Here is a 243,793-nt window from a genome sequence, read left to right as displayed (position 1 = left end):
CAACCTTTTGAAAGAAAATATTTTCACTGTTGTATTCTGAAGTGTAACCCTGTAACTGATTCTTCCCCATGAACTTATTGACTTATGGTTTTTTCGCAATGAGGAGAGAGACAGTAGTGAGACAAGCAGTGAGTGACAAGGCATGCCCCAGCCTCAACCCCTCTGTCATGTCTGTCCCACAGAGCAGCCAGGGCACTCGGGATCTGTCATATAAAGACAGCCTTCTCACAGACAAGGGCCCGGGCCCTCAGCAGAGACAGAAACATCAACAACCAAAGAGCACGGACGGGAAGAGGAGACCAACTGTCTTCAGCTGTCATTTCTACTTCAGGAGGCCAACGGAAGGTTCAGACGAGACTTCATCGTCTGTAGACGACCTATTTACATCATTAAAAGTATTAGAAGTTAGCAGCAAACGAGCCAACTACACCCAAAACCACAGGGACCGCATTTGGACGTAAAACAGCTGTACATCATCTTAACTATTGTTAACGAGAAGGCAGAATCTGTCACAGTGAGCAAACAAATTCCCCTTTCTGTTTTGAAATCAGCAATCTGTGGTACACTGGAGTTAAGCCTGTCTGCTGTGGTTTTGCACACATTTAGTGTCTGAGCTCTCTTTTTTATGTACTTGGCATAGGGAGGAATGCCAGCACAAGAGACGCGTCTCCTTCACCTTGCACATGGACACTGGCCAGAATGATATTCATGAGTTCCAGCATTGCGCTGCTGTAATCCCTCTCTCAGTCTTTTCATGCGGATTGACAGCTCCCCTGCACTAAACTCTTCTCCCTGGTGCCCATAAATAATCAGTTCATTTGTGAGGAGACAGAGGTGCACAACAACAGGCTGATGTAACCTCTTTGTTTCCTGGAGGCCCAAGTAAGCAAGAACACACACACACAATGTACACACCACCACCAGGGCCACCGTCATCACCACCAGGACCCTCTCTGCTAACTGCATGAAGCTAAGAAATGATCTCTGATTGACGACGTGTCGCCTTCACAAGGGTGGCAGAGAGTTGAAGGGCAGGTCATCTGTCAGTGCTGACAGGAAACACAAGGTGGAGATTAATGGAGAGGATCAGGCGTTTCTCTAGACCTGCAGATGATGATCCCGAACTGGAATAAATCAAACCTCTCTGGTAAACAAGAACACAAAGCAATTCATCTAACAGGCCACCAAGGGAACATGCACGACGCTCATCTTGCTCATATTACTGACTTTCAGAAGTTATACAGTTTGCAGATTTATAAGTTCAAGATGTGATGCATTCATAACCACGGAGGGCAATCCATTACTGTGACTGTATGCTGTCAACTGGAATATTTAAATTAACTTAACTATTTAATTGTTAATTATTACTATTATTTTCATGAAGAGTCAAAATGCTGTTATCTCATTGAAGCAAAGAAGCATAAAGAAGCAACCACATCTATGTGGAAAGGCAGACATGGGGGTTAAATTATAAACTATATGCTTTCATGCATATGTGATAGCATAAGACAAAGATGGCTAACATTACTTTGGGCTATCAACTTCAACATGTAAAATGGTAAGATAACTTCTGAGCTGTGGTTTGTTAATCCTTTTTGCTTTGTTTTGATATTACATTCATTATAACATCCAAACCTATCGCAAAAGAGAGTCTGTCATTACAGTTCTACCATTACAATTAGGAAATAAATACTCGCTATGTCATACCTATTTACTGACAAATAAATTAATGTAATTGATTGAGTACTACAATGTTTAAATACACTGCCTGGCCAAAAAAAAAAAAAAAAAGCCACCTGGATTTAACTAAGCAAATAGGTACGAGCCTCCTATCTTTCAGCTGGCAACAAGTTATTTATCCCCAACTGATGCAATGAGTAGCTTCTCATTTCTTAAACAACCATGTTGAAAGACACATCCCGTTGTCGTGGAAAAGATGTTATTCTGTTTGAGAAGGGTCAAATCATTGGCATGCATCAAGCAGAGAAAACATTTGACTGATCATGATCGGCGATCACTTAAATTTTTGGTGAAATCAAATCGAAGAAAAACAACAGTAGAACTCAGGACTATGTTTAATAGTGAAAGTAAGAGCATTTCCACACGTGCAATGCGAAGGGAACTCAAGGGATTGGGACTGAACAGCTGTGAAGCCTTAAGAAAACCACTAATCAGTGAGGCTAACCGGGAAAAAAAAAGGCTTCAATTTGCTAGGGAGCATTAAGATTGGACTCTGGAGCAATGGAAGAAGGTCATGTGGTCTGATGAGTCCAGATTTACCCTGTTCCAGAGTGATGGGGGCATCAGGGTAAGAAGAGAGGCAGATGAAGTGATGCACCCATCATGCCTAGTGTCTACTGTACAAGCCTGTGGGGGCAGTGCTATGATCTGGGGTTGCTGCAGTTGCTCAGGTCTAGGTTCAGCAACATTATGTGCCCAAAGAATGAGGTCAGCTGACTACCTGAATATACTGAATGACCAGGTTATTTCATCAATGGATTTTTTCTTCCCTGATGGCACGAGCATATTCCAAGATGACAATGCCAGGATTCATGGGGCCCAAATTGTGAAAGAGTGGTTCAGGGAGCATGAGACATCATTTTCACACATGGATTGGCCACCACAGAGTCCAGACCTTAACCCCATTGAGAATCTTTGGGATGTGCTGGAGAAGGCTTTGTGCAGTGGTCAGACTCTCCCATCATCAATACAAGATCTGGGTGAAAAATGAATGCAACACTGGATGGAAAGAAATCTGGTGACATTGCAGAGGCTTACAGAAACCACAGCGAATGGCATGTGCTGTAATCAAAGCTAAAGGCTCTCCAACGTGTGTGTGACCTTTTATTTTGGCCAGGCAGTGTATTTACACTATTATGAATTGGGTGATGGAAAAATGCTGTATTAAGGTTGTGCTAATGTAATGTTGATGTACATATATCTGGATGTGAATGCAGAATGATGGACAAACCCTCTGTGACATCACCCGTAAGACTCAAAAATGGTTTGAATGGAGTTGAGAAAGGCGGCTGACACCTAGGAACCTGAGAGCGCACGACCTCTCCCAGTTGTCATGAATGTAAGTATTGGCTATAGGAGCCAGAAGCATTACTTCTACCAGACTTAAAAACTTCACAACAGAAATGCTCATTTAGAAATGCACAACATGTCTAAACATGTGACTTGCATTTGAAACCAGACTCAAGTGGTTATTTGAGGAACTGCACATTTGCTTTGTCTGTTAGCTTAGCACACTCCACTATTGCTCATCAAGAGTGTTTGTTTTGCTGCCCTCAATTGTTACCAGGTGCATTAAACCAAATTGGCTACTAGATCCAGTAACTACATATGCCGTAAAATCAACTCACACGAAATCTGCGAGATCTTGATGTTTTAATTTGCCACTTTAAGGTCAAGATTGTGAGTTAATGTCAGCGCTAAGCTTTTCTAAATTGCATCCTGCAATTAAGGGCATTAGTCAGATTGAATGATCCTTCTTTCTCTTATGCAGCAAAAGGTCTTAAAAACAAACTGTTGCTATATTGGGAGGCAGTATATTATGTTGAGCAGAATTGAACCAGGGTGTTGCTGAAACTTTAACATGCCAATTACAGCTGGCTGGAATTCCAGTATTCCCAAATCAGTTTGCATTCCCCAATCAGTCATCAGATAGTAATTTCTCTGAGGAGACAAAACAGGACATAGCAGTCCCTTCTTCTTTCATCTCAGCGATTAGAAACCATTTAATTATATACCGTCTCATTCCCCAGTCATAACAGCCAAGAACAGACACCTTCCCTCGTGTGCCCTCAGAGTAAAATATAGACACAGGCTGATTGAGTTCATAAATCACAGCTATCGGATGAACACCAATAATTTAACTGTTGCCATACTGGAGGACAGCTGATGAACTCTGTTCTACCAAACTCTTCCTGTGCCATCTGTCAGAAGTGATGATACCCTCCGCCTAATGGCACCTCTGCTCCTCACTCTGCACCATTAGCAGGTTATAAAGCAAGGCCTCATCCGTCCTTTCTATTCTTGAATACAGCTCTTCATCGTCACCTCAACCACAGCACACAGATGAGTTTTTATTACTCCCCGTTTCCTGGAGTGAATGCCATTTTTACGAAAAACAATTACAATTGTCTCAATCCTGAAGATGTGTGGAAATCTGATGGAAACTATTCACAATTAGACAGATGTTATATTCTTAAAGGCCATGACACACACTGTTGAGTATATTGTATTTTGGTTTTAATTTACAAATCCCAGTAGCATAAACTTGTGTATCTGGCAGCGTAAAAGTTAACACGACTCTGCCGTCCATTAGCAAATAAACAGCTCTCAACCTTGCTGTAACACAGTACGCGCTGAAGGCTAACTGCATTGACCTGAGCTGTAAGAGCTGGCTTTTAAAAAGGGCCGAGCGAGTTGCGCCGTGTGGCCGATAGTACCCTGTTGCGTGGAGACTGCAATCCAGGTGATGCATCAGCCAATGGCAGGAAGCCAGAGTCAGACACAGGCATCAAGGTTGGCGCGGCTGATGGATGGAAGTGTAGCACCAGCACTTGCCAAGCCATTCACACGGCCATAAATTACATGTTTACTGCCGGCTGTGGCTCTCTGCGCTCGCTAGCATTTCGTCTGATGTCAGCAGCGCATTATCATATCTAATCAGACCCCAGCAACCCATGTTAAATGGGTGTGAGATTGAAGTGGCCATCTTTCCATCTCTGTAAACATAATTTACATCACAAACATGAAAAACTTGATATTTATAGACTGGTTTATGGAGTAGAGTTCAAATTCTGAAAGCTCCTCTAGTTTGTTTATTATTAACATTTTATTTAATGTAATTCTTTTTATGATGACATACGTGTTCAGCAACCCTTCATCAGAAGTTATATGGCAGCAAATGTAACTCCTGTTAAAGCATTTACAGTAGAAGATCAGTTCATCACATGGAAGGCATGCACAGTGGAAGTGCATGATGTTGACTGAAGCAGATAGCTCTGGATTTTAACAAGCATGGCGTCCAACCAGGAATATTTACAGTTGTGACCATCCTTGAAGTTAAATGAACATCTTGAATGAGACAATAAAAGTTTCCACACACATCCAGCATACACACATACATACATACACAGAGACAGTCGCGCACAGACACACATACATTTTCATAAATCTATTTTTTCTGCTGGAGAGACACTGAGTTACACTGTATTGCAAAGTTGTGTCATGAAAAGCATTTACAGTTAAAAAAATATAAAACCCGATATATATATTTTTCCACAGACGATTATGTAGTAAATTTAAGGGGAATCGAGGCTGTGATACAGCGATAAAAACTGGCCATGTAATTTTAAAGTACCCTCATGTAACAACTGCCCCTAAGGACTATATTCAAAAAATGGATCAAAAGAAAATAAATCAATTACGGTAATAAAAATAAGAATACAGTGTAAATATATATTCATATTTATAATTTTCTAACTGTATTTACAAGAAGATGGTGAATGATGCAGCAGACCATGGCCCTGTATGTCTCTTGGGTTTGGTCTGAAAAGCAGTCTGCTCTTCTTCAGTACTGACGAAACGACCATGGAGGAAGGAACAAAATGAAACCTACAAAAAAAAAAAAAAAAAAGGGGACATAGTCCTAGTCAGTCCTTCCCATTCTTCTGACCTGACTGCGGGGGGTGGACTGCTTTTTTCGAACATAGTGACAAATAGCCACTCCTGTTAATATGAAGTGCCCCATAAACATCGTCACCACCAAGAACCTGGAAATGGCTGTAATCTTCAGTCCATAGGATCCAACAAGTTCTACAAAGTGTCTCAAAGCTCCTTTCTCACCGAGCACCAGTGTTTTTTTTAGCTTCATCTCTGGGAATGTAGGGGGAGAAGTCCAACCCCATGAGGCAGGGAGCAGAAGAAATGTCAATGTTTGTCTGAATGAAGATGAGGTATCAGCGTTTCTTAATGGCTGCCCCATTGGAGTGGGGAGGGAACTTTGGCAGGCAGGGCTCTTCTGCTGCAGCATCATGGGAGAAAACTGAGTCCTCGCCAGAGGAGCAAGTGGAGCTGCGGGTGTCCGGGTAGCTGGGGGAATATTGGTCCAGAGGCACAGAGAGCTCTAAATATTCCTGTAGGCACAAAGCAAGAGGGAAAATCAGCATTTCACTCAAATCAGACAAATGCGTTGCTCCTCTGCCCTAAAGAGATGACTGACCTGGTTGGATGTCATGGCCAGACAGCGATCTAGGTCCTCTACCAGCTGTTTGAAAGTGGGTCTCTGAGAAGGCACTGCATGCCAGCAGTCCCTCATCATCATGTACCTGAAGAGATAGGATTCACAGTGGTCAGTTTTATCCTTCCCTCTTGTTTCTCAGCATTCATTTCTCAAACATCTGTTATCATAGATTGTTGTGAGGACTGTTTAAAACCACACCTCCAGCTGTACAGGTGACGGTATAAAACAAAAACAAGGGTGAACAGTATGTTCCAGCTGCAGCTGACGCAACCTTTGATCCTCTCATTTCATTGGTCATCACACAACCTGTGTCAAGGAGCACTACTTGCTACGTTGCTAACTACCAGATTTTATTGGGATACACAACAATGGCCAATATTAATGCCAAGCATGAGACAGGTGACTGAGCTTTCAAAATTATTTTGTAAAGAGTCATGAATTATCAGGTTTTGCACATTATTTCACAAAAAGAAAAAATATTAAAAGAAATTACAACATATTTGGCAGTATTATGCTGTTTAATATTATCCCCATTAATCTCACTTCATCAAATATAGTAACGTTGGAAAAGAGCTATTAAGTGTTCAAGAACATGTAGAGCGTTATTGACTTTGTGCAAGTAGTTTCTTACAGCTCATGAGTGCATGTTGAGGGCTTGTCCATGCGGTGACCTTCTTTCAGCAGCTTGAACAGCTCTTCAACTGGGACGCCGGGGTATGGAGAGCCTCCCAGGGTGAAGATCTCCCAAAGCAGCACTCCGAATGACCAGCTGCAGACAGAAACAGACAGGAACGTTAAGATTTTCGGCACAACTAACATTCCAATCTAGACTAAAAAGCAATGGCACGTGATACTCACACATCACTTTGGTGTGTGTATATCCGGTCAAACAGAGCCTCTGGAGCCATCCACTTGACCGGTAAACGGCCCTGTGGGAAAGGTAGTCATGTTAGAGTGCTATCTAAGACAAGACTCAGATTTGTGTCCAACTTTAAAACAAATGATGAGAATACTCACATTGGTGGTCTTCTTATAGTAATCAATGTGGTGGATGTCTCTTGCCAAGCCAAAGTCTGCTATTTTCATCACATTGTCCTCCGTTACCAAAACATTACGAGCGGCGAGATCTCTGTGGATGCACTACACAGATAAAAACAGACGTTACTAGAATTGAACCAGTACAACCATATCTATTAGAATATTTATTAATTTGTCACATAAAAGCTGGTTGCAGTTACCTTTTTGGAGGCCAAATATTCCATGCCTCGGGCCACTTGGTAAGCACAGGACACCAGGTCTTTGATGGACATGTTCTCTACAGGAACCTGGTCTGGGTTGTAACAATATTCCATGCCCGGCGGGCGCCGAGCTCGCAAGTACTCCCGCAAGTTGCCCTTGGATGCATATTCAACAATCACATATAGAGGACCTAGAAACAATTGAAAGGAACACAAGAATAATTTAAATGTCAATGTGTCAATTTCCCTGCGGAAACCTTCCAAAGGGATCAGTCAAGTTGTCTATCTATCTGTTGTCTATCTAAATGTGATATAGCCATGTAACCTGCAATTCTAAACTGAGGCATGGAAATTATGCTACAGAAACAAAGTGATGACAGCACTGAGGACATAATGGCACCAAAATAATCTACATTATGTGAGCGCATGTATGCACCTAGAGTACAGCATTAAATGCTGGGAAAACTCTTGTCTGTTGGTGTCACAAAGGTAAAGGACGCCATCAAAATCAACTGGGTTCTCACTATTCGTGAGTGAGAATGTGTAGGATTGATTATTTTAGGATGCATGTAAATAACAATTTGCACTTATTGGCATGAATACTTTTTACTTTTTGTGTAACTTATTTTCATTTATCTTTTGATTTCACAGTCAAAAGAGGTGGGAAATAATCCAAGTGCTTTGTGTTGCTGTGTGACAACAATAGAGCGCTGTGCACTCTAGGATTATTAGGGATATTGTTTATTTTTCTTGTCAGGTGTGACTGGAGGGAAATGACAGCAGCTGCAGTCAATTCAAACTGCAAACTCGGAAGCCAGTGTCAGAATCGTTTATGCACGCTTTTCTACACATCTCACAAAGTAAGGTTCACAGCAACACTGTTGTCTTAGGGACAATAGTGAGTGAGTGTGTGTGTATGTTGGTTTTAGCAGAGTGGGGCCCCTGTCTGTCTGGTCTTACCATCCTGTGTACAGGCTCCCAGCAGATTAATGATGTTCTTGTGCTTCCCAATGATCTTCATCATCTCCATCTCTGAAATCAGATCCGACAGGTCTTTCTCTGTGGCATCAGCTGGAAGGGATACAAATCATGTTAAGGTAATTAGTCCATGTTCGTTCTGCTGGTGAAAAGGCCAAGACGGCCTCACAATAATCACCTTGCTAAGTATATACACCAACACTGCAGCTCTTAAAGAGCTGGCTGGAATTTGTGGATTGATCCCTGGGGAAAAGCACTTAAAGTACAAGACAATAAATGCTACTTTCCCTGCATCTTCACTCCTCTGTGCAGTTTAATGAACACTGTTTTATATGCGATGTCAAGGGTCCTCATAAATTTTTACTCTGCTCTCCCATTTGTACAATGGCTGGGGTCCAGTGGCAGATGTCTCTTAAAATCTGTTCATCATAATATCATAGAGTTTGAATTTTTCTCATCCCTGAAGCCTGGATTTGAAGTCTTTCTGAAATCTATTAGTATCCATTTACTGTATACCAATTCTTAACTTACATTTCAACATTTTAACAGCAACCTTGGTCACACGGTTTGGCTTCTCTTTGTCTAGACCCAGCGCTTCTCCCATCACCACCTGACCGAAGCAGCCTTCGCCCAGCGGCTTCCCAAGAACAAGCCTGTTAGGGTGAAAAGACACATCAGATGGTTAATTATTGTGTGTGATAAACTTTAAATATTAGACTCACTAAATGTTACATTTTATACATAATTGTTTTCATTTTATACAATACCCACTACTACAGAAAGAGTCCTGTACTACCACATTGGTCCAGTGCTGTTCAAGAGCACCTAACCATAAGCTTTACTTTAAAGGTGACAGAGAATGAAAAAACGTTTTTACCTTGTCTTAGTTGAATAACGGTAGTCTGCCCGCATTCACGAACATACGAAAAGTGCTAGACATTCTGAACATCTCCATTTCATAGAAATTCCTCCTTTAGAAATGTCAGCCAGAAAATGGCCCAATCTGAACAACGGATACATATTACGTAAAATGCATCTCACTGCCCCCCCACTCTCATTCAATTCCCTCCCCTTCAAAATAATTTGCATACATCCGCCCTCTCGCCTCCAACGGGAAGTACATTGCAGCAGTGCTTGCGGAGTTCAAGGCGAAATGGCGAGTCGCGTTCCGAGGTGTGCTCTTCCAGGCTGTGCAAGCGGTGTGCAAACTTTCCATTACATTCCCACCGAAAGAAATGCACGAGATGCGTGGCTGCTGTTCATTTATAATCGGATTCCAACTACATTCAACCACAGACTGCTACTTCGTTTGTGAACGGCAGTCTATGGCGAAAGATAAATTATTTTCTGGTCCCGATCGACTTGTGCCTTGGATTATACATATGTTGTTTTTCAGAATAAAAAATGATTTTACATGTCAAGAATGTCACAGTTTGTCGCAAGATAGTTCAGTAAAACGCTATGGAAAATACGTAATTAAACGAACTACAAGTCCCGCATGCTGGCGCGTACAGAACCGACCACAACTCCCTTCGGTAAGTAGAGGGGCGGGACTTCGGCTCTCTATAGCGAAGTTTACATTCTTTTGAGTGGCAGCAAATGCAGCCAATCAGCGTCAAGTGCTTGCATTTCATAATGAGGTTGCCAGTTAAGCCCGAAGGGGCGCCAAATAGGTGCAAAACCACGCGTTTAAAATCCCCCACCCTAATATAGCTTTCTGAGAGAGGTTTTTAGGAAGCTTCTAAGGCATTACAGACCCAACCAAAATTTTGTTGTCTGCATGTCACATCACAGATCAAGGATAAATACCCCGTTCAATCATTCTATGTCACCTTTAAGAGCTGGCTCTTCTTCCAACACACTGACTATTTCATCGAGTACCATCAAGCCTCTAAGCTGTTATTGGCTTGTCTGAAATTTTTAGGTCAAGACACACCTGTCTCTGGGAAGCTCCCAGCGGGGATCTTGGGGCAGTTCATACTCAGACACTCCTGACAACATTGGAGAGCCACTGGAAGAGAGGCGGGAGGGACGGACCAGCATCACTCCAGAATGGATGGAGGAGCTTGAGTCCACAGACACCTGATGTAAGAAAGACTGACATTACTTTTCTCATAGTGGACCAGACAATGATAAATAGAGATAATTAAGCCAAAAGTGCCCCAAAGGAAAAGAAACCTAGAGTACAGTTGCTGCAGTTCCTATAGTGAACCATATAAAATCCTCTGGTGTGGTTTAGGCATGGTGCACCATAAAAGCACTTTTTGAATTTGCATACTTACCTATTGCACAAGACTTCAAAGTTGACCTGAAAGTTCTATGGATTTAGTGTCATGGTAACATCAACATGAACTACTATGAATGTGCAGATGAGTAAAATTATTCACATAATTGACTTCATTTGAATTTATGAAAGAATAAAGTTAAAGAAGAAAAGAAATGTAAAAGAGTATAAATATTCCAAACCCCCTATCTACTTTCTGTTACCTGTCTGCGCAGAGGGATGCTTTTGGCCAGCTTGTGGACGGCCAGCTGACTGTTGAAGTCACTCTTCTTTGAGGAGGTGCGAATCTTGACGATAATTACGATGACAATCATGACGGCGATGAAAAAGAAGCCCACGCAGTAGATGACAACCTCCAAGTAGGTGTGGCTGGCTGGAGGGTAGTGTGTGACAGCTAGATTGGGATGGGGAGCAGGGTGACAGGGGTCAGGGAGGGGTAGGGTCAGCTGTCATGAATTAACTGACAGTACAAGTACACCAAAACACATTCATTCACTCCTTCCAAGTCCTCAGCAACACAAATGGCCCACCCACACACAGACACACGCTGTCTAAAAGCCAGAGCCTTTGACACCAATGCATATGGTACACAAATTCACTTCAAATACTTTAGAAGTGTGAGAAGTGATTATGGTCTCTTGAATTTCTGTTAAACGCAAAACTTTAGAACCATGTGTAGTAGGGACATGTCAAATAGGGTTTAGTTGATTGTAGCAGTGTATGTAAAGGATCTGACTTTTACACAGAATAACCATATATTTCAATGTTTCAGCAGACATTATTTTTACTTTTGCTATGAAATAGTCTAATGCACGTTTTACTTCTAGCTTAATATAGTAGATAAATAGTAATATCTAATATAGTAGATTGATATAATATAGTAGATTACTATAGTAGACTGATTGACTTTATCAATACAAAATTCAAGTTGTGTGTTGGTGCTGGTAATACAATATTTTTTCTTTTTAAGAAAAAAAAACAAACATTTGTGTACTAATTTGCAAAAAAAGGTCAAACACATTCCAAGGAATGCTCCAATTCAGATCTTGTTTTTATCCTCCCACTCAGAGAAAGCACCACCGTTTATTCATACCAGTAGTAGGGGTGTAATGGATTCCAGATTTAGTTAATAAAATGGTTTGATCATTCTTTGGTTTGGGATGCAGCTTTGTCCGTAGATGCCAGATCTCAGCGAAATTATTATTTTTTTTCATACCCTAATTAATCTATACATTCAAATCACATTAAGCTCATAATGGTGGAGTTGATTGTAATAAATTATTTTTTTCTCAAAAATGTTAATCGAATGTATGATATTAAAAAAGGCCTCCTAAATCCAATAATCTGCACTCATCCCAGTTTCCCAGTCGTTTTTTGAATCTTCCTAAATTAGATGTACGTTTCAGAAAGTGTGCATTTAAACTTTGGATCATTACCACTGATAATTATGTTTTGTCACCTTCTGAGAATATCGTACATAAATAATTTGCGCTGGAAGCACTCCATGTTGAACAATGCATCCCAAACCAAGGGTGCCATACCGACTGAAGAATCATTACATCCCTAACCAACACCAGCAACACAAGTGAGCTACACTTGTGTGAAGAGGCTGACTGACAAGCATCTTGATAATTGGACAAATACCCATTCCAATCCTCAGGAATGAGACACATCCACTACAGAGAGCCAATTATCAAAGCCAGCCGCTGTGCTCACAGCAGGAAATGACATCAGCAATACATGTCATTTGCGGCACTTGTCAAAGAAAATCAGCTTCACACCAAATCAAATGCAAACACCAATTAGAGAGCAGAATGGAGGAGACAGATCAAAGTGAAATCTGATCAGAGCTGCCAAACAACCCTTCTATAACTGGGAGGTTCTACCTGGCTGAGCCCATTAAATACACTTCTGTGTATATACTTGGTTTTCAAAACACTACTGGCCCTGGACTGTCTCGGGCTGTTTGGCATTTGTCGATTTCATTTAGGAAACAGCAGAGCATGGCTCTTACTCTCTCATCTAGAGAGTTAAGATGAGCAGTAGCCATGCTGAGCAGAGAGGGGTTTGAGTTTTAGTACTTGTGCCCTGGCTTCCACTCACATTTTTACCAGAACTAGAGTCAGACAAGACCCTTATCTAGCAAATGTAAAGGCGGAAAGCCAGGCTTGGGTTGGAAAGGGAAGCAATGGAAATATAGGAGAGAGACAGAACCACTGATACCTTCAAAAACGGTCAACCATGCAGAGTGATGAGAGAACCCGATAGAATTGCCCGCCAAGCAGGTATACTCCCCAGCGTCATCAAAAGACACATTTCTCAGTTGAAGGACTTCCATTTCCTTGTCCGTGGTGTTAAGGCCAGCGGTCTAGAAAATAACAAAGGAAGCAGACCCAACAAGAGGCCCAAGAGGGAAAGGGGACCATGAGTAAAGGATTCTGAAAGAGAAAGAGGATGGAGGAGCGTTTTCCTCCTCATTACAACACCATCTGCCCAAAAAGTAACACCGAGAGCCCTTGCAGAGGACTCTGTCAGGAAGAGTCCTCCAGTATCTGTTAGTGGAAAAGATTGTTAGGTTATGTCTGCACTGCTGAACCCCATATTGGGTCACACCGTCACCACATCAAATACCTTGGTCTCATCTCTACATGCAAGAGATGGGCATGGAAATCTCCTCAGCAGAACAGGGCACACTCAAACTCACACTCACACCAACTATGCGAAGATCAGACAAACAACAGGAGGTCTGTGAAACAAAGGTAAGCAGAGGATGACAGCTGGAAATAAAGGGGAAAGAGTTTGTGAGTCGTGCACACAGGACTTTGAAGGGCAAGGGAGTGAGAGTAATAGAAGATGGCAAGAGAAGCCCTTATTAGGAGGGCACAGAACAGGCATGGGGTAGGAATGAGAATGGGCCCAACATAAACCTGAGACTAAACACTTTCAACTGTTCTGCTGGGAATTTTCCATAGCGTCATTTACAGTCAATAGCACTGAGGAGAGAAGGGAGGGAGTAATGGAGGGAGGGAGGAGAGAAACAGCTGAGCTTGTCTCTAGTTATACAGCCCTATTTTTTCCCAGGTGGTCCTAGAAGCACGTCCACTGTGTCGCCCCTGAACTTCTGCGTGGTGGTTACCTGTGGGCTCATATCTGGTGACAGTCAGCCAAGCCGACTGATTAGCCTCTCCTATATAATTGGACACTTTACAAATATACTCTCCGCTCTCCTCCTCAGTCACATTGTAGAGGGTCAGCACCTGAGCATCCGAGCTATTGACCCCAGAATGCTGGAAATAAAAACAAGTCATATGCAGCAGAGGAAAAAAAAACAAAACAGGTTTGGCATGGGTTATTTCAGAGTTAAAACAACAACAATCACACACATTTTCCAGAGACAATACCAAATATTTTAAAAAAAAACTACAAAGTTATGGAGAGTAAACTAATACAAATGACTCACTAAAATCTATTTCCCATTAGGATTACAAAAGCATTTAAACTATTGCATCAACGTGTAGAGTTGGACTTGTTGTCACAGGAGTGATTAGACAGCTCATACCTTGAGGACACGGACATATGGTAACCCATCAGGACCAACACGGCTCCCATTGACCTCGATATGCTTCAGCCACTGAATATGAGGCTGAGGGTCGCTGAACACCTTGCATTCAAACTCCACGTCACTGCCTACCACTGCGGTGCGATTAGCTGGCAGGCCAGCCTGCAGGATTGGCCTGTGAGGAGAACGCTCTGCAACACAACCGAACGACACACAAATGTTAGTTTTGACATTCAGCGAGCAGTGAAGCAAATGTGCAATAATTCAAAAGTGTTCACGGTTGACTGATGTTCAAACAATAGCCAAATAAAACTTCTGGCACATTGAGGCTTTGTAGCTGGAAATGACCCGGGTTGATGGTAAACAAGGTCACATGTTTGTTAGAGCCAATACTATTTCAGGCAACAATTTCTAAGTAACCACCTATAATGGAGAATTTAAAAGTGTATTTCTGAAGCTATATGATGCTTGTGGAAAGCCCTTGTGCCTTAAACTGCCCCCCACAGTTTCTGCATATCAATCTGAAAAAGAGCTGGCAGAATAGTTGGGCAAGATAGTTACGTGTCTCACCTGGTTCTGTTTCTCTGAAATCAAATGTTCTTGAGTTTCAGTTTGGAAGACTAATAACTCTACAAAGTAAACTTACAAGCCAAGTATCCGTGGGGACTTAGAAAGCATTTGTGACAGTACCTCCACCCCGAGAAGGAAGTGGAACTCTGATTTATAAGACCAGTGGCGTAAGAGCGAGTCAGAGGGCAGGCCCTAGAGGAGTAATCACTTCTATCCTGTACATAGATCCATCACTCATGCCACGAGTAAACAGGCTCAATTTATGAAAAGCGTGACAAACAGACCCAGTAGACTGTGTCCCATTACTTTTGCGATTCAGATCACATTTGATTGCTTAATATATACAGATTTGAGACATTCTGTGAAACTGATTCACCATGGTACTAGTGCCTCATCACTATTCAACAGGTGATTAAACAACCAGAACAATTCTTGTTACCAGTAAGATGATGACAGTGAACTCTTACCGACTACATCCAGCTGGTAGGTGTGATTAATGCTGCCATACTGGTTTTCCACCACACAAGTATAGTTTCCCTTGTCAGAGGGTACTACGGATTCCATGATGATGGTCCACATATGGTCACGGACCTAAAAGGAAGGCAAGAAAAATTAAGAGTTGCGCACATTTATATCATTCGATGGGCAAACGCTGCCTAAAATATGACTATTTACAGTGAAAGACACATAAAACACTATCTGTGTGCATAGCCTACCCCACGGCTATGGATTTCCTTACCGACTCACCCCCAAAAAATCTGAAATGATGGATTAAGAATTATAGTTTTGAAATGGAGGTATATTAACTTCAAAACTAAAATTGTCAATCACCTATAAGCAAGAAAAATGTTTAAAACACTACTTGAAAGAAGTTGTGATTTTTTCCCTCCATTGTCTTGCATTAAAGAAACATTTATAAATCAACTTTATTATACTATACTCTTTCTGTGAGAGTACACAATGTCTTAACAGCAGATCTTTGTCTACCTTACAAAGACCACATGAAAGTGGGTATATGTTTTTCTATACATACATCTGCCCCAACCCGTCTTATTAGCACCAACTGAGGTCTGCCTCTTTTTTCCGAGACATGTTATAATTTTTCTTCCATAAATCTGCCAAGACCGGCAGTGTGTGATTAGCCAACAAACCTCTAAGGCAATGGCAACATCAAACATGCATATACAGCCATACAGTTCCCCTCATTTAGCTAAAAACGTGATGAGGGATTCCAGCTGCCTGCTGCCAGATGTGTTGTGCTTGGTTTCATATACATGTGGTCTACATTATTCTCTGCCTCCTGCACGTCTCCATGTAGACGATACGAACAATAGAAGCCCGGTCATAAAAGCATGAGTGTGGGAGGGATGAGAGACGTCCCTGGCCGCTGATGCGGACCTTTGCACCTTAACTGAAAAAACAGCAGCCAGATGGTTAAGTGTGCGTCCTGGCTGGGTGGTGGGGGGGAGTTTAGGAGGGACGAGGGCAGCAGGCAGCTGAGAGGAAACTCCTAAATGTGTCCCAGCTGGGGAGGGAGATTGGCTGGAGAAGCAGCACCAGACAAGGCTGGACAACTCCACACCTTGATAGGAAGAGCAGATGTAGGGACGATCTGTTTCTTGGGGCTGTTTCTTAGTCTCTGAACATGAACATACATCCCACACCTGTGGGGCAACTGCCACTGAATGGAGCCATTTACAGGAAATTCATTATTAAGGTTCACACAGCACTATATCTAGATAATGATCTTATCATATATAGCTTGATAAGGTTGTGGATTAATACAATAACAATGGCTTTTCAAACATCCTAGTGCCCAGTAGGAAATAAACTTAACAGTTTAATTATGATAATCTCTAAGGAGTGTTGATGCCAGTTACAGTAAAGTGGGATATAACAGATCCGGTTTACACCCATCACCTGCCACACCTCTGTTAAGTAAATCTGGAGACTATAGTTAACTGCCTTATCAACCATTATAACCTCAACGCTCTGTCAGCAGTTTCCGCCACATTTGAATATAGCCTGTCTGGAAAGGGGAAGACACTGACAAAAAGAGTAATCACGCCACACATCATAGATACAGCAGGTATCAAGGTAAATTTACTGCTGCTTGGATGGTATTACAGAAAGGATGACGCACCGATACCTAGAATGAGGACAGCCAATGATATCCTTCATCCAAATGGATAGCTAGGATAGCCCACCTGGAGGTATTACTGTGGCACAACGTTCCTTTTTGTGGCATAAGGTTTCATCTTGTATTGTTACTCGGGTCAAATGTGACACTTGGTTCTTGTTTTTTACTTGCAGAAAGTGTTTCTTACTCCAAGGGAGGGGGTGCGGATCTAACACGGAGATGAGATCACTCACATATCTCTACTCATGGTGAGTAAGTTTGTAGTGATTCAGTAATAAATTCTAAAGGTTGTGTAGCATCAATACAAGAAGATGGCAGGAACAAATCTAGAAACTGTTTTAGTATAAACCTTGAAGCCGCCAATGCGATGATCTCTCTTGAACTCCTTTCCATTCTTGAACCATTTCAGAGTTGGCATTGGGTTGCCACTGGCCTGGCATCGAAACTTCACAGTTTTACTGGCCGGGACAGCGTGAAGCTTCTTCTCCATTTTTTCTGGATGAGCCCATTGTGGGGCCTTAGCTAAAAGAATTACAAAGAAAAAGAAGTTGAGGGTGGTATAGTTTTACAAAATACACAATTTTTTGTATCTATATTAAGCTCATAATTGTAGCTATTCTTCATCTTTCACAGAAAACATTACATAATCATGTTCACCCCCAAAATAAAAGACTTGTAAATTACAGTCACATGGTTCGGCAGTGGTAGATGAATAAGGACCTTTAGTTTCTTTAAATAAAACCACTTCTTTTTTAGTGTCTCTGGGTTCAAAATTGCCTCAGTTATGAAAAAGCCATGTTGTGTAAATTTCATTTAAAAATAAATCTGCAGGAGTAACAGTACACATGAGATTGACACGTTCTAGCCATGCTTGGTGGCAGCTGGATTTTTTGTGAGCAGAGAGGACAGTAGTAGTTGAGAGACTTAACTGCTCGATAGACAAATTGCAAGACATCTAAGCTTAACCACGAGTAGTCACCTCAGGGGCAATCCTTGTGTAAAAGTTGGCATTGAGGTAGTAAAACCAGTCTGATTCAGAGTGAAATCATTCACCCACATGTGACCCACACACACACAGCATGCCCATAATTGAATTATAAAGCTCTCAATTCACTGACCATTGAAATACTCACAACCCTGTGACTTGGGTGAGTCAGAAATGAATATACAATGACGTAGCATTAGTAATGTGAAGGGACCTGTACACTTACTCAGCAGTTTTTGACTGCCTGAGAGTTTAGCTTCCTCTGATGAAGACTCTTCATCTTCATCGTCATCCTCAGATGAGGCCAAGGTATCAACTATTGACGAGAAAATAATTATGAGAACATAATTCCATTATTCCAAGTATTTTGTCAGCGATAACATATTTTAAAGGATAAGGCACACTTTAAGCCAAGTCACAACATTTCAGTGTCTTTTCTTCTCAATGTACGTTAACAGTGTTTGAGAATATATGTATACACTAAAGACAATGTTCAGTATGTACACTGAATGGATATGCACACTGCATTACACAATCACTGTGCTCGTTACAAATCATGTCTAAAGGGTTTTTAAATTATTAGATGTTAATAATTGGAACAGTTTAATAAATGCAATGTTTTGTTGGTGTTGTGCATTGTATTCACTGTGAATCCAAGGAGTTCTTTATAAACAAACACACATCATTTGGATAGCATTAGCTGCTATATTATTGTGAATATAACCTGACATTGTATATTTCTATTGCTGAACTCTACAAGCTCAAAAAACACTCAGCTAAACTATAGGGGAAAGTTGAGAAAGACTCATGTTTGTTACCTGAATAAAATAATAAAATGGGACTACAATGGCTTTATCTATCATATTTACCTGTGACGTTGAAGTAGTCACTGTGGTTTCCGAAGGTGGTGCATGCGTACAGCCCAGAATCAGTTAGCTCCACTGCTTCAATCTCCAGCTGGCCGTTGCGAATCCGCGTGTGTTCTCCATCCACTACAGGCACATGGTCTTTGGTCCAGTTGACAATGTGGATGGACTCCTTGGTAGGGCAAGTCAGAACCAGAGGGTACCCAAGATAGAGAGTAAACAGCTCTGCTTGCATTTCCACCGAGACTACAAAGGAAGCAGAACACAGTTCCACTTGAAAGCTCACCATTTGTGAATTTGTGTACTGACAAAATGGAAACTTTGATGGAAACTATATATACACACTGCAAGACATTCACAAAAGTTTAACCACAAGGTTTATGCCCAATAAAAAAACTCCATCTCAGACTAAGACAAAGTGATGGGGTATCATTTTAGGAGTGGTCTCATACACACCGGCTTTATCCAAACAGCAAACACAACACAAAAGGTACTTCAGTCGTAAAGCAGGATCTAAAAGTAATCAGAAAAGTCCTTCCTTGTTCCTCCTGTAACACCGTCTGCCTAACCTCTCCCCCAAATTAAATCGCATCCCAAATTACTCAAGGCTCCATTGCCAGGCAGGCAGGCAGGCAGGCAAGGAGCTACTTGGGGAAGGAAGGTGAAATTCAATTAGAGGAGTGAAGAGAGGGGAGGTGTCACAAAGAGAGACACCTGAGCCCCCCTATTCTAAATGACTGCATAGTACGCAAGAGGGAGGGAGTAACCCAATTATGCTGACATGTTGTCCATCACAGTGGTGTTGTTTGTCTATTTACAAAGGGTAAAGATCACTTGCCAACTTGCTTGACGTTTCTGCTTCAGGATCACACATTCTAGTCAATAGGTGTACATGGTACACAGTCCAGATAAAATTAAACAGCACGCTGATTTTGTGGATATAAGAGCTCCAATTAATTATTTTTAGTATTAATTAACAATTTCTGCTCATTTTATCTGTCTTGTTAATTTTTGTCTCAAGAAATCAGTGAATCACAACTGTTCCAAAGCCCTAGATGATTAACAACATTTCACTGTTGTTAAGATGTTTGGAAATGATACTCAAATGATTCATCAATTATAAAATTTAACGTAGAAAAAACATTATGTAGGTTGATTTATCAACTGAATTGCTAGTTGGCATACTAGTGTTGTTTTATCCAGGTAGCATCTCCAAAGTCCCTGCTGGCGGCAGCGATATGATGTAAAATCTTGTTACTTGTCCTCCTTTCCCATTTCGTACATGGCCCATTCAGCTTACAAATAAAAATTTATTTAGATAATCAAATACCATGGCGGTGAACAATCCTAAAAGCACACCGTGTTCTCACAAACGCACTTCTTCCTGATCGCTACAGGAAGCACATCTATATAGAAAACCCTCAGGACAACATCAGCAAACCTGACTAATCCCTCCCACCATCACAACAAAGGACTCTGAACAATAAAGGGGAAGAGGGAGCAGAGAGAGCAAGCCAGTGAGCATGTGCACAGGAGCGAGCAAGAGAGGGCCTGCAGTGGCAGGTTCTAGTGTGCCAGTTGCTATGGTGACCCCACTTGGGCCTAGTAAAGGTATTTCCTGGATCACATATGTCTGACAGGCCCTTAATCCCAGCAGGAAAGGGGGCCAGGGGGTAGGATCAACTTTCTACTCAAAAACAAAACCAAAGGGGGGATGCAGAGGAGCCATTTAGCCCAGATTTACATTAAACGGTCCAAATTTAAAGATGTGGGTTTCAATCGTATGCATTTACATCAGCTTTCCAGGCCACCTCTGTCTATACCGACACGCCTGAACATGAAACAGACATTTCACTTTTTATTTGTCTGGCTTTAAATTGGCAGTCAAAATAGCTGCATCATAGCCAACATCTGTTAAGAAATCGGACAGAGAGACCAGCTGACCAAATCATTATTTCATGGTTGGAAGCTAGTCTGATGAAACCAACACAAATCAACTACGATCAACAACAACTGTGCAGTATCATCAACCATGCTGACATTATCTGATGCCCCACAAAGGCTGTCTGTCACAGGGACTGTCTGTGACAGTCTCTGAATTGCATAAATGGTGTAAGTCTGTTTTTGTTGTCAAACAAAAGAGAGAATAGTTATTTACTTCCAGCTCATGTTAATTAGCAGTTATTCCTAAACAAGTGTGGAAGCTAGTCAAAATTCCCCATCCACAAAACTTTATTGTGGATATTTAGGTCTGGAGTCGCTCCGTTTGTAATTCTTTATGCACAGCAAGAATCTACCGGGCCAGCAAAATTGTCTGGACAGGCTTTATGTGGTGATTGACAGAAGAATAACAGCAACATACAGCATACATGCCATCTGAGTGCTGCTGAGTTGACTTTGTTTACAACAAAATGGGTGCCAACGGAGAAAGGAGAGAGTCTCCTATCCCAAAACAAAATGGCTTTAAAGGACTTACAGTTAACAGCGATTAAGGCATTTGTCCAGAAGTGTATGTCTCATAATCAGTTAGGCTGATTGGTTGGAAGATTATCCAATTGCATGCAGAGGTACTTTTTCCCTGCTTTGGTCGAAAGATGGCCGATAATAATGTTACGGCTATTATATTCTTGATTATGACAGAATTTGAACAAATTCAGTAGGTTAGCACTACTGGGAACAGTGTTGCTGTGGAAACACCGAGGAAAAATAGGTGTTTTAACTGGCTTAAGGGGCACATACAGCAAAAGACTAAAACTATCCCACCCAGACTTAGCATTAAATACAAGGCCTCTGTTATGTGTGGGGGCTGTCCAGTATGTTTCTGTCCCTGCCCTCTAAATGGAGATGCCACTGATAAGACTGTGTAACATCCCAGCTGTTAATCTTACTGCAGACATCATAAAACACCCACAAAAGCTGTAAAGTTTGCTTGTTGCTCTATTCCTGACACAGCCACAGGACCATTTGTGCTTCTGTGATGACCTTAAAACTGGAATAACATAACACAATGTGGTCACATCAACAACTTTCTGGCTAACTCAGTGTATAAATGTCATGCTAACAGCTACACACTTGATTTTTTTCACTGTAAAATTCTTTTTTTGAGGGTATGTGCCAAGTTTTCACACTTCCTTTGAGGATGTTTCGTCTCAGTTAATCTTGCTTCTACTGTGATTGGATTAAAAAGGATTAATGAACAGAGTTTCAGAAAGCAACCCACCTGGAAAGGTCTCACATGGGTTCGTTCAACCATCTGTGAACACTGACTGACATAATTTAAAATCAGACTAATTAAACAAACCTTGAAAGGAATTTTGGTGAAGAAGATCTCAGTGAGAGTTTTTACAAGTCCATAAAGCCAAGACCAACTAAAAGGAAGAGTTGGCGCCAGTCTATGGAACTTTCTCTTGCTACAACATAGGAAGTAATATGCCGCGTGAATGACTTCTGGGATTTCCTGCTCTCACTGGAGTGATGGTTGAATGCAGGAAAGTCCGGCTAGCTGAGGCTCTGCAGTGGCACACAGAGAGAAATGACTATGGCAAAATTCCCTTTGCTGATTTGACCACACCACAGTGAAGGGGTGGGTGCTGTGCAGAAAGGACTGATAAGAGACAAAAGGCAGCACTGGCAGGAAGCAAAAGAATAGGACAATGCCCATTAGCAAGCCCCCAAAAATTCACAGAGCAAGTGTCCCTCCTTAAAGCACTCCAGTGGAGGACCTTTTCATTCTTAAATGAGCCACTGACAATCAGCATGGATTAACACTTGGGAGCTACATGGGTTACTGTGCACTGCAAAGTTGCTGTAGTGTCATTCAAATGAGTTCAGCGACATTTAGCTTTACATTATGTCTTTAATGGACAAACACAGTAAAATTAAGACCTCTTAAAATAATAAACCTATGCTGTTTTGATTACCGTTTTCTCCTACTATACATTTGGAATGGTTAGTCGCCAAACAGACAGGTAATCCATTTTAGTCGACTGACAAAAGAACATATGTAAATGAAAACAACTATATTGTGAATTTGGCTGCATTAAAAGGACTAGAAAGAAAAGAAACCAGGAGGATGATGAACAGAGGTGAAAGCTAGTCATTTTTCACACCATTAAAATGTCAGCGCAGCCCATTATGCATGACAACCATGAAATATGGACTTTGTCAGGTCTGTTTTACCAAATGTTGACTGCAATCTGCAATTTTGTTATTTTCCAAATGAAGTACTACAGAAGAAATAAATAAAATAAACTGAGATTTAACCTTTTTGGTAGTGAACAGGCGTTACACTGTGGGTAGATGACTTTACAAAAGACATAAATGCAAAATATGTTCACACAAACAGCACTTTACTCTAGAGTCAGCATTGCTACGCTCCTCTGGGCCTCAATTTCTGTCTAAAAAGAGTCTCACTCAAGAGTGCGGCAGCTCGCAATTTTAAGAGCCCTCCAGTGAAAGGTCAATGTCTCTTCAACTGTGACTGACATTAGAGTATCAAGTCAGAAAGAAGAAATTCTCAGAGAAGAACACTAATAACTTCCTCATATTTCACTATCACAAATCATTTTAAGACAATGGTCTCTCCAAGTGATCACTCTGCAGAAAAGTTAAAGGCTATCCATCTGGCCCCTAAAGCCATTCAATGAACTAAATTTGTTCAGGGAATATTCTTTTCTTATGTGAGCAACACAAAACAAAAAAAAACTCAAGACAAACAATGAAGCGCGCATAAAAACAAGAACATTTCCATCTAACTATTTTGTTTCTCGACCCAAAACAAAAGGAATGCAACCAAATGCCTCTGCTGTGATTGTTCGTCGACAGCTGAAGCCATCCGTCACCCAGCAGGGAAGCGGGGGGAAAGTGAAGCATTCCCAAGCAAAAGTCAGCGGGGGAGCAGCAGAAAAAGCACAGAGTCGCATAGATAGTACCTGGCCATTTGGTGATCAAGAAGTGGGTGAGGTGTAAAATGCATCAGACTTCCCCCACCCTGGTAGAATTTTATGGCTCACCTCAGAAGATAAACATTATCCTTGGAAAGCCTATCCTTGAGGATAAGGAAGGGTTTAAAGTAGCATCTTCTTTTCTTTTTCAAAAAGAGGCTAATTTATAGTTCCCTGGCAGTTAACTCCTCTCTCAGTGACAACAAATACCTTTTCATTAAAAGGAGGAGAGAAGCAGGGACTGCTAGGTAGTGGAGTTGCCCTTGGGCTACAGATGGGAGTCATTTACTCCTCCCTGTCCCACTGCTGGCTTAAACACAGCCGCACCAAGTTTATTTAGGGCTCAAAGCCCCAGAGAGACCCTCTTGCTTAATTACTTCAATTATAATGCTGAGCTTTATCATATTCTTTTGCTGCTCTCCACTTCCGACTGCAGAGTGTAAACATCCAAACCCATCTACCCACAAGTCCAGGCAGCTATTACACTGTTGGACAGTATCCAAGAAACACATTTTTAAGGATTTGATTTCAGTGCCTCTTCCCCCTTTTCAGAACTGAACTTGTGTAAGAGCCAGAGTGGGCTAAATTTTTTACATTAAGTCCCATGGCAATAGTGTTCAGTTCAAAACCAAAATAAAATCATTAGACAAGAAATTTAGATAGGTGATTTAAAAACACAGAGGAGATTGTTTAATTAGACAAAAAAAATCTAAAGGTGATACAGACAGCCAGAACCCCAGTTGTTCAACACAGTAAAGTGGGCTCAAACCAATGGGGGTGGTGAGGGACTATTGACGCTACAAAGGACAGACTTCACCAAAGTCTGGAGTGTGTTAGGATTACATTCCCTGTACAAAGAACAAAGCTTTGCTTATCAATGGGCTGTTTCTCAAAGCAGGAGTCAAGATAAGTCAGACTTAATAAGTTATAAGTTCAAACAGTTACATGATATTTAATAATACTGCAACAGGAACTAGAAAAAAAGACTGTACACATGAAGTCCGAGTAGCTTTATCAAGCCATCTTACCTTCATCTGTGATCGCAGGCCGGCACTGGGTCCTTAAAACTTGGGCAAATAAAGCCAGAAACAGAAGTATACTTGGCCTCATCAGCATCCTGCTGAGGGAGCTACAACTGTTGGCTTTTCTGCGACTTGAACTCCATTCAGATCTTTGGGGCATCAGCAGCGGGTCATTCACAGTGCACAGCTAAAAACAAACAAGAAATAATAAAAACAAATGAATGCATGTTCATGTCAACAAGCTTCACCCTTTCATAGGTCTGTTATGAGTAGAAACAAAATAAGCTACAATCAATTCAGGGTACATTCAAGTTCCTCAGAAAGAAACATCTACTTTGTCTGTGGAGAGGAAACAAAACAGAAAAAATAAACTCTCTGTAATCATGTGAATTTTTACCAGTGACAATCTATATTGTTGTTGTGCAGGAAATTCCTTAAACACCCCCCAAAAGAAGAGAATATTCTGTATCTACAAGGTTCAAGGCAGGTACTTTAGCGTTTAGGCCTGCTTGTACTAACCACTGATAAGAAACTGTAGCGCACCAGGCTCACTCTGATAACTTAAACAAACAAACAGTGGATACGTCTTGCTCAGTTCTAAGGAATGAAATGTTTTGTTTTCAATACTTCAAAGTAAGTATTGAAGTCTGAACTCATAAAGACCATCATCATACTCAGAAAAAGCCACGCATTATATACAGTACCCACACAAATGGGCAGCCAGCGACCCTCACATTCACATCTGCTTGAATCATCACCTCTGTAGCATCTGGCTATGAAGATTAACACTTGCCCATAACCCCCTTTGCCTCCTTGAAGAATTTGTTAAAGACAAAAAAGTCCAGCCTGTTACATGACACCCTTGTAGAGAGAGACTGCCCGGCCATCATTTCCACGCTGAGAGATCTATCACCTAACAGTTGGTTTTGGTTGCCAAACCCAAAACGATCCCCTGTGCATCCATTTGCTCCCATGAGTTGTCAAGTACTGTTAAGTCAAACCTGAGAAGCGTCATTAATTAAGAACTTCAAAAACTAACAATTTACTTTAAAATAATAAAAAATTTAACATAAAAGTCAATTATGTAAAACAATAAGGCCACATCTGGGTCAAAGAACCCCCAGCTTGGTGTACGTTTTCACATTTAGCCCTGTACAGATGCAGCTGTGGTTTCCTTTAAGATGTAATCGCTTGTATGAGTGTTCCTCGCTGAAACGGTCATTGTGTTCTCCTCAAAAACCAATTCAATTTCACTTTCCAAGAATGGTCCAGTGTTCCAGCAGCTGAGCTGGGTCAGGGGGGTCCAAGGGGATAAAGAAGCTTGGTCATCTCTGCTCTGTAAGCTGTGAGTCAGTGTTTGGGAGTGCTCCAAGAAAGGGCTTCTGCTGCCAGACAGAAGGCCCCGCAAAGAGCCGCCGACACAAATTCCCCGGGCCCTCATCACTCCGACAATCGTTAACTTTTGAGAGAGGAGGAAGTAACCTCTTCAGAGTATTTGTCATACTAAGGGGCTAAACATGCAGTGAGTCTTACTATCCACATCCAGGGCATTTTGAGCTTGGGAGTAGTTCTGAATTGAGACTGACACACACAAGCTGATAGTACTCGCTAATTTATCAAAAGTTTTAGTTTATTACTCACTAGAAAAATAAAAAGCAGTTTTTTTCCCCCAGAATATAAACCAAACTAAACGTGAATTATATTTCTATTATGTATACTAAATTAGATATATTACGTGGTATGTTATCAGTAATATGACATAAACCTCACAATGTAGCGTAATTTTGTCATTTCAATCTAAATTTAAGTCAGAGTTGGACATTTAATTGACAAAAACACTTTCAAGCAAAGTGGTTTTTAAACCATCTAATCATAGTAGACAAATGTTGCTCATAGTAATGCCACTAGGGAATCAAATGTCCCTGCAATGATGCCATTGAGCAGTTAAAACTTTTCCATTGGTTGAAGATGATAAAAATGCTTTTTGTGCATATCCAAAGTCATTTGACTTGTGTGGCAACTAAAAGGCAAGGTACACACAGTCAAGCAGTGGAAAAATCAACCTGAAATACGAAAAACTAATAATGATCTCCTGCTTGTACACAGCGAGTGCTCACAAAATAAATATTTTAGATAGAAAACTAAAGTTGGATATTTTGCTGCATTCCAAATTCAAATGTTTAGCAAAATCCCATCTGTTTCCTGTGTTCTTAAGAAATGAAAGCATTACCCTGAAAACCTGCCAAATTAAAAGGGGTCCAACTAAACAGATTAGAACACACAAGACACATTTAGCTTCTCTCATTATACAAAGACAAAGGTTACAGGCCTGACCCATAACATGGCCTGCACCATAATTACTGTTCCCTGCCATCCATGCATAAAATTCCTCAGCTCCCCAATTTCTGTAGCCCCCCCCTTCCAGTCCAGTCTGCACTTCCAGCCAGCAACAGGCCAGTCTACACACGGATGCAGTTCAGTGGACATTAGAGCATCTGACCATTTCCCCGAGGCTACTGTTTTCACAAAAACAAGACACTTCTGTTGTTTTTGCTCCTTTGCAGCCACACAATCTGATTCAGTGGTTCACCACCAGCGTGCCACGATGGTAGATCAAGTGTCATGAGCTTACACTCCAAAGTAAAGACAATTAATGTCAAGCCATCTGACACTGTGCCATTTGGTTTGACACCTAAACCCAAAGTGCTTTTCAGTAGATGAGTTTACCTTCTTGCCTCATACAATGACAACACAAAAATCCTGGAGATGCCAGCAAGAAGCCCAAGACTAAAAACAAGGAGAGACACGCACAAAGTCTAATTAAATCCTAAAATTTGCACTCTCACAAATCCCACACTACATTTCTCGATGGATTTGGTTACAGTAAAATACAAACGCACAAGTTAAGAGACAATAATTCTGTGAGGAGAGCAGCCTGGTAAATTAAAGGGCAGAACTACTCCTAACTTCCCATTATGTGGTTCAGGAAAAAAATCTTTTTTTTTTTTTTTCCTTCTCCTGGTGAACTCCCCGTGGACATACTGCTTTTCTAAACCATCCATCTTCTCCCTGTCCCTTTATAACATAACATTTAGAGCTTTACATAACATCAGGCTGGCCCCTCCAGAGCCAGTCTTCATGACAGATGAAGTAATGATGGCCGTCCACTGAGAATTTTTAAAGATGCAGCACAGGAACATTTCAGGAAAAGTAGTATGTCCCACGATGAGAAAGAAAGACATGAACTTTACAGAAAATATTCGAGAGGTTTCGCGTGAGACTGTGACATAAATGGGACAGAGCTGCAGACACAGAGATACAACACAGCTGATAAACAAATCACAAGACAATACAGAAGACCAGAAATCTGTTACGGATCCATGAAGCTAAATTAATCTGATTAAAAGGCATCATGTGAGGTTTAAATCGTTTGATTTCTAGGTTTTTATCCTTGAAGTGGGAACTACTTACTCAATAATTATTATCTAATCTAAGTAAAGGCGCCTGCTGTGTAAAGCAACGCAGATTTAAGGCAGGACTCCAGGTAACATATTGGGTCTTTTGCCTTAACATTACTGTTTGTGGGCATTTTATTTTCAAGCACGGAGGAGGGGTGAGGTGGTTACCACGCACGAAACCTACTCCAATGTCTCCAAAAGAGTTTACTAAACCCCGAGGTCCTTCTCTAAGATCAAATCACGACAATGGCAAACATCAGGTAACATCTTAAACATGTAAACAAACAGTAAAACGAGGCCAAGTCAGAGAGTGGAGGGATAAAAACGAGGAGCTCACCTTACTGGCGGGGAGCTGCGAAACAGCCAGAGTTGGTCCGATAAGGAAGACTCCTAAGACGAGACTGCACGCAGGACAACTTCCCAAGAAAGGAAAAAAAAAAACGTATATCCAGACTTCAAATGTGTCCGAAGCTCTTTTACTCCGTGCTACCTACGGTTAGCTAACAAGTTTGCGCATATTTTCTTTTCTTTTCTTTTTAACCAAACTTGTGCGACAGTCCGAAAACCGCAACGAATCAACGGAGAAGTGAAAAAAAACACGAAGTAGTATTAAATTTGTTAACTGTTTAATTTTTATTCGGGTTTGCGACGAGCTTCTTTTATCTTACCTAGCTAAAACAGGTCGGAAAGTATGGGAGTGCAGCCTGTGCGGTAGTTTTTGTTAGTCCCTTTATCCCAAAAACGTTCCGCCGGCGATGAAATTTCGTCCGCTCACTTCCAAAGAAAAATAGGTGTAAAAGTTGTTCAACTAACTCTAACAAAATATCAGAAAACGAAATGTCGGTCAGTGTTGTATTTTCTTCAAAGAAAGCGGCACTTAAATCAGTCCTAGAAAGTATTTAGACCAGTCCTGGCGGAGAAACAACGAGAGTCCGAGCAGCTCCAAACCTCCCCCCTTAAATCTGAGACTATGCGCATCCTCCGGACCGTTGTCAAGGCAGCGTGAGCACTAACACGACTTCCGGTATGTCGTTACAAAATAAAAGCCATGTTGGGAAAATAAACAGCGATCGGGATTGAGCTGGGTAACTTTACAGGACTGAAGTAAATAAAATGTGCTTGCTATTGTTGTTACCCAGGTTTGTGGTAGCTTTGCTTTGTTTGTAATGACCTTAAATGTATTGCTTTTACTTGACTTCAAATTGGAATATGATTTTTGTTTTTGTTTTTTATTATTATTATTGTTCAACTGTGTGTTTGCACCAGCGTTGGTGGGAAAAAACACGGGCTTAATTATTGATCCGGAAATATTACGCAATACTGTGTTTGTGATGCCGTGATCTCTGGAATAACTCTTACATGAATATTTGCATATTTTTCCCTTTTAAACTGCTACGAAATGGTAGATCTTATTTTGAATATGAAACAGCCGGAAATCCGGCACTATGCGCGATATTACTTTTTAACTTGACGCATGACTGCAATGTGGTAGACGCAAACCTGGCTCCCCCTGCCATCCATAGCACCTCTCCAGCAGAGCCTCTACAACTCCCCACACCGCGCTCTTTGTATTGTGGCACTGGAGGCCTACTCAACTCACAGGCAAGACAAACACAGTCCTGCTCACAACAAAAACACTAGTAGAAACAAGAAGGAGCACTATCAAATGAAGTTACTGATCTATGGAGTTATCCAACACACCATGAGGACCATAGGAGACATACTTTAGGTTTATGTATGAAGGATAATTCCCATTTGACACTAAATAACAATAATATAAACGTCTTCTGAAGTTGAGATATTATAGGAAACCTTATGTACACTTTAAACAAAACAGTATATTGTGACCCTGTGTAAGCTGTGCAAGTCAGCACAAGCAGATGGTGCAGATGTGAAAACACAGTCTGATGTCTGCTGACTGACTCCATGGACAATAAAACTAGTTAGTTGGAGGGAAAATCACTTTCTTTGCAGGATTCCAGAAAACACACTTGAATACTAATCCGCTGACGGAAAGCAAGCACTTTCATCAACTTCCTGTTCAAGGCAAACTATAAAATAGCTTTATTGTGTTGGCGTACATATCATATGCTTTGGCAGAGTTTCAAAGAGCATCAGAATTTCAAATGTGTCTGCCAACTCAGCATAAACACCAAGTTTGCTCTGCCTGATCAAACACATAGTTCATATGCGAAGAGCTCATATGGTCTTTGATTCCCTGTCACAGTTGACAAATGACTGACGACTGAAGCTGCAGAGACACATGAAGCACAGCTTAGTAGTTAGATTAAAGAATGACAAAGGCGCTGATTTGTGTTTCAACATGTGTTAGCCCATCAGGGGGTTGAACGTGGGGTTAAGGACAAGAGAACATGATTAATATAAATCGCTTTACTTTATTTGCGATCCAAATTCTGTTTTTTTAGGGTCACTGCTAGAGAGTCATGTTAATAAAAAAACAAAAACTCATACAAAAGCTATTTTGCACTGGATTTTGAGATGATGTATTAGTGTACTACCTGTCCTCTACAGACAAAGACATCATCTTGTTAGCTCCAAACACAGGATGATCTTAAGGTGATGTTATGATATGTAGGACTACACTGCATCACCTACAATTTAAATGTAAAATTATGAAGAAAAAGTGTGAAAAAGAGATCACAACAACAACAACTTTGCAAATAACCAAAGAAATCTTGCATCACACCAGAAAATGCATGAACATACATTCATAGTACCGTGGGAAGTTACAGTATTTACTCAAAATTGCTGAAGCACTCAGTGAAATGAGAATACTTAAACTTACATCATATTTAGATATTGTTTTTTAATTTTATAATACATGATAATGGGGCTTACGCTGCCCCTTGTGTTAGGATTAGTTTAAAATGTTCAGTTTCAGTGACTTTTCTTCTTCATCTCCACTGATGTTATACATCAAAGTGTCTTTATAGGAGTTGGGGAGTACTAATCCATATGTGCAACAGTTGTGTAAAGCCTTCTGCGGCTCCAGAGGGAGCTGTGTTGAGTCTGATGAACTACCTCAAGGGCCACACTTGAGGCAATTCATCAGGTTTGAAATAAAACAAAATAAAAAACTAGGCATGGGAAAGAAAGGAGTGAGCTTACCTCGAGCACGGCCTGCTCCTCATCTCTGCTTGAAGCTAACGGCTCAGGGATACATTAGCAGTTACTAACATACAGGCTTGTTGTCTGAATCTCCAGTTGGTGGTTGTGTTGCATTGTGAGTATTGCAGGCACCAGGATTAGACAAGAAAGAGGAATATGTTAAATATGTATGACAATTATATCTGTCATACATGATTCAGGAGCAACCTCACTGGAGTGCAATGCTAAATTGGTCTCTTTTAAAGGAATAGGTCTACATTTTGTGAGAACATATTTATACTTTTCTTGTTGAATTAGGTGAGAACACTAATAGCACTTTCACATTTAGATGAAACTGTTAGCTTAGTATGGATACAGAGGTTTTGTGATTTTACATCTGGTTACTTGCTAAACTATTTTTGTGCAAGTCTTGCTGTCAGTGCGCAGCTGCAAAGAAACTTGTGGAGATTCCAGGATTTGGATGCAGTTAGCCAAGAAATAGTCAAGCTGATAACACCTGATAGATGTAGATTTAATACTTTAGTCTCTCTAACGTTTTTTTTTAGAAGCGACTGCAGCTATTTAACATACGGACACGAGAATGGGATCCATCTTCTTGTGAAACTCAAACATTCCCGTAAAATGTCAACTATTCCCTTAAGTTGTAACTTTGACTTTGAGCCAGGACATGCTCCCTTCATGGTACACCCTTGCTTTTAACATTTCTAAACCGCCGGTTTGTCCAATGCACTTTGGGCTCAAATTAAGTTTGAGCTTCAAAGAGTGCTGCTAACTACGTAGCAGATGGTGAAACTGACAACCGCATACATACCAGAGAAAAACCAAGCGTGTTTATTAGCGTATCTAATAGTGAGAGTAAGACGTGCGACTGCTGCCATCAGCCACATCTTACGGTTCCAGCATCAAAACACGACCAAGGAGATCTTTGATGCAACAGCAGTTTGGGACCAGGGATTTTTACAGTCATCTCTTTCCGTGTCACTGATAAAGAATTCCCTTGAGATGTGAACAAAGCTGTTAAATAAATAAAAAAAGACCTCTATAGAGGACATGAAAGCGTTGGCAGAATTCACCACATATGGTGACTGTTTATCCATTTAGTTGCTTATTATTTTACACTGATGGAGATGAGTTGTGGATTAGAAAATCTTGACACCATTCTCAACAGAGACAGCTTAGGGTGGCAAAATTTGTGCAAAACAGATGAGAAAACATAAAGGAGATAATTACAGACCAATAAAAGATTGTCCTGAGTTGTTTATAGCAGCACAAGGGAGACGTACTGTCTATATTTCTACAACACACAAGAGAATGAAAGCAGCAAACTTATATTATGTGTGCCTAATTTGAAAAAAAAAAAAAGAAAAAGCTTCAGTAATCATTAACCCGTCTCTGGGATGTGTACATTCCATGGTAGCACAAGAAATATATAGGGAGCGTTTACTGACAAGACTAAACAGAGAGGCTATAAAACGAAGGCATAAAGTTTATGATTTTTTTATTAATAATTACACAGTGCAGTTTTTTTTCACCTGTGTGGAAATCCTTCAATGTTCACGGCTTGTTTACAAAGAAAGGAGATAGTGTAAATCAGTCATTACTTGGGACAGGACCGGGACTATGTAGATTTTAGAGTCAGTTGAACCTTTGCTTAGAGGCAGCTGACAAAAGCTCAAGCCACGGTCTGTTTCAAGATGAGGTGGGGCATTTCTGATCGCTCCTTGTTTCCTTTCAGCATAAGGAAATGTGCCGGACACTGTTAAAGCCAGGAATACCATATGCAAAAGCAAACTGAAGGCAGGCTAAGCCACACATGAGCATGAGAACAAACACGGAGTCATGCAAGCCTCAGAGTGAACAATATCATTGCTTTGCATGATGATTTCCCTAGCAGCTTCTTCATCGCCCCAAAGTGGTGTTTTATTGTTCTCGCTTTTTGTGTTTGCATTCCATTGTTACCGGGCAAGTACAAATATCCTCCTTTATGCACAAAAACCTCAGCCGGGCCTTCCACTACGTCGCTTGTGTCCAGCCCTCATCCGTCCATCAGCAGTGCCCCTGTTCTACACAGGGCCCCCCAAGCTCTGCTCACCACCCCCAGCCAGCTCTTTGACATAATGCTGTTGTGGCTTTCCGGGCCTTTATGCTGGCTGTTGTCTGAGGCAGATTGAAGACCCTTTGTGTGTGTCAGCCCCTGTCCTGCGTGGCCCGGGAGGAACCTGCTGGGCTGAGAGCAGAGAGACAGGAATGCGCATATGAATGGGCTAGTGTGTGCCGGGCACCTGCTGACAGAGGAACGGCGTGCCTGTATGAGTCTTAGTTCATCAGCGTAACCATCTTGTTCAATTACACGTGCAGCTCGGTGTTGCGTTCCCCTACTCATTCACACTGAATGGAAGTATTGTCACCACCATTGTGACTATTTTGCTGCTTGATATTCTAGAGGAGTTCTTAATGAATGAGGTGCCAGCTCCATTGCTGTAGTTGTGACTGATTATCACCACTAAACGCAGCCTTTTACTTCTGCTCTTCCACGTTCTCCCTCACTTCTGAATGGGTCTGGGACTTCATCTGAGCTGATTTAAATAAAAAAGAGGGTTTGCAGGATGTTGTCTTGGAGTGATGTCAGAATTACATACGTGGGTATAGACTATGCGGGAATAAATCTGATCGACTCTGCTCCTCTATTTTTTCTTCATCCTTAATTATTTCTTCACTAGTGGTGGAGATTTTTTGAGGATTCGGATCCCTTTCTCAGTAAAAGCAGCAATACCACGAAAATTACTTCTAAATTACTAAAGAAGTGCTATATGGAAAAAAGCTACCAGAAAACCGTATCTAAAAATAAAGGTATTCATATTGTAGAAAATTGCCGTATAAGAGTGTCATACTGTTACATAACATTTCAACAGTCTGACACATTCAAGTGTTAAGTAGCATTTAAATACTTTAATTAACTGAATTTCAGTGATTTTCAGCTACTTCACCTACTACTTCAACACCCAACCAAGATGGCGCCACAGATGGCTGCCTCGGTACTGCACTCTCTCCAACAGTAAATGATCTACCTCTACAGAATACTACACTCATACTTGCACTACAAATTAATGGCAATAATCTGCTCAGCCTGCTCTAGATTTATTGAAAATGCACACAGACACTCCTTGCAAATGTACAATATATACCTTCCTTCATTTTTCTCTGTAAATACTGCCAAATGTACTGTATGCGTATTTACTTATTTATCCTGCTCATGTTGACACACAAACTTTACCCTGTACATAAAAGTCCTGTCCACATCACCTGTACAGGTCCTTCCTTGTAACACCTATTCCCTCAAGTACACGGAGAGCAACATGTAGCTGGAGTCATATTCCTTGTATGCATTTACATAAGTGGTGAAGGTTTTTGTAATTTCTTTTTTACTATTTATGAGGCCATCATATATTTTGTGTGTAAAAACTGATGAGGAACTAATACCTTTTGCTGTCAGATGAATGTAGTTAAGCAAAATGTATTTTTGTGACAGTGCAGAAGTATGCAACTAGATAAAATGGAGATACTAGTCCTCATGCCCCGTCAGGGACAATAGTGTCCTTTTTGAGTGTTATTTATTTGCAAACTTTGTAGTGGTTATGCTTTTTGCTCTGATATTTGGCAAAGGTGTGTATTTTTTAACCAATTTTGATATTTCAAACATAAATCCCACATTACTCTATTTTAACACTGTGTAATCTAAGTTATTACCATTAAAGGACAAAACACACAAAAACTGACGATATTCCAAATATTAGTTAGAGTGTTTCAAAATCCTGAAATCCATTAAATATTTGGTATTTGTGATCAGGCCTGAAGTTGATTAAAAGATTTATATAAAAATAATAAGAAAATGATATTAAAAGAACACATTTGTCCCTTAATGGTGACTATCTATTTTCACACTTCAAAAAGAACAAAAATCCATCAAAATCAGTGTTGTTGCTAATCACTGACATATCCAAGACTGTAAAAAACACTTTGCATTCAGAATATTGAATATATTTGTGTGTGTGTTTTTAAGAAAAATGTGTGATCCTGTCACAAACACTGGCATATAAAGGGTTAAAATTTAGAAATAAATTAAATATTTGGTATTTGTGATTAGGACTCAAGTTGATTTAAAGATTTATATAGAAAAAGTAGAAAAAAATAATATTAACATTTTATGGCATTTGTCCCTTAATGGTAAACACGTAACTATTTTAAAACAGGGTAAGATAAGTCAACATAGTTTGTCCTTAAGTAATGAACAACACAGCGTTAAGGTGCTTGTTTACGACATGCTACATTTGGACTTTATGTCATTTTCTGCTGCCAAAAAAAGCAAACACAGATTAAAGTCTATATTCGTAAACTGTGTGCAATATAATGTAAAATGTCTTGAAAACAGATGAAGCACAGTTAAATTCAGCGACATAAAGGTACGTTTGAAAGGCAGCAGTGGTGCGGTTAATGCACCACAAACCCACATCAGCATATTAAAACATCAAATACGGCAACGGTTTTATTAAAGCAATACTGGTTTATGCTATCTTAAAAGGTTCTCCATCCTCGTGGAAGATCAATATCACTGGCTGCATAATGAGTTCAATCCAAGGAAATATATTGTCTTAAACATGTGAACTTAATGAACGGCCTGTAGGTGAAAAAGATTCATTTGAAAACCATCACCATAAACAACGCAGGTAAAATTAAAATTCCATCTGGCTGACGACAAAACAACACACTTGAACAGCTCAAGTGTACCAAACAATTCAATAGATTTGCAGAGCTCTATGCACATTTGTCAGATGATACATTACAATATGATTTCTAAAAACAGCCTGTTACAATCGTGGACTTAGATGTATGATCCCAAACGCTTCATTAATTGTCCTCTGACTTATATGGAACCGATTACGAGTTGTTTCTCTGGTCATGCTTTTGAGAAGATTACATCTCCATAATCAATAAAAAGAAACTTAACCATCCATTCTGGAGACCGAAGAGAAAAAAAAAAAAAATAATAATAACATCTGGGAAAATAAACCTCCCCCCTCGAATATACCCACAGTAACATAAAACTCACAGCATGTTCATTGAACGTAATTATATGTAGGAACTTTCTCACAATTATGGTTGATTTTAGGGATATTTTGACATTAACTAGATATGAGATGCATTTTAGTCCTTTTAGACTTGGCTACCGTATCCAATATAAAATGACTGGGAGAGCTATAATGTGGTAGTAAAGTAAAACAACCTTTCAAGCTTAAAAACAGCACATGGTCTTATTTGTGCTTGCCTGAATCACCTGATAAGCCTGACACTTCCCACATTTGCAGTGCTTATTGCCAGAAGGAGCTGAGCTGCGGACTCTGGACTCATGGATCTCATCACCCGCTGACCTGGAAAGTGGCAGCATAAGATCTGCAACATCACATCAACTAGCAGACAACACGCTCTTTTGAAGTGGGAGTGGGCCTAAATTGGATTATGCAGCATCTCTGAGAAGCAGCTCCCGTATATTTGATTACACACGCCCCTAGCCCAACACCCACACTTCTACCTCTCCCGATGCAGAATAGACGATGAGGAGCGGCCCTCAATGCCAGAGTCTGGTACGCTACTTCTTAATGCGTGCCCATCTGCCAGCCATTTACCTGATTACTTCAAGATAGCTCAGACAGGTCCGGCTCTGGCAGGGCAGCTGGGAGGCCGGAGAACGGCATTAGTTTTATGCAGGTGGACACAGAAAAGACAAGGACCATGTGATCCTTTTATATATGAAATCATTCATAGAGCCAGATAAATTATATATTTTGTGATACAGTGGTTTACAGCTATTTGTAGCGCGGTAATCAGTAATTATACAGCTTAAACATAATTCTCAAACTGTAGTAATAGAGGAGAGAGCAGAGGACAAGCTGTTCTCATTATTTGCTCTCAGACTAAAGTGCTGTTTAAAATAAAGTCCCAAGCACTGATTTCTAATCCTCCACACAAGCATGGCGTACAGACCACCTTCTATTTCTGAGGAAAATAACATCCAGTCCTGGTTTAACTTGGGCTCATTATGGTGGAAGTGGGTTCCAGGGCCAGGAAGTTTCATAGCTTTCCAAATAAATCTCGCTAAACAGAGCTGTAGTCCAAATTCCTCAGCTTGCGGAGTGCGTGAAAAACTCTGAAATGCCAGACATGGAATCACATGCTATGCTTCTAGTTATTGCTGCTTTGACATTTGTACCAACAAAACCGAGTTGAGTAGCACAGTTGTTTCAAAGAGACTAAAAAAAAAAGTGTGGAAAAAGTTTCTTTTTTATGTCTGACAAAGCTGCTCATTTTCACCCAGCACAGGCCAGTCTCTGATTGCTTCCACACACAAGGGCAAAGCAGTCCTCCAATTCAAACCAGCTCATGAAAAATTATCAAAAAAGTATGAGGCCCTTCAACATCCCCTCAGTTTTACCGAGTGACACAGAGGGTTTTCATTACCTCACTCACTGCTAGCAAATCAAAGACATCAACTTTGATTACGTTACATAGAACCTGGCAAGGGATCAATCAGCGGGTGCTACAGTGGGACTAACAGTCTCTGTGCATAGAATGAGGGGTGTTTCTGTTTTTGTGCCATTTAAAAGACAGTGACAAAAAAGGCTGGGTTAACCCCGGCTATCCCTGACATGTGGCAATCAAAATGGGTGATCCCATTTACGGCTCTTCAGTTGCGTTGAAGGAGGAACTTGTCACTGAGCATAAACAGCTCCCTTGGCTTAGTTCTCCGAGCTAGAATACCCGCATCCCACCCCGTCTACCCCCTCCAACACCCCATCTCCTTGTGCTGTGTGGCGTCAGCTGCAATGAGCTCCAGATGTGTCCTGGCACCCCTCCAGTCACGGCATGGATGTGGTTTGAAGGTAGTTTGGAAACACCACCCACCAGCGGACCCAATGAAAGTTCCTCAGACTGGAGCAAGAGATTTCTGCAGAGGATTTGCATTTGTCCGGACTGCGGGGAGAAGTGCAGTAATGCACATCTGTGGACGGCCGAGAAGAAGAGGTATCTGACTCTTGTATGTGCATGTGTTACTTATTCAACATGTTTTGAGTAAGTAAGTATGTGACACAATAGTTGAAAGTATTTCCATCTGTTTCAGTTGATAAGGAAATATCAATAAACTTAATGCCGCTCAAGGCATCCATCCTTTCTTTCTTTAATATTTAAACACGGGTTAAACAGGCACTCTGTAATTGTTCCCTTACTTTGATAAGTCACTTCAGTGACAGTGACAAGACAAAAGCTAACAGTGACTTCTTTTTCTTTAAAAAAAAAAAAAACTATTCAGAGACAAGGATTGCCTTTGAAAAGACCTAAGAAAAAAAGTCTGATGCTGAAGCTAAGAGTTTCCAGGTTGCTGGATGTGTTTGGTTTCAATTACTTCACCAAAAATACAAAGACTATCAACCATCAGCATCTGCTTTTGGTGTAGCAGAGTGTAAGTGCTCTACAACAGAAGCAGTAGGTCCCATATATTTTCTAAAATACTTAAAAGGCAGACAAGTGGTACAGATGAGTCCACTGGCAAAATGTGTGGTCCTAAAGAGAAGGCCAACTAAAAAAAAAAAAAACATGTCTCAGGACATCTGTGTGTAAAAATAAACCGTCATCAGAAAAAAGAAAAAAAAGAAGAATCTCTTTAAGTGTGTTGCTGATTGATCACTGGTTGCATTGCAATGAGTTGTCTGGACACTGGTGTGCCTCCATGATGTGTAACCGTTACACTGATGCTTTTCTCTTGAACAGTCACGCTGTTTAGCTTTCCAGCAGTGTGCAGGGAGGACTGAATGAGGTCACTCAGTTAGCTGCCATTTATTTCACATGGTGTCCTGAAAAGCAATGCATTTTTATTTTAAGGCAATAGCGCCCCCTACTGCCCGATATTTAAAATACCAGCAAGGGTAGCCTCACATACATTTGGTAGATAAAATAAGATAATCCTTCATTTATGGCACAGTGGAGAGATTTGCCAATCAAACACAGGCAAGATGTCGGCCTCCAGTTTTAATACAAACTGTTATATAACACATGTTCAAAATAAAATAAACAATCATTAATGCTGCAGGGATTACAGGTGTTTGCAGTGCAATCCACAAACTCAGTGTGTGATTAATAATCGTGTGGTTCAGACCAGTTATCCCAGACCACTTACAAGGATACACTTAGAGTTTTCTGACTCACAATGTTGTTCTTCGCGTGGATTTTTTATTTTTTTTTTCATCATTATCATCTTTCAAGTTATTCAGTTTATACCATTTCTGCTCTTTTAATGTCTGGCTATCCAAACTCTACACACAATGACTTTGAGTGCAGTACGTTCAGCACTCATTCAACCCTTTTAAACTGGGACACTGTCCCTGTCTGTCTGTTTCAGATGATGCACACCACCACATCTGTCTGTTTCCTGAGCATGTCTCAGTTTCAAACTTAATACCTCAGTTGTACATTTCTCTAGCTGATGTACTGTTTTTTTCTTAATGGTTGTTGTCAGTCATGAGAAGAATATGGAAACTGTGTCCATCACTGACTAGTTTAACAGATTTGAGATTTAGTGGATGACTAAATGGTAAGAGTAGGAGTATCAGAGTTACTTGTTCCTTTTAAGTCAGAAAACTCTAATCTTAAAGGTATTAAGAAAATGCATTGTCATGTTCATTATGTTTCATTCTGTGTCTCTTTCTGTTCTGTGTCTGCTCTGAGTAAAAACACAAGTCAAATGTAGAGAATGTGGGAAAAGATGAGTGTGATCCTGACTCAAGCAGACTTCACCTAATATCCATTGTGTAATCACAGCATGCCCCAGATGCAGTTTTATGTGTCATCAATGAAGTGGCTTTAAGAGCTCTTGCAGGTTTGCTTTCTGTGCCAGCTGGTTGGGTAGCTGGAGTCTCTTGTTCACCTGGTTGCAGAGTGCAGGGCAGTGCTCGACAAGCAGCTGACACACCTCTTCATGGCCTCGTTCTGCAGCCTGCTCATGCATTTAGCAGAACAGCAAACACAGACATATTTTAAATGATATCAAACTGTGTCCGTACAATGATTTTATTGTCATTACTGGCTGTTCTGTACCTTATGTAAAGGGGATGAACCATCGTCATCACAGAGCATTGGATCAGCTCTGTGGTGCAGAAGGAGTCTAACCACATCCAGATGGCCGCAGTAAGATGATCGATGGAGTGGTGTGGCACCGCCTGGTGTCTGGGGAGAGGCACATGCACCGTTCTCTAGAAGAAACTTGCATACAGCAAGATGACCACTGCGACTTCCATAGTGCTGAGAAACAAAACACATAAAATACAGAATGACTTATTTAGTTCACGCTGTTGCACAAACAGCTTGTCGCAGTAAACTCACCAGAGCTGTATATCCAGCGGCGTCTCTCATGTTAGGGTCTGTTCCCTTCTGAAGTAAAGACTTCACCCTGTCCAAGTCTCCATCCATAGCAGCAGACCAGATACCTGCACAGAGGAATGACACACGATTCACAGTGATGTACTTTACTGGCAACTTTAGCTATTTAAGTAAAGGTGAAATATGCAACTAAGTTAATATTTCAAAGCTTTTAATTAAAGAAAATGTTAACATTCAGCAGGTTGTCCAGATGTATTGGGAGCATGGTCTAACCTCGTTCAAAATCCATTTCATTTAGCGTCTGGTAAACACTGGGAGAGGAGACTGGGTGGGAGCAACACGAGCAATGGTGTCTGTCAGACATTGTGTTAACTGGCACAAATGGAGAGAAATAAATACTTCAAGACCGATTCAAACCTGATGGTGAAGGCTAATTTTTGAGTTACATAACTGCACTGACATGTTTGACAGCTCCGTGTTTCTTCTTCTTCTATGTTTAATGGTCGAGAATATGTGGTACATTACCACCACTACCAACGGGACTAACTTCTAAACAAAGAAGCCCCAAAAAATAAAGTTAAGAAGCCAATTAAACGTTTTACTCTATTAAAAGAATATGCAAGTCAGGTTAAAGTTAAAACAACGCGAATGACCACTGTTTTTGTAAAATACTACGATAAACTTGAGGATGGCTAAGTGTTGGCTCGAGACAGCGGACGTACGAACGTGCTTACGTTTCAGCTTTCTGACCAATTGCAGAGCTGCAGAGGAAAGGTCCCCTTCAGGTGCTCTCCGGTTCGGTGGTGTTTCCCTTTAAACGGCAGCACAAACTTTTTGATATGTAAAACTTAAAAAGCGCCATATCGCAAAAATATAACTCATAACGCTACTATTTATATATATTATCAAAAATTCACAAACACTCTATGATTAATATGTTACTAATAGCTGATATCACTCTCATTCTCCTCTCCGTTACATTACCATGCATACAGTGTATGTATATAATTATTCTGTAGTAAATAATAAAATGTATAAATGATTTTAAGTTAAACTGAAGTATTGATAAGCTAAGGCATGGGTAGGAGTCCAGTATAAGCCTCAAATAACAGAATATAGCAATAAATTGCCATTTTTCCTGATCGCTTTGAAGGCCTCTTTTGTCTCGTGTTGTTGTGTGATGCAGCTAGCTAGCCAGCGTTATATGTTTCCGTAAGCCATCAGTTAGCTAGCTAAACCATTTCTTTATTGAAATTATAACAACGTAATTATAACCAAAGCACATAAAGAATGAGAAGAGTCACCTTATTTGTTAACGGGACATCTAAAAATGGCAAGGTGAGTAATAACTCAAGCTGTTTAGTGTGGGAGCTACTTGGGCCGCAGAATGACTGTATTTTTCCACTGAACATATGTGTGTCATGATGGATTACTAACGCTGGCGGTGCCCTCAAACTAGTTCATATTATCATTTCGTTTTAAGTTAAGCATTCATGACATTCTTCCCCTCATTATTTGGTAAACTGGTACCCCAAACCCCCCGTTACGCTGTTTTTTTTTTCTTTTCAGGTTGTAGCAGTATACGGGACCTTGTCAGACTTACTATCTGTAGCAAGCAATAAGTTAGGAATTAAAGCCTCCTGTCTATACAATGGAAAGGGTGGTCTTATAGATGACATTGCCCTTATCAGGTAAGCTCATATGTAGACAGTGTTGCTCAATTATACTGGACCTGTGGCCTCGATGTGTCTTTGATTTGTTTATCTGTGGTTCCCATAGAGATGACGACGTGCTCTATGTGTCAGAAGGAGATCCGTTTATTGGTGAGTCCTGTCAGGCATGCTGCAGGAGTCTAGTCCACTGTCAGTCCACACGTTTTGTTCATTTCTAACTCTGTTTACGATCACAGACCCCCAACATGAAGCCAAGGTTACATCTGATCCCCACGGAGCACACACTGACTGGCTGACCCTTAACATTGGTGGGCGTCTCTTCACCACCACCAGGTATCCATGGTCTAAATTCTGCTTTCGCTATTAGAATACACAGCGAATGCCAATAGATTAAATGTGTCGTGTCTATGTTCAGGAGTACCTTGGTCAGCAAAGAGCCAGAGAGTATGCTTGCTCACATGTTTCGAGAGAAAGGTAGGAGAGCAAGCCCATCAGTGAGCATTTAGTATTATCTGAGCCTGTTTTTAGAATAGGCTTCATCACCCTCTGTGTTTGCTCCAGATGTGTGGGGGAACAAGCAGGATGAGCATGGGGCTTACCTAATTGACCGCAGCCCTGAATACTTTGAGCCTATTCTCAACTACTTGAGACACGGTCAGCTCATCATCAATGAAGGAATAAATATACGAGGTGAGCATTTTTGACAAATCCTAAATTAGGTCTACCAAAAAAGTATCCTTGCATAAAATTCCCACAACAATTGACTGATTAACATAAGCAAGGATTTGTATTATTGTCCTGTTCCAGGTGTTCTTGAGGAGGCTCGCTTCTTTGGAATTGAGCAGCTTGCTGAACAGCTGGAAGTACTAATCAAGGTAATACGAAATGTGGAAGATGGATTGTTTATATTGAATAATGTGACCACTCCTTTGAATGCATCATGTTTGCTTTCAAAACAGAACTCCCAGCCACCTGAGGACCACTCTCCCATTTCCCGTAAGGAGTTTGTTCGTTTTCTGTTGGCAACACCCACCAAATCAGAGCTCCGCTGTCAGGTATGTCCCAAATGCATAAAGTCACCCCCAGCAATTCACCATATCATGTTAATATTTGACACTATCCCTCTCACTGTTTTTAGGGACTTAATTTCAGTGGCGCCGATCTGTCTCGACTTGATCTGCGTTATATCAATTTCAAGATGGCTAATCTGAGCCGATGCAATCTGACGCATGCCAACCTGTGCTGCTCCAATCTGGAGCGGGCTGATCTTTCTGGAGCCAACCTGGATGTAAGCGCTAAAACTATTTTCTTGTTGGCCATAAATGTTTTATATGCATGCACTGTTTCGGCAGACTCATGGTAAGTGCAGAATGTCCTCACAATAACCTCACCACTTCACCGTGGCAACTTCCTCTATCTATGCTTTGTGGCATTTTTTTAAATGTTAGCCTTCCTGCTAGTGAGCAATGGAATTGGCTGACGCTGTCACACCTGCAGCCCCCTCAGTTATGTGGAGGAAGGACCATTCTGTTGTTTGCTAATGGCACATACCCACTTTCAAATTCACGTCATTAAAAAAACAAGAAGCAGATTTTTTTTTTTCAGCAGACTGGTGATATTACATAATTTTTGTAGCTCAGTGTGAACATAAGCCAATATGATGAATAAGTTTTGTCTTTGTGTCTTGTTTTGAAGGGTGCCAACTTACAAGGCGTGAAGATGCTGTGTTCCAATGCTGAGGGGGCTTCTCTCAAAGGATGCAATTTTGAAGATCCATCTGGATTGAAGGCCAATCTGGAAGGTAATCTATCGCAGCTCTTAATCAAAGGAGACAGCGTCCCACCATTTGTTGCCTCAGATTAACTAGATGTTTTTGTAATCAGGTGCCAACCTGAAAGGAGTTGACATGGAAGGAAGCCAAATGACCGGTATCAACCTGCGTGTGGCCACTCTCAAAAATGCAAAGCTGAAGAACTGCAACCTGCGGGGAGCCACTTTGGCAGGGACCGATCTCGAGGTTAGTCAAGGTTATCAGAGAGGATTATCTTTAAAAAAGCTGATTAAAGCTGACTCAAATGTCAGGCTTGTTTATGACGTCTTTCCAGGGCCATAAAGGAAGAAACACTGGAAATTTGAGTAAAACCCACAGTATGGGCCATTTTCAGCATACAATGTGTTCCTGGTCGTTTCGCTAAAGTGGCTTGATTTCTGAAAAATAAGCAACAGAGTTCCAAATATTATGCTAAACCAAGGTTGATCTTTTCTATAAATAAACCAGTGAGTTCAGTCTTTTTTTAATCTTTATTAGAATGTATTTTTTGTTCTTTAATAAACACATTCCTAACTGGAGATTTCAGTTTGAGATTGTTGGACTGAAAGATTAGTGGACTTTTTGATGGACTTTGCCTTTAATCAAAGTAGAAGACTAGATTTTGAAACTGAAACCTGTATAATAAATTTAAATATCAAATTCAATTGAATCTTGTCACCAGTAATGAAACAAAGCCACAGTACTGGAGCTTGAACGATTAGTTGATATACTGTCTAGCAATAATCAAATATGATAATACATCAACATACATTTTGGGAAAGTACAATAGATGTTTGCCACCATATTCAGAAGTTTCACTGACAAAAATAATCAGATATACACCATAACATTATGACCGCCTGCCTAATAGTGTGTAGGTCTCCCTTTTTTCTGCCAAACAGCCCTAGAATGCACTGTGTTCTTCTGACACATTTCTATCAGAACCAGCATTAACTTTTTTTTAGCATTTAAGCTACAATAGCTTCACTCCCCATATGCATTAAAGAGCCTTGGCCTCCCATCATCCTGTTGCCATTTCACCACTTTTCCTTCCTTGGACCACCGTTGATAGATACTGACCACTGCAGACCAGTAACACCCCACAAGAGCTCTAGCCATCACAACTTGTCTAAGTTGCTGAAATGCTTTCACATGCCCAATTTTTCCTGTTTCTAGCTCATCAGCTTTGAAGACAAAATGTTGAACTTGCAGCCTCAAATATATCCCACCCACTGACAGCTGTTATGATAATGACAAAATCAGTGTTTTGCTTGACCTGGTCATATTGTTATGGCTGATTGTTGCCCATCCATTATTATTCATCTGTTATCTATTACCACTTATCCTTAGAGGGTCACGTGGGGGGCTGTAGCCTAGCTTGTGACATGTAGCTGCTACAAGAGATGCTGCCAAACGAAATTTCGTTGTATTCTTGTACAATGACAATAAAGCTGCTTCTATCCCTGGGGTCATCAGTCTGTCACAGGGCTAATACATTCGTGCCAAAGCACAAATAAAACGTGAATATTTTCCAACCTGTGTCTGTATAACATAAATATAGTTTCTTAGTTGCATTACAGGTTTTTCTCCTGAATCATGTCATCCGTCCTCTTCATGTCCCTCTGCTGTCCTTATACAGAACTGTGACCTGTCCGGCTGTGATCTACAGGAAGCCAACCTGAGAGGGTCCAATGTGAAAGGAGCCATTTTTGAAGAGATGCTGACCCCTCTGCACATGTCGCAGAGCGTGAGATAACTCACCACTCACATCCAAGCCCAGTGTGGGGCCATAACTGGCTTCTTTAATGCTCTTTCCCTCCATCCTCTCATACAGTGCGGTGTAGTCCTCCTTTTTGAATCCCTCTTTACCTGTCTGCCACACAGGTATTTGTATGCACATCCCTGGCATTCCACCAATATTACGTTAGCTTTAAATATCTTGCACTAGAGTTTATCCAGGGTTGTCCGTGTATGTTTGTATGGTAGGATGTTTTTAAATGTTCAGCTGCGTATATCACCAAAACAAAGTAATGTTCTTAGTGTGTGTAGATGTGTCTGGATGCAATCCAGTGACTATATTCATGTAATGTTTTGCATAATTTATATTTACTTCATATTACTTGACATGTTAAGAGTCAAAATCAGATTTCGTGTGAGCAGTGAGTTCAGAGCACAGAGCTTCACTGAATGCTGCTGTAGCAGAAGTAGAAGGGGATGCTTACCAATAACTGTGTCGTTATATATTCCTCTTGAACTTAATTTTGCTGGATTAAATATGTTATAAAGGAAATAATGCAAGCCAAAGCCATACAACAGCACAGTCTGAAAGGCTTAAAGTGCTGTTGGTGTAAATCTATGCCACAGGCTAGTTCTAAACACAGCTTGGGTATGCAATACGTGATTAGAGCTGTGAGGTTTCTCCTTTCCTACTTTGAAATATTGTTTTCTTAAAAAAAAAGCTTTCCCTTGTTTTGCGCTCTGCAAATCTACCTCTTTGATTAATCTGGTGTGTGAGTGATCCACTATTGCATGCATTTCATTGCGGCACGGTTTATTGTAACGTCTGTGTGTGCCGCTCATTAGTCTTCATATTCCCGTTACGAGAAGAGGAGAGCTTTAACAGAAAAACCATTTCCCACGTGTTCATGTTGTTGAAGTGCGTTTGCCTGGAAACTGTCTCAATGTATCTACAGTATGTATATCACTTAATCATGCTTATTTCAACTTATTTGCACAAGTATATGTAACACGGTATACCCTTTCACCAAAAACATGTTTGGTGCTTGTAATCTTATATAAATCCAATCCAGTGCTTCCGAATCTTCACCAAAAAAAAAAAAAGTCATTCTTAGAGTAGGCAGGTGTCGTCAGCTGTTTCACTTCGGTTCTTATTAGACAGTGTCTGTTTGCATGTGTGAAGAGCTACACTTGTCTTTGACTTGGTTGAAGTCTCTCTGGCCGTAGCTCAAAGCTGCTCCGATGCAATACTATTCACTCAGTTAAATAGTAGGTACCCAGCCTGTGAGAATGAACGATGAAGGCAATCATGTTGTATTTCGTATTGAGTGTGGAAATCAGTGGAAGAGCTATGGTTATTTATTTTAATACACGCCACTGAATGCAATCTGGGGCAGGGGTTGATTTGTTTATGAGACAGGTAGCGGTGTAGTTATCCTTGTCTACAATTATTGCACTCGACCATGGAAATATGTTTCCATAAATGACTGTTATAAATAAACTGAAGAAGATGAAGAAAAAAAAAGTCTTAGTTGTGTGTGTTTTTAATGCTCTATTGTGCCTCATTTACGCCGATCAGCCACAACATTAAAACAGTCTTATAAACAGTCTAATATTTTGGAGGTCTCCAAACCAGTTCTTACACATTGGGGAATGGACATGGGCCTTCTGAGGGTGTCCTGTGGTGTCTGGTAGTCGAAACGTTTGGGTCCAATGGGTCGAGGGGAGAGGCCTCTGTGGATCAGGCTTGTTCTAGTGCGTCTTACGTACACTTGATCAGTTTGGGATCCAGGTAGTTGGGAAGCCGGGTCAACGCCTTATTTTTTTTGTGTTTCTTGAGCAGTCCTTTAGTAGTTCTTATGGCGTGGCGAGCCGCATTGTCCTGCTGAGGATGACTGCTGCTGCCGGGGAGTGCCGCTGATATGGGGCGGAGGCGCAGTAACAGCCGCATGAATACCAAACATTTCCCAGCAGATCATTGCACTGTAACGAGATGATGATCTTATTCATTTCACCTATCAGTGGTTTTAATGTTGTGGCTGATTGTTGTACGAATGAATGTTGAATATACACCACCGAAGCAGCAAGAAAACGCCTGTAACTAGCTGAAAATGACCGAGTGACTTTTGTGGAACAGCACAAATCACACACCAAGTGTAATCTTTTAAACAGCTCTGCGGGTTACCAGTGTGGCCAAGTGTTGCTTAATCCCACTTTGTGACCCCCCGCCGTGAAGTGTTGGAGGATAAAACACAGCGTAGGCTTATATAAACCTTGGAAAAAAGCGTGCAAGCAAGATTTCACCAACAAGGACTGCAGACGAGATTCAGAGAACCTCCCTGCATAAAAGGTAAAAACTTAGCAGTGTGTGTCTGGGAAGTATGACAGTGTTTGGAAAGGAAGTAAATAAAGAATAAATCTTTAACATGACTAATGTGTTCAATATGAAACAATATTTTTTTCCCCCCTTCAGAATGGCTGCAAAAACCTTGGCACTGTGGTTGCTGCTGGTGGGCGCAGTGTTCCCACATGGCTGCTGTCAGCACTGGTCATATGGACTGAGCCCAGGAGGGAAGAGGGAACTGGACAGCTTCTCAGACACACTCGAAAATGTAAGCATTTATCTCGCAGCTCCTCTCACTTTTTCTAAGCACTGGCTGCACCTCTTTGTTTTTTGTGTATCGGCATTGTGATGTGTTTTTTTTTTCCTTTTCTTTTCTTTTCTTGAGCAGCTAGACGGGTTTCCACACATGGATGCACCCTGCCGTGTCATGGGTTGTGCAGAGGACACGCCTTTCGCCAAAATCTACAGAATGAAAGGGCTCATCGTACGTTTTGCTCACTTATAATCTTGTGTTTAGTTTTAGTCATTTAAATCTCTTTAATATCTATGGTCTATGGGCTCAGTCCGACTTGCACATCTGGGCAGTTTTACTCCACTTGTCTCTGCAAAATTGCTCGAGCTCTGTCGGGCTGCGTGGGTGTGTGTGTGCATGAACAGCACTTTCCAAGTTGCAGTTCCAAGTTCAAGCTGACCACGCCTTGTAACACTTTGATTTTGAAAAGAATGTTGTCTAAAAGGCCACATTATATTGGGCGTGAATCTGTTTATAAAAGCAATAAAAGGGGAAACAAAGACTGGCAGAGGTTTTATCTCATGGTTCTGATTTTCTTGTTTTTCTTGTAGGGGAGTATGGCCGACAGAGAAAATGGACACCGAACATACAAAAAATAAACAAGGATTACTTGGTTGCGCAATGAATTAACATGTTGGCATACCGCAGTCACTGTAATTCTTGCATGACACACTACGCTATTACTTTACTAAAACATGTTATGTCAAATGTTGGAATATTGTGTGCATCATCGTACTTTTGTTTGTTCAAATAAAATATTTGTCTCAGAATTTCCCTGATGGCATGTTCTACTGCAGATTGGTCACTCAGCAAAGGCATACAGGTATCACTTCTGTGTTTGATGTATGAGACAAAACCTGATTGGTTTTTGGTTTAGTCTGCCTCATGTTCAGGTCTCTGCTCACAGTCTGGTGGCTTATACATGATGACTTTTGCAGACATGACAATATTTGCTGTGTGAGTGCAGAGCCAAATGATAAACTACAGAGGAGAAAACCTGTTCGTATCATAATTCATGTCATATTACAGTATATGCGGTATATATGGATTTAATTCCGGATGATTTATGGTCTTGTCAATAGCACTACCAGTATGCAGGGAAATCAGAGCATATAAACACATTTTAAAGTGCTGCCTTGGTGTTTTAGCTGAGAGTAATGTAGCTATTAGTTTTCTCAAATCTTGAGATTGTGGTGCACTTTAGAGAGTAAGAAATCACAAGTGATATATTTATGTGTTTTTAAATCCCACACTGAACTAGAAAACAATGAAAAAACAAGCTTAAACGAGGGCAACTGCACTTGCAGAGTTTCTTGAAACTCTACAGGCGATAAACTAGTCCTGCTATAAAACTCATCTCCCACAAGAACATGATTAATGGCAAATGACTGAAAGAAGAAGAGTGAGATTTAAGAGTCTCACCAACAATGACACGTTTCATGTCACACCTGCATTTCTCTTGCATATTTATGTTGCGTTCAGGATACACGGTGACACATTTTTATGAAAATCAATGCGTTATTATCTATTGTGGTGGAAGCAGTACAAATATATAGTAGAAAAATGAAAATACTTGTGTGAAAGGTCCAGATTTAAAATGGCATAGAAGTAATGAACAAATATTATGAAAGTTATTGATGCTTAATGTACAATTAATCACCTTGTACTAGTATTTACAGTTTAATGAGTAACAAAACGTACATATTTGGGTAGTTTTCCATTCAGCTTGTAAAAATCTTAGTTTGTAAAGTTAAAAATACCATAAAGATAAATGTATTAAACATACTATGTGTCCCTCTGAGTTGTAGGTAAAAAGAAAACAAGTAAATGTAGTTTAGGTTAAATTCCACTGCTGGTTATCTGCCTAAACACAAAGGAAACAGTAATTCACATAAAACCACCAACAAACTCAACCTTGATAATAGTAATGATCTAATTGTTTGAAGTATTTACCTGAAGTAATGCAGTTATGTTTTAAAAAATGTAATAAATGGAACTAACAGTGTTTCAGTGCAGTGTTTTGCACATTTATTGTACCTCACTATAGTTGAAGATACATTTCTGTACTTTCCATAGTTTACATTTTGCTTGCACTGCTTTTGAATGACCAGTAATAGTATTGTAGCATTGCACTGTTGTAATTTTTAGTCATTAAAAATACTGATATGAAGGCCTGGTAAACCACACAGGTGATGCAGACATTGGAACATTTGAACATTTAGTGTTGCTAACAGAATCCGTGGTGGTGGTGTAAAGGAGCGCGTGAATACTGTTTTTGACGGACAACAATCAGAAAAGCTAATATCAGTGCAATCTACTGTCTGCACGTGGTTTTTGTTCCAGGGAAATCATAGAACATAATTCTTAAAGGACTGTCACTCCGTCCATTTACCACATCAGTTCAGAAACGTGTTTGGGTCGGATTAACCGGACGGATTACAAGAAGAACCTTCACAATAAGAGCTTGCCAGTTCTGAAACATCCTTTCATTCAATACATGTTAGAGTGATTTCTGTTGTTCTTTTACATACACCAATCAGGCATAACAATATGACCACCTTCCTAATATTGTGTAGGTCTCCCTTGTTCCTCCAAAACAGTTGTGACTCATCAGAGAATGGACATGGGCCTTCTGAGGGTGTCCTGTGGTGTCTGGCAACAGAATGTTGTTAGTGGGGGCCTTTGGGTCCTATGGGTTGAGGGAGGGACCTCTGTGGATCAGGCTTGTGCCAGCGCGTTATCATCCCACAGATCTCACAAGAGAGAACAGTCAGAGCCGTTAGCCGCTGATCCATCACAATTAGAACAGAACATGTGAAGTGACTTTTAGTACAAGGACTTCATGTTCCTCATCTCCAACTCTGTTAAAAAATTAAGAGGAATAGGAGGACATGATGTCCCCAAATAAATGCTAAGCTGGAGAGACTGGAAGGACTGACAGGAAAAAAAAAATCTCTCCTCTCCATCTCTTCTTTTCTGTTATCATTCATCTCATATTTAATGCCCTTACTCTTTCCATTATTCATCTTTCCTTCCCTCACCCTTACTTTCCTTGATTTCTTTTCCTGGACATATGATCATACATTGTCCTTTCTTCTCCTTTAATTTTCCCCCTTTTCCTCTCCACTCTTTTCAATACTCTGTGCATTAACTATCCGCTCTTCTGGACATTGTTCTCTTGAATTGTTCTCCATCATGTTCCTCCGTTTTCCTTCTCCTTTCGCACTTTTTCTTTATTTTCCGTTTTCATTCCTAACCTTCATATTCTTTTCTATATTTCTCCACCTGTCTATCCTCATATTTCTTACTTTTTATTTATCATTTCAGTCTCACATATCTTTGGTCTGTTTCTGTCTTTCTTCTTTGCTTTTTGGTATTCTTTTCCTGGTTTTCTTGCTTGTCATCTTCTGGTTTTTCTGAACCCTTCCAATCCTTTATATTTGTTTTATACTTCTGCTCAACTTCTTCCTTATATTTTAGTCTTACCATCCACACCTTTTCATTTATCTTCTGTCTTTCACCTCTTTATTTTCTTAATCCCATCTTCCTTTCTTTAATAAGTCTTTACACTGCCCAGGTCTTTTACAACCTTTTGTCTTTTTTATTTTCTTCCATCAAGTCTCCACCCCTTCTGTTCCTAATTCACGTCAGATGATCACTGTTTTCCTTCCATCCTCTTCCTTACTGTCCCTCTATCATCCTCCCTTTATCACTCCAGTTTTACAGTCCTTCATGGTTGAGAAATGCTGAGCTCTCTGTTATTCTTTATAATTTTTCCTTTAACTATCCACACATCTTTTGTGCATTTTCTCACTCCCTCTTTCAATATTTTTTTCTCCTTATTCTTTGTCTACATTTTTTTTAAACGGATGAGCAAGGCAGAGCCCTTTATCTATTCTCCATCTTTCTCCTCTGTCTCTCCATCATTCCTGACCTTTATTACCTATTATTTATGTCCCCTTCCTTCTTATCTATTGTGGACAGTACAGAGGAAGTTTATCTTCTTTCCTTTCTTCTGCTTAATTTAATTTGGTAGGATTCTCATGTAAATCTTATCACATTTGTTAGCCCCCCCCCCCCCATCTCTTTATGGCTCCCCGTTTTCTATCCTTCAAGTGGAGTTGTAGCTCTCCCATACCTATTTTTCTTTTTGCCACCTGTTTTCTCTTTCTCTTCCACGCATTGTGTGTTCTCAAGTCATCTTCCTGCCTTTCCCATCCTTTTTTTATGTCAACATATACACCAATCAGGCATAACATTATGACCACTGACGGTAGAAGTGAATACCATTGACCATCTTGCGACAATACGATGTTCTGCGGGGAAACTTGTGGACCTGGCATTTGTGTGGATGTTACTTGGACATGTAGCACCCACCTAGACCAGACCAGGCACCACCACCCCATAACAATGACACTCCTTGATGGCAGCAGCCATCCCCAGCAGGATGCAGCCTGACACAGACACACACACATAAAATGGTTTAGGAACAACTAAAAAAACATGAAAAACGGCACAAGGTGTTGACCTGGCCTCCAAATTCACTAGATCCCAAACTGATCAAGTATCTGTGGGATGATCCACAGAGGTCCCTCCCCTCAACCCATAGGACCCAAAGGCCCCCACTAACAACAGACACCACAGGACACCCTCAGAAGGCCCATGTTCATTCTCTGATGAGTCACAACTGTTTAGTCAGAACATTACTTTACTTTATAATGTTTTTGACTGTCATGTTTTATATTGTAGCTGACCGTGAGGTGGTGTGTTGAGACAGCAGAGGGCACTAGAAAACCACAACAAAGTCATCGCCCTTGAAGTTTGTACCCTTTCATTGTAGTATTTTAGTCAGGTTCATAAAATGATCATAAACTTTGTGTACGATCTCTCCGACCACTGCTGAGGTTTTATTTATCCTCGAGGCTGTATCAGATCCCATCAGTGGCAAAACATATTAAAAATCACTGTACTTTACTGTGTTTGTTCACCATGAGGACATGTGCCTGTTATACTGTAATAGCTAATTGTTTGCTTGGCTTATTCCATGTACAGTCCCCAATCTCCTCTGGATTATAAAAGTGCTTATTTATGGTTGGATAAATAACATGACAATTATTTGACCAGGCAGCCCCGGTGTGTTTGCCAGTGGTGTATGGAATTTAAACAAACTGAATAAGAAATCGAAGTTTATTCATCATGGTCATTTGACAGTGATACAACGGCCTGTAATATCCTGTTGTCAAGCATACAGGGGGTACCACGCTCTTATCTTCAATGGAAAGTGTGTTTTTCGAAGTTGCTCAATCTTGTCTGTCACCCTGGTGTTACTAGGCAAACACGTGTGGCAGAAAATCGTTTCTGTGGGTTTCATGCCACTGACGATATCTATTGAACATGCACGGGTCAAGTATTTTTCCTTACTGAAAGTGATTTGATAAGGGATAAATATATGAAAAGCAATCGCACAGAGGGACATAAAATATTTACACAAGACCAACAGCATCATGAACAGTAACTCCCAGAGTCAATCCACCCCTCCATTGTTATCTCAAACTTGTTCATAGCAACAGACGTTTGTTTTTTTTTTGTTTTTTTTTACAAGTGCGACGTCAAAGCAGCGACTATTAAAAACTACTAAATTAATGTGCCATTTGAGGATTTCAATCAGCTCTAATGAAGAAAATACCTGCTGGAGACACTACTTGGTATGGACTCCCACAGATGCGAGGTCCACCGGGTTAGAACCGATAATTAGTCTCAGTGAGACCAGTCTGACACAGACTGATGTAATTAAACTGAACATCAGCCATAATCTCATTGCCGAGAGTCAGTGTGTGTTTAAAGCTGCCTGCTGAGTTTGTCAGGGTAAATCAACAGCGCACTTTTGTGTCAGTTGACATTTTAATTTGTGAGATGAACATAGTAAAGTACCTGAAAGTTGTCATCTTAGTTTCAGAGTAAAGACAGGATGATTGCTCTCTGCAAATGTAACATCTAATCTTTAGTGGAATCTTTGGATGAAACTCCAGCTGCTGGCTCGCGTTTTCTGTTACATGCAATAAAATAGTAAACTATCAATTAGCTTAGCTTAGCTTAAAGTCTGGAAACAAGCTAATATTGTTCTGTTCAAAAGCAAAATAGCTATGTGATCCACAAAAGACTCTTTCTATCTTTGTGTTAAACCGAGCTAAGCAGCTCCTGGCTCCACAACACATTTGCTGTGCAGACTTGTTGTTTCGTTCTTTTAAATATACTTTTCCTATTGCAGTCTAGTAGTGTAGCCCATGCACAGTAAAATGACCCTGGCACACCTGTTTTACACTGCTATTCTGAAGGTAATAATTATACCAGTGCTTTCCCAGCTTTGACTTATCAAAATGCTGTGAAAAAAATATTGCTTTACAGTGACCGTTTACAGTTCTGCAAGGTTCACAAGCCAGTGCAAGTCAAAATGCATCTTGGGAGTATCTCCAGCAATAAATGTTATGTCTTACTGTCTTATTTCGCCCTGCTTTTCAAACGAGAGAACCACCTGATTGAGATGATTCCTCTGAAACTGCATCAGCGTAGTGTAGCTCCTCTGTCAGTGTTTAATAAAGTGGCTGTAATAGCTTGGTGCTCTATGTCACCTTGAAGGGGACCCATTGAAAGCCCAGAGGAAGCTGTAACCAGGCAACTAAAGCAGGCTGTGGTCCTCTGGTCTTTTCTTCTATCAAAGAAAATGGAGGTCAGACACAGAGGCCAGGTCCTAAATTATCTGGTCAAGATTATAGAGATGAAAGAATTTCTTGTACAGCTATTGTTACCTGTCTTCCTGGCACATGCAACCATAAAACCAGCCCTGGGGAGAAACTGGCCCAACATCAGTGGGTCGCTATTCCAAGCTGTCAAGTGTGTTGTGTTCAGCAAGACACAGCAATTTCCATGTTTGTGTTAGTGATGCTACAGAAGACGTGCTTCGAGCCCAGAATTATCATGCAGTAGGTCACTGATCTTTCTAGATTTTTTTCAAACCTAGAGACACATAGAAGAAATGTTTTCCCAGAATTATATTTCAAGGGTGTTATGTGCGTAACCTGGCCTAGCTCACGAACCAGGCTGTCAAGAATGCATGTCCTTATGATATCCAAACTAATAAATCAGACAAAAACAAGGAATTGTTATCTGAAATAAACCCTATCTAATGAACGAAGAACTGCCTGATACGAGGCGGAACCATTAGGGCAATTCAATAGATAGATAAGAGGACAAGGAAATATTGACTGAGCTGATCTGTGTGTTTGACCTGTGAATGAGCAACTGCCTGTTTCACTGCCTGTTTCACTGCGCCCTACAGATGTTAACATGTTATACCATGATTAGGATTCTCAAGGCAGCATCCTGACTGCCTCTGACCTTTTCATCTGCCAAAATAAAAAGATTAGTCCTACTCACACGGGATCAAAGGTCCACACAGGCACTGACTTTGACATCTGTGCAGTTGAAAATCACTTTTCGGTACATCTAAAACAGATTTCACAGATCCTTGTATTCCTATTTTACTAGATGTCCTATTACTATCTACATTGGAGCATAGAAAAGAGGCTGAATAATACCCTGTAAGGCAGGCAAAATATGACTGGAGAAAATTTAAATGCTCAAAACAACAGCTTGAGCAAATCTCTGTCCGACTAGTTCGTGTTGTTCCTGTGATTTGGAGAGACTGCTTCTATTAGAATCGCTCTAAATTAAAATGCACAGAGCCAAGATGTTAATCTTTCTGGAACTGCTCCACTCACAAGGAGAGTCTGGCCCGGTGGACTCATTAAGTGTTTGTCTCCAGCTGAGCTTCATTTCATAGTGCAATAATGTGCCCAAAGCCTGGATACAATGGGTAACCATGTAAAACGGCGTAATTCAACTCATTGTCAAGTGGTGCTGGAGTACGCCAGCACATCCGGCCTCTTGGTTCCTTTGTTCCAAACAAAAGAACCACTTCTACTTCCCTTGCAGATGTTCTAAAAAGAAAGACGAGCGACAGGAATTGATTGTAAGAGAAGAGAGAGGATTGGCAGTCTGTAAAGGTCAGCTCAGGCCAGGAAGCACGCAGTCAATTATGACTACAAGTACCTATGAGAGATCTGCTGAGGTCTAAAGTGCCTTTGGAGAACAGCTTGTCAGGTGAATAGTTTCACTTCAGTTTTGCTCTCTGAAAGGTGTGAACACATCTCACACTTGACTTCCTGACACATTATCAAAACTGCAAGGTACCTGACAGCAAGAACCTTACCTTTTCCTTCCCTCTTTCATCTTCTCTGAGGAGGCAGAAAATATAGCAGTTAATTTGCGTTCCCTCCGCATGAATATTTAGCACCATCCCCATTGATCTCTTCTACATTTTCTTCCCTCCCGCGTGTTTAACATCCATGGCACCAAACACAACACTGATTTATTCAACACTACAAGCACATCTATTTTTTTTTTTTTTTTTTTGCGAACTCAGACTTCCCCCTTAAATAATGCACACAGAAGCCGCGCACTGAATTTAACCTCAGAAAGAAACAAAGTGTTTGAAATATTTAATATTATATTATATTTACAAGCGGAGGGTTTATTTTCCCTTATGCACACTTTATCATACAACGTCATGTCAAACAAGTGCTGATTGGCTCTTGAATAATCACATCAATGCCATAATCTTAGAGGAATCAGGATCTCAAACAGCACTGTGTTCCCTAAGTAGTAATGGTGTAGTCTGGTCTCAGTGTACCATTTTAATTTTAATGAGAGGCTTAGGACCAATCCAATATCCGTTAACAACGATATGGATGATCTGATCTGACCTGGCAGGTGACAGCAACATAAAAAATCAATTTTGTGTTCAACACACACTCAGTAAGCAAGGCAGACATGGAAAAAAAATGCTAAAAAAAAACTAAAAACTAAACAAACGGCAGTACAAGAACCGAAGATCAAACAGTGTGACTAATTCAAATCAAATATCATAATACAGGCACTACCATTACAGATAAAGTAAATGCTTCGATGCAGGTAAATAGCACAAAGACTAACAGGAGATATTTGCTATGCTACAAAGTGCTCTTTATTGCCGACCACACCAAAAGCTATAACTGTGTCATGTGTTATGTACAGCAGAAGAGACCTGCCACTTTTATTTTGTGTTATTGCAGTTGATATATGGTGGCCGTATGGAACATCGCATGAGAAGCACTGCCCCGAATGCACACTCAAATATACTGGAGCACGGACTTTGGCTTTCAGCGTGAAATGTACAGCTATTTCCAAGGTTCTCCGTAAAAGTTCATTACACCAACAGTGATTTTAGGTAATAAGAAATGCATTAAGACGATGCCAGTAAGTCGTCTGAATGAACGCCTACAGCCACATTTAATGCACTAATGTTATCTCCTTCGGTCGTGTAATAAGCTACTCTGTTGATAATCGTTAACACATCACAGTCCCTTAATATCTTCATCAATACTATTAACATAAAACAGCCACAGAAGACTGAACGTTTGCTGTGCCTCAACCCCTTTGACCTTCCAGTACTTTCTCACTTTTAGCAAGTGAAAGTGTTAAAAGTAAAACTTAGAGAGCTTAGAGAGAAAACAGGATACACGTATATCAGATTGAAGGTTGCCTGATAAAGAACTGTACACACTATGGATGCAAATGTGTGTAAAATATCCTCAGCTATTCTACAATACTTAAACTTACCCAACCTTTGCACTATCATCTGTTATCTACTCCCTCTTCCATGTGAACTCATATTGAATTGAGGGCACTGCGCCATGTTGGTGTCTTCGGCCTGGTGCCTCTGGACTGCTATTGTGAGGTTTATAAATTTGCAAATGTCAACCTTGCAACAAAAGCTCCAAAGGATGAAACAAAGAGGGCTGAGGGGTCCTCGCTGGTTTCTATGTCCTTCACTGAAGAGGCTTGCTTTTAAGTATTGTTGCTGATAGATCCATTGCTCAAGATTGACCCTTTTGTAACCTCTGTGCTGACAGTGGAGAGTGGGACGCTCTCATACCTCTCTGCCACCCCCCAGCAGCGACAGCGCAACAGGGTGGACTTGAGCTGTTTCTGGAAATTGCTGTTGAGGAAGCCATAGATGATGGGGTTGACGCAGGTGGACACCATGGCTGTGAGGTGACAGAATGAGAATATGATGTCGTGGCCACAGGACGGGATAGCCTCGTGGTTCCAGTCAAACACCGTGTTGAAGATGTTGAGAGGGAGCCAGGAGAGGGCAAATGCCACCACTATGGAGATCAACATGGTGTTGATCCTCGTAGAGCCCTTGTTCTTCTTTTGAGTGTTGTTCCTGCCACGCTCCACCATGTCCTTCCTCCTCCTGAGGCGCAGATAGATGTGCAAGTAACAGATCAGGATGAGGATGAGAGGAAGGAAGTACTGGAAGATGAGGAGGGAGGTGGTGTAGGCCCGCCTTTCTTGAACCGATGGCCAGAGCTCCATACAAACAAGGTGCTCACTGATCGGGTAGGGGACGCTCATGTTTTGGAAAGGGAAGGTAAGCACGGTGTACGAGAGGAAAGGCACTGAGATCAGGCAGGCCACAATCCAGGTGACAGCCACTGCCAAGTAGGACTGGCCCACCACAGGTTTCCATCCAGTAGGATGGACAATGAGCTGGTAGCGCTCCATGGCGATGAGGACGAGGGAGAAGGTGGAGACAGTAACTGATATACACTGGATGAAGGGCGTAAGCTTACAGAGGGTGTCTCCTAGGATCCAGTGGTCCATTAGTGTGTAGATAATGGTGGCCGGCATGCATATGATGCCTATGAGAATGTCAGAGCAAGACAGGTTGACGATGAAGATGTTGGTAACGTTGTGCATCTCCTTGTGCCTGGTGATGACGAACACCAGGCAAGAGTTCCCAATGAGACCCACTGCCATGACTGTGCTGTAAGCAACGATCAGGAACGTGGTACCACCCACCGACAGGGAGCAGTCCTCGGTCACATCCCACGGTATCTCTCTCCACAAGGCTTGGTTGTGATAGGTGTTGTGCTGCAGCTCCATGGCGGTTTTCCCGGGCTCACTTCAAAGGTAGAGGACTAATTGAACTAATTTGTTTTGTCACACTTTTGCAAATTACTTCAGGAATAATATTTGCAATTTCTAACGTTTCCCCTCATCCTTAATCCCTGGCAGTCTCTACATCAGTCTTCATTTGCAGCCTAAAAAGAAAAAAAAAAGAAAAAGAAATGAGTAACGTGAATAACCTGAGTGCGTTTTTAAGAAACATTAAGATATTATGGGTTGGGTTATCACTCAAATTCAAAAGTAGCTCCTGCAAAACCCGCAGCATGAAAAGCAATTGACCCCCTCTTGCTGAAAAAGCTCATTTCATCATTAGACTCTTTCATATGAGGACATGTAGCAGGAGCTGATTTTCTCTTGCTGCAGGATAGGATTTTAAATTTGCGGTGCTTCTGAATGTAATTCCACAAGTGTCTGTTTGCATCTGTGATGTGTTTAGTATTCCAATTTCACCTTTGTACATTCTTGCAGTGGGTCCAATATTACAAAAACGGAACTTCATGTAGGGAATAATTAATGTCATCAGTGAGAGAAATGTAGATTTTCTCTCTCCTCGAGTACAGGCGATAAGAATAAACGACACACGGGTGGAAATCATCAAGAGAACAGCACAGATCCAGATTTAGTCGCATCGCTGTAATGGCATTCTGATTTAAATTTTCATCACAATAACGGTAATAACGACGGCTCTTTCAGAGACAATCACTCCCTCTGACTGTTTTCTTCCCTTTTGACAGTGGGAATTTATTCTGTCTCTGCCTATAAAGGAACTGACACCTTTCATCGACACCGAACATTCACAGTCGCTTTCCCAGTTCCTAAAGCGCATGTGGTCCTTACAATCTGTAACAAAATAATGGACTGGAAAGCATAACAGAAATACAATGTCATTACACCAAGAGCATCTGAAGCAGCGAAAACATTACCAACTGAGATGTTTTGCCCACGGCTCAATTCCCCAGAAATTAGTTTTGCAACACAGCTATGCTGAGAGAATTACATCCTCAGGATTTAAAGGATTTATCATTTTTAATTGGGGAATCCTTAACCATGATAAATATTATGATAACAGGTAGGACATTAATTGCTTGTGGCCGTCTCTATTGTGAGCTATAATTTCCTGTTGGAATGTGTTATTTGTTTGTGTTGATAATAAGAAAGGGCAGAATATTAAAAACAAAGGTAAATAGCTAATACCACCTAAATTCCTTTGTCGTGTACAATCTTGTCTGTTTAGGGATAAATGATCCCTTGCTGGATTCCAGCCTGACTAATTCTGGCAGAATTTCCCACATATTATATATATATATATATAGAGGCTATATCCATCTTGCAGGCTTGATGCAGAACGTTTATGGCAGAATTTGGACACTTAAAGTGATGCACTGTTAGAGGAGTTGAAGCAATGCAACGAGTCATTATAAAACGCTATCATGAGATTTCATCATTAACGCGTGACTTATACTGATTATTTGCGAGTTATGAGAAAAAGAAAGCACGCAGACAAAAGATAAAAATAGGCTGCATTAAAGAAATTATAGCTCATGAGAAATCTGTAAACTGAAGATATTTTCCCCCAACATTAGCTTTGTTCATCAGCAAGCCACTTTGCCAAGACACAAAGCAGATGCATGCAAACATGATTACATACACCGTGCATGCGGATGAAGCACATGCGGAGATGAAAAGTGTCACAGCGGGTGCCGTGCGTGTGTGTCCTACCCTCGGTCCCTGCTGGATCCACTGTCTTGTCTGCAGCTGTGCGTCTCCGGACAGGTAGAAGGGAGACTCCGCTCGGCTGCGCTCACCGCTCTCCTGTCCTGGGGAGACCCATCACTCATTTACACCTGCTGAATCCATTACAAAGCGATACCTACACCTACAGCATCCCACATACAAACAGCCTAACCAATTGGAAATAATAAGCCAAGTATGCGCACCACCGATTTACCCTGACACGGCTGGGGATTCATATCCCCAAGGCGTGCAACATCATAAACTCTATAAGAAGCTATAGAGAAACATTAGTCTGAAAGCGTCATTAGAGCTCTGCCGGAGCATGTCATAAAAATAAATAGCTGACCATGTAGTTGAAATTGAAATTACTTACTTTCAGTAAACACACCAGTACACATTGACAAAAGAGTTACAGTCGAGCAAGAAAATACCACATTCTAATTAGCGGTCAAATTAGCTGCTGCTTCTCACCGAATGTGATTTCTTCTGGGACTTCTGGTTCTGCTCCGCATCAGGTGAGACGCGCAGTTTTTGGTCGAGGGGAAGGTGGGAGGCGTCCTGCCAGGATCACTGATAGGGGCTGGTATCTCTTAAAGCGACCTTATGCCTCCGACTCAGACGGAGATGTGATTGGGAACATCTTACATAATAACTTCTCCGTGGCACGCACGCACGGAGGACGCGTCCACGCGGGTGCAGGCGCGCGCCCACACAGTTGGGGGACAATGGGGGGAAATTGAGTTAGGCTATGGGAAATTTGTACACATGGTCTGCTTCACCCACCTGAAGCCCCGCCACGTATTAGTGAGCAACATTAGGTGATTCATTTAGTCTCTTGTAGAGGGACATGCTGAGCCTTCACATAATGAGGAGACTTTCATATATCACGAATGAGAAATCGTTGTAATATCGCGGTAATATAATAGTCAGATATTGTTGTAGTGTGCTGTTTAAAACTCCAGCGGGGCTTGCTGTAGAATGTCTACTGTATATGCAGTATATTCAGGGACCGTGTTAAATGAGGACTACTGCATTATGTGGATGAGGTTAACCTTGAATAAACACATGCTGGTCAGAGAATTCAAACACAGGCTTCAGTGATTGACATTCATTGCTCCAAATCTGAACACTGTGACGTAACAAAATAGAATAAGTAAATCAATTTTATTTATTAGTGAATATACACTGATACGGACGTTTATCCGTATTCTGGCAAGACCATAAACCGACTTCCCTTTTCAGTTCTAAAGATCATTAACCTGTGAGATGCCTAAGTTCACACATCAAAACAACCATTGGAGCCATGTCTTCTGCATCGGCAGCATGTACCTTTTTTAATTGTCCCTGCCTAAGGCTAATGCAACATGATCATATTCAAAAGCCCAGTTCGGAGCCCTCTGCATCTAACACCTAGAACTATTTTAAACTCGTTTTTTTTGCACCTCCCTTGCTTGTGCAACAGATTGTTAACTGTTTCTTCACACAGTCCCCACACACTCCTGTTTCAAGTGGAGGTTGCTTGAGAGAACAGTAATAGCTGTTTGTCTGAGAGGCAGAACGCTGAAATGACTTGCCACCGACAACAACAGCTCTGTGGGTGTTTACTTGACACGGAGACGCGGTGTCAAGTCGCACGCTAATTTTCATAGAAAAGAGGGGACGCTGGAAAAGGCTCGCTGAACACCGTGATCTGGATTTGTCCCTAATGAGGAACAACTGTATGTGTATGTGTGTGCTGGATGTTGTGCCTCTGGGCTCGGGCAATCAGCACCACTGTCAGTCACATTCTCATTTTTCTTTGAACGTTGTTTTGACATAAGAGAAGAAAACATTTCCTAGAGCAAATCTTGCACGTAGAGACAGCAGAGCTCTATTGTGACGTTAAATTGTTTTTTGACAGTGTGTCCACCACTTCAACATGATTGATAAGTGACAGATTCATTGAGAGCGAGGACGTCTGGCAAACGAAGACTTCCCCTCACGGATTGTCCCTAAAACTAACATTACTGTCACAGAGCACTAATCAGACAGAAAGCAGAAGAGTTGGGTTCTACATTACACGATGAGCTAGAACATGAACAGATAACATTTCCAAAACATTATTATTGCTGTCACATAATATATTCAAACGCTCTTTGATCACTTATTTTATTTGGTGCACGATATCAGCTGTTTAGTCTCCCATCCTGTGTCCATTTACACAATAGAGAATGAAACTGGATTCAAATATGGCCATATTAGGATTCAGAGAGAGAGACTTGTGTCACAGGGGGCATTTGTACAAGGGCTTCTTGTGGGAAAATTGTTTGTAATTTTATGTGTGAGTGGAAATGTAAATCAATAAACTACTCTGCCCCATTTACAATGAACTGTTCCCCTGCTGTAGCGCTGCCTATTCATGCTAGGGAGCTACTGATCCCCTGTATTAGTAAATGTGTAGCTGTGATTTATTTGTGTTGACTAAAACCCAATAACTTCACACATTCACTCAGTTCAAGGAAAGAAAGAAAGAAAGAAAGAAACTCTTAATGTGAGAAATGGAAAAAAATCTTTTGCATATCATTTAAATTGGCTGAGAAAAACAGACCCATCTTCAGCGCAGAAACAAATATGCTCTTCATTAAAATAACTTGGAATATTTCAGGGGCTGGTGTGCTTGTTGATGTTGTTTTTTGTGCAAACTGAATTTAAGTTTTATTTCTATGAACCATAAAACTAGTGCCTGGTATTGTTGTGAGTATAGCACAGATGAAATGGCATTAGCACTTCTCGTTTTAGTAGAATTGATTACACTGTGTACATATTAAAGGGTTCACTGAGAAGCTGTCTTTGGTCTGCATCACACAGACAGATTACATTATTACAAAAGATCTGATCGTTGCATTCATTGGAAATTAATGTTTTGCTCAAATGGTCTTTTTCCTGGCATGCCTCCAATGCAGGCTGCATTTGTGCGATTGTAGAAACATGCGACTGACACTGACAGTTGAGTTACCTGCACTGTCCTGTGATGAAATTTGGAGATTTTCTTGACATTTAGCTTGGGTTTTTTTTGCCTCAAACTATTTGATTTAGGGCTATATAATGAGTCGAAGTCAGTGCTGGACAACCGTCGATATCATTTGTAAATTATTTTCCTTACAACGGAGTGATGAATGATTTAATGAATTTGGAGATCTGCTCGAATCCTTCGCCAGGCTCAAAGGCATCTGTAACTTCTTTTTTATTCTGAAGGCTTCATAGAGCTCTTGGTATGACGACATCACACACTACAACAGCAAAGAGAGCAGCAGACTCTGAATGTCAGAGGTTCATATAAGAAATGTTCTACCTGTCACTCCCTAAAGAAGTCCATTGCACGGGCACTTAATGCAATTTTAGTTTTATAGCTATTAAGGCATGATAAACGTAGGACTGTACCTACTTTTTCCATTTGGTTACTGTTGTTTTTATTGAAATGATTATTACAAAATGTAATTTCCATGTGTCATTTGAGTACTGTATGTCACCTTTATGTTTTTGATATGTTTTACACGACTGTATGTGAGCAATGGTGAAACAACACAGAAAAACAAAAATACAGCAACAACTAATTATAACTTTTCTTTTATTTAACCTGTGAATTTTCATCCATGATCAAACATTACACATACTGATGATGTAGAGGATGTGGCAGCTCTGGACAACCATATAGTCACACATATAGTTTCTTTTTCACACTTGTCTCCTTTCCATGTTTTCTAACTCTCTTGTCGTTAGCCACTCCTACATAGCACATTTCCCACCAGTAATCACCTGAACCTTACCCACCAGCCTACACACGTGTTTCCACTCATCTCGACTCCTTCTGCTTATAACGGCCCATAACTCATGCCTCTGCCAGATTGTCTTTGTGTAACTGGCAGAACACTTTAGATATCCTAACCTGCCTTCATCAAGTCTGTTTTTTTGATCATCACCTGTTTGTATTTGGACTTTGCTCCTTCTGTCTTTTTTGCATAGCCTTTTAAGTCTTCAAACCCCTTGTAAGCGATAAGGGAATCTGCCTGTTTTTGGCCTCGTGCTCGTGAGTCTCTGTCTGAATGGTGACACAATCTCCAGTATCTGACATAATCTGCAGTATTATAGACCACTGCATGAACCAAGTTGAAGTGATCCTTGACACCATCACTGCAACACAGTTCTATAAATCCCCTGAAGCTTTAAATAACCCCAGCCAAGAACAAATGCCACACTGCCGCAGGTAGCCTGGATGACAAACAACTCCCATCAGCTGCACAGATCTCCTCTGACACCGAGCTCAACCTAATGCTCTTCTCTTAAAATGTGACCTTTGGGTGCAGTACATACTGGTGAGCACAATATACTATAAAATGTAAGCATTTGTCATCGCAGCAAAGCGACTGCAAAGTTCAATGTTTGGACCGTCTCAGTAAACAATATTTTTGTATTAAAAAACGATCACATTGATATTTGTGTGTCTGCAAGGTGTCACTCTGCGGCCCACTTCGGCTGTATGTAGAGCTTTAAAGAGCCTTGTTTTTGTTTGCGTCAGGAAAGAAGAAAATCAAGACAAAGTTTGCAACTTGATTATCAACTTAATGAAAAATTATTCCTTATTGGTTCATGGTCTTAATATTAATCAGGTTAGAAACACAACTCAAATCAAATGCAAAGTTTATGCCTTTCCTCCTGCTGCTGTGAGGCTATACAAACAAGCCTGCTCCCAGTAGACCACAAATGCACAACGACTGTATTTTTTTAATGTTTTCCTCATAGACAAAAGAATCTTCAAAATCAACTGCATAATAATTATAGCTTTGTAACTTACTTGTGGGGGTTTGTAAGATTAACCCAGTAAAACTAAAACTACCAGCAGCTGCTATGCTAGCAATGATTTTGCCATAGTTCTAAACTGGAAAAATACAAATAATGTGCAAATAATAATGTTATTGCTGTTCCTTCCACGTCCATTCTTTGGGCCAGTCTCATCTGAGCTAAAATAAATAAATGTGCGCTTTATTGGCCATGTTTATTTGTGTGCACATACAAGGAATTTGTTCACTGCATTGCGCAGTGGGCAGCCATGCAAGATGTCCTGGAAGAAGCTTGTTCCCTCAGCCATGTATATAGATGTGACACAAACCAGAAGCCTAATGGTTATAAACGGTTTCTCTGACCACCAGCCCAAAGGTCCGTATGCACTGGTTTATGAGACTGCAGATATGAGATTAGCATTGAGCTTCTAATCCAATCTTGCACCTTTCGCTAAATATCACAATATCATTCCTTTAAACTCAGCAATGACACCAGATTTCGCTTTGTTTTCAAGTCACAACCAAAATGAAAAGTCTGTCAAGTATGAAATTTATTTCAGTTTCGCTACATGCTACTTTAAGAATTACATTTGGAATGATGGAACAAATCAATTTTAAGTAGAGAAATGATGAATAGAGTAAGAGGGAAGAGAGAGCGAGAAATAGACTCGGAGCCTGAGATTGGGGTTTATTAAAACCCAATTGCATTAGCAGACAGAAAGGTAGAATCAATCCAGTGTGCATTAGTCTGTCTGAACCTCCTCCTTTAATTCATATAAATGTTCTGCATGTCCTTTTTGCTTTTTCAAACCACAAAAACGTTGTGCTCAGCTCCAGTCGCATCTGTGTGCAAGGCAGACTATTCTTTTTGCTGCCTTGCTTTTGCATCAGTGTTCCTCTGTGTCAGCATATGATTCAGAATTTACACTAACGTTGTCACTGCGAATACGATGGTGGATGTCACACCCCGAAATAGCCCCAATCCCAATAGCAAGAGGTGAAAAATGAATTCAGAGGCAGCATAACAAGATAGGGGCAAGACAGCAAGTTGCTATTGATCCCTAGAAGCCTTGTTCAATATCAGCCCAGATCCACTGACACATGGCAGATATGACCACCCACCCACACAGGTTCTTGGCAACAGTTTAGCTTTATCCCAGTTAATATTTGATCCATCATTAGTCCCTTTCTACTTGGGCTCTTTGCAAATGTTGGAGAAGAAGGTGGTTACCATGGGTTACTGTATATGGCAATGCATCTGAAGCACACAGTGTCGGGAAAGGCACACTGATCACAGCTTTGATAAACATAATGCAAATCAAGACATAAAACTATCGTCTCTTACATTCCATTTGCAGTGTAGGCAAGTGTAGGTGACACGGACGAAACCTCTCCTTGGAGAGCAGCTGTCCAAGCACAGTCCAGCTGAGCTATCTGGTGCTGTCATGTTGCTGCTTGCTGTCTTGTATAATATTTTCCACTGGGAAATGTCCAGTTTCCTACCACGTGTGGGCTGTGTGTGAAAAAGTCTTGATCCACCCTCTGTTTGTCTCAGCAAGAAGCTACTGCCCAGTGTTTTGTGATCTTTATATGGAAAAAATAAAGTGTTATTCACATGGAAAGATGTTATTCCATGTTTTCCTCTTTATTTCAACACTAACGGATAATGTCTCAACACTCAAGAACAGCACATACTGTGTGGAGGCTTAAATATTTCAGCAACATTGGTTTTCTCTAACTCCACAGCGTGGAGGGAAAGTCTTGCAGCCTTTTCTAAAGAAGACAGATCTCAGTGAAAGAAAAAAAAGAAAGAGGCACTGACAAGGGAGTTGGCAATATGTCCAAACAATAAATGTCAATACATTCCCATGGCTTTTTAGGTTTCCTCGCTGAACACAGACTAAAATTAGAAGTCACACTATAATGTCCAAATGCAATTATTCACACAAGATAATTAATGAGAACAACAACTGCTGGCAGATCTGTTCAGATCTCATGACAGTGTAAGTGACTCCACACTGTTCATGAAGAGATATGTATTGCCTACAGCAGCGGCTGCCTTAGGACAGTTGACAGGCTTCATCAAACAGCAAGACTGAAAGTTGTTGGCTTTCAGAATTTTGGTATGGAGGAAAATTGATTACTCACTTCACAATCACCAAGCAACCCCAGGAAAATTGCACCTGTCAAGGCCACACCTCAGTCACTTTACAACCATCCTTTCAAGTTATGAATCACAGAGCAGAGAGTGCGTATAACACAGTAGATACAGTTAATTTCACACTGCTCTCATTCCTTTACAGGCTATCCAATTTTATATTCTGACATTTGCTCTTAACACTCTGTCAACAAAATTTCGCTTCACCTGACTCTGCAGTAATGTTTACATATAGAAAGGTTATTTATTAAGATTTATTCTCTCATATCTGGGGCATAGAAGGGATTCACATCAAGTGAGCATGCGGGGATGTTTTTCAGTCATTCTTTGCCTGTCACATGTCCTGTGCCACACTAAGGATGGCAGGTAGTTGGCATGGAAACCATCTTAGATGGGGTGCAGGCTGAATGAATGGCACCACTGGAGCTGTGCTGTCCCAAACTAATCAGCTGTATTGTCCTTTGGTCTGCCAGTTTCTCCCCTTATCAGATGCAGCATAAGGGAGCCATGCTGTGCATAATAGCTGGTACATTCAGTGTCCAACAGCCTGCTGTACTGCAGTATTCCTTTGTCAAAGCCCATTGTGCCCACACATGCCTATCCTTACTACACACCACTTTGGGTGGCCCTTAATAGCATCGTATATTTTTCAATAATTATATTGAATGAAGGTTAAGTGTCTTAACAGTTTGCAAGATTTGTGTGATGGGGATGCTTATAAAAGCTCAAGGTCATGGACTATTTTATGACTTGGTTACTGCTGCAGCCAGCTCCACTTTTTCAAGTCCGTTTGCTGTACATAGATTGACAGCTAATTCTGTAAATGCTGCACACTTTGTTTTCATTTGTCTGTCATTCCTTCCTCTGGCCAATGATGCGCCTTCTGCACAGCCTTTTCTTGATGAAAGGAGACGCTCTGCCGCTAATGTACTGGAATGCTGTACTCTCAGTAATGGCCAAAACAGACTCTCTGTGACCTCCAGTAAGGTCCAACAAGAAACAGGCTTTCAGACGGCCCCACAACAAGAGCACAAACCCAGATAAACCGTATTAATTATTATCTACCAGTGATTATGCAACCCTAATCAGCAATGCATGAAATGTATTAAGTGAATGTGTGTGTCTATGTGTGATATGCGGTGCTATGTGTGAGCCGCAGATGGTTTGACGCCTAATGTTAGAAATTTTATTAACCAGTTAAAATGATTGTGTTTAAACAGTCAGAAGATGGTGAAAATGTCCCCTCACAATTTCCAGGACCCCCAGGGGATGTAATCAAATCCCTTGTGTTGTTCTCAGAAATACCAACCAAGACAATTAGATGGAGTCACAGTACGCTATGTCTGATGTGTGAATATTTGCCGTACAGAGAGATGCAACACTTTTGCTTTGCTGTTTATAAATTTCTGCACCCAAGACAAAAAGCAAAACCTTTCAGTTTTCTCAGCGCACTCCGCTGCAATGTATATTGGACTGGAAAATAGATAAGTGATGGATTACTCCAAGAGTGGTGTTGCAAGTGGAAAATCTCTACTCTGGCTGGCAGGAAATTATATATGCAAATGAAACCCTCCGCAGAAGATGAATGAGACTGTGTAAAATGTAAAAACCTAAGCAACACTGAAGCCTCAAAAAAATTATATAAACACACACACACACATACATGTACAAAGCATCAGAACTTGCTGACTTAAGAAATTTATCTAACAGCTCGTGCAATCATGCAACTGTGGAAAATCCATCTGGAAAACATTTGATCAGATGGAGACCGCATACTGGAGAGTCAAAAATGACAACAAACAGTGGGCATGAATAAAATGAATAGGACAAAACGGTGTGGCACATAGAGCTTCTTATTGTTTGATTTTATTATCTTGTCATGTAGCCTTAGCCAAATTAATGATCTGCAATCAAACAGGAACCAAATAAAATGTATATAAATAACATAATAGCATAACATAATGCACCTTAAAATGCATTAGACGTATAAAGATAAAAAAAATAAAAAATACGAGATGCCTCAAACCATTTACTAGAGTAAATGTGTATACTTGGGACTGCTTTGGGCCTCCATTGCTGGTGCATTTATTTTACAAGCAATCCCTTTAAACTGGCTATACAGATATTAGAATAGGGAACAGCATCCTCTTGTGTTTGACAAAGTCACTGTCCCTAAACGTCAGTTTTATTTTTATTATATGACTTTGATATTTTATTGATATAAACCACCAGAAACTAAACATAGATCAAATAGAATTGAATCACCAACACTACACACTACTGCTATCATTGTTATTATTAATAATATTGTCTTTTTGATAATATTGATACTATCTTATTACTTCCGTGCAACGGGAGGGACGCCCCTGATTTGTTGAATTCTAAAAAAGGGGCGGGACAACGTGGCAGCGGAAGACCAATCACGCTTGAGCTCACCTCCTGACACCAAAAAGTAAACAGACTTGTTTTGATCTGTCAAAAAATCACACGGCTCTGCTAAAGAATTCACCAAGGACCCGAGTGTGCTTTTGTGACCAAACATTTTAATCTAAAACGGGTTGGTTTTCACGAACGCGAGTGCATTTCTGTGCAGCTGTCTTGTTTCAGTTTTTGAGTGTCGAGCGTGCTGTTTTTGTAGTGCGTTATACACCAGCTAGCATGCTAACCAGCTGATGCTAGCTAATGTTAAACTAACTTAACATTGGCTGACAGCTTAGCAGCGGGCAGGCAGCTAGCAGGTCAACTGTAGGCCGTGTGTTTTAAACTATGCTATTAATCTCTAATACTCCTGTAGCGTTAACCGTGTGTGCAACGTGCTAGTCTGTGTCAGTGACATATAAACCAAGCGTAACCACTCTTCTTTAGCTGCTAGCTGCACAGTTTGCTCTTTCTTTCCGTTGTGATTTCATTTTTCTCCATGTAATTTCAATTTTAAAAGCACGCGAAGAGACGTCCGAACGATGTCAGTGCTAGACAGATAGAAGTGATGAAGCCTGAGCAGAAGTGTGTTGCCGTGGCTGAGGACTGGACGCTGAGTCCAATGGGAGGACTCGCCGGCTCCTCAGGCCGCCCGGGCCGACAGACCTTCAAAAGTTCAGCCCACTTTCGCAGCCTGCTGGACGGCCTGTTGGCTCTCAGACAGGGCGGCATCCTGTTTGATGTTGTGCTGGTGGTGGAGGGTCGACCCATCCAAGCCCACCGTATTCTTCTGGCAGCCTCTTGTGATTATTTCAGGTAAGATTCAGTGAAGCAGATCTCTGTGCTCAACTTTCGCTTTCACTTTTCTTTAGAATCTTACCAGATCATATACTTTTGACAAATGTTCAAAATAAATTTCAAGACTTAAACACCAATAGAGACAGTCTGGCACTGACATACAGGAGGTATTCATCTACGTAACATTAACCGTGATCAAATGTGCAGAAACCTCCAGGCCAAACTACGTTTCTTCACTTTCTCTATTGCAAGTAAGATGTGTTATCCCTTCCCTGTCCCCATTTATATGCACACGATCACTATGTAATCGGTTGTTGCAGAGGTCTCCGGCTTTGTGTCACAAGACAAAGCCAAGACTCGGACCACATGAACATCTTAAACGTAGCTTCTCAACGTTGTCATATGATCAGTTGTGCTTTGCACATTTAGGCTTCTGTCATTAGCTTAGCTGTAGTGGGAGGGTTTAGGGTTAGGCTTTAAACCTGTGTTATCTGCGCCACAGTCACATGATTTCTTAGAACTCAATCCTGTGTACTCAGAAGCCGCAGGTTAAAAGGCACCTGTGGTGTGGTTTCAACCCGGTGAAGAGTAATCATATCATAACTACTATGAACAGCAGTGGAAACACTTCAGACACAATGCATCAACATAAATAAAATTACCTTAACAATGTCAGTGAAGGTTCCCAGTTATCCAGGTCATGACATGCCTAAAAACAAACCTAAAACAAAAGGGCACTGCTTGAGATGTCTACAATACATATTTGGATGTGTTGTGTAACACAGTACAATTCAAGCAAGTCCAGTTTCCTTTGTTTTAAATAGATCCACACGATAATTTCTCATGCTGGTGAACACTGGCATGTTTTTATCCGTTGTGCTCCATAAAATTGGGAGGGTTCTCTGACACACCTGCGCTGGGTGTCTCAGCTGCAGGTCAGCTGGACTTCTTCCCATTTTGACTCTTGCATCGGGTTAACTTTGTTTATTTGTCTACTGTCATAACAGTTAGACTTAACCTTCACCTTTAGGACGCAACATTAAGTATTACGTGTCGCAGAAACCTTCACTGGAATATATGTAACATACAGGCATCACTTAGTAGTCTGCAGTGCGAGGGTGGGGAAAGATTTTGTCTGCCGTGACTGTATTGTCAGTAACTCTACTATTCAGAATCAGAGTGACTTTACTGTCCTTCTATGCAGTACAACTAGTTTAAAGTCATCTCCTATGTGGTTTGTGCAAGAGAAAACAAAGACAGTATAAAAAAAACAAAGCAGCAGGGATATTTGTGGCTAACCCTGCTATTGGACTGTAATGCTAAACACTGCTAAAGACGTAGCTCTTTACAACATTAGTTGTTCGTTGTAGAAAATGACTTCAAACCTGGAGTTGTGTGTTTTGCACTTGGGTAAACCTAACATAATAATAATATGTCACACTTCTCCTCTAGAGGGATGTTTGCTGGAGGCCTCAGGGAGACACAGCAAAAGGAGATTCCAATCCATGGAGTATCCTACATGGCCATGAAAAAACTTCTTGACTACATCTACACTTCAGAGATTGAGTTAGACCTGGAGTGTGTTCAGGAAGTCCTGATAGCTGCCACGCTGGTACAGGTAGGCATTATTTTCTCTTTTGCAAAATACAGTTGTTCATTACTTTCTTCTCTGCTAACTTGTGTTCTTTGGTGTTTTACAGCTTGAGAAAGTCATTGACTTTTGCTGCGATTTCCTTTTCTCCTGGCTGGACGAGAGCAACATATTGGAGGTGCATCATCTGGCCGATCTCTACGGGCTGCAGCAACTCAACGACAAGATCCACTCCTACATCCTCAAGAACATTCAGACTTTGTCACGAACAGATGTGTACCGACAGTTACCACAAGATGAGGTTTTCAGAGCGCTGACCAGTGACGAGCTTCATGTGAACAGTGAGAATGAAGTGTATGAGGCGGCACTTCACTATCACTACAGTCCTGAGCAGGTGGAAACTGACCAGGTGTACTTGCAGGTCAGTCTGAAGGTGTGTCTGCATTTTGTTCTAAAGCACTATCATGGATAGTGTACCTACTTATTTTTACTTTATTACTCAGGCTTTGTCATTAATAGATATTAACTGTTTTGTCGCCTTTCTGACCCAAAGGACAATCTCAAGATGCTCGACGCTGTGCGTTTTTGTCTGATTGAGAAACAAGTTCTACAGAGACTGCATGGCAGACTGCACCAGTGTCCACTGAAGGATTCAGTTTCGGCTGCCCTACGCTACCATGAGCAGGAGGTCTGGCAGCCCGTCCTGCAGAGTCCTCTCACCCAGCCGCGGTCCACCTACCACTGTGTCCTGGGCTTCGGGGGGATGTTCGCTTCCACCACGCTCTCAGACGGCAATGACCTGTTTCAGGTGTTCCACCCGAGCTGGCGGGAGTGGAGGGCTCTCACTGCAGCTCACGCGCCACGCATGTCCAACCAGGGAATTGCTGTGCTCAACAGCTTTGTTTATCTCATTGGAGGAGACAAAAATACCAGTGGATTTCGCGCTGAGACCCGCTGCTGGAGGTGAGAGCACGTCAGAAAATGTATCAATCACTTCATATTGTGATTCATTCACGCCAGTTATATCACTATGGAACTAATATTTCTCAGCTAATAGTTTTATCTGTTAAATATCCGGAAACAGATGGAATATTTGATCGATTGCTTGCTTAAAGATGAAAAAGCCACCTTGCATTAGTGGTTAGTAACTGTTCTGGGTTTTCAATTGTATCACATAATCTTCTACAGCAGATGGTGTTTGCCCAGTTGTCATGGAAACATTTCCAAGTTCCCATTTTGGAGCACTTTATAAATGATCCTCCATACTGTTTAGATAGCTGAGGTAATTGGCTTTGGAAACAAAAACTGGGATCCGAGGTCACAAGGTCCATGTATTCTTGAGGTTTTAATCAGACCATGATATTTTACCGACAGGTCTGTCATGAGCAGAAAATCTAATAGATAGGTGCTCAAAAACTCTGAGTGACCTTACATGCACAGTGTTATGATCCTACAATCAACCCCTGCTTAAATGGGGTATGTGATTGTATGTTACCTTTGCTGGTACTTTTCCAGATGAATGAGTGAAGACTGAAGCTTGGCAAGTGAAGTGAGTTCAGGTGCTTAGCTGGGTGCAGGAGTTGTGTCTGATCATATTACATGACCTTCGTCGGCCAATGTGAAATCTAAGATGTCACACAAGTTCATTAACTGATCTGTTTTGTTCTAAATCTCATACGAGTTGGTTTCCAGTTTGTTTTAAGACTTCCGCTCTTCCCAGATACGACCCTCGTCACAACAGCTGGTGCTCCATCCAGTCTCTGCAGCAGCAGCATGCTGACCACTGTGTTTGTGTGGTGGGCGGCCATATTTATACCATCGGAGGGCGCGACTACAGCAACGAGTTGGACACAGTGGAGCGCTATGATCCACGCACCAACTCGTGGGAATTTATGACATCTTTAAAGAGAGAGGTATGAGATTGGATTATTTTTTTAAAGTGCATGTGATACCTCTGCTGTCCACATGATGGTGCTATTTACCCATCATTGTTTTGTAAGCGGTGTGCTCCTGTTGTACACCTTTTCTTGAATTCCCTTTAAGTAAAGTCTAAACTTCCCCCAGGTGTATGCCCATGCTGGAGCAGTGGTGGATGGGAAAATTTATATAACGTGTGGGCGCAGAGGGATGGCGTACCTCAGAGAGACTTGCTGCTTCGACCCTGCAGCCAACCACTGGACAGGATGTGCAGAGGGACCAGTGGAGCGAGCGTGGCACGGCATGGCTGCTGTTAATGGACGCCTGTATGCTATTGGAGGAAGCAATGATGAGCGTGGATATCGACGTGATGTTCTGAAGGTACAATGCCACATTGCACCTTACGGTTTTTCTCTTTTTAGTCTTTTTGTTAACATTTCTTTTTGGCCTTCATATGTTGCGGTATTTGTCCCCTACTTGTTGATCTCACTTCACACTTTCCTGTAATTCTTTTTTATATAACGATAATAATTTATATCCATTCAACTATAGAGTCAAACCTAGTTTTACATTTTGTTGAAGGCCATTGTGATGCTAAGAAGTCAGAAGGTTTGACGACCTACTGAATTAATTACGCTCTGTACTGGAGCAGCACCTTTGACAGAGGTTATTACTATTTGGACAGCACTTGTAGGAAGTAGCAAGTAATTCATTTCCCTTTTTTCAGGTGGCATGCTTTGACCCAGCTGTCAACTCTTGGTCTCTAATGACCCCCCTCCCCGCTGGGCACGGAGAACCCGGCGTGGCCGTGCTGGACAGTCGGATTTACATTCTGGGAGGACGCTCGCATGACAAAGGCGACAGGATGAAATACGTCCACGTGTACAACACCGACACAGACGAGTGGGAAAACGCGACCGAGTTTAAGGAGCGCGTCTCCGGGCTGGCAGCCTGTGTGGCGCTCATGCCACCCGCCGTGCTCGCCCAGGCCAGAAGCTGGGAGCAGCGCACCAAGGCTTCGTGGGAAGAACTGGACGTGGACAACTCAGAGGACTCTAGCGAGGACTGAATCAGCTGTGCTGACCGAACCAAATCCATCATGCACTTTTCTTTTCCAGCACGTTGAATTTTAAGTGGAATTTGTCCTTTTTTGCATGTTGACCACTTTGAGTGCCTCTGAACCAAAGTGTCAATAAGGACCACTGCACACTTTTTGCTGATCTGAACCCCTGCCTCTTCACGTGCTAATACTACTGATCCCCGATTGTCCCTTTACTGCTCCCGTGTGCTTTATTGTAGAGGGAACCTTTCTATCTTCAACTGAAATATACACTGAAGAGTACCGGCTATGCAATAACATGATAGTTTGGAGTAGGTTTATTCGCACAAGACTTTTAGTTTCAGTCTAGACTTTCTCTAACCTAGCACCTGTTGATCATTTTCAGCTACCATCACATTTATGCTACTCAATAATGAATCAGTTGTTTCAGTTTGAGCGGTGTGCCTTGTTTTGTGGTTACATCAGAACATCTGTATTGTATGTTTAGCTGGAGATGAGCATTAGGTATTGTGCCTCTGGTATCATAGATAGATCTAAAAATGTTGATTTATGTTTGTATCTGAATGATGAGGCACTGGTGCTACAGGCGGTAGACCCCAGCTCACGGTGTGTTCCCATGTCAGCCTCTTGAGTCGTGATATGCTTGTAATGGTTTGGTTTTTTTTTCTGTCATTGATCTTACATATTGTGTTACTCAGTTTGTATCGGGCTTTGCTCTGTGCTTCTCTTTGTTGGCTCGGGTCAACATTTATCTGAGAAAAAAAACAGGTTAACGTCCACCACTGCCGGTACAAATCAAATACATTTTTTTTTCATATGTTTGTAAAGAAGGCATTTAATGGAAGCCCTTGTCACACAACATATGCAACTTTGTTTTGAACTTTAATAAAAGAGTAATATATAATTGTTCACGTGTGCCTGTCAGTAGGGGTTGGGGTTTTTTTTACAGTTAAAAACGTGGTGGGTATTTAGTTGGGTGATATTTAGGCAAAAAAAAAAATAATTATACAACATGGATTTTATCATTATATTTTGAATAATCTATTAATTAAAAAGATGATTATTCTGTGTCTGTAATTCCCAAATAATTTCCTGTGCAATTCTTGGAAATAGCGAGGAATAGAGAGTTTAGGTTACGTAGATGTGTTTTTCTGAAAGAAAAGGGACTATAAATATAATTGAACATAAACAAAGGAATAAAGGAAATGTTTCTATTGGAATCGAAAGTCTGGGTTTGACACAAGATGGGCCTCACTGTGTAGGTTTTTGGCTGCTACCCTTTTGTTAATCTTCATAATTGTAATTGTAAAATCTCATTTGCTTGTCTCCGTTGTTGTAACTCCTGACAGTGATGATTCCTGGCTTTTATTCCACCCAGTCTCTACTAGTTCCTCTCCATTTGGCCCTGGACTCCATCAGCTTTATGAAGGCTGACTGCTGCTTTCCTCTCCGTGGCTGTTTCATCTACATCTGTTACCCCCCGCCAGCTCTAAGTAAGTGAGTGCCCCCCCCCCCCCCCCCCCCTCCTCCCCTTTCACACTATTGTGCCAGCCCCCAGCAAGTTGTCTGGTAGGATCTGCTGACACCAGCACCGGGCATCCAGGATCAACAATCTGTCACAGCCTTTTTATTCCAAAGCTGTAGTACCGCCTGGGGGATACTTAAGACATATGTCATGCACTTAACCACACCAGTGGCCTTTCCAAACATCTGAGTGCAGGTCGATCCGGTGCTCTCTGCTAGACCGTTATCAAAGCAATTAAAGGGACGACATTAGCCATTGATGTGGAGCTATGCAGATTGGAGCTGAGCATGTGTGAGTCGAGGGAATTCTGCTAAGTGCCCGCTTTTATTCTTGCTTCTTATTCTTGCTCCTGCTGTGCATGAGTGGAGGAGGTCAATGGAAGTCGATAGGAGACAAAGAAAGTGACCTGTGGACGGGGAGTCTGAAACGTCGCTTTTCATTCGGTCACAAACAATATTCCTCCTGGACTATTGAGCCGACTGGTCAGTGCTCTCAGTGACCCAAGATATATTTTTTAAATTGCAACACCTTTATGTGGAGGCCTTTATCAACATGTAATATACAGTGAGTGCAACACGTTTATCCAGTCTGTTGCTCATTTAATAGTTTGTGTTTCATCCCAACCCTTGTGCTTTGTTTTACCCTCACAGCCCTTAGTAAACAGCATACCTGCTGAATGCTTGCTGTTTATCATTTTCTTGTCTCTTTAGACAGCCCTTCACAAACTTTGCCTGACATTAATTCATCCACATTTGAACTCCCTTTAAAGTAATAACGTTAACAAAGGTTTCACATTTTTACTTTCTTCATATATAGGTCTTCCTCTGACTTTCACGCAGCTTCTACAGCCAGCAGTTTCTGTAGTTCTCTGTATACAAATTCAATGTGTACAGGCATAATAAACAGGCATTATGATAATATGCTGTAAACAAAATACAGAAGAACATGTTACATATGCGACAATGAAAGTTTCCATAGCACAGTCAGCTTCCCTTTTTTTCCCCAGTGGCTCACGCAGGTCAGTGATAATATCTTGTCTTTGTGTGCCATCTGTGGTATTAAAGTTAAAACAGCATAATATTTTGATGTGCTTTAAGTACATCTGTACCTACGTATATACATCTGTATAAGTACTACTAACTGTGTAAAGAGCATGGAGACAAGCCTCTTCTACAAATTATTATGAATGATCCCAAACCACACAACACATGGAAACCAGTTTAATGTCTTAGCCCAGGTTTTATTTCCCCAGGTCCAAGCAGTGTGAGCTATTTTTATTGAGTTTAATCAAAGAGCTGGCTGATAATCTTATAAATATATCTGAATGTGAAGTTCATTAAAGTGACCTGCTCACACAGCAGTCCAGCAGATTTCTGTAAAGTTCAGTCTTTTCTTTTCCTCATTAAAACGAGTAAATCAGCTGTGAGCGACATGCGGCTGGAGAAGTCAGAGGTTGGTTCAGCAAGGCTCCGAGATAATGAATTGGACTGAATAAAATCCACACTACGGTCCTGAAGGATGGCCTCCTCCACCTTCCTTCTCCCCCCCTCCCCCTGGATTTTACAACAGTCATTAGCAGCTCATATCCACTCAGTGCGGAGGTGATGGGCCCAGCCTGTGTTTTTCAGTTGTGAAAAGGAGCCAACAGCCCCCATTTTCATGCTTTTTAAGGCTCATTGACATGGAGAACGAGGGTCGTGCCATGCTTTATGTGCCGGTGGGTAAACCTCAGCAGGTGAGCCCGAGCCACAGCAATACAATGTCTTTAATGCATGCTGGGCTCGTCGAATGCTGCAGCGTAGTCCTCATTAGATCAACAAAGAGGAAATGCAAACAAACACCACCATAGGGCGTGTTGCTTATCAGGGCCGACAAGGTACAAATCATGCAGATGTGCGCCCGCTGACAAGAGACACTTTTACAAAATACTCATGTAGGAAAGTTTGTGCGTACGGAACAGCAACTGGATGAAAACCAGGGTCACAGACAGACTGTTTGAGACTGTGATGATGGTGAAAGTAGAATTTGCAAGGTCACTACACAATGAAAAGACCCAGAGAGGGATCAGAGATTGTGCAACCTTTGTACTGAGAACTGCCTGCATCTTTTTTGAATGTTAGAAAAATGAGTAACAGGGAAAAAACTGCAAAAAAACATGGAAACCATCCATCTACATATATATTATATTGGTGTATTTCACTCCTGCCTGGTCTGTTATGACTGAAGTCTGTGTTCTTTAGCCACTAAATCGAAATGCTAATCTGATAAAAGAAAAAAGGTAATTACACCAACAAAGCATCAAATCATTTTAGATTTTTATTTAGAGCTCACATCACAGTTTAAAGGCAGAAATAAATTGCACACTTAACATTTAATTGTCTCTTCCTTTTTTTTTTTTTTTTTTACAAAAATAATATTTACACAAGAAGATGAGATGAAATTCCAAATAAATAAACAATAAGAACAATCAGCATGACATAGCACACTTTCAATTAAATTTCAATCAGCGCATCTGGAGTCTGAATCCCGCCAGTCTAAACAGAAGGCAGCGACAGGCAGCTCTTTACGCTTCTTAGCTCCTTTCAGTTTCTCATACTCGTCCGCAGGCCTCCGGCCCTCGGCCTAGTTTGGGCATGCATTCTCATAGCTGTGAGCGCTGTGTCAGCATTCTGGCAAGATGGCGCAGCGGCAGCAGCAGTAGCATCGGCGAAGTCACCCTCAGCCTGTTAACACTGAAGATCCCTTCACCAGCAGGAATAGGAGAACAGTGGGTACTGGCTCCACTCAGCCACGTTGCCATGGTGATAGCCGTGGTGCACAGCTTGTGTGGTGTAGTCAGCAGTCAGGTGGTGAGGAGGAGGATACTGGGCAGGCCCGGGGCCGCTCCACTGGCCCAGGGGCTGCTCTGCGCTGTAAGGGCTGTAGATGTGATGGCCGATCACCCCCGGCTTGCCAGCTTGGGCCATGGTCATGTTCAGTACCCCGGTGTAGTCCTGGGGGCCGGGCAGGTGCTGGGGCCCGCAATGAGAGGGGCCACTGTCAAGTGTACGGGGCTTTGAAGAGTCGTGATCGGGGACGGTGGCGACGTCAGGAACCCTGGACTCAAAGCTGCTGCGTCCACTGTTGCTGCTGCCGATGCTGGAAGAGGGCGATGGAGACTTTCCATACTCATGGACCCTGGAGAGTAAAAGGAGGCAGTCAGTGACTGGCTTATCAAAACCCAACATTATTATTATTCACTGCATAAACTTCATCTGTATTCACCTGTACGGCTGGTAGGAAGCTGGAGCTGGAACAAGCTGCTCTGCGTTGTACATGTCTCTTGTGTCTGCCCCAGCAGGAGAGTCAGTCCTCACACTGTGATCCCTCTCAGCACCCCAAGGAGAGTAACGCTCCTCTTTTACGGTGTCCTCGTCCTTTCTTTTGGGCAGGTCTCCGTCCTCTCCGTCATATCCGTCATATGATGACTGGCAGAAATCTGCAAACATGCAAATCGTTAGATACAAGAAAGGAAAGAAAGAAAAACAGCAGCAGGGGGAAGAGTCTCAACACAGTACCTGGTGGACTGTCCTCTTCAGAGTCCCTGTTCAAAATGTCAGACATCTTGGCTCTCTTGTCATGGTATGCCGGGTTCTTGATTGCACGCCTGTGGAAGAACATCAGGTTCATTAAAACAAAACTGTATTTTGTATCTTTCCAGTAAAGCAGCAAAACTGGAGTTCTTGCATCGAATCCAACAACTGTGAAACTCACTTTCTTTTATTTGTGCCCTCATCTCGGAAACCCTTTGCAAATGGATTGTGATCAATCTTCAGTTTTGTAATCTGCAGGAGAAAGGACACGAGTTAGTTAAAAAAACAAAACAACTCTGTAATATCTGGTGTGCTCGTCATTTGTATTGGTTTGAGGTGATAGAAACTGACCTTGGTGTTCTGGTAGGCAGTGACTGCAGTGAAGGAAGTCTCAGGGAAGGTGAAGGTCTGGAAAACACTCCAGCGGACACTGAACAGGTCGTCTGCCTGGACGATGTGGAAGCGCGGGTGGTAACGATGCATGGAGTGCAAAATGATCTGCAGATAGGTAGATAGATGATGAACTGCTGCTGCTGCTGCTGCAAGCTGAAAATAATCTGAAAAGTTTTCGAACAAGCACCTCGTTGGAGTGCTCATACTTACATGGCCGTGCTGGTCAAGCGTGTTGTTGGTGAGTTTGAGCTTGAGAAAGGAGACAGACTGCTTCATCCAGTGGCTCCCCGGCGCTGGAGAGTCTGGGTGGAGGTAGGTCCTGCAGGGAGGCTGAGGCTCCGCTTTTCCTGCCACCTCCCATTTCTCTTTATTCCACTGTAGGAAGGAGACTGATAGTTAGTCAATCTGTCTCAGGAAAAAAAAAGGGTGATTTACAGAAGAGTCTTCATCTTGTCCCCTTCCCACGATAGAGTGGAGTGAGATGGCTGGCCACCACCACCCACAGAGATGGGGGGTAGTACAGTGGGCTCCCGGCAGGGGATAGAAAAACAGGAAGAGATAGCACCCTTTGATGTACAATGTCAGGAGAGAGGGGGGGTGATAAACAGGGGGTGTCCTGTTTGGGGATACTGGTAACTACTGAGGGATACCTACAGCCAAAGCCATGACTGTGAGTCAAGGCTAATTTGTTTTTTTGAAAGAATTTTTTTTTTTTTTCAGTGAATAATGTCTCATGTCATTTTATATGTGAAGGAAAAAAACTCTGGCCCCGTACCTTATATCTGAACCCATCCTCAGGGACCATGTCAACCAGTAAGATGTACTTGGCACATGGGAAAAGCCCGGACATATTCACTTTGCAGTGTGGAAACATCCTCCTGGAAAACACAGAAAGGAACATGTGAATGCAGAAGGCAGCAGGAGGCAGGCCTGGTGTACTTGGTGTAAACAAAATGCATTACAACAATTTCTTGTGTTGTCTTACCTTCCCGGTTTAGTGATGATCATTTCTGTTCCTATTTCATGGAAGGTCTTCCAGAGTTCAGGGTCCTCCAGAGTCATCCTGATGTTGCCCTGGAGATAGGCATCAGGGCCGGCAGCCATGGAGGAGGGAGGGGGGCCGCTGAAGTTGGACTTCAAGTCTGGCAGAAAACAAGATGCATTATTGGCACACTTTACCTAATTAGAAATATAATTCATGGTGAGGACAGGAGAATAGATGAAGATGAAACACAACAAAAAAGAAAAAACAGGAACATTGAAACTAAGTTGTTGTTAAAACTATTTTACAGCAGCTCAAAGTCAGTTTGTACTCACCTCTGATAGACTGCATCCTTTAGGTTCAGTAGTATCACACTTAAAATGTTAAATTGTTTTTGCATGAAAGGCCGATATGCAATCCAAGTTTCGGCAATATCCAAAGTGTGCCTTCAGCTCTGCTCTGAATCCTCGATCTTCTGCCTCATGTATGAAGGAAGGGACAATCCAGCGGCTCAGGAGGAAAAGAAAAGTCAGAGAGTCTTGTTGCAGCAGATATTTCAGAGATGCTTGAGTGCTGCAGGACGGAGTGACCATGACTTTTAAGGGGAGCCCTGGAGAGGGTGGGGCCACGAGGGCCATTCCCAGGCTTTGAAGTGACACAATGATGAGCCGGAGTCCCGCTGTGATTGGAGGGTGCTGGAAATCAAAGAGACTTAACAGAGCCTTGATACCGTCCCCACAGGAAGGGGGACGGAGGAAATGCATCTTTATTAACTGCTAAAAGACTTTAAAAACAAATATGGACCGACTTCCCTGCGGCAGATCTGATCTCACGGCGGCACCAGAATCTGTGTAAATATCATTCACACGCGCCCAACCACACGCGAGAACACCATTTAGTGTGTTTGTGCAACGTGGTAAATACCCAGGGTAACTCATTTGACACATGTGATAGAAATGCAGTGGAAAGTACGTTAGAATGGGATCATCTGCTGTGGTCTGTGTGTGTACATGAGCAGCCCTACAGCATATATAGCTCTAGTAGACATATATGTTGTATCAGAGTAGAAATATTCATATATCTAGCAGAAGATGTACAAATCAAATCTAATATATTGATCTACAAGAGTGCAAAATAATTGCAATTGTGTATCTTCATATGATCACCTTCAAAAAAATGTCCCCTTTCTCTGCCTTCTCCATCAAAGAAATTACGCAGTGGGTGGGAAAGTCTGTGTAAACCCATAATGGTGTGATGATAACAGGCACTCTTTCTGCAGGTAACTTGTACCTGGGGGCGCATCCACCGAAGCCAGCGAGGACTTCAGGGAAGTTGGTGGTGGTGCTGGTGGAGGGGGTTGTGTATTGGGGTGTCTAGACAGGCCCACGCTCTGATAGATAATCTCATTAGGCCGGTTTCCCTTGAAGGGAGCTGGTTTCTTCATGTGGAGAAAGCCCTGTGTATGGGCAGGCAATTAACATCCAGTTAGCACCACAAGCCCAAGTCAGCCCTGAATGGGACAAGGAGGGGTCAGAGAATAAAGACCTGCCGCAACAACAACCTGGTCGTCCTCCCAACATCCACATCCAGGAGAAATCCACGGGTGTCACTATTCATAGGCCGTGCCGCGTTTCTACAGGCGAAACAAATGCTAAACACTGCGGGCATTAGCATGGCGGGGGGAGGGGGGAGGGATTAAAAAATAAAATCTAACCACAGGCCCCCTTCTTCCTGAAAAATTAGAATTGAGGTGATTTTCACAACTCATTCAACCTCTTTTCTAGCATAGACACACCACTTCCACTTTTCCGATTGTATTCCTGTGGCCGAGTGCCGCATACAATGCCTTCTGTGGGGCTCAGCTCTTTTACACCCATGCAAAAAGAAATCTTTTGTTTTTGCGTAACTGTATGGATAAAAGGTTGACGTGCACGATAAGGACAAGTTTTGTGTGGAGCCCAGAATTTTTTATTTGTTTTCTACAGGCATCATGTAGACTTTGTAAAATCAGCAGCTAGGTGTAAAGAGGAGCAGAGAGTCTTCCCTGTGAAAATATTGACGAGCTCGTTGGAGGCTCTTGTGCGGGGTCGATGCGGGACAAAAAGCTTGTAATGATGCACTTAAAAGTCGCGATCTCTGCCCGGTGCAGAACTCTCCCAGCACCCCCCCGCTGTGTGGAACTTGTTGGCACAACATTGGCCTTGAGGAAGTGCGTTTTGCTTTTTATCCTCCTTATGTGGAAACCAAGTGTCGTCGAGGAGTTATTAATCACAGGTTCAGCGTCGCTCTCCTCACTTAGCGCTAAGTCAGCTCCCCTGGACCTGCGTGTGGATCCCCTTGAGCCGCTGCGGGGCGCGGAGGTCGTGAAGCTTTCTGGGCTTTCTTTGCGAGCAAAATGTCACAGGAAATTAAGAGATAAATTCCCCGCAGATCACCTCAGCTCAAGCAGTGTCATTGTCTGAGCAGAGGTGTACATTTCAGCAGCGGCGGTGTCAATCCCATTACGCAGCGGGTCTGGAGGTGACAGGTGTGACTGGTGAAGGCCTCGGTGCATGGCCGGGGACAGGGAGGGCTGAGAATTGTCGAGGTTGTGTGCAGAAGACCGCAAGGGGGTTTTATTTAAGGCCCAAATATTCAGTAGGAACGTGGCTATTCACTAGTGAATGCTCCCAGTTGAACGCCTCACATTACAAAATGACAGAGCGGAGAATTCTTAAGTTATGTTAAACAGCCTCCTGTTCACACTGAATCCCCATATCTCATGTCTGATTCCGCTAGTGGCTCTCCTCCCTTCGTCTACTCCCAAATCACCTTCGGCAGTGATGTTCCACCTCCCAGGTGTCAGTCTTTGGCCATTTGCTTTAACTGCACAGATCCCCTTGTGCTCAACAGTTAACAGCTGCCAATATACAGCCAGGGCCCGGGGATCAGACGGCTCTCCAGCAGCCCAATAAAGAGCCCCCGGAGTGGACTGACGAGAAATCTCACACCTTTCGCTCACATTAGCCATGCAGCATGCCCTTTTGATGCTTAATTGGCCACTTTGAGGGGTTTGTAGAGATAGCAGCCTCATGGCTGGGAGCAACATGATGTTGCAAGAGGCTGAACAACATCACATGGCTGGAAAAATGCCTTTACCTGACAACAAGTTGATTTTTATTTTACATTACACGCTTTGAGATGCTGTGTTGTGATACGATGTTATTAATTTTACCACACTAATAATGTTGAAGTAACAACACCAAAGCACACAGTATATTATATCAAAAGGAAAGTCTGATTTTATGCTAGGGTAGGGTAAACATCAATTTATTAATTTCCTGTTCTGGTTGTGAAGCCTGTCAAAAACAAAAGTCAATACTGGGAAGAAATTTGAATAATTCCATTTCAAAATCCTCTTTGCCATGCCTGTCCCAAATCAGTCTGGCCTCATCTGCACGAGCTAAGGGCCGAGCGAGCTCACATTTGGTCGACCACATAAGAAAACAAACCTGAGATCTAGCTTGCCTGGCAAAGGGGGCAAATGACAACTTCACAGCACTTCATAAGAAACTCCTGGAAGTTGCTAATGAAGACTAATGACTTCCCTCGTGTCGGAGACTTCACACCAGAGTGTACAAGCCCTTTGACCGCAAAGTGAGCGTGGTCAGCAGGGTGGTCTTAGGAAACTCAACTCCACTGCTCCTAAGGAAACACTGGAAGAAGAGAGTTTTCCATCTTTTAGATTTCAGTGTTAGGTTTGGAGGCTGGAGACAGAAGGGCGTGTCTCAGAATTTAGGATTTTGTTCTTAGTAAATTAAGCTGATTAGACTGTCCTGCAAGAACTTTTTTTCCAGATATCGTTTTATTATAGTTTTTTTTAAAAAAAATTTTAATATTATTTAATCATGACAGCAAACTGTTTTTAAACAGTCAATAGGAAATTAAGATCCAACATAGTGGATATTCACACGCAGTTTTAAACTGATGATGAGAACTGCAGCGTGTTTTAGTGAGCAACCTCCTTCTGAGTCTTGTCTTTGTAGAATAAACAGGAAAACTGAATACTTCCTTATACATCTCTCTTTTATATTGAAGGACAATTATCTTTGCTCAACCGTGTTGTTTTAATGTTTGTAACCGTTTCCATGCTGCTGTCTTGGAAAGATTTTTACAATTAATTGTTACCCGTCTAAACAAAGGAAAATATAATGCACACAATGTAATGTATAAAACACATATACTACAGGAGTCCCAATAAAGTGAAGGGAAATGCCTGTTAAATTTACATTTATTTATTTAGCCATGTGCATTCTGCCCACATGCTTTTACATGATTTGCATCAGCACCCAGTTTGATTAGGACTCAGTCATAGTTGCTTAACATACATTAAGTATTATAATCACATTTAAAAATCAGCTTACTTATGCTCTGTATTATGACTGTTTATATCATACACCTATCAGCCACAACATTAAAACCAGCCAGGCAATATTGTGTAAGTCTCCCTTGTGCCTCCAAAACAGTTCTGACTCGTTGGGGAATAGACTCTGTGGTGTCTGGCACTAGGACATTAGTAGTGGGGGCCTTTGGATCCTGTGGATCAGGCATGTTCCAGTGCATTCCACAGATACTTGATCATTTTGGGATATGGGGACTAAAGGCTTCCCAGCATTAGCATGCATTTTAACATGTTGGCCAATGTTATTCACTTCACCAGTAGTTTTAGTGTTTTGGCTGATTGATGTACGTTCACAGACAAAACTGAAACATCATGTGTTGTCATACAACCGTGTATGTTGATACATGTGTGTTGCAGGATACTTCTGCTTTTGCCAGTTTGTAGCTACAGTTAATAGTTGAGAATGTAAATTTGAGGCGTGTCTGTGTATTGTGAGTCCACAGGTCTGATAATGAACCGTAGTTACAGCAGCCACATGGTGATGTTATGAAACCAGCCCCCAGGAGGCCTCTCTCTCTTATCTAATGCAAGGACTCCAAGTAGGACACACAACAAATGTGTTTCTCAAATATATTTTTGGTTTGACATCTATAATGCGTTCAGTCCAGACATAGAGAACAGATACACTCCAGCAGCCTGCGCCAGTAGGGGCCAGGCCGAGCTACAACTTTTAACCCGGTCACCTCTTTAGCTGTGGTACATTCCCAGAAGCTCAGCAGAACAATAGAAAACTATTTTACACAAAAAAAATATTAAGGGTGACTGTTTACAAGTATTCATTTGTGTCCTTTTGAAAAATTATTCTTAAACAGCTTTCAGAAATAATAAGCAGTAAATATCTTTCTTTTTGTAGAAAACAATCTGTAAAAAACATTCTGTTGTCTTCCACTGAGTTCAGCTAGAATTTTGACAAATTTACCAAAATGGTTTCATTGGAAAGGCATCAGTTTTACAAAGTCTTCCTCAGCATGTGTTTCAACTCCACTGAAATCAGAAAAGGTCACGTAACCGCCTGTCGGCCCAGAGTCGATCCTTTAGTTGACAGGAATTGAAATCACTCCATCCTCATTGTTTGCACTCTCACGCATGCACACATTTCTCCAGCTTAATACTCGTTAAAGCCAAACGTACTGGAAAGATATTTGGATCGTGATATGTACAAAAGCTAGTTCCTTACAACTGAAAACTGTTTTCAGATCAGTGCTGGTGACAGAACGTCTCCCTGGTAAGAACTGTTCCTTTTAGCTACAAGTGCACACAAAGGAAATATATATTTATATATAAGACAACATCTTACAAGAAATACAGTGAGTACAAAAATAGCACAAAGTTAAGTGCAAACTGAAAAACATCCCAAATGTTAAGTGTAAACATTTTCAATCTGCTACAGGTTATGAGACGAACCTCGAGTGCAGCCGATTGTCCTTATTTCACCTTTGAGTTCATTGAAATATATCATGTACCAATGCAAAGTGTCTTGGAGGTGGAGATCTCAGGTCAGAGTAAACTCTCAATGTGGAGGACAGCAGATGCTTGCTGCGCAGCGTCGACCAAGACGAGAGGCACCTCAGAATGACGAGTTCTTAAGACGAGCGTTTAGCTGCAGCTTGGAGATACAGTTAGCACACAACATATAAAAGATGCATAAACACGGGACTGGCTGGCTTTAAAGGCTGAGAGTCTTTTGTTGCCGCATCCAGTGTACAGCTGGGTGCAGGAGAGCTCAATAAGCTGATGAGTGATATGCATAAATGGCACATTACAGACATGCTGTGAGACGAAAGCCATCATCGTCCGTCATACACACCATCGCTGCCGACAACCGGAGCGACACTGTGACATGGCAGCCGATGAGAATACTGCATTGTTTTCGGTTTGAGAGTGCTTTTTTTGTAATGCACGAGGGAGCAATAGCATCAACAGACAGCTGCAGCGGCGAGAACCATTCCTTTTTCTTTTTTTTCCATAAAGGGGACACAGGGTTTGGCAGAGTCAGGCCAGGATGTGACAAGAGTTCAGTTTGAGCGTGCACACGAGGCCTTCAGAGGCTCAGATGTCCATGTAATCGTCCTCCTCGTCAGACTCACTCTCCAGAGACGACTCCTGGCTGGATGTCTCCTGCACCTCCAGCGCCGGCTGGCTCAGGGTGTCCTTTTTGACTGTGGCTGCAGACTGGGACGACAGGATGACGTTCTGTATGAGAGCAGACAGCAGGGGTCACTGTTGAGTGTTGGACTAGACAGGCTACTGGTACAGAGAGCTGCATGACTACTTGGTGTAAATATTCAGAGGCAGAGTGCATACCTTAAGCCTTTGTTTGGTTTCCTCTGAGATGCTGCCTTTGGGGGAGAGAAGCGTGGGTGTGGGAGGTGTTACTGTGATTTCTGGTGGGAACTTGGTGACGGTGGAAGGGATAAAAAGCTTTGGCATGTTGGGTGGGACGCGGGAGCGGATTCGGTTGGGGTCTGGAAGCTTGGACTGGTCACCGCTGGCATACTGCTGCTGGTCTGAAAGACGAAAACAACAGGACATTTTCAAGCCATACCAAAACTTCAGTCATTTCAATTTGAATTCTCGTCCTTCCGTTGCAACATTTTTCTGTCACACCTTCAGAGGTTCTGACCTGGGCAAGGCTGTGTGGTGCTACATGTGGCAGTTTCCTCCTGGAACCAGCTGGCTGTCGATTCCTGCCCCTGCGATACAGTGGCCAGCTTCATCTGCTGACAGAGGTTGGACTCCTGCTGCCTGTACAGAAGTCCTTCTGAAGGCTCCTCCCGCTCCTCTGTGGGCAAAAATAAATTAAAACTCCTTGTTAGTTATTATTTCAGAACCCTACTCCATCCCACTTCATAATGATCGGGACACAATTCTTTACAAACAACAGCGCAAACCATTTAACACAATTCTTTGGCCAACAATAGACAACAACTGACCTCCTTAGAGAAACGATTTCTACATCAAGACGACGACGCCACACAGAGACATGTGTTACTGACGGGCTTTTGAATGCAAATGTTATTGGCCGTTTCTAGGCCAGAGAGTAAACTGGCCGTACCTTAATGTAAAAACATTTCTACAAAAATATATTTTTAAATATTGGTGACTACTGCCAGACAGTAACTCCTCAGTTTGCAGACAATTTGCCGTTTGAGTTTCAAGAAGCAAGTAATTGTAAGGAGTGCACGAGAACTAACAGCAAAAATTCTCCCTGCAGTTCAGACAGACACAGATATGAAAACAAAAATGATATAATACTCTTTCAGACTTCTCTCAAAATGTTGCCTAGGAAACCATTACATAATACACATTGGTGCAGCGTTGCTTTATACTAACCCATGTGTGTTAATGTATGTGTATGCACGAACTCTTACTGAATGCATCTGCATGGACTCTGAAGGTCACCCAACTTTAGAAAACTAACAGATCCACATATATTTATCACATACAGCTGATGGTTATAAACACTTTTGGTCAACTTGATTCTTTGGTGTGATCAGTGTACAACAGTTGACATGCAATGGGTCATTTCTCCTTTTGTTGTCATAAAGCTGCAGGATCTGACTGTTTTATGATCTTCAATAAGTGCAGCTGAATCCCTGTCTCGATGTAATGGGTGAGAAAATGGAGCTGTGGTCAGTTTGGTGTGAAGCAACATTGTCGGTTTCAAATTGGGAACAAAACAAGATGAATATTACCAAGATGTTTACTTGGCTTTAGGGCAGTTTTCACTCACAAATACAGTGGGGGAAATAATTATTTGACCCAATGCTGATTTTGTAAGTTTGTCCACTAACAACAAAAATAATGGTCTATAATTTTAATGGTGATTTCAACTGAGAGAGAAGGAATATCAACAAAAAAAGAAAAATCCAGAAAAAGACATAACATAAAGGTTAACATAATGGATTTGCATTTGATCGAGTGAAATAAGTATTTGATCCCCTACCACCCTGCAAGAATTCTGGCTCCCACAGACTGGATATGTGCCTCTGAGGCTCACAAGTTAGTCACTTTTAGAAAGTACTCCTAATCTCAGCTTCTTATGTGTATAAAAGACACCTGTCCATAGAATCAATATCTTCCATTCCAACCTCTCCACCACCATGTGCAAGACCAGCAAGAAGCTTGATGTGGAGGAGACAACTATTGCTGCAGTTTGGAGGAAGAGAAATGCTGACTATGACCCCAAGAGCACCATCCCCATCAGGTGGAAACATTATGCTTTAGGGCTGTGTCTCTACTAAGGGTACAGGACGACGTTACCACCTTGAGAGGCCGATGAACGCCCTAAAATCTTGGATGACAACCTCTTTCCCTCAGCCAGAAACCTGTGGATGGGTCTTCCAGCGTTGACAATGACCCAAAACATACGGCCAAGACAACAAAAGAGTGTCTCAAAAAGAACCACTTCAAGGTCATGGAGTGGCCCAGCCAGTCTCCAGAACTTAATCTTTTAGGAAATCTGCTGGGGGAGATGAAACCTCAAGTTGCCAAGCGACAACCTCAAAACCTTAATGATTTAGAGAGGCTCTGTAAAGATGAGTAGACCAAAATCCCTCCTGAGATGTGTGCAAACCTGGTGACTAACTACAAGACACATCTTACCTCTGTATTTACCAACAAGAGTTTCCCCTCCAAGTACTAAGTCATGTTTTATTTGAGGGTCAAACACTTTTCTTACTTGCTCAAATGCAAATCCATTTCTGGATTTTTTTGTTGATGTTCTCTCTCAGTTAAAATAAACCTACCATAAAAACGATGTCTTTGTAAGTGGGCAAACTTACAAAATCAGGTTGGGGTCAAATACATACCTAACCCTAACCCACACTGTATTTTGATAACATGTCAGAATGAAACTGAACGAAGCAACAAATCACAAAATAAAAGGTTAGTTAATACAGTATCATAAAAAATTATATTTGCATATGAATTCTCTTTGCAGAAAATATCAGCATTTAAACTGAAAAGGTGAAACTTGTGGGTTACAGTCACAATCTGGAGGACACTGATTTCTAAAGCTCTTGTTGAGGGACTGACAAAACCCAAAAGGCAAAATAAAACCAGGCCAGGCTCCGCTGTTATGTAACAGATTTGTGGAAGGCCACAGGCGCCCCCTGCTGGTCACACTGACTGATGCACAATTGTTGTTTAAAAACTGAGAAGCGCAGAGATGCACCGGAGCAAAAACAGCATTTCATTTCTAAATCTACTGCAGCAACAGGGTTGACAGTAACAGCTGTTAACACGTGTTTGACTAACGCTTCTAAACAGCCATGCAGTGGTGAGATATGGGGTTAAAGAGGCCACAATACCTGTGTATGGTAGGTAGGCCATGGCTGCAGCAGAGTGGCTGGTTGCTCTCCTTTGCTGTGGCTGATCGTGGAAGCCTGAGGTCTGAGGTCTGGACAGCTTGCTCAGTGGCTCGTACAGCCCTTTGGCCTGGCCGTCCTGGGTGGACAGCGGGTGGCAGGTGGAGTGGCTGAGCAGGACAGGCGTTGGCAGGGAGGTGGGGAAGAAGATGTCTCGGTGATCCTTGGTGTACTTAGGTGTGGTCGGGGTGTCGCCTGCAGACTGATGGAGACAGAAGAAGAGCAGTTGTCACGAGGAGGTGAAGCTGACCTCGAGTGTCCATCAGCAACGCTAACCATCCCCTGCTCCGGAAGATTTCTCAGAACAGCGCATCCTCTCCCCTTGAGACTACTCTCAGTGCAGAAGAATGAGCCACAGTCGACAGCACTTCACTTTTCAAACAACACACATCAGCAATACCAGTCTCTCTCACATAAGAAGTAATAATATCCTTTACAGGGCCGCGGAGTCGTCCCTCAGGGGTTCAGAGGCTTACAGTACTTGCATGCAGGACAGTGTGTTGGGTGCTGCTGAGGAGCTCAGCTCTACGCTACACTACATCCCTCTGAGCCACTTCCCTGGGTGTCCTTTTGAGGACCACTTACAAACACAAGAGCTGCACAAACAACCTGTGACAACAGCCGCCCTGCTCCCACAGTCGCTGTCATGGCAACGCAGAGGAGCACAGCTAAAAGAAATGAATACACCTTCTCTAGTTTTTCAATTTAAAATGGATGAAAAGTTGGAGGAAAATTAGCCTTTTCTAAAGCACATAAGCCCAGACCGGTTCATACATAAGACCATCCATCTAATTTATGCGAACTGTAGTTCAATTTACCAAGCTGAAGAAACAATATATTTTATATTCACGCATTACGTATGCGGTGAAAAGTGAATATGACTTCATATTCGTTGTGCTGTGTTTCTATGTCAGAGGTCAATTTGACAATTATAGGTATTATGGTGTTATTAAGATTTGAAAGTCTAGAAGGCGATGTTTAGGGTCACAGTACGTACTGTCATGAAGACGCACTACTTTTTGTCAGCACAAGATAATTTCACAGCAACAGAGAGTAAAATTTTTCTCATGATGTCCGCAGGGAGTTGAAGTCAAATTTTGCTCTGAATCACAGTTGAGTGTGATGAAGCTCCCTATGGGATTCACACAGCAGAGCACGGCAAATCAAACAAACAGAGTAGCCTTCCAAAACCCAGGACAGAAACAGATCCTTCAGCACAGCACAGAGCCGCACACGGCAGCTTCAAGCACACACCAGCTCCAAAGCCAGCCCTGATGATTCATATCTCATGAATTAAACATTACCAACAAAGACACCAACAAGTCAGCTGGACTGTACGCATTAGAAAAGCACTGTACCTGAGAAAATTGCAGCACACAGCCAGCGCGTACAGTAGGTTCCTCGAGTGCTGTGTGGTAAGACTGTCAGTCAAATACAGGTCCACCCATGTGTACTGAATGACGGTTCTTTGCAATTATCGAGATTGAGCTTTAAATCAGATTAGAGCAGCTGGAGATGTCTTGCACAGGTTCGGTCATCTTTCCAACACAATTGGAAGACCAACAAAACATTTTAATTAAATGCCCAAAAGAGAGCAGATCATACTTCTCAATAATTGTCAATAAGTCTGCTGAAACAGGGTGAATTAATAAAGTCCTCCACTGAGGATTTCTCATCTCTATATACAAAATGCAAACCACTGCATGAGTCCAGTAGTCTGAGACGATTAGAGATTGAGCTTTTATGTAGATGCACATAACTTATTCCCATCGCAAATATACAACAGCACTAACCACCACATGCAGGCTAACTATCGTAAGTTAGAGCTTAGACCATGTATACTTCACAATCATAGGCATACAGCTTACTCGACAATCACAGGACCTGGATGTGTCTTGTCAAGCTTTTATCAACAAGGTAAATGTCAGAATGAACAAATGATCATAATGAAATTAAAATAAGTACTCGCTTTTAAATGTGGCAAACAGTTTCACTGAGAACTTCACATTTGAGAAATACTGCTTGTAGCTCTGAGCCACCCTTATATCTGCGTCATAACTAAACCAATTAATGAAAAAGACCAAAACGAACAAAGGCAATAATAAAACAATCATGCCAAAAAATAAGATGGTGCCATCGCCAAACTGGCAAAACAGATTTATTTTGCCCACAACTACCTCTCATGAGCATGAGGTTCATGGAAACATCACCGTGACAACAGGATGTGGGCAGAGAGACCCTTTATGACTGTGTGGGCAGGAGGAGGGATGGGAGGAAGAGGGAGACACCGACACAGAATGAGGCAGAGCAACTAATGATATGATGAGGAATATGAGTAAAGACATAATTGTTTAATGTATTTATATTCTTCTTTCTGTCACTTTGCCTTAAAAACACAAACACACTGTCCTGTGCAAATGGCTAAGATAAATACCATGTTAAGGTGAAAGAAAATTGACAAGTTTGGCAACTACTGAGTGAGGCTGAAGGGACAACAGGGAGTATTCAGACCACGCTTTGGGCTATATTTAGCCTTGGCAGGCTGGAACAGGATAGACTTGAAGTCTGGGAATGACCAAATTAGTCATCAGTTTAGCTCATTTTACTATAGCTGCTGCAGGTTTATCCCCATAAAACGCAAAAAGTATATCCTTAAACTTTTGTAACCTACTTGGATTGGCAGATGGGCGGAGTACAGAACAGGACAACCCAACATAGATGATTTCAGCTGGCCAGGTAAAACATAAATATGCCATACAGCAAAAAAGATTATATGTAATCCCGAGTATGTCAGTTTAGTGGCAAAAACGGTTGATTGTAAACAGAAATTACAGGCTTGGTCAAATTTTTACTTGTTAAAATAAAATACGTAATGATATGTCCACAGCTGGATGTTTTTATTTTCTTTAAAGGCTATGTAAATGGCACCCATTAATTCACTAACATCCTGTCCACTTCCCACTGTAATAAACAGTATTTTACTGTGTTATGTCAATTGCATTATATCAGAGAAAAGTATTTGGCCTCAGCTTTGACAAAGATGGAATCTGTAAATAACAGTGTGAGCTCCGGCGCACAGGAGGAGGAACTGCAGAGGCAGCGGAAAGATGACAGATGAACATGCTAAGCTACACAGCTTTACCTGTCTTTGGGCAGAAGTGGCCAACTGTATCTGGCAGAATTTCACAGCTTGGTCCAGAGCTACATCCTCGTCAACCTGGAGAACAAGCAGAACAAAAACATTAGTTCAGCGTAGCATGCTGGGCATACAGATGCTTATATACACTTTCCAGTGCCAATTTTCCATCTTTCCAGGCGGTTTAATCACTTCATGAAACAACAGAGCAATGAATGGACTACATGCAGTCGTTTTGCACAGACTCCAATAGTGCACAATTGTCACTTTAAATTCTGCTGCATATTGCTCCACTGTATATTGTTGCATTTTCTATTTTTATATTGCTTACTTGCCTATTTTTTTTTAATACTTAGTTAGCTAATTTTATTCTATTTTTATACTTTTACTGTTTCTGCTTTGGCTTGCACCGGGACCAGGGTAACTAATTTCGTTCCACCTCATGTACCAACATGTGTGTAATGACAACAAAACTCCTTGAATCATGTTTCTGAGGTGACCTGAGTACACACTACTGTGTCAATTACTCACTGTGCACTGATGCCAAACAAACAACAAGTTAATCTGATTCTGTGACAGAGTCGGTAGCATTTTCTTCTGAGCTTTTCTCTCTGATCATTAGCACAAGTAAAGAAAGGCCCACATTAACGCCCAGTTGAGGTAGTGGATGTGTGGGAGTTGGCAAGCTTAGCTAAAGCACAACACTGCACAGTTAACAGCTGTGTGAACAAGATTACCACTATGTTCCCTCCAGCAGCCTGTTAGCAGCGGTTCAGGGACCCCCCAAAGGGAGGGATTTTACAGCATCCTTATTCGAGTCTTCAAATTGTGCCAATTGTTAAACAGACTAAGTCAAGCTTTGGTGCACCACTGAGGACAGCCCTCTGCTTTCAAGTCAAGCCCTCTGCAAACCTTTCTTGTCAAACCACACACACACACACACGCCAGTGAACACATCTCAGAACCAAAGGCAAATTTCAACAAAACATTTCTTTCACATATCTCTACAATAAAAACATTGATACTATGGATTTTTATCTCAAAAGAGAAATAATCTGATCAGGTTGAAGTTGGTGGAGCTCTAGGGAGGGTCTGGAGGACCAACATGACATACAAGAGATGAAGGAACAGCAACACCAACACCCAAGAGATGTAATTTGAAAACATACTGAAACAATGCCCTAGGCTGTGAAATGTGGAAGAACTGCTCACATGGTTATGTGAAGCTGAGCCTCTTTATGGGCAAAACTGAGCAGCCTTTATGTTTTATTCGTCAAGTTGAAATACTTTGATTTCTATCTGTACAGAATAACCGATCAAGTGGGTCTTTGTTTTGCCATTGTGAAGTGTAAGAAAGAAAAATTGCTGTAGACTGTAATATAGAGAAGTAAGGACAACATACAAAAAGAATAAAAACTATGCAAAATACAACTACGTGCAGCTGTGCAATGCAGCAGACCATAAAACCACAAAGCATCTGCAGTTTGTGCAAGTAGGTACATAATCAGAAGATGCTTTTGGAGGATGCCCAGGCATATTAATTGCCTAACTTGTTTGCAGATAGCAAACATGTTATGACATGTTCTGGCTACTTTCTCTTAAGGGTGGTTTTAAGACAACATTCTCCTTGCTGTCTCTTAAAGGGCACAGAAAAAAATCTTAGCTGCAAGCCAACCGGAAAAAAACAGAAACCAAAAGCTGCTGAAGCAATCCAACTTCTTATCTCACTGTTCTCATACATCAACCCTATCACTGCTTCTACTGTGAACTGTGGGATCTATAAATGTTAATTCAGTTTTTTTTAGCAGTCACTAATGGTTAACAGGCTGGGGGTCTTAAGTGCTTTCATAATAATCTAACAATAAATCCAGACTTTTGTAACTGGGATGGCACAATGTCAATAGACATTTTCCAGTCTATGTTTTGGACAACAAAACAGCCACAACACCACTGACAGGAGAAGTAAATAACATTGACCATCTTGTGACAATACAATGTTCTGCTGGGAAACTTTTGGACCTGACATTAGTTTGGATGTTACTTAGACATGTACCACCCACTTAGACCAGACCAGGCACCCCCAACCCATAGCAATGACGCTCCTTGATGGCAGCAGCCAACCCCAGGACCCAAAGGCCCCCCACTAACAACATTGACAGACACCACATGACACCCTCAGAAGGCCCACGTCCATTCTCTGAGTCAGAACTGTTTTGGAGGCATAAGGGAGACCTACATGTTATTAGGAAGGTGGTCATAATGTTATGCCTGATCGGTTTACGCTCTGACTCCTTAGGTTATACTCTTCAAAATACCCAATAGGTCTATATTTAGAGGCAGCCACCTGCAAAAATATCAAAGTCACAAAGGTTGAATTTGGGTTACAGAGAGTAAAAACAACTCAACCGCACGTTGAGCTGAATTTTTGCTTGAAAACGAAAAAGGGAAAGTCCCTATTCTGCAGTGGGTGGGATGTTACTAATTCAGTTAGTAGAGGGGTTTCCCAAGTCCAAATCATTTTATATCACACATATCATGCACGCATGACTTTGCAAAATAACCAAAAATTAGAGCAGTGCATATACTTGCAACAAAAATGTCATCTGTGCGCACACAGCAGAGGGATCAGGTGTGGGACATTTGGAAGAGGTTTACCTGTTTTATGAGCATGTAAGTCTCTGACATGATCTTTTCAATGCGTCCCAGGTCGTACGTCATGACTTTCTGGCCTTGCTGCCATACCCTGTAGGCATCAAGCAGTAGGGTTTTTCCGGACTCTACATCTTCGAGAAGTTTCCTTTTCCTGTTTGGCTTCCGCAGTAACCCCTGATCAGTCCCGCTCGCTGCCACAGTGACCTTGGGTGTAGAGATTTGAAGCTGCTGCTGTCTGGAACTGATACTTAGTTCCTCTAAAGACAGCTCTGGTGTCCGGCTGATGTCAGTTTTCTGCTGAGAATAGATGGCACTCACACTTAAAGTCTCAGCCTCTGTTTGGCTGCCCTGAGAATCACTGATATTAGAGGGCTTTCTCCAGTGGCCAGTGTCCAGATCCATGGGTTCCTCTGGCCCTGCTTTGTGCCCCTCATTCCGAGCAGTACCTTCCTGAACCTTACTCCCTTTATCTGTTGATGGCATTGGTGGAGTGAGTTGTGCCTGGGAGCCCTCTCTGGGCCCTGTGTCAGTGGCACAGGCTCCCTCTGTGAGTCCAGGCTTTTTAGGCACTGCATGTTTGCTGTCCTCTGAACTGGGCCTGTTGGATGTGTCTGTTGTGGTCATCTCCCCCATGGAGGGCGCAGGCGCTTTGTGAAGCTGCTCAGACACCTGAAAGAGAACAGAACCTGTCAAAACATGAAGTGGGTGCATGCCAGACGTCTAAAGACGGAGAGGCTTTCAGCTGTTAGCGTGTGTATACAGTGAGTTGTGCCTCCTTACCCCTGTGAGACTGTTCAGATTGTCCTCCAAGACTTTTACTGTTAGGAAAAATGCTCTCTTGGCCAAAACCTGGCGATCAACATCCCGCAAATACTTCCTTCATGAAAGAGGAGGAGAGGTGTCATGGAACAAATACATAATGCATCAAAGAAACAGCAGTATTAAACAAAGTCAGTACTTACTTTCCCTGGTCAGGGGTTCTCTGCAGCATGAAAGAGACTTTCAGCAGAGTATCGTGATCCTTAAGCTGAGACAGCACCTCCAGCAAGAGGACAATGGATCGGTTCATATGAGATGCAAAACTTCCTGGGCGATCAATCTCATCTACTGGAATACGCCAGATGCCCTGGAGGGAACAAGGAGAAAAAAAAAAAACCCATTAAACTGTTTTTGTTATTGTTCTTCAATATTAGCATAGTTACTATTATTAGCATAAGGGTAGTAGTAGCAGTAGCAATAATAGAAGACGTGGTGCAGTTATAGAACATGATTCAAAACAGCAGGCAAAACGATCACTTGAAATAGATGCCTAGAAATAAGTGGTCAACATCCCAACAGGTTCATTTGTGAAATTCTGAAAGCGTGCGTTATTATGAGTGCTTTCTGCTGCTACTGTAGGTATTTAAAAGGCCGAGTGTATGACACACGGATACAATTATCAGGGAGACATGGAAAAACTGAAAAGAAAGTAGAGGAGGAAGCAAGATAAATTAATGTGAGTGAAACACGTGGCATTCAAAGAAGAAAGCCTTAATGAGGGGATGGAAAGCTGCAGGACAGATCTTGCAGACTAGCTGGTCATGTAGGTGGTAGAAAGGAGGGATGGGGGGGAGGGATGGGGGGGGGGCGCTTTCTCTCTGGGTACACATGATAGGCAGCCTCATTAGTCTTCAGTTCTGTCCAAGCCACGTAACAGACCAGCAGACTAGCTGCCAACAAACACTCCCCTCCTTTGCTGAGAGTGTGATGAGGTGTTTTTTGATGGAGGAGTCCACCTTTTCAGTGAGCACATGTCCTCTCAGCAGGTAAATTGAGGCAAGGTTCTGCACTCTGAAGCTACTGATGCGAGTGCAGATGGCGGCCGAGGCAGCATACAGGCTACAGGCATACAGCACATGGCACGGAGTACAGCCAGGAGGGACCCAGAAAAATGTGTGTGAGACAAAACAAAGATGACCGAATCAGGAGGGAGTAACATAAATGAGATGGCTCTATCAGATGCTGGAGGCACAGGGAGCGTGGTGCTCCCTCTAACAGACAGCTCCCAATTGTCAGATGACATTTTCAAAGCCACTGGAGAGGAACAAGGCAGGGAAGAGAGGCAAAACAAACCACAAACTAAAGCACATTCCAGAGGATGAGCTTCCAGGTTTCTAACTGAGAAAGCATCAGATCTGATCAACTAAAACATACATTCCATTTTTAAGAGAAGAAGAATCATAAGTCTCTATGTATGAGTTCACATCAGTTGCTGTACAGATAGCTCTATTTCCAATAAAAATAAATCATCTGAGGAAGTACAAAGCTCCAATGCCTGTGTGAAAATAATAAGATTTATGACTATTATGCAGGGCTTGGGAAGGGTTTAACCTTTTCAATGCACAGATTAGAAAAAGCCTCCGACAGTGCCAGGATAAGTACAATAAGGGTGTGGGTTCTGATTACTTAGAAAAACATCTCTAATGGAGGAGAGTTGTTCTTCATCAGAAAACCATCCAACCACAGCAAATCTCTTTAGGGAAAGCAGAGCCATGGCTTTGCACAGATTATACTGTAGCACAACGGCTAAAGCAGATTTGTACGACTTTAACTGCAATAATTTTAAGCATATTTTTTTTTTTCTTTTTATGACAGAAAATATAACCACTGCTTGATATCTGGAGCTTTGGCACAGATGTACAGGAATGAGCAAGGGGTGAATATGCTGAGAATCCTTCGGTACAAAAAGAATCTGGTCCTCTTTAGACTATTTTCATGTTCAAATGGGAGTCCCCGGGTTAGTTGTAGAGGATATGGAAAAAACTAGTCAGTGCACAAGCTTCATAGTAAGTCACCAATCCAGATATTACAATCAACAAGATACAGAGGTGTTGCCTCCTTAAAAAAGACCAACAACGGGGGCTGACTTTGGTGAAAGTCAAGCTAAAACGCTGACAGACTGCTCAACAACATTTGGAGGAAAATCCTTAGTCTGCCGTCTTATTTACTTCATCTACTCATGCCTTAACATGCCATCGTGACATGGAGGCACAGGCCCAAAATATTCACGGAAAGAAAGTTATACGATCTGGACGTTAATGTGTCTTGTAACAACCTACTGCATTTTACCAGTGACTGTAGTTTCACAATATTTCCAGAGAACTACAACTTTAGACGGCAACATTTAGAGAGTAAAAAAATCAAAGATGGCTGGTTAACTGCTAATGCTACCAGCATTTGGAAGGTGGTTATGTAATTATACATCTTCCTCTACATTAGTGTTTCTAATATGCAGAAATCCAAGCTTAAGAATTAAAGAGTCCCTACCCAAGTACTATAAGGTATTTTCTTTTGCAGTTCAGTATTCTTCAACAGGAGTAGCACTGATCAAAACAGGCTCACTCTAAGTGCAGCCTTTACAGACACAAATTCACGTTTGATTTTGTAGAAGTCAGAAGAAAAGAGAGAGAGCAACTCACCATCACCAAAGAAAGCTACTCCACGGCGCCTGTGCTAGTATTCTTTTGGACAGTTTCCTGCTGGCGGTAGCAGCACCAGCAGCCCTGGCAGCGCCTCCACCCTGAAAGAGGCTCACGCTCAAAGAGCAAGAGGTGGGCTGCATTTGGGTGTCAGGGCAGCGAGAGCTGCAGGAGAGGAGAAGCGGGAAGCACAGCTGCACATGGCAGAACAGGAATAGAAGAAGAGAATGGCAGCTGCCGTGGCAAGAGGAGAAACAGCGCTGGAGTCAGGGCCTATAGGCTCACTATGCCACTGACAGACAAGCTGACTCGTTCCTCTCCTGATTTCAAACCCTGCCATCTCAAAACAAAAACACCCACGCACTCTAGCTCCGCTCTCCCCTGACCCCAGCCTGCTGGAGTTCTCCCCCCTCCTCTCTTCCTTTCGCTCTCACTATACACAGCGTACAACCAATCCTCGTAGGCCGTTGCCAGCCAATGAGAGACTGGTGGAGAAACTCCCGCCCATTAGTGCACACCCATACAACACACACAAACAGAGGAGTGAAAACGACAGAGTAATGAGGAAACAGAACGAGTGCAACAGAGAGAGGAGATGAGTAGAGAGAGAAAGAGCCAGGGGGAGGGGTAGAGCGTGATCACCCTGAAGACAGAGCAACAGGAAAAGAACAAGAGACCATAAACTGTCTAAAAAATGGGTTCACTGCCTTCTCATCAGCGTAGAAGGATGCATTCAGAGGAGGACAGAGGAACAACAATAAAGACCCACAAAACTTAAGGGAAGAGACTTGAGGTCTGGAGAGTAAAGCCACCATTAGCCACAAAAAACACAGGATGAAGAATGGTGCTGCCTGAGAAGACTGTGTTACACACATTTCCACAATCAGCCGCTGACAACAGCCCTCACCTTCTTCTTTGCCTCGCTTTCAACTCTGTCGTGTCTCCCCAGCTGGCCACCAAAAGCATACTAAGCAAACACACCTTGTTTTTCCTGCTTCCTGTTGTGTGAGTGAGAGAGAAAAAAAAACTGAAAGCTCAACCAACTACAGAGCAAAAGAAGGGAATGGAAAACTCAAAGGCAGCCAGAGTTAACCCTCCAACATGCAATTCCAAATATCAACTCCAAACTAAATGTATTCATTTGACCAATGCTCCTCCTCTAAGAAAAAAAAAAAACAACAACAAGGTTCTCCTGAAGGCTCCACCTACAGCACACTGCACAGCTGAACACACAAATGTTTGAGTCATGCATCAAACCCAAGCAAGTGATGCAAGTGTAACTGCTCTCCAGAATAATTCACAAAACTAATCTAATAAGACACTGAGGCCTATCTGTAAGCAATGTTTCCAGTTAAATCAAACATGCTCTTTCTGAAAGAAGAGGATCAGTTCAAAACACATCATCTGAAAAGTTACAAGACCAGAACGGATTTACATTAATCAGAAATGCAGCAAAGAGGACAACCATTTTCTCTGGTGCTTCGTAGAGAGTAAGTGTGAGTGGGTGGAAGAATATGTAAGCAAGATGTGAGTGTGTGTGTGTTTGTAGGGCAGGGTGAAGGAAGGAGGAGGTAACACCGTGACTGAGTGAACGCACAGGGATTACAATACTCCTGAGCAACTAGATGACCTGGTACAATGGCAGCATGAGATTCATATTTGGTATTTTGCTACAAGAGAATAACTGTATAGCAATAAATAATAATTCCATCTAATTCTATCTTTTCAGCACACTGGTTCAGACTGGGTCAGGCCCAGTTGTCCTGCCGTCAATTTTTCCTGCTCCCAACACATCAAAATGTTGACTTACTGCTTAATACATACCACCCACTGACAGTTGACATAGCAATCAAATCAGTGTCATTCACTTGACCAGTGATTATAACCTGTTGGTCATAATGCTATGGCTGATCAGTGTCTTCTGTGTGTAGTTTCAGAGGAAGCATGTATGTAGCTACACCGATCAGCAACAACATTAAAACCACTGACAGGAGAAGTAAATAACACTGACCATCTTGTGACAATACAATGTTCTGCTGGGAAACGTTTGGACCTGGCATTCGTGTGGATGTTATTTAGACATGTACCACCCACCTAGACCAGACCAGATATAAATAGGAGAGAGTCAAAGCCTTTGTAACATGAAAACTTGATTACAAAAAAAGAGAGAAATACTTTTGCATCAGTGTCACAGTGTGAAGTATCACAATATAGATGTCAGCCTATCAATAATATATCACTGTTCTGAACCTTGGCATGATGCAATATTAATTATTAGCTCAACATCTGCGACTTTGGAAATAACAATCTAGACATAATGCACTTTATCATTAGAAGCTACATATCTAATATCAGTTTATTCACATAAATACACTGCCTGGCCCCAAAAAAAGTCACCACCAAATAAAAAAGTCACACACCCCAGAACATAGCACTGTCCTCACAGGATTGTACGGTTGGTACGAGGCATGATGGGTGCATCGCTTCATCTGCCTCTCTTCTTACCCTGATGCGCCCATCACTCTGGAACAGGGTAAATCTGGACTCATCAGACCACTATTAACTGAGCCCTGAGTTCTACTGTTGTTTTTCTTCAATATGATTTCACCAAACATTGAAGTGATCGCCGATCACAGACTAACATCTTTTCCACGACCACAGGATGTGTCTTTCAACATGGTTGTTTAAGAAATGAGAAGCTACTCATTGCATCAGTTGGGGTTAAATAACCTGTTGCCAGCTTTTTTTGGCCAGGCAGTGTATGAGCTGATCCTGCTATAAACAGTTGTGTTTATGCAACATAACCTCATCTGGATTATTTCTTTACAGCAGTATGTAGGTTACTTTATGCAGGCCGCAGTTAATGTAACTGAGCCAAAGCGAGAAGTAAAAGTAGGGCATCATGACCTAAATTAGGGAACTTAGTATTCACTAACAGGCTCAATGAAGTGTGTAAACAGCTGAGAGTCTCTGACATCAAGGTGCCATGTGTAATGCCACATGTTAGGGGTGATCACTCAAGAGCACTGAAGTGACTGCAAACTGAAACAGAGCGTGGTCTGCTTTGTCACTGAAGAGGTGACATAAACACATGCAATATAGTTATGAAACAGTGACAATGAGTGATGTTGGTGTTGGCTGTCAGCCAAGTCTGCTTTGTCTAAAGGTACATATTAAAGAAGCTGGTGTGATAGGTCCTGCTGTACCTTGGTGAACTGTACAGACCAGCAAGCAATCTATGTTTGAAAAAAAATGTTGAAGAAGGCTCTCATAAAACAAGGCTAAACCGCGAATTCCAGAAAGTTTAATAATGTAATTACTATCATGAACTCATATACTCAAGGAAAACAGACAAGCTTGATTCATATTTAGAAAGGTTTACATTGTCCTATGGCAGAGACAGAGGGAAAGTGAACAGTAAAGCTCCAACAGTTGGTATGCCAGGGTGGCAGGTTTGCCTCCAGAAGGGGCTCTGCAAGAACCCAGTGGGAGCCAGAGCGCAGCGGAGCTCTCCTCTAGCTCAGACCTGGCCCACATCGATTCTACAGTCTGTTAACCGAATCCTCCTGGAGTCAGCATTTGACTTACCAGCTCACCCAATCAACTACGCACATAACAATGTGCGCTGCTAAAACATGCCTGACAACTGAAGGACTTCATGTACCTGCACAATAACAAAAATGAGACCATTCAAATCGCACAAGGAGCAATGCCAATGTCTGCGGACGCTGAAAAGACAGAATACCTGCTTCAAGTAAAAGGAGGTAAATAAAATGACACGAAGAAGAGAAGACAGATTCAACTGGAACCTATTCTGAGAGAAAGATAATTCAACAATCTCCCACCGTGTGATTCCAATTTTAGAAGCGTTTGTATACGGTGATTCATATATAGGGCTAATCCAACTGATTGATGTGACTAATGTGTGCAAGTGTAAATCTAACTGTAGTACGCCAATCACTTGCAAACAACACACAGATCATTAATCACAATTGTCAGGACACTTTAGTGCCACACAGGTTCATCCTCTGGGAGTCTGCATTAACTGTTACCATGCCATTGCGTATTATGGTCAGGCTAAACTTCATAATGGAAAGATGACACAAATGTATTCAGGCAAATCATTGGATGTAAAACATTTGCGTGTATGTGTTAAAATGAATTCCAATTTTTTATTTTTTTAAACAACCAAATTGATCAGTTAACATTTATGTTAAGAACATCCTCGCCTTGTCCAGGCGACCAGTCATGTCACAACACTGCACTTCCAAGTTAATATTTAAATCTTCCCTGAAGGGGAAACAGACACACCCAGTGTATTCACAGCCAAACAGGTGTTACAATCTCTATGTACTCTTTTACTGACAACTGACATGCAATTAAAGTGAAGAAATTGTACAAAATTTGTAACATTAAGGTTTTTTTGTTTATATGCAAATGCCTTAAAATGTGTTGTTAAAAGTCACGCATTAAATTTAAGAGGTTTAAGAGGTACAGTTTGGAATTTACTCGAAATTAAGTGAATTTGAGAAATAACACAAACAGAAGTTAAGTGTTTTCTGGTTTTTACTTCCGCCTGTATAAATTTAACAATTTTCCGTGTTACTATAATGTATAAACAAGTATTAGGCAGTATGTGGTGACATAATGACGTGAAGGGAAGAAAAAAAACAAGAGTGCATGCCAAGCGCTGACTTACATTGAACAGGTTTGTCTTGTTTCTTTCACAGAAAAGTCCTTGTGCTGGCATGTGCTTCAGCTGTTGCCATGGGACACTGCTTCCTAGCAACACATCTCTGGCCCATTGTAGATTCTGCTTTAGGAAATAAATAAATAAATTAATAAATGAGAAAGAAACCCCACATACATTTGTATGTACAATACAATATATATATATGAACAAACTGTGTGTTTGTTCATATATATATATTGTATTGTGTAAACACACAACTAAATTCTTAATGAAGACAAGAAGAAAATTGCTCATTCCCAATCAGGAAAATGCAGACCTCTTTTCACAGCATGATTACTCAGAAATCAGTGCATCTCGCAGCGCCTTGTTTGAAAAGATAGCAAGCTAATGTCACTTCATGTTATCTTTCACAATCCAACTGGCCTATAGCATGAAATCACACGCTCCCTGTCCTTCCATCTTCAGAGTGAGGGTAAAAAAGCAAGTCAACGTGAGTGGAACCGTTTTCCAGAGAACAAAAGGGGTACTGAGGCTTTTAACACGCGATGTGTCGGGTTGAGAGGGCGGCTAAGCAACCTGTGTCAGCATCATCACATCTAGCGACTCTGTCATCAAGTCACTGCCAGGGTATATTTCCATCCAAGATGCTGAAATCTCCAGAGGAAAAAAATAAATAAAAATAGAGAAACTCACCATTTATTCAATTTGAGTCTTGGACCATCTGTATAAGTCTCAATCAAATGTTATTCTACATTTAATTCAAGGAAATTATCTTAATAGCGCTTGAGGCCGCCAATAATAGAATTAAGCAGACGCTACTGCTGGGAGCCAAAAAAACACAGTACTGCAAATACACCACTGAGGTCAAATGAGTATAATACAAAACATAATAGACCTTTCCATGCCCAATTTTCCTTATTTTGTATGGACAAAAGTTGTATTAAAAATTAAACAAAAACAGAGTGCTGACAGAAGGTTGCCATCACAGTAAAGCTCAACACAAGCTCCCGCTGCCAAACTGGCTGAGAGAGCACTGCGCCACCGCCCACACACACCTCTGCCCACAGAGCCTCATAGCCAATACAGGCTGTTTCAGCAACTTGTGTATTACTGCAGAGCTCACAGGCCCACGAGGAAAACTAAGAGAAAATTACAAAATGGCTATCACGGTTTTGATACACTTGATACCCTGAAATAATCAATCCAAAAAGATCTGTGTGCCTTTTGAGAAAATTGTAGGAATTCTTAGTGAGACTCATTCTGTAAATGTCACCATTAATGGCAGGGTATACTGATTATAGGTGTACAGCTTTGGTTTAATGGATGACTTGGCCTTTGAAATGCAATGAAAATGTGCTAGTGCTGTCACTTAACAGGGGAGGACTGACCTGATGAGTCTTGCTGTTGCTATAGAAGAAGGCCAGGCGGTAAAGACTCTTGTAGTGCTGAGGGAAGCGGCCAAGGCAGAGAAAGAGAGCACGGACGCACATTTCCACCAGCATTCGTCTCTGATCCGCATGTTCTGCAGGTAGGGCTTTGGGCACTTCTATCACCTCAGCGGGGGGCTCTGGCTTTCTCTTACCCTCACTGGCCAGGGATTGAGAAGTGGTCGGCTGAGAGGAAGTTGACTTTGGAGGGGTGGCTGGGACTGGGAGAGGGTGGGGGCAGGGATCTACAGAGACCCTGGGGGCTGAGCCTTCAGGTACAACTACCACCACAGCTTCTACAACTTCCTGGATAATTTTTTCCTCGGTCTGGAGTCCAGTGTGCTCTCCGCGTGAGGCTAAAAAAAAAGATTCAAATGGGAAGAAAAAAAAACATTATTAGGCTTTAAATTCAGAGATTGACATATTGGGTCTAAAGTCATCCATCATTTAAACCCAGAATACCTGTGTCCTCAGATACAGCCTGCCCATCCTTTACAGGCGTACTTTCTGATGAGGATGAACTGGCTTTCCCAGAGGCAGGTTTGTGGTTGCTGTCTTGTGAGCTGGTGGGATCTGTGAAGGCATCCTGGGTGGAGTTTGAGTCAGAAAGCAACACCACCTCACTGTCCTGACTGCGCTCTGCCAAAAACGAAAAAAAAAAAATAGCATAGGTTATGTTGCCAGCCGAAGGGCCGCAGACAGAGACAGATAACTTCAACATTTGGGATAACAAGGATAAATGCACATTAAATTACTTTAATTTCCTGACCAAATGGTGGGGTTTACATTTTTCTTCTTGCCAATAAAGTGAAAAATTATTCTACTATGTAAATTTGAATCACTTATTCAAAACATATTTTATTACAGCATGCTGTGTAGAGCTTTTTTAAGGTGGTAGTTGGTGACTTGTTTTAATTTGCCAAACATTCCCTGTCGAACATGGGGGAAACTGTACATATACAAATATGAAACAAAAATAAGCCACAAATACTTATCAGTGCATCACTAATTACACATTGTTATAAAGGAGAGATGGTTTGATTTGTAAGTGGTCCAAAAACAAAATGCCAGCATTCCTCCTAATTGCCATGTTCTGCAGCCTCAGCGAAAAAAAAAAAAATCCTTGGCAGGAAACCATAAATAAGAATCAAGAGGGCAACAAGCTTGTGCTATTTCAGAGAATAATGCACACAAGGGGCTTTTCAAAAAGATTCACAGTCATGAGTCAACAGCACTATGGTACTGTAAGATTAGTCTAAACTGGCAGTTATGCATTCGGTGCATCATACAAGACTGCACTTAATTTTAGATTCAAAATATAGTCTCTAAAAAAAGTTTGGTGGGTTTGAAGAGCAGTACCATTCAGGGAAGCCAGCCATATTGGAGACCTGGGCAGGCAGTAATCATGGTCAAACTCTGGTGAGGCTGTTGGAGATACGGGGAGCTGGTTTTAAAATATGATCAAACAAAAATCGCACCTCCAAATTTCTAGAAAATATTACCTGCAATAGCCTTAAAATCAATCATTTATGTTTCTTGACAAGTACATGTAATGCCACTCCCCTGAAAATGTAGAACCTGATTCAGACACACATTTCTTTAGAGTGCAAGTGCTTTAATATTATGTTAGGGGTCTTACGCAGCATTTCTGAAGATCAATATTTCCCTCCTGAGTCTGGCCACAATATGTGATACGAATAAAACCAAGAATAGCTTTTTCAGCAATGTTGCAAAGAGTCAGAGTTTTGTGAACATCTCTGAGGGGAAAATAACCCTGGCTAGTTATTTTTCCCCCAATAACTGCCCCTATGTTTTCCTCTTAGAGCAGCAACAGAAAACCCTTGTGAAAGTCCAGAGAATTCAGTTTTGAATGGACCCGATGAACAGGAGAGGAGCATTTTCCCTCGTAATAGTTTGATAAATGCATGTCTGAATCTGGCCCTACAGCCTTTTCACCTTGATGCACTTTAAGCAGGACTCAAGTCAGACAGATTGGACACTTACAAGCAACAATGTGCATGGTGGGTTATTTTCTGACTTTAGCCCAAGCTGTGAGCCAATAATAGGGCAGTCACATTCTATCTGACTTGGCATTTTCACACTAATTGGCCATAATTAGAAATTATATCCAATTAGCAGAAAACAGAAAACATGTTTCAAGCAAGATTTTGGAATATCTCCCAGGAGTTTGACTTTGACTGTAAGAAATTAAATTACCCTAAAACCAAACTCAAATAAAACGTGACCATATAATCCACCAGACAGTTTAAGTGAACTGTGATAAAGGACTGACTTTGTCCAGTTGTGAATTCATTCACCCCATTAGAACTACATGCATATAAATGACAAAGCAGGTGGTAAAAGCAAGCAGGCAAAGAGGTAGCAGGCAGGTAGGTAGGTAGGAAGGAATCTGGAAAGGGTGACAAAACTGGCAACATGGGCAATATGGGCAATATGGGCAATATGGCTGCGTTATTTGCACATTCAAGCTAAACATGATACATGGGGTGGGTGGACAGATGTCAAGAATTTTGTCATATGGAAAGACCGGCCAAGACGGTTTTCTCGGCAACAGCATTTGGGCTTCGGTTCCACAATTTACTGCACAGATATGGAAACTATAATAAAGCCTGCTGTAAGTATGTGACAACTATGCCATGTTAATTCTGATGTCTGGTTGAGATTAAAAACAAAAAATACTTCCCTTCTTACATACTTGATGTCTTAAATTCAAAGACAGTTATGACTGCAGTACTGCAAGAGCTAATGTGCATGATGGAAATAGTCCAGTACCCAATGTACATTACTAAAAGCAGTACTGCACATCTAGCATTTTAATGTACATTAGTCTGAAGTCTGAACACACATTTTCTATATTTATGTGCAGCTTCATGAAAGAAAACACTGGTTATATTGGTTGTTCAACACTAAAAAAAAATATTTTTATCAGAGCTGTCACGTAGGGCATCCAAACTTTTGGAACACATGAAAATAATTGCAAATAAAACCTCCACATAGTCAAAATTTCACAACAACAAACCTGATGTGATCTCAGCAGATCAAAAACTGATATCCTATAGATGAATACTGAACTGATAAAGACTCCCTTCCATTAACTTTCATAGTGTTAATTGAATGAATTACAAAGGACTTTGTATTAGGTCATTATAAAAAGGGGGGAGAGCTGGTTGATAATTAACTGGGGGTAACCAACGATCAATTAATATTGCCAACATTTTGGACAAACATCTGGAAGCTTACACAATGCAAACCACTCTGTTTAACCAACTGAGCTAAATTTACACACTGTGAAATTAGAGTGAAGATAATTGAGCATTTGCATGTTTTTTTGTGGGTAAATGTGTGGGACCAATTGACAGCAGCTGACTGGTGCTGAAGCCCACTCATGTCAGCAACAGAGCCAATGTGTCCATAATGTTTTAGAAGCGAGGAAAACAACAATAGTTGCATATCAGGAAGGGCAAGATGACTGGTAAGAAAAGAAAATTAGACCAGCAATAAAGCAGCCACAAAGAGATGGATGTTATACAAGCACACACACGCACACCTCACACACATACACACATTAATGCAACCTGCAAACATTGAAATCTACGTTTCAGCACTGCTGCTTCGTTAAACATAGCAAATTAGTCAAATAATCAGTAGCCATATTGCCCATTTCACCACATCCCAATCACCCAGTGCATGGGGATCATTGTAACTGAAACCAAAGCCATTAAGCATGGTGATTAGCAATCTGAGCACTCCCCAGTGGGCTTGCTGTCCCAGTGCAGAAAGGGCGAAGAGCCCAACCCCAGAGACAGTGTCTAGGACTGGGACTGTACCATCAGCCTGCTGCTCCTCATGCCGTTGCTGCTGCCACTGCTGCCTTCGGAGTGTTTTGCGTTTGGCGTAATCATGGTCAAATGGCGTGGCCACATAAGGAGGGGATGTCAGACCTGGGGTGGCAGCTGACGGAACGGAGGGGGTGAGAACATTCCCTATGCAAACTGAGGAGCTATTAAAGTCTTCATCCGTCACAGAGGGGGGTTTTTCCCTAGAATGAATCAGAAACAGGTATGTTAAGCTCTGAAATCAGTTCTGTTGTTTCCACAGTGCTTGCAGGGTCAAATTTATATCACTTACTTTTCATGGGACCTTGGCATGCTTGGCATACTCTTCTCTTCCCCCCTCGCAAATGGACCTGTAGCTGCCTCAACCAGCAAATTAAACAACTGTTCATGTTCCAGATCAGGTTTATTAGCTTCTAGTAGTTTTAGGATGGTGGCACTCAGGCGAAAATGCAACTAAAAAAAAAAGAAAAAAAATTTGTGTTATTTTATAGGACACTGCATTGACGTAACAAAACTAGAAACTATTTGACCCATCAGTCACAAATAGCTTACCTCCAAGGCTTCCATGGCCAGGTCGGGAGGATTATGGTAATGGATTTTCCGGGGGTACCTGGCAGCTTCTTCATGCAGATAGTGTGCTGCCTATGAATAGAGAAGAGTGGAGAGTCAACAACCCAATGTAAGTTAAATTTTAAACTAGCAAAAGTTGAGTGAGATAAGGAGCACGTGTGCTGACATCAGGGTTCACTGCATCCACAGTGTCCTCCATGACACAGCTGCTACTGTGTTTAATACAGGTTCATCTGCCTCCACTATTATAATCAGAACAACAAAGCTATGACTAACTCCATACATTGTTCCACGAAGGGAGGAAAAAAAAAAAAACATCTTGTGGGAGTGGAAGGGCAGTAATCTTTGTTTCTGTAGGCGGATTATGAAACAACTCCAGGGAGATCAGGAAAAAAATGTCTACAATCAAACGATTATTCCAATTGCTTTCAACTAAGATTTTTATTTCCATGTTTTTTATCATAATTACAGCTATATTTAAAATGAGACTTTATCTGGAATTTTAAATATTACTTAATTATATTGAAGTACTAAGAAATGCGTGATTTTTTTTTTTGTCAGAATAACAATCAGATAGCTAAAGTTATAGTTTCATATTAAACTGTCTGATGCAAACTTTAACACAAAAGGTCATTAAGGTCATATTACAGAGCATATTTTTATGTTAAGGATATGTTGTAAATCACCTTTTAAAGTTTATATTTCCATATTTACTCACGTTACTTGCGTTTTCAACCACAGACCATGATATCATTTAGTAGTGACACATATTATATGACACCAGAGCAAACACATCCTTATTTAAAAAGGAAATTAATGACTTAATGACACTCTGACCTAAAGTCTCCACAATGGTTTACCTTTTTGTAAAGATGCAGATATTCCACTGGAGGCTGTTTGCGTTTCTCTGCTATCTTCCCCAGCATGTAGTGAATAAGCCACTCTTCTTCATCACTATCACCTTCACAACGGGAAGCCCCCTTGAAACACTGAAATGCTGTCCCTAACATGGAGTCTCTCCTTTCTTCCATCTGAAACAATACCAACACACACACACACAGCAGAAATTGTCACGAGTGATTTAGCTTAAGGTGAAAGATCACTTCATTTAGCAGAAGAAATTCTAATGTGGGATAATCAAAAGTGACAGAGTGTGACTGTTAAGTTAACACGTCTGACATAAATGTGGACACAACATAAACGGACAGTTGATATGGATGATTAACATGTGTCTCACCTGTTTAACCACCTCTGGGGGAAGCTCATTACGCCACTGTTTGAGCTGCCGTGAAGCAAACGAATGGAGTGCATAGGATATGTTACCATACTCAATCCACAGAGACAGGTTGGAACTGTCAATCTCCAGGGCCCTCTTAAAGCAGTTGAGTACAGCCTGGGAGTGCTTCCAAATGGGTACGTCACTTTTCAGCTCGTTTGAGTTTAGCTTGTCCTGGATACGGCTGGCCCTAGCTAAAGCCATACCAGCCCAGGAGTCAAACCTGAGGGAAAACACCATTTCTGTATCAATGCCACTGAGTATAGTCAAATTTTCACTGGTCCTGACTCAAAGGATTTTGATATTTTCAAATACTACAAGGACATTTATTTTCCAACATTTTCAGCTAAATGGATCCAACATGTGCAATCAGCAGTGTGAAGAAATTTGCTACCTGTTAGGACACACGCATATGTCATGCATATAGAACTTGATGGCTTTGGACTGTTCCTTGTTCTTGAAATGATAATCAGCCAACAGGTAGTAGATCTCATTGATGATTGGAGGTGCAGGAGCACTGCCGTCAGGAAGGCTTGGGGCCTTAAAGAGATAAAAGTTCAACATTTCTTTAGCAAATATGATTCTCAGTGTCAAACCAGCAAATGAAGATAAGAGTGACATAACGACTGAAGACAGCATTTAGTATGTCTGACTCAGTTGTGTTATTCACATTTGCAAGGCCCTTCCGACTGACCTTTTCTGTCGTGTCCTCGATGTAGGCTGCCACCTCATCCATGGTGAGGGTGGGAATGTCACTAGTGGGGGCGATGCTAACAAACCTCCTCAGCAGATTGGCCAGTTCTGCAGATACTGTGCTTGTCTTATAGCTGTCAAACTCAGGCAGAGTCTTCGGTTTGAAATACTGGAACATGAAGAGGGCATCACCCCAGAGAAGTTCAACCTGCAATACACAGATTAATTCCACTGATAACATTAATGTCACAGTCCATTATATTAGAGAGTAACACACAGTGGCACAGCAAATTACTGGTAACAATGTTTCACACGGAGTCTTCTCTTGAACTGCAGTGTTCCATAATTATGGACAGAATCCAGTCATTTAAATGCATAAACTGTGGGCATAACACCCACCTGGTGGCTGGACACATGTATTACAAAAATACAAGAGACCAGGGGCAGTGTGCACAAGACTCCTGCTGGTTTAGTCCTTAAGAAACCCTGCCTGGCCAAAAAAACCAAATAAAAAGGTCACACACTCTAATGTTTTGTTGGACCGTCTCTAGCTTTGATTACAGCATGCATTTGCTGTGGCATTGTTTCCATAAGCTTCTGCAATGTCACAAGATTTATATCCATCCAGTGTTGCATTCATTTTTCACCAAGATCTTGTATTGATGATGGGAGAGTCTGGCCACTGTGCAAAGCCTTCTCTAGCACATCCCAAAGATTCTCAGTGGGGTTAAGGTCTGGACTCTGTGTTGGCCAATCCATGTGTGAAAATGATGTCTCATGCTCCCTGAACCACTCTTTCACAATTTGAGCCTGATGAATCCTGGCATTGTCATCTTGGAATATGCCCGTGAACATCAGGGAAGAAAAAAATCCATTGATGGAATAACCTGGTCATTCAGCATATTCAGGTAGTCAGCTGACCTAATTTTTTGGGCACATAATGTTGCTGAACCTAGACCTGACCAACTGCAGCAACCCCAGATCATAGCACTGCCCCACACTGCTTGTACATTAGGCACTAGGCATGGTGGGTGCATTACTTGGTGATGGAACGTGGTTCTCTTAAGGCTACACAGCGGTTCTGTCCTAATCCCTTAAGGTCCCTTCGCATTGTACTTGTGGAAATACTCTTACTTTCACTATTAAACACAGCCCTGAGTTCTAGTGTTGTTTTTCTTCGATTTGATTTTATCAAACGTTAAGAGCTAACGATCAATCAGGATTTTTTTCCGGCCTCATTTCTTCCTCAAAGACGATGGTTCCCCACTATGCTTCCAGTTTCTAATAATGAGTTGGGCAGTTCTTAACCTAATTTTAATAGTTTCTGCAATCTCCTTAGATGTTTTCTCTGCTTGATGCGGGCCAATGATTTGACCCTTCTCAAACAGACCAACATCTTTCCCACGACCACGGGATGTGTCTTTCGACATGGTTGTTTAAGAAATGAGAAGCTACTCATTGCATCAGTTGGGGTTAAATAACTTGTTGCCAGCTGAAAGATAATCACCCATGCAGTAATTATCCAATAGGAGGCTCGTAACTAGTGCTTAGTTAAATCCATGTGGCGACTTTTTTTGTTTTGTTTGGTTTTTCCACGTCTCTGCTGTTCATTTACCTTTGTTAGATATTATTAGAAATATTCACCAATACCCCTTTGGGTCAAGCTGCTCCTAAACTGAAGAAATGGTAGATCCATTAGTAGAACAGTTTTAGTATGGTGGGAGTTCCTCAGAGGAGAGAAGTATACTAAATAGTAAGAAAGAGTGACAGTGTGAAGCACTGCAAACCAGAATTTTGCAGGTAAGTTGTTTGTGCTTCATCTAAATATATTCACAATTCTCACTCAGTGAAAAAAGCTATTATTTCATTAATGCCATTTCACTACCTCAATTTTTTTTTAATGACAATAGACATGTCCACCTCAACAACGACGTTAATGGATGTAGACTTTTTTCTGACCATGACGATCACTGAGGGTGTATGTTTGCGTCATCGGCAATCTGCTTATGCATGTTTGCCAGAACAGGTGAGGAATCATACCAATTATTCAAAACCTACAGCCACCTCTTCGCTATTTCACCGCCTCTTCATCATCATTTGACTCAGTCACACTTGGCGTTAATGGTTTTACATTTACAGTTAAATAAATTTGCACAGATTAACTTTTGTAATATGTAACTAAACCTATTGCCAGTCACTTGTAAGTAATGCTACAAATACTGAATTTACTAAGTGAACAGCACATGCAAGACTTTCATGACGTTTTTGAACATGTGAGTGAGTAACCTGTGGAGATGAGTGGTCCTCAAGGTAGCGGGCTTTGCTCTTCTTACTAGGATATGCATACAGACAGAAAAAGCACTGTTCCAAGGCCATCTCCAACTCCTCCTTATAGGGATGAGCATCGTTGTTCGTAGAGGCTGCAAACTCCTTTTCCAGAACCCGAACCTATACCAAACAAGAATGTACATTGTTTTTAAATTAAAGACAGATATGCAACTGTACACTAACTTACTATCTTGGTGAGGATACAGATATATTCAGAGCAAACAAACTCACATAGAACTTAAGGAGTGCACCGTCTGAGTTGCAGCACAAGGAACGACGGCCAAGATACTCGTGGGCTGTGTTCAGAAGCATGAGGGAGGAGGGCAACATGGGAGTGTCTGAGTCATCTGAGAAATGAGACATGACAGGGTCAGTCAGCGTAAGAACTGGCATTGCATAAGAACCGAGGGAAAAGTACAGGCAAGAAAATAAGAAGTCAACAAACCTTCATCATCCCCTATAGATATATGCTGTCGAAGCATGCAGTCAAAAGCAGCCTCCTCGTGTTTGATAATGCGATACAGAATAATCCATGGCAGTACAGAGAAGAAATATGGTTCCTTCGGATCATCAGATATGGTCATACTAAGATCAATTAACTGAAAAAACAACAACACAGAAACCACGTTAAAATAAAAAATTAACAAAGCCTAACCTGTTTATTACTATAGTTAGTTTAAGTAGTCTTTGTTATTAAACCCAGTGCTGTCTGCAGCTCCATTCTAACCTGAATTAGGTTGTTTGCCAGTCGAGCCATACTAGAAAAGTAAGGGACTTTGCTTAGAAGCTCGGTCTCTTTGGTGAAGCAGGTCTCAATGCCATCTAGCAGCTTTCCAATGGTGATGACCCACTCCTCCTTGCTAGGGGGGGAGCTGTTTGGAGCAGAGTTGAGTTGCTGCAGGGCTTCATTCAAAGCCAGCTCGCTGTACCCCAAACACTGCTGGTAGTCCTGCAGCTTCAATAGTGAATTCTAGGGGAGAGAGTTGAAACTCCAACAGTAAGTATGAACCATCACAGCGATTTAGAAAATACACTGATATTATTGCGGTGGTATGGCTAACCTGCAGCAGCATCAGCTGTGCAGGACGTTCAGGTGCTGAGCTCACAAACTCCAGAGATTTGCTCCTGTTTCCATAATTGAGAGTGGGTTGCAGCAAGCGCACCACAGACTCAAAGTCTGCTGATTCAAAGAGACGCTGGATCTCCTCCAAAGACTGACAACGCTCCAGAGACTTCAGCCTTTTGTCAATCTGACCATGGACACAGAAGTAACCCAAAATAATCAGAACAGCTATAGTAGAAAATATTTCGAGAGACTAATTTTCTATTACCCAAATATTGGACCAGAAACAACAGTATGTTAGAAATGAGGGATATATTGATAAAAGAAAACATTTTATTGGCCAACACACTGACCTCTTCCACAGAAATTGCTGCATCTACACGTAGGTTAGGTAGATTGATTGTGTAGTATTTCCCATCAGGGGTCTTTGGTTTACTTTGCAACAGGCCTACACAGACATCATAACTCTCAAGGGCCAATTCCATATCTCCCTGTCAAAAGACAAGAAATGCAGACTTACAGGTCACATATGGTTGAGCTGAATGAAAAGAACCAATATAATCAAATATTAACTTTACCTGTAAGGCCAAGAATCGTGCCTTCAGCCAGTAGACTCGTACCATGACATCTAGCCAGTCATCCTCAAACAGGTCTCTTTGGGATGAACCAAGGGCTAGGAGTAACATATCACCCTGGAAGTGCTGCCCAGGGAATTCTGAGTCAGTATCACTGCTGGGACCACTGGCACTTCTTCTTGGGGTAACCAGACAAGAACCTGAAACATGATTACAAGCCAAACATTAACCTGAGTGCTGTATTAGGTTTGCAACCAAATCAAGTACGAGGATGACACAACAGTGGTGGGCCACATCCTGGCCAACAATGACCCGTTATACAGAGAGGATGTAAAGCAAATAGTGAACTGGTGTTGTGATTTCTGACACACTGTGCACCGGATGAGGAGATCACATTTTCCCCCTTCCATCCTCACCACTTTCTACAGAAGCGCCATAGAGAGCATACTGACCAACTGCATCTCTGTCCGTTTTGGCAGCTGCAATCACTCAGACAAAAAGTCAATGCGGAGAGTGGTGAGAACAGCAGAAAAGATCATTGGCACCCCCTTCCTTCCATCTAGGTCATTACAAAAAAAAAAAAAAAAAAAAAAGGCCTTTCCTGATGGACTGTCCTCCCTGCTAGCTTGTAGGAAGAGGTTTCGTAACATCTGGACCAGAACAATCCAGTTCTGTATCAGAATTTTTAAAATGCAATCAATCAACATATTTAGGTTTGTTTGTTGAAAGTGCTTGAGATGTGGCAATGACAGTTTGACTCAAGGTATGTAGTACTCCTCTGAGCGAAATAATATAGCATTATACTATAATGCATAAATTAGCCTAGTTTGGCCAAAACTCAACCAGATCTAATCAGTTGAGCACACACAGACTTACCCGTTTTCCCTTTGTTGTGTAATGATTGCTCCAATTGCAACTCCATACACGCCAAGCTCATTGCCAACATTTCCTGTAGATGTAGTAGATATGATACACTTATTAAAGGTCATTGTAGGCAAACGAGTGAAAAATACACTTATGTCTCTAGTGACAGCTTAAGAAAATATCAAATTGTACAATGCTTCAGACTTTTCCAAAATTAGATTCAGCCCTTTTAAAACTGCAAGTTTGACAAAGATATGCCATTTCATATCACAACAAAACACAACCCACTGAAACGGTCAAATAATTTTTCTTTGTAGCAAGCGTGCCTAGAAGGTTAACCCCTCAGTCTAATTCAAGTTCAAGAAATCCTGACATTTACCTGAATGTGTTGGTTGCTGCAGTCACGAAGCAGAGGGTTAGGAAGACCGCTGCTGTGCTTCCTCCAGGTCTGATAGACCTCCAGCACCACAGCAGTCAGCCCTCGGGGCCAATTCTCCATAAACTTCTGACCCACTGCTTTCAGATAACGCATCATCAGGTCCAGTATACCACCATTGGTCATACTGTCAAGCAGAAACTTGTGGACATCCTGTTGTTCTACAGAAGGGAATGTACAGTGTGTTAATATGACCAAAATGGCGATGCAGCACAGCGGTCTTTGTACATGTTGAGGATGCACTACATACCAGATTCCATGTATTCAACGGAGTCAACAGGAGTCAAACAATTCCCGTGTAGAGGCTGTATGTCGTCCTTCCCATCACACTGCGGCTCAAGATTACTCAGACTCTCATCATCATTATCAGGATCAAATTTCTTTAGCCTAAGACAAACCAGCGAAATGACCAGAACTGTTTTAAATGACCAGAACAATAACAAGCTATATATTTATGAACTGCACTTAAGTTTAGTATGAACTACCTGGAAGGTAGGTATTTGAAAAGCAGTTCCTGAAAGTCAATCTTCTCTTCCTTCTTGCACTTTGTGTTTCGAACACGTGCTGAACGTCGCTTGGCTGTCTCCCCACTATCTTCTACGACACGCTTCCTTTTTGGAGCCTTCTTAACCTTATCTGTCAGTGAAACGTCCATTGCTGTAGCTGTGAACATACAGGAAATGATAATTACATAACAGTGATAATGATGCATTTGTAGCTGATAAAAAAAAAAGAAAGAAAAATAATCAAGTAGGCAGGAAAAGAAAAATATAATGATCATAAACAACTAACCAACGGGGGGAGCAGAAGTGGTGACCTCCACAGTGGTCTGGGTGGGGGTAATTTGAGTACTGAACTGGGGCAGCACTGCTGGTTCAGTGAAGGTCACTGGTGGTAGGGACGAACTGGGACTGCTGCTCAGCACAGTGGTCTGGCCCATACTGACAGGGCTGGCTGGTTGGGGGAGGTTCTGGAGGAAGTTTGGGTCACGGTATTCTGACAAATCGATTCTGCGCCCAAGACTCGGCCGTGGTGGCTGACATGTGGTCTGATGTCGGTACATTTCAAGAAAGCTTTCGCCCAAATGCTTCCATCTGAGACAAATCATAGAGGAAACAGTGTAGAGGAATAGAGGTTTGCAAAAAAAACTATTATATTTCAAATATTGACTGTTATTTTCATTTGACATATTTTAAGTGAAAAGACACTTAAACTCAGACAGGAAAATAAAAAAAACCATTGCAGAACTCACGAGAGACAGCGGATGGGCTGAATTAGAACAAGGTCAGGTTTTGGTTCACAGTGAGAGAGAGCCTGCCTGCGCCTCCGTATCTCCAGTGCCTCCTCCACAATAGATTTGCGTTCTTCTTCCTCCACTTCCACATAGTGAACAGACATATCACTGCAAATAAGCACAGCACAGAGCTTTGTCAGTGATTGGAAGTACAGAGCTGCAGCTAGAGCACATTCTGAACCGATGAAGCGACAAAAAGTGAGCTGGCCTCACCATTTCATGAACATCTGCATTGTATCCCTCTTCAGACATGGCTGCTCTGCAAAGATTTTTTCCTTCAACACCAGGCCTTTAGTGTAACAATGATCCTTCTCTAGGGCTTTAGCAATGAAGTACAAACAGCCTGGGAAATATAAGTACATGGTTACTCTTTTTCCACATTTAAACTGTCATAATGGTAATCAGAAAAGGATGTGTTACATACAAGTGTAGTCACTGAGTGTGTAGAGAATAGTTATGAGGTTGTCCAGGCATGGCCAGTGGTCTGGGTTACAGTGCAGTCCCTCCTCAAATGCATGACGAGCTAAAGGAATGCGCACCAGTCGCATCGCCACCTGACCAATTTTGTACCACATGTTCACATCAGTGGAATCCAACATCACAGCCTAAGAAAGATCAGAACAAAAAGCACGTTAAAAAGGTGGATTTAATTACACAAAGCTGTGAAATTCTGCAAGATGATAAAACTATTAAAGCTGGCCATGGTCTTGATTTACCTCCAAATAAAATTCCATCGCTGTCTCAAGGTCATCCCGCAATGCAGACATAGTAGCCAAGTTTTTAAAAGTTGAATATTTCAACATCAGTCCGGGATGCTTGAGACCCACTCTCTGATCATCTGAGGGCATGGCCTTTAGAATGAGATTAAGCGGATACATTAGATTTGGCATAAACACAAGCAATATAAAAGATACACAGGTATCTGGGCAAGCTTTGTGCTAGCATATCGTAAATCTCATTCAAGCGGTGACCCTCGATGTCTACATATAGTCAGATATTTTAGGTAAATATCATTACGCCTGCATTGGCCTGATGCAAGCACACCATCACACTATGTCTACAAAAGACAGTTACAAAGGTTTTTTTTTTTGACAACACTGACAGGACTATATACTGCATGGTATTTTTTTACCTCTTTGAGCAGTGGAGTTTTAAGAAGCTCATGATAGGCTTTAGCTGACTCCTCAAACTTGTCATGCTTTTGCAGATCCAGAGCTTTGTGGTATAAAGCAAATGCCTCAGCTTCCTAGAGGGATGAATAAAAGAAAAAGCAGACTTCCTTTAGATCCACTGGGGGAAAAAAGAATATTGCCCGCAAAGCACAAGATATAGTTCATACTTGGGCCTCTTTTGTCCGACTCTTGCTGCTTCTCAATGGGTCTTGAGACTCATCTGCAGCTGTTGCAGCAGCATTTAGAGCTGCAATGCGAATCTGTAAAGAACAACAAAGAGATAGTATGTAGCAATATATCTTAGGAAGGGGAGCTTGTAATTGCATATCAGTCGGCACAATCACAAAATGTTCATATGTAACACCTTTCGAGGGAACAGGTTACACAATATTAGCAGACATACCATTTTAACATATGGAAAAGAGAGCTTCTGCCGTCACGCTTTGCAGATTTTGACTGGGCCTGCAAATTGGAAAACAAAGCAGAGAGAAAACGAGAAATGCATTAAGACAATTCAGCAAGAAAATGTAACGCTTCTTTAAAAGCAATAAAAATGCCATTTTGTATGTCGGTCGACTGTCTCGTCTTCAAGTGTACCTCTATTTTTCATTGTGTGTCTGAGTGTATGTGAAAGCTTCTCGGGCTTACAAAAACAAACCACCAAAAAGAAAGAAGAGCAAGGCAACCTGCTGCAGTCAATCGTTACTACTTGATGCAACTGCTAATCGCGAGGGGCTTTGGACCAACTAGCTAACCTGACCGAAATCACTCAAAACTTAGCCTGGTTAGCTTAGCTCTGCGGTGGGACAGAGCCCAGTATGTCCTGAGTTGTTTCCTGTTAACAACACAACCAGAAGTCTAGACAGTAGATGCAACATGTAATATCAAAATAGACTGGTGAATTCAAATAGCTGACAGCTCACATTATTTCCTCAGTAAGACGAAATAAGAAAAGCACATCACATTAGCTAGCATTAGCTTGTGTTTCACCGGGCGACCGTCACATGCAAAGGTAGGCGACTTACCGTTCATTCCCGGTTTAATTGCACTAGTGAGGTTGCACACACTAAAGCGAGACAGCTAACTCCCAAAGGACTGCGGCCACGAAGCTAAAATCCATTTTGAAACTTCATTTATTCATCATCCTTTGTTGTTGTTAAACATGGAAGTGAACGTTTGCGTCACATCATGACAATTCCTACCCGCCAATTAGTAAAATCTCCACTGATTGGTCAGTACACCGGGGGTGTAATCAGGCGGCCAATCATATTTCGGGATATTGGGTGGAAACCCATGCTATCAACACAGACAACAGACTGAAATATCATTTACTACGAAGGTAAATGCTGCAATGTTAATGTAGTGAATAAAATAACAAAAAAAAAAAATAAGAGAAAAGACGTACAGAGAAGGTTGTCAGCTGAACGTTAGTTTTTGTGTATTTGAAAAACAGTGTTTCAAAGTGATTACACATTGGAAAGTGAATATTAGCCAGTATGTGGATATTTCAAATTGCGGAAAATCTCCTCGGCCCATAATGTGACAGTCCAAGTACAAAGGTGATCACTTTTGGATATCCGTATAATAAAAAGATCACTTAATGTTCCTGTAAACAGCTACATTAAAAGGAAACAATCCTGCAACCTACAGATTACACTATTTCTACAGAAGTCTAAAACCGTACACTTTCTCAGACATTGTGTTTATTAAATATTCATTTTGTGTAAGCTAAATCTAGCCAGGTAGGGTACACATACATATGTACTTACTTTTATTCATTAGTGTGCTACTGTCTTAAGCATCATCAGCATTTTGTAATGTGATCTGTATGGTAAACAGACAACCACTAGAGGGCAAACTTTTATCTGTAATCATGTGAAGTGCATTCTCTGAGCTTAAACTGCTATATTTTTTACCACAGGATGTTCAGTTTTTTTGATCTGTGTCAGTTTACTGTGACTCGTGACTGTGATACTAAGATCATAACATTTTGAATAATATTATTTCTAACACAGCTTTCAAATGGTGCAAGATCATACAAGGCAGTGTCATCATTTGCATCATTTGCACTAGGTGGTGGTTTTCTTGTAGTAAGGCACTTTGTGTGTGTGTGCAGTTTATGCGAGATTATGTCTTTGTTAGTATTTATCGTGGCAAACTGTAGCAATTTATGCAGTTTTTGGGAGTAACAGTATACTGTTTTTGTCCTCAGTGACCCTGTCTGTTGCAGTCCCTTGTTGCTCTATCATCGCTTATCCCCGCCTCCTTCAGCCCCCACTCTCATCCTTACCCCACCCATTCTCTGTCTTGGCTGCGACTGGCTGGCTGGCAGGCACCATTGTCAATTCTTTCTGTCAGCATGCCTGCAAAAAATAGCTTACGTCACAGTCATTACTGGCTCTATAAAAGTCAGAGTAATGCAGATTCACTGTGCAGTACGCCCAGCTACATTCTCACTCATAGAGCAGCCCGTCTCTCCAGTCATGGCTTCCTCCGGCTTTGACCCTTACTTTCCTTCTACTTACAAGAGGAGAGTAGTTGTGCGCAGTGCGGGTTATGGAGCTGGAGGAGGAATAGGGTCCAGGTCTGCCTACTCCACTCACTCTGCCCCAGTGGCTTCCTATGCATCTTCACGCAGAAGTTATCCAACATACACCCGAGCTACTTCCAGCTACTCCACCTTACTTTCTGCTCCAGTGTCTGCAGCTGCCACTGAGCTACGCCTTGACCAAGCAGCCCAAGTCAGTTCTGAGTTCAAAACAATAAGGACCCAGGAGAAAGCTGAGCTGCAAGACCTGAATGACCGCTTCGCAAGCTTCATTGAGAGGGTTCATGAACTGGAGCAGCAGAACAAGTTGCTGGAGACGGAGCTCCTGCTGCTCAGGCAGAGGCAGGCGGAGCCATCCAACATTCGGGCCCTATATGAGCATGAGATCCGCCAACTCCGTGCTGCTGTCGAAGAGGCCCGCCATGAGAAGCAAGCAGCCCAGGACCACAAAGATGAGTTGGAGAACGTGTTGGGGAACCTGCAAAAGCGCTATGAGGATGAAGTGCTTGGCAGAGAGGAAGCAGAGGGCAGGCTCATGGATGCCAGGAAGGGAGCAGATGAAGCTGCACTGGGCCAGTCTGAACTCGAGAAAAGAGTTGCAACACTGCTGGATGAGCTGGCCTTCCTGAAGCGCCTCTGCGAGAGTGAGATTGCAGAGCTGCAGGCCCAAATCCAGTACAGCGCAGAGGTGTCAGTGGAGATGGAGGTAGCCAAACCGGACCTGTCCGCTGCTCTTCGTGACATTCGAGTGCAGTATGAGAAGCTGGCCCAGCGCAACCTACAATCAGCCGAAGAGTGGTTCTGCAACAAGATGAATGTGATGACGGTAGGCGCTGCGCGCAACACAGAAAGCGCACGCAATGTCAAAGATGAAGCTGGAGAATATCGGCGGCTGCTCAGCGCTAGAACACTGGAGATTGAAGCCTGCCGTGAGATGAACCAAGCACTGGAAAACCAACTGCAGGAAGTGGAGGAGAAACAGAGTGCTGAGATATCTGCACTGCAGGTATTGTACAAACACTGAAATAAAGGATGTTGCTATTACCTCTATCTCCCATTCAGTGAACAAAAGTTTGCTTTTCTATTTTTTATTTGTTTGAGATTCAGATGTGTTTGACTGCCAATATGGCCAGTTATTAAGCAATTTTTTAGGCTATTGTTAGTTCAAAGTTTAGTTGAGATCCGATTTGCATCCAGCACATAATGTACCAAAATTTCTCTTTATACAGGATACAATAAGTCAATTGGAGGATGAGTTGAGGGCAAACAAGAATGACATGGCTCGCTACTTGAAAGACTATCAGGACCTGCTGAATGTGAAAATGGCATTAGATATCGAAATAGCTGCATACAGGTAAGTCTCATATACAATCTTTCCACTGTTTAGTATGTTGTGTTCTAATTATGTGATTTAAATGAATCCCAGCAACAACTGTAAACTAGCATCTCATTTACTGAGTATCTATGCCTTATTTTGTCAGGAAGCTGCTCGAAGGGGAAGAGAATCGACTAAACGTGGCAGGACCGGCGTCTCTCACGCTTTACCCCCAAGCCATGTATGCTGCTCCATCCTATGGCAGAACATACGCTATGCAGTCTCAGCTGAGATATGCAGCCCCGTACCTGCTGAGCTCCCGCTTGTATACATCACTCTCCACAGAGGAGACAATATCCGCAAGCCAAGCACAGCAGGCGGAGGCCAGCCCCGCTCAAGAGGAGGAGGAGGAGGAAGAGCAGGTGGACGAGGAAGAGAAAGGGGAAGAACAGGAGGCGCCGGGAGATGAGAAGGAGGAAGAGGCAGAGGAAGAGCAGGGAGAAGAGGAAGAGGAGGCAGTAGAAGAGGAGGAGGAAAAACAAGAAGAGGAAGAAGCAGAAGGTCAGTGTGGTAATTTTGTTTAATTTATTTGTGCACGTCCACTAGAAATGTAATCCTAACTTTTATCCCTCTTTGCAATAAAGAGGGTGAGGCAGAGGATGGAGAAAAAGAAGATGGCGAGGAAGAAGGAGAGGAGACCCAACCTCAAGGAGAGGAAGATACTGAGCAGAAAGAAGAAGAGGGTGGTGAAGAGGGTGATGAAGAGGGTGAGAAGCAGGAGAAAGAAGCTGAAAAAGAAGAAGAGGTGGAGACTGAGGTGAAAAATGGAAAAACAACAGATACAAAAGTTTAAATTCCAGTGCTTTAAAAATAGCTGCAAGCCTTTAGCTAAAGAATGTACAAGAATGTCTCTGGTGCTCTACATACAAAAATGTTGCATTCAAAACCAAATGAAAATCTCTTGAAATGAGAAGTGTGGGTGAACTTAAGCTCTGTATGATCACTGCTGAGTGACTCATAGCATGTACGCACATGTGCACTCTGTAACAGCAAAGAAATGAAGCAATGTAAAAACTAATGATGAAGGAAGGATGTGTCAGATGTAGAAAATCTGCTTTGTTTGCTGGGGCTTTACTGTCGCCAAAATATGCCTGTACAACTGTTTATTTGTGCAATACTCCTTTTGAAATGCCTTAGTTCAAGTCCACACGAGTGCTTTAAGCCTATGATGTGCTGCATCGAACTCCAATAAAGCCTTGCCAACCCACAGACTGCTCCAGGTTTTTCATTTATACAATATATATATATCATTTAGCACAGACACATAGGCAGCAAATTAAATTCAGTGTCCAATCTCAAAAACAAGGACAGAGATTTTTACTTGACCAGGCCTCCCTTTTCTTTGAAAATTTTTTACTTTCTCATAAGAATGTAATGGAAAAAGTACATAAGTGGCGGCCGAAGGGCCCTTGGTTTTGTTCACATTGATAAATCCATCCACAACTGACTGGAAGGGTTGCAGCAAACTAGCAAAGTCAGCATGTCTGAGGTCTTTTTCAGCAAATGATGTTAAACCATTTCCAGTGCATGGTAAAAACAACTTGTTTAACAAAAAAAATTATTTTATGAGGATGCAACCTTACATTTTCTGCATGAAAAAGCCAATAAATCAGTGGACTTCTACTGACTTAGCAAAACCAACGTGTCAAAGAGTTAAGTTACAGCAGCATTTTTGTCTTTATTTTAAAAGTCAGCAGGTCGTATCCATCCTGATGCGTCTCTGTGTGATCAGTGAGCTGACACTGGTGTTTTTCCTGCTGCCTCACCCTCATCCACATCACTGTCCATAAATCAGGGCACACTGAAGCCTTTATGACTCAGCTAGCCTGCTGCACCAAAGACTCTGGCCAAGTGTCAGCTCAGAACGGCAAGAGGGAGGAAAAACTGAGTGCCATTTCATTATTTCATTAGCGAGAGAGACGGGGGAGATTGAAGGGGAATCGAGGAGAGAGGAGAAGCAAAGAAATATCTCACCGCACTAAACCTTGACAGAGGACAGACTGTTTTTTCTATCCACCAAAGAGGTGGAGGAACCAGGGGCTTCCTTTAGGCATCTGCAGATATGCAATTCCCATCACTTAAGTGCACTGCAAACACACACACACATCTCCTCTCCTTTTGTATTCTCACCGATTTTAGACAAACACAAACAAGTGCATATACAGGGAGGAGCTTCTGTTTGATTTATTTGAAGCACAACCTAATGTTTTAATACATATATGCATTTTTAATACATATTGTACATGGTCCACTCAATCTTGCATGTGCAGAGGCAATGTCCCAAACTGTGTGCAGTCTCTTTCTCTTCTCTCTCTCTCTTTCCATCCTCTTTGTCCTCAGTTTACCCAACCTTGAGCAAGACCACATTATGCTTCTCCTTCCTTTTGCTTTTCTGTTGCTACCGTAAGACATTTCCACTCGACAGTCCAAAGGGGCACTCAGTGTAATAGAAATTACCAAGAATTTGGCTTTGCTAAATGCACGTGTTTCACCACTCACAGAGAGAGCAATACTGTAAATGTTTTCTTATTGAATTGAAAGTGCACCAAAATATATAGGTCTGCCGCTGGATGGATTTTACTACACAAATCACCCTGCAGAACAGTTGTTCAAAAAGCCCTTCACAACAGATAACGTAAACTACAAACCGGATATATAGATAAACTCCCACAAAACTTCCTGGCTGCTAGGGAGGCTTTCAAGGTACTGTGTGTGTGTGTGTTGATGCATCGCAGGACACAGTGTGACACAGATCCCTTGCAAATGTTGAATATCAAAGCATGGCTGTATTATTTTTTATCACATTTCATCCCTCAGATATTGAGTTTGTGCCCCTGTTTCATCTGTCACATTTGGGCTGTGAACAGACTAGTATATAAATTTTATGATTCTTTCCTCCTTCCGGGCATACAATGTGTCTGAGGGAGGCAGGTCTGTCACTGAGGCCCACTGAGACCTCCCAGACTTATAGTCCTTTCACAAAAAACAAAGAGCTGCAAGGGCAGCCGGAGACTGTGAAAACAACAGTTTCCTTAAAAACATCAGAGAAAAGGTGTTAATAAAGGACAGTAAGTATAGAAGATTGCCATGATGGCTTTCAGTGTTAAGATTTCCATGTTTAACTTTTACATTTTGGCTTATTATCACTTGACAGGAAACTTCAAAAGTCAGCAAAACAGCTGTTAATAGTCACACTGTGCTTCATGATGCCACCATTATATTTTCACATTGAATATAACAATGACCTTGTAACATCATTGTAAAATATAGAGAAAAAGACTTACCCATTAACATTTATCTGTTCTAAGTATTTGACAGCCCATTTTGTGGATATTGTGGCTTAACCCCAGATACACAAAACATCGTCTACATGAGGAAAAGAATATCAGCTTTCAATCTAAACGAATGCATATTAGTTATCAGACGTCAAATCTACAAAGTAGAGAACCAGAGAAACAGAGTTGATGCTTTCCATGTCTTTAGAATGACATATTTTCACCTTGAGAAAAGTGCTCATCATCCTGATTATGGTTTTTAAACTGTAGGTGAGTGTGTGCTGTCCTCTCAGGCTCCGGCCCAGACAGTCATTGTGGTCACACTGCACAGTCACGCTTTGTCTCTGTAAAGACAAGGAAATCTAGATAAGAGTTGTGGCTCCCTCTGCTGATCCGAGAGAACCACATAATTAAAAGGCTGTATCCAAAGAGCCTTCACATTGGCCTGGGAGAAAGCAGGCAGAGGCCATTTCATTTAAGAATGCTGCACTCTAGTTTTAAAAATAGATATTTGCTTCTTCTGGTGAACCTGCAATACAGCTTATAGCTTCAGTTTTCAGGTGGCCTGGTGCACCCATTACAGTGGTATAAAGGATGCTTTACTGAGTCAAATGGAGACAAATGGGGGAGCCTCGGGGTACATTCTGTCTCTTGCTTCACATGCTGCAAATGAGATATTAGACATGTGGATATAAATGTGTTTAAGCTTACTCACCTGCAGAATCAAATTCTGAGATCACATATTAAGGTAATAGATTTCATTCATCATTCATGTGTCTGTCTGTATTTCTTCAGATTGCTCCACGATTAAAATCCTTCCGTGCAATGTATTTATCTCGGTTGCATCATTACACAGTAACCTTGGTGGCAGGAATGCAGGATCTGACATCACGCAGCAAGCAAATAAAAAAAACAAAAAACGAAAGCTTTTTGGTAAATGACTTAAGGTGCTGTAAAAGTAGAAAAGTTTGGATATAATTTCTTGTTACAAAAGTCCACTACAAAATCAACGTCTGCCCCAGGATGTTAAGTCCTTGTGCCCAGACAGCGCTTTGACCTCTCCTTAAAGCGCTGTTGGACTGAGCAATTACCTGATTCTGCAGCCAGACAGCCAGGTGGATGCTTAAGCCCAATTTGCCTCTGGCGTCATGCAGTTCTGGCTGTGGACCTATAAATCCATTAGGCTTCTTTTCTGCATGAGTCTCAGGACTGAATTCCTCAGCGGGTACCATACGAGTGGTTGGATCCCTTTGTTTCCGAAGCATTATAGTTCCTCACATCAAATCACAGTTCACTAAGTTCAGGATTGTCGGGCACTGAGTGGAGTCTAGCCAGGGGAAGCTTGATTTATATGCTACATTTCATACATATGGATGCTCATTGTGCTTCATCTTTGAGCGTACCATAAAAATAAAACACACAGGCACATGCACTCAAGCATGTACACACAAAATCACTAATCAAAACTGTAAAATGTGGGAAGGTGGATTATACAGGGAGCATTTTCATCATCATTTCACCTGTCGGTTACGCTAGATGTTGATTCAAAGTTAACAAACAGTATAAGGACAAAGACTCTACCTCATTCACAATTACTACAGCCAAATTCTGCACGGAGTGAAGATTTGGTCCCCCCCCCCCCCAAGGACCGAGTTTTCACTTCATGCAGAAAGTGAGAATAAACAGTCTTTAAATTCCAGCTGTTCCGACTCTGTATCCACATGTGCACCTGCTTTAAATTTACCTCACACATCTGCACATGCTTGGATTACAGATTTTGTTTTACTCACTCGCTCAAATATTGCCCTAGTCAGTGAGTTTTACTTGAAGGATGTCAGAGGTATAACAGAACCTGATCTAAATTACAAGATGAGGACACTGGCGCTTTCTGGTGAAGAATCCAGCCTGTCTGCTCCAATTGCTTATGTAGCATTCAACTCCAGGTGAACTCTACAGTTCACCTCTGCTTGTCAAGCTGTCAAACACATTAATGCAAGGCATGCACACACACTCGGACTAGTAAAACCCTCACCTGAATGTGGTGATTCCTCTTTAAAGTTTGCGTGGAAGAAGAGATATGTACAGTATACAGAAGAAGATGTTTAAAGTAAAACGCCTGAAGAAAATGTGACACAGTGTTTGGACTGAGTCTACTGTATGCAATAGCACAAAGCAGTCAGGTGATGGCAATATTGCATTCGTTTTAAACCCCTGATAATAAAACTTTGATATGACAGAAGGTATAAGGAGAATTGGAGGTGAAGAAGACGTGAGCAGATGTGCAGCCACCTTACAATAAGTTCAAATGTTCAGCAAGCACCTACAGGCCAGCCAGAAATACATTTCAATAAGCATGAATAATCTTAGAAATTCTACATATAGCTGCAAAGTATATTTCTAAACAAATATTCAGTATGGGCTGGGATTATTTATTTGAATCATTTAACTGTGTAAGATTTGTCAAAAACAATCACAGCTCCATGCTTCCATAAACGCCTAAAAGCTAAAATTTTACCTGGTTCAATTGATTAGATTCTCAGCCAGACTCTAACAACTTTGTTGCTGCCATATGTTCAATAGCTCTGTCCTTTGCAGAATAATAAAATTCAATAATCTCTTTCAATCAGACTTGTGTAGCGTTAATTCACCGTGCGCTGCCTTTTACAGCAGACACATCTCAGCAAGTGTGAACAAAAAGTAATGGACACTGTCCTGAGAGGGGGGAGTAACAAAAGCACTGGACAAAAGCTGAACGTTATTGACGGAACCATTTGGTTGACCTGTGTGGAGGCAGAAAAAAAAATAAATAAACACACATGATGGGTAAACAAAAGCCTAAGTGGGGCTACCAGATCTCTGAGCCAACAGCTGTAAATTACTTCAGTGGGGCAGGGGAAGGCAGGGGGGCCCAGTCTCATCTCACTGGAGAACAAGTCAACACTGGTTTTGGCAATGCTTCCACTATGTTCCTCTTAATTGTGTGACTTGCATGAAATAATCTGTTAATCAAACATGTGAGGATGTGCAGCCTATTGGTGCTCACACAGAAGGCAGCACGCCTCATTTTGAGGCGGGAGTAGCTGCTTTGCAATTCAATCTAATTTTTAAACGAAAAACAATAACCTGACAATCATTTATTTATGACGCACCAGTGATTTATAGCCCGGGCTTCAATTAATTGTGTGTGCCAGAGCTAAATTTGACACCACCGGGAGTCCTTGAAGCAAAATAGTTCAGTCCCGGTGTAATTTCCCTGAATTCAATTTGAGCTCGTTTGAGAATTTATGAGGAACCGTTAGAGTTATCGATTGGACTCATGTCTTGAGAGAAAGAAAGCGTCTCTGAGAGGGTTCCTGGAGTCAAACCCTTGATGAATTGTGGTGCCTGTGTTGTGTTGAGGGGGTAGTCTCATGGTTCACGCCTATCCCCTTCTTCTCTCTCTTCTCCCTGCCTTGTTGCGCCCTCCTCTCCCCTCCTCTCCCCTCCCCGTTTACAAGTCATGATGGCGGAACTGTAGGCTTCGGGACGAGCAGGAGTGCACCGCCCGCCCTCGTTTAACAAGTGTATATAGTTATTTATTTATTCAGGAAACTTTCACGTCTCAGCGTCCCGCTATGACCCGCTGGATTCCCACTAAAAAAGAGAAGTACGGAGTCGGTAAGTGTTCAGCTACGAGTGTTTTGTTAGCGCAAAGCTCGCCGAGTGAACTCAAGAGAAAGGGGGACTCACCTAAGTTGGGAAACACATATTACTGACTTGTTGTTGTTGTTGTGGTTGTTTTACACGGCTGCTATTAACACTGCACGTTTCACAAGCTGTTTTTATGTAGTCTATTCTATTTTTGACATTCACTCTCCTGTATACCCCTGTAACCTTATGTACATAGCCCATTTGTTTTTAGTAAGAAATGACTTCGTCCATAATAGGTGGAAAAATGGAAAAAAGCCAGGAGTTCAATGAGCATACCACTCATTCTTGTTGCTTAATCTCACTGAGCTTTCTTAAACTGACTCAAGTTGCAGTGAAGTTAAATAAATCTTAATTTTTATGCTGAAAGGCCCTTTATAGCCCCCTTCAAGGACTCCTGTACCCCCCCCCCCCCATGGGAGCCACTGCCCTGACATTACTGTATGTGAGATAAGAGGATATCATTTGCATAGACATGAGAGGAACTAGTTGAACAAATAGTATGCGGTTGCTTCATATGTAGATAAGGTTTTACTGACTGTGACCATGTAGCATATTTTTGTTTCCTTCACAACTTTATAATTTACACTGTCTTTAAATAAGGTGTGGCCCTCACCTGTATATGGTATTTGCTTTTTTTTTTGTTTTTTTTGGCCTCGCTGTCTACTCAGCATGCTGTTCATGCTATCATGTAGCCCTCCACACCCTCTGGGTAAATTGGCAGTCTGTTGTTTTACTGTAATGCCTATACAGTCAGCACATATTGGTTACTGGTTACCATTCTGACTCACAGCTTAAGCTAACACATTTTATTCTTAACATTTCCTCGTGCGCTGCATATGTGGCACACATGCTGGGATAGTGAATACATTCAGTGTTTCTGGGGCAGGTATGAATCAGAGTCCAGGACTAAAATACTTGGGCTGTGCACTCTAACCTGGATCCTATCATGGACTTTATCTCCAAGTGTCGTGCATTTGGCTGCTGTTGTTACTGAAAACATTTTTAGCTTGTGATTTCAGGTGGGTATGCAGTTCTCTGCATCACAAACCCTCCCCCTCTCGGTTATACACCGATCAGCCACAACATAAAAACCACTGGCAAGTGAAGTAAATAACATTGACCATCTTGTGACAATAGTGTTCTGCTGGGAAACTTTTGGACCTGGCATTCATGTGGATGTTACTTAGACGTGTACCACCCACCTAGACCAGATCAGACACCCCCAACCTTGTAGCAATGACCATTCTTGATGGCAGCAGCCATCCCCTGCAGGATGCAGCCTGACACAGACACACACAAAAAAAACAGTTTAGGAACAACTCAAAAAACATGAAGAACAGCACAAGGTGTTGACCTGGCCTCCAAATTCACTAGATCCCAAACAGATCAAGTATCTGTGGGATGATCCACAGAGGCCCCTCCCCTCAACCCATAGGACCCAAAGGTCCCCACTAACAACATTCTGTTGCCAGACACCACACGACACCCTCAGAAGGCCCATGTCCATTGTCTGATGAGTTACAACTGTTTTGGAGGCACAAAGGAGATCTACACAATATTAGACAGGTGGTCATAATGTTATGCCTGATTGGTGTATATGACATTGTTTTAGCAGCTGATGTTAAGGAATTTTCTATGTTAATACTTTTAGATCCCAGTGTGGCGATCAAAACTGCAGCTCCGCTTGATTGTGTAGGCTGTGCCATTCTACTGCCATCCGTCTCAGAGACAGAGCAGGAGTCACTAACGCTGCACTTAATCCTTAAAATGCCATCGGACCCTGTACGAGGGCTTACATTTTTAATCCGATTAGTTAACCCCGACTGCGCTCAAATATAGGCAACTACATCCTGGGATGAAAGAAGAGATTGTAAGGTTTCTGATAATATCTGTTATACCGTGCTAGCTAACAGGGAAATGGGGATAATATGGGTCTTAAGATATCACAATCTTTTATGGTGAATTTATGACACCATCATAATAAGATGGGTTCTTAATTTTTATATCCTGAAGAGCAGTACTGCATTACAGGCTTAAATGACTCAATGAAATCGTCATGTCTTGGGCAGTGATAATATGTATCGTTTGTGGCCCTAAGAAGAGCTCTGCCGGAAATACTAAAGCATACACACTACTGCCTAGTGGACCAATCGCAGCTCTTGCGGTCTGCATCGCTGCGGCGCGTAGTTACATTTCTGGGGAGGTACACGTCAGCTACGGGCGTCAAATTCACGCAGAACCCTAAACCACCTATTACTCTTCTGTTGCATAAAGACTTCCCAAACAATTTGATTGGCCCCGCAGATTTTACAGTTTACCGGTGCGTAATCTGGACAACTTTCCCACACAAAAATGTTGTGGACGAGGGCACGTGGCTTCCAGGCTAGGTTTCTGAGCCAGTGTGCATTATGACAAGAATTTGGAGACCCTGTAGTAACAAGATTTGACCACTGTGCCAAAATCTTCGCAGCATTTGATCTGTCACAGCAAACACCTGCTCATGTGTTGTATTACTGTACTCATAATGATAATCATATCTTACAGTTGCTTACTAGCAGCACTACTGCCTCCTAAATTCCTTATTTGCTGTGGGCTGGTGAAAAGTGTTTCATGTATTGAACTTCCACTTGTTACTACATATATATAGTATGCAGGAAGTAAGTTTACTTAAAATGATAAATAGTTAATTTCTGACTGGGCGTATTATTAACAAAATAAATCTTTTCAGATTTGCCATGTACATGGATCACAATCATTACATCCATGTTTTCTCCTTTTGAAGTGTCAAACCAGATTGCAGTCGATGATTTGGAGATGAGCATTGACCTTGTTCCCAATATAGACTGACTGACCAGATGGTTGCTCAGTCATTACTTTTAATATCGGATTAATTATCTGAATTCTTTAGCAACCTGGAGAAAGGCATCTGTTCTTTTTTCTCTTTCAGATAAGACAGTTGTAATTTTCTCTGTTAAATGTTTCAGCAGGGGTTTTAACCTGAATTAAAAGATAAATCCAAATGGCTGTAATTTTATCCCCCTTTCTGTCTATTAGTTTTGAACTTGAAGATTAACTTTCTGATTCATTTATAACCAATAGGGACTTATTAGCTGGAGTTTTAAGAGCCACAAATCATATCTGGCTCTCTAGACACACGACGAGAGGCCTGATTGCTACTGGTTCCTTTGCTTTTGGAAACATGCTGCCTGAGGAGAGTTGGCTCAGAAACAAATTTGAATAGACTTACTTTTATCTAATTACTTTTTAGTAGAGATTCTTACTGTACCTCTCCCTGCTTTAGTAGGGCTTGGGTTTGGCAAGTGTAAACATTTTATAAGAGATATGTGTGATGTCACTGAATGTTAGTGAAGAAAATAACATTTTAAACGTTAATTGTGTAATTTTAGTTTGAAGTAAGATACCGCCCTTTTGTTATCTAATGACTGATATTTTATATTGTAGTTAGAAAAGTGATTTTTTTCCCTTTACAAATCAAAATGATGGTTGTTATTTTTGTTGCATCGGTCTTTAATGCAGCATGTATTGGATGCTTTTTCTCGCTGTGAATCCAACTGAATTCAGCAGCCCTGTCTTTGTTTATAGTTGTATTTTCAAAGATTGCTTTGTAAATTCTTGTATCTTGCGTCACTTTGTTTATATGTGGTTTATCGTGGTCAGCATGGAATAGTTATTGTATGTGTTGCCTTCACACCCAGTCGGTGATGAGAACAATAGATTCTCATTGTAGTGTGTTAACTTTGATGAGCTGCCAGCAGCTGCTCAAACTGCTCAGCCGTGGTGTTCTTTAATTGTTGGCTAATCCACTCCTATGGTAAATCATTTAGAGTGAATCGGGCTGAGTCTGATTTAACATTAGTATGCACATTAATGTGTCGATAGAGCTTTATTGGAATTTACAACAGTAGCTTCAGGCTGAGTATTTGAAGTTTAAGAGGACGATAGTGTGTCTCAGAGTTGCACAGATGAGCTGAGTTGCCAAAGCCCAGACTGTTGCCTTTAGACAGTGGGGAATCACAACACGCTCAACTGGCTTCCTAGCATTGGCACATTGCCATGCTGTTGCCAGGCCCGGACACTGTGTCAAGTTGGTGAATGGACCATTGTCACCCTCTGCGTGACTAGAGGCAGATGTCATTTCTTCAGAGCAACTTTCATTCTGTCTTATTGTGAATAATTTCCTGGTGACTCATTGTACGTCTGTAAAAAAGCAAGAAAGACGTCACTAGTATTTCAGTGTTTCTGAAGCCATCTAGTCATCAAGTATTTGTTTTTCTTTTGGTGACCCACTGAGGGAACTCACAGTAAGGTGTCATTCATAGGAACCTGTGTAGGTGCTTCCAGCAACACAGCCAGCAAGGGTCTTACCTAATATTGTTGCTGGCAACACAAACACAGTATTAGACTGAAAACTGATTCCCTGGTGAGATGTTTACCTTTGCATATGTGTTTATAGAAAGCTAGGAAACTCTACCACTGAGGAGGAAGTCATGGAGAGGGAAGGGTAGTCACGTTCAGTGATTTGTCAAGTTTTGGTATTCATACTGAGGTGTGATAAGCAGAGCCAGTTGAAGCGTGCTGTGAAATCTGGCCTCCAGCAACAAGCATTATCACCATGCAAGTCAGGGCAGAGCTCTGTTCATAGTTCCTCTATCTCTCTCTGAGAATGAGTGGCTGCGCGCTATTGCAGCTCCCTCAAGTCATGACAAAGACCTTTGCTACATTATTGTTTGCCAAGGTTTCTCTTTTGCAATGTCTCTCTGGCTTGAAGTGTGTGTGTGTGTGTATGTTGTTCACATAGGCCTCTTCCTTAAGTTGCCTTGTTAGATAGTCAAGATGGAAAAAAGAGGAGCTGTCTGCAGGAATGCAGTTAGGTTAAAATGAGTTTAGGGAAGGGCAATACTTGCAGGTCATACCCTGCAGTAACTACAGAAAAAAAGGCCACATGTGTATCATGGTATCACTTATATGGGAAATCTGATGCGTCACCTTCTTAGCTCCTCCTACTGCTTACTTTTGACACTGAATCTTCGTGCTCAAGCATAGTCCATTAACTGGGACGTTAAACACAGCCTCAAGGCAAACAATTCAATTAAAAATAGTCAAAAGGCTTTTGAGGTTTGAGTCACACAAGCCTTCTGCACAAACACACAGCTTGCTATTTGAAAAGGCAATAAAATACAGAATAAATCAAAGATCAAGATCCTCCATCCTGCAAGTCCAAGTTCTGCGACAAAGAGGGTGAATTGGTTTCCTTTTCCAGGGAGAAACTGAAAACCTGTGATCCAGAACTTTTTTTTTTTTTTTTTCTTTTTTTTTAAATAGACCTGCTCCTCTGTGCAATAAGTGATTGAAATGGGATTTGGGGTTATTCCTAATCCACTGGACCTTGAAGAGGAAACTCATCAGTCAAACTGTCAGCTGGAACCTTTTTTGCTAAAGGTATTTTCAAATGTTGTTTCATATAATGAGGCAGTCCTGCTTTGTCTTTCAGTAATCTACAATTATGATCCCAGTCATGAGCAGGAGCTGTGCCTACAGGTGGGGGACACAGTGCACATACTTGAGAAATTGGAAGGTGAGTGAGTCTGAGCACACAACAGGCCCTGACACATCCCCCCCTTTCCATTCTCTAAAGCGAGCGACACAGGAACTTAAATGAGATTTTGAACTAAGAGGCGGTCAATGTGCTATGCATAATAATGCAAATGAGTCTACCACATTGTCCTTCTGACATCACTCCTGTCTTATTCACTCCTTTGGTGTAACATTTTCCTCTTTTAATTATCTCTCCTCAGGCTGGTATAGGGGCTACACTCTGCGCAAGAAATCGCAGAAGGTATGGACATCATTAGTGCTGCATTATCCTATAACCAATACCGTGATGTAAATATACTGATACTGCCTAATTGTTTCCTCAGGGCATTTTCCCAGCTTCCTATATCCACTTGAAGGAGGCTGCGGTTGAGGGAACAGGGTGAGATCACATATCAGCAAACATATCATTTTGATGATAATCCCCTTTTCTTTTAGGTTGCCGTTCCGCCTTGTCATTTGCCACATAGCAGTACACGTGTAATATCATAAGTTAGGATTTAGTAATGCTTGTCTTGGCTGTATTGGAAGACCAACCAAATATTTATCATGTATAGAAATGTGCTTGAGTCATTCCAAATGATATGGCATGATCTGTGAGTGATGAGCCACTTTTCCAATACCCTATTATTCTCTTCTTGTGGCTGGTAGCCAGCAGGAAATAATTATTCCAGCAGATTTACCCCTGGTACAGGAGCTCGGCGCTACTCTGAGGGAATGGGCGCAGATATGGCACAAGCTCTACGTGGTATGTGTAGATTGCCAGGCTGTTATCTGCCTCTCTGTTTCTAGTACACACAGTTCTCTACTGCTCACTGTTAAAAGGTTGCATTTCTATTCATTGCTCTAAAGCATGTATCTACGTGTATACGTGTTTATCTGACAGGCGAACAAGACAACCCTGTTCAGGAGTGTGCAGCAGATGGCCTACAGCCTCATCGAATATCGATCTCAGATAGTGTCGGGAACGCTGCCCAAGGATGACCTTGTAGAGCTCAAAAAGAAAGTCACAGCAAAGATTGATTATGGAAACCGGTATGAATGCTGCTTTCTTATTGTAATGCAATGAAATTAGATGAGGTAAACACTGCAGTAAAGATTTATATGCATGAGTCATGTCTCTGTAAACTCATCTGATGCTGTCTGATCCTCCGCGCTGCTCAGGATTCTGGGCTTGGACCTGGTGGTGCGAGATGAAGCAGGAAACACATTGGATCCTGACCGGACCAGTACGGTCAGTCTGTTCCGGGCGCACGAAACGGCTTCCCGCAGTGTCAATGACAGGATACAAGAAGAGAAGGCATGCTTCTCGTTTGTTAATACTATCAGCCACTTTACTCCACAGAGCCTGCCAATTCCAATTAATATCCTAATCCATGCACTGCCTCGGGCCATGTTTTCATGCAGACGCGGCTACAAAACCTGGAAATGAGGCGTCAGACCCTGTTCAGCACAGTGCACACCTACAGTCTCCTAATGAACCTGAAAAACTTTGTGTGTAACATTGGTGAAGATGCTGAGCTACTCATGTCCCTCTATGACCCTGACCAGTCCGAATTCATCAGGTTAGCCTGTCGCTTTTTCTCACTTTTTTAAAAAGCTGTATGCTCTGGCCACTGGTATAATGGCTGCTACTTTGTGATTTATTATGAAGTTAAAAAAAGAATAGGAATAACAATTAGGTATAAAATGACAGTGAAGAATAATAATATGGCTGGAGGTTGTGCATTGTTGTCACATAACTGCACGGCTCTGATGTAGCTTCTTCAGCACAGTTTTAAATTAATACTTAAGGCTGCAAGGCTATTTGTTTCAGCCGTTACTAAGCCACTGCTTCTTCGGCTTGCTGGTGTAGAAAACTAACATTTTCATTCTGTCGAAACTTGTGCCAGCATGGGAGTAGTTAAAACAACCCATAATATTTAAACAATGAGCTGACTATGAAGTAAGTTCGATTGTTAAAGGTGTAAAAGCTAAAAATGCTGTCTGCTCCAGCTCTTAGAGAGCTGTCCTGCGTCTGACCCTGATATTTGACTCCTTCCCTCAGACAGAGCAAGAATAAAGACAATAGACCTTTTTTTTTAACTGTAAACATTTCAGGTGTAGCAAATGCCAGCAATGATGGCTCTTTTCCTTTTAAATAGGTTTAGCAAGTCAGACTGTCTTCAGTTGTCTGTAGGGGTTTATAGGCTCTTTCAGTATGGCTGTTAAAATATGCAAGCATCCTAGAATGTTTCTTGACACTTTGGATTTTATTGAATGAGGCGCATAAAATAATGTGATGACTTGTCATATTGGTTACTGTTATGTTTTTCGTTTCCCCTGATGTCTTAGATAATGTGATATCTTACTGTGTTTCTTATTTTAAATGCATGCAGTGAGAACTTCCTGGTGCGCTGGGACAGTATGGGGATGCCTAAAGAAATTGAAAAACTAAACAACCTGCCAGCTCTGTTCACGGTAAGTGAATCTCAACCCACTCACTGTATTCCCGCTGTTTCTCTTTCACATTTAAACAGTCCAAACGCTGCCTGAAATCTGTGACAAAGGAGACAATTTGCTTCTGGATCGCTCCTAATTTATTGAAAAAGTTTTCGCTGAACGGCTCACATTCACGGCACATAGTGAAAATTTGAATATATCCGCCTGCATTATATTGCTCCTGTTTATGCTAATGACATGTCAGCAGCTCCCCACAAACAAGTCATTGTGCTAACTTGCATGTGTGCCATCAGGAATTACTGGTTTGGAGTGTGATGAAACCACATCAATCTATATTTTCTTCCACTAAGCACATCATTCAAAACGTATTCAAAAATAAACAAAATGTTGGAAAGGCTTTTACTATAGTTTATCCTGTGATATTAAATATCTGGTCTACAGCTTCAACCTTGTGAATGTACATAATGACAGGCTATTACTCCATTTTGTGCCTAATGTCTCTCAATATGCCATAATAAATAATCCTTGTGTCTCCTTTGTGATCAGGACCTGAGCAGCAGTGACTTGATGAGGCAACGACTCTTCTTGGTGTGTCAGATCATCAGAGTGGGGAGCATGGAGCTGAAAGAGGGAAAGAAACAAACTGGCGGACTGAGGAGGCCATTTGGCGTAGCTGGTGAGCTGCTTTTCAAATGTCCTGATATTTGTTTAAAGTCAGTCAACAAAAAAAAAAATGCCACTCCTTTGTGGTGGTAGAGAAGCATGAATAGCTCTGTTGGAGTGTAGAAATGAAGGATCCATGTGGTGAACGAAATGGGAACACCTGCTTCCTGACCTAGAAAATTCCTTCACTCTGCCTTGGCAAGGGAGTCGATGGAAATTGGTTTAGCGACCGTTTTTTTGTTTTTGGCCAGATGATTAGTGGAATTGATGAGAAATGGTTTTCTCTGGTGTTCTAGCAAATGGACTGAAACCAGAGTCAGAAAGAACATTTAACTCAGAAGTCACATTATTCTTAGCCAGGAAAAAATAGCACTCCGGCAAAAGAATGAACAATTCAGAGACATTTGCAAGCAAGATCAAGAACCCACAATCTGTCATACTGGGCTGGCTGGCTGGCTGCCATACCAAGCAACAGGTGACTGACAACCAACACCTGGCCCGCCTTCTGTTTAAAAAGTGCAGTTTCCAGAGTTTGAAGGAGTCAATTAACTTTTACAGCTTTGAAAACCAGGACATTACCATTATGCTGTTGTTTTTTCAGTCAGTAGAAAACTGCATTACAGCCGGTAAATTAGCTCATTCTTGCTGCCTTACTGTTGTTCTCCCAATGTGTTTGTCACTGCAGTGATGGACATCACAGATATCGCCCATGGCAAAACAGACGATGAGGACAAACAGCATTTCATCCCCTTTCAGCAGTGAGTCTTTTCATGTCGTCACACTTCCTCAGCTGTTAACAGGCTCAACCTTGTTTTCGTAGCGCCACACAACCAAGCACAAATACTGATTTAGAACTGGAATAGGACTCGAGTTATATTTACCGCTTACTGTGTTCCTCCGCATATTTTTCAAAGGTGCAGTTTGACTTTTCCTATGTTGCATTTCAAGGACAAATTGCTAAAAACTTTTCGCAATCCTGAGTGTTAGCTCTTCTCAAAGACAGACTTGCTTTCATGGCAGCTACACAGCAGGGGGGTGGAGGACAGTAATATGTTCACAGGGATCCTAGATGAAAAAAAAATATCTTGACTGATTCCTGACATTTACTCCAAATTTACCGAGACTTTACTTATCTTCAATTATCTTTATTCTTCATGAAAGGGTACAGACAAAAACATGTTTTTATAGGACAGCATATTTATTATTACTTTTGGATGATCATATTAGAATACAAACATATTTTGCTTCTGGAGATACAAAATATCAAAATGCAAAAGACAAAGCTTCAGGTAGAAACAAACAGAAAGTAAGTATAGTTTTTGTTGTATGCCAAAGACCACACACCTTTGTTGAGCTTTCCAGCCATCGACAAATATTGCATTAACAGTGAGTGACTTGTTTGCCCGTAGTAATCAACAATCGGGAAATTACTAATTAATAAGGAAAAGGTCATGCTAAATTAGTTTCTCAATCAACAAAATATTGAAACAGCAGGACACAGTGAAGCACTGTTGGAGTTTCCACAATACTACAATAGGCCATCAAAACATTTAACTCATAAATCAGTTGACAATTTATTATTGCTTAATCAAGAGTCAGTAGTCTAAGGTATTACTAAAGTCCTTTGGCATTTTGTTTCAGTATTTATTAATTTATAAATCCTCATTTAGACCTAACAAAGAGTAAGACAATAGACAAGTCTTATAATCAAGGTATTAAAATTTAAGTGCAGTTTCAGCAAATTGTCTACGGTGTTAACCTTTATTCACAGAAACCTGCATACGGTGTACAGTAAAGGAGGTATATCAATAAAACCACAGTGTTTCATCTTCCTTACATCTTATATTTGCTTTTGCAGTCCATAAAAACCTTTTGGCAAGGTGAAACCATTCCCTACAGTATGTGTTACCCCTCCCCCTTTTCCCTGTAAACCAAACTACCATTGTACTCTTTGGTCTGTTCTCTTCTGTGTGAGTGACTTGTAATGTTTGTCTGGTACGTAGCACTAAAATGAACTACATCTACATTTAAAAACAAATTGAAAACAAAACTGTGGATGGACATGCTGTCAGCTGTACAATATTGAATTTTAAGATTCAGTTCTTCCCACTTGCTATCTTTGCCCGATTCACCTCCGCTACACAGTAACAGCTGCAGGGTCATCAGCTGGAGCCGCAGCTCATTGATTTTTTTTGCCACCACTACATCTCCCAGTGGGGGGGCAGTGGCCAGTTGGTGACTTCTCTCCTCTACACCCCCTGCACTTATTGGGGTGTTAAACCTTAGACACTACAGAGCCTCTACAGAAGAGCTTGCCTACTCACCCTACTCTGCCAGTTCTTTGCTGGCCTTCTGTAGTCTCACCCCGAGTCATACCAGCAGCGCAGACTTGGATTGCTGATTTATCCACAAATCCCCTGCATCCAGCTTCCACTGGGTAGACTGTTCTGATCCAGCTAGCCTCATTGCCAGTAGCACTTGAGCTGCTTGAACACATGTGATGCTGTTAACCCGTCCTCCCAAAGGATAGTAAGTTCTGTGACGAGGGCCTGCTTGGCAGGTGTAGACGGCACCGCGACATCTGGTCTGAGAGATGCTTGTGTGCTCTCGGTTTGGAAATACGGATGAAATAATATTTGATCAATTCTTTATCCAGTGGCCAATTTTTTGCAAAACTACCATCAACATCCTCATTAGCTGTAGCCGTACTAGAAAATGTTTGCTTTCCAAATGGTGAGCATTGTAAAATTGAGTCTTCATAACATGTGAATTGTGCATTTTGATCTCGTATATCCTGACTAGTCATCTGACATTTGACTAAAGCAGTTTACCAAAATACTTTGCATATGAGGATTTATACAGTAGGCATGCCATTGACCCATTGATATTTTATAGAGATAGACAAACCCTGTTTCCTGAAGAGCGGTTCTAAAGCTCACTGCAAAGCTCAAGCCATCGTCATCTTGGCAGTGCCTACCTCAACCTAACTCCTAAGAGGTGGAGGCGAATTAGTGATGCTTAGGCTGACAGCGATCCTTCTCTGATGGCACTTACCATGCTGCAAACATGTTTACAGCAGTTTTTGGCAATTCCTTCTCTTTTCAGTCCTGAAGATTGATGAGAGCTCTGAACATGTCTCAGTCACAAAGCTCATTCGAAAAACTATGGAATCCAAGTTGGTCATCTTGATGAAACGATACACCATTCAATCGATTCAAGATATTTATGCTTAAAAGTTTGTATTCTTCATGAAAGTAAAATGTGATGCATATGCTTGTGAGAACATGAACAATGGCGTAAGTAAAGTCACAGTGTTTTCAGAATCATGATTTTCGTTTGACAACTGTGAAAAATTGAAAGCTCAAATTACATGACTGTTTGATCAGATTTGTTGCTCATCAAATTGTGCAATTTGATATATACATACAAGTAGTCTTGTGCTTTCAAGTACTAGTGCTCTAGGACTTGGCTCTATTGTAGTGGCGTGAGGTTAGCAGGGTGTTGGGAGGGATAATGGTGCATCTTGTCAAGAGATCTGGAAAGCCTCTCATTGCTTTTGCAGCTCCCCTGTCCATTTGTTTGTCTCCTGTCAACAATGCTGGCAGCTGATCTTTCTCATCCTGATACTTCTCTCCCAGGATAGCTATGGAAACCTACATCCGTCAGAGGCAGCTCATCATGTCTCCACTCATCCCCTCTCGAGTCATAGGAGAGAATGAGCCTCTTACTGCTGTCTTCAACAAAGTCATTGCCACCCGGGAGGTCAATCACAAAGGCCAGGGTAAAATGAATTGCTCACAGACTGCGTGCTCCCCTGTGATTTCAGGGGGTCTCTCTTAATTGCCCTTTTTGTTTTGAGGAAGATAAATGATGTGTGAGAAGTCTGGAAGGTGCGTCCTTTTGACGTCTGCCTCATTGAATTTCTTTACATGTTTGTTGGCAGGACTGTTTGTGACCCTGAAGCTCCTCCCAGGGGACCTCAGCCAGGTCAGGAAGGACTACCCCCACTTTGTTGACCGCAGCACGGCTATCGTCAGGAAAATGGGCTTTCCAGAAATCATCCTCCCAGGTGGATTAAAGTCTTTGTTGTTGAGCACTGCTCCACATACACCATGGTCATGTTTATTTTAGTTGCTCACAGAGCCACAAGAAGTGTTCATAAATTCTCATCACATCCATCTGATCATCTGCTGTTCTTTCTCCAGGAAACGTGAGGAATGATATTTATGTAACGTTGCTACAGGGAGAGTTTGACCGTGGTAAAAAGAAGACACCCAAAAATGTAGAGGTCATACTAAGTGTGCATGATGATGAAGGGAATCCCATGGAGGTAAGGTAGACCAGTGAATGCAACAAATGGTCATATCACGTATAATTAAGCTTAAACTAGACAGCTTCTTCTTATAGTAACATCTGCAATGCTGCAGCATTGTCAAAACACTTACAGACTGGCAAATGTTAGCACATTAAGATTCAGCATTTGAAATAAAGTACATATGATAAGATATAAAGTATTGCAGTCTTTATTTCAACACCACCCCAAAGAGCTGCCAGCATGGGTATACACGCTTAGCCTTGTCTCAGTATCACTAATTAATCTCAAATGATTTATGTAACTGACTGTTCTCCTGTTGTCTTTTATTTTTGCTATGAATATACTCTTTGTCAGAGCTGACAGTGTACACAGAAAAGACAAAACTCACATTGCTCCTGTCATGTAAACTAATCCCTTTCCTTCAATAGAAAGCAATATTTCCAGGGGCTGGTTATGATGGCATAACAGAGTACAAGTCTGTCATTTACTACCAAGTGAAGCAGCCTTGCTGGAATGAAACGGTGAAGGTAAGCTCATGTCAGAGATCCATATGTGTCGCTCTGTCGCTATGAACATTGTTCTCTTAATTAGTTTTTTTCAAAGGGATTTGCTGGGGCTCAATATAATGAAATCATAATTTTAAGGAAATACGCTCAGAATGCGCTTACTCAAATCCCCCAACAGATAACATTTCTTCCATACCTGTAATCCTGCATTAACATGCACCTTAACTCCCTGCACTTTTCTGTCTTGCCATATAAGGTTACAATTCCCATTGAAGACGTATGCCGCTGCCATTTGAGGGTGATGTTTCGACACAGATCCTCCCAGGACTGTAAGTGACTATACCTTAACACCCCATGTAATCCTTCCACCATGTTAGATACAGCTAGAGTTGTTGGATTTGTTCCTGCTTATGCTTCTGTGTATCCTTCAGCCAGGGACAAATCTGAAAAACCCTTTGGTATGGCCTTTGTCCGGCTCATGAGAGGAGACGGGACCACTCTAAAAGATGGCAGGCATGAACTCGTCGTCTATAAGGTGGTGTTGCAAGATGAAGTTGCTATAGTTTTTATTTTACCTTAACTTTAATTATCAGAGCTTTAAAATAAGCAGGGAATTGTTTATTGCCTTTATCTAATTATATAAAAAGCTGTCTTGAATAGCTGACAGTAGGTATATGGATTATGCATGAATCTCTCCTCAATCAATAAATATGAAATTAGATCTCCACCGATCAATATGCTTCATGATTCATGCCCTGTTTTATGAATTTCTTAGGTTGACACGAAAAAAGCAGAGGATGCAAAGGTCTATCTCACCTTGCCAGCAACCTGGGCTGAAGTGGAAGAAAAGGAGAAGCAAACAGGGAAGCAGTTCCACCATTCAGGAGTGATTCCTGTGACTAAAGACAGCTTCCAGATCGCTACGCTCACTTGCTCCACTAAACTCACTCAAAATGGTATGGTAGGGCTCATCTCTATTTTTCACACTCTTCCACTGTACAATACCTAATATAAATATAGTTTTACATATAATATATAAAATGCTGATTTGTTAATCTTTTTTGATGCAGGTCTAATTCATTTTTTATATTTTTAACTTGCATAACTGATTTTGTAACACAGTCTTTCCTCCTGCCGTATCTATTCTGATATGTTGATATTTTTTTCTCTTTAGTGGATCTACTTGGCCTGTTGAACTGGAGGTCAAACCCCGAGGACCTGGACCAGATTTTGCAGAGGCTCATGGAAGTGGAGGGAGGAGAGATTGTAAAAGTAAAGCATATTTGATCAGTGTTGTCTAATGTTCTATGTAAAGGGACTTTCGTAATAGGTTTCTGATTTTTCCACAGTTCCTCCAGGACACTCTTGACGCCCTGTTCAACATCATGATGGAGACCTCAGAAAAGGACACTTATGATACCCTCGTGTTCAATGCCTTGGTTAGTCTTTAATGAAGACACACTGTGCGACAGTGTGATACAGTACATTTTTACCACAATTATCAATGGCATTACATCATACAGTGGTTGCTTGGCTCCCAGCTGAACCTATGGGTTCAGAAGGTTAGGAAATAAGACAAAAATAAATCTACTTCACAAATTATTTTTAACTTTTCCTCTAAAATGCGCTTTGTTGTGAAATTCAGTACTGAATATCTTGATCTCTGTGATAAATGCTTTGCGTTTGCTGTGACCACTTCTTAAAAGCCAGCGCCTTGTCGACCTAGTGAAGGCATTTAAAGCTGCAGTATGGCCCATCAGACCGGCTTGTCTGATGAGTGAACATCTTCAGAACCTGCACTTCAAAGACACATTTTAGATGGCGGAACTGGAAAGGCTGGTCTCACTATTGCTCTGACTTCTGAAAGCTGTAATAGAACATTCACACCCAGGCGTGTGGCGGTGGTGGTGACAAAGTAATCAAGATTTAAAATTCTCTCTCTGCTCTCTTTTTTGCATTTGTCACAAGTATTTCTGGCACGTTTCATGCAAACAACCGAGTTCAACACTATAAATGCCTTCTGGGAGAGAAAATGTGTTTTGTCATCCTCATAATTAAATAATATCGTGTCTTCCTCTTGATGTCTGTCTTTTCACTTCGCTTCTCAAATGTGGCCATTCGGAACAACTACACACTCATTTGCCTCTTCATGTTGTCAGACAGCAGTTCATGTGACCAAGTACTTTTCTACCAAAGCAGCAACAGTATGATGTTCTGTTTGCATTAGCATTAACAGCAACACTGTTTGCTGCACATAAGGGATAGAGTGGATCTTTGGGAATTGTTTTAACATGCTCTGATTTTGTTTCCTCCTCTTGTTTGTGTTCAGGTGTTCATAATCACACTTATTGGCGACATCAAATTCCAGCACTTTAACCCAGTACTGGAAACATACATCAACAAGCACTTCAGTGCCACTTTGGCTTACATGTGAGTACCCCTTCTGTATTCCCCACCTTTCGTGGTTTATCCTGTTTATATTTTAGGCCTTTTTGCGCTTCCTGTCCTCCCACAGCTAAATTATTAATATGCAGACCTTGATGCCTCACTCATTCACTTTCTTAGGAAGCTAACCAGGGTGCTTAACTACTACGTGGGCCATGCCGAGGAGCCCATCCTGGCCGAGAGGCTCTATGCAGCACTCAAAGCTCTCAAGTATCTGTTCAGGTTTATTGTGCAGTCCCGGGTTCTCTATCTTAGGTATTAGAAGCACTGCCACACAAAAATCCACTCATCACTTTTATAATCCTTTGGGTGACTTCTTCTAATGCACTGCCTTCATTCTCAGATTTTATGGAAACAGTGAAGATGGAGATGCTTTCTTCAACTCCATTCGAACACTTTTCCTCTCTTTCAACACTCTCATGGACAGACCTTTGGATGAGGGAGTGAAGATAAAGGTATGCTGAAGATGTACGGTTGATGTACGGCTGTTTTTTGCTTTATTTGTGGAAACACTTTAGGATTTCACCTTTGTATCATTTTGTAGCATCAATCGTTTTAAAAAGCCAGTCACACTGAAGATGAAGATGTTATTTGTCTTTGTATTTTTGTGTGTAAATGACTACAGTTATCCAGCAGAGAAAATTGAATACACTATCATAGACAAGTTATTGAAAAGTTGTACAAATGAACTGCTAAATAATGTGGGCTCCCCTGTTGGCAGACTACGGTACGGTGATGAAAAGCTCTGTTGAAAAAGCCTGTTAACTAGAGAATGAAATACATGCCCATGCTTCAGCCCGATGAGACATAATTGTTTGCTTTTTCAGGGGGCGATATTGAAATACCTCCCCAGCATCATTAATGACATCCAGACTGTGTTTGATCCTGTGGAGCTCAGGTAACTCTACAGAGAGTTTGCACAGCAGGAAATGATAATTGCCTGTCTCAGTGCAAATTATCATATTTACATCTGAGTAAAAGAGGCGTTATTCTCAATTCTTGCTGCTGTAAAATTAGCCTGTCATATGTTTCTCCTCATTAGTCCTCCATGACTATAATTACTAGATGTGAAATTTTGAAAAGCATTAACATTGTCACAGCTGCTCATTTGGCTTTTTTCCTTCATTCTCTTTTCAGCGTTCTAGTAGCGAAGTTCATTGAGAGCATTCCTGACTCGCAGCTCGTGCGACAGAAGCTGGGCTGCATGTGTAAAATGGTGGAGAGTGACCTTTTCAAGCAGCCAGGTAGAATTCCTCGAGGCTCAAAAACCACATAATGACATTTCACACAAGATGAAAGAGAGAAAAAAAATTCCGCTCCACATTACACTTACACACAAGTTTGTCAGGTCAGCTCCATGAACAGGAAATGTGCCGTGTGATCCAATGAACACCGGTTGTCTCTGTTCTCTTGCCACAGATTGTCGTGACGTGCTTCTGCCACTTGTTACTGATCAGCTGAGCGGCCAGCTGGATGACCACTCTAGCAAACCAGACTATGAGGCCTGTGTCCAACTGCTCAGCACAGTGTTGGACAGTCTGGACCGCAAAGATGTGGTGAGTACTCAACACCTTTAGACACACACAAGTTTAAAGGGTCACTACATCCAAATTATAGAAGTTATCCAAACACAATGAGGGGGTGGTTCTAAGCATCCCAAAATTATCAAGCAAAGTTGTTTCAAGATGCTTTACAGAAGCCACAATATTAAACCTCAGAGCAAGCACTAAGGTGGTGATGGCAAGCAAAAACTCCCTTTAAACAAGAAAGGACCTTGAGCATAAGAGAAGTGAGAAGGAGAATCAGAAGCAACTGATAAATTCATACATGCACCTGGACAAAGCATACATGCAAAATACACTGTCTGGCCAAAAAAAAAAGTCGCCACCTGGATTATCTAAGCCGATAGGTGCGAGCCTCCTATTGGATAATTACTGCATGGGTGATTATCTTTCAGCTAGCAACAAGTTATTTAACTGATGCAGAGAAAACATCTGAGGAGATTGCAGAAACTACTAAACTGGGTTAAGAACTGTCCAACGCATTATTAAAAACTGGAAGGATAGCGGGGAACCATCGTCTTGGAGGAAAAAATGTGGTCAGAAAAAAATCCTGATGAATTGTGATCGGTGATCACTTAAACGTTTAGTGAAATCAAATCGAAGAAAAACAACAGCAGAACTCAGGGGTATGTTTAATAGTGAAAGTAAGAGCATTTCTACACGTGCAATGTGAAGGGAACTCAAGGGATTGGGACTGAACAGCTCTGTAGCCTTAAGAAAACCACTAATCAGTGAGGCTAACCAGAAAAAAAGCTTCAATTTGCTAGGGAGCATAAAGATTGGACTCTGGAGCAATGGAAGAAGGTCATGTGGTCTGATGAGTCCAGATTTACCCTGTTCCAGAGTGATGGGGGCATCAGGATAAGAAGAGAGGCAGATGAAGTGATACACCCATCATGCCTAGTGTCTACTGTACAAGCCTGTGGGGGCAGTGCTATGATCTGGGGTTGCTGCAGTTGGTCAGGTCTAGGTTCAACAACATTATGTGCCCAAAGAATGAGGTCAGCTGACTACCTGAATATACTGAATGACCAGGTTATTCCATCAATGGATTTTTTCTTCCCTGATGGCATGGGCATATTCCAAGAGGACAATACCAGGATTCATGGGGCTCAAATTGTGAAAGAGTGGTTCAGGGAGCATGAGACATCATTTTCACACATGGATTGGCCACCACAGAGTCCAGACCTTAATCCCATTGAGAATCTTTGGGATGTGCTGGAGAAGGCTTTGTGCAGTGGTCAGACTCTCCCATCATCAGTACAAGATCTTGGTGAAAAATGAATGCAACACTGGATGGAAATAAATCTGGTGATATTGCAGAACTTCATCGAAACAATGCCACTCCAAATGCATGCTTTAATCAAAGCTAGTCCAACGAGTGTGTGACCTTTTTTTTGGTGCTATTTTTTTTTTTTTTTTTATGCCAGTGTATATAAACGACACAAACAGAATAACCTGATACCTACGTATAGTTGATGTGCTATAGAGTATAGTTCACATGTCCATGGGTACCTCACAGTAAAACTGCTGTTGTTCTGCATTACAAAGAGCTAATTGAGTTAACCCGGGCCTCTCTTAGAGGTTTTTTTTTGGGTACATATATCTGCAAGGAAGCCCCTTGGCAGACCCAGAGCACACTGGAGAGATTACTTATCCCATGTGGCTTGGCCTTCGGATTCCCCGGGAGGATGGTTTTATTCACTTGTCACACCTGGAATTAAAACCAGCAATGTAAAAAATGAGAAACAAGCAGTTCTGTTATTTGAATGAATAAGCCCTTTAATATTGACATCACTCTGCAGCATGTCTGCGTAGCTGTATTTGACTGAGACTGTTCTTTGTGTGCAGGGTCCAACCAGAGGGCACGTTCAGCTGATTATGGAGAGGCTTCTTCGCAGGGTTAATCGCACTGTCATCAGCATGGACAGATCGTCTCCTCTCATTGTAAGACACTGTGTGATATTGGAGCTGAAATGCGTCCTTGACAACTGCATTGTCTGCATTCAATTTTTCCATTAATAACACTGGCATCAACAATAGCTTAATACAGTCCGATATGTAAACTATAAGCTGTAAATGCATTTTCTTGAGGGATATTTTACTGTGAATTCACTGGGGGTAATGGTGGTCTCTCCTGTGGCAGGGCCATTATCTAGCCTGCATGACGGCCATCCTGAAGCAAATGGATGACATGCATTACGCCCACTACATCAGCACCTTCAAGACAAGACAGGATATCATTGTAAGTGTCCTAGTTCCTCCGCTGGTGGTTACAACTTGTCCTGAAACGTCTCATCAATAACAGGCATTAAACCACCCAGGCTACTTACTGCTCTTTAAGAGAATATTGATTATAGACATTTCATGCGGTGGATTGGACTGACATGATGAGGATGTCAGACTGCCTCCATTAAAGCTGTTGGAGTTTATGTGTGACGGACATATAGCAGCAATGCTGTGGATTATTTAGTCTGGTTTTTGGGCTTTTGAATATTATTTATAGTATTTGTTGGAACTGACAGCATGCGTAAACTGGCAGTAAAAATTTCATTATTCTTCTGTCTGAAGGACTTTCTCATGGAGACATTCATCATGTTTAAAGACCTCATGGGAAATGTTTTCCCCACTGACTGGATGATCATGAACCTGGTGCAGATGCAGGTATTCTTGAGGGCCATCAACCAGTACTCGAACGTCCTCAACATGTACTTTCTGGATCAGGCGCATTTTGAACTACAGGTGTGTCTCGTCCTCCTCTCCCTCAGTGGAGGTTACATTTTTTATTAAACACAGAATCAAAATCCAGCGTTATGAGAAGGTAATTACGCTATTAATATTTGAAAACCCTGCTTCCCTCACAGCTGTGGAATAACTACTTTCATTTGACCGTGGCATTCCTCTCTCATGAGGCACTGCAGTTGGAATCGTTCTCGCAAGAGAAACGAAATAAGATACTGAACAAGTGAGGTCGTTTACAAATCATCAAAAATATTATTTAAGAAGAGAGAACTTAATTTAACAGCTCTTTGATTTAAATTTACCACAGATACGGAGACATGAGAAAGACTATTGGATTTAAGATGAGAGATATGTGGTACAACCTTGGTGAGTATTTTGCACCATCTGATAACGTTGCTATTATCATACAGTTTGTGAAAAGGTTTATTTAGCTCTTGCCTGTAATGCAAAGGGAATAACAAGACAATGTTTTTTATTGTCCAGTTTCACACTGTGCTGTTGTTTTGTTTACCACATTATTAGATTTGTCCTCTTGTTTGTTGAGAAATGAAGATGGGGCTTATTGCCTTCATACTGTAATATTTCTGTGTGGTAATGTTTGTTGTCCCTCAGGCCCGCACAAAATGAAGTTCATACCAGCCATGGTTGGACCCATTCTTCAGGCCACACTTGTGCCTGAGCCAGAGCTGAGAAAAGCTACCATACCCATCTTCTTTGATATGATGCAGTGTGAGCACAACTTCAACCCTGGACGCACATTTGAAACGGTAAAAAGCTGTCTCAGAATTTCAGCCCTTTGGGTTTCTTTAATTTAGATTCTGCTAAAGCTGAATAAAAATGATATTTGAATGATGGTCTGTTTTAAAAATTCTCTTCTTATCTTTGCAGTTTGAGAACGAATTGATAACAAAATTGGATCAAGAGGTAGAAGGAGGCAGAGGGGATGAACAGTATAAAGTCCTGCTGGAGAAAACGTAAGGCATAGGAGCAGATTAAATTTCTTTTATTCTGAACTACTTATTCGGTAGTACAACACACCAATCACAAATCCGAGTCTGTCCTATTGAGAAATTCACACTGGATTACAATAAAGGCCTTTCTGATTGTGTTTTGATAAAGCCATAAAGGAGCAAGAAGGATCTAATGATCTGAATCAATAGAAACCTTTGAGGCTAAAAAATTTTTTAAACGGATAATCTAGAAATAAACTGAGAGTAGTCTATAAAGGATATTTGTTTGTGTGTGCAGATTGCTGGAGCACTGCAGACGCCACAGATACCTGTCCCAGTCAGGAGAGGAGCTGGCTCTGCTGCTGAGCAGCCTGCTGGAGAATCTGCTGGCGTACCGCACCATCACACATGATGAAAGTCCTGAGCACCGAATGAGCTGCACCGTCAATGTGCTGGTATGCTCTGTGTTTGTCAACTAAAGAGTTAATACTATTCGTGTACATAAAGCAATTACTCGTGCAAACTACCTGAGAGAATATGGAATGTATGGAATATGGAGTTAATAATTTTTTTCCTGCAGAATTTCTACAAAGAAAAGAAGAGGGAGGACATTTACATCAGGTGAGTCAGATGGAGACACTGAGCATTTGGATCAAGAGACTACCTGTGTCTTAACTGCTGTTCTTTTGAAAACAGGTACTTGTACAAACTGCGAGATTTGCACCTGGACTGTGAGAACTACACAGAGGCAGCCTACACTTTGCTACTACATGCTGAATTACTGGAGGTGTGTGACACATCACAGTCTTTTTTTGTGTGTGCCTGAGAGTGTGATAAGAATTTTTATGTTTGACTTGCTTAACCTTTGCTTAATTCTTCTAAATGTTCACCTGTGTTGATGTATCATATTCACTTCCCCAGTGGTCTGACAAACCTTGTGCACCTCATCTGATACCTCGTGACGGGGACCATGTGTGGACCCAACAGGAGCTGAAAGAAAGGCTCTTCCAAGAGATCATATGTTACTTGGACAAGGGCAAGGTGATTATTAACTTCTCTGCATGTGAGCTGTTGTCTTACCATGAAGCATGAATTACTCAGAAGTATTACACAGCATTGTAAAACTCATGAGGAAGTTGCATAACGGCACACCCCAGCCACAGAGCTCTGACTTGTGAGAGTATTTATACCTCTCACTGGTTGCTACACTTCAACTGTTAACCCACAAAGTTGTAAGGTTGGGGCGGGGGAGGGGGAGGGGGAGGGGGGTATGCGAACCAGATGGCACATCTAGGGTGTGTTTGTGTGTTTTCATGTTCTTTAATGACTAAGTGATGCATGTCATCTCAGATGTGGGAGAAGGCCATTGAACTGGGCAAACAGCTGGCCAAGATGCATGAGAGCCACATGTTTGATTTCATGGAGCTGAGCCAGCTGCTGGTAAGAGGATGCATGCATCATAATTCAGGCTTCAGACAGTCATTACTAAAACCTCAGAAAAAGTCAGCTTCACAAAATGATCTAAACTGAAATAAATACAGATTTATTGTTATTGCTTACTAATTTAAAATGATTCTGAAATCAGAAGAATGTCAGCTTGTTGAAAGCTACAAATGTCTGATCAGAGATAATTGTGTGGTAGCCTGTTAACCCAACTCATTTGCACCTGATCCTGTCTGCTGATACTGCAGAGATTGAAAGTATTATGGAGAGTCTATTCATACAGTCTCTGAGCGCTAATCATTTAGTGAAATTGTGCTCCATAAATATTTTTCTCAAAATTCTAAGTAAACCAGAGGTTTTATTATATGAATAGGCTTGTTTGGTGACTACTAACAGACTTATTGCCACACACTCTGTATGTACTGCAGCAGTAGCATCTTCTTTGTCCTCTGTTACAGAAAAAACAAGCCCAGTTCTATCAAAACATAATGCATGCAATGCGGCCACAGCCAGAGTACTTTGCTGTTGGATATTATGGACTTGGATTTCCTTCTTTCCTCAGGGTAAGAAAATTATTACCTATCTCAATAAATAGAAACTTGGAGAAACCCTCCTCTGTGTGTTCCTATGCGATGAGCTGTCTTTTTATAAAAAAGTCTTGGGCCAATGTGTAATAATACTGATAACGGTTATTGGCTTTTTGATGACACAAGAGAATGTCAGGATGAACACAGTCTCGTCAGAGCATTATTCATGCACACGTCTCATATATTATGGAAAATAAGCTCAGTCTTAATTCTAGCTTTTCAGTGAATTGTATTTGAACAGGGATTTACACTGTAACTGATTTATGGAGCCCAATGAAATTTTCTGCTGCAGAACAAGATGTTCATCTACCGAGGCAAAGAGTATGAGTGGCTTGAAGACTTCAGCTTAAAGCTGCTCTCTCAGTTCCCAAATGCAAGTCGGATGACCAGTACAGCGCCCCCTGGAGACAACATCAGCAACTCCTCTGGACAATGTATCCTTTTAATCATAAGCTACACAAACACAACTCATTTGCCAAGATCTTTGGGAAGATCCCTCATGGGAAGACGATGAATTGCCTTAAAATGTGGTAGAAACTTTCAGGATGAACTGTGATAATGTGTGTTTGTGTCTAAATGGCTCCAAACTGATACTCCAATTGTCTACAGCTGTACATTGTGTTCATAGCTAATTCGCAATTGTTAGAAAAGACCATTGACAATATATAAAATAATAGAAATAGTCATTGTTTTAGACCAAAGGGGTAAACATGGCTAACATTAGCATGTTATAAGTTTTATTGTGAGCATGCTTATGTTCGCATTTAGTCCCTAAATATAGCCCCACAGAAGAGAGCACTTAGTTTTATTTGACAATTACAGATTTTAAGAAATCTGGTTCACTGTCTTCTTCTCCACAATGTTCCTGGCCCTGTCCTTAACTGAACTTAACAGACATCCAGTGCTTTACTGTCAAGCCTGTTCTCACTATGCCACACCAGTTTAAAGACAAGGGGGTTCCAGAGCAGATATTAAAGTGTGTAACAGAACACTTAAAGGCTGATTTATCTTCTTGTGAATATCCTGGGATTTATAGTTCTCTGGGCAAAGTGCTAACTCAGTGCTGTCCTTTCCTGTTCTCTTGTAGCTATTACAGAACCAATGAAGTGGATCAGTTCCAGTATTCCAGGCCCTTCAGGAAAGGTGAAAAGGACCCAGACAATGAATTTGCAGTAAGCACTTTTTAAATCTACTTTGAAGCAATGAACTCATGTGTACTTACATACCCAGAAGTTAAATAAAACATAAGAATGCACATGTGTAACTCTGGAGATTACAAAAGACATGAAAATGCCACTCTTGAATTATTATTTATTTATTATTTGTAACTGCTATTTATTCTGCCTTACAGACCATGTGGATCGAGAGAACAACTTACGTTACTGCATATCGCTTCCCAGGGATTCTCAAATGGTTTGAAGTCAAATCTGTCTCAGTGGTAAGAAGCAGCTATGACGCTCAGAGTTGTTTCTTCTCTTTTCACAGTTTCTGTTACTCAAAATCTTCCATATACACATAATTCACCATGTAATTCTTGTCCACCGGGCAGGAGGAGATCAGTCCTTTGGCGAACGCCATTGAAACCATGGAGATGGCCAATGAGAAGCTGAGTAACCTTGTGCAACAACAAGCCTGTGATCGCTCACTGTCCATCAATCCGCTGTCCATGATGCTCAGTGGCATTGTTGACCCTGCCGTCATGGGTGGCTTCTCCAACTATGAGAAGGTTTGATTTTTTAATTTAATATGACAGCTCTCTGTAGAGTGCACCTTTTTTAAACATACAAAGAAATCACCTTATTAAGAGGGAACCCTTGGAGTAATTTTGAAACAAATTCAATGCAGGTTGTTCTGTGAGGATAAATGCTAACATTAGGATGCTAACATGCTCCCCGATTACATCAGATTTAAGTATAATTTAAGTATAATGTTTCTAAATTAGCCCTCCTAGCTTGGGTGTAGGCATGCAATCATTTGCTTATTAAAATCTGTTATTTTATTATATAACAACGTAGGCCTGTATGCTATATATTAGATAGGACAACACGCATGTTCTTTCTTTCTTTCTTTCTTTCTTTCTTTCTTTCTTTCCATCCATTTCTAAGGTTGACTAATCAGAACCAGAGCTTTTTACTTGTATTGTCACGATCTGGCTCGTAAACCATGACAAAATAACAAAGAAACACGGCTAAACATAAAGGTGAACTAATTTATTTAAACAAACCAGCAGAACCTATAAGAATTAATGAGATTTGAGTTTGAGGATCAGTGTGTCTGTTGATGGATGCATGATAGTGTATGTGCATTGGTGATGGGTGTTAAAACAAAACAAACAGGCCAAAGCCAACACAACCAAAACCCATGTTGGAGTCCAGGTGGAAGATGAGAGAGAGAGAGTGAGGATTATGACTGCCAGGTTTTATAAGCTCAGGGAGACTGGCCAGGTGCTCCCAATTGCTCAAATTAGACCCGCCCACTGAGGTACCTGCAGAAACAGACAAGACAAGACGAAAAACACAAAACAGGCCCTAGTGGCAGGTGGCCGTCACACCCCCCTCCATAAGAAGGGATTCCAATCCCAGAATCCAACCAAAATACATAATGAGGACATTACAGAATACCCCCAGGAACCAACTAAAGTATATATAACTATAACATTTAGCAAATATTCTATTTTTATTTGCCCTATATAGGCTATATGTATATACACATTTATTTTATTTTTTTCTCTCAATCATACGACCATGACTATGACTATAACCAATGATAGCAACCATTGATCAGCAAAACCATGAATTGTACTAAAGCAGGGGTGCTCATTACGTCGATCGCGATTGACCGGTAGATCGTGAAGGTAGTGCGGGTAGATCGCGTGCCATTGAAATTTTTTTTTAGATGTTAGTCTAAAACATTCATGTATTGCAACTCCAAAACGAACAGCAAGACAAACTTTATATTTGCAACATGCCCTCAGTTCAGCGGAATACATCCACAGCCACGCACAAATTCAACAACAACTCCAGACTACCGTCTTTCTTAAAGAGACAGCGCTATTTTTCTAAAGGTGCAGTACACCAATTTTTCTTGATAAAACTAAAAACAAAGATGGATAGAGCTTTTAACACTGTAGCAACAATTAATATGACTATATATATATATATATACACACACACACACACACACACACACGGGTAGATCATTTTGACTTGGTCATTGTAAAAGTAGCTCACAAGCCAAAAAAGTGTGGGCACCCCTGTACTAAAGTGTCTGCAAACGTTGTACGAGAGAAGGGCTGTTAGCACGGCTACAATGAAATTTCTGTTGTTTGAAGTCGGTTACATTTGTACAGTACATACCAGACACCAGTCTTTAAATCCATTATTCAAGAGTACAGAGCAGCAAAAAACAGTTTCACTGTGCCTTTCCTGGCAGACTACATTATATTTGTTAAATCTTAGCTGTCTGCTGAATCAGGCTCAGGTTGCGTTCACAGTTCTAAAGTAATTGTTTTGGAAAGAATATAATGCAACCACACAGTGGCAAACTACACTAATAAAAGATAAATTGTACGACTGCGAAGATAAATGGATGAATTTGTAAATAAAATTTTTCATTGACTGGCTGGCCTCTAGCCTGTTATCAGCTGCAAAGTTATATTCATAAGGGAACCGCTGTGGTGTGTGCCGTGTTGTGCTTTGTTGTGTTGTGGAAACCTGTTTATTTTTGTTTTCTAATATATTTCAAGCGACCCTGCTTAAAAATTGCCCAGTTTTCATGTTATTTTCTCCCTGCGTAGGCATTCTTCACAGACACCTACATCCAACAGCACCCAGATGACCACGAACGCATTGAGGTCCTTAAACAACTCATTGCCCTGCAGGTAAATCTTTCCATCATCATTTTCATTGACACTGGCTTCAAGCGGAGCACGTTTTGTAACACTTAAGTGCTCGTCTTCCCCTCCAGATCCCTCTCCTGGCAGATGGAATTCGTATCCACGGGGAGAAGACAACGGAGCAGCTGAAGCCCTTACACAACCGTCTGGTTACTTGCTTCCAAGACCTTCGGGAGAAAGTGGAGAAGCATTATGGCGTCATAACCTTGGTATGTTGCCAACTGCAAACTCAATTTAATGTAAGAGAGTGCCAACTTAAGCTATTGGCCCTCTTGCCTTCCTATCAAACGCTTCTCATTCAAAGCAGAGTGTACATTATATTAGCACAGGAGCATAAATCTTCCTTTAGCCAGTGCATTGCGACCTGTGTTTTGCTTGTCATTGTGCCCTTCCCCTGCCAAGATCCCTCGATGATGCTTAATCCCATTTGTGTGTCCCAGCCCTGCTCTCTTGCTGAGAAGAAGAAAAGTCGCGTGGGCTCGGTGGTGATGCCCTACATCCTGTCCTCCACCTTGCGCCGCATGTCCACTGTCTCAACCCTCTCCAACGCCTCCTCAGGCCTTTCAAGCGGCTCGGCATCCTCAGATGGACCATCCTGCCTTTCCTCCCAAGAGTCAGTCCCTACGCCCTCTCCCTGCTTCGCTTGTCTATATTTACACCCTGTTTGATTTTTAGCTCACTGTAGACAGTGCTTATGTTAAACATTGATGTTTTTTTTTCTTTGTTCTAAAAGTCACAGTACAGTTTGTGCATCTGATTGTACATCTTCTTTTCTCTGCCTCTGGTCATTCACAAACAGTTCCTTATTGTCCCATCCCAGTGATCGCAGGGCATCCATTCTGTCCCGCTCAGAGGAGGACAACAGGATTGCAAGGAAGAACAGGAAAGAGTGGAGTGTGAGCAAATCCCAGGTCCTACTGGAGAGGCAGTCAGATGCGGATGAGGTAAGTCCTTATGTGCAAGAACTGTTATATATTGTATATATGTTGTGCTATTTTTATTTCTGTGTAAAGCATGCTGCACTTTAACTCAGGGGATCTAATAATCAGGTGCATATCAAGAACATATCATTCTCACACAAAGTTTTTGTTATTCAGTTGTGAATTGCTAGCACCTCTGTTGTGCATAACTGTTTCACATGGAAGCCTGTATGTTTGTTTTCCACCTTATTTCCAGACTCCTCCAGAGAAGCAGCAGAGACCCAAGAGTTTACAATTAGGAGACAGACGGCTTACCCTCTCCCTGTTCCAGGGAGTTTCATCCCAGCTGAGTCTGTCTAACCCTCTCAGCCCGCTACCTGCCTCTCCACACACACCGCACACACCTCGAAGCTCCAGTAAGTAGCAAAAAAAAACTACCTGACAGTCACCGCACTGCATGTCATCATTTTATTTTGTCTTAAAAATGTACCTTGCATACAGAAGAAGGTTTCTCACTAACCTTGTGTAAGCACACTCTGGTCTATAGCCCTAATCAGGTCACATAAAAAAAAACGCATATCCACAGATGCATGCGGCCTGAAAGGCTTTTATGTCTTCTCTCCTGTGGCAGGTTATTCATCACTTCTCAGTGACAATGATGCCAATACCATTGACACTCCAGGGACTCCCCCACCCATGCCTCCGAAGAAACACCCGCACGAGATTGACAACCCTGGGTTCTCTTCAGAGGTACATTTGCTCAGAGAATATAGCACCCCCTCACAAATGCATATTTAATGGAATGTAAACGCTAAAATATTCTGTTTTTATTTTTATTTGAAGTCCTAACACAGAACTCTCTTCTCTCTTACCCCAAAGTTCACTCCTCCACTGCCAATGAAAATTGAGAGCAAGCCTCCCCCACCACCTCCTAAAACGCGGAAGTCAATGTTCCCCTCGTATGAGCATCCCCCCCAGTAAGGCTCCACCAGGGCACAGACCTTAAAGTTTTACTAATTCTCTGTTTTGGCTGTGATGGAAACCACAGTAACAGATGTGGCATTGTAGAAATGTGACACTTAGGGTACTGTTTTTAGATCTTTACACGTATGCAAGATTCTCAGTGAGGAAAAAGTATTTCTGATGAAAGTCACTTATAATTCCAAGTAGTCGTTTTGTTCTCAACTTTTAACTGTTGTTTTGTTTTTAAAGTGCAAGAAAGGATATGTGTGGGGTTACTGTAATAAGTACTACTGTGTGAAAATAGCATGCCAATTTCGGGTCCAGTCTTAGATTCAGAGTGCTTTTTAAAAGGTAATGGAAATATTTTCTTGATGAAGAGATGCAGTAGTTTTTTTTTTGTTGTTTTTTTTTTTTTTTTTTAAATCACTCGCAGGGAAAAGGAAAGACCAACGTTACAATGTAATATTTTTTATGCGTGCGTTGAGTGACACTGGATGACTCATGTCCCCTGTAGCTGTTTACTGACATTCCATATTTGAACAGGATAAAGCTGCATTACATACATGTGGCACTTAATCAAGAGCAGGGAATACAATGTACAGAATGTAACTGTTAGTTTGAAAAGTAGTTAATTCTTGTCTGATCAAAGCAATTTTCGAAAAACCACAATGTTTCAGAGACACTGGATGGCATTTTTGAATGTGGTGCAGATTGTATATTTGTATTGATCTTTATGATGAACTGAATAGTGTAACTGATGCTTCCAAGTCATAGTACATCATGTTGATGGCAGCGTTCAGCGGAAATCAGTTTTTCTTTGAAGGACTTAGTTTGACAATTTGGAAATACTCTCGTTTGCATCCTTGCTGAGAAACAATACAATAAATATGCAGCTTAACTCAGGTTAGCTTAGCATGTAATTTGGAAAAGGTTGAAACGACTAGCCTGGCTGTCTGTTTGAAGGGAACAAAATCCACCTACCAGTACCTCCAAAGTTCAATTAATACGTTCCATCTTGTTAGTTTAACCTTTACAAAGCAGCTATTTGTGAGTTTGGAAGCACTAAAGTGAGATAATTACCGCTCCAGGCCAAGAGATAGTCTGTCACATTGCCTCCTGTAAAATCACTAATTGTTTTTATACCATTGTAAACAAATGAGATGTGACTTTTTAATTAGAGGTGCTGGAAGGCAGATTCTGTTACCCTTATACAGAGCCCAGCTAGCATTTTATAATCTTTATGCTAAGCTAAGCTACGTGTTTCCAGCTCCAGCTATACATGGGACTGCACATCTCAGCATATTTTCCAGTAATTCAGACTGGTCCTTTAAAGAACCCTAAACACTGCATGGTACACGCATGAATGCCTGTGAAGCTCACTTCAGTTTGATATTTCAGGTGTCGGTAGATTTTCTATTTTTATCAGTACATTGTTGAAATTTAAATTATTGCTATTCATTCATAGTTTTGCACACCAGCGTGTACAGAGATGGTTTTTATTTTTAATGCAGTGTAATCTGACTATATTTTCAAGGTACTGCTTTATTGTGCGCTGTCTCAAATTTTTTAAAGGAAGCAATACAACGTATGTGCCTTCAGAATGCTAAATCTATGCATGTTAGGTGTTTTGAAAATGAAACTGGTATTTTAGTTTAATTTTTTAATTGTTTGACAAGGCATTCATTTCTTTGTACAGTACACATTTCCTAACAAGCATCAAAGGAATTTTATACAAACAGTGCCTCGAGAGATATACTATACGATGATTTTCTTTCATTTTTTTTTTTTTTTTTTTTTTTTTATGAACAAACTGTCGACTGAACAAAAATAAAGAGATCCTGAAAGGCCAGAGATGACATTGATTATTTTATAGAAAGGCATCTTCTCCATCTCTCCTGTCAACGTGGAGAATACAGATTACTCTGTGTGCCCTCACTGGAAACGCAGCGTTCCCACAGACACTCCTTTGGATGCTACTGATAGCATGAAAAATGACACATTCAAGCTCAAAACATCCAACAAACTGGTGATTTATATAATTCAGACAGTTCGATTAGATGTTGGTAAATTATGCCGCTATGGCTCATGCTGGAGCTGTGGGGTCATTATCTGCAGAGGCCGCACACAGGGAGGAGTTTAGAGTTTATAAGATGTTTATTGGAGTAATGTGATGGGGGGGATGGTCTTGCTAATCTGGGTTGTTAATGGCCTGTTCCTTCCTGTCAGATAGTGTGGTACAGGATATCACTCTTCCTGCAAGTCTCAGGAGAAATAAACGTTTGAAGTGATATTCACTCATGCAAAGAGAGAAGCATCGTAGCTGCCAACTTTAGCTGTATGCTCAGGAACATCTCCATGGAAACGATCTCAATACTGTAACATGTTTACAACTTTACGCTGCATCAGTTCTGAGAACATGAATCCCAACATTTTTCTTGTCATTTGCATTGCAGACTATAAGCCGGTGACATACGCTACCGGTCAAAAGTTTTAGAACACCACACTTTTTCCAGTTTTGTACTGAAGATTATTCAGTTTAGTGTCTCATTACACTCTGAAATGAAAGCATAGAACAAATAAGCAATTTGAGTTGAAAAAGAAATCATGGAATCAATTCATAGACCAAAATGTATTCTAAACTTTTGACTCATCAAAGTAGCCACCTTTGGCAGATATAACAGCTGAACACACTCGTGACATTCTTTCTACAATAGAAATCAAATATTCTTCAGAAAGTTCTTCCCAAGTCTGTTGCAGAAGTTCCCATAAATGTGTGGCACTTGTAGGTTGCTTGGCTTTCACTCTTCTGTCCAGTTCATCCCAAACCAGCTCGATGGGGTTTAAGTCTGGAGACTGTGCTGGTCACTCCATGTTTTCAAGCTTACCATCTTGTTCGTTTTGGTTCAGGGTGCCTCTCACTCTGTACAAGTCACCGACCTTGGATCCAGCAAAACAGCCCCAGACCATCACACTTCCTCCTCCATGTTTGACTGTCGATGTCACACACTGTGGAACCATCCTCTCACCTACTCGACGGCGTACAAAGATCCTGTGTGATGAACCGAAGATTTGAAATTTTGATTCATCAGTCCATAATACCTTCTTCCAGTCTTCAGTAGTCCAATGGCGGTGTTTCATGGCCCAGGTGAGCCTCTGTCTTATTCTGACATCTTAGCAATGGCTTTCTTGCTGCAACTCGTCCTGTCAAACCTGCAGCTCGAAGTCTTCTCTTCACAGTTGAAACTGAGACTTGCTTACTACGACCACTATTAAGCTGTGCTTGAAGCTGTTGTCCTGTGAGCCGCCTATCACGCAAGCTGTTAACTCTCAGAAATTTTTCCTCTGATTCAGTTGTGGCTTTGGGACTACTAGACCTCTTCCTGTCAGAGTTCCCCCCAGTTTCAGAGTGCCTTTTGATGGTGAAGAAAACTGTACTCACTGACACCTTGACTTTCTTTGCAATTTCCCTGTAGGAAAGACCTACATTTTTAAGTGTTATGATGGTCTGTCTCTCTTCCATTGTTAATTGCCTTTTTCTCACCATTTTTGTAGCAACACACTACTTTCTGCAGTACAATACTGTTCACCTGATGCTCATGAGGGTCTGGTACCACAGTGTGTTCCAACACTGCTTTTATGCAAACAGAGGGGGTTGTAAGTAACCGAGAAAAGTTGTAACACCTGTAGGAATTAGTACCACCAGCTTTCAAGGCTGATTCAACCTTCATTGCTGCAGAACAGCTTTAAATTGTTAACCCACTTCGTGTTCCCTGAAAGAGGCCTTTTTGTATAATTCTGAAATGTACATTATTTTTCAGTTTTGGGTAACCAAACCTTTTTTTTTTTAACCTCTGGCTGTTCAGTACTTACCTTGGTTCTAAAACTTTTGACCGGTAGTGTATTTGACTCTAACTTTATGTTGTTCTACAGTTTGACGTCATATAGTTTCCATTGCTTTGAGTGAGTAATCATTTGAAAGCAGTTTGAAGCAGGTTTTCTTTTTTTTTTTTTCCATACAGGATTAATTATCTAACACCTTTAGATACAGTAGGGCATGTTTACTGTAGTTAAAACTGGCTCCAGTTTGACCAACTGCATCAGTAAAATACTGCCTCCTAACAGCCTTTTTTTCTGTTGATTGATTACAGGCTATTTACTTACTTTTTGATATTGTAAGCACATTTGATTTAGCTGGTGATGCTGCTGTTCTTTTGCTTAAGTGTTATTTGAACACAGGTAACAGGGATAGTGTCGATTTGTAGTGAGGATCTGTAGGATCTAGATGCTTCTTCCATCATCGTCTTTCATGAAGAATGAAGTACTGAGTACTGCAACCATATTGGTCAGTTTTTGTCATATCAAGCTGTTTTTGTCCCTGTAATATTGAACCCAACTCCCTCCAACAGAGAGAGAAAGCTGAGGCCTGCGTACGACTTAACTCCCCCGCGTCAAAGAAAAAGATGCCCTTTCTTACTTTGTCCATTTAACTGCTGGAGGGATCCCAAGCTTCTCTGTGTAGTGGGATTAGCTGCACTTGTGTCTCTGCTTTGAACCTCACTAGGTGGTGCCAGAGGGTGTAAACTAATGTAGCATTGCAAAAAGGTCTGCTGTGTTGAAGTTAAAAAAAATAAATAGAGAGAGAGAGAGAGAGAGAGAGAGAGAGAGCAACTATTTACTTAGAGTAGTACACTTTTCAGGAACACCCAGCTTCACAGTCACATGCACGGCTACAGATGCACACAGTCACACCTGAGAGCTGTCGAGTGCAGGCACACGCGCAGCCCTGCTGAGGGCCAGCAAACTGATATACTAGAGAACAGGAGATTAGGAGTGCTTTTCCTCATCAGGTTTAGACTTTCTCCTTCCACTGGTGCAGTAGTTTGCACTGGCAACCTTCCAGTTACAATCAGACTATTGAAGTCCCCATGTGCAGTTTAAACTATCTGCAACCTGACTGAGGAAGACCTCAGGAAACCTCTGTGATGGGTAAAAGAAAAAAAACCTCAGGTAGTGCGTACTTTCTTGTTTTATTAATACGCTCTGTCCTCTCACTACAGTCACATGTATTTTTTAGCATTTTTAGATGGGCACAAGTTACATCATGTCCAGGTAACCTTGCTTGGGGATCTGTTTTACAGGCCAGACTATTAGTTGTCCTACTGAAATATTAATATTCATAGTTCGTTCTGATGAGCTTGTGATTTGAATGGTAAGGTGGACACCTGCCTGCTGTGTGCATCACTTGAACATCTTGCTGCTCTAACTGAGAGCTGAAGCATTTTATTAATGGAAGAAATTACAATTAATGGTAATGTACCAGGGCAGTAGTCATTACTGAAATCGTCAGCACAAAAGATAAAAAGAATAAGTTACTTCAAAGTTTTAAGTAAGTTCAGACAATGACCAACTGATTTCAGCACATAGACCTCAAGCACAAAGAAAATTGACTTTTCGGTTTTTAACTTTTGCAGGAGTGCTGGGTTCAGCCTTTTGTTCAAGCACCTTCAGACAAGATAAACATAGATATTCATTCAGTTTGATTTTAAAGCCGTGTATCAGAGTTCTCGCAAAAGTCCTTCTACTACAGAAGAGTACCACGGCAGTGACAGTCTGATGTGAGGAAGAACGAGGGCACAATATTCTTCTTATTTTCAACACTGCCTGGGGAGAGGGAGGGAGAGAGAGGATGAAGGTGGCCAGTAGAGACTCAGACATCTGGTTCACCATCATCTGAGAGCTCAGCTTTGGGCAGTGGACGGTGCTGGCTTTCATGTGGCGGAGATGTATGGCCAGGTTGACCGAGCTAGAGATGAGAACCCCTGGCAGCACATCAGTGTGGGTTGACTTCATAAACCTGGCCAGGGTTTGCATCTGCCTATAAAACTGTGTGAAACATGACAAGTATGCTTGAGGATGGCAGCCTGGATCTGTGTGTAGCAGTGACAGAGCGTGTTGACCAGTTTGGTGCTGTAGCAGAAAGTGAGAAAGTTGATGTCACACATGATAGTGAAAACGCTGAGGATAGGCTGTAGCGCCACGGCGTAGGGCTTAGGCACTGCTACTTCTGGTCATTCAGAAGTAGCAGCCCAGCTGGTGAGTCACACTGACCACTGACATAGCCATGGTAATAGTCTCACTGGGAATACGCTGCTTTTTCTGCTCGTAGTTCCACAGACCCATTAGAAAGATAAAGACATTAAAGAAGACAGCCAATCTGCTGAGTAAATTTTATGAGAGCTGCTATATACCTCTGTGTAACACTCAGTAGTCTCTGCGGGGCTCTGTAGTCTTTTATTTTAGCCGTATTCAAAGAGATGACAAGAAGGGAAAAAATTATGCACGCACACTCAAAGCCACACAATTCTTCATTTCTGCCACAGAATGGAATCAGTCACAGTTCGTCACAGGGGCCTGTGGAAAAGATTCACGCATTTAGCTTTAGAAAAACATAAAATGCATCTTAATAGGCTCAGTTAAAGTATATTATGGTCAAAAATATAAGTGAAATCTGAAATGTAGGAGGTCATAGAATATGCAAGAAATATGAAGCTGAGATAAGACGGTTAGAGTAATTAGGATGAGAAATATCTTCCATTTTTACCTCAAAGGAAGATCCCTTGGTTCAGATGAGGTTTTTTTATCACTCCTGGTATCCTACTGAGGGTTTCTGCTTGCATTCTCTTTGACTGCTTGTCATCACAATATGTTGTCTGACTCAATACCTTTGGCTGCAGTTGAAGAATCCGCTGTTTTGTATTGTTTATCCAAGCATTAATCCTTGCCTGGAGGATCCACATGGCAAGGTGAAACCTCTGGATTTATGCGTTGCTTCTAAAAGATTTATGTGTATGCATTGTGTATGATTTGCATCAGTTTTGACCACAGGTGGTGGTGGCGACAGCTTATTTGCACAGACACAAGATGGGCAGGATATGTCTCCATTATGGATATCCAGTTGCTTTACTGTCTAACAGTGAAGTACGACAGCCAGACCAGTCCACAGACTGCAGTCTACCACACACCATGCAAATGCAAATGCAAATGGTTATTTCAGCACATAGTCACATATTTATACACCCACAAACATATTTTATCTGATAAGAAATGCAAATCACCTTTAAATCACCTACAGGGCACTGGCTTGTGCAACACTGTATCACTGTAGTTTGTGCTGTGGAGAGCACTGACTTTATAGACTTTTAACAAGGTGCCCACAATTATATGTCAGTCCTATTCAGATTTCTTGTTCGTTTGATTTACCTTTGCAACTATCCAATTAAAACTAGCTTGAGATTAATTACATAAGCAGTTAGGCGTACCCAGGTCCACAGTCCAACTTTTCTTTATAATAAACACCTTAACTTAGTCAGATTCATTACTGTAATGAATACACCATTTTATAAAAACAATAAGCCACATTTTGTGGACAGGTTCTGAATTTTGGTTTGCACAATAGCATGAAAAATCTCAAAAAGTTCTTAATAAGTACCATACCAACACTGCCTTCCAAGAACCTTAATATTAAAACAAGAGTGTTGCTGTTTCTGAATTAAAATACCAGAATTTGAAATCAATTATTGCGTCAACTTCCTGGTACATTCCCAAACACGGTTTTAAAGAGAAACAAAGACCATGTATGTACACATAAGAAGACTTCATGGATGTGCACTTGCGGAAGTTTCCGGACAGCAAACAGAAAGATGCACTTACGAAGCATGACAGGCACAGTTTGTTTTCTCGTTAAGTTTTTCATTGGCAAAGTCAAACAGAAGCCGGTTGTTTGTGTGCGTTGCTGTTCCTGGTCATTAAAAACAGTAGCACTGTTTGCAGAATGCTGCGATAGACTGGCGACCTGTCTGGGGTGTACCCCGCCTCTCGCCCAGTGACATCTGGGATAGGCTCCAGCCCTCCCGCGACCCTCCAGAGGACAAGTGGTCACAGAAGACGAATGAATGTTTGCAGAGCGGCTCCTCATTCGTTCCGAGCCTGTGAGACTGCGTCACACACCACCAACTATGGGTTTTCAGCCAGGTGTCTAAGAAAAAGTTAGCTCAGAATTCTTAGTAGAGAAATCATGGTAGAGGGGAAGAGAGTGGCTTGCTACGTCTTGAGTTGCTGCACTCCCTTGATGTTCGGCCTTGTTAACTTTTGAGGTCAACTAGTTTTTGACATTAACCATGTCAGTGGTGTAAAAATGAATTCTACTAGACGTGTAGGGGGAACGCAGTTGCAAAAAACACCATCCAATATCTGTAACCGCTAGGGGGCTGAATCCTGTCCGAGGTGACACAGGGAAAGAAGCAGGGTTCACCATGCGCAGGTCACCAACCAACCATTCACTCCCACATGCTTACCTACGGAAAATTTAGAATCATCTATCAGCCTAACATGCATGTCTTTGCACCACAGGAGGAAGCCAGAGCACCTTGAGAAAAACCCACACAGGCATACTGAGAACATGCAAACCCCACACAGAAAGCCCTGAGCTGGATTTGAACCCAGAGACCCCCTGCTACTTGCTGTGGGGTGACAGTGCTAATCTCCGTTCCATAAAAAAAATATCATTCTTGCATAATAGCACTTTGAGGGGACCATGGGGGAAATGTATTGCTGATAGCCCACCAGCTTGCACCACCTCAGGCAGATCATATTAATTCAACCTACACCTTTTGAAGATGGGATCAGGCCAAGACTAGGGTGTTTTGATGGGAGGTGGGGCCGTAGGCTCAGTGCTGACTCTGCCTACTAAAGGTGTCAGCTGCAGGTCAGTGCCTCAGCTGACAGCAGTTAGACTGATAACTAGTTCACTGGCTGCTTTGCAAAAAAAAAAAAAAAAAGAAAAAAACTGGAGAACACGAAACACAAACAAAGCAATTTTACGGCACTTCGTTCTGCAAATGAAAATTTTTCCAGGAGGCAAACACCCGTAAGAGGATCAGAGGCAAAACTGACTTCACTGTCGCTCAATTTTCTGACTCATGAGCAGCTCAAAGTTTGAATTCATATTGATCCACTTAGATCCCCGAAAATAGCCACTCTCCTCACTCGCGAGCTACGAAAACACACAGATTGTTTCAGCATGTTTGAGGCCAGAGTTTTAAAACTTAGCTTTGGATTTAGTTCATTTTGATGAATTCTCTGCCCTTTTGAACACTGACAAATTCAATTTTACACCTAATTCTCTGTGTCAACACAAAATGTTGGATTTCATTACGACGCCAAAGCAGTCAATTATATTTGACCTTATTTTCCCATAGACAACAGTGCATCCTTTACACGGGAGAAGTGCTTCAAATACGGTTATGTTTTGTCAGACCGGATATCATCAAACAGTAAGAGATGTCAATAAAATCTGGGCCCAGACTGAGATTTAGATGGCACTTTAAAATGTTTTATTGTACACATTTCTAAAAAAACAATAAACTGATACATGTGCATCATAGAAAAAAAACACATCTTAATAAAAAATACAATTTTTGCTATATACATTTTACATACAATTCCAGCAAAAATGTCATAATAATAAGTTGGATTACGAGCATCTATCCTTGGTGTTGACAGTAGCTGGGATGTGCTACAGTGCATCATGGAAGACAGCCAGCTGTACATTTATGTTTGTCCAGGGTAAGATTCGAGGTAATACTTTATGAGTCTGCAGTAGTCTTAGCCATACCAGCGCTCCCAGTGTTTTCCAGTTATATATGGTATTGCACCTTTTGTTACCTACATACTTTACATAGCATACTCTTTTCATTTAAATCAAAAGATAGTTTTATACTTAAAGTAAAAGATTGTCGAGCTTGTTGCTTACACAGGGTATCCATATCGAGGGTCGTATTTGAGGGTAGCAGGTTTATCCCCTGCAGCGTTTGGCCCATCACTCTCGCCTGTGTAGATGGGGCCTGAATCACTGGACAGGTGGTTCCCCACAGAGCTGTACTCCACCCCAGGGTGAGTGCGGTATCCCAACACTGAGCGGTAGCTGGAGTGTCGGCTGTTGGGTCTGCTCTCTGGAGCATGGGTGTCCTCCCTGAGGATAAAAGGTGATCAGTCAGGTGATCCTCTGATCGGACATTATTTCACAGATTCTTAAGAACAGTGTCCAGCTCTGGAGCAATACCTTATTTCGTTTTGGACCTCTTTCTCATAGCGGCGCTTATGGCAGCAACAGATCAGGAGCCAGATGAGGAGCAGGAGGAGGATGAGCAGCAACAGGGCACCTATCACTGCCCCAACTATGACACCCACTTTATTGGTAGCTGGAAAAGAGGACACGGGGTTTGGAGATCAAACAAGTGCAACTCTTCCTCTTTCCCGTCATTAAATCCAGCTTCTAGAAGAGGCTTATGTGTGATTTCGCATTAGAGATTGCTACAAATGCAGACGCAAAATAAAAGGGTGCCTTCAGGGTACAAGACAGAGTTCTTAAGAGTAAAATTAGAAGATGATATCATAGACTTACGGTTGTATGCATGCAGTGCATATCTACACTTTGCCGTGCCAACAGCATTTTTTGCCTCACACATATAACTTCCAGTGTTGCTGTCTGTGTGGTTTCTTATCAAAAGCTCCCCACTCTGTGCGTCTAGATGAAAGAAAAGAACATGTGGCATAACCTATACAAACAGATCAACATGAATGTGTGCATCTTTAAGAGGGAGGCCTTTTTATGTTCAGTTGCTCACCTTGGGTTGCAGTCGATGGCATGGCGCCTCCGCTCTCTCTACTCCACGCATAACTGAGAGGAATGGATCCTTGAGAGGATTTGCAGCGGAGGGAGACTGTGCCACCTCTTTCCTCGCTACCTTCAACCCAGCACTTTGGCACCGATGGAGGAACTAGTGAGAGAAAATAAATAAACATGTGAAAAAGCAATGCTTTAATACATTACTGCAGGCTTAAATGTGTGAGAGGTAAACACCCAGGTATGGATGCAGAGATAAGATGAGATCATCAACTGAGTGAGAGAGGAAGAGACTTTACATTCCATGTGAATGAGAACAAGATTGAAAAGAATTATAAGAAGGCTAAGTAAAGGAACAGGTAAAACTGGTCAAAGGGAATTCCTCCTCACCCATTACCACCAGAGTGACTTTTCGCATGTCGACACCCGGCGACTTCTTGACTTTGCACTGGTAGGTGCCTGTGTCTGAGCTCCTCAGATTAGAGATAGAGATGGAAGCGTCTCCCAGCTTCGGGTCCGCTATGAAATTAAGCCTTTGGGAGAGGCTGGGGTCGCCGTAGTGGTGCGTCTTACCCCCTGAATGTGATAAGACCTGTGACGCAAAGTTTGAATTGAGTGACACTTCCTAAAAGCAGGTTCTTCCACTAACAGAGCCCACAGGCATTTCAAAACATAACCACACAGTGAGTCAGCTCCTCAGACTGGTTTCCATCTATCATTCCTCTCTATCATTAAACATAAGGAACGTACCAGTGTGTCCTTCTGTGTCATGTCAGGGCTGACGTTGGACCACTCAATATCCAGCTCCCCTGTGTCTTCAGGGCTGGGTGTGTAGGTGCATCTCAGGGTGACGTCTTCCCACTGGGACTTTTGAATCGTCTGCGGCCCCGAGGACACTATCTGCATCGCGTCTGTCACATAGAATTTCACAAAATGTTTGTTTTTGTCAGATTTGTCTAATTAGCAATTCACAGTTTTACTTCCATCCAATATTCATAATCATCTACCCAGGCCGAGAAACAAAAAGAAAAAGGGACTAATTTCACTCTCAAATGCATTCATATTTTTCCCACTTAATGGCATTCAAGCTCTGGGCCTGTGCTCACATGCAGTCTCAGGGTGGAGAAGGAGTGCTGATGTGAGACTAATTGGCCTCTTAAGTCAAAGCGAAGATTTGAGGGTTCAGAGCTTGAATAACAGCGAAAGTGGTATTTTTCAAAAAACGAGTTACATATTAATTTAAAACTCTGGGAGCTTGTTAATCATCAGAAATGCATTGTTAAACGACGAGGAATACAGAGTAGATGAGCAAACATGTAAAATGCACTTGACAAGGAGCAGTAATAATGTGTCTCTGAGTTGACACAAACACGGCTGAGTCATTGTTTATGGCCATGGCTTTGATTAACCCTGATAGCTGTGGAAGCAACTTGACGTCCATTATTATTGTGAGGCAACACATTTAGACGAATCCAGGATATTTATCTTGGCGACGCTCAACTCACAGAAAAGGTCTTATTACCATTTTCAAATTTAGATGTTCAATCTTTGCTAAATATGTAAATGGTGCACAAATCAAATCAGCCTCTCTTTTAACAACACTCATCATTAAATCCACTGTAACACTTTGAAAGTGCCTCAACACCGCTGCAACAAAACAAAGTGTGCCAGAGATGTTTAAAGCATGTAAAAAGCACATGTGATGAGGGTGTTTGGGGGAAAAAAGCTCAAATTAGTCAATCAAATGTTTACTCTGTGGAAACCCCCCTGGGCAAAACACTGTGATCTTACCAAGAGGCAGCAAAGCTAACTTGCCAGTGAGGTCTCTCGCTAGGCTTGATACAAAGAAACTGCAAATATTCAAATCCTGTGCACATTCTCATTGGCTCAGACATTGAACTAGCACAACACTTTCCTCTCAGTGTACTGCGGGGGAGTCGCACTGGAATCAATCAAGCCTCTTAACACCAAGCGGTCAACTGTTGGTCTAATGAGGTGGTGCAATGTGAGGATTTAGCAGCTTAGAGGAATGATGTTATATATACTGTTGGCTTTATGCATGCATTTGATTTACATTTACCTCCGTTGTTCATATATTAGAATAGACAGCTTGGATGGAGGCCAAAGACTAATTCCTCCCACAGGGACAATGAAGTCTCTCAGGGTCATACTTTGAAAATCCGCATAGCAGTCTGACCCAAGCAGAAGAGGTATCAATGTTATGCAGGGTACCTGTCAGCCACCCACATTATATGTGCATGGTTGACTGAATGTCTGTAATTTACCAATCAGATCATCGGCTAGACTATTGTGTGAATCACAGAGCAGCAAAAAAAACCCCACCTGTCCTGTTAGATCAATAATTAATTCTCTACTTTCCATGTTTTTAATGTTTACTGTTAAATATTAAACAGGCAGAAAAAGGGGGAAATCACAGACACGTCAAATGTGGATCAAGCTGATCAAAAACCTGAAACAGACATTTTACTTCGAAAAATCAAACTCACCTGTCTTCAGCTGAATTGCTATCAGCAACAGCGCAGCCACCTTGAGCCTCATGTTTGGAAATGCGGGCTTGATTATTAACCTTGAGAGAAAATGCATCACGTTAATGAGTAAAAAATATTGAGAGAATGTTGTTTCAGTCTGCTTTGTTCCCATTGTTTGTGTTTTGTCTCTAATTTTGTACAAGAGGACAGCTTTCTACAGCATGGTTGTCCTCCAGCTCCCTGATACAGATGTTTGTGTCGCATCTTGGAACTGAAGAATTACTGCATTTGTTTTCTCTTTCTATAGAGCAAATGAGGCCAAGAGTGAATTTGAATTTTTCAGACGAAGTACAAACTGTGTCTGTCAATACAAGATCAGAATCAGAATACTTTATTAATCCTTCAAGGAAATCAACCTCTGTCGTCGATCAAATCGTAGAGCAAAAATATAATAGATGAGACCTACCGTAAACTGAAGAAATGATCCAAAGTAAAAGTACGCCCTTCGACACCAGCCACTCTGCCAGCACTGGTGTACCTTGCCTATTGTGATCTCAGGTGAAACTCAGCAGCAGTAACTATGGCCACACCCTCTCTGTCCATAGTACATCTGCTGGCCACTCCCAGAGCTGGGAACACGTCAGACCGGCCAAATTCCTTTATAGATTACAGGTGAAGTGTTTACTTGATAAAAACAACAATCAATTTATTTTTATAAATGTTAAATATTAAAGAGAATTTAGAGTTTTGTGCTTGCTTATCCCAGGCTCGTGCCGTCGCTGATGAGTGTGTTGAGCAGTCCAGCTATGTTGCCGAGCTGCTTTTTTGAGCAGGTCAACATATCCGTCATCTGTCATTCCACTATAAAGCGTATCACAACACCCTTTGTGAAACTGTGCCTCTGTATAGGAAGGTGCCTGTAATATATGGTTTGGCTGGTGCGCAGTTGATGTTGTTTGTGTGTTGTTGTTGTTCAGGGTAACAAAACAAAACAAAAAGTATTTTTCTCCCTTTAACACATGCAACTATTTTTCCCATCCTTACACACCCTCCTAACACACCCATGGGTGTGTGAACAAAAAAAGACGTAGTATGTTGATGTCCACTCCCATGCCACCAATGTGACAGAGCTGCAAAAGTGCAGCGAGGCAGCTGCTAGTGCTGTCTGAGCTGTAAGTAGGGTATTTATTAGATGATTAAACTTATCACAGTGAACACAAATAGTTTGAACTTCTTATCGGCTATAAATGATTCACCAAAATCAGGAATTAAGTTAACTGCTAAGCAGTTCCAGAAGAGTGATCACTGTGGTTTTGTATAATCTGTTTTAATCTACAAAATCAAACTTTGGCTGATGATCCAGAAATTAAAGGAAAGACTTTTTCCAATGAAGCCGGATGGGCTGATGAAATTATTCAGTATTGATTGTACAGTATAATGTGAGCAAGGGATGTGACGTTGCCCATTAGGAGATTTAAGTGCTGGGTTAATGCGATCCTGCCAATAATGTTCATTAAGGAGATGAAAAAATTAGTAACGCTTAGTATGAGACATGATCAGAGAGCAAATATGAAATCAGCAATGCACGCTGTGTACCTGTGCTTCATGCAGCGTGTTTGAGCCTCACCACACCCATAAATCTGTGTATGCATGTGTACATGAGTGATATTGCAAATGTCAGGGATTGTGTGAGGCGATGCGGTGTGGCCGCTTTAACAGCAGGTGGTTAATTGCCACACTTCGTCCCTCTGGTGTAAGAGGAGGTTCTGGCACTGTAGCGCTGAGCCGAACAGACTGCGTGACAGGCCGAGGCGGGACCGAACAGACAGTACTGGGACAAGCACAAGACCACCATTAACACTGCGGGAGAGAGCGTGGACAAGCATGATGAATACATTTGTGACCACTGACCTGAATCTTCTGAACTTGTTGCATCTGTTTTCACTGCACCCTTTTTTTGTCACCCAGTAATCTTTTTATTATTCCGCCACACTCAGTAGATGAGAAGCAGCCAAAGTCTGGCTTTGTCTCGGACGCCAAGATTTTCCTCAACACACACATCTTCCAAGATTTGGCAAAGGTAGCCTAATCACAGTACCACAGGGTAGCACACAAACCACCTTGACAGATGTCCAAATTACAAGTAAACAGCATAGCAGGGGTGGCAAACAAATGACCAAAGCAGGGAGGGGAGAGGTTACAGAGAGGCTTGCCAGCAGCCATACTGAAATAGCACGGCAGCGTGACTCAGCGTGTGTCAATGTCAGGGAGCCAGTTAGGCACATATATTCGTCTTTTTAAGGTGGAACGCCACTGGGACAAGGATCGCGCTTGTGGCAGAGGGAGGCAGTCACTCAGTCTCTCAAAGAACTACGTGAGTGGATTACGGCCAGCACACCCTGGTACACACACAATATTCACGACCCCCCTGAATCCCTGCAATTAAATGTCCACTCTGACAGGGAAATAGATTTTTCTTTGTCTCTTTACAACAACCGTTCATTATTTACTGGTCTCCTACCCATCATAAGCATACACTCTGCACACAGTAGACAATGCGGTAATGAGCACAGAGGTAGCATCTTTTTAAGCGTTTGCAGTCGTCATCCAAAAAAACGGATGCCTCGTTATACGCTAAGCCTAGTATGATTACTCCCTATCTCCAAGCAGCGCACATTTTCAGTTGCTCCTGCCCTGCATGCTTTCCATGTGCCATCCTGCAGAATAAATAATAAAAAGCAAAATGCAAGGATTCCTCCCAGCCTCCCAGTAAGTAACCCAGTCTGGAAAGGGCACATCTACCATCAAAGCCATGCTTGAAAGATGCTGGACACAGCAGGACAAAACCCCACTGGTTGCCAACAATGCCTTCCAATTATAATGATACTGAAGCTGATGCAGCAAGAGACAGTATTATCACGATTTTATTTGTAGATTTTTAGCATTGAAAGAGGATATAGGAGAGAGTGGATGGGAACAGCAGAGCGAAAGAGTTAACTTTGGCCTGAAATCTCTGAAAGATGAGCAGGTTACTACGCTGAATGGGCACAGAGGACACAAATAGAGAGCGTGCCAGTAATTCACTTCCACGGCGAGATCTCTGTGTGCATGTGCACAATTATGCAGCGTTATATCATCGCGAGAGTCCATCTAACCAAGAGCATGTGCCAAAACCTTATCCTGTCCATGCAGACATAACTCTGTCCAACAACTGAAATTAGACAGGTGCGGTTAAATCCATGTGAAACAAGAAAAGCCTTCACGGCCTTGCTTCATTTGCATTACACAACTCTTTTGGCCTGCTTAAACTTCTCACCTCTGAACATGAAAAGGCAGGGCATTCGAGTGTGGAAAGGAACTCCACATTTAAAATATGAAAGTAAATGGGAATTTATCGCGTATTTACCGCTCCATCCCTCCTTCGGTTCACAAGCTGCCCACCCACATATACCCCAGCACACACACACACACACCAACGCACACGCAGCCTCCAGCAATATGAGCATAGACGGTGGACTCCATAATCCAATAAGTTGTGCTTCTTGTGCTAAACCCAGTGAAGTCTGGCACACAGAGCGAGTCCATGGAGAGTAGGGTCCCCTAAGCCTCGCTTGCAGGAGTGGGATGGAAACTGTATTCTCTGATAAAGAACTTCAGATCTCTCTTTCCCTCTCTCTGCTACTGCTATAGCTCATATTTCCCCCACACATTGGGGAAATTTGATATAATTATGTAATTCAATGCTGAGTTTTCTCTTCTAAAATACCAATTAAGAGAAATATTGCTGGAATAACATCCTGTTATGCCAACTGTGTTGTGGAAGAAGACGGGCGATGAGAATGAGCTTGACGTTATGCTTTATCGTCTGTTGTGTCCTCAGTCAATAAAAACTGAGAGTTCATTTGAAAACGAAATTATTTCTGCAGAGGCGAAGCTCAATTTAATGGATTTTACATACATGCTTTGTCATGCTTGAAAGCCACAGAAATGGCAATTTTCATCAACACACTAACGGTTTGTGAGGAAAAATTTGCATTCTTTTATTCAGTTTGTTCTTTTTTTTTCCAACAGAGTTACATATTGCAGAACTTGACTTTGTTCAGTGCTGGGCAATAATAAAAGCATGAACCTCTTGAAAACACAAGGCTTTCACCCAGAAGATACACAACCACTCATGTTTGTAATACACTATTTGGGAAGACAATATTAGAGCTGAGCTGAGCTGAGCCCTAACTCAAAACTAGTTATTAAAAGAACAGTTCAACAAATTGGGAATGGCTGCAAAATGCTGTTATCCAAAGTGTTTTACAATTGGCCTCCTTTTCATACACGCACACTGCACTAACGGCAGTGAACCATGCAAGGCCTAACCACCAGGAGCAATTTGGAGTTCTGTGTCTTGCCCAAAGGACACTCTGACATGTGGGCAGGAGGAGCTGCAGATTAAACCACTGACTCTGTGATTAGTGGACAGCCTGCTCTATCTCTTGAGTAGAGAACCACCTCACTAATTTGCTTCAAAGCACAAAAACTACAAGTAATCCCTTCTAAAACTGCAAATGATTGAATTTCCGATTGGATAGAAAGTTTTTTTTTTTTTTTTTTTTTTTGTGCAAACTTTAGATCTGCTCCTTGTTTCCAATCTTCGTGTTTAGCTTAGCTGCCCAGCTAGCTGACGGGGGCAGGGTATGTGATGCAAGCAACGGCTTCCCAGCCAGAATCTAGGATTGTCCATGGTGGTATGCTGCTTAATCATTTGGCCACCAGACACCCTGCAAAAGATTCTTTAACCATCGGCTTTTTTTGGCAGCACATCAAGTGGTAAACCTATAAACACAATACGTATTAATTAATATCTCTAAAATATAATCTTCAATGCTAAATAACTGTTGAAACCACCAAGGATATATGATTGTTCTTAGATCATGGAAAGACTGTGAGTTAGAGATGTCGTTGTAAAAGAGATGTGATGACACACCTGATTCATGTGTTACCTTCCTGGACTCAGGTAGCAGTTTTTAAAGCTGAAAGATATACCAAAATGCTGGGAGAAGATGTGTGTTGGGGACTGTGATCGAGAGATAAATCCGTGTGTGTTTATTGCACAGAAAGTGACCTTTCACATTAAACACTGTCATTTCATCCTCTGCTAGTGTAAAATACTGATTAGAGCAGCTTTAATTTATGATCAGATGAATCAGAAACACCAATACAAGTTCAGTGCTGTTTGTAGGGTTCCATAAACAACATGATTTTATTGTTTTATTATTGTGTTTTATTTAGCAATATCTTCCTCAATGTGCTGAAGGTAAAATGCACACACAGTTTATACTGTGCATCAACGCCTAGTTTATTTTTTTTAGATTTTTACGTACCATTTGTATCGGTTATGCTTTCTCATTAGGACTAATTGTCTTACTGTTTATATATGTCAGACAACAAAAAAACATTGGTCATCAGTCAGACTGAATAAACCAGACTCTGGTAAGAATTCCTCGTCTCATTTGTTATAGAGCAGTTGAGACATTGTTGCAGCCAAGTTCAATATCCAGTCTGTGGATGTGTGATAAAGTACTGCACGCTTGAGCGGTCGCGGGTCAGTCCTCATCAAGATGTTTAATGAGTGTTTTAATGATTCCCTGCTCAAAGGAGCTGAGAGCATTTGATAAGGGTATAGACACAGAGATGTCCAGTTCGATTGAATCCGCAGCCTTGCACAGGCTAACTTCAACATTTAGTGTTATAGACTTTATCAATTATGATGCTCCAGGTGAGAGGTTAGATATTTTATTTTCTGACTTAATTTAATTTAATAGTGAGTGTGTAGCCAAAGGCTCATTCTTTGATCATTGTGAATTGAAGCATGTTTTATTTAGGTGAAGCATCTGCAGCTTTACCTGCTGAATGCACGTGTTCATTAGTGTATGAATACCTTTATCTGCACATTATAAGATTTTTTGTTGTCTTAGAATGCGCTCTTTTTTTCTGCAGATGGAGGGAGTCCACCATGTTTTTTAAGAATGGACAAGACAAGCACTGGCTCTAGAAAGTGCCATTTTGAGTCTGTCTTTTATGCCCTACCCTTCAGGTGTTTATAGGAAACAACTGACAGAATATTTACAGTAGACGGCGGTGAATGTGCGCACTACTAATGTGTGAATTTATTACATGACCATGTTTTATTTATTGGCATGCTGGTTTTGCAATTCAGATGTGGATGTCTGCAGCTTGTGGCAACTCACAGACCCACGCTCGTCTTCTAGCGTTTAGAGTTGCAGACACGTCAAACACGCATTGCAACAAAAAACAAATGAAAACTCTGCCTCTCAGTGACATGGGCTGACTCCCTGTGCAAGCATGCATGTCTGCCTTTTAAATAAACATCTATTTAAAATGTCTTTCTAGTCAAACAACGCTTGGGAATTATTGCATGTGGCTGCTTGAATTATCATAGCATTACAGAGATGACTGGATTAACAACTGAATATATTACAATGATACATTTTAATAAAAATATTTACATGTTACATAAGATGTTAAATAGAAACCATGCTAATCATGCAAAAATAAAATAATTCCATAGATGACCAATAGAGGTGAATGGTATTACTTTAAGAGCAATCGGGCCACTGAAGCAGACAAAAATAGTTCCGTCATTTAACTGCTAATGAATTATTACGCCGCTTGTAGCTGAAGTAATCACTACTCTAATGGCGATCTGCAGAAGCTCTCTTCTGTCTCTGAGTAGCCCAATGTCAAATGTATTTCATAGTCACATCCTCATTCATAAATGCCATGAGTTACAGATTAGACTGTGAAAATACAGAGCAATCATTACTTCAGATGATTAGTGCGTTACTGAACCAGGTGCAAATACCGAGTTATGGAGAACTCATTCTATTCTACGGATGACACCTTGCAAGAGTTTCCAATTGTGGTACAGCGCCATGCTTTGAAACGTTCAGAAACCAAATCATTGTTATCAACCGCTGACGGCTACTCTTAATAAATCTTTTTATGTACTGGCATGAAAAGATCAATATTTGAAGCACGTCGTCCTGCTCTTATAGAAAGCACCTGAGAACAAGGAGAACAGGCAGTTTAAATCGAAGCCTTGAGGAGGTATGACAACAATAGTTGTGATGAACGATGACTGGGAGTCTTTGATTGAACTGTCACACTCAGGACTTCAGTCATATAAAAAACAAGATTTCACCGTTTGCCAGCTGAAATAATTTTTCAACAAGCGAGAGTTTCAGCCTCCCACTGGCCAAAATCAGCATTTCATTGTTGATGGATTGGTGGAGGATGGAGCTATGACCGAGGGTTTTGATTCTCAAGCCAGAAAAACATCACACAACGAAGCGGGATTATGATGACACTCCTTTCCATTATAATACACATCCACTTTTGCTGATGGATATTTGCTCTAATTAGCAAACAAGCTCTGCTGCAAATGTGGATTTATTATTTATGCCGGAGTGTCGGCCAACATGCTGATTTTGTTGCAGGTCTCTGGTTGCCAATACGGGTCGATAGACGGTGCAGATTACTTAACTTCATAAACAAGCGAAGAAGAAGCACCTGCGAGCAGAGAGGGCCCAGCAGGGGAACGTCCCGGGAGCCACAAGGTTGAAGTTGTAAAAGGCGGCCAAACCTCTATAATACAACAGCATGCATTCATCCATTCATCCCTTACTAACAATTTTTTTTTTTTTTTTTTTTGCCCTTTAACAACCTTTACTGTGGAGCCTCTGTGGAAATAAAGATGGGTTTGGTACTTTTTTTTATCTTTATTAGGATGTTTCAGTGTGCTGTGGCACTGTTTGCCTGTGCTGCACTAATGCTGCCATCATTCATGTAGTAGCAGAAAAGCCCACAGCATTGAGCCTAAGGGACTTCTGTCAAAGGGGCTCCCTGCGCAGAAAAAACTTAATAAGAGCAATATTTTACAGCCTTTTATAATGGCAGTGTTTGTACTTCTGCTGTTGCGCGCAGCATTTTGGAATCAATGCATTTAGAAAAGTGAATATTGCCTGTTTGCTTGAAATGTGTTGTATAAGTCAGACTGTGTTTAATTTCCTCCCAATTTGATATAACACTGACAATGCAGAGATTCTGGATGGGATGCGTATGTAGCCCACATATTTTATTTATTGTCAATTTTTTGGTTCCAGTTTTGTCAGTTCAGCTTGTCTGTCAGTCACGCAAGCAGCTGTCAAATAGCCGCAGCTTCAAAACGGAGAGTTTGGATTGCCTGAGTGAAAGAAAGACAGAGAGAGAGAGAGAGAGAGAGAGAGAGAGAGAGAGAGAGAGAGAGAGTGAGAGGGAGAGAGAGAGAGCGAGAGAGGGGCTACCAATTTCTACTGCAGGTCTGAATGGCTCCGTTTTTACCCCTAAAGTGGATCCTACGTGGGTGCTGCCGTCGTGTTTTTATTATAGGTGCCATTGTGATGTTTTATTACTCAGGAAACAACAATATGACCGGGCTCACTGCTTATAAATCTTATACATTTAATTGTTGTTGTCTTTTGGTTGATTTCCCGGGTGTGGGAAGCAGAGCTGCTGGAGAATCAGGGGAAATAAATCAGTGAAACAACAAGGTGACATCTCAAAAGAATGCACTATATTACTGTTACAGCACACAGTCTGCATGTACGACATGCATTAGATGAAGCTAATTTAATCTAAGTTCTAAATATATGGCAACCAGATATTCAGTTATTACTTCAGGCTCAGGATGTGGTACATTTTGTCAAGGGGGGAGGGGGTGCACTATAAAGGTCAAGCCGTTAACTGGGTTTCAACCCAAAATGATTTTCTAATGTTAAGCAAACGGAAGAAGCTCTGGGGTCACTTTTTATGGATAAGACAGGAACTCATAAAAGGTAATATATTATACTGGATGTTGCAGAACAACTTTTCCACTTCTATCATGTAGTTAAACATTGATGAAAACATTTAACTGTAATAGAAGGAGGTTTCATTTTGAAAAACTAGGTGAACATCTGAATCATTAGGAAAACAAATCGCTAATGTAGAAGAGACAAACACACTGATGTGGCAAGACCACGCAATGAGTGCATCTGGTGATGGAAATGCTGCTTTTGGAGGAATTCTCGCATTTCTATTAAGCTTCCAGTCTAGCTTGCAGCGAGTAATGAAGTGGGAAAATGAAAGTGAGAAAGTATAAAATGGTACCAAGTTATCTCAAAATTCTTTACAGCAATGTGTTCACTAATGTCCTCTACTTGGAATAATTATGTTGTGAAAAAAATCCGTGTGCTTTTACTGCTCACTGAAAGGTCTTTCAAGAAAAAAAGCAACAAGGAGCTTTTTTTCCCCCCTCTGCTCTGGTGGCCTACTGGGACACATAACAAAAGCTATAAAGCATTAGTATTCAAATGAATTTTACAGGTGACATACAGTGCACAAAAGGTGGAGTGACAAAGAAATCCTGAAGTGGCACACAGGAGACAGGACAACTTTTTCTTTCCCTCCCAAACTGTGACAAGTGGCTCTGAACACTGTCATACCTCACTGACTCTATTTTCAGCCGACTTTAATCATTTGAATTTAAAAGGCTGGGACTCATTATTTTGACTAGGTAACTTAAAGGTACTATGTGTTTGATCTTTAAATTCATATAGGGGTGGATACCCTGCTCCCAGGTTTTAAGAAAAAGACACAGAGAATGAAAAAAGAAAAGAAAGACTCATTCATCTAGTGAGCTCATTTTGTCCAAATTAAGACCTCTATGGCTTGCTCATCCTTGAAGTAATCCCTTCCAGTGGATGGTAGGCTAGTGCAAATGCAACAGGGGACTGCAATAATGAAATATGCTGAAGGAAAGGAGCTATTAATAATTTATAGAACTTTTTATTATTACAGAACTAGCTATTTTCTTTTTAAATCTGATTGATTTAATTGGGAAATGTGCTTCCCTGTTGAGGCATGGAAAGATCAATGACACTCTCACAGCCTGTATGCTTAATAAACCCCAGTTAGCAGCGACTCAGCTGATCATAAAGACTGGAAATGGAGAAATGCTCAAAGGTAGCAAAGTCCACCTGCCAGTGTCTAAGTCAGTGGCTTCAGGAAGTTACTGTTCCAACTCATACAGCAGCAGTGTGTCATTTTTAGAACTCGGGCTTGTTCATGGATTAAGTGATTGAGATATAATGTGTTTAGTGACCTTTGGACAAAGCCATGCTCGTTTCTCTGTTTCCAGTTTTAATGCAAGCTAACCGGCTGCTGGATGTATCCATATATTCACCTGACAGGAAGAAGAGTGACATAAATTTTCTCATCCAAATCTTGGCAATAACACAAATAAGCTATTTCCCAAAATGTTGAATTATTCCTTTAAATCACTTACCTTATAAATGGAAATGAGGCTGCCAGATAAAAAAGTACATTTTGAGGGGATAAAATATCATCACCGCTGCTTTAGGATGATTAGGCTTACCTTTTAACTCAACCAGCATAACCTCTGGCACAGACGAGCAGAGCGTTACACACGTGTTACCTTAGAAAAGATCCCCGGTGAGAGATGTAAATCAAAATTTCATGCCTCCCAGTGAGGGTTGAGCGAGTTACCCCTCACAGTGAGTGTTTACCAGAAGCACAGAGAAAGCACAGTATTTCTGAGTATTTCAGTTTTTCCAGCCGTGATTTTACTGATTCTTTTTAGCCTCCCCTCATCTGCTTGGTGTACTTGAAGTACGTCGATTAGACATTTCTCAGTACTTGGGGCGTGATTTTTGGTTTCAGATTTTCCTCATGTTGCGTGGTTTTATTTGTCCATTGTTGTACTAAGCTAATACAGAGTCCTGGCACAATTTTTCATCCAGACACACTCCCTCCATAATGATCTGTACGATGCAAAGCACAGCTCTCTAATCAGCATTGTTTTCTTAGCGACACAGCACCAAAACATCTCCAAACAAGGGGAATTGCTTTTCATCAGTCACAATATGACAAATCAAACACTAATTAAAATATCTGCCAAAATCAGATCAACGAATCATTTGTCCTGTCGATGTTACATTTTATTTTATTTGGCCATGCAGTTTTTCAAAATTGGCCCGAGAAAGAAATTCATCGCATGTGTACGAGCTGGGAACTAAATATATGGATATAAATGCTGTCGGCAGCATAACTGCCAGGAGGATCAAGAAAGCCAGAGTCGAGTTTAGAAAGTGCATTGTGTAAGGTCATAAATCCTTATCTGAGCAACCTTTGACCGGTCAGAAACTTTCTACAAACTGCACACGAGATGCGGGAACATGCTAATAGCTGATAACGAGATGAAAGAATCGAGTGTGTGTTTACTTCACATCAGGTGTGAAAAAACAACTGACAGCTTTGAGGGAAAGACGGCAGTAAGCAGTGGATCATTGTTTTTAGCTGAATCTCGCACAGGAACAAATGCCTTTTTATAGCTCTAACATGCAAACAGCACTGCCTATTTGTTCGTGGCTTAACGCGTGCACATATGTCTTCTGGCTCAGGTTAATTGTCTCTCCTCACTGAGAACAAACCAAAAAAAAAAAAAGGAAAAGAAAATGAGGCAGGAAGAAGAGGAAGGAGAAAAAGGCACATCTTAATAAAAGCATACCTGCCTTGACCTGTAACACCAACCGTCCCTCAGCACCATACCCCTATTATCGCCTTCCTTTCAACAACAACATTTCCAAACTGACAGAGAATCCGTGCTCACATAAAGCAGTGGTTCTTAATCTGTTTCTGGTTTCAGGGACTGGAACGTCTTTTTGTCTCATGGACAAGCAAAGAATGGCTGTTTCATACGCTCAGAAAACTGAGCGTATGAAACAGAACATTTCTGCTTCGGCCTAGTTACGTCCCAGAGACCGACACGGCCTCCCTACCCCGAGTTTGAGATGCGATCAATACTGTTTCCAATACTGTGCCAGACGAGGATTGAGGAGAAGACAACCAGACAACAAGGTATGTGAAAATATCTCCCCTCACGTGCAGCAGCAAATCCAGGGAAATGTGTAACATCCACAGCACAATGCATGGATTTAAAGAGATTTCTTTTTCTCCACGTGCAGCACCAGTCATTGATGTTCTCATCACACACATTAATTCTCAGCTTTTTTTTTTTTAATTATATATTTTCACATAGAATGCCTAGTACCCATATTTTATGTCTTTACACCAACAATGCATAATGATGACAGGAATAATCAATACAAAATTTCTTATGAAAACCAACATACACACACACAAGGCCTTCACTGGACCTGACAGATTTGTACAGCTTGGAATATATCAGTCCTGAGATTAGACTCTTTTTTTTTACTAGTGTTTTGTGTGGCTTGTTCCACAGTAAACCACTTTTTTTTTTTCTTTTGTCAGTCAGAACCGATCATTTATAGGAAAGAGGTGCATCTTAAGTAAAGAGAATGGATCCATGCAAATTTTCTCAGGGCAAGATGCTCTCTCTGTGATTGTTCCCCCACTTTTTCATGGTAGTGCTACTGTTAATAGCTGCACTCGTGTACCGTATGCAAAATAATTTAACTGTCCAGTTAGGAGTGTCTGTGAAGATAAGGAGCAGCGTTGCAACTCTTCCCACCAGATGTCAGCAAACCAAGAGATTTTCAGCTCACCCCCATAACACACCCATACACATACACTCAAAGCTGCACTCGTACATCCTAAATGCTTTACAAGCTACAGGATAAAAAACAAAACTAGCATGTAAAAAGTGGCTTTGTTGGCTCATATGTTCTATGACTCCGACTAAGAATGAGGCCAGTCTCTCTGCAGAGCTGACTTACTGTAGCAGAGGTCCTGTCATTATGTCAGATCATACACAGCTAACCTGGCTGACCCCGCCACTGTTCTCGTGTCAGTCAGGGTGATAATTAGCTCTCTCCAAATATATCTCTCCCTTCCGATCTTCTTTTCTGTGCACATAATTATATTGTACTATGCCCCCCAGTATTTTCTTCAGTGCTGCGCAATCTATCATCTCATATTAGAGATAAAACCACTTAATCTTGTGGAAAAACCATTTGCATCTGCTTAGGAATTGCACATCATGTCTCTTGAGGTGCAGTGGCCAGCTCAGACCTCACATTCTATGGATCCTGATATAGTGCATGTGCACGGCCTTGTCTCATTGACCAAGGAGTCCATTGTCTCTGAGTTTGAATGGTAGCTCAGATAGTACTCTTGCAACTGAGAGTTAAGATCCTGCTCCTGCTTGCGGGCCTTTTTCCTGCGCTTATGGTTGACTGAGTGCTGCTGCAGTTGCCTCATGGTGTTGGGGTAGCGCCTCCATGAGACATAAATAACCAGAAGGATCAATGACAATGACAGGAACAGGGCTACGCTGCCTGCAATGATTTTATGGAACGCCATATGTTCAAACTGTAGCTCTGGGATAAATGATGTAGGGGTTTCTGGAGAGATGTGGGATGTGGAGCTCATGGTTGTGGACTCCATTGTCTTTTTGTCTGTCCCACTAGCATGGACAGGTGAAGTGGTAAATCTCTGTGGAGGTGACTCAGTATGAGTCAGGTCTGTAACACCAAAGAGAGATGGTCGAGTTGTACTGTTCACAATTTGGGTAGAACTCATAATGATGAGAGCTGTGGTGGAAAACACGTTTGACACATCCACACATGTCGAGTGGTTCCTTACTACGTCCACTACTCTTTCGCCCTGCACAGACTTGGGACTGCTGCATATCATGCTTATGTCTTTGGCATCTCTAAAGGTTCTCAGCCATCCCATGAGGGGGCAGATGCTGGGGCTGCAGTCCCAGGCGTTACCTGCCAGGCTGATGGTGGTCACGGAGGTCCATGCTGCCACAGCTTCCATAGGCACACTGCCCAGCTTGTTTGATTCGAGATTCAGTATTTGTAAGTTTGGCATACTTTGGAAAACAGCTGGGTCCAAAATTTGGATTTCATTCCCTGAAAGGTCCAACTTCTGAAGTTTCTGCCAGGTCCATGGCACGCCTTGATTGATGGAACGAATGCGATTCCATTGCAAATAAAGAGCCTGGAGGTTTGTGAGGCGTGGGAAAATAAAGAAATTAATCCTGGAAAACTGATTGTGCTCTAAATGAAGCTCTTTCAATTTGAACAGCCCCAAGAACGTGGTGCGAGTGAGACTTCGCAAGCGATTATAACCCAAGTCCAGAAACTCCAAGCTGCGACATTCCAGAAAAGTGCGAATGAGGATGTGTTTCAGTCCATTAGATCGGAGGTGGAGATTCTGTAACTTGCGCAGCCCATACAAATGACCAGGCTGCAAGGACTGCAGCTGGTTGTAGGATAAGTCCAGATTTCTCAGATTTGGTATGGCACTAAATGTTTTATTGTGCAGATGGCTTATTTTGTTGGAGCTGAGGATCAATTCCTTGAGTCTGCGCACACCATGGAAGGCTAAAGCATCTACAGCATTAATGGAGTTGTGGTCCAAGTAAAGCCAGATGAGCTGATTGAGATGAGCAAACTGGTACGGCAACAGAACCAGCAAGTTGTTATAGCGCAGAGACAGACCTTGGCATCCCGTTGTGATGTTTTCTGGAACGTCTTGGAAAATCCCAGACTCGCAATAAACAATCTTTCCTTCGCAGCGGCAACTCGCAGGGCACATCCTCTCCCCCTTGCTGAGCAGCAGCAAAACAGCTGCCTGCAGGAGAAGACAAGATAACCTCCAGTCCAACATCACTGAACCTGTTGGGGGTAAAGTGGGGCAAAGGCAATCAAAGAGAAGACCTCGTTTTAGAAAATGTGTGCTCAAACACGTTTAAGCAAACAAAGGTGATAAATACGTTCTTCAAACAGGAGATCATATGGTGAGGAGCAGCATGAGGTCTGATGTCTGAGACACCAGAACTGATTCATGAAGAATTGATAACAGTCTGACATTAAATACCTTTGACTATGGATAGGCTATGTTAATGTATTCAGACACAGAGAGGCATGTCGGACATAAGGGCAATGCTATTTAAATAATTATTAACAATAATGGCTACTTATCCATGTGTGTGAAAAATGAAAAAAAAAAAAATGAAAAAAAAAAAAACAGTTAAGGAACAAAGAAATCTGCTAGTAAAACAGATCATAGCTGTCGTCTCAGCTAGGGAGAAACTGTGTCACTAAATTGTGAAGAACATAATGACTTACCCATCCTTACCGAGGAAAGGAGCGATCCACTTGGGGGGAAAGGGATGGTTAAAGACCGCGTTAAACTGCTCTCAGTCGTAGTTTATGCAGCTTCAGAGTCTGTTCACATTCTGAGCATTACTTGCACAGAAAATGCAAGCAATCCAAAGCCCCCTGATCTCTGAAAGACGCACAGAAATAGACGCCTTCACACTTGGGTCGTAGTTGGAGTCGCCGCTATAGTTCAGCCTGCGGTGTGCGCGTTTACCCATTTGAGCGCCAACAGACTGATGCACAATCCTCCACTCCATGCAGTCTCTCTCTCTCTCTCTCGCTCTCTCTCTCTCCCTCTCTCTTCTATGTCTCTTCAATCTTACTGTCTCTCCTTCAGAGGCGTAGGCGTCTTCAAGCACGCACGCACACACACACACATGTATATAAATAAGTAATGTCACGAATATAAATACCACCCATGTAAATCCAGCCAGCAACTAAATACATATGTTCAGTTTTATTTAGTCTTGATCAAAATTCAGAGAGGATCTTTGTGAAATCAATACATTTCAGAATAAATTCATGTTTCCTTGGTTTGAAATGAACACTTTCTCTTTACTTTTTTTCTTGCTTGCCAGCTCAAATAAGGGGTCACTTGAAGAGCCGCCGGGATAAAAGCCTTTCATATCCTCCATATCCACCACTCACTCATTCACAAATGAGAGGAGGACACAGAAATGTGTGCTATCAGGATTTGCCCCCCTGTCTCGGTAACTTGTTAAAATGATAATTATGGTAACAACTGAAGTGTGATGTTGACACATTTATGGCGATAAACTGTTAACACTTCCTGGTGTCTAGAGAGGCTGCTGAAGAGGTGGCATCATTAGAATGACTGGTATTCAAAGGAGTGGCCTTTGTGAAGTGGGTAGGCAACACAGAGCAAAGGAGAGATGGGAAAAAAGGCTGAAAGTAGGAGGTGATATGGATACCTCTGATTCTGTGGTTGCCTCATGCTGATTTTTTCATACTTTGCTCGTTCGGCTTTGAACAGACATTCACCACATTAGACACAACAGTCTGGACTGACTGCACAGCTTGGGAGGACCTGAGTTGTAACGTGTGGCAACAGCAACCCCTTGTGCGCAGAAAGAGAAATGTCTGTTTGAGGAGCCGTTGACACTGATTTAGAAATACACGACTTCAGATCAAAATCCAGATTGCTTGTGGTTAGAAGCAAAGAGCTGATGAGTTCATATCAATATTTGGCTTGGAGTGTGGCGATCTTGGCCAAATAGGATTCGGTATGATGGATTATATTATGAAAAAAAAACTGTATTTATGAAACCTTCTGCATGAGCACCTCAGCAGGGAAGGATGTAAGATGTGCGAAAATGTGCCACTCTGCTAAGATAATGCCTCCAGGGCTGATAGTAGCACACCCTGCATCTGAATGTCAAACAAAATCTGCTCTTCAAAGGGTAAGCAGCCTCACACGTGTCTTAGGAGATCACATGTCATTCAAGTAATGTGCACCTAAAGGGTGAGGGAAACGTGCCGCTCGACGGTGACGCTGTGCAGAGAGGGCGCTTTGCAACATCTAGGCAGAAGAAGGCTGTGCGGTGGTTTCCACACAGAAAATGTAGCCTGTTCACAGCGAAGGAGGATGTGCTGCTTGGACTGTCCGTGATCATTTGTTCGCTCTGCAAACAGGTCATCATCTGGATATATAACAACTGTCTCCTAACTGCAAATGACAAGAACTATCAAACCCATTTCACAGTTATAGAATAATGCTAATGTAGGAGCTGATTTAAATGTATATACAATATGTATGAACTTGTGGCCCGTATTCACTGCACAGTGTGTCGTATAGTTATCTTTTCCATCAATTTAATAAAGAAACAGATGAACTGACAGATGGATAGATTTACCCATCCACGTCATCTGACCTTTTCACTCTTCTGACTGATCCCCAAATCTCCCAAAAATTGCAAGTTTGAGTAAAAGGTGCACACTTGTCTGTCAGCTAAAACCACTGTTAGTCCTCCAACAGCAGATTATCATGCATGCTATTGTTGTCCAAATTTTAGAATATTTGAAATAGCTAAGCTATTGTAATCTCTTGATAACAGTCAGCTGCCTTTGTCTTGAGATTGATGGATCACATTAATCCACATGAAGCCTTTTTCATCTAACCTCTTATTGAACATGCAGCATAGCAAGTCAGTGCATCATGCTATCTTAATAGTAAATTTGCTGTTAAATGATTATTGTTGTCTGTGCTGAAAACCAAAAGTACAGAGCAGGACAAACAATGAGATTTTGTTGCACTTTGTGGACTTTCCTCCACTCGGCAAAGGAAGGGATGAATTTAATTTAATTGGATGACTAAGTATCTACCGTAAGACTGGCAGCCTGAGGAGAACATCTCATTGCTCATGCAAACGCATGAGTCTCAGTCTCTCAAACTCGGGAGCTTCATTAAAATTTTATTTGCACGTAAAGTACAAAGAAGGTAGGAACAACTGTACTGCACTTAAATTATGATCAGGGGGACAAAAAATGAAGAATGAGCTGTAGAGAAAAACAGATATTTTGGCAGAGAATTCATTCAACCACCTCGCCACATTTTGAAGAAGTCTGTAAATAATACAAAATCACAAATTAAAACGAAGCAAGTTTATATGATTTCCAATTCTCTCTAGTCCGGAAGAACAGGGGGAATCTATGTTTTATGTAATTATTATTTAATAATGGCTGCTCATACCTTTCAGTTCTGAAACCCACTCGGCATGTCGATAAAGTTCCTTTGGGTTTTCAAAAACTTGATGACCTCTCTTAATTTCTTTTGGTTATTACTAATAATACTTCTCTGAAGTTTCATTAACACAAGCACATAAATACTGAAAACGTGTGTGTGTTATGGGACAGAAACAGTTCCTCAGTGTAGCTGATAAGATAATAGACAGGACCAGGACAGTCACACCTTATGGCTGCAGGGCTGTTTGTCTTCTGCAACCTCAACACGTCTTTACGTTTGGACATTTGAGTTGAACAATTATAATGTAGGCACACTTTTTTTCTCAACTCCCTCACAGCACTTTCCTATCTGCAATGCATTATGTTTGAGGAAATATACGATTGAAAAATAAAACAAACAGAAGAACCTTTGTATTTGTGCTGCTGGAAAACGCTCATTTACAGGAAACCAGGAAACAAGTATTATGATTGTTTGACTTCGCTTTAAATGCAGAAGCCCAATATTTTCATCATGATAATGCATTACTGATTGATCCACACAGGATTCTTAGTAGAAGTTTATTTCTTTATGTGTGAGAGAAATATTTGAAAAGCTAGACGACAATATAAAGCCATGGTATCATCATCCTCTGCAAAATGTTGCTAGAGAAAAGACTAAACAGTGCTGGTTTAAGCTTTTTTTTTTGTAACAATAGCATTTTAATGGTGGTTTAATGGTGTTTCCAACCACCCTTTTCTCATTACGTTCATCAGTATTGCAGCACTTCTACTATTAGTATTTTGGCACTTGGTCAAAAGAGATGTCTATTGCACAAATGATGATCAGGGAACTTCAACAATCTCCCCAGTGCTTTGAGTTTCATCTGGCCCGACTGGAAGAATATTTATAGAGAACAGAACCATACACATGCACAATCAATGAATTGTGGTAAAATGTATTGGAATATAGTCAATACAAACCCATAGTTATCAAAAGTACTGCACTGTCTGTCTTGCAGAGCCGTGGGATAAAGTGCCAGACGTTTTGGGGCCAGCCTTCTCAGAAATATTTACCTGCTGCAGGGATACTCTGGGTGCTCAGAGGGTAATTACAGCTACAGATTCAGTCAAGGTCAGCATAAATTAAACCTGCCGCAACCCCTGGTTTAAGTCTGTGTTTGTGCTAATTGTTTTACTATTTATACATTTCTTACCTCTGTTTCCGTGGGATTCATTATGCAGCAAAAATGCAGGTCCTTCACTTGCTCTATTATTCAGGGCTCCGTCAGTCACAGACAGTCATTAAAGTTTCATAGTAAGCAATTTAGTGGCTGAGTTATTTGCAAAGTGAGGTGAGTGCATATGGTGGCACTATACCTTTGTTGTTTATAGCCTGGTCCTCTATGCCTCTCAAGTCAAGGGAAAGCCATTCTGATCTCTCGTGGGGTTAACTTGTACTTAATGACACCTGAGGGAATATGATTAGGCAGCAAAGACTGAGAGAGGGGCAAGGCCACGGAATATAAAACAAAAGGCATCTTATTTGTTTCACTCGTACGCAGGATTCAGCTGTGAGAAAGATGAAAATTCAAGAATACACGTAAGCTAGTTAGTGACTAGAAGGAAGAAGTCGAAATATTCCTTCCCATGTTAAAATCTGACTATAAATATACTGTGAAACTCAGCTATTGATCCATTCATTTCTGCGGCGCGTGCCAGTTTTAGCAGATGCCCAGAAAAGCTGAATGAAATATGAAAGTAGGTCATGTCAGATTTGTTCAACAACATAAATTAGAATTGATGCACAAGCCACAGGGTATTTAAAGGAACTTGGGATGATTGCACCGCAGCGACAGGCTGTGATTTATAAGAGTGGGAATACAACAGGAGATAACAGTTTTTTTTTTTCTGATAAAAATCTCTGGCTATTGATTTTCCAAATCAAGACAAGTACTATGAGCAGTTTGTGGATGAGGAGAAAAGACACCAAGGGAATCAAAACACCAGTATTGTGTCGTACATTCTTTACTATTGCAAACAATTTGGTTTCAAACAAAAACGTCTGCATTTTTTATTGTCCAGGTAATGAATGTTTGCAGCAGTATAGCCCAAAATACAGGCAGGTCAAACTGTGCATTGTGCCTACCAGCAATGAGATCTTGTGGGACTCTATGCCATTGTTAGATTAAGAAAGGTCACAAATGAATAGTGGGGACATACTGGATGGCAGTGATTTATTATCATAAACCACATGCATTTTTTAAAGCCCTGTAGAGTTCATAAAAATGCATCTACAGTTTACCTTCTTGGCCAGTTAGGGTTATCGTGGAAGTCCTGTTTTATTTTATTTTTATTTCACAGAACTTTCTTCTTTAACATATCTGCCTTAAGCCTTGGAGAAGCATACTGCACTCTGGGAAGATAAGCTTAATGCTTTAAAATGAACAAATTAACTTTTAATATCAAAATCTACATATACATTTCTCAAGTTCATAGTGAAGTTGATCCTTGAAGACACAAGTTTTATGGATTAGCTACCAAAACGTACAATAAGTAGCCTGAAAAGCAGTGATATGTCTGTGCACAACAAGCATAAAACTTCATCATTTGCACTAGGATTAACAGTTAGTTTTCATTATTTGCTATTGGCATTACTGAAAATTTTGGTCGGTCCTCTTACAGGAATACACCTCCTTCATACAAAATGTAACACATGTAACAAATGCCAGGCATTTATTTTATTATTTTTTTTATTCATTGTCCAAGTCTGCACAGTGCTAAAATGTTTTAGTCTTTGTATTTCTTAAAAATGAGCGTTGATGGAATATCATCAGATGGTTTTGACGGAACAGATGCACTGAAGGATATGCAACAAAGCTGCTGTCCTTTCTATTCTTGCAGTCACCTTGAAGCATGTGTGTGTGTGTATGTGTGTGTGCAGATTCCTGGCCTGTCCTTCAACTCCAGTTAGCTGATTGATCCAACAATGGAAATTAAATCAGTGACTCGTGCTGAAATGCTGGATGCGTCTGTTTTTATTTTTGTTTCCAGCGATTTCTTTGCCTCAAACTATCTGTGATTTCTGCTCCAGCGTCCATTAATGTCCGTTTCTGGTGATAACGCTACACATTAAGTGCATGGGGACCCATTAGATAAGATGACTTTGACCCCGTCTCTGTCCCATTATGAAGCCTTGAGAGCACCTTTCGTTTACGCATGAAGCATTTAAGTGTCAATACGCAACGATGGGAAGTGGCAACGTATATAATGAGCATTGAATTTTTGTTAGCTTTTAAATTTAATACAAAACCTGTTCATTTGTATGCTGGACCTACTCAGACAGCCAGGCGTTTGTGAACACCATTTTCGTAATTTGGTCAAGTTCCAATCTAAATGATTAATAGTTAGATCGAGAAACACCTGTAGAAGCCAGTGTAGATTGTGTGTATTATTGTAACACAACTTCAGCCTTAACAAGCTGACCTTTCTGTTCCACGCCCCCCTGCTGCCAAAATACTAATTAAGAAAAATTTTAACATTTGAGATGTTGCCAAGAGTGCCTTAGAAACAGGCTCAGATCCAGAGTAACATTCACATCACAATTAGACTCAATAATCAGTGAACGATATAATCACTACATTCACTTCAGTTTAGTAGCCTACAGGTATTTTACTCCAGTATCTTAATTTTTTCTTTCCAACGTGTTGAGAAAAGATTAAGATACAAAAAACTAATGAAATATGAGGAACCTATACCAATATAAATATATAATATGAACATGAATGAAAACAAATCTTTCAATTTAGGGTAACAGTATAAAACAAAGAAATATCAGCCTGATCCCAACCACCTCTTTAATGTTCCTTTGGTAATAATTGCCTTGCAAATATTATAAAGTTATAATGCCTGCATCTGCTTTTGGCATGTGTGTCTGTAGTCAAAATATAATTTTAAGAGTTACATTACCTTTCTCACACAATAAATTTTTTGGCGTCTTCAGTGAGGGTGTAGGGCCTTATTCTTTGTCTATCCACCTTGGTCTATTGGCTCTTCAGAAGCTGGCAGACCATCTTCACAAATATCTAAATGCAGAGCAAACAATGTTCCCATTCCTCGCCATTAATTGATATGCAGACTGTGTTCATGGGAACAGGGATGTCTAGTTTGGTGTGGGCTGTGAAGTGCCGCTCAGCGACCAGGAGGGGGCATCTCAAGTCTTGAAACTGAGCACCAGTGGGCTCAGTATAATCCTACACCAACACATTCCTGTTGCTATACAACTGATTTATTCTTGATGCCACGGTCATCGGGTCTAATCCACAACAGCCTGCGCCTTTTTTTTTTTTTCTCCGCTGTCCACGCCTGAAGCAAGATTCAACTTGGACTACAGTTTTATTCCTGTCACATTTCCTCACTTGATTGGTTTCCAGTGTCTTTTTGCCACTTAACCCAGATTCAACAATTGGCGACTGGGTGTTTAGAAGGAATATTACAGCCTCCAAGAAGACGCGCAGAACACTGGCATTATGGGGCTACAGGCTTGAGTGCGTCCATTTAAGGGCTTTGAGCTGGTGAGCAGAAATATGCATCATCAAGCTGATGTTGTGCGGTAACTATAGACAGAGGTTGATGCACACCTTCTGGAGCTACTATCATCTCCGACAGGTGTGCGGCTGCGAGCAGAGCGGATCAGGCTGCGGCGCCAAGTGCGTATATATTCCGTGCAGACAGGCGTCCTGGTTGTGTGTCCAACTATTTGGGCAAAACGCCGAGCGGGTCTAACATGTGGGACGCATGCAACAGAGATCCCTGAACATGAGAAAGAGCCGACGCCGCGCAAATATGGGTATGTACACTGCTCCGCAAGGTACTCGGAGCATTCATTTCTGTGCAAAGTCTTCTGTCGTTTGCCTAATTACAATTCACTTAAGGCTGAATTTGCTGGTGTCTTTGCCCCCTGCGGTTTATGAATAATGACTGCAGGCTGGGGGATCTGAAGGGGGCTTCACTTTTAACAACTATTTTGACAAATTGTGATTTGACTGGTTATCAGTCACCTTTGCAATGACTCAAGAGCACGACTTTGACTTTGAAAACGAATGAATGTGTTTCTGTAGATGTGCCATGAGCCCAGAGGTGGAACTAAATGAGCTGGAAATAACGCCCCTCTGTTAAAACATGCATCAGCACATAGTAGAATGGGGGATATTCTTTCCTGATTCAATGAAATATATATCGTTTGTTAGTCTCTTTGTGCATACTGTGTTTATCGAGTTTGGTACATGTTTTATGCCCATAAATATGTTACTTTTCTGTGTGTCTCCAGGACTTTCTGTGCTGTTCAGATGGCTTGTATTCACAGTGGTTGTACCCGCCTGGCTGCTTGCTGCTCCAAGCGGCGTCCGTGAGCGTCCCTGCCCCTTAAGCTGTAGATGTGATGGGAAAATAATATACTGTGAATCCAATGCCTTCCGTGACGTGCCAAACAATGTGTCTGTAGGCACACAGGGCCTGTCCCTGCGTTACAACAGCCTGGTGAACCTAAGAGCCCACCAATTTGCAGGGCTGAGTCAACTAGTTTGGCTCTATCTCGACCACAATTACATCAATGCTGTGGACGGCCAGGCTTTCCACGGGATACGGAGGCTCAAAGAACTGATTCTGAGCTCAAATAAGATCACACAGCTGAAGAACAACACTTTCCATGATGTCCCGAATTTACGCAATCTTGACCTTTCCTACAATAAACTGCAGGTTCTCCAACCCAATCAGTTTTTTGGACTACGGAAACTGCTGAGCTTACACCTGAGGTCAAACTCCTTAAAGACTGTCCCCATGCGAGTTTTCCTTGACTGTCGCAACTTGGAGTTTCTCGATATTGGCTACAACAGGCTGCGGAGCCTCACACGTAATGCCTTTGCAGGACTCCTAAAGCTTATCGAGCTCCATTTGGAGCACAACCAGTTTTCAAAGATAAATTTTGCTCATTTCCCCCGCCTGATTAACCTGAGAGCTCTTTATCTGCAGTGGAACCGCATCAAACTGCTAACCCAGGGCCTGCCGTGGATGTGGACTTCCTTGCAAAAGTTGGACCTTTCAGGGAATGAGCTCCAAGTGTTGGATCCAAGTACATTTCAATGCCTGCCTAATCTTCAGACTCTTAACCTGGACTCCAACAAACTCAGCAATGTCTCTCAGCAGACAGTGGAGGCTTGGATCTCCCTCACCACTATAAGTCTGGCCGGTAATTTGTGGTACTGTAACCCTAACATATGTCCTCTGGTCACCTGGCTTAAAGCATTCAAGGGTAACAAGGAGTCTACTATGATTTGTGCCAGTCCTAAGGAGGCACAAGGAGAGAAAGTAACTGATGTGGTGGACACTTACAACATCTGTACAGCAACGCCGACCCCCATGCCCACAACAACATCGCCCCGCACCTCTGCATTTCAACCTGAACTCCTCCCTTTTCCCACACAGTCTGTGGTGGATGAAAAGCTGATCTGGAACAGGACAGTCTCCCCAACTCCCTCAGAGGCCTCACCCACCATCCCCTTGCCAGACACGGAGTATGTGTCCTTCCACAAGATCATAGCTGGTAGTGCAGCCCTCTTCTTATCTGTGGCTATAATTCTGCTGGTTATCTATGTCTCATGGAAGCGCTATCCCAGCAGTATCAAACAGCTTCAACAGCGTTCAGGGGTTAAAAAGCGCCAGAAAAAGGCACGGGAGACTGAGCGTTCCCTTAATTCGCCACTGCAAGAGTACTATGTGGACTACAAGCCTTCACACTCAGAGACTATGGATGTGCTGGTTAATGGGACAGGACCTTACACATACACCATCTCAGGCTCCAGGGAATGCGAGGTATGACTGTTGCCCTCCAAAAATCCATTTCCACTGCGAGGCATGAGAGGTAAATTTTCTAACAATCTGCTGGGAAAAATACTTGTTTTTTCCTCTGCTCTTGTCTGTTTTAGGATAAGGATGCAAAGGTCAGTGCACGGTGACTTGTTTTGCAATATGCTGGGTTTGTTCAGTTTCATATGATTACCCAGCTGTTGTTCTGAATCAGACAATTTTATTGGTAAAATATGAATCCCATTAGCTGTTCCTCTTCCTGGGTTACTTACATACAGTAAGATGCATTATACACTAAGTAGGTTCATCCTTCATTCCTGACATTAAATAGCTCATTGATGAATTTGTGTATTATGAGCCAGCCTTTTATTCCTTCTCAAATGGCCTGCTGTCTTGAATGGAACGATAAAAATATATTTGATCAAGTCACTCTGCAGGTGGTCCTCTCCTATCCTGTGTGTTTGCTACAACAGCTGTAGTAGCAAATACAAATGTCTTGTGTATTTGTGTATTAAATATGCTATTATTTAAAATCACACAGGATGATCTCACACACACATATATACGTGTGTGTGTGTATATATATATATATATTATCTAGTATATCATTTTATTTGTCTTGCTCAGGCAATTGTGTACTTAGGATTTTCCTCATTAGTTTGATTTACAAAGTTCAAATAGTCTCTGCAGGCTGGAGAACACCATAAAGGCCTATAGCCAAATAAAGAATAAATCATGCATTTGGGCTGGATTTCTGCCTGCAGTGAGACTGCAGTATGCTGCTTTTGTTTAATCTTAGAATTATATAGAAACTATTTGGCTACACAAGAGAAACTTTTCTCCAACGTAGTCAAATTGAAATTTTCATCTCCTCCTCATGACTGACTCTGAAGCACTATACAGAACGAAGGGATTGAGACAGAAAGCCTTGACAGAAAGACTAATCAATTTGCCCGTGCTTAATTAGGCACTTTTTTTGCCCGTGTACTCTTTTTTTTTTTTTTTTTTTTTTTTCCCCTAATGCTCTGCATCTGTCGTGCTTTGTCCGGAAGGTTTTTTCTCATTTGGCTGTACAGTTAGGTGTGATTAACATCACATGTTGTGCGGGGAAGAATGTAGTGTCACTGGAGTCCTCGTTCCACCTTTTGTCAGACTAAGCAGACCTGCTGTGGAGAACAGGACACATCTTTCTTCTCCACTGTATCTGTCAGCGCAGCTCAGAGACGAAGTTTTATCTCTCAGCGCCGCACACCTCATTTCCTATATTCTGCATGGACCCCATAAATCATTTTATAAAAAGTCGTAAGTCAGTGGATTGTACTGTAGCGCCACTCACATTTCTTGTTGTGTCCTTTACCGAAGTCACCGGAGTTGCTCGCACAAGTACGTTTCATTGTTTTCAGTAATGTCACATACTGGTACACAGGTAGCTAAATCTGCTCTTTGTCCGATTATCTGTGGCAGAGCATTTTTCAAACACAGGGGAAGCTTGAGGTGAGATGGTCTGCTTATCAATCTTGTAGCTTTCATGTGAGAATGTGGCGTGGGAGCATTAAATGGCAGACCTAATGGGGCTTCTGCTAGCTAGAATAACTAATAGCCCATCAGAGGTAAGGAGCCGAGACTTCCCTCAGCTTTGTTATTCCTTGCCCTCTACAGCTCAAGGGAGCAGCTTGAGTTGTTAAAAATGTAATGGGATTTTTTTTTGTGTGTGTATGTGTGTTACATTTCATGCCATACACTGCAATGGAAGAACTCATGCTACAACTGGAGACTTTTAAAACCTCCTCCTGGGGTGGTACATTTGACACAAATTACTACAATATTTGATTCAATAAAGTATCATGCAGTATACTGGATTTTCAATATAGGCTACAGGACAAGAGTCCTCTGATTTTCAGTGGTAGCTTCATGAGCAGTTTGCATCACAATTCAGGCAATGCAGCAGAGTCTCTTCTGACATATGAGAAGGGTTTTCAGGTAATAGTGAATGGCACAAAGTGTAAAATGTCAAGAAGAAGGAAAGTGGGAGAGATGTTGTATCTGAAAAGGCAGCTCCAGGGCTCAACCCCACACTCAGGAGCATATTGTAAATGCCAGTGTGCCCCGGCACATTATTTTAGCTATCCCAGAGAGCAAGCACTTAAGCTATTAGCTGCATTTTCAATTAGGAGAAAGAGCTTTGTAATTGAAGCCTGTTATCTTCTGCACATGCCCAGACCAACAGACGTGGAGTTAATTTGTTTCTATAGATTTCCTCCAGCACAGCTCAGCAGGTTGGTTTCGACACTCCAAACTCGACTTGCAGAGTGCGAATTTTGATGAACACTTTGAACTGTGCGCTTCCATGGTCTTCCTGTGGCACATTACTTTAAAAAGAAAAGCCATCTCTCCCCTGTATGCCATCCACTTCTGTGCTCACAGAGCAGCTGCAGTGGCTGCTGTCCACCCACAGATCATCCCCTGCAAAGTTAGCTCAGGAAATATTAAGGTGAAAATCCCACCGACTCAGCCAAAGGCGATTCTTGTGCTTGGGTAGAATCTGCAAGCATTAATAAGGTGAGGAGCTCCTGCTCTCAGATAATTAAAGTGGGCTGTGAGAAGGTAGATGAACTGAGGAGAAAGGAAGGTGTGCCACTGCCACTTGTGCAACGTCAGTAACTGACTGACACTAATGTTGTCTAAAAGAGACTAAAATACAGTTTTAGACAGTTTTAAACTCAACAGATTTTCCAGGGCGTCAGGATGAAAAACCGTAATATCAACAGTCCTTTCACCCTTAGTGTGGCCTCCTGGCTACATTAAAAACAAATAGATCCTATGGATCAAATCAGTGTTTGTCCGGGACAAACATTATATCTGCAGGCACATTTCATTCAGCAAACATTTGTTTAATTTGCAGGCACCATAATTCGAGCCCTGCCTTTAAAATGTCAGGACTAAGAACCAAAGATGATGGATGATCAAAATACTGTCTCTACTTGCCAAGATGGCAGCTTGCACTTCATCTGTGCGTAAATGCACAGAAGGCAGGCTTCCATCAAGTGAAGAGAGTTTTGACAGTTTTCAATATTTGTTGCCAAATAAAGGCTAGCCACATAAGTAGAATAGCCTGTAAAAAACAAACAAACAAAAAAGCCGATGTGTCATCTCTGAACACATCACTTTGCACGTATGCTGTGGGAGAGCACACGTTGATGTAAATATCTAACACATTCATGACAATGCAGCACAACATGTTGTATAAAACATAACACAGACCGCACCACAACATATTTTTGGTCCTTCCTTAAAATATCTCTTGCGATTAATTCTCATTTTGCTTGGTTGTCTTCTTCTTTGGTGGGATTGAAAACTACTGTAACTGCAAGACTGGGTGGCAATGATTCATTGATTCACAAAAGCAGACTACTTAGGTTTTATCATACCTGATGACTCTGTGAAAAATGGGCTCTGGTAAGCTCCATTCAAACTCATCTGCAGCAAAATACAGGAAGAAGCAGCCAATTAAGTGAATTGGCTGTAATGGCCATTACACAACATCATCTTTTAGTGCCATGTAATGCGTGGCATTTTGTAGAAGATGACGTGTTAAAAGAAAATCGATAGATTTAAGTGTATGACCTGGCATATCATGCTGGCTCAAGATGCTTTGTTATTCCAGGAATATGTATACAATTATGAAAATGTTTAATTTATGTGTTTGGAAATCATATTTTTTTTAGTTAACGAGGCAAATAAATTGCTTTCGAAAGTGACAGCCTCGCTGTTATGAAACTGATGTTTTTTTGCTGTTTAGAGGAATAGTTTGACATTTAAGGGACTGCACCTGTTCGCTTGCTGAGCTAGATGAGAAGATTGATACTATACACTCATGCTAGTGGATACAGACACACACACACAGGCTCACGAGGTGAAAACAATACCAGCAACACTATGGTGGCCGGTAACGAGCACAAGCAGACTTTTTCTTGCATCACAGGTCATATACCGGCTGTTTTACCTTATTGTTAGATTACTGGACTGTATTCTCCTAAAGGATGCGAGAACTGACCACCAGTCAAAAAGTTCTTTGCAGTAAAGAGACCTTCGTCCAACAGTTATCTCTTAGAGGTTATGAAGTATATATAGTGGAAATTAAAAGGTCAAGTGTGATTACTTTTGTCTGGCTAAGTGATTATCAAGCCAAGTTAAAATGTTGCAGAAGGGTTCATCAGCACACATGCACATAATGGGTTCCAAGTTGTGGGTTCTGTAAAGCGTCTTGAGACAATTTGGATTGTTAGCGACGCTGTATAAATAAACTGAATAATCAGACCTCAGACCTATCTTTGGTGAAGCACCTCTCAGGCTGCCGTGAGCGTGGGGTGAGATCTCCTCTAAATAAACATACTCTGTGATATGTATGATTCAGAGTTTTGACAGATGTTCCTTTTGGAGGTGTGATGTCTGCTCGGGTGAGGAGGTGGAATACATTAGCGAGAAAAAAAAACAAAACCTTGAATCGAGGAGAGGCAACACGAGATCTGCGCAATCATAGCTTGTAATGTCACATGGCATTTTAAGATGAATATGGCAATTCTGTTGTTTCATTGCAATTAATCTCAGCGTCTCTTTCATCTAATAGATGTTTCCATGATTTTATTATTCTCATTATGCTGTGCTAATAGCACATGTCGCAGCCAGCTAACAGCTTAATCTGGCACTGGCGGAAAAAATGATGTTCTTCCTCCATGCTTCAACACAGACAATATTGGATTTCACTCCGGGTTAGATGTACTTATTTACAGAACATATAAAATGAACTGCTATTTGTTCTTCTGACTGATCACTACAGATTTCTTGCAGAGGCTTGAAGCCAGAGAAAACACTGTGTTGTTTAGGAAAAAGAAATGAAAGTCACGGCTTTATTGACCTCCAAACCTCTATTTTAAATTGAGGTCAGCATTGACTGACAACATCATTAACTCTGATATGCACTTGATTTTACACGATAACCTAGTCCTTCATTTAAACTCAAGATCAGATGAACTTGTCTGGCATAAGCACATCAGGTGAGTCAGCACATGTTAGGGGTGTACTGTACACTATAATATAAAAAATAACTGGTAATTATGAAATGGATTAGAAGCCCAATTTCTACTCAGACTAATTTGGAAGAAAATGAAAAGACCACAGAGATAAGTCAGACTAATTCATCCTTTCCCATCACACAATCTCCAGTGGTCCTCCCCTCCTGCAGCCACACACAAAGGAGGATGAATATTTAATGTGATATTAAACTTCTCTTCTGCTAAAACCAATTTTCTGTTAATTAGAAGTGTGTTTGGGTGGAAATCCTTTCTGACAGTGAAAATCTCAATCAGCGACAACAGACGATGTCAATAATCAGCTTAATGCATCGTTGAAAGCCAGGGGAGAGCAGCAACACCGAAACACGACTAGAGTCTAGACTCACACATCAGACCGAAACATATGGAAACCTTGTCTTGTCCACCTGATTTACATACAAGGGTTAACATCCAATGTGGCAGCAAAGCACATTGTTTTAATAAAGAAGTCCGGCAATAATTGACCATTTTTCAGCTTTTTACCTGGCTGAGAAGTTGGAGTTGTGCAGTCTGCAGCTCTTCATCTAACAGCTCACTGTGGCTGCGCCTTCTTGCTCCTTTTGTACTACATGAATTTCTAAATAATTTATCAGTTGATTCTAAAAAGGAGATCAGCACAAAGTAGCTCACCTCGTGGCCTTGCAATTTGCGCCGCAGCTCACAAGCATCAGTGCTACTGGCATTGTGCTACAGGTGTTGATATCAAATTCATGGAAGTAAATATTCCATCACAACTTTGTCCAGAGAAAAAGGCTTAACTGTATTTATTGTTGGCGCAACCAACTACACAGCCGATGCTTACAATGACAATAACATGCTGACATTTAGCAAGCACAGCTTTCTAAGTTTGGTGTTATACCATGCTAATATCTACTAAATTATCATTAATTTGGCAAATAGACATTTGTATTCTAGTGTCAATAAGGTTCATCTCATTCTCTAGGGACCATGATTGTGCGTATTTAGTTTGTGTCAGTGTCAGTAGGTGTCCAACCAGCACCTGTCCAACCATTTCATTCTGACGTCCATGAGGTCACATCTCTTCACCATCTCAGACTAACACACTCATGTTATCAAATAGCACTGAGCATGAAGCTAAAGCGGCTATCTGTTGACATATTTCACATTGGAAATGAACGGCAATCTCCCCCAATTTTTATACACCCAGCAAACCTCTTCATATTTTTCCCTGACGTCAAACTATTTACACACTTGCTTTCAGCATACAGCAGTCATAATTCTTACCATTAGCAGCCTTTATCACTTTGATGATGTTGTTTAGGGGCATTTGCTGAAATAACTCACGGCCTTGTTTTTGTCAGAGAATAATCACTGTTTTTCTTGGAAGGACACTCTAAAAGACTGAAGTCTCAATCAATCAATCTTTCAGTGTTATCTGAAATGATTACAAACACCTCCCAAAAGCATTTTTAATGCTCTGCCACTAAGGAGTGTGCTAGGCCTTTCTGGACTGATTTTGTTGTCTGAAGAGGTAATGTCTCATGTGCCGCAACATTTCCACTTTGCTATAACTCCAGGGGTGAGCATCTAGTTTTGGTGTCAGGTTGGCACCACAATTTTACATTGGCATTCAACAATCCATCATAAGAGAGAAAGAGAAGAGACGCTGAAACCAGTTTCTTAGTTGACAGCAGCCACAATAGAATGCAATGCAATGCAAGCTCAAGGTATACAGAGGATTGAGTGAGGGGTGTTTACGTTTTTGACTTTAATGCTCTCCCTACCACTGTTGCTGTGCTCGTATACCCAACACATCCAGCTGAATCAAATAAGCTGACCCTCACTCTCTGGCGAAAGTCTAAGGGCATTTAGGGAAATGCAGGAAATCACCAACTGAAGTGGAAGCAGACGGGGCAAGTTGAGGGAAGTTGGGTACTTGAAAAATCATTTACGTCAGATCATTGCTAAATCACTCCTGGCATGTGCTGAACATCACAGATTGATGATACATAGCACTGTAAGAGTATCCGGGGATGGATTTTTTCATAAAGCCTTCTGTCTTAAGTCAGAGCCGAAGAACAAAAGAACTGTTTCAATTCTTGGGGAGTCCAGACCTATATCTCCTATGAAAAAAAAAATATCTGAACATATCTGTAAATTTCTAATAAGGTCTCAAAAATCTGAATCCCATCTTGAGTGTCCTATTATTATGGCATATCTATCAATCAGTAATCACATGCCCTGGATTTAAGCCTCTATTCACTCAGTCAGTGACACTTCTGCTTCAATGGGATTTGACAGCTTATCTAGCACTTTATGAAAAGTCAGGCACTGCAGACAGAATTAATAATATAACATGGAAATATGAGACGTAGCATTTTATGCCGTTTTATGGTCACAGCAGCCACGTTAATTTTTCAACTCAGCTTGAAGCGGTTATCGCCTGTTTAGCCCTTCGTTTTATTATGATACATATAATTAGAGTTATTAAGACACTCTGAATGAGATTGTAGTTCTGCCTGCTGTGTCACTTTGATTCACTGCGAAAGAACTCCAAAGTGATAGTTAAAAGAGAATGAAATGTTAGCGAGACACATCACTACATGTCCTAGTAAAGTTGGCGGACCGCAATTTGTATCTCCACCCTTCTCTGTAAAACGTCAGTACAGTGTCTTTTATGTTTGTCTGCTGGGAAGGATTTCTTCCCAAAAACTAAAACTTCTTCACATCGTGTAGCTACAACATCTCAGTGTGTCTGATGGGACAAAGTGATGAGTCAGTCAGCATAAACCGAGAATAATGTAGCATCGCTGCTGTCTTCTCCTCATCTGAAATATGAACACATACATGATTGACAGTGCCGATGTTTGGCAAGTGTTTTTGTCATGTTCACTATCTTAGTTACTGGTGTTTTTAATGATTATTTCTAAATGGAAACACAAGCTACGGTGAATTAAATTAGAATTACTTGTATATGTTGGCCATATACTGGACATGTGGAGAGTGAACATAGCACAACACGGGGCTAAGGTCTGGAGACATCTGGAGCTACTTCACCAAAGCATGTTTTGAGCTAAATGTGAATATTAGACATAGGTAATTTCTATATTGGGGCAATGAAGCAAAAGATATTTTTTCAACCACATTAAACCACAGTCCTGCACCCAATTTAACGGCTACCCATCATAAAGGTCGAGACATTTCACTATGTCAGAGAACACTGATTGTCTTCTACAGGAAAGCACCGGTCAGGTTCTCCTCTCTGAGGGGGCTCAGGTCCTTTAACCCCTTAACGCCTAATGTCGCGAATTCGCGACGCACTGTTTCCACTCAGACTGCAGCCGAAAAAACACAAATAATTAATTTCTTTATATAATTGAAAAATCAATTCAGGCGTTAAGGGGTTAACGTGTACACTGGGCTGCTACAGATGTTCTAGTCTGCAGTGGCCAGCGTTATCTTCTGTGCTGTGGTGCGCCGGGGAGGTGGCGTCGGGACTTCTTCCAACAAACTGGGCAACTGGTGAGGAAGCCTCTCATCCTCTCAACGCCGAGCTGAGGCAGCTCAGCAGCACATTCAGCCGCATGCTCTTCCAACCACGCGCTTCAAAGCATCTAGGAGGCTCTTTCTGGCACACAGCCATCAGACTCCATGATGCCACATCACCAAGCACTTCCAACCTCCACTGACTGCGACAAACATGCCACTCAGAGTCAAATGGCCTTAATACATACATATTGGTCGTATTTACCACAAATACACTGTGGTAGCACCAGTGTTGCACATGCGCACATGCAAACTGTATTCAAGGATATGTGTATACAAAGATTTTTAGTTTTACTCTTTCTATTTTTCTGTCATCTGACATAAAATCTAAAATGTCTAAATGAAAAGGTAGAGTACTAAAGTACACAGGATTCATCCTCTGGTACTAAATTTTATGGCAGTCCATGCAGTAGTTTCAGACTTTACAATAGAGTGGCAGACTTTTTGACAGACCTTCAGTGCAGCCCTTAAGCCCATGTGGCTAATGTGGGTTTAGTGCGGTTATAGTGAGCAGGGGTGGAAGATCAAGCCTCATTTCCCAAATCTATCAAACTTATAATCCAAATCTTATTTTCAAATTTTGACTAGTTCCACAGCTGTCGCAGCGCAAGGATTCAAAGGTTGCCAGAGTCGCGCATCATTTCTGCACGATAACGACGCAGAATGCTATAGAGATGTTTAAATATTTCTTTGCATATAATTTGCTGTGACACATATTGTGCACAGGTGGAGGCAGAGGAACGATTCATCTCTCTATTTGCATTCCAAGTGCCAATGCGTCTTTTCAAATTAAACAAATGGGTCAGCCCTTTGTTCCGCAGGGAATATTTTTACTTGCCGTATCTAAAAGCCATATGTAATGCACTCTGATCAGTGGAGTGTTTTGGCACTCCAAATTTAAAATGATTTCTGGATTCAAGTGAGTAGATAGAAGGCACATATTAACCTAAAATTTCACTCCATAATTACAGTTTATTTGGTCTTTCATAGAAAAGGAAATATAACACTATCTACGTAATACAGTTTGCATAGGGCAGAGGATTCTGTTAGGATTATCTGCTCTGAGTGAACAGAATCTAAACAGACCTAGGCTGATTTCAGGCTTCCTTCGCTTCGATTCTCCATTCCCCAGGTACATTGCTCCATGTTTTAGTGCCATGTTTTTTCAACAACATCCTCTTCTAGCCATGTTTCCTGAGACAGTGAGAAAATAAACAGGTCAACAATCTGGGTAACCTGCAGCAGATAAGCAAACTGACAGAAACCTGCTACAGGCAGTATTTTAAATTTGTATGTTTTCCCGACTGTACTTCATAGTCAGTATGATCTTAAAATAAAAATGAACCTTTCCAACCTTTCCAGGATATTCTAATATTCAAAAGCTACATCCATTTGTTCATTACAAATGGGAAGTGTTTAAGACATTTGAAACATTTGAAAGCTGTTGAAATTGTTGCTGAACATGTATCCTACTGTGTACATTAGTACATCATTAGTAGTTCAACTGAAAGTGGTCAGTGGAGGGATCTCACAGTAAATTACTGAACACCTCTTTTTCTTCCTGTCTCTGCGTGTTTGTTATTATTCCATTTAAAGTCTAATAGTGCTGATATTGCTCATAATGGGTTGCTTGTGAGCACCTTTTCTGTGCTAAAAGAAAACATAAACACACACATTAGAAGCTTTAAAGTGACCTGCTGTCATTATTGGATATTGGTCAGGGCCTACCAAAACCTTTGTGACACTATAACCCTGTTATAATGTTAGGATGGTAAAAATCCACATCAAAATGACAGAGAGCATAAAAACACTTTGCTCCCCTTTGCCATTTATTGTTCCCTGGAAAATAGCAGCACTGGATCCTCTCAGCCACTGCGATCACAGGTGGTTTCACCCGAACAAAGACCCGAATGTGTTTCTAGTAATATATTATTTTAAAACCTCGTCCTGTAGCAGTTGCTGGTAGGCATGATTCATGTCCAGTTTTGTAAATGTCCTCCAGTTAGAAAGAGGTCATGGTTCGGGTTAAAATGTGATGGGACCTACCGTGGTTAAAATAACAACAGCTTGGTAAAAATGAAAGAAGGACTGCTGACATGCTTGTAAAAAATAGTTGTGAACAAGCAATTATCACAGTCATTACTGCTGAAAGGAGAGTCTTCCACATGGATGTGATTTTTGTTCTTGTTAATTTTAACTCATTATGATTTAACAAATAGATTTAAAGCGCAAGAGTAAATGAAAGGACGCCAGAACAAAGTGCTGGGATACTGCATGTTCTGCAGAGCTTTCCTTCCACGGATAAATCAGAGGGTGAGATTATCCCTGGAGCCAGCAGGAGAGGCATTTCATCAATTGGAGATCAAGACTTTGTATTGATCTCGTGGCCCATACATGTTTGACATTACTGAAACCTCTCCGTTTTTGGTGACTCTTGGATCTCAGTCAATCCCCATTTCCATGGAGCGCAGAGGTGTGAGCTTGAGCAGTGGCAGAACTGAGAGGTCATGTTCTTTTATTGCTTCAGATGTAGTTTTTTCTTCTTTTTTGCACCCACCTGTCAAGCAGTTTTTCTTCTTTGTAATATTCTAACTGTATTGCACAGATGCTCTCATTAAATCCAGTGGATGTTCAGCGTTTTTCTTTGAAACCTGTTCCAATCTAGACTTTGTGATTTACTGTCAAATCTAATCAAAGAAAACTCCCCACGTTTTAAATGGCCACTGTAGTCCTCCATATTAAAGCAGCTTTATTCGAACTACATGACTTGATGATGGAAACTATTTTCCTGCAGAACATTTTATTGCCCGTGGTGCATTTTTAGTGGTAATGTTTTCCAACCACATTCTGTGGACTGTTACAGGGATACAGCACTACATTTTGTAAAATATCTCTCTATGCTCTAACTTGACATTTCAATGCCACAACAGGCTTGAAATAGTTGAGAAAGGGGCTCCATGCATTTAGAGGTATTGAGAGTGCAGCACACTCTGATATGAATCCTTACGAGCAGCATAATTTAATCCAATCTGCATCACAACAACCCACAAGTCAGAGATTCACAGTTCACACATACTGCTGGAGCCAGGCATGCTTTCACTTCTCTCTAGAGCATAGAGATACACACATATATATCACTGTAGCATTCATTACCAAAGCGTTGTGGACGCGGTGGCAGTCACATCCGACTGCAAAGTGTGGAAATCAAGTGTTTTTTCTCTCATTGTGGAAATGGTGACTAAACCCCTCATCATGTACTATTTGTCAACTTGTATTTTCCTAGCAATTATCTTTCAGCTGATAACAATATTTCCTAAAACGTCTAAATCTTTTAGGAGCTACTGTTAGCATGAATTTTGTGGCTACAATTCTAGTATTGGATAGTTTACAGCACTTAAAAGTTCAGAGCAACTATGGAGACAAATTCCAAATATGCTGGTTGACTGAGAAACACGAGAAAGGAAAATCCTAAAATTGAACTTCCTGACATTTCAAAATTACTTCCATTAATCATAAGCCAACAACCATGGCCTCTATTTACTAGAATCAATGGTGCAGTTTATCAGGTTACTAAAAAAACCTCTGCTGGCCTCTCAACATGGCGGACACTGAGCTCTGCTCAGATCATTGAACTTCTCACCCTATTATGCAAAGAGGGCCCAGCCACTCTGCTCAGGAATACCATTTGGCTGCTTGTGTCAGTAATGACGGGGTTTAAGTCCCTCAAAGCCAAGGGCTGGAATAAAGAGCAACCAGTGAAGCTGGAGCTTTGTTTGTGGCTCAGCTATTTCTATATATAAATAATTCAGTACAGTCGTGAAATTAAACAGGTGCCTCTAAATATGTTCTGTGTTATAATAAAGTGGATTAGTAAGAAAAATATACTTTAAAGAAGGCAGCAAAACATGTTTTTCACTTATTTTAATAGCATTCATACCTTGAAAGGTACCTTAAAGCTGCATTAAGCAAATATATAAGCAGTGGAGCAACAGACACCTCAAAGAAACAGGCCATGGTAGTGCCTGAAATCATTCCCTTGTTTTCTCATTTAAATTTGAATTTATAATACACAAAATAACGAGTGTTAGGGCCCAGGCAGAGGTCAGCTGGATTGGGCTTGCTTTCATACAATTATGCATGTTTAATCTGCTTAGGGCTGCAGCCGGGGCATTGGCAGGATGTCTGACCATTAATTACTCATTTCATGTATAACAGGTTAGGTCAGTAGTGACAAGTTCCCATAGACCGTGGAGTCGCTTTCAAAGCGCCTCCTTTGTTCAACCAACTAGTCCAAGACCCAAAATACTGAATTTATTTTAATATGAACAATAAAGTATATAAAGATCAAAGCAACAAATTCTAGGATGGACCAACAGAATATGGGGCCATTTTGCTTAATAAGTGGCTCAAATGATTAATCCTTTGCCAAATATTTGCCGGTTATTTTTCTCTAAGTCAGCTTATTAATTGATCGACCGATAATTGCAGATCTACAAGAAGAGTAATTACACCAATATGTAATTATTGTAGGTGGATATTTTAACCTTTAATTGTTAGTTACAGTTTAAATGTTGACATTATTTTAGCACATCACAGAGGTGCAGAGAGCTCGGGTGTTATCAGGGTCAGTGTGTGTATTGTGGCTCTGCACCTGTGTTTGACTCAGTGTCTGATCTTTCAGGATAAGACCATGCAGTGGATAAACAAGAGATCCACATCCACACTGTTCACAGTTTGCATTGTTTTCTCTTTTTCCTCTTTAACCTTTCACATTCTGCAGTCTAACAGCGATACAAGTGATCTAACTCATTATGTAAATAGCTGTCACAGTAACAAACAGAGCTTCACAGTGCACACATACTGTACCTGCTGTATATATTATACACTACACACGTGAATCTCATCACAGAGACACACATCGCCCACACAGACGGTGAAACCAAGCCAGGTGCATTCGTGACTTGTGACGTTCAAATGGTAGGTGTGACTGAACGTGTGACCGTCAGTGTGTGTCTGCAGTGGATGGGAGGTCTGTCCACGGCATTTTCTGTCTTCCCCCTGAAGCTCACTGGGACTGGCTCCAGCCATTGGACATGGATGAGACTTACAATGCAGTACAATGAAAACAGATGTTTGCTGTCATTGCGGAAAGGTGGCACCGTTCAAGCCAAGTACATCTGCTGTTGAGGATTAAAACGTGGAAGTAGTACAAATAAAAAATTTGAAAATAATCTCAGTTGAAATGCAGGTCAGTGGGTATTAAATGCATGATTTTGTGAACATCACTGGAAGATAAAATATGCAGATAAAGATTTTAATATAGACTGCTGTGTGTTTTGTAACTGTTCATTAAATTGACTTCATAAGGTTGGTGGTGGTGATAGATGTGAAAATAAACAGAAGCCACATTTCTGCTCCGTCTCATGAAACCAAGACAAAAACAGCCGTGTACCGTGCCCATCACCTCCTGTTGTTCCAACACCTCTTCATAAAACACAGAGCAGTGTTTTTAAAGCATGAGAACATGTCCTTGTCTGTATAGTGACTCCTACTGGCTGATCTGCACAGAATGAGGTCATCAAACGATAAGGCCTGATCTCCTATTTGCTAATTAACACTAAATAAAAGTACAGCTAAGGCTGATGACAATGTCAAGTGTAAATGGGGAACTATTGTCTGCACTGCTGTAGCAATAATACGTGCCAAAGCGTTCATCATCAACCCATACAGAGATAATTAGCTTGGTTTGACAGATGCAGCAACAACGAATGTACACTTGGATCTGGTACACTGTGACTAGAGAAAGGATGAGTCAGTTCCGATCTTTTGTACTTTAAACCTTAGCTGATTATACTGCAGCTTGCCGAGAGCCAATACCACAGGGCTAATTAGTCGTTCGGAAATGATTGATATCAAGAACGTGGACATATGCCAAATGCATAAAGCCTGCGATGACACGCCAGCAAAAAATTGAGCCTTGAAGTTTTTGGAAATGTTTGTGGAGTGCAAGGATGTCAGATACTTAAGAACATGTTTGATTTCATAGAGTCCTTGATGACATTAAGAGTTCAATTCAATTTCAATTCAATTCAATTCAATTCAATTTTATTTATATAGCGTCAATAACAATACAAATCGTCTCAAGACGCTTTACAAAAACCCGGCCTGAAACCCCCAGAGCAAGCCTGAAGGCAACGGTGGCAAGGAAAAACTCCCTTTTAACAGGAAGAAACCTCGAGCAGAACCCAGCTCATATGGAGGGACCCATCTGCCTAAGGCCAGCCGGGTACAGACAGAAGAAAGAGAGAAGAGAACAGCAAAGAGAGAAGAGAAGAGAACAGCAAGATAAACATACATCTGTCATAGATACACATATCTGACTAAAGTGTACATGTGGAATCTTATGATACAAACTGATGATGTTACATGACAGTTTGAAAATGTAAGAGGAATCATAGGCAGGTTGGAGAATTGTTCATTCAGGTAGGAGTGGATAACTGCAGGATTCCATGAAGACTGGGCAGGCTGATGAGACCACGACAACAGATGTAGTATAGAGCTCCACGGGAAACACACCACTCCAGGCCAGAGATACTCACAAGAAGAGGGGGGAAGAGGGGGGGAAGGGGGGGGAAGGGGGGTGGGACACACACAGCAGTAAACATTCTACATAGTAATAGCACAGAATTGTATGACTAGTAGTATATAGGAAATTAGAGGGCAAGAGCTCTGTGCCAGAGAAAAGAAAGTGGAGGACGCGAGAGAGGAGAGAGAAGAAAGAAGGAGGACATGTGTTTGGTGCATCGTCCCCCAGCAGCCTAGGCCTATAGCAGCATAACTAAGGGATGGTTTAGTCCAGCCCTAACTATAAGCCTGATCAAAAAGGAAAGTCTTAAGCCTGACCTTAAAAATAGAGAGAGTGTCTGCCTCCCGAACCCAAACTGGGAGCTGGTTCCACAGGAGAGGAGCCTGATAGCTGAAAGCTCTACCTCCCATTCTACTTTTTGAAATTCTAGGAACCACAAGTAGGCCTGCACTTTCAGACCGAAGTGATCTGCTGGGATGATATGGTACAATAAGGTCTTTAAGATACGATGGAGCTAGGCCTTTAAGGGCCTTGTATGTAAGGAGGAGGTTTTTAAATTCTATTCTAGACTTTAAAGGGAGCCAGTGAAGAGAAGCTAAAACTGGAGTAATATGACGAGTTCTGTTGTGATGGCACATGGGGAGAATGAGAAGACACAGGCATTTTTATCACTACAGTAATTTTGGACATTAGTTTCCCTAAAGAGACTTGCTGAATAATAAATGACAGTGCAAGTTAATAAAGTTGTAAATATATATACAAAGTATAAAGATATATCAAAGGTCAGAATTTAAATGGCTTAAATGACGTTAGAGTGATGGTGGTATCTTCAGACTCCACACTGACTGACATTTAAAAAGAAATACTCTGACTGGGGAGATACAGTATTGTTTTACAGAACTGTCAGCAAAAGTATGACTACATTTTTCATTTCTGCAGCTCCACATACTCCCAACAAGAGGATAACAAAATATTTTTACCTTCCCAGATTTGTAAAAAGCCGTGCCGGTAACACCTTCCACCTAAAGCAATCTTTGCCTTGAAAAAGTTGTGGATGCAACCCAGTTTCTGCAATAAAGAAATTGATTAACTGAGGAAACTAGTGGATCCTATGAGGGGTATTTAGAAGTACTTAATGCCTACTTGTTTCCTTAAAGGGAGGATGCATCTCATCAACGCTGATGCATCCTAAAGCAATGTACAAGATGTTTTCTCTCACTGCACCTAATAGCTTCACATCTTCCAGCCCTGGAGAGACGATTTCTCATTCCCCTGCATGTCAGCATTTAAAACAACACTGACTGGCCCCAGACGTATATAGGAAAATCACAACACAACAGTTTGGAGAATGTCATAGCATTAAGCCATGTTGTAGCTCTTAGAAATATGGTAAGGTACAGCATTTTCCCTAAAGCGTAGATCAACAGCTGTACATGCATCAAAGAATGTTGAGGACAGGAGGAGTGTATTCTTGCATACCTCTTGCATTCCCCGTTAGTCAACGAGAATTTAACAATGCAAATTTGTGCAAAGACTGTGTTACTTGGTGTGTTGAGAATTCCCTGGAAGCAAATGTATCTCCTTCAGTTGTCATTGTTTCATTGCTATATTTAGTTACTCCGGATCTGAATGGAGCCCATTATAGGGTCTACCACCTCTGTGGGATTAGATCTCATTCTCCATTTTTCTGCCCTTCTGATGAAGTGTATTTAGGATGCTGCAAACCTCTGATTGTTGTTGCTGTTTTTTGTGATTCTTTCAAAGCTGCACCAAATAATATTTATTTTAACTTGCAGTGTATAATTAAAAAGTGCTGCTTAAAGAGACCCAAAGATGATTACTACCAAGATGCATTTTTTTTTCAACACGGTGGAGCATTTTATCATCTTTCTGCTCATTGTTTTGGTTTTACACTTTATAACTTGGAAGGCCTTGGTTCCTCTCTCTCTCATCATTCATTCATTCATCTTCTGTAACCGCTTGTCCTGTGAAGGGCCGCGGGGGGGCTGGAGCCTATCCCAGCTGTCATCAGGCAAGAGGCGGGGTACACCCTGGACAGGTCGCCAGTCTATCACAGGGCTAACACAGAGAGACAGACAACCATTCACACTCACACTCACACCTACAGCCAATTTAGAATCACCAATTAACCTAACCAGCATGTCTTTGGACAGTGGGAGGAAGCCGGAGTACCCGGAGAGAACCCACGCAGACACAGGGAGAACATGCAAACTCCACATCAACATTGTCCATTTGCAGCACTTGGCTGTTCTTAGTATCCTTGATAAACCCACTGTATGTTGCAGTATTTTGGCTCATATGTTTTCCACCATACACTAATATTTCAGTCCCTGCGTATTTAAATTGCTCATTCAGCTTTTGTTCTTAACGTGTGTTTTTATACGTGCTTTATTCTGTGTTAATCACAATCCAGATGTCATTTCACACGTGTGACAAAACACATGGAGCCAACATTTAGCTTGTTTGATGGCTGAAGCATTATACAGTATGCTCAACTGATCATGCTTTCACAGTGGAGAGAAGATGACAGACTAATTAAGGGTATGTACAGTTTGTCCCAGTGACAGCACAGTGAGAAAGCTCTGGGGTCAGCAAATCAATAGATTTCTTTCTGTTATCTGTATGAATATTCATAACGAGCGCTACGGTGATCAGAAAGAAAATGGTAAATAAGCAGATGAAAGATAAAACTTTAATTCATTGTATCTTTGATTCTGATCTGATTTAGCATCCCTTTATTTCCCAGTGGATAATATTTGAGATAGACATGCAAATGATCCCCAGTTTAATTAGTTAGCATCCTAATTTCCTGATCTATCATTTCCTGAAATCCTTTATTTCCCCAAAACATTTTACAAAAAAGAATCAAGGTTTCTTTTCATCCCACGTGCAAATGCTCTTTTATTTTCGCAGCTATTTATACACTCCAATTTCATTTTTTTCTCATTTTAAGTGCAGTTAGCCTTTCTGAGGCAAGCAACAAACATTACAGAGGCCCTTGTGGCCTGGGTACATACTAACCATCTCATTGCCCCATAAAATGAGATCTGTGCCCTTATTTGCACCAAGGTCCTGTTGCTCCATCTCTGCCACAATGAGCGAAAACGGCCACAAGGCTGGCGGCTCACAACCATGGGCAAGAGGTTCAATTACTTCAGTTGTCATGGAGCAATAAATGACAAATTAAGTGGCTGGCACTGAACACTGCTTGAAGGAGGCTGTATCAGAATACTAATGTCAGCTGTGTCTGACAGTGGGTAAAGAGATAGACAGGGAAAAAAAGGTCTAAGTTTGGTAAGGGGAAAACAGACAACTGCATTTCAGCAGGATATATTCTCTTCTCCTTGACCTTGCTTCAGACATATAAGGCCTGATGGATCCTTTGTTTCTTGAAAGATTGTATATTCATTCATTCATCAATCTTCTGTACCCGCTTATTCCTGTTAAGGGTCGCGGGGAAAGATTGTATAGTGATGTTTTAATTGTGGTTTGAAGGAACACTTGTTATTTATAGATACAACAAACTGCTTGTTGTATTGTTAAGTTGCATTAATTTAGATGAACACCTTTGTCCTGTTATATTCTTTTCAGCCGTGCACAATCTTCTCTGCAACACAACTGAGCAGGCATTGCAATCCTGTAATTAATAGAGTGTGCATACAGAATTTAGACGCTGGCTAATGGAAGTGCTTAGTAGTGCCAGTTTTCATCATTCAAAATCTCTGTAAAGCCATCTACAGCCTAAAACTAGTGGCACTGTGAGGTTCTAATGTGCATTACGCAACATTACACAACATAGAGACATTTTACTACTCTGCGTCTTAACACTGCTGTATGAAACGCAATATTTTTTAATTCCCGTAATTCAGAATCAGAATAAGACCTGACATTTTTTATATCGGTCAACATACTAGGCTACTACTGGTTTCTGCATTTACAGGCCGATGAGGGTTTTTAACACAGACAGGAAACATGCACATGGTATGCATAAGTCTTCTGTGAAGACAGGTTATTAACTGTAAATATAGACGGTGGTCCTCTCTTTGAACACGGAAAAACTCTTTCAAGAATTCTTCTGAAAGACTGGCTGTGACTTTGCGCTCTTTAGCTATATACTATAGTGTGCCAAGCACTATGGAATAGCCTGCCTTCAAAGCCTGTGGCCTTCTCATCTTAAACACAGTGGGCTTGCGTAGCACAGGAATTTGGAACAAATGCCAATTTGTGTGACCTTAAACTTCTTTCATCCTTGGTGATAAATCATAAAGGTGTGGATGAAGGGGGTTCTCCTCACATAACTTCTCCTCAAAACAAGCTTTATTTTCGTGACGCATGCGTTGTCTGTGCGCTTGCAGTGTGTACAAATGACAGGGTCACAAATAAGACTTCCGCAGAGCACTTATCCTTTTGGACTTGACCAGACAACACTATGGATGTCCTGCAGTTTAAAGTCAATGGGAAACTGAAGCTGTAATGTGTATTACTGAGAAAAGAAAGAGAGTTTTTACCCATCATCAAGGCGTGGAGCTGTGTTGTGTTTCTGATCAGCCAACAAATGTAAGGCCAATATTTACATAATCAGATCTGAAGAAAATATCTGTCTCCGTTGCTTAAGAGTCTGCTTGTCACTTACTTTGTTTTCTGTTTGGCAGGTAGGGTACAGTACATCTTTAATTTTTTTGTGAGAATTTCTTTAAACCTGTTTTTTTGCTAAAAACAGTTGCCTGCTGAAAATGATTCTGATGAGATTGACAAAACAAGTACCTGAAAGATGCTTAGATGCTCTATAGAGCTCCTCTGAACTGCAGAAATAGGTCATATTCATTTGTGAGTTCATCACTACTAGTTATTCTTTTCAGTTTTCACAATCCTTTGATTCCGTGTTAACATATTGATCAGTGCAGCTTTAACTGAAGTTTTGATTCATATGCTCCGTCAGGCTTAAGGCTGGACAACAAATCGGCCAACAGCTCTGCCATCCCTACTGCCACGCCACTAGCATGGCTAAAAATAAGGATTTCAGCATTGGAAGTTTCTAACTTAATGTGATTGCTGAGTTTAGTAGATTAATAGTCAACCCTTAATCTGCTTGTTTTTATTCCCTTTTGTGAGCTCTGCCAAATAATCAAACTGAGACCAAAGTGAACCACTAGATCTTGTAATCAATTACATTTACTGTCTCCAATCCTGCAGGGCTTAAAGGACAGATGCACGCTTGTGCCTTTATACAAAAAAGAAGAAATCATTTTATAACCCTGCAGGATACTGACAGACCCCACTGACATCCATTACACCTCTGTATCCTTCATCTTATCAGGGAATTTAAATGTGTGCTGGTCAGAAAACAATGAGGTTGCTGACCTCTACTCCCCCGTTCCCTTCATTCTCTCCACTTACTTTTCGTATGTGATTTATTACTGTACATTCTGCTGGGTACATTGCACCCTGTTCAGCCGACAGACAATGTAACTGAGTCATGCTGCAGCAGTTCTGTCAGGGTAACAAAACGTTTGCACTGGCACTGTGAACTTACATCCCCCAAGGTGACCTCCAGGGAAATCCTGTCAGCCTACCCAAGGTGACAGCTGAGCACCTGAAGTATGCCGCGCACATGGGGAATGCTCTGCAGTAAAATCAAGGAGGGCATCACATGGATGAGATTCATTCATCTTAATAAAGTGGACCATCAAAGTGATGTGGCTGCAGAGCTGCTTGTTAGACAGAGGAAGAAATGCAGGGAGACGGAGAGAGGGGAGAAAAGAAACAGACAGGCCTAAAGGAAAGGCTTCTCGGCTGTAAACACAATGTTCTTTTCCCAGCATCAGTCCCCTGAATAGAACAGTACCTGTCTACCTGTGTTGGCAACATACAAGCAGAAAAGCACATTTTGTGGAATTGCTGCAAACCACATTTTAATTCGGCACCTAAATGCTTGGCAGCACAATTATTCTTTTAAGTAAAAATGTGTCACGCCTTAATTTATATAAACATGTTTTTCTGCTCCACATCATTGGCTGACATACTGAAGCACAGCAGGGGCTCAAAGTGTAGTATCGTAAGGCTGTTGCATTCTTGTGCTTAAACACCCACATCTGCAAGGTTTTTTCCCACGATATCTTTTGCCACACAAGGAAGGACGCATTTTATATTGCCTTCACATTGTCTGTATGAATACTGGATAGTTAGCCTGATCAGTGAACAGGCAAAGAAAATGGTCTCACCTGCAGCTTTATCAGAAATGCTGGGGCAGAGAGGTCACTTTGTGATTGACAAGTAATCTTCAAACAGTGGCTGGTTGGTTGCGTGGTTTTTCCTACAAGAGAGATGGCATTGGGGTATAAAGTGAACTGCATCACTTCTTACCTCATCATGTGGCTGCTTCCTCCTTCTGTATTCAAGACAAGGCAGCTTATAAAAAAAGTTACAGATATTTGTTTTTGTTGGACAAATATTATTATTTTACCACGTCACCCAACTTGAAGACATCTTATTCAGTCTGATGTTCATCTGCATCAGAAATGGTATTGTAAAAGGCTGATCTATAAAATCTAAGTATAATCTTTAATATTGTGCATGCTCAGATCCATTTTTGCATGTATGTGTGTGTTCACAATATTGTGCACTGTGCCTGCACTGCACCTTTCAAGGTGAATAGAGCCTGTAAAAAAAAAACCTATGGTGCTACCTGTCATTACAATCTGACAGAACAGATTTTATCATGTTAAGATAAAGAGGAACAATGAGACCGTACGCTTTACAGGAGTGCTCCACCAATTGAGCGTTGCACTTTTGTAACATTGTTGGACTCAAAGTACAAAGTAAAAAAAAAAAAAAAAAGTGAAGCTTTTTATCCCCGTGCATTCTTCTTGTTTAAACCTTGTGCCTATATTACACAGCATGCAACATGACGGCTGACAGCTTGTGCGGAGATTTAGTGTTCTTATGCTTGTAGGAGCTCATGTACCCTCGGGCCTCTTGCTTCAGAAAGAAATTAGGAACAGGCTACAGAGGTCTCACTTCGTTCTAATGCCACACTAACAGTTTTTTTTCAAAGTTAAGAGAGACATGTCTCCTTTAGTAGAACCACAAAAAATTCTATTTCCTCAGTCACTGATATGTATCTACTTTAATCTAAGAGCACATTCATTTCAATACTAGAGCTGAATATGAACATTTCAGTATAAACATCAGTGGTCATCACACCAGGCTTGCGTGATAAACTCTATTGGACATTGTGGTGTTTTCTCACAACTCCAGTGCACAATCACACATGTTGAGCAGGTGAAGACAGTTTGATAACACAGTTATCCACTGCTACAGGGGTGCAACTGCGTGCCAGAACAGCACACTGAAAACTTTCTTCTGCATAGCAGACCTGCAGGCTATAGGGGCAGAAGCAGCATCAGTGTCACCTAATTAAAACAAAAAGTTCCATGGAAATAAAAGTTTGAGACTACTTAAAGTGGGGCGACACAGTCCCTTTGTTTGACAGGAAGAAGAATGACATGATAATGTGGTTCCAGCAGCAGCTATTGCATCACCACACTGGCCCCATGCCATTTCGCTTGAGTTGTATAATATCAGCAATTTTCACATCTCATCACCACGGATGAATCTTTGCCGGGACTTGGTCCTTAATATCAACCTGATCTTCCTAGTGCAGATTGTTTCTCTGTGGAAATATCACGGAAGGCCGACAGCTGGCTGCAGTTCATCTCTTGTCGCCTCACATTTTCAGCCGCATCAATATTGGACAAGTCTGTTCAAGTTCAGAGGCGGTTTCAAAATGTAGCACTTAAACAGATGGCCGTCCTCTAGGCCTCTTTTGAAGACAAACAAAACAGGGATAAGCTAAATCTGATTTTTATTTATTTTTTTCTCTGCAGTTCATTGTCTTGAACATTTTGTGCAGTTGTTTCCCAGTCGATATTGAAATAAGGAAAGGGATCAAATCTAGAGCAGCAAAATCATGTGCGTGTGTATTTGTGTTTTCAGCTGCTTCAGTGTGGTTGTCCTTAAAGATTTAGACTAAAAACTATAAGGGGACATGCACATTTTGACACAGCACATAAACATGTAGCATACACATGCAAGTGCAGTGGCACACAGGAGCAATCTTCCATGGCACTAAGAGTTAGACATACAGCCCATTCTGTAGAGTTATCACCATGGAAACTGGACAGGAGTGAAAAGCCTGTACTGCGGTGGATGGAACCTTGGCATGACAACATCCTAGGTCCTACACCGTGACATTTATATGAGACGGTTTAGCACAGTGCATAAACTTTATCAATCAACTTCTCTGCAATTCCTTATGCTGCTGTTGCATTTTTTGCTTTGCTTAATGCATTTCATCCTGAGCTGTTAGAAGGCTTCAGCGATGTCTCAGAAACAACTGCGACAGTGGGAAGAGCAAGATTGGCTGAAAATTCTTTTGCAGTACTGTGTAGCTTTACTGTATGTCAGAAGATAAACTGATGCATCCCGTGTTGCATCAACTATATGCCTTCAGATAGTTGCGTGGCTGTACGTTCATGCTTCAGAAAGTCAGCCTTTTCAAGTTTCTACTTAAATTACTGGTTACATTTCTAATTAGAAACTACTGACTTAGTGCTGCAGAGTATGGCCTAACATTTATAGCAATGTATAATGTGAAGCACGGACAGAAGCAATGTATGTATTAGAATATATTTGCTTTACTTATAATTTAAATGTAAATGCTTCTGAAGGGGTAAGGCACTGGCATGGCAACTATTATAATATATTTCACAGTGCAGACATATTTAAGAGCATATATTGTGAAAATCTCTCCGCCGTTTTAAACCCAAACCATGTGCATGTAAGAGAAGTTGCCCATCGATTTTTTTTTCATCAGCTCTTCCTCTTCTTTGTTGTGTCCAGTGCTTTGAGCTATTTATTCGTTTCCAAACAAAGCTGTATGGGCTCTCACATTTTCCAGTTGAACCGTTTTCCCTTTATTTCCAGAAGAATAGGTGTAGACACGTCATCTCTCTTTAGATCTGTGAGTGCTCTATCAGTGAGCACTGTAGAGTTCAAATTTATACCATAGCGCAAAGTCACACCTGTGTACGTTCTACACCACCAGGTTTCTAATTCTGCTGGCTTAAAAGAAATTTTGTCTCAGGTCACTTGCCTGTTTTTTGCTTTGCACAGTATGAAGTCCTTATTTGACAATCCTAGAGCTCTTTTCCCTTTGAACAACTTTTGTATACACATAACCTTGCAAACTATAATAGGTGGTTTATACTTCTGTGTTAAGTTGACGCAGAGGCTGCTAGAACAACGTAGATCCGTACACAGAGCCTATGCAGCTCCTAGCACCGCAACTAACGTGTACCTCCCCAGAAATGTAACTACGCGCTGCAGCGACGCCGACCACAAGAGCTGTGATTGGTCCGCTTGGTAGTAGCGTGTTTCCACTTTAGTATTTCTGGCTGCTTCTCCATCTCCTCAATATTTGAATTGATTGTTTTGGATCAATAAAGATGGAACACATGGAGGAAAGGTTAACTGAGGAGGTTCGGTGATAGAAATGTTTGTATGACTTGTCTTCTGTGAAATTTCGGCAAAAGTTTCAGTCGCCATTATTGAAAGTGAAAGTTTAACACATTTAAATCCCCAGAAAAATATATCTGCTGATTGAACAACGTATGAAACAACTTTCTGCAATATAAAAGATGTCCTCCACAGCGATGATCTCACACCCCTGCAGTTGTCCTCAGCTCTCTTGAGGCCTTTCAGATCACTGTTTTGGTTTTACGGCATTCATCTTCACTCATTTGTCACTGCATTCACTGCTGTCATTTCTTGATGCAGAGGGCAGGTTTCAGAACAAAAGCTATAAAACCCCACTGAATTCAAGCTTCGTGGCAGAAGAAAAGGAGACAGACAAAAGTTGCGACACGCTAGTGAACACAGTGGAGCATTTAGAAGCACAAAAGGCTGATTTTTTTTTCCCTTGAGTCGGTTAGAGATAAGAGCTAAAGAAAACTGCATTATGCATCTTAGCAAAACTAACAAACATAGAACTCAACGTCTTCTTTATGAAAGCTGTTTGCTGTATTATGTCAGTTTTATGTTTACAACACGTTTACACTGTTAATAAGTGGCCAAAATCATTATATTTGGGTGCATGTTTGTCAATTGACAGGAGACTTCATCATAGCATCATACTCAGCTGCTTCATGTAATGTCTCCCTGACAATAGCAAAAGAGATTGGAAAGAAAGGGGGAAGGAAACTGAATGTTACAGTAAAAAATAGCCACTGACAGGATTACAGCATTGGTGTCTTTTGAGTCAGACTGCTGGAGCCCCAAAAAACTGAGTTTCGGTTTATCCCAACCCAGTTTTTTAATCCTTCACCCGCACCCCCGTCCCTTTGCTTTTTTTCATAAATTCAATCCCCAAATTAACCTCGAGCCCAAAACTTCACTTATCCTTTTCACGTCATGTTTAGATATGGCTGAACTCTGCAAATTTGTTACTAATAAATACAGTAACTGGACTAAGCTGTGAACAAATTAACATATCTCTAATGCCCTGTGGTACCGGCACGTCAGCAGATTCCCAGTTTAGAGGTTTCAGCTAAGTAAAGAGCTGACTGTATATTGATACTGTATCAGTTAGTTCTTCCTATCAAATCATATCCTGGCTGTATTTTCTGCAGCACCCATCATCACAGTCAACAAGCATTCAATCTGAACCAAGGTGATTGTATTATTACCAAATCCATTAAACACATGTCTGTCAGTCTAGACTTTCATATCTTTTTTTGGACTTAGTAAATTATCTCTGATTTGCAACATTAGCTCAGTATCTCATCTGGACAAAGCAAGGCTGATAAACTCCAGAGACCTATTAGACAATGAAATAGCTCGGCCATGGTGCACTGAATTCTTTCATCTAGTGTAACTGACTATATATTTCTTGACACACCTTCTTTTGCTGAGCTCAAGAATTGCTGTATCTTACACTGAATGATGGGACAGACATCCCTCCGTGACCCTGAGTAGCAATAAGCAGAATAAAACAATTTAAATAACTACTCATATCAAACCTGCAACAGCTGATTTCTGGGCTCATTGAAACCTTTTAAGTTGATATGGCACAATGGTTAGTAAACAGTTGTCAGTCAGCTTATCACGTTCATACAGACTGACACTGGTATTCATTTTGAGTTCTACTTTTGTCTCAGTTTTTGGTCTCTGCCCACTCCCAAGTGAAATATTCTGTGTATCAATGGGCACAATTCATATAAATGAAGAAGTTGTGTTTTGTTTTGTAGTGCTTGAATCTGTTACGGTCTTAAATTCCAAGTACTTGCCTTTAACCTGCCTGGTGCTAACTCTCACTGCCGGCAGTTTCAAGTGGAAAAGGACTCATACATCATTCATCTTCTTCTGCAACTGCTTGTCCTGTGAAGGGTCGCGGAGGGAGGACTCATACAGTTTAAATAAAGAGGCTTTGAAAGCAGTGAGTCTGAAAACCAAAAACAATGAAATTGCCCAAAAGCTGAAGAGAATGGCAGAGTTGGGAGATCATTATTTCACATACAAGTAGTCATTGTTTGCTTAAAAATATCAATTATTTGAGAGAGAACTCTTCAAAAGCAGTTCTTCTGAAGCTGTAAAAGAATGAAAGTAGTAGGCTACTAGTATTTTCTTTTAGCGTTCACAGTTTATTTTAAATTCCTTGTTAGAATAGCCATTTTGAACAAGTCAGTGCAGCATGTGGCATACCAAAAGAAATGGATTACTTTAAGCCTTCTTCTGATTGAAAAAATTCCACTGTTGTAGATTCATTTTCTTAACGTTCTTTCCCCGATGGCAGTTCTCAATATGATGCACGTTACAAAATGTTCAGCTCTACCTTATCTGTGTGATTTTTTTCACATAAATTATCCGCAATACATAGACTACCACGCAATGATACCACCACAGTTCCAAGTAAACAACTATGACCTTAGACGCGACATATTTCTATTTCATTTTTTAGAACTGAGGTTTTTAATGGCTGTGTTGACAAGCAGCATCAGGACATACTGTGTGTATATGAGTGTGAGTGAGTGCACAATGTGTGTGGGTGTGTAAAGAGAGAGAAAAACTGTCAACAAGGGAGAGTGAACCAAACAGTGTAGCGCGCATCTCTGCTCATTGTATGCATCCTATTGAATAAGGATTAATCTATGCGTCTGTATTTCCTGGCATCCATGTTCAGGTCACTTATATCTACATATATCAGAAAAGACTACATACTGACTCATAAATTGTCCATCCAGTAAATAACAGTAAATCTCAGCATGCATTGCCAACATTGATGAGCAGAAAATGGGATGAGCAGCATTAGGAGGAGATAAATCCCCACATCTGAAGGATTATGGTTATTTTGACAAATACGAAACGCTTTTCAAATAGAAATGTAATTACATGGTGAATATTAAAGTCAGCAGAAGATGATCTTTCTGGAATTCCAGCGCACGCAATATTAAATTGTCCAACTTTCAGTTGCCTTTCAGATGGATGTCAGTTTTCGCTCTCCTCACTGGAGAGCATTCAGCCTCAAAGAGAGGATGCTAACAGTCTTCTGTCACGTATAATATTATGTTAAAAAATGAATTGATACTAGGTTTTTATGCACATTTCTAACATCCAGTACAATGAACACGCACTGTATTTCCTCTACAACACAATATGTCCAACTTAATTAAGTTTACTGGCCACTTGTTATCAGCTTCATGTCTGCGTCGCCCACACTGAAATCATTTTTCAATTTATCCAGCCTAATCAACAATCAGGAAAGGAGGTCTTATGGCCATTAGCATGCCATTCAGCAGCCATGGGTGTGTAGCCTAATAGCGATGATAATAGAGGCTTGTCTGTGCTCTCTCGCTGCAGCGTTGACCACTGAGTGAATTATCCAGCTGACAGAGAGCAGCAGCACGGCTCGGACGGAGGATGTTGTTAATATGCCAATGAGATCTCATGCCTCCAATGCCAGACTGAGGCATGCTGGCATGGTGCAGCTGTCTATCACCTAATTGGGAATCATTTAGCTGCAGCTTGACCTACATTCGGAGCAGTGCAAAGGGGGACCACCTATGTGAATGTTTTCATTAGCAATCCAAAGCTAATAGCTTGGGAATTAGAATTAATTGCTGTGTGCTGTGTCGCAAGAGTTTAAATCATTGTCTTCTACATCTGCAGTAAAGTGCCTTAGAGGGGGCCTGTAGATTGCTTTTGAACTTTTGTAATGAAACACCAAATTAAGAGGTAGTGTTGTGTGATATTGAAAGTTTCTGATATTTGCACTGCACACAGAGCCCAACTTCTTTTACATTCAAAGAAGTAGTTTTACATCTTGGGAATACTCTTCTACCAACAGTTGGAAGAGAAAATTGATACCACTCTGATGCTGGTGTGTAAATGAGGTTCCAAGCTGCATCTATACAAAAAAAAAAAGCAAAGAAGAAAAGCCAGCAAATTTAGATGCCATTCTCTAATTCAAGTCATCATGCTAAGCTAAAGCTACATAGACAGCAACAGTTGGATAGAACAATTTTAAATTTCATATACACTCTATTGACTTCCATTCGGCCTCACAAATAACACATTTTAATGCAAATAAAAACTATATTCTGAGTATGACGACTTTGTACCATAGACAGTCTTAGGCAAACATGGCCACCAGAACTAGTAGCAAATAATTTGTCCTATTGCCTGAGGTGAGGATTTTACTGCTCATGTTTTCCTGAAGGAAGACTAGCAAGTGTACAAAAACCACGCCGACATTTCTCCTGTGATTTGTGCCTCTGAACTAGGCCCACTTTAATTTGTCTTTTTTTCCCAGCTTTTCATTCAGGCAGCTTTCCCCTAATGTTTGATAATTTAGTCTTTTCTATTTTACCTTTTTAATTTTGTCTAACAATTGCATTTTCTCTCTGTTTTGACGTGTTAACCACCACTCTTTTTGTCTTATCAACACTCATAACCCAACACGCAGCACCCCGTAACCAAACAAATAAAATAAAATTACTTATGAAAATGTGTGTTGTTTACACTAATAGCCGTCACCACTTGAAGCCCAAAATAATTCCTAGGCCAGTGGAGAAGATAATTTCTTAACACTTTACACTCTGGAGGTTTTCAGTGATAAGCAATGAGTCATTCAAGCTGAGAGGAAAATGTGAAAAAATAAAAAGTGAAATGGGATAATAACGTGGGAGATAACTGTACTGTCAAAATATATAAACAGCAGTGAAGCACCTAAAATGAAGGAGTCATTTCCACGTGTAAAAGCCTACGTACACGAGACTCAGTGTGTTTTTCTCTCTGAAAAACCTCTTCAGGGTAAATAGGTTGAGCTGTAGTTTAAACAGTTAACATAAAGTCAAGGCGAGATCACGCTGATGCCAGATGCCCACTCTATTACCTTGGCCTTCAGCCAGTTCATTGAACAACAAGTTACACATGTCAAATGGAAACAAGCCTATTCCTATTCTTAGACAGCTATCAAAATCAAGAGATTTGAATTATTTTTTTTTATATTCAATTGGATGTGTAGCGCACAAGTGGACTGGAGAGGACTTCCTGAGCCATTAACGTAGAGGAAAGGTGGCAATCATGCCTCAGGCAAAATCCAACTGCATGCAGCCTTCAGCCCTAAGCAGCTCTGTTGGCAGATGTCCAAGCTATGCTAGCCAATGACTCACCTCTCTAAAAACTCCAACCACAACAGCCAGCATTTCCCCAATATTCCTGATTAATCCTGAATGCTCACTCAGCTCGGTTGGCCAAAAAGGCTTTTATTATTTTCTCCTATGCAACGACACGAAGCTGGTCCCGTTTTAGCTTTTACTGCTTCAAAAATCCAGGAACTTGGATTTTATCTTACTCGTGAAGAAGACAGAAAAAGCTCCCATCCGGGTATTAACCAGAGATGACCCAGTTTAGCTTTTTGAGATCTGATGAGCTTTGTGTGTATGTGCATATAGGTATGTACATGTCAGGCATGCCATCTATTACCTACTCATACTATTACATTTATTTGACCCTTCATTGTTATATTACTCTAATACTATAATATATTACTGACCACTTTCATAATATGTTGTATTTTACTGAACTATTACATATTAATATTATTATAGTATTTATGGATATTATTAGGGTTAATATCACAATACACAAAATACCAAAAATAGCAATGTACATTTTCTTTTTTCCTCTTTCATGTATAGTTGCAAGGTTGTTCAATTCTTTTCTCCCTGTCTTATAAGTTTTTGTATTCAGTAAAAATAAAGATATACTGTGAAAACACACACACACAAAACAAAAACACAGAAGTTATTCAAATTTAATAACCGACTGTGTTTTGACATTTTGTATTTTAGTCATTGGTAGATGCGCTTATCCACAGAGAGGGATACTAAGTGTGAAAAGCTGTTGATGTCTTTGACGAAAAGATAATTATCAGCTATCTACTTGAAAACTATGTTGAGTGTTGATGAGAGGATGGTGCTGTTCTTTGCTCTGCTCTTTAACCATTTTGGTTAAGACTGAAATATTTCCTCAGCTGGAACTCCAGATTTCCCCTTTAGCTTTGAGTAAATGTGTCAACAGCTGCTGGATAGAGTGGAATCAAATTTGGTGCAGACGTACATGAATCCTAAATTTAAATAAATCTGGGGGTCCCACAAACATTCATCATTACCATCAGATCAAATTTCCAGTTTCTCTAAAGCTTGGTTTGACTTCTGCCACATCTAAGCTGAGGCTACAGCATTGTAAGCTTTTATGTTTGTCCACTACTAGTGTGTCTGTGGTACTTCATGTTTGCACCTCACAGTCGTCAGTTTGATTTCTATGACGTGTTGAGTTTCCTCATGTGGAAAATGGTGACTGATACTGAGCAGATCACGCTGGAGTTAATAAATGTTGTTATTAAACAGTTACTTTTAATGAAATCAGTGCAAAGCAGAAAAGAGAGAAGTCTTGGTGATGGTGTGTACGGCCATTAAACTAATTCAGCCAGACGGAGGGCCACTGAGATGCATGGACAATGGAATGCACTCATAAGTTTCTGGGGGCATCATGTACCGACATCATAGATTCAATGCAGTGGTATAAATTAAGCCATTTTTTTTTAGTTTACAACCAAAAACAGCTAATGACATCTCCTTTGGCCTTACATGTACCCTGTACTTAATGCAAAATAATACATTTTATTGTAGCATCGTCATTATGAGGAGGCTGTCATGCTAGCGTGTAGCTCAGGCCAACTTTGGATTTGCATTTGGTTGAAGCCAGACGCTTAACACAACAGGGAGCCAAAACACAGGGCGTTGGGAAAAACAAAGGGAATCCAGCTCAAATTCTGCTGTAACTGCAGTGATAATATAATATTTACATTATAGGCATTAACGGTGTGTTTATACTGTTTATGTAATGACCATAGGAGCATGAAGTCTGAAGGGAACATATGCATAATAACATTATTTTAACATTGGACTGGTATGGGTCTGAACTTCTAAGTCTAGTTAAATAGTTTATATGAGACAGTGCCAAGCTACACATGACAGCAAAAGATATTCAGCAAGGATCTTTTAGAATGATTCATACTGTAAGTGTGAAATCCAAGTTTCCACCACTTGCTGAGTCACATCTCACTAGTTCATTCTCTGTTTCAGCGAAAGCCATACTCAGTGATGACTGTGGGAGCGTTACAAATGATTTGGTTTCTCTTTAGCTCTGCATTGTCGATAGAACACCCGCTATAAGTGCTCCTTCACAAAGCAGGGCTGAGCTAAGATGCCTCTGTTTCAGCGCACCTTTACACTATTTAAGAGAGAGAGAAGCTGCAGATACTCCACCCCCGGCTGTCAATGAAAAAATATGGAGGGCCTAACTAAAAATTGAAAACCCCATGAAATAGAAATTATAGTTTATTTCATGGTAAGCGCTCCATGTGAATTGAAAATGCGAGTGTAACTTAGTAAACTACTGGCTGAGAGTGAATTTTATGTAAGCTACAGTAGGTGACAGTTCAAGCGAAATGCTGGAAAATGCAGCAGCCGACTAAAGTGTTTGAGGAGGAGGCTATAAAAAACTGAAAAAGCTTGTGATACAGTATGGTTATTTTTTAAGAGGCTTTGCTAGGGGGGGATATCGCGTACTTGTACTGCATACGGTAGAATACAAAGATCTAAGTCTGACAAACCGAGCAACTGCGTGCATGCTTTTTTGGAGACGCATTTTCAGTGCATCCACTTCTTGCTGAGAAATGTCACAATGTTACAGCACAAGTCCAAGCTGAGACATTTCCACACATGTTGCATCACACTGTACCTCCTGGGCAAGCAGAAAAATGAATTTGACGTTGGCACCATTTGAAACCTCTGCTGTTAGCCACTGGCAAATCTTAGAGTCAATCTGCGTCCCATACAGTACATAAGGTAACAATTTTTTTTAACTTATCTGAGCCTAGAACCGTTCAGTTCTAAACACCAGATTGCAACCACAGAGTGAAAGCTTGACGTTAATGCACTGGCCCAAGTTTGCGTGTAATGATACAAAATGTGAAGCTACTTGCAGCGTGTTCTCTTAAAAGGTTTAAATCAATCCACGCAGTGATGGTAAACAAGATATACTGCGCTGTTAAGCAAGAAATAAACAAGCAGACACTTTCAAAGCACAGCGTTGCAATTTTTAACTTTTTAGCATTCCCCTGTGAGTGACACAAATCCTTCAAAAAACCAGAACGGTTTAGGAGGTCATAAGAGGCCTTTTCTTTTCATGCCGTCTGGGCTTTTCATATTGTTTATAGTGAGGAGACCTATATAAGAATAGCACTGTTCTCCTAAAGGTGTGTTTATTTTTGTATTTGCAGAGGTCCCTAGAGCTTGGCAGTGATGGGCTAAGGATCTTTTGCTGTCTCAATAACTGTAGCTCAGTTTATTTTATGCCACCTTTGAATTTCAGCTGGATTGACTGGTTATGTTAAACCGAGGAAGCAAGGACTTGATGAAGAGGCAAAGGTTATTATTGCTCTACCAAGAACTGCTGTATAGAAAGAGAGGGGACCAAATTTATTCTGACTTCTCTGCTTACATGTCTGACTTTTTCCTCTTGAAATAATTGGTGAAACAAGTCCACATTGTAGCCTTTCCTCTGGATAACCTGTATAGAGAACTCCCTAATCCAGGCATCCCCCACCTGGCTCATTTTGCATGCAGAACGTTGTTGTTCATGAATTTTTTATTACGTCCTCTGAAGAAGAGTGCAAAGTTCAGTTGGTGAATTAGACAAAGGGCTGTTTTCAACTAATCTTCCAATTAAAGGGAAGAACAAACGGTGTCATATAGTTTTAGAAAAGGAAAATATAACCTTTAGAAGTCAGTGATATCAAATTTACAGGTCTAAATGATGAATCTTGACCTAAGCAGATAAAGAGAAAATCTATCTGAAAGCCATTTCTGCATCAAATCAGCATTGAGCAAATCCTTTTGTGATCCAATAAAAATAATCTGAGACAACATATTTTACAATAGATGTTCTGCCCGCAAATTATGTTACAGCAGTCTGTGATGTTTGTGAATATATTGGTCATCCTTTATCCTGCATGTTAGAAAAGATTAAAATGTTATGACTGATACCACAAATTATTTTTCTCAGCAGGAGACTGGATTTAAAGTAGCAGTCATGTATGTTTGTTTGAGTTCATGCAGAGGTTGATGAGAGAGGTGGCTTTTATGCATTCTGCATGCTTTCTGATCTGATGTATGTGAATGTTTCTACAGAATGCATTATGACGCTTTGTGCATTTCAAGATGTATGAGTGCATCTATATTTTGTGTTAAAGCATTAACAAACATTAGGATATTAATATCAATATTATACAGGCTGTGATGCAGATTTATCCTGTTTAATTGACATAATTCAGACCACACTAGCACGTAAAATGCAGAGGGGTCTTTGAATCAGCAAAGTGCTTGTAATGTAATAAGCACTCTCTTCTAAATGGAGCCTTGACTCCATTTAAAAGAGGGCAGAAAATATGTGTGCACTCTTGCTTAAGGCTTTCATCTTGCATATAAATCACTCCAGTTGAAAGTGGGTGTTTGAGCGCCACAGATTTCAGGTCTTGGGGCGCGCTGTATCACCGGCCAAGGCTGCTTTAATGACGGAGCTATGTCATGACAGCATGAAGTAAATTAGGCCAATTCCAAATATTCTGAGAGGAGATAAAATGTTGAAACTGAGGCTTTTCTGGCTGCTTTAGAAGCCTAACGTGGTACTCTCTTTTTCTCTGCTTTCTATTTTCTGCTTTCTGTTTCTGTCCAGATACCACGGCAGCTGAGTGCTCTAACATTGTACAGGTGTGAGCAGTCGGTTCTGGATTACTGCCATGCCCACCTGTCACTGCACCTCAACATGGGCATGGAGCCCTCCTCTCAGGCGCTGGGAGGTCCTGAGCCAGCCTTGTACCGCCCGGGGCTTATGGCAGCCCTCCCTTCTGAGCCTGTGTTGCCTTGCCCCCAGACCCACTCCCACCACCAGTGAGCTGTGCACACTGTGAGGCTCTGTCTCCAAACTTTTGTATGGCTGCTGCACAGACATGGTGGACCACTCAAATGAAGTAAAATGCTGTGTGGGAGGGAGCTGGGGCTGGTAAAGAAGCAAAGGAGACAAATAATCTACAGCAGAGCATCCAAGACCCAGGGTAGTGAAAAAGAAAATATTTCTCAGTGGAAACAAAGGGGTGCAGCGATATTGATTAGAGCTTCTGACCTATCTGACCCACAATGTCCTCAATTAGCAAAGGAAACTGAACCGCAGCATGACTTTCCACGTTCTGCTTTGCCTCTTGAGGAGTATTAGGGATAATAATTTAATGATTTGTTAATCTTATTAGACATATTTCCTCGACTTTCCCCTAGTCTGGGCACCTCTCCGCTGTGCAGGCAAAGTAATCACATGCAAAATGCTATAAACAGAGCAGGGAAACAGCATGATAAGCAATTGAGTAGCAGAACAAATGAAAGATCAACCAAGCAAAAAGGTTTTCTGCTGCTTTTTCTGATCAGCTGTCAGTCAGAGGTCCCTCCCTAACTCAAGTCCCTGTAGCGCTTTTCATTTCGAGAAATGAGCCACTCAAATGAAATTACACAAGACAAGAGAAACGAGTCAGAAACCAACGGACAGTAATTGTCATATAAAATGTACAGCCTAAACATCTTGCCGGCAGTAAGTATAATTTACATGGTGACTCTTTATTTCCTTAATGATTTGTGATGTCGATCACGTTCTAACTAATTTAATCAAGCTGAGAAATAATCTGATGAAAAATAAACACAGAGTACAGAACACGGTGCACTGGGACATTCCGATATTTACTTTTCATCTTTGATTCAAATCACTATCGTGGTTAATGGTTTTTGCTTTTAATGTGTTATTCAGCTCATTGTACACTCATATATCTACATGTGTGTGCTTTTTACGAGATGTTACATTATAATATATGGTAAATAAACAGTGGTAAATGACCAGCAACGGCGTCGTTCATCAAAATCAATGGTATCAACCCAAACAACTGTCTGCTCCATTACAACAGCTGCGTAGGTGGTACGGACTGAAGAGCACAGTCCTGAGGCCGAGACTGTTTAATAACAATGTGTCCTGCTTTTGCCTCAGTGATCAAGACCACGGTGGCAACTTTTACTTTTTTTTTTCTTTTTCCTGTGATTGTGTGTGATACAGTAAACTCAAGCGCTTTTTATGTTGCTTCCAGGGAAGGAAAGTTTGTGTACAAACAATATCCAGTTAAGGTCCTGGATATAAATAGATAAGAGCTTCATGTTCTCCACACCCATATAATGCACCATTAAAATGGTTAAAGCTATTTTGATATAACTGGAACATTTGTCTGCTGGGATTTGATCATTACCTAAACCAGTCCAGTAAACGGCAACTGTCAAACCATAGTTTAGCTATTATAAATAGGCGCAGGAGGCCTGTCAAGCTTTGGATTTCTCCACATGTTGAAATGTTGTACATGAAGCTGTAAGACTGATACCTTGCCTCTGTTCGAACCCGGTATTAAGATGCATCCTGAGTGATTGGATCATAAGTATCCAGCTGCAAGAACACGTGTTCACACCTGTCATTGACACGTGTCTCCACATGCGTCTCAAGCCACCACTCGAGAGCCAATCTCGGTTTTGTGCTCTGTATGCAAATAAGCACCAACATCATTTGGGGCACAGCAGAATATTGAGCAAACAGCTGCTATCTTTAATGGATCGCCACAGTTATTTCAGAACCATGTTTGTTGTGTGTGCCCCCCCCAACATGGGGATGTGATGCACATTTTTTAACGTAATGAGCTCTAAACTCTCTCACTCTGTGAAAACACGCACATTAAGTTATTATTATTATTGTTATTTATCTCCACTGTCACGTTAGTTATGTTAGAAACCTGAAAAAAAATCTGATTACAACGGCAACCCTGGAAGCACTCATGCGTACTGCTGCGCTGGTTGCTGCAGTGAAAGAAACCTCTTCTAATGAGAACGTACATAGCGTAACTCCACATTTGCATGCATCAACACGAACACATAACTAATTAACTGCATGCCTTTAAGCTTTTATTAAAGACCTGAAATTTGGTATTGTCAGTGGTTAATTTTCACTTTAATTTATTTAGTTAGTCAGTTAACAATAGTTAATAATAAACAGCCTTTAGTCTTTTCTGGCGATCGCTCTACATAGCTGTTGTGTGTTTTTATTCTGAATGAATGAGTAAATTCTCAGCTCATGTAAGAGAACATCAGCCAAGTAGGTGGTCTGTTGATGTGGCCAGGGTGTATTGTTTGGTCACAAGCAACTCAGACCACCTCCAAATGTGGTCTGAGTAAAGGCTGTTCAATTGCAATCGGATCACTCAGGAACCATGTTAATTCCAGGTCCGAACAGGGCCTCTGATCTAAAGTGGCAGTTCAGTGGCAACGTCTGTAGTCACTGATGTTGACAGGAAATATGGTTTAATTCTAAAGGTCACACAATTCTGAGAGGAGAAAAACAAACCATTGTTATTTCATTAAAGAAGTCACACATTTCTGTGAGCGATGGAGTTCGCAGACAGCAGCGCACGGTTAAAGGAATTAAATGCTATGTCCCTGTCTGGCCTGTCCAATTATTTAAGCTAAAAAATAAAAAAAAAAGAGGAAAGAATTTACGGCAACATGGATCACTCTTTGAATCACGTTTAGCACCTAAAATCTGGTATAACAGTAGGACTATTTTGGACTGCACACCTCTTTTTTTTCTTCTTTTCTTTCATCAGTGTTGATTATGCATGAGACATGTTGCCTCAGTCTTTTAGCATATATAATGTAGTCAATGAATTAAGATTTAATGTTTCTCATTTCTGTTTTCCACCATGCCAGTCGATTGTTAAATTATGCTAGTTTACTAGACACAAGTTGGTAGCAGCTGTCAGTTTGAGTAAATCACCACTAGAAAGGAGAAGCGTCTTTTGTTCACCACTGTCTGAAAGAGTCTATTGATTCAAAATTACCTTTACTGTATGAATGGTAAATATGCCCCCTTTGTAACTGTTAACGGTAATGATGGCCAAGAACCATGAGCTAGCAACGGTAACTAATTGCTGCAAGGCTTAGCAAGTGGCTTTTTAAGATAAGATAAGACAAGATAAGGTAATATTTTTAGTGACATAACAAATTAGATTTTAAAGAAAATTACATATTTATGACACACTTGGTTTTTATGTTTTTATAGATAGATGCCATTTTATTTTCACGTCTGAGAGGAGGGGACAAATTGTCCAGGGATGTTCTGTCATATTTCAAGATCATTATCATTCTGTTTCTCTAGTCATGCATAAACTGTAATCTGAATATACAAGCTGACAGTATGAAATCAGTCTTTTGACACACAGATGCATTTATTGCATACATTTCTACGTCAGATTTTCAATAATAGAGATTTTGCGAAGGCCTGGTGTTTCTCTGTAAGAAAAAAATAAAATAAAATAAAATAAAATAAAATAGCCAGTGCAGAAGATATATCTGCTTATGACAACACGTTCTGACACATGACAGATTCACACTGCCGGAGGATTTACTGTTCTGCAGCCGCACACACGAAACAGTTTAACGATACTGATAGATTGCATATACTGCACACACTTCAAGTGTTCAGAAGAGCGTTGAGAGAATCAGGACAGGAAGGAGCAGCAGATGCAACAGAATAGCATTCAGACTTATGAGTCTAAATGGATATACAGGCTGATGACTCATAATACTTCAACTGATAACCACTTGTAGAGCAGTCGTACCTCTACAACTTCATCTGCAGACTAGGAGGACAATTGTCATCTGTGTCACGTCTTAAATCAGCTGTGTGACGCATAGAAACACGAAAGATGTACATGGTCTTTTTGCCTAAAGTTTGGAGTTTGCCTAAACCAGAATGGTTGATACATGATTTTATAGGTCACAAGAGGATTTCTGACCTATTAAAGTATTGACTGAAATAGGCTGGAAAAACAAAATCATTCAACTGTTCACGATTTTGTGCATGCACACTGAAGCCACAGAACCTTACCTGCACCGTGCAGGAACAACAAGCTCTGTGCTCCTTACCAAGGCTGACTGACCGTTATTTGTATCCAATTCTACCACAGGCTTAATTTTCAGAAATGAAAAGTGTCAAGGTAATGGCAGCAGATGTTTCTTGGTTTGTTATTCTCTTGACATTTTATCTATTTGGACAAGATATTGGTCCCTCTGACAATCTGTTGGCACTTTCCTGGAAAACAGACACAAGCTATTTTCTCCCTCCTCTGAGCTGTCAAAGTAAGCTAGACAATGTAAGACTTTATAGTATGTGGGCTTAAATTCCTCTCATCCTTCATCCTGTTCCATTGATTTCATCCAGTGATCTTATTTCAGTGGGATACGGGACGTCATCGAGAGAGCTCTGTACATTTACAGGTCTCATAAAAGTGCAGTAAAGTAAAGGGTAGAGGAAGTGTAAAAAGTTACAACAGCTTCTTCATTCTATGTACTTTTTAATTCCTCTTTCCAAATGTCTACAAATAACTCTTCACACTTGTTTACACAAATTATGTTAAGTCCAATAAAATCGGGCCAGATGTTTTTGCTCTCAGCTTAGTATAACCTATATTCCTTTCGATGATGCACAGCATTTGCATAACACAAAAACAGTGTGAATATTTACATTTTAAAACTTGAACAGATTTATAGTTCATCTCAAACTTGCGGGGTGAATGGTATACATACTTACATGTTTGGTTGTACTCCAGGCAGTGGTATATTTATCCAGGCAGACATGCACCTTTGTCTCACCTGCTAGTTTAAGGTGCAATGGAAGTATTCCGATTTAAGGTCAAACTGAAGTTTCTGTCTGTCTCCAGCCACTTGCACTTTACTATGTCATTTTAGAGTTGTGTCGCAACTGCTGGCGGGCAGGGCAGCTGTGAGAGCTCTTGATTTCCACAGGGAGTTACATTGCTGCTATGCCCATGCTTTGAGATTACCTTTAGCACCTCACAAGCCGAATATGACACTGGTGCTGCCAGTTTATTTTCACTGCCTCTCAAATCCCAAGACGATCGTCTATTTTGCTGATCCATTTCAAGGTCAAAGGTATAGCCACTTTGCAGTAGTCTTAATGACGTATAACCCTATAACAAGTTGCTTTAATCACGAACTTCATAACATTCTTCATTACTACCCAATCGTCCACTTTTTAAATGAATGGAAGGTGCAGCTACAGTATCTCTGTATAACCCTAATATCTGTTCTTAGTCCTATTGTTTAGATAATACACACAAATTAATGGTATAGTGAGGGGACATGTATATAAAGATGGATCCCCCTTAGGATTCATGGAGAGTGGTTATGAAACTCATCTTGGCACTACCTGACTCCGACTGGTGCAGCTGAGATGGACGAGTGGTGTCTAAGAAGACAGCTAGCAACCCATCACAGCACCAACTTGTCAATCAAAGCAGCCAAGCCCTTTTTAAAAGGTGAGTCCAAATTAGTGATCATGAGATTAGCCAAACCATTTTTGTTCCAGGCTGTAAACATGTTTATTTATGTTGTAAAGTTGGGCATTTTATTGTTTTATCAGGGGAATTGGCTCAAGTTTAGAGCAACAAGTGGGCACTGGTGGAACTGCAGCTTTGGCACAGGGTTGTGTTTATTCTCCATCCACAAGTTTGCGTTGCATGCATAGCACACATGTCTACAGTCCCCTAGTTCCCTCTCTCACGCTCTACTATGAGGAAAAGCCACACCACTGCTAACCCGATCACTTTCTTTTATAGACTGTAATGGTTCCTGCGAAGTTTCATTTTCAACTAGAGCATCAGAATCATTTATTGGACATTTCCTTGGTTCTAGGTTATGTTTCCTTCCTCATGACCACCGGAGACAGTGAATTTACAGAATCTCAGTTAGATTTGTAAGTTTTGATTTTCTGTCAGCTTCAGCAAGCTCCTACTGTATTTATTCAGTTTGTCATCATAGCCTTCATAGGTCGTCAATGAAAAACCTATTGCTACTGATGGTACCAGTGCAGAAAATTTGCCATAGACACCAGATTTAAAATTACTTAAGAATTCCAGAGATATCAGCTTTCCACTGGTTAGCTTAATGAGCACTGAGTAAACTTGTTGGACATTGGCTTGAACGTGAGATGTCCATTAAAATGTAAGTACTGTATTTTGGTATGTAACCATTCTCACAGTTTAATAATATCATATTTCAGAACAAATCACATAATATCTTCTTGAACAGTGGCAATCACACAGGTCCTACTTGTAGGTTGCGGGGGGCCCATGTAGAAGGCATACTAAACGTGTGCTATCCTCCCAGTCCAAACTAGCAAAATAGTTCGTAGAATAGCTAGGAGGGAGCCCTAGGAGGTATTCTCATTGCCTTCATATTGGGTTTACGGTTGTCATTGGAGGATATTCCAATAGCTAGCATACTAGTGGTTCTATTCTTCTCACTTTTCAAAATCGGTATCATTTCCATTACCCAGTTTTAAATCTTTTCAAGACTCTTTCCAGGTTAAATCTTCCAAGTCCCTTCCTCTTAGCAACATGTTGCCAATGTAAAAAAAAAAAAAAGGAAAAACTGACATTTGGGATGTTTAAAATAGAGGTCTGTAAATAATTCACTTTAGTAACACTTCATTGGAGAGACAACATTGAATAGACAGAATAATAGCCTCTAAATGTGAATGCACCAAGACAGTGGATGAAACATGCTAGAAATCTCTGGACATAAAGAAAGAAACTTGTCAGGAACTTCCAGTCTGTTTCTAATGTACAAACATGAATAAAGCCTTAATGCAAAGATAGAACTGTTATTCTACTTTGCACCTCCATGAAGTATGGCTGCAGCAACATTTCTCTTTATAATCTAACGATTTAAGTATTTGTTAAACTATCAGCCTTTTCGACCCAATCAAAATCATCCACCCACCCAAATCATTTTTGTATAATCCCCCTCCATTGTAGCTATGTTATTTAGACAGAGGAAACAGAATCCCAATAGAAATGCATGTTTATCAGTTACAGTGATTATAAGGAATTAATACACGGATATCATCCTTACTGGATGAAGCTTTAATACCTAAATAGGGGATGCACAATAGGATTCACAACTGATTCCACAGATTTCTTGTACAGAAGACAGCTTCGGTAAAACCCAATTGGGAACAGACTTGTTGACGCACTGAAGACAGGGTTAATGCAGGATGATGCTTGAGTGAAAGCACAGTTGGTGACAGTGGGGATTGAAATGCATGGCTTCCTTTAGAAAAAAAAAATGTCTGTAAACAATGAAATCAAGTTTAAAAATCCCAAGCTGTAACCACAGCTGTTTCAGCCACTGAACGCCAGGATAATGCATAGTCAATTGCTGCTATTTAAATGGTTTCAGAATCAGTCTCCCTCAATGCTGCATTCAGCGGTGAAAATGTGAATCAATTATGGCAAATAGAGCCATAGTTAAGCTGGTATTGTGCCGTATGCTTTGTATTAATGGCTGAATGCCACTCACTCCACCAGACACGTGTTCACTTCAGGATGACACGTGCAGCATGATATACAGTATGATGTAGGGCCTCTCCACCGAGCACATCTAGTGTCACATTTAACTTTAGATGAAATGCAATTGAATTGTCCTGTTTCAAGGATTTTTTAACAAATACACTCCTTTGCAGTAACATCTGTGCTGGCTCTTTGGATACTGGTTAAAAATAGGTGGAGGTGGAGTTTTTATTTTTTCATAGTATATAAGGTAGATTATCAATTATATCCTTTTATTCCTAAACTTCCAGTCACCCTTTTCACTAGACCAGGGTTTATGAGAGTTGGCATTGTGCTAAAAGTGTTCTTCTTTTTTGGGGGGCAGTAAAAAACGCAGCTTGTTGAACCTTAAACAGGATAATGTGATCACACGTCCGCCTTTTACCTGCTGAGGGGCCTAAAGTGGCCTCGGATGACTAATGCTGTTGCTACTGAAAGTGGAGCAAACAACAATCTCAAAATCTCTGAGGATTATTGGCACTTCCATGGGAATAAGTATGGCCAGATTTTATAAGTACTTGGAAAAAACACATTGTCTGCCTGGAAGCAGACATAAAACTGAGTTTTCTTTATTTTTTCTTGATTATTAACACTGCTGAAAACAGTGTGATTTGTCCCTGAAGCCGCTCACTGCATTGTCCTGTTTAAGATGTAACAGGGGCTGTATGCATTTATTTACCAGCGCTGGAGAATACTTGTTGCATAAGGCTAGATTTTGCACCACAAGTGTACATGTACGCATGCAGCATATCTTGAGGCTAGGCATTCAACAGCTGTGAATATAGATATAACTGTGTCAATGATTACGTTATTAAACATCTTTAGTTTGGACTTATTATGTCTAATTTCTATGAATGTATTGTTTCTTAATGTGTTTAATGTGTTACATTTCTGGTCTCACTTGCATAATAATTATACCGGTCACCATGCTCTGCTCAGTGCACAGATTGGTATTTGTACAGAGGAAAAAGGTTGCTAGGCAATCCAGTGAGATCTAAGAAAAGGTCTGTATGAGATGTGGCGAAGACAGAGAGCTGGCAGTTGCTGGGTAAATTGCAAGTAGACAATCAAAGTCATATCACACTGAGCTGGGGAGAAGAATGAGAGGAACAAGATCCTGAATGAAACTGTTTACCTCCTGTCCTCACGCACAACATCAGGCTGTTGATATCATCATGCGACGTGAACAATTAAGTATACTACACAAATTAGCCGTTGATTCATTATTTTATTTTGGAAAAGAGAGGAAGAAAGCTGTACATTCATCAAACTATATTCAGGATACAACATGCTTACTTCCACGACTGACATAGTCAGAAAAGGCTTAGGATGTGGCTTTGAGCAAACTGCTTTGATTTTGAGTGGTACAAGTGAAGGAGGTGGCATAATTGGGTTCACACTCTGGAGACTGAGTGACTCCCAACCCCCCCGTCTACCAAGCATGTGGTGGGGGGTGGGCACCCAGAATAAATAACGGGCTGTTGATGAAACAGC

The 243,793-nt window shown here is 41.2% G+C and overlaps 13 protein-coding genes across 26 annotated transcripts; 6 read left to right on the top strand and 7 right to left on the bottom strand.

Annotated features, from left to right (window-relative positions):
• Positions 1-2,552: 2,552 nt before the first annotated feature.
• On the bottom strand, positions 2,553-29,460 carry fgfr1a (fibroblast growth factor receptor 1a). 3 transcript variants are annotated; one of them, XM_084550677.1, is made up of 18 exons: positions 28,637-29,460; positions 24,848-25,028; positions 18,880-19,122; positions 18,237-18,326; positions 17,375-17,547; positions 15,353-15,476; positions 14,316-14,506; positions 12,980-13,124; positions 10,960-11,150; positions 10,409-10,554; positions 9,004-9,125; positions 8,455-8,565; positions 7,495-7,685; positions 7,274-7,396; positions 7,115-7,185; positions 6,888-7,025; positions 6,236-6,341; positions 2,553-6,149 (listed from the first exon to the last, which is right to left on the bottom strand). In XM_084550677.1, exons 2-18 carry the CDS (start codon positions 24,999-25,001, stop codon positions 5,973-5,975), a joined length of 2,496 nt encoding a protein of 831 aa, XP_084406803.1. In that variant the 5' UTR covers positions 25,002-25,028; positions 28,637-29,460; the 3' UTR covers positions 2,553-5,972. The 3 variants fall into 3 exon arrangements, with proteins under 3 accessions (XP_084406803.1, XP_084406801.1, XP_084406802.1); XM_084550675.1 differs by lacking the exon at positions 12,980-13,124 and adding an exon at positions 13,893-14,043 and having other exon boundaries at positions 2,554-6,149; positions 10,954-11,150; XM_084550676.1 differs by lacking the exon at positions 12,980-13,124 and adding an exon at positions 13,893-14,043 and having other exon boundaries at positions 2,554-6,149.
• Positions 29,461-39,465: 10,005 nt separating this feature from the next.
• Positions 39,466-41,551, bottom strand: ankrd39 (ankyrin repeat domain 39). 2 transcript variants are annotated; one of them, XM_084550772.1, is made up of 5 exons: positions 41,315-41,551; positions 41,128-41,226; positions 40,858-40,961; positions 40,573-40,776; positions 39,466-40,471 (listed from the first exon to the last, which is right to left on the bottom strand). In XM_084550772.1, the coding sequence occupies exons 2-5, from the start codon at positions 41,216-41,218 to the stop codon at positions 40,325-40,327; spliced, it is 546 nt and encodes a 181-aa protein (XP_084406898.1). In that variant the 5' UTR covers positions 41,219-41,226; positions 41,315-41,551; the 3' UTR covers positions 39,466-40,324. The 2 variants fall into 2 exon arrangements, with proteins under 2 accessions (XP_084406898.1, XP_084406897.1); XM_084550771.1 differs by having other exon boundaries at positions 41,128-41,551.
• A 494-nt stretch (positions 41,552-42,045) lies between these two features.
• On the top strand, positions 42,046-48,238 carry kctd9a (potassium channel tetramerization domain containing 9a). Its single transcript, XM_084550979.1, has 12 exons — positions 42,046-42,192; positions 42,424-42,545; positions 42,634-42,677; positions 42,764-42,860; positions 42,943-43,001; positions 43,089-43,217; positions 43,335-43,402; positions 43,487-43,582; positions 43,666-43,815; positions 44,223-44,328; positions 44,411-44,544; positions 45,977-48,238. Exons 1-12 carry the CDS (start codon positions 42,145-42,147, stop codon positions 46,091-46,093), a joined length of 1,170 nt encoding a protein of 389 aa, XP_084407105.1. The 5' UTR covers positions 42,046-42,144; the 3' UTR covers positions 46,094-48,238.
• Positions 48,239-48,385: 147 nt separating this feature from the next.
• Positions 48,386-49,348, top strand: LOC311492485 (progonadoliberin-1-like). The gene is made up of 3 exons (XM_084550777.1): positions 48,386-48,686; positions 48,807-48,902; positions 49,262-49,348. Exons 1-3 carry the CDS (start codon positions 48,501-48,503, stop codon positions 49,307-49,309), a joined length of 330 nt encoding a protein of 109 aa, XP_084406903.1. The 5' UTR covers positions 48,386-48,500; the 3' UTR covers positions 49,310-49,348.
• An 8,984-nt stretch (positions 49,349-58,332) lies between these two features.
• npy8br (neuropeptide Y receptor Y8b) lies at positions 58,333-59,759 on the bottom strand (the record flags this gene model as incomplete). The annotated part of the gene is made up of 1 exon (XM_084551236.1): positions 58,333-59,759. One exon carries the CDS (start codon positions 59,757-59,759, stop codon positions 58,656-58,658), a length of 1,104 nt encoding a protein of 367 aa, XP_084407362.1. The 3' UTR covers positions 58,333-58,655.
• Positions 59,760-70,955: 11,196 nt separating this feature from the next.
• On the top strand, positions 70,956-77,180 carry klhl22 (kelch-like family member 22). 2 transcript variants are annotated; one of them, XM_084551017.1, is made up of 7 exons: positions 70,956-71,726; positions 73,161-73,326; positions 73,409-73,720; positions 73,853-74,262; positions 75,020-75,212; positions 75,364-75,597; positions 75,944-77,180. In XM_084551017.1, exons 1-7 carry the CDS (start codon positions 71,479-71,481, stop codon positions 76,283-76,285), a joined length of 1,905 nt encoding a protein of 634 aa, XP_084407143.1. In that variant the 5' UTR covers positions 70,956-71,478; the 3' UTR covers positions 76,286-77,180. The 2 variants fall into 2 exon arrangements, with proteins under 2 accessions (XP_084407143.1, XP_084407142.1); XM_084551016.1 differs by having other exon boundaries at positions 73,409-73,732.
• Positions 77,181-80,532: 3,352 nt separating this feature from the next.
• tbx16 (T-box transcription factor 16) lies at positions 80,533-83,099 on the bottom strand (the record flags this gene model as incomplete). The annotated part of the gene is made up of 9 exons (XM_084551235.1): positions 80,533-80,978; positions 81,066-81,279; positions 81,359-81,447; positions 81,555-81,625; positions 81,725-81,871; positions 81,977-82,141; positions 82,542-82,644; positions 82,752-82,908; positions 83,084-83,099. The coding sequence occupies 9 exons, from the start codon at positions 83,097-83,099 to the stop codon at positions 80,546-80,548; spliced, it is 1,395 nt and encodes a 464-aa protein (XP_084407361.1). The 3' UTR covers positions 80,533-80,545.
• A 4,646-nt stretch (positions 83,100-87,745) lies between these two features.
• Positions 87,746-123,219, bottom strand: cabin1 (calcineurin binding protein 1). Of its 5 annotated transcripts, none has more exons than XM_084551430.1 (39): positions 123,078-123,210; positions 122,456-122,514; positions 122,220-122,312; positions 122,013-122,126; positions 121,597-121,731; positions 121,305-121,485; positions 121,094-121,223; positions 120,839-120,988; positions 120,379-120,680; positions 120,072-120,249; positions 119,837-119,973; positions 119,530-119,747; positions 119,163-119,235; positions 118,290-118,486; positions 118,065-118,202; positions 117,710-117,898; positions 117,376-117,618; positions 117,094-117,247; positions 116,880-116,995; positions 116,607-116,768; positions 114,322-114,528; positions 114,022-114,167; positions 113,589-113,850; positions 113,212-113,382; positions 112,334-112,423; positions 112,074-112,234; positions 111,773-111,984; positions 109,284-109,349; positions 108,387-108,563; positions 107,886-108,280; positions 106,504-106,620; positions 99,309-99,472; positions 99,127-99,223; positions 98,350-99,015; positions 95,701-95,775; positions 92,502-92,760; positions 89,813-89,971; positions 89,494-89,696; positions 87,746-89,382 (listed from the first exon to the last, which is right to left on the bottom strand). In XM_084551430.1, the coding sequence occupies exons 2-39, from the start codon at positions 122,456-122,458 to the stop codon at positions 89,239-89,241; spliced, it is 6,684 nt and encodes a 2,227-aa protein (XP_084407556.1). In that variant the 5' UTR covers positions 122,459-122,514; positions 123,078-123,210; the 3' UTR covers positions 87,746-89,238. The 5 variants fall into 5 exon arrangements, with proteins under 5 accessions (XP_084407556.1, XP_084407557.1, XP_084407560.1 ...); XM_084551431.1 differs by having other exon boundaries at positions 106,504-106,617; XM_084551434.1 differs by having other exon boundaries at positions 111,773-111,898; positions 112,219-112,234.
• A 137-nt stretch (positions 123,220-123,356) lies between these two features.
• On the top strand, positions 123,357-127,237 carry neflb (neurofilament light chain b). The gene is made up of 5 exons (XM_084551436.1): positions 123,357-123,391; positions 124,265-125,606; positions 125,830-125,954; positions 126,082-126,476; positions 126,560-127,237. The coding sequence occupies exons 2-5, from the start codon at positions 124,470-124,472 to the stop codon at positions 126,766-126,768; spliced, it is 1,866 nt and encodes a 621-aa protein (XP_084407562.1). The 5' UTR covers positions 123,357-123,391; positions 124,265-124,469; the 3' UTR covers positions 126,769-127,237.
• A 5,523-nt stretch (positions 127,238-132,760) lies between these two features.
• On the top strand, positions 132,761-163,835 carry dock5 (dedicator of cytokinesis 5). Of its 3 annotated transcripts, none has more exons than XM_084551858.1 (51): positions 132,761-132,907; positions 138,453-138,536; positions 138,757-138,797; positions 138,880-138,935; positions 139,205-139,301; positions 139,440-139,588; positions 139,718-139,853; positions 139,961-140,118; positions 140,932-141,013; positions 141,542-141,671; positions 142,344-142,416; positions 145,297-145,439; positions 145,602-145,727; positions 145,864-145,988; positions 146,402-146,500; positions 146,736-146,808; positions 146,911-147,014; positions 147,255-147,435; positions 147,654-147,751; positions 147,829-147,918; positions 148,809-148,909; positions 149,045-149,179; positions 149,268-149,379; positions 149,752-149,822; positions 150,062-150,168; positions 150,344-150,480; positions 152,338-152,433; positions 152,633-152,731; positions 153,145-153,228; positions 153,351-153,451; positions 153,536-153,594; positions 153,841-153,995; positions 154,117-154,202; positions 154,477-154,633; positions 154,759-154,799; positions 154,875-154,965; positions 155,100-155,219; positions 155,529-155,618; positions 156,080-156,184; positions 156,501-156,642; positions 157,103-157,184; positions 157,296-157,380; positions 157,560-157,646; positions 157,758-157,934; positions 160,005-160,088; positions 160,175-160,312; positions 160,544-160,716; positions 160,903-161,047; positions 161,280-161,439; positions 161,655-161,773; positions 161,903-163,835. In XM_084551858.1, exons 1-51 carry the CDS (start codon positions 132,865-132,867, stop codon positions 162,002-162,004), a joined length of 5,529 nt encoding a protein of 1,842 aa, XP_084407984.1. In that variant the 5' UTR covers positions 132,761-132,864; the 3' UTR covers positions 162,005-163,835. The 3 variants fall into 3 exon arrangements, with proteins under 3 accessions (XP_084407984.1, XP_084407983.1, XP_084407982.1); XM_084551857.1 differs by having other exon boundaries at positions 153,058-153,228; positions 160,924-161,047; XM_084551856.1 differs by having other exon boundaries at positions 153,058-153,228.
• Positions 163,836-170,986: 7,151 nt separating this feature from the next.
• On the bottom strand, positions 170,987-176,684 carry LOC311493669 (coxsackievirus and adenovirus receptor homolog). Of its 3 annotated transcripts, XM_084552410.1 has the most exons (8): positions 175,626-176,684; positions 175,178-175,257; positions 173,421-173,581; positions 173,061-173,262; positions 172,672-172,824; positions 172,449-172,571; positions 172,107-172,245; positions 170,987-172,016 (listed from the first exon to the last, which is right to left on the bottom strand). In XM_084552410.1, the coding sequence occupies exons 2-8, from the start codon at positions 175,227-175,229 to the stop codon at positions 171,794-171,796; spliced, it is 1,053 nt and encodes a 350-aa protein (XP_084408536.1). In that variant the 5' UTR covers positions 175,230-175,257; positions 175,626-176,684; the 3' UTR covers positions 170,987-171,793. The 3 variants fall into 3 exon arrangements, with proteins under 3 accessions (XP_084408536.1, XP_084408535.1, XP_084408537.1); XM_084552409.1 differs by lacking the exon at positions 175,626-176,684 and having other exon boundaries at positions 175,178-175,597; XM_084552411.1 differs by lacking the exons at positions 175,178-175,257; positions 175,626-176,684 and adding an exon at positions 174,751-175,166.
• Positions 176,685-187,922: 11,238 nt separating this feature from the next.
• Positions 187,923-190,099, bottom strand: lrrtm4l2 (leucine rich repeat transmembrane neuronal 4 like 2). Its single transcript, XM_084551808.1, has one exon. The coding sequence runs from the start codon at positions 189,869-189,871 to the stop codon at positions 188,258-188,260; it is 1,614 nt and encodes a 537-aa protein (XP_084407934.1). The 5' UTR covers positions 189,872-190,099; the 3' UTR covers positions 187,923-188,257.
• Positions 190,100-197,841: 7,742 nt separating this feature from the next.
• Positions 197,842-234,711, top strand: LOC311492966 (leucine-rich repeat transmembrane neuronal protein 4-like; the record flags this gene model as incomplete). Of its 2 annotated transcripts, XM_084551429.1 has the most annotated exons (3): positions 197,842-197,893; positions 198,374-199,914; positions 234,493-234,711. In XM_084551429.1, 3 exons carry the CDS (start codon positions 197,842-197,844, stop codon positions 234,709-234,711), a joined length of 1,812 nt encoding a protein of 603 aa, XP_084407555.1. The 2 variants fall into 2 exon arrangements, with proteins under 2 accessions (XP_084407555.1, XP_084407554.1); XM_084551428.1 differs by lacking the exon at positions 197,842-197,893 and having other exon boundaries at positions 198,074-199,914.
• Between the last annotated feature and the right edge of the window lie 9,082 nt (positions 234,712-243,793).

The sequence above is a fragment of the Chelon labrosus genome (assembly GCF_963514085.1).
Source record: "Chelon labrosus genome assembly, chromosome: 9".
Taxonomy (NCBI): Eukaryota; Metazoa; Chordata; class Actinopteri; order Mugiliformes; family Mugilidae; genus Chelon; species Chelon labrosus.
This window is presented reverse-complemented; position numbering and strand designations above follow the sequence as displayed.

What these genes read in the sequence shown, in the direction of transcription:
- LOC311493669 (XM_084552409.1), bottom strand. Translation starts at nt 175,331, where the DNA reads ATGGGAACAAAGCAGACTGAAACAACATTCTCTCAATATTTTTTACTC. An exon ending in AGTCACTCTGGTGGTAATGG is followed by an intron (nt 172,825 to 173,060) that starts GTGAGGAGGAAT and finishes TTCTCTCACTAG; the next exon opens with TTCCTCCATCGGTGCCAAAG. An exon ending in TGCACTGCATGCATACAACC is followed by an intron (nt 172,246 to 172,448) that starts GTAAGTCTATGA and finishes CCTCTTTTCCAG; the next exon opens with CTACCAATAAAGTGGGTGTC.
- ankrd39 (XM_084550771.1), bottom strand. Translation starts at nt 41,218, where the DNA reads ATGTCTGACAGACACCATTGCTCGTGTTGCTCCCACCCAGTCTCCTCT. An exon ending in TGAAATGGATTTTGAACGAG is followed by an intron (nt 40,962 to 41,127) that starts GTTAGACCATGC and finishes TCCTCTGTGCAG; the next exon opens with GTATCTGGTCTGCTGCTATG. An exon ending in GTTCATCCCCTTTACATAAG is followed by an intron (nt 40,472 to 40,572) that starts GTACAGAACAGC and finishes ATGCATGAGCAG; the next exon opens with GCTGCAGAACGAGGCCATGA.
- LOC311492485 (XM_084550777.1), top strand. Translation starts at nt 48,501, where the DNA reads ATGACTAATGTGTTCAATATGAAACAATATTTTTTTCCCCCCTTCAGA. An exon ending in TCTCAGACACACTCGAAAAT is followed by an intron (nt 48,687 to 48,806) that starts GTAAGCATTTAT and finishes TTTCTTGAGCAG; the next exon opens with CTAGACGGGTTTCCACACAT. An exon ending in ACAGAATGAAAGGGCTCATC is followed by an intron (nt 48,903 to 49,261) that starts GTACGTTTTGCT and finishes TTTTTCTTGTAG; the next exon opens with GGGAGTATGGCCGACAGAGA.
- neflb (XM_084551436.1), top strand. Translation starts at nt 124,470, where the DNA reads ATGCAGATTCACTGTGCAGTACGCCCAGCTACATTCTCACTCATAGAG. An exon ending in CTGAGATATCTGCACTGCAG is followed by an intron (nt 125,607 to 125,829) that starts GTATTGTACAAA and finishes CTCTTTATACAG; the next exon opens with GATACAATAAGTCAATTGGA. An exon ending in AGAAGAGGAAGAAGCAGAAG is followed by an intron (nt 126,477 to 126,559) that starts GTCAGTGTGGTA and finishes TTTGCAATAAAG; the next exon opens with AGGGTGAGGCAGAGGATGGA.
- dock5 (XM_084551856.1), top strand. Translation starts at nt 132,865, where the DNA reads ATGACCCGCTGGATTCCCACTAAAAAAGAGAAGTACGGAGTCG. An exon ending in GCTGGAATGAAACGGTGAAG is followed by an intron (nt 146,501 to 146,735) that starts GTAAGCTCATGT and finishes TTGCCATATAAG; the next exon opens with GTTACAATTCCCATTGAAGA. An exon ending in CGAAATAAGATACTGAACAA is followed by an intron (nt 153,452 to 153,535) that starts GTGAGGTCGTTT and finishes AATTTACCACAG; the next exon opens with ATACGGAGACATGAGAAAGA.
- cabin1 (XM_084551430.1), bottom strand. An exon ending in CCCCAGAGGTGGTTAAACAG is followed by an intron (nt 113,383 to 113,588) that starts GTGAGACACATG and finishes GTATTGTTTCAG; the next exon opens with ATGGAAGAAAGGAGAGACTC. An exon ending in GGCTGTATCTGAGGACACAG is followed by an intron (nt 108,281 to 108,386) that starts GTATTCTGGGTT and finishes CTTTTTTTTTAG; the next exon opens with CCTCACGCGGAGAGCACACT.
- fgfr1a (XM_084550675.1), bottom strand. Translation starts at nt 25,001, where the DNA reads ATGCCCCAAAGATCTGAATGGAGTTCAAGTCGCAGAAAAGCCAACAGT. An exon ending in TGACTACTTCAACGTCACAG is followed by an intron (nt 18,327 to 18,879) that starts GTAAATATGATA and finishes TCTCGTCAATAG; the next exon opens with TTGATACCTTGGCCTCATCT. An exon ending in TGCTGTTAAAATGTTGAAAT is followed by an intron (nt 8,566 to 9,003) that starts GTAAGTTAAGAA and finishes TATCCCTTCCAG; the next exon opens with CTGATGCCACAGAGAAAGAC.
- lrrtm4l2 (XM_084551808.1), bottom strand. Translation starts at nt 189,871, where the DNA reads ATGTTGGACTGGAGGTTATCTTGTCTTCTCCTGCAGGCAGCTGTTTTG.
- klhl22 (XM_084551016.1), top strand. Translation starts at nt 71,479, where the DNA reads ATGAAGCCTGAGCAGAAGTGTGTTGCCGTGGCTGAGGACTGGACGCTG. An exon ending in GCCTCTTGTGATTATTTCAG is followed by an intron (nt 71,727 to 73,160) that starts GTAAGATTCAGT and finishes CTTCTCCTCTAG; the next exon opens with AGGGATGTTTGCTGGAGGCC. An exon ending in ATCGACGTGATGTTCTGAAG is followed by an intron (nt 75,598 to 75,943) that starts GTACAATGCCAC and finishes CCCTTTTTTCAG; the next exon opens with GTGGCATGCTTTGACCCAGC.
- kctd9a (XM_084550979.1), top strand. Translation starts at nt 42,145, where the DNA reads ATGAGAAGAGTCACCTTATTTGTTAACGGGACATCTAAAAATGGCAAG. An exon ending in AGAAGGAGATCCGTTTATTG is followed by an intron (nt 42,678 to 42,763) that starts GTGAGTCCTGTC and finishes TTACGATCACAG; the next exon opens with ACCCCCAACATGAAGCCAAG. An exon ending in CGTCTCTTCACCACCACCAG is followed by an intron (nt 42,861 to 42,942) that starts GTATCCATGGTC and finishes GTCTATGTTCAG; the next exon opens with GAGTACCTTGGTCAGCAAAG.